At 45.7% G+C, this 234,202-nt stretch overlaps 2 protein-coding genes and 2 long non-coding RNA genes across 7 annotated transcripts; 2 read left to right on the top strand and 2 right to left on the bottom strand.

Moving 5' to 3' along the window:
- Positions 1-9,402: 9,402 nt before the first annotated feature.
- PNMA2 (PNMA family member 2) lies at positions 9,403-16,639 on the bottom strand. 3 transcript variants are annotated; one of them, XM_058720262.1, is made up of 5 exons: positions 16,470-16,607; positions 14,655-14,690; positions 14,269-14,560; positions 13,605-13,737; positions 9,403-13,310 (listed from the first exon to the last, which is right to left on the bottom strand). In XM_058720262.1, exon 5 carries the CDS (start codon positions 12,859-12,861, stop codon positions 11,767-11,769), a length of 1,095 nt encoding a protein of 364 aa, XP_058576245.1. In that variant the 5' UTR covers positions 12,862-13,310; positions 13,605-13,737; positions 14,269-14,560; positions 14,655-14,690; positions 16,470-16,607; the 3' UTR covers positions 9,403-11,766. The 3 variants fall into 3 exon arrangements, 2 of the variants coding, with proteins under 2 accessions (XP_058576245.1, XP_058576244.1); XM_058720261.1 differs by lacking the exon at positions 14,269-14,560; XR_009259030.1 differs by lacking the exons at positions 9,403-13,310; positions 14,269-14,560 and having other exon boundaries at positions 13,317-13,737; positions 16,470-16,639.
- Positions 16,640-16,819: 180 nt separating this feature from the next.
- DPYSL2 (dihydropyrimidinase like 2) lies at positions 16,820-142,998 on the top strand. Of its 2 annotated transcripts, none has more exons than XM_058720259.1 (14): positions 16,820-17,332; positions 74,810-74,898; positions 76,677-76,861; positions 112,911-113,075; positions 116,009-116,070; positions 116,583-116,663; positions 117,176-117,244; positions 121,501-121,621; positions 130,344-130,500; positions 130,967-131,108; positions 134,036-134,206; positions 139,002-139,181; positions 140,018-140,183; positions 141,544-142,998. In XM_058720259.1, exons 1-14 carry the CDS (start codon positions 16,979-16,981, stop codon positions 141,633-141,635), a joined length of 2,034 nt encoding a protein of 677 aa, XP_058576242.1. In that variant the 5' UTR covers positions 16,820-16,978; the 3' UTR covers positions 141,636-142,998. The 2 variants fall into 2 exon arrangements, with proteins under 2 accessions (XP_058576242.1, XP_058576243.1); XM_058720260.1 differs by lacking the exon at positions 16,820-17,332 and adding an exon at positions 71,079-71,400.
- LOC131506561 (uncharacterized) lies at positions 64,697-67,188 on the bottom strand. The gene is made up of 4 exons (XR_009259031.1): positions 67,050-67,188; positions 66,118-66,245; positions 65,548-65,614; positions 64,697-65,142 (listed from the first exon to the last, which is right to left on the bottom strand). It is a non-coding gene; the product is annotated as an uncharacterized LOC131506561 (long non-coding RNA).
- Positions 142,999-161,607: 18,609 nt separating the features above from the next.
- Positions 161,608-167,632, top strand: LOC131506558 (uncharacterized). Its single transcript, XR_009259028.1, has 2 exons — positions 161,608-162,324; positions 166,125-167,632. It is a non-coding gene; the product is annotated as an uncharacterized LOC131506558 (long non-coding RNA).
- Positions 167,633-234,202: the final 66,570 nt, after the last annotated feature.

Below are 234,202 nucleotides of genomic sequence, written 5' to 3'. Positions count from 1 at the left end.
TGATACATCACATTAACAAAAAATAAGAGAAGAACCATATGATCCTGTCAATCAATGCAGAAAAGGCCTTCGACAAAATCCAGCACCCTTTCTTAATAAAAACCCTTGAGAAAGTCGGGATAGAAGGAACATACTTAAAGATCATAAAAGCCATTTATGAAAAGCCCACAGCTAACATCATCCTCAATGGGGAAAAACTGAGAGCTTTTTCCCTGAGATCAGGAACACGACAGGGATGTCCACTCTCACGGCTGTTGTTTAACATAGTGCTGGAAGTTCTAGCATCAGCAATCAGACAACAAAAGGAAATCAAAGGCATCAAAATTGGCAAAGATGAAGTCAAGCTTTCGCTTTTTGCAGATGACATGATATTATACATGGAAAATCCGACAGACTCCACCAAAAGTCTGCTAGAACTGATACATGAATTCAGCAAAGTTGCAGGATACAAAATCAATGTACAGAAATCAGTTGCATTCTTATACACTAACAATGAAGCAACAGAAAGACAAATAAAGAAACTGATCCCATTCACAATTGCACCAAGAAGCATAAAATACCTAGGAATAAATCTAACCAAAGATGTAAAAGATCTGTATGCTGAAAACTATAGAAATCTTATGAAGGTAATTGAAGAAGATATAAAGAAATGGAAAGACATTCCCTGCTCATGGATTGGAAGAATAAATATTGTCAAAATGTCAATACTACCCAAAGCTATCTACGCATTCAATGCAATCCCAATCAAAATTGCACCAGCATTCTTCTCGAAACTAGAACAAGCAATCCTAAAATTCATATGGAACCACAAAAGGCCCCGAATAGCCAAAGTAATTTTGAAGAAGAAGACCAAAGCAGGAGGCATCACAATCCCAGACTTTAGCCTCTACTACAAAGCTGTAATCATCAAGACAGCATGGTATTGGCACAAAAACAGACACATAGACCAATGGAATAGAATAGAAACCCCAGAACTAGACCCACAAACGTATGGCCAACTCATCTTTGACAAAGCAGGAAAGAACATCCAATGGAAAAAAGACAGTCTCTTTAACAAATGGTGCTGGGAGAACTGGACAGCAACATGCAGAAGGTTGAAACTAGACCACTTTCTCACACCATTCACAAAAATAAACTCAAAATGGATAAAGGACCTGAATGTGAGACAGGAAACCATCAAAACCCTAGAGGAGAAAGCAAGAAAAGACCTCTCTGACCTCAGCCGTAGCAATCTCTTACTCGACACATCCCCAAAGGCAAGGGAATTAAAAGCAAAAGTGAATTACTGGGACCTTATGAAGATAAAAAGCTTCTGCACAGCAAAGGAAACAACCAACAAAACTAAAAGGCAACCAACGGAATGGGAAAAGATATTTGCAAATGACATATCAGACAAAGGGCTAGTATCCAAAATCTATAAAGAGCTCACCAAACTCCACACCCGAAAAACAAATAACCCAGTGAAGAAATGGGCAGAAAACATGAATAGACACTTCTCTAAAGAAGACATCCGGATGGCCAACAGGCACATGAAAAGATGCTCAACGTCGCTCCTCATCAGGGAAATACAAATCAAAACCACACTCAGATACCACCTCACGCCAGTCAGAGTGGCCAAAATGAAGAAATCAGGAGACTATAGATGCTGGAGAGGATGTGGAGAGACGGGAACCCTCTTGCACTGTTGGTGGGAATGCAAATTGGTGCAGCCGCTCTGGAAAGCAGTGTGGAGGTTCCTCAGAAAATTAAAAATAGACCTACCCTATGACCCAGCAATAGCACTGCTAGGAATTTATCCAAGGGATACAGGAGTACTGATGCATAGGGGCACTTGTACCCCAATGTTTATAGCAGCACTCTCAACAATAGCCAAATTATGGAAAGAGCCTAAATGTCCATCAACTGATGAATGGATAAAGAAATTGTGGTTTATATACACAATGGAATACTACGTGGCAATGAGAAAAAATGAAATATGGCCTTTTGTAGCAACGTGGATGGAACTGGAGAGTGTGATGCTAAGTGAAATAAGCCATACAGAGAAAGACAGATACCATATGGTTTCACTCTTATGTGGATCCTGAGAAACGTAACAGAAGCCCATGGGGGAGGGGAAGGAAAAAAAACAAAAAGAGGTTAGAGTGGGAGAGAGCCAAAGCATAAGAGACTGTTAAAAACTGAGAACAAACTGAGGGTTGATGGGGGTGGGAGGGAGGGGAGGGTGGGTGATGGGTATTGAGGAGGGCACCTTTTGGGATGAGCAATGGGTGTTGTATGGAAACCAATTTGACAATAAATTTCATATATTAAAAATAAATAAATAAAAAATAAAAATAAAAAAAGGTTAACTAAAAAAAAAAAAAAAAAAAAAAGGTTAACTATTATGATTTCAATTATCGCCAAATTGCTGTATAGATTAAAGGCAATCCAAACAGAAATTCAGATGGCTTTTTTGCTAGAGATTGAAAAGCTTGTTTTAAAATTCACATGGAAATGCAAAGGACCATGAATAGCTAAAACAACTTTGAAAAAGAAGAACAAAGTTGGAAACTTTACACTACTCGATTTCAAGACATTGTATTGCTGTTGTTTTTTAAATTTTTTAGTGTTTATTTATTTTTGAGTGAGACAGAGACAGAGTGTGAGTGAGGGAGAGGCAGAGAGAGAAGGAGACACAGAATCTGAAGCAAACTCCAGACTCTGAGCTGTCAGCACAGAGCCTGACATGGGGCTCGAACCCATGAACCGTGAGATCAGGACCTGAGCTGAAGTTGGACGCTTAACCCACTGAGCCACCCAGGTGCCCCGCATATATTGTTACAGGAAAAAGGACAGTGGGTTTTGGTGCCAAGATAGACAAAAAGATCAATAGGATACAATAGAATGCAGAATCAGGCACCTATATATATGGTCAACTGATTTTTGACAATGGTTTAAAGGCAATTTAGTAGAGAAATTATAGTCTTTTTAACAAAATGGTGCTGGAACAATTGGATATCCATATGCAAAAGAGATAAAAAAAGAAGCAAAAATTGGAAGAACTAAATGAGAGAAACAGACAAATCTACAATTATAATTGGAAATTGTAATACTCCTCTCTCAGTAATTCATAAAACATGTAGACAGAAAATGAGTAAGGAAATAGAAAAATTGTCAACCTTTTCAGCCAACTTGACTTAATTAAAACTGTGAAAATTAATAAAAAGAAAACTCATTTAGAATGGCACCAGGAGGCTAACAGGGGGAGCTCTCATGCCCAGCACTTATTTACTTATGCCCAGTAAATCCAAGAGGAGGACACAGATGTTGTAAGTCAATAGTACTATTTTAGCAGCAGAAGAAAGATTTCTTCCTACCCTGGCAACAGCCCAGCCAATTAGAGAGAGTCACAGCTCAGCCAATGAAAAATGGCTATACTTTGAACTCCCAGTTTACCCCAAAGGATTTTTAGTTTATAACAGTCCCTCCCAACTCCCCTTTACCTCTATAAAAGAGCATTTCTTTCCTTTGTTCTCTGGGACTTGCTTTAGGTTTAGCCGTAGCTTGCTTGTTCTGGATTGTAATTCTCAGCTATTCTTGAATAAACCCATGTTTGTTGGTAAAAATAACTGGAAGTTTTATTTTGAAGGTTAAAAAAGCTTATAACGTTCAATAGTGGAGCCCACATTGTTTTCATGGGCACATTGTACATTCACAATAGACCGTATGTTAGATCATGAGAATTAAATTAGAGATTAACTTAGAAATCCGTAATGGAAAGATGATTGAAAAACCCCAAATATTGGAAATCAGACAACACATTGTTAAATAATTCACAAGTCAAAGAAGAAATCACAAGAGAAATTAGGAAATATTTTGAAATGACTACTACTGAAAACATATAAAAATGTGTGGAATGCACAGTTTATAAAGGGAAACTTATTGCTTTCAATGCTTATATTCCACCTTAAGAAGCTAGAAAAAGAAATTAAGCGCAAAGTAAGGAGACAGAAAATAATTAAGGTAAAAGGAGAAATCAATGAGATAGAAAATTAGCAAATAGAGAAATCAATAAAACCAAAAGTTGTGTTGTTAAAATCATCAGTAACACTGACAAGTCTCTAGTTAGAGTGATCAAGGGGAAAAGAGTAGATGCAAAATATCAGGAATGAAAGTGGGGAATACTAGGGCTCCTACAATCTTGAAAACGATACGAAGGGAATATTATGAACAATACATTTATTATGACAATAAACTTGATCACTTAAGTGAAATGCACAAATCTTAAAATTACCAGAATCAGCTCAATAAAAAATAGAAAATTAGAATGACTTGAATTCATCATTAAAACCTTTCCTTAGAGAGTCACCTGTGTGGCTCAGTCAGTTGGGCATCTAACTCTTGATTTCAGCTCAAGTCATGATCCCAGGATCGTGGTATGGAACCCCACATCGGGCTCTGTGCTGAGCATGGAGTCTGCTTAAGATTCTCTCTCTCCCTCTGCCCCTCTGCCCCACTCTCTCTCTCTCAAATAAAACAAACAAACAAAAAACTTTCTGTAGGGGTGCCTGACTGACTCAGTTGGTAGAGCGCATGACTTAATCTCAGGGTCATGAGTTCAAGCCCCACGTTGGGTATGGAGCCTACTTAAAAAAAAAAACTTTTAAAATCTTCATTTATTTTTGAGAGAGAGACAGAGTGTGAGCAGGGGAGGAGCAGAGAGAGAGGGAGACACAGAATCTGAAACAGGCTCCAGGCTCCGAGCTGTCAGCACAGAGCCCGATGCGGGGCTTGAATCCACGAACTGTGAGATCATGACCTGAGCCAAAGTCGGACGCTCAACCGACTGAGCCACCTAGGCACCCCTGGGTTCGGATGATTTTAGAGGCAAATTTTTACTAAACCTGATGCAACAAAAAAATCTTTATCCAGTGGTTTAAAGCTGTTATTGCCATGTCTTCTTGTCTGTATATTTTCTCATGAGAAATCAGCAGAATTCCTATGGTTATCCTTTTGTATGTAATATCTTAGTTTCCCTGGCTGCTCTCAAGATTTTCTTGGTTTATAGCAATTTATTTTTGGTTACAGCAGTTTGACTATGATGTATCTATGCATGATTTTCTTACACTTATTCTGTCTGGGTTGTCTGTTCTCTTATGTTTTGTTCTACTCCTTAAATTTTAATTTCTGTTGCCTTCTCCTTTGTTTCTGACATAGACTGGAAGTGTCAGGAGTAGGGGTGGGTGGGTAGGAGGCATACATGACCTCTTCTCCACTTCTTATTCCTCAATGTACATCATCAGTTCCAATCCTTGGGCTGATGACGGTGTTTGTCTACTTCATAAGCAGAAACCCAGTTCAGGCCAACCTGTCCACTCCTGGCACACCATAGACTTCCTGGTAACAGAGCAGGTTTATGTGCCCAGCCCTGTGTGCCCAAAGCTTCACTACAACTTGGATGGATTCCTAAGCTGCGCCAAAAATATTCTGGTTACCGATGGAAAGCATTTCATAGCCATGCCGTTGTGCGTTCTGAAGCATCAAAGACCTTTTGGGTGAGCCCTGGTGAAGGAGGACTATCTCCCAGGCAGTTTAGCTACTGACAAAATCTAGCAGTCCCTGTGGGGAAGTGGGGGTTCCATGGCTCTGCCCATTTGGTGATCTATAAAAGCCCACTCAAGGGCCTGAATATGGCCTGTGGGACCTCTAATGCCTGGTCCTCACCCCACATTGCCACTGGTAGGTCATAAACCCAGGCCAGTAACAGGACTTGGGAGTTCAAAGGATTACTACCTTAGTTTCAGGCCCTGTAATTTGAATCAGTAATTGGCAATTCTGGATTGGTAGATGTTTTCCTCAAGATGGCAGCATGCCTAGTCGTGGACATTTACTGTTGTTTTGGGCTCCTGTCTATTTAGGACCTTTAAAATGTCTACTAACTACTGATGACGTTTGTGGGTGACAGTGGGGTTTGTGGGGGCTGGAGCCGACGACCAGGACAGAATTCTTGAAGACATCTTTGGTGCAAAAGGTGAATTCTTGAAGACGTCTTTGGTGCAAAAGGTGATTTTATTAAAGCACAGGGACAGGACCCATGGGCAAGGAGAGCTGCCCGGGGACCCTGAGGAGAGACTGGTTTTATACTATGGAGTCGGGGGAGATAAAGTCCAGGGGAAGTTTCCAATGAGATTTTCATATGCTAAAGAAGACTCCAGGATAGTGGAGACCTAGTTATGGTCAGGCTATGGTTGTTTCTCCCCCTAGCAAAGCATTAGCATTAAGATAGTAGGGAGTTCCTGGAGAAACATCTTGCTCTGCCTGCCTCAAGTATTTGTCAATGGGCTGCAGGTTAGAAGGAAATTTAATTTTATCTGCCGTTTCCTTCTGCCTTTGTTTCCCCCATTAGCTACTATTTGGGATAGCAGGGTTCCCAAGCTCAACAAGTGTCAACAGAGGCTTGCCATCCCTTGTATGGGATTTCACCAGGGAATGCAATGTGACGGCTAGTTAGCAGAACTCAATGGTCTTTATTCCCCCACCTGGTTTCCACTACTTTGCTTTTGTTAACTTATAGTATAGAGTTTACTTTTGTAGAAGCAAACCCTGCCATTTGTGAGCCTGGAGGACATTATGCTAAATGAAATCAGCCAGATATAGAAAGACAAATACTTCATTATCTCACTTACATACGGAGTCTACAAAAGTAGAACTCATGAAAGCAGAGAGTAGAATGGCTGTTACCAGGGGCTGGGCGGCGAGAGAAATGGGAGCATGTTGGTCAAAGGGTACAAACTCGCACTTATATAGGATGTGTAAGTTCTGGAGATCTCATGTGCAGCGTGATGACTATACATCTCATATGCAACATTATGACACTATACTGTGTGCCTGACATTTGCTAAGAGAATAGATCTTAAGTGTTCTCACGTGCCTGCTCAAGCACACACATGGTAATCACGTGAGGTGATGACTGTGTTCATTAGTTTGATTGTGGAGATCATTTTACAATTTATAGATACATCAAAACATCACATTTCACTCCTTAAATATACACAATTTGTACTTGAAAATTATACCACAATAAAGCTGGAAAAAAAGGAAGTTTATTTTCAAAAATTTGTTAATGTTTATTCATTTTTGAGAGACAGAGTGTGAGTGGAGGAGGGGCAGAGAGAAAGGGAGGCCCAGAATCTGAAGCAGGCTGAGCTGTCAGCACAGAGCCCGACGTGGGGCTCGAACTTGTGAACGGCAACATCATGACCTGAGCTGAAGTTGGACGCTCAACTGACTGAGCCACCCAGGCATCCTAGAAATCTGCTTTTGTGATGAGTGCTTATTATTTCAAGAAAGCTCTGTTAGTAACTGAGTTAGTTGGGAAAACTGTTGTACCAAGAATCCAGGGAAGGCCTTCAATGAGACTCCCTTTAGGCTGTGCAGAGCAGGGGCAGGTCTGGGACAAGATGGGATGGAAGTGAGCCTTCCCCGCATTCTCTGGGGACTTTCTCCTAGGCTCTTAGCCTCAGCACCACCACATCGTCTGGGTTGTGCCTCCCTTTGGTAACCTTTCCCTTCAAGAGTGGGTGGGGGTGGGGCAGATGGGGACAAAGTCTCAGCTGCTGCTTATAGCACCCCAGACAATTAACGGGCAGCTCCAGCTGGTGTCTTGAAAAATGGATTGAAATCCTACACCATTTTTTCTTACGATTGAATTGATTTTGGCATCCACTTCTGGAGTTACTCTAGTTTTTAAAAAAATGTTCATCCGCAATGTCAAGGACCACTCGGGCACAGCAGGTTGTGTAATGCAGGTCAGGACCAGGGACAGCTCCAGAGCCTGCTACAGTGGGGAGGCTAGCTTCTGAGAAGCCCATCTATGGACACCATCTTGCACCCCAAGAGGAGTTCTCAATGAGTATAAGTCTTCTCTGAGTAAGCTCAAGGAGCCCTTGGGCCACCCTGAAAGAAAAGGGATGAGGGAGACGTCTTCTGCTCTGATCATGAATCTTTAGACCGTGCAAAGATTATGCTGGTGGTCAACAAAGCACGTATTCTGAGTGCATTTGACAATACTGTCTCAGACACTCTTCCTTCACCTCTATGCTTCATTTCAGGCTCCACTCTTTCAAACTCTGGCTTCCAACCATCTTTGCTTTTCCAGGCTCGACTTGTAGGACTCCCCTAGATAATGGCTTATAGTCATTATCTTTTCCTTCCTACTTTTTGTTACTATAGATAACATCTGGCCAGGTGCCATCCTCAATAGGCTCCTCACAGTGTTGCTTTGCCAACACTCTGTCCAGGCTTCTCAGGACTGCCCCACGGGGAGGTGTGGGGCAGAGGGAGTCAGCTTAGGCCAGGAAAGCGTTTGCAGGTGAGGAGGTGATGATGGTGAACTAAATGCCACCAGCAATCTCCAATCTTTCCCGTGATGGGAGACTGAGCAGCTTCCACTCAAGAGACTTGAGGACAGCAGGCTACCAGGAAGACCAGAATCCAATTAACGAATATGGTGCCGAGGTATTTTGCAAGGACTCCGATGATACAGGCTAGTTCGTCTAGGACATCATGGAGGATCAAGAAGGCATGGTGGAGGACCTTAATGATCAGCACTGGGAGCATGGACAGGAAGGGCACCGATAATCATCTGGGGCAGCATCTGGGTAGACAGTGGATGACAACAGCATGAAAGGCTTGGCAGGACTGGCTGGTATAGATGGGGATGTCAGATAATACTAAGGCCTTGAGGAAGCCAATGGCCCTGGTGAAAAGTTACCTTCAGCAGAGGACTACGTAATCTTGGAGGCTTCAGTCTCCAAAGGGTCAGATCTGGAGACAGACATAGTAAGTATAAGGCAAGACCAATTTTTTAAGAGGTTTTTGCTCCGGCGATGGGGAGAGGGTGTTGGACATCACTCAGGACACTCATCGTGCAATAGGCCGATCTGCACTGCATACAGCCCAATGAGGAATCCTCCCCCATTGCACTGTAGAAAAGAGGAAAAGAAACAATTCCAAGAAAGTCAACGGCAAGAGGAATTTTCCTCCTACACATCTACAAGCTGGAAACTGGCTTCATCCCAGAGACGCAACATTTCCCCACTAGGTCATTTTGTTCTTCTGTGGAGTTACTTGCCTGAGCAAATGAGTTGGAGGTCTCCGAGGGGACTGGCCTCCATCTGTTGTTTCTATGTATTTTAAAAGGGAAATTGATGATGGGTAGACTGGGCTCTCTCTCATCCCTGGAGACAAAGCTGAAATATTCTTATCCCAGCACTCTGCTCTCAGGTTTTCCTATCTAGAAGGGTTCAAGAATTTTTGGCTTTGGTTTGATTTTCTAACCTTACCTATCATATATTTTTTTTTAACTAATGAAACTCCTTCTTCAAGTCATAGCTAACACAGAATCATAATACATGAAACAAAAAAACCTCAGAATTTTATTAGCATGTATTTATTTTATAACTTCACATCTATAACACTTTACTTTGTATATTGTCAATAATCGAGAACAATGAGGTGATTTTTATGACTACAAGAAACCATGAAATCAGGGTGTACTGGATGACAAATGTTATCACTTTGGTGAGCAGTATTAAAAAATTATAACTTAGGACGAAATGATCACCAATGGTAACTTAAAAAAATGCTTTTCTTACAATCTCAGGATATTCTTCAGTTAAAGTTAGCCACAGATCAGAAAGAATAATTTATTGTTTCAAAATCAAATCACTAACATTAGTCTTTAACAATGGCTGGAATACTTATCACAAAGATAACAGACAGCAAGCACTCAAACGTAGCTAAAATGGTTCCTAATGCAATGTCGTCACAACTGACTGACAGATTCCGTACTTACTTGTTACGGTACAACTCTTAGAATAAAGACAGCATGCATTGAACAGACAGGAAGTATCATGAAAATCATGGGTCTTAACGCATTAAAGGCTTTCTGTGTTCCAGACATCATGCTAAGTGATTCAAAGGCATTATGTCATCTGAGCCTAACGACAACCCTATTCTATTATTTTCCCATTTTCCTGATGAGGAAACTGATGTTCAGAGAAGGTGAGCAATTGTTCTTTGTATACAAAAAGCTATCGTGATGCTAGAGATCAACTAGCATTTTTTTTAACGTTTATTTATTTTTGAGACAGACAGAGACAGAGCATGAATGGGGGAGGGGCAGAGAGAGAGGGAGACACAGAATCCGAAACAGGCTCCAGGCTCTGAGCTGTCAGCACAGAGCCCAACGCAGGGCTCAAACTCAAGGATGGCGAGATCGTGACCTGAGCCGAAGTCGGACGCTTAACCGACTGAGCCACCCAGGCGCCCCGAGATCAACTAGCATTTAACGGAATGGTGCTCATTTATGCTCTACTGGGGCCCACTACGTCACGGGACATGCATGGATGTGACTTAAACACCTGTGAGGTGCCATCACTTCCTTAATCTATGAACGCTTAAGAGAAGTCCAGCTATGTGCTCAGATGTCACAAGGGGACCTTACTTCCATGGTCTGCACAAAATGAGTCCATCTGGAAACAGAAGTGAGCCTGTGGCTGGGTGCCAGTGTGTGAACATTTGGGTATCAACACACTTGAGTCTACCTGTTTTCTAGTAGAGATCGGGAGAGTTTAAAGTACATGTTAAAGGTGGACAGGCTGAAAAATCTCTGCAGAACCATAGAGCACAATTTGAAAGCCACCATCACAGTGGACAGGGGTTTAGCAAGAGGCAGAGAGTTCCAGACTTGTGGCTCGGCTCTGCCACTGCTTAGCGTTTCGATCCCGAGGACCCCACTCGACTCATCTGAGCTTCATTTTCTTTCTCTTTCAGAAAGAGCAAAATTATACCATATTGGGGTTCCCGGGCACATTAAATGAGATGTGTGTAAACCAGCTGGCACATAATAGACCCTCAATAAATACAGGCTCCTTTCCTCTCCTCTTTCCCTTTGGTCGCCCCTAAAAATCTTTTCTAACCAGAATGGTCTGCTCGCTGAATCCAAACGCGGCCTGCACACCCTCCCTCGCAGGCAGCCTTCCTGTAGCGTCTGCCCTTTCTCGAAGGTGCTTCTCTCACACCGTAGCTCTCTCTCTTGAAGGCAGGGATTGGGCTGAGTCGTCTGTGTCTCGAGGGCCTAACACAGTGCCTGGAACCAGCCATCCGACACGCGGCAGAGAAGCGGAAGAGTGCTTCCCGAGCGAAGAAAGAAAGACACATAGCAGTGGGCGTGGCCGTATTCATTTGGTAGTGGCACTTCCACAGCTGTCGTGACTGACACACGGGATTATCTAGCGTCTCACATGCCGAGGCCACGTCCTCGGTGAGCCGGTGGGCTCGCTCCGAGAGCACGGCCCAGGCTTGCGGGGTTACGATTCTCACCTCTGTGAAGAGTGCCTCACACCGCTGGCTACTCAGAGGGGATGTGCTGATTTGAGGAAGGAACACAGCCGAGGAGTCAAAGGGGTTAGAGGTTAAACAGATTACAAAAGGTGTTCTTTTCCTGCATCACTTCTTTCTTCTGCGGTATGGGTGCACGACTTTGGTCTATTTGGGAAACGGGAAATGTCGCGGGTTCCTTCAGGCTTCCTATTCCTTACTTGGAACTTCGTCCTTTATTAATAATCTACGTAGGGCCCAAGAAACTCACTGGTATTTTTTCCTAGAAAGAAGAATCAAGACCTGGCGCGCGAGGCCTCGGACAAAAATAGCCACATGGTCTCAGCGGGGTACAGCAAACCTCCCCGGGGCGCACTGGCTGTGGGTCCCGCCCTGAGATGGTTTTTAGTCCTCTGCCTCGTTATCCCAGGGGCCATAACCATCCCCTTCATCTGGCTCTTCAGTATTCTCGTTTTCAAAAGAGGCCTCTTCCTCCTCTTCCTCCCGGATTACCTTCATTAACTCGAGGAAGCTGGGAGGCGGGCCTTGATCTTTCAGTTCTCTCAGCCTGCACCAAAGGACTTCGCTGAGGCTGGCCCCGGCCATGACCTGCTCCAGGCGGACCTGATCTGCGATATTCCTGGGGATGGCGCGTTTCTCCACGGCTCGCCGGAGCAGGGTTTCTAACCGCAACACGTAGGCCGAGACCTTCTCCCCCTCCTCCTGATACGTCTTCAGGTATTTCACCTGGGAGGTCCTGCGGCTCTCCAGGCTTCCAAACACTTGCTTAAACGCCTCCAAACACTCTTCCACGCTTATGGCTGCATTGTCTGCCTGTACTATATGCATGAGGTCCAGGGCAGGGCCACGCAGGCTTTCCATCAACCACCTTTTCTTTTCTGCCTCTGCTACCGGCCACTCTTTGACGATCTCAGTGGCCTGTTCCAACCAGATTTCAAAGGGCTCTTCCTCTGGGGCGGGCACGGCGCTCCCCGAGAACACTCTCAGTTTCCGGTATCTCATGGGTAGCAGGGGCTGAGGGGCATGAGCTATCGCCTGTCCCAACACGTGAGCCAGTAACTCTGGGGACACGCAGGGCACCGTGGCTGGAGACAACCCCTCGTGCCCGAGGGCTCGGAACATACCGGAGACTGTCTGCCCCTCTTTTTCCAGAAAGAGGTTCAGTCGTTCCAGAAATTCAGTGTCCTGGTTAGGGGTCTTAAAGATCACTTTCCAGACACCCCCCTTTCCCTGAACCTCACTGGGGATCACCGAGACATCAGTATCCTCCATAAGCTCTAGTAAGACAGCATTGGCATTGTCCTGCTTCCTGAATATTTTGCCGAGCAGCCTATACCTGCCCAGAGACTTTAAAGTCTCCTGGAGAACCCCTTGAATCTCAGCCTCATCACAGTCCACCGGTATCCCCAGAACCATCAGCGATTTCTGATCATCCACGCTCATTATCCTGCACCAGTCCTCTAACAGTGTCAGCGCCATTGTCCGAGTATTTGCTCCAACTCTATGGGTACCAATTAGTTTGTGGTGTGGACAGGCACAGCCTATCAGGACTCAGAATATCCTGGCTCAGCTCCTGAACTTGCACCCCACCAGGGAATGGGTCCCAGGCCACTCCAACAGCGGTCCCAAAGTCTTCTGGACCAATCACCCTTACTTGCCCAGGGGCAAGAACTCAGCTAGGACAGCATCACTGCCTGTGGCTCTGCAGTCCGGTGGCCGCTGATGCTCTCCCTGACGCTGGCAGCCACACGGTGGCACTGACCCTTCTCCGACTGCCCGAGGCACCTGCAAGAGCTGCTTTTGTGACCCCCCCCCCCCCCTGGTTTCTGCTGCCTCTCCTCACCTCTCCTTTTGCTAGTTAGCGGGGTAAGGCCTCCACTCTGGCACCCAGAACTCCCGGAGAGAAGCGTCACAGCAGGCTTGGACTCCTAGTGAAACAATGGTCAGTTTTACCACACAGCCCTCTCTTTCCCAGGAAGCACTGCGCTTTGGTTCAGGACAGAAGTGGGGGGAGACCAGGGGTTCCGTCTCACGTTGGATTTGCACGTGTCCCACCCTGTCAGACCTTTCCTTTGCTTAGAGTTCTCTTGGGGACCCTCCCACGTCTGGCTCCCCCACCTTCCGCTTATCAGTCATGCCAATTAACGTCTGAGCCCGGTTATGGATGGACAGGACTCAAGATTTTCCCCATGTGAAAAATGAAATCAGATGTGAACAGATACCTGTTCAGGCACTCCAACTGTCCTGTGAGAGTCACCAGCTTATTTATTCAGCTTCCAGAAAAGGAAGATGTCACCCAGCTCCACACAATGGATGTGTTTGGGTCCTTCTTAGCTCCAGCCAAGCCAAGCTCCCCTGTTACACATAAATAATAATAGTATTTATTTATGGCTTGATAATATCCAGTGATGAGGGCCATTAAAATTATTTAAAAACATGACACTCCTTTACAATTTAATTAAATCTACCATACCATATTGAGTTGGTGCATTCCTTTGATTTAACATCCAATTATTTAGCTAGAAATCACTCAAACATTAAAAGCCTATTTAATATAGGTGTAACAATATAACATATACTACACTTTAACATAACATAATAATATAAGTATAACAATTTAGGTCCAGCAATCTAAAACAAAACAAAACAAAACAAAACAAAATCTCAGGACCAAATAAGTTAAGCTTGGAATTATGAATCCATTCTCTTTTGTTGGGTCTGGGCAGGACTCACAAATGCACAACGAGGTGTTTCTTTTGCTGTGAATGTTAAAAACGCTTCCTAGCATTTACGCCTGAATGAGTCATTTGAGTACAAGGTAAGAGAGGAAGCACATCTGTGGAGAGTGGTGGACACCGGGTGACGTAAAAACGAAAGAGTTCCTACTCTCTCCCAGTTACTGCCGTGGAGTGTGTGTTAATGGGCTACGAATATGCTTCTGTCGGCCTGAAGAATCCCCCTCAGTCCAAACGGGGTCCATATGCCACAGATGCCAGCCTACAGCTTTAATGTCAACTGCTCCTGCTGCAGGCACGTTTTCTAAGACCTTCTGGAAGGTGCCAAAGGGGCAGGAGTACAAACCCTGGATTCTGCTCTCAGCCAGCAGCCCCAGGGATCGGAGCCCAGGGGTTTCTCCGTGCCACCCCTTCCTTTCTAAGACATGGGGGTAACCTTCCTCCTGTTTTAATGTTGAGAGGAAACATGAGATGTAAAAAGGCAGGAAGACACATCCCAAGGTCTACATAATAGAGGTCATGCTGAGGTTAGGCTACCTTTGGGTGGCTTCCTCTTCCAAAGGCAATCTTTAGCTGCAATGGAAATAATCGGACATGAGAAAAATGTTAAACTCTTGCATTTTCTCAAGTAAAGATGGGATAGGTTGGAAAAGGAATCAGCTTTTCTGCTGTAATTCTTGGCTCATTTAGATAGTGACCTTGGTCAAAGCGCCCCAATCTCTCTAAGTCTGGTTCCTGCTCCGGAAATCGGAAATTGGTCATGAGTCATGGGTCTGCCCTGGGTAGGCAATGATGTCATTCTTGTGGAAGCAGTTCATTCAAATGCGAAGCACATCTGATGCAAAGTCCAAAGGCCCGCCTCTGGTTCCCTCAGCCCCCCTTCCCCCCCCCCCCCCCCCCCCCCCCGACATTCCTCTCCTCCCTCAGTCTCCAGTTCTCAGCTGGGGCCGCCTTCCCACCTGCCATGATGGGCTCATCTTCAAACTGTGATTGATTGCCCTCCAAATTTAACTCCATTCACCGAAGTATCCCTCACGATTTGGGGGGAGGGTATCCGTACTGAATCTTGCCAGGGACAAGGGCTGATGATGAGGATAGAGCCTTGGTCACCCTGCTCTGAGCGATAGTCTTGTGGTAGAAACAGCTTCTCCTAGCCCAAACCCACCCTAGTTACTGAGCATGCCCAGATTTCCGTCTCCAGCCGCCAAGGGTTGGGCATCATTTCTGCAGGATTTTGCCACTGTGGAAAGAGGGGGCGGGGCTGTAATCGACCAGGGGCAGGGATTGGTACGTGGAAGGGACGTGGGGGTAGAAATAAGCAATAAAAGACTCTCAGCGACCGTGTTACCGTCATAAATCAAGATGCCCCTTATCTGCCCACCAACCCAGTAGCTGTGGATGGTTTAGCCTCACATACATACCAAGTCCCACACACCTTTTCCCGGCGGGGCGTCTCACAACTCAAGCCATGACCACAGACAGGACCCCATCTCTTACTCCACCACTGAATTCGCGCGCGCGGGCAATTTACGTCCCAGGCACTTGGCGTCTGGCAACCCGGGAAACCCCGCGGCTGTGGCGCAGTGCGCAACGAGGGCGGGGGATCTAGGTGGGGCGCGCAGGGCGCCCAGAAGGGCTAGGGATTTGGGGGAGTGGGATTCAATCCTGGCCTCCCCCCGCTCCTTTTTTTTTTTTTTGGCGGGGAAGGCGGGATAGACAATACCAAATCAAGACTCTTCTGGCCCTTCTTGGTCTTGGCGCAGTGGCGCAGTTAAGAGACGTGACACCTCCGGGCAATATAGCAGGTCTCTACCCTTTCTTACTTCAAGTTGCCGTTCGGTGCCCGAATTTGCAGAATGCACTTTTTGCTACAGTCCCAGACCACACACCTAAGTCTTTATTCCCCGCTCCCCTTTGCTACGCCCCTCTGCATTTCTCCCCGCCCGCTAGCGCCCCCCCACCACTGTGGGCGCAGCGAGAACCTTCTCGTTTCAATCTCTGCCCACAGCAGCCCACCACAAGGCCCGTGGGTGAACAAGGTTGGTGCCCCCTGCCTCGTAAGGCCTCCACCTCTCTAAACGGTCTGCGCCATCCCTTCCCCATCGTCAGTGCTGTCCCTTTCCCTCTTCCTGGGTGTCCAGGCGTCAGCCGGTTGGTCCCTCTTGCCCCATCCATCAGCTCACACCCTCGCTGAGGGGTGGGGGTCCTCCCTCGGGTGGGCCCTCGCACCTGGCCCACCTCTGCAATGCGGTGGGGGAGAGGCTCCTGGGCCAGGCAGGTGGGGGCGACGGGCGTGGAGTCCAGAGGCCGCGCCCCCGGCCTTCGCCCCTGCGTGCCCTGCCCCATACTTACCCTGGCGCAGAGATCGGTCAGCCGACCCTCCGCTCCGCATCCATTAGCGGGTGGTCTGGCCGCTTCACTTCCGGAGCGCGGGGCTCTAGGCGGCGGGGCCTTCCCCTCACTACCCCGAGCTCGGCTCCCCTCCCCTCCCCTCCCCTGCGCCGCGCCCCGCCCCCGCCCCGCCCGCGCCTCCCTCCTCCCGCCGCTGCCGGGAACTGGCAGCCTCTCCGCTCCCGCTGCCGCAGCGGCCGCCCTCCCAGACCCAACTTTGCTGGTCGCTGGAGCCGGAGCGGCGGCGGGGGGCGTGGGCAGGGAGGGGAGAAAGCGGGGTCAGAGGGAGGGACCGGGAGGGGTGGGTCGCTGGCTCGCTCGCCAGCCATCCTTCCTTTCTGTACACCTTGCGGCAGGCAGAGAGCGGCAGCCGCGGCAGCAGCCAGGGGGTTTGTGCACAGAGAGAGGCCGACTTAGGGACCGGCAGACGGACGGACGGACAGAGCGGACCTTCCCCGAGCTCCCGCGCCATGGCCGAGAGGAAGCAATCCGGGAAGGCGGCAGAGGACGAAGAAGTCCCTGCCTTTTTTAAAAACCTGGGCTCAGGCAGCCCTAAGCCCCGGCAGAAATTCTGTGGCATGTTCTGCCCGGTGGAAGGGTCCTCCGAGAACAAGACCATCGATTTCGACTCGTTGTCCGTGGGCCGGGGCTCGGGGCAGGTGGTGGCTCAGCAGCGGGACGTCGCCCACTTGGGCCCGGACCCGCAGCCGCCGTACTCCCGGCAGGGCCGGCGCGCCGGCGGGGAGCCATCTGTTGAATCGAGCCGGAAGGTGGAGATCCGGCGGGCCTCGGGCAAGGAAGCCCTGCAGAACATCTACGACCAGGTTGGTATGGGGGGTGGGGGGTGTTTGAGACTCAGGACCAGACGCGGGGATCGCCCCTCCTTCGCCCCCTTTCCAGCTCGGTGGAGAACCGGGGATCCCAGCGTGCCCACCGTCCTGCCTCGCAGGAATATTGCATCCTTGAATCTGTACATGCACCCCGCCCTACTTGCCCCTTCTCGGTGCAGGGTGCCCAGAGGCTCGGGCTCGGCCGTGGGCGGCTGTGCGCCCACAAAGGCTGCCCGCGCCTCCCTGGGCCTGGGAGGGGGGGCGGGGGTAAAATATGAACCGATCCCGGGTTGGGGGTCGCATGGTAGTGGGGGGAGGGAGGCATGAACCGATTCCATTCTTCTTAAATCCTTCCGGGCGGCTTCCGATTGCAGTTGTGGCTGGGTGCCCCACCCTTTTTTGATGCATCTCGGAGCGTGCAGTGGAGGGTTCGCGTGCAGGCCCGAAAGCTCCCCGGGGTTCGGGAGGGGCGGGGGCTTCGACAGCCTCTCCCCGCCTCGCCCTGCTCGCTCTCGCACCGTCTCTTCTCCGGCGCCCTCGGTGCTCCAGTCCTGAGCTCGGAGGCCAGGACCATGGTCAGCGCCTCCGCGCTCCGCCTGGGAGGATCTCACCGCCCTGACTCCTGCTCGCCGCGTGAAAAGGGGGAGGTTGTGGAGTCACCCAAGGAAACCGAGACGCTCGTAAATAGCCCATGTGGAGAACAAAGTTCCGCTAAGTATCTCAGCAAGGGCTTCCCAGAGCGCGTCCCCCACCCCCGCCGCTATTTGGGAGGTGCTTTGGGGATGGAGGCTTAGTGGATTATGTTCAAAGGGTGAAAAGAAAAGAAAAGGGAAAAATCCCTCAACAGTTTGAATAGATTGCCAAAGATGGATTAGACCCCCTATACGTGTTAATGGAGAAACAAAGAAGACCAATTTGGCAAAATATAGAAAATATTCGTTATCTCTGGCAATTATGAACAGTGTGCATTTTAAGTACTGTAGTCTCCTCGCACCACATTTTTTCTTTATCAGGGTGACCTTCACACTTGTGCATTTTCCCCCCACATCCTTAATTTCTCAAGCGATAAATTCCAGTGTGAAATGTTTCAACACTTGTTTGCTGTTTCTCTCCCATGCCCACTGGTGAAGATGAGATATCAGTCAGTGATTGATTATTGAATACCTATTGTGTGCCTTGCCTTTTGGGGCAGGGAGAATGTTAGCTATAAAAAGTTCAAGGTGATTTCTTCTTAAGGGGCTTTCAGAGTCATTGGGAGTGGTCTACGCATATTCACTGAGCAATTCCACAAGCATTTACTTGATATTCAGGTTGTGTGCTGACGGTGAACGCATGGAGAACAATTAAGAGTTGGAGATAATGGCCAGAACACGTTTCCTGACCTAGCACAGAATTTTGCAGCTTTTGACATTTATTGTACCAGTTCTAGGAAAGATAAGCCATTTACTGTCATTTTCAAAAGGTGGGGCAATTAATTACTTGAGTCCTCCTCCCTCGGCTCTGTCCTCTGATATCCATATTTCACTATGAGTCAACCTGAAGCACTTAATCCAAATAACTCACTTGAATCCCAGTGATCAGACAACTGAAGCAAAAGTTTCAAATAATGTAAGTTATGCTGAAAGGTGAGTGAGTGTGAAATTCTTTTCCATGTGAATACATTGGATGAGAGCCAAACCATGATCATAATGCATAAAACATGTTTGTGTGAGTATTCTTATCTTCAACAAGTTGTGCTGGTAATTCTAATGTTCTAAAGGGAGCAGAAAAATGCCTTTCTGATAAGGGAGGGATTATTTTAAAAAAATGGCTGATTAGGGGGCAGAGGTTGAGAATGGCCATCCTTATAATGATGGCAGTGAATTAAAACTCACGTTTGAAAGGCAAAGTTTCACTGGGTTGAATAACACATCTCTTTTCTTGTCCATTTAGAACCCTAGATGTTTGATTATGAGCTTCTTGTTTGAACACTCCCTGATTTTATGTTGATTTTATTTGTTTTTAAGAGAGAGAGAGAGAGCACAAGAGTGTGTGTGTGTGTGTGTGTGTGTGTGTGTGTAGCACAGAGAGAGGGAGACACAGAATCTGAAGCAGGCTCTAGGCTCTGAGCTGTCAGCACAGAGCCCGAAGCGGGACTCGAACTTGTGAATGGCAAGATCATGACCTGAGCCGAAGTTGGACACTTAACCGACTGAGCCACCCAAGTGCCCCAAACACTTCCTGACTTTAGTAAAAATTCAAAATTGTAAACCTAGTGTGCATGGAAGAGGAGATTCAAAGAGGACATACCCAATCAAAACCCCAGCCACTTTTGGCCTCTGCAAACCCACATTTGCTTTAGTTGCCCAGTTATTAGCAGCAGAGGGTGATTCTGGCTTGGTTTTTTTTTTTTTTTTTTTTTTTTTTTGTGCAACTTCCCCTGAATTTTCACTCAGTCTTTCCTTATCACATAAGGGATTACTTTCACTCATGATTAAGAGCACTTACCAGGATCAGTACTAACAGTGGTTGAACATTTCATGTCTATATAAGAGAGAAAAGGTATGTGTGTGTGTGTGTGTGTGTGTGTGTGTGTGTGTAATAATGGTGATTTTAAAAGCACTGTTGGGCCCACGATTTTGATTGACTCGAGTAGTCATCACTTAATGTTCAGCTAATGAGCAATGTGACTGCCAGCATCTCAGTGCATTCCTGTCTGAAGCCCTGGCACACAGAGAGGAGGAGAGTGAGTGGACCCTGGGGCCCCTGACTTGCATCCACCCTCCTCCCTTGAATCTGCATTTATAAGGTATTGTTGATGTATGGTTGGTTAGAAGTGGCTTTGCCCACCTGTCACACTAGGGGGACTGTTGTTCTCCTAGCAAGATTTTGGGAAATGAGGGAACAGACGGCCCTCGCCCAGATGCCATGTGGCTTGTGGGAGACGAGTGTCTGCGTTTGCATTTAGAGGTGTTAGCAGGTAAGCCCCAGAAAAAAATGGGTGTGGCTTTGGTTGGGATGTTAGGTCTTGGTGAAGGGTAGGAGCCTGTGTAGTGAATACGAGTGAGGAAAGCTACCTCTTTACTCTCTTTTCCTTTGTGTCCTTGGGGAGGTCCACGTTGGGCTCCAATGAGGTTAAATTGATTAGCACCTATGAAGGACTCTGAGCCTCTTGGAAGAGAGAGAAGGGCAGTATTGGTCTAATTCCTCCTCGCCAGTGCCCAGGGGTCCCTCAGTCTCCTCCCTTCCTCTTAAGAATCCCCTCTATTCCACCTCAGACACAGTTTAACCAAGGCTGCTGGATGGTGAGCCTCCCTTCCAAAGGAGCTCCCAGGCCCTTCTTTCTGCGGCAAACCCATGTGGACTAGAGTGGCTGGGGAATGATTCTCCATTTCTCCAGGGCAGATGCCAGTGAGTGAACTATGTAAGAGTGCTGCTGAACTTGACAAAATTCCCATCTATGAAATGTTTCTGATATTCCCTTTCATTGGGTGTCCCTCTGTCTCCTCTCCCCAGGTTGATTAGCTTCAAGCCCTGGGTGCCCTCTGATGCCCTCTTGTTTTTTGTTTTTATTTTTTATTTTTTTATTTTTTTGCTGCCCTCTTATTGTTCAATGCCGTTGTTCCCCCATTCTGATGGTGACGCCCATTCTAGATCTTCTTTTTTTTAATTTTTTTTAATGTTTATTTATTTTTGAGACAGAGAGAGACAGAGCATGAGCAGGGAAGGGGCAGAGAGAGAGGGAGACACAGAATGTGAAGCAGGCTCCAAGCTCTGAGCTGTCAGCACAGAGCCCGACGCGGGGCTTGAACTCGCGAACCGTGAGATCATGACCTGAGCCGAAGTCGGACGCTTAACCGACTGAGCCACCCAGGTGCCCTTAGATCTTTCTTCCTCCAACAAACGGGTTCTGAAATCACTCTTCTCCTTTGCCCTCTCTCATTCAAAAATCCCTTCCTTGTGTTTATCTTAGAGAGAAATCCCAATGATGAATGCTTCCATCTGTTATGTGAATGACTGATACAGAAGTTGTCCTCAGAGATACTTGTTTGGTAATAGACTAGCCCGTTCAATGAAGTGAACATATAGGTAGCCAAATATATGGTAGAGATTTGGCTGGAAGCCAAGGACAAGGGCATTCATTGATACTTTAGAGGTCACATTGTGTCAAAAGAGCAACACAAATATGAACATTTGTTCAGGATTCCAAAAGCCCAAGACCCATCTGACATTAAAGGGAGAGGAGTGCTTGGGGAGGAGAAGGATATGGTGGTAATTCACACTTATTGGTTGCCCTTGAGTTGCCAAGTGATTATTGAACTAATCATGTAACTAGTTAAACTAAAAAAATAATTGTGGGTGTGCTTGGGTGGCTTAGTTGATGAAGTGTCTGATTCTTGATCTCAGCTCAGGTCTTGATTCCAGGGTCATGAGTTCAAGCCCTGCATTGGGCTACATGTGGGGGTGGAGCCTATTTAAAATAAAATAAAATAAAGTCAAATAGTGGTGAAATACACATAACATAAAATTTATCTTAATCATTTTTAAATAGACAATTCAATAGTATAAATACACTCGTGTTTTGTGCAACCAGTCTACAGAACTTTTCATCTTGCAAAACCGAAACTCTGCACCCATTAAACAATAACTCCCCATGCCCCCTGCCCCCAGCCCCTGACAACCTCCATTTTACTTTCTGTCTCTGTAAATTAGACGACTCTAGATACCTCGTGTAAGTGGAATCATACAGTTTTGTCTTCTTGTGACTGGCTTCTTTCACTTAGCTTAATGTCCTCAAGGTTAAATCAAGTTATAGCACGTGCCAGGATGTCTTTCTTTTTTTAAGGCTGAGTAATATTCCTATAGTTAAATTTTAATAAGTCATTGATGACTGAAAAGTTGTTGCTCAATTAATAGATCTGCAGTGAATTAATTGTGGAAGGAAGCAAGAAAGGTTATATCGAAGATGATGTATTCAATATTCCCTTTCATTGTGTGTCCAGTGTGGGGTCCACGACCTGAATAAAAGAAAACTCCCACCAGCTAAACAGCCTCTACCATACGTCTCCCTTGTAGCTCAAGGGTGGAGAGGGAAATTGCTGCCATTGAACCTCCAGTGACAACATCTGGTTGAATGTCGCATGGTTCACAAACTCGCGGGCCATGGAAATCAGGAATGGGCTGGGCATTTTCCTACCCTTTGTAGAGATGGGCCAGTTACTCTTGTGGGTCCTTTGGTGCTAGTGTTCCTCTCTTCTTCCTTGAGAAGAAGGGAGCGTCAGAACTGATCATGGAGAAGGGGGCGCCTGGGTGGCTCAGTCGGTTGAGCCTCTGACTTCAGCTCAGGTTATGATCTCACGGTTGGTGAGTTCGAGCCCCGTGTTGGGCTCTGTGCTGACAGCTCGGAGCCTGGAGCCTGCTTCGGATTCTGTGTCTCCCTCTCTCTCTCTGCCCCTCCCCCGCTCGCGCTCTGTCTCTCTCTGTCTCTCAAAATAAACATTTAAAAATTTAAAAGAATTGACCGTGGATTTGAATGTATACTGCCAGTGAATGTCAGAGCTTGGGAGAGACTTAGTGCAATCGCCTCGTTCTAGCAGTGGAGAAAGCGATGCCCAGAGAAATTGTGCTTCACCCCACGGAATTCAGGTGGTGTTTTCAGGGTTAGGATGGACACCTGTCACTGCCCAGTCCCACCGCAGTCCTGTACCAGTAAAACCTTGTTATTTCGGTAGCAATGCGTAATTCCAGAAGGTACATTTACTTTCTAGATCTTATATTTTAGAATGTGTAGAATGCGTATTATTTTAACACTTGCCTCAACACGTTCTGATATGAGCATTTTCCTTTTCTGTAAATAAGGACACTGAGATTTAGTGATGTTTACTGACCAATCCCAAGGGCTTGACCTAGGACCTGAACCAAGGTTTCCTGACTCAGTCCCATGCTTCTCGCAACTCACCATTCTGTGGTTTCACTCCACTGCCAGAGAGAGTGAGCTTAAAGGTGCGTTTAAATTTTGCAGGCAAAATATTTCATATCCCTTTACACTTAATATGTTCTATGGGGTAAGCCCTGTGCCAAATGTTTGATGTGCGCAATCTTATTAATCCTAAGGTAACTAAGGAGGCACTACAGTTACCCTTAATTTGCAAAAGAAATGCCTGAAGGTGAAAGAAACTTGCAAAGCAACTAGCTAACTAACCAAGCCAGAGGCAGGGTTTGAACCAGGTCTATGTAACTAAATAGCCTTTGTTTTTGTTGTTGTTGTTTTAGTGTTTGTTTACTTATTTATTTATTTATTTATTGAGAGAGGGAGGGAGGGGCAGAGAGAGAGAGAGAGGGAGAGAGAGAATCCCAAGCAGGCCCCACACTGTCAGCGAGAAGCCCGACGCGGGGCTTGAACTCCCGAACCGTGAGATCATGACCTGAGCGGAAACCAAGAGTCAGATGCTTAACCGACTGAGCCATCCAGGCGCCCCATGAATTGCTTTCTCTATAATTATTCTTTACTTATTTTATCTCCAAAGAATTATTACAAAACAGTTCTCAGCGCTTACCTTTTTGCTTGTTTCCTGTGTTACAGTGTGCTCTTTCAGGCCCTTTATAAAAAGGACTGTTGATCTGGCTTCATGAATGTGTCCCAAACTGCTGCTGTCCCGTCCATCATTTTTTTTTTTTAAACACAAGAAAAATGTCTTCAAATATCATGGGGACAAAGGCCAACTCTGACAGTGAAAATGACATGCTTTGCTAAGATTAGAGCAATGTGATGATTTTTCCACTTGATGTAAATCATGAACCACAAGCAAATAATGAGGGGACCATCAACAGAAGCATTGGCAGGTGGGCTGATGGGTACTTGAGTTCCGTGGGCTGCAGCCTGTGGCAAAGGCTGGTGGCATAGGCCACGAGCTGCACACAAATGCAGTGCCTTGAAAGGGAACCAACCGCCTGGCCTTGAAGGTGGCTTGGGGTTTTTTTTTTTTTTGAGACATACATAGACAGCTTGCCTGGTCTCTGAGTTCCAGGCGGCTCTCTGGTGGAAAGACCTTGGAACTAGGAGCCAGGAAGCCCAGCTTGCGGTCCTGTCCCTGTTGCCACTTGCCCAGTCACCTAACCTGAGCTGTCATCAGGCGGGGCCTTCATCTCCAAGGTCCTCTCTCATTTCCACTGTAGGCTCTGAAAGCTACGTTGTCCCTGGCTGTTTGTTCTTCCTTCTGCTCTTTCTTTCTTCCTTTCTTTCTTCCTCCCTCCCTCCCTCCCTCCCTCCTTCCCTCCCTCCCTCCTCCTTCTCTCTCTCTCCGTCCTTCCCAACCTTCCTTCCTTCCTTCTTTCCTTTTTTTTTTCAAGATTGAGGTAAAATTCATATAACGTAAAATTCTCATTTAAACCGTTTTAGTCTACAATTCAATGACTTCTAGTACATTCACGATACTGTGCAACCGTCTGATTCCAGAACATTTTCTTGGTCCAAAAGGAAACCCCATATCCATTAAGCAGTCACTTGTCATTACCTTCTCACCCCAGCCTAGAGCGACCACAAATCTACTTTCGGTCTCCATGGAACTGCCAGTTCTGGACATTTTGCATAAATGGAATCATACAACATGTGGCCTTTTGGTGTCTGGCTTTTTTCACTTAGTGTCACATTCTCGAGGTTCATCTAGCCTGTGGTGTGTCAGTCCCTCGTTCCTTTTCGTCACTGAACAATCAGTATTCCGTTGTTTGGGTGGGTATCGCATTTGTCCATTCACCAGTTTAGAGACATTTGGGTTGTTTCCACTTTCTGGCTTTTGAATAATTTTTTTTTTTTTAAAGGAAGCTCTGTGCCCGACATGGGACTTGAACTCACGACCCCGAGATCAAGAGTCGCATGCTCCACTGACTGAACCACTGGGCGCCCTTCCACTTTTTGGCTTTTACGTATAATACTGCTCTTGCCATTCTTCTACAAGTTTTTGTTTACACATATGTTTTTAGTTCTTTTAGGTCCATACCTCCGAGTGGAATTACTAGATCATGTGGTAATTTTACGTTCCGCTTTCTGAGGGGCTGCCAAACTGCTTTCCACAATTTTACTACCACTATACATTCCCAGCAACAATGTACCAGGGTTCCAATTTTGTTCTGCACATCCTCCACAACACTGGTTATTTCCCTCCACCCTTTTTTTAAATTCTAGCCATCCTGGTGGGTGTGAGGGTGTATCTCATTGTGGTTTTGATTTGCATTTCCCTCTAATGACTAACAACTTGTGCAGCTTTTAATGTGCTTGTTCATTTGCATACCTTCTTTGGAAAAATGTCTGTTCAAATTCTTTGGCACTTTTAAAAGATTGAGTTGTTTGTCTTTTTGTTGTAGGAGTTCCTTTTTTTTTTTTTTTTTTTAAATATATTCTCTTTAAGTAATCTCTACACCCAACGTAGGGCTTGAACTCGCAACCCCAAGATCAAGGGTCACACGCTGTACCAACGGAGCCAGCCAGGCGCTGCTAGGAGTTCTTTATATATTCTGGATATTTGCTCCTTATCAGATACATAATTTGCAAATATTTTCTCCCATTCTGTGGGTGGTTTTGTTACTTTCTTCATATGTGTCCTTTGAGGCACAGAAATTTTTGATTTTAATGAAGTCCGATTTATCTGTCTTTTCTTTTGTTGCTTATGCTTTTGGTGTTTTATTATTCCCCACTGTTCTCAAAACTGCTGGATCAACTAAAGTCCAGCAAAGAAGTTCCAGGGCCTCATTTCTTAAAATGATAATCGCATAACTGAATCCTGTTGCTTTATGAGAGCTTTGAAAAATTCATTTAGAATAGATTTGCGATAGGTCAATATTGTTAAGTGTTTTGTGTGCTGCCTATGTCTGATCTATTTCATGATCCTGTTCATATAAGGAAATTTCTTTTCTGTGTGTGTATTCACAATGTATTTGGTATTTTGTGTGTGTGTGTGTATGTATATGTATATATATATATATATATATATATATACATATATATATAATGAATACATGTGTATATTTACGTGCACACACACGTATGCACACACACATATATGTATATACACACAACATACATATACACACATACATGCATATATAAACACACATGATATATACACATACATACATATATATACACACATACAAATATACACACATACATGTGTGCATGTATATACATGCATATATTCATATATATACATACAAACATATACATACATATACACACATACACACCACATACATACATATGCACACACATGTACATACACATATACATACATACACACATAAATATATGCACATACAAATATATGCATATACACGCAACACACATAAACATGCATGCATGCACACAGATACATATGTATACACGCACATGTATACACATACATACACACATGTATATACACATATACACATACACACAACACACATACATATACACACATATATACAGGTATATGCACACATATACATATATACACAGAACACATACATATATACACACATACATACACACATACACGATGTATATAAATACACACATGTATACACACATGCATACACACATACACAACACATATGCATACATACACACAACACACATATGCACAAACATTCATGTACATATATGTGAACACATGCATATATGCACACACATGTATACACACATATGTGTACACACTCATACACAGACACGTACATATATACACATGCACATACGCACATACACATACATGTATATATGTACACACATACATGTATATACATGCCTACACATGTGTATACACAGGCACACACATGCATATATACACATGCACACACACATAAACACATGTATACACAACACACATACATGCACATATATGTATATACAGCACGCACACACACATGCATGTACATATATGAAGTTATAAGCTTGTTTTCCAAACCACTGATTTAGAAGCAGCAGGGATGTGTTGAGGAGGGCAGTGACTAATAAGCTGAATTTAGGAAAAAATAAATTTGAGAAATGAATTGGATTCACTGTTATTTTGTTTAATTTGCTTTTTTTTTTTAGAAATGACATGACAAAGTGCTATGTTTATTGTGGATGACAGGGATAAGCAATTTTTTTTTTAAATAAAGAAATCCTTGATAATCTAATTATTTAGAAAGAACTATTGATAATATTTTGCTATAATTTTTTTCCAGTCTTTAAACTCCCACCAAAAATGAATGGAAAATACTGTTTTTCAGCATTTCTGACATCACTGGGTATTATTTTTATACACATTTCCCAAATTTATAGGTGACAAGTGGTATCCTGCTTTTTTGCCAATTTTCCTATTAAAAGTATTCATATTTTAAACATTGAAATTAAATAAATTCTATAAAAATTCTACATTAGAATGTATCCACTTTAAGGCCAACTTGTTACAAATTTTTTCCCCCGGTTTGCATGTGATTTTTCGTGGCCTTTATATTTTGACATCCAAATTTAAATTTTGAAGGTAAATCAGTTCATCTTTTCTGATGTGTTCCTGCCTTTCAAGGTTATTAGTAATTCTCTTCTAAAACCTTTTTGGATTCTGTGCTTATTTATATTTAAATCTTGCCATTAATTTTGTCTACAACTTGAAATAAGGTATTATTTAATTTTCCAAATAGTTAGCCTGTTATCCTAATGGCGTTAGTGAATAATTGATGTTTCTCTATTTGTTATATACTCAACCTTTTATGTGTGTGTGGATATGGGTTTTGGCTTCCTGGGATTTCATTGATCTGCCTTACTAATGTAGTGGTTCAATACTGCTTTAGTTACTGTTGCTTTTAATTGAATATTTTTACTTTTTAAAAAAAATTTTTGCCACCATTCAACTGCATTTTCCATTCAAGGTATTTTCAATTACAGAAACCTAATACGATTTTTTACCGTAATTATATGAAAGTTATATAGCCAACGATAAGAAATATTCAATTTTAGGATAGTAAGCCTTTCTACCAAAGTTTGTAGTGTGGTCTTGCCATTTTTTTCAGGTATTTTGTTCTGTTTTCTTTGAAACTTTTCGTTACATTTATTCCCAGACGCTTTGTTGCTATTGTGAATATAACTGCAATTATATTGTATAGTTTACATTCTGAGTGACTCTTGAGTTTTATATTGATTGATAATAGAGTGCCTTATTCAACTTGCTCTTGGTTCTAATACTTTTCAATTGATTCTTTTGGAACAGTTTCATTATCTAATATTACTTTCAAGTCTTTTTTCCACTGCCTTTACTTACTGTTTCTCTTTTGTGTCTGACTACATTGGTTAGAGCTTCTAGAACAATGTTGGATGATGGTGGCAATATTAGAGTTCCTGTTTGATTTCTGATTTTATTTATTTTTAAAATATTTATTTATTTTGAGAGAGAGGGTGAGGTGAACAGGTTGGGTTGAGGGAGGCGGGGAGGGCAAAGAGAGAGGGAGACAGGAGACAAGGAATCCCAAGCAGGCTGCTCGTGTTCAGCACAGAGCCAGATGCGGGCCTCAAACTCAGAAACCACGAGATCATGACCTGAACCAGAATCAAGATTCAGACATTCAACCAGCCGAGCCACCCAGCAGCCCCTGATTTCTGATTTTAATGAGAAGGCTTCTAGACCTTCACTATTGTTTGAGAGAGATACTTTCTGTCCTGTTAAATAATCATTGAATTCCTACTTGAGCGTACTGGTAATGACCTTCAGTCAGCGACTGCCAGGAACATACCTGCTGGGCTTATTACTTGCTGTAGCCGGGGAGAGCCGGCAGGCATCTCTGTAAGACAGGTATTTGAAAGAAAATTTTTTTTTTCAACGTTTTTTATTTATTTTTGGGACAGAGAGAGACATAGCATGAACGGGGGAGGGGCAGAGAGAGAGAGGGAGACACAGAATCAGAAACAGGCTCCAGGCTCTGAGACATCAGCCCAGAGCCTGACGCGGGGCTCGAACTCACGGACCGCGAGACCGTGACCTGGCTGAAGTCGGATGCTTAACCGACTGCGCCACCCAGGCGCCCCTGTGAGACAGGTATTTGGAAGAGATGTGGGTCTCAGGGGGTGGTTTGGGGGAGGGTCCAAGGAAGTGAGGATTCCCTCTGGGCTGGGGCTGCCAAAAAGGAGGGCGATTCTATGATTTGTTATCTCAGTAAATCTTGCCTATACAAGGACAGATTGATTAGACAGAGGCCGAGCCGTTGTAAAAGAAGCAGCAGGCACTCACAGTAGTTACAATAGGGGGATTTGGGCACTTTCTGACTTAGACAACGTTTATATTTTATCAGGCGTGATTATGAAGGGGTCTTTTTTTGGTCGTGATCCGTCATGGTCACTGAGTGGCCTTGTCTGATGTTAATGCTCTGTGAAGTTCACGTTCAACAGGAGAACACTCAGGCCTCACTGTGAGTGCCAGGCCCAGCTCTCGGCTGCTATTTTCTGTTTCTTGATATACTGTCAAAACCAGGGTGTAATGTGATAGATCGTATCCCACGGTGTTTCCGTTTCAGCAACATTTTCCTACCCTGTGTGGAAGATGCCAAATAGTTTCTCGAATGTTCCCCCTCATGATCAACCTTGTATCTCTTGTTCTGTAATAATTTTTGGTAAGCTTGCTGTGTTCTTTTTTTTTTTTTTTTTCTTTTGTATTTACCTTCAATTACAGTGAGATGCCGTCAGAAGCCATGCTTTTGGCAGAGGGGGTGCGTGAACTGTCTTTGGCCCCTGACTACGTGTACTAGTTGAATCTTCTGTGTTAGGCTTATAGTTTGAGAATTGATTCAAGCACCAGCTGCTTTTCCAATTCCCATTTCCCGGTGCTGCGGTGGCAGACTGTGGCTTTCACACCCCAGTTCAATTTCAAAAAATAAATTTGGGGAACAGCCTAAGGGTTGCCACATTTTTATGTTGCCAAAATAGGGACACTAAAACAAACCAAACAAAAACACTACTGTCAGGTATCATCTCACAACGTGAAGAACAATTTGGCACCAAAACTATTGAAGGGCAAAGAACTCTAGAATTGCAAAGTATGCATAAATTGAACTTTACAAAAAGCTAAGTGTATCCTCCCTATTTTTTTTTTTTTTCACTTTGACCTAGGCTTGTGAACACTTTGCCCCAGGCAGCCTGGCATCAGCAACCAGCCCAGCACTCGTTGAGATGGCGTCTCTCTTACTCCTCCTTGCCTGCCCTTTCTTGAGCAGTCTCTTTCCAAAAGTTGATATCTCTGTTGGATAAAGAGATATGGCCTCTCGCAGGCTAGCGTAGGCAATTGTTTCAAAATGCACCTGGGGTTTGCTTTAATCAGGTGAAGTAAGACACACAGATATGGAAATAACTGTCATGAAGAAAGGATTTTGTAAATTTTTGTTTCCTTTTGAGAGGGGTGGGGAGAGGGAGAAAACATGAGTAGGGGAGGGGCAGAGAGAGAGAGAGAAAGAGGGAGAGGATCAGAGGTGGACTCCATGCTGACAGCAGAGAGCCCCATGCGGGGCTCAAACTCATGAATCTTGAGATCATGACTTGAGCTGAAGTCCGACACTTAACCAGCTGAGCCACCCAGGTGCCCCGTGAAGGAAGAAATTTTTATCCTCACAGATCCCTAGAACAGGCGACAGAGCATGTACACGGGGCTACAAGGGGAATCACCAGGGTTAGTCAAGAGGCAGTGGGACGAGGGGAAGACATGGGTAAGAGCCATTATTGTGGTTTCTGCGAAGGAACAAGTAAGGCAAGGAAAACAGGCTTAGTTCGGATCATTTTAGTGGGCTGCAGGGCACAGAGCCTGTCCCTTGTTGTCCGATACTCAGCTCTGGGGTGATTAGGGCAGGTGAATAGTGACTTCGAGTTTAAGAGCTTCAAAAAAGAGGTAGGTGGGGGTATGGGCTCTGGATTGATGGGTTTGCATATGAAAGTTGCCCTCCCAGGAGAATCTAAGAAGGTAGGAATTGTCTAGTCCTGCAAGGGAAAGTGTTTCCAGGGTCAATAAAGCCCCAGGTGTCCAAGCACCAGAAATACAGAACATGATAAGACATGATTTAATATAACAACACTAGCTGGCTATAGTAGACCTGAGATTATTACGAGATTCTGGCTTCAGGCACTTGGCTCCATAGTTTTAGGTGTCTGTTGTTCATAGGTTTACAGAATTATTGGGCACTTTTGTATTTTTACAATCTTCATTAGTAGTTTAGTTGGAATGTTCTTTTTTTTTTTTTTTTTTAATTTGAGAGAGAGAGTGCGTCAACAGGGGAAGGGCAGAGGGAGAACGAGAAACACACACACACACACACACACAGAGAGAGAGAGAGAGAGAGAGAGAGAGAGAGAGAGAGAGAGAGAATCTTAAGCAGGCACCACACTCCGCGTGAAGCCCAGCACAGGACTTGATCGCACGAACTTGGGGTCATGACCTGAGCCAAGATCAAGTCGGACGCTCAACAAACTGAGCCATGCAGGCACCCCTAGTTGGGATGTCCTATCTGTGATTTCTGGCCTAATGCCTTTTTAAGTCTGGAGACCCATAATCTGACTTTCAGAAAGTTGATGCGTGTTCAGTTATAGTCACAATGACTAAGAGCCATGGAACCGAAACTTGCTCATTGCACTGCTGGGGCTTTTTATTTATTTTATTTATTTATATGAATGAACTACATTTCTTACAGGACATATGATTATGCCAAAACTGGTAGTGAAGATAGCTAGAAAAAAATCCACTGTAAGAAACTCTTGCCTACAGTTCTGCTCCCCAAATCTCCTCCAACTGCGATGAGAGAATTAGCAGAGACAGGATTTCCAGGCAGGGTCAGCTTTCCCTCCTGACCGTGAGTTCCTCCAGTGACAGTGAGCATTATCACATCCGTCTTAGAGTAACCACGGCACCCCAGCAAAAGATATCCTTGTAATGTTGTTCTTGAAATAACCTTGAACTGGTCTATGGCATTTGGGGTCACATCCTAATTTAGGTGTGGACTCTGAAATTATCTTGCAGGATTCAGAAATTAAGCCCTGAATGGAATTACCCAGATTTGAAATCAGATAAAGCAATGCAGAGATAGTCTACACATGTCTCAGAGCCAACAGGACCTTGGAGGTGCTTTTAGAACCCTTGAATACCTTGGCCAACAGGCACATGAAAAGATGCTCAATGTCGCTCCTCATCAGGGAAATACAAATCAAAACCACACTCAGATACCACCTCACGCCAGTCAGAGTGGCCAAAATGAACAAATCAGGAGACTATAGATGCTGGAGAGGATGTGCAGAAACGGGAACCCTCTTGCACTGTTGGTGGGAATGCAAATTGGTGCAGCCGCTCTGGAAAGCAGTGTGGAGGTTCCTCAGAAAATTAAAAATAGACCTACCCTATGACCCAGCAATAGCACTGCTAGGAATTTATCCAAGGGATACAGGAGTACTGATGCATAGGGGCACTTGTACCCCAATGTTTATAGCAGCACTCTCAACAATAGCCAAATTGCGGAAAGAGCCTAAATGTCCATCCACTGATGAATGGATAAAGAAATTGTGGTTTATATACACAATGGAGTACTACGTGGCAATGCGAAAGAATGAAATATGGCCTTTTGTAGCAACATGGATGGAACTGGAGAGTGTGATGCTAAGTGAAATAAGCCATACAGAGAAAGACAGATACCATATGGTTTCACTCTTATGTGGATCCTGAGAAACTTAACAGAAACCCATGGGGGAGGGGAAGGAAAAAAAAAAAAAAGAGGTTAGAGAGGGAGAGAGCCAAAGCATAAGAGACCCTTAAAAACTGAGAACAAACTGAGGGTTGATGCGGGGTGGGAGGGAGGGGAAAGTGGGTGATGGGCATTGAGGAGGGCACCTTTTGGGATGAGCACTGGGTGTTGTATGGAAACCAATTTGACAATAAATGTCATAAAAAAAAAAAAAAGAACCCTTGAATACTTAACGTTATCACCACCTGGTTCTTTTCCCTTCCTTCTGGCCATTTAGTCAGGTAAAAAGATGTAATTCTGTGAGGAAACCACTCCAGTGCTGCCTTTCACACTCCATTTTAAGATTTCCTTGAATGTCGCTGGAGAACATAGTGTGCAAAAGATTAGGATGAATTTACCATGTTATAGAGAACCTTTTGATGATATCAGGCGATGGCTTGAGCAAGTTAGCTGTTTCTCTTAGCCTGCTTTCTCATTTGAAAAGTGGGCATCGACACAGTGACCTCCTTGGGTCGCCTGGGTGGCTCAGTCAGTTAAGCGTCCAGCTTCAGCTTAGGTCATGACCTCACGGTTTCGTGGGTTCTAGCCCCGCGTCGGGCTCTGCGTGGACAGAGGAGAGTCTGCTTGGGATTTTCTCTCTGCCTGTCTCTGTCGCTCAAAATCTATAACTAAACTTAAACAGAAAATAGATTCTCTTTCTCTCTCTCCCTCTGCCTCTCTCCCCTGCTCATGCTTTCTCTCTCTTTCAAATAAAAAAAAGAAAATTAAAGACTGCAACAACGAAACTCCTACAATCCTCTCTTGCCCTCACAATCCTCCCCAGCTCCTGTTAATTTTTTACTCCTTTTCTTAGCAAACTTTTCTAGAGTCTTATCTATATTTGCTGTCTCCATTTCTTCATCTCCCAATCGCTGTTTAGGAAAATGAACTTTCTGTACATCATACAGAAATATAACATTAAGAACAGGTATCACTAAAGCCCGCCTTGACCACTGTCCCCATCCTGTCTCTCTCCTGACCAGAGATCGCCAAGATCTGTGCTTTCCTTTTTATCCTTCCTGCCCGGTTTTTCTGCATGCTTACATGTGTATACGTCCTTGCAAAAATGTGTAGTATTATTTGCGTGTCTGTGTGTTTTACCTAAATGATACTGTTCTGTATCAGCAATTTGTTCCTTTTCTCTCTTTGTGTTTCAGAAGTCTGTTAATATATGAAAATTATATCAGTCCACGCAAATTTACATTCCTTCAGCTTCTGACTCTATTAGTAATTGCTAATGTTTATGATGTGCTGACCATGTCCCATGTTTTACATGTGGTTACTTATTTAGATCTTTCAAATGACCCCGGGAAGTAGGTTTTATTGTCTCCATTCTCGTGAAGAAACTGAGGCAGAAAGAGACTAAGTATCTTGCTTAATTAAGGGTATGTGCTTAGTAAACGATGAAGTCAGGGTATAAAGTCGGGCACCTGGCTCCAGAGTCTGTGTTGTTAATCGTGACCTTGTTCTACGGTATGAATAGACCATGTCTGCTTTAGCCGTTTTTTGTTGTTGTTGCTGTTTACAGGGTTTTTTTAATTTTTAATTTTTTTTAAATTTATTTTTGAGAGAGAGACAGAGCGAGTGGGAGAGGGGCAGATAGAGAAAGGGAGACACAGGATCCAAAGCAGGCTCCAGGCTCTGAGCTGTCAGCACAGAGCCTGACGCGGGGCTCGGATTCATGAGTCGTGAGATCATGACCTGAGCCCAACTCAGACACTCAATGGACTGAGCCACCTAGGCACCCTACAGTTTTTATTGATAATAAGCAACGTTTCAATAAGCACCTTGCACTTGCTTGCTTCTGCAGGAGCGTATGTTTATGGTAAACTTCTGGGTCATGGGTGAGCCCATGTAGCATTATTATGGATATTGTCAAATCATCTTTGAAAGGGAACATCCATTTTATTTACTTTTTTGTTTGTTTTAGAGACAGAGACAGAAAAAGAGTGCATGCGAGTGGGGGAGGGGCAGAAGGAATGAGAGAGAATCTCAAGCAGGCTCCACACTCAGCATGGAGCCCAATGAAGGGCTTGATCTCACAACCCTGGGATCATGATCCCCGGAACCAAAATCAAGAGTCAGATGCTCAACCAACTGAGACACCCAGGTGCCCAAGGGACCATCCATTTTATATTCCTATCAGCCATATAGGAGCATTCTAGCTTCCTCACCATTTTACTAAGTTGATAGCAAATTTTAAACATTTTGCAATCACGCAGGTTAAAAATGGTACCTTACAATCTTCACTTTGAGTGAAGATTGCCTTTGAGTGTTAGCGGGTGGGGCGTCTTTTCATGTGGTTATGCGTTATGTATAGTGTTTCTTTTATGAGCTTCCTGTTTATAATCTTTACCTGGTTTTCTGTGGGAATATAGTAAAACTTTGGACTGCGAGCAACTTGTTTTGTGAGTGTTCCGCAAGACCAGCAAGCATTTCCAATACATTGTAACTTGATAAAGGAGCAATGTCTTGCAATACAAGTAGTAGGCGATGCCGAATGTCACGTGATCACAACTGGGCCAATGGTTCTTCTCTCTCCCTCTCACTGCGGGATTGTGGGTGATTGTTCCCAGGCTTGGATGCTCGGTTTCAGACTGGGGTGTTTGGCAGAACTGCTGTGGGCCAGAAGGTGCCCACAACTGGCACTAGGGTATTTTTTGTCACTTCAAAGTGCCTCTGGACAATCCTTTGCTTTTCCACACAAGAGTAAGCTTAGGAATGTTTTGCTTCATTCTAGGTCAGGCTGCCTGCAGATAGAGACCCTTTCCTCTCCTGCCTTATTGCCAGTTATGTTAAATACAGTATGACAAGAGCTTATTAATACTGTACTGTAGTCAACATCCTTGTGAGTGTATACAATGACCCTCATGTAGAAAAATTCCTTTGAGCCAATGGATAGCAGTGGTTCCATTAGTCATAGTGAAAGTTGTCCTACAATATAACCCTCCTCTCTCTTGTCTCCCTCACACCAGCCACGAAGGGTTTCAAAGGTAAGCACAGGTTAATTTATTTTTCTTTATACTTTGTATTTTCTTTTTTATTTTATATTATAGTATTGTAATCATTTTTATGCGAATATTTTTGGGTTGTCGAATGAATCTTCTGAGTTTCCATTATTCCTTATGGGGAAATTCGCTTTGATATACACGTGCTTTGGATTACAAGCATGTTTCTGGAATGAATTATGCTCGAAAACCAAAGTTTTACCGTATTTGTCTTTTTCTTTTCAGTTTTTAAGAGTTTACATATTTTGGATATCACAGATTACTTTACAGATCACTTCCTTATGGCTTCTATCTCTACTGAAACTTGTCAAGGTCATAGTATCTTTATAGGGTGGATTCAAGAGATCCTTCTCTGGCATTATCTTACTTTGTAGCTCAGTAGTTCATGACCATGCCAGTTGTAGTGGGTTTGAGCATATCAGGGCCGGTAAAGAAAAAACTGGCCACTAGATGGCGGTAGCATGCAACAGTGTTTATTTGGGTGCGTCCTTTGACAAGTTGCCTGAGAAGCAAGTCCCTCATAGCACCTAGAAAGGGAAGAGGGCAAGGGAAGTCTTGGGGGACAGGGACATAATATATGGCGGGGTTGGGGTGTCCATGTCTAGGTGATGTTCCTCAGCAGCACGGTGGGGCGGCTCCGGGTCGGAAGGCTTCAAAGGGCAGCAGCAGCTTGGGGTTTTTTTTTCATAGTGGTAAGGTTTGGTTTAGCTGTGGGTAGCAGATATTGGGTGCAGTTTTGTGGGATTTGCAAAGCAGGCAGGCTCCAAATGGCTAAAAATATGCTGATTTGGGCTATAGTGAGAGCATTTAGATCTGTAAAAATTTGAGTTTGGTGCTGGTGGGCTTTGAGCTGGCAGTCTCAGTGTCCTCTAAAGAACAAACAACGTAGAGACCAATATATAGGGGACATCTGTAACCCATTCACTTCACACTCTTCTTTCAAACATTCTTCTTCTAATTTATATTATCCTAGTCACCTCTCTCAAGTCCTCTTTGCTGATTCACACCTTCTATCTGTCCTCTAACTCAGTGATTCTCAAATCTTTTGGATTCAGGATGCCTTTAAATCCTGAAAAATTGGGGACCCCCAAAGAGGCTTTGTTTTTGTAGGTCATTTTTCTATTTACTGTCTTAGAAATTAGGACTGGGGAATTAAAATAGATTTATTCATTTACTTAAAGGTGATAATAGGGTCGCCTGGGTGGCTCAGTCAGTTGGTTGAGCACTGGACTCTTGATCTCAGCTCAGGTCTTGATCTCAGGGTTGTGAGTTCAAGCACCACATGGGGCTCCACACTAGGCATGAAGCCTAGTTAAAAAAAAATAACCATAATAAACCTATTGCAAGCTAACATAAATAACATCTTTTACATGAAAAGTGACTAAAGAACATTCTGATATATTGATTTCATCTTTATATGTAGATGATATACTGTAGGTCATATAAATCATCTTTATATGATTACATCTTTAAATGTAGACGATATACTATAGGTCTAGATTTGAGTCTTCTAATAATTTTTTAAAGTCAACAAACCTTTTTAAATACAATAAAATATTATAAACAAATTTTATTTTGCATTTTTTAAATCTTTATTTATTTTTGAGAGGGAGACATCATGTGAGCAGGGGAAGAGCAGAGAGAGGGAGACACAGAATCCGAAGCAAGCTCCAGGCTCTGAGCTGTCAGCGCAGAGCCTGACGTGGGGCTCGAACTCACAAACTGTGAGATCGGGACCTGAGCTGAAGTCAGACGCTCAACCAACTGAGCCACCCAGGTGCCCCTAAACAAATTTCATCTTAAAATGAAATATCATTCTAAAGTAATAACAGCCTGAGGTTAAATTTAAAAATTTAGAAAATACTTCAAAACTTTAAGAAACAGTATTGTGAAACAAGGAAACAAAGTAGACTTAGTTCTAGTTATGTTTCCACATGGGCTCAAGGAAACTCTGGGATTTCAAAATAACTGTTGAATGACAATGAGACTACGGAGATCATAGCAGGTGTAACTGATGACCGTTGGTAAGAAGAGACTATAAATCCCAAGGAAAGAATTAATCTCCGAAAACACAAAATTCGTCACTTAAACCTACTGCTTTAGAAAATTCTAGAAAACATACAGATGCATAGGAACATATTCTAGTAACTATTGGAGCCATGATGTTATCACAGATCATACGGCCTTTGGAAAAGCCTACTGTGTACTCACGGAAGAATGGAATTGAAAAAGAAAAATTACATCTCGGTATTGTAAGCATAATCATTTTGACCTTTCCAGACCTCCCTGCAGGAACCCAGTGCTGGAGTGAGTGCCTTAGGACTCAGACTAGAGCTTAAATCCTCGATGTTCTCCAACCCCGCAGCTTTAAATACATGTGCTGATGACTTTAAATTTGTGTCTCCAACTTTGACTTATCCACTCGCCTACTCAACATTTTCACCTATATATATACTAGACATTTCAGAATTAACATGTCCCAGGTAGAACTTTTGACTTCGCCTAAATGTGCTCATCTCCACGTCATCCTCAATGCATTGCACCACCTGCTTGATTGTGCAAGTCAGAAATCACAGTACATGGCCAATATGTTTCCTTGTCCCTCATCCCTTATATCATTTCATGGGGAAGTCCACAGGGTTTAGCTTCACAGCACAGTTCAAATCTGTGGGTGGCTCCTCCCCACCCATCTCTACACTTACCCACAAGCTATCATCTTATTTCACCGCCTAGGCCACAGTAGCAGGCTCCTAATTGTCATTGTTGACTAAGTTTTGTGCTACTATAATCCAGCTTCAGCCATTGCAGCTACAGTGATTCCTTAAAAATTCAAATTAGATTATGTCATTCTTCTACCTAAACTCTCTCTGGTTTTAGTGTTAGTTTCCCAAAGACTCTTCATGATTTGACACTTGCCTCTTCTACTCCAACCGCACGCCGACCACTCAGCTCCTTATTTATTATGCTCTAGTTTCTTGAGACTCTTTTCTCTTCCTTGAACATGGCAATCTCTTTCTCATCTCCCAGTGTTTGTGTTATTTCTTCCCTCTACTTGTTCTTTCCTCAGTTCTTTGCATGAATTACTCTTTCTTATGCTTCAGGGATCAATTTGAATGTCACCTTTACAGCAAGATCTTCCTACAGAGAACCGTACAGGAAGGCCCCCCTTTATGTAAGCAGTGAGGTCCAGTAGAAATATGATGGGATCGGCAGTATTATACTTTCTAGTAGCCCCACTGAAAAAGTAAAAAGAAATATGTGAAGTTAATTTTAATAAGATATTTCACTTAACCCAAATATATCCAAAATATTGTCATTTCAATAGGCAGTTGGTATAAAATCATTAACGGCATCTTTTACATACTTTGGCTCATACTAAGTTTTTCTTTTTTTAGCTTTATTGAGATATAATTGACATGAAATCTATTGAGATAAATGTCAGGGACACAGCATGATGGCTTGATATACGTGTACACTGTGAATTATTATCACAGTAGGGCTGGTTAACATCTCCATTACCTCCTATAAATATCATTTCTTTGGGGGGGTCAAGAACATTTAAGATTTCCTTTCTTAGCAACTTTCAAGTGGCTGCTACAGTATTGCTAACTATGTCACCATTTAGTACAGTAGATCACCAGAACCTGTTCATCTTATAATAAGAAATCTGTACCCCTCGAACAATCTGTCTCCTACTTTCTGCCCCCTCCCCACTGTCTCCCCTCCCCTTGACAACCACCACCCTACTCTCTGCCTCTATGAGTTTGGCTTTTTAAGTCAAGATCTAAGTGATATCGTACAGTATCTCTCTTTCCCTGATTTATTTCATTGGCATCATTATGCCATCAGTGTCCATTCGTGTGGTCACAAACAGCAAGACTTCCTTCTTTCTCATGGCTGAATAATACTCGTGTGTGTGTGTGTGTGTGTGTGTGTGTGTGTGTGTGTATCACATCTTCTTTACCCATTCGTCCACGGAAAGGCACTTAGGTTGTTTCCATATCTTGACCAAATCTGCAATGAACATGGGGGTGCAGATACCTCTTCCAGTTAGTGATTTCATCTTCTTTGGGTATATACACAGAAGTGGAATTGTTGGATCATATTTTTAATTTTTTCAGGAACCTCCATAGTATTTTGCATGGGAGCCGTACTAATTTACATTTCCAACGGTGTGCAAGGGTTCTCTTTTCTCCATGTCTTTGCCAGGCATGTTATCTCCAGTCTTTTGGATAACAGCCATTCTAATAGGTGTGAGGTGATATTTTGTGGTTTTGATTTGCATTTTCCTGATGGTTAGTGACGTTGAGCACCTTTTCATGTACCCGTTGGCCATTTGTACAAAATGTCTAGTCAGTTCCTTTGCCCAGTTTTAAATCAGATTTTTGTGTTTTTGCTATTGAAGTGTATGAGTTCCTTATATATTTAGGATATTAACCTCTTATCAGGTAGATGGCTTGCAAATATTTTCTCCCATTCTGTAAGTGGCCTTCTTATTTTATTGTTTCTTTTACTGTATAGAGGACATTTTAGTTTGATGCAGTCCCAACTGAGTTTCTCTCTGTTGCTTGTGCTGTTGGTGTCATACTCAAAATATCATTGCCAAGACCAATACCGGGGAACTTTTCCCTTCTTTCCTTTTAGAAATTTTACAGTTTCCAGTCTTATATTTAAATTTGTCATCTATTTTGAGTTATTTTTTGAGTAGTGTAAGATAGGGGTCCAATTCCACTTTTCTGCATGTGATTATCTACGTTTTCTAGCATCATTTATTGTAGAAATTATCCTTAACCCATTAAGTATTCTTGGCTTCCTTGTCAAATATTAGTGGATCATATATGCAAGGGTTTCTAGGCTCTGGATTCTATCCCACTGGTCTCTGTGTCTTTTTTAGCCAATACCATACTGTTTCGATTATTATAGCTTTCTAATATAATTTGAAGTCAGGAAATGTGATGCCTCCAGCTTTATTCTTTCTCAGGTTTGCTTTGGCTATGTGGACTCTTCTGCTGTTCAATACAAATTTTAGGATTGTTTATTTCTATTGCTGTGAAGATGAATTTGTAGATGACTTTGGGTAGTTGGACGTTTTAACAGTATTAAGTCTCCTGATCCATGAACTTAGGATATTTTTCAATTTATTTGTATCTTCTTCAATTTCTTTCATCAAGGTCTTACAGTTTTTAGTGTACCTCCTTAGCTTAAGGAGGCTCCTTGGCTATTATGAATCGGATTGTTTTCTTTATTTCTTTTTCAAATAATTCATTTTTGGTATATAGAAATACAACTTATTTCTATAGGTTCATTTTGTGTCTTGCAACTTTACTGAATTCCTTGATTAGTTCTAACAGTTTTTGGGTGGAGTCTTTAGGATTTTCCATACAAAAGATCATATATCTGCAGACAGACAATTTTGCTTTTTCTTTTCCAATTTAGATGATTTTTATCAGCTTTTCTTGCTTTATTGCTCTGGGTAAGACTTCTAGTACTAAGAGATATTGAGTACGATGTTAGCCATGGAGTTATAAGATATGGCCTTTATTATGTTGAAGTATGTTCTTGTTATTGAGAGTTTTGTCATGAAAGTATGTTAAGTTTTTGTCAATTTTTTTTCCGCATTTGAGATGATCATATAATTTTTAATGCTTCATTTTGTTAACGTGATGTATCACGTTGATTGATAGGTGGATGTTGCCTCATACTTGTATCCTTGGAATAAATCCCACTTGAACATGGTGTAAGATCCTTTCAATGTGCTTTTGAATTTGGTTTGCTAGTATTTTGTTGAGAACTTTTGCATCTATTTTCATCACAATGATTGGCCTCTAGCTTTCTTTTTCTTATTATGTCCTCAACTGGCTTTGGTATCAGGGTAATGGCGGCTTTGTAAAACACGTTTGGAAGTGTTCCCTCCTCTTCAATTTTTTGAATATATTTAAGAAGGATTGGTGTTAATTCTTCTTTAAATATTTGACAAACTTTACCAGGAAAACCATCTGGTCCTGGGCTTTTCTTTGTTGGGAGGATTTTGATGACTGATTCAATCTCCTTACTCATTATTAGTCTGTTCAGATTTTCTATTTCTTCATGATTCAGTCTTGGTAAATTCTTTGTTTCTAGGAACTTATCCATTTCTTCTAGGTTGTCTAGTTTATTGGAGTATAACTGTTCATAATAGTCTCTTTTTACTTTTTGTGTTTATGTGATATTAGTTATAATGTCTCCTTTTTCATTGATGATTGTATTTGTTTGAATCCTCTCTCATTTTTTTCTAAGTTCATGTAGCTAAGGTTTTGTCCATTTCTTTATCTATTTTTAAAAAAAACCAGCTCTTAATTTTTTTTAACGCTTATTCATTTTTGAGAGAGAGAGACAGAGTGCGAGTGGGAGAAGGGCAGATAGAGAAAGGGAGACACAGAACCCGAAGCAGGCTCCAGGCTCGAGCTGTCAGCACAGAACTTGATGCAGCGTTCAGACCCATGAACCACGAGATCATAACCTGAGCCTAAGTCAGACGCTTAACCAACTGAGCCAGGCACCCGGCTCTTAATTTTGTTTTTCTATTGTTTTTCTGGCCTCTATTTCATTTATTTCCACTCTGATCTTTGCTATTTACTTACTTCTGTTAACTTTGGTCTTAATTTATTCTCCTTTTTTCTAGTTTCTTAAGGTATAAAGTTAGGTTGTTTATTAAATAATTTATTAATTATTAACTTATTATTTATTTATTTTTTAATGTAGGTTTATTGTTATAAACTCTCCTCTTAGAACTGCTTTTGCTATATCCCCTAAGTTTTGGTATGTTGTATTTTCATTTCCATTTGCTTACAGATATTTTTAAATTTCCGTTTTAATTTCTTCTGTAGGCCATTGTTGTTCAGGAGTATGTTGTTTAATTTCACATATTTTTGAATTTTACAGTTTTCCCTGGTTATTGATTTCTAGTTTCATAACATTGTGGTTGGAAAAGGTACCTGGTATGATTTCAGTCTTAAATTTGCTAAGACTTGTTTTGTGATCTATCACATGAACTATTTAGGATGATGTTTCACGTATTCTTCTGCTGTTGGATGGCATGTTCTGTATGTTTGTTAGGTCCATTTGGTCTAAAGCATAGTTTAAATTCAACATTTCCTGATTGATTTTGTGTGGGTGATTTACCCACTGTTGAAAGTGAGGTATTGAAATCCCTAGTATTGTTGTATTGTCTGGTTCTCACTTCAGATTTGTTAGTATTTGCTTAATACATTTAGGTGCTCTGATGCTGGGTGTGTATATATCATCTTGATGAATTGAACCTTTTATCATCTTATAATGACCTTCTTTGTTTTTTATTACTGTTTTTGGCTTAAAGTCTCTTATGTCTGATATAAATATAGCTACCCCTGCTGTCTTTTGGTTTCCACTTGCATGAGATATCTTTTGTTATCCCTTCACTTTGAGCCTATGTGTGTCCTTAAAGCAGAAGTGAGTCTCTTGTGGGCAGCATATAGTTGGGTCTTTTTTTTTTTTTTTTAAATTCCTTTAGCTATTCTGTACCTTTTGATTGGAGACTCTGATCCATTTACATTTAGAGTAATGCCATCTTACTGTTTTGTGACTGTTTTGTAGTTCCTTTGTTTCTGTCTTCCTCTCTTTCTGACTTGCTTTGTGAAATGATATTCTGAAGTTGTACACTTTGATTCCCTTCTCTTTATGTTTTGTGTATTTACTTTTTTTTCTGTGTGGTTACAATGAGGTTTATCAAGCATCTTATAGCTATAACAGTTTATTTTATGCTGATAACAAGTTAACTTTGATAGCGTATAAAAATCTTTATCTTTTTACTTCCCTCCTTTTTCATGTTTGGTATCAGAGTTTGTCTCTTTTTATATTGTGTATTCATTAACAAATTATTACATCTATAGTTATTTTTAATATTTTTGACCTCTACCCTTTATAGTCGAATTAAATAGTTAACATGCCACTATATTACAGGATCAGACTTTTCTGAATTTGACAATATGCTTATCTTTACCAGTGAGTTTTCCATTTTCATGTAACTAATTAGTGTCCTTTCATTTCAGCTGGAGGAGCTTTTTTCAGCATTTCCTATTAGGCAGGTGTCGTGGTGATGAACTTGTGTAGTTTTTGTTTGTCTGAAAAAGTCTGTATCCCCCCTTCATTTCTGAAGGACAGCTCTTCCAGATAGATTATTCTTGATTTACCTACCACCACCAATTCTTTGAATATGTCTTCTGATTCTCTCTTGGCCTTTAAGACTTCTACTGAGAAATCTGCTGAATGCCTTATGATGTAATCTTGTAAATTCCAAGTTTCTTTTCTCTTGCTTCTTTTCAGCTTCTCTCTTTGGTTTTGATTTTTGATAGTTTTATTATAATGTGTCTTAGAGAAGATTTCTTTAAGTTGAATTTGTTTGGTGGCCAATGAACTTTATGAACTTGGATATCCACATCTGTCCCCAGATTTGGGACATTTTCAGCCATTTTTTTCTTCTTTTTTTCCAATCGAGATATAATTGCCATATAATATTAGTTTCAGGTGTACGACATAATGATTCGATATATGTATATATTGCAAAGTGATTATCACAGTCTAATTAACATACACCACCATACATACTTACAAATATTTTTTTCCTTGTGATAAGAACTTTTAAGATTTACTTTCTTAGCAACTTTAAAATATACAATTCTTGGGGCGCCTGGGTGGCGCAGTCGGTTAAGCGTCCGACTTCAGCCAGGTCACGATCTCGCGGTCCGTGAGTTCGAGCCCCGCGTCAGGCTCTGGGCTGATGGCTCGGAGCCTGGAGCCTGTTTCCGATTCTGTGTCTCCCTCTCTCTCTGCCCCTCCCCCGTTCATGCTCTGTCTCTCTCTGTCCCAAAAATAAATAAAAAAACGTTGAAAAAAAAAAAAAAAAAGAAAATGGATGAAAGACCTAAATATGAGACCTGAAACCATAAAAACCCTAGAAGAGCACACAGGCAAATAACTTCTTTGGCATCGGCTATAGCAACTTCATTCTAGATTTGTCTCCTGAGGTAAGGGAAAGGAAAGCAAAAATAAACTATTGGGACTACATCCAAATAAAAAGTTTCTGCACAGTGAAGGAAACAAGGAAGATTAGTGACACTAATTGCCAAAAGGCAACCAACGGAAGGGGAGAAGATACTTGCAAATGACATATCCGATAAAGGCTTAGTATCCAAAATACAAACTTATGAAACTTAACATCCAAAAACCAAATTAAAAATTTTATTTTTAATGAAATAAAATTTATTCTTAACTTATTTAAAAATTTAATTTTAATTCATTTAAAAAATGGACAGGAAATATGAATAGACATTTTTACAAAAAAGACATACAGATGGCCAAAAAACACATAAAAAGATGCTCAACATCACTTATCAAGGCGATGCAAATTAAAACTACAATGAGGGGCACCTGGCTGACCAAGTCAGTGAGGCACGTGGCTCTTAATCTCAGGGTCGTAAGTTCAAGCCCCACATTTGGTGTAAAGGTTACTTAAAAATAAAATATTTAAGGGATGCCTGGGTGGCTCATTCAGTTGAGCATCGGACTTCAGCTCAGGTCATGATCTCGTGGCTTGTGAGTTTGAGCCCCGCGTCGGGTTCTGCACTGACAGCTCAGAGCCTGGAGCCTGCTTCAAATTCTGTCTCCATCTCTCTCTCTGTCCCTCCCCTGCTCATGCTCTCTCTCTCTCTCAAATATAAAGAAACATTAAAAAAAATAAAATCTTTTAAAAAATCTACAATGAGATATCACCTCATCAGAATAGCTAAATCTGGTGCATCTACTCTGGAAAACAGTACGCAGGGGCCTCAAAAAGTTAAAAATAGAACTACCCTAGGATCCAGGTATCGCACTACTAGGTATTTACAAAAAGTCTAATTCAGAGGGATACATGCACCCTGATGTTTAATAGCAGAATTATCCGCAATAGCCAAATTAGGGAAACAGCCCAAGTGTCCATTGAGTGATGAATGGACAGAGAAGATTACTCAGCCGTTAAGAATGGAATATTTATCAGCCGTAAGAAAGAATGAATTCTTGCCACTTGTGATGACATGGGTTGAGCTAGAAAGTATAATGCTAAGTGAAATAAGTTGGTTGGAGAAAGACAAGCACCCTATGATTTCGCTCATATGTGGAATTGAAGAAACAACAACAACAAAGAGCAAAGGGGAAACAAGAGGGAGAGAGAGAGAGGCAAACCAAGAAACAGACTCTTAACTATTGAGAACAAACTGATGGTTACCAGGGGGGGAAGTAGGTGGGCAGATGGGTGAAATGGGTGATGGGAATTGGGGACTGCACTTGTCTTGATAAGCACCAGGTATTGTATGGAAGTGTTGAATCACTACATTGTGCACGTGAAACTCTTATTACACTGTATGTTAATTAATTGGAATTTAAATAAAAACTTAAAATACTTTCCTGGGCTTGTAGAAATAAGAAACTTTTCCTCCTACTGCTCTGGAATGGTTTACATTTTTTAAAATGTTTTTACTTGCTTTCGAGAGAGAGAGAGAGAGAGACCGAGCATGAGCAGGGGAGGGGCGGAGAGAGAGACACACAGAGTCCAAAGTAGGCTCCAGGCTCTGAGCTGTCAGCACAGCCCGACGTGCGGCTCGAACTCGTGAATCGTGAGATCATGACCTGAGAGGAAGTGGGATGCTTAACCGACTGAGCCACCCAGGCACCCTCAGGATGGTTTCAATAACATTAGGTTTACCTGTTCTTTGAAGGTCTGACGGAACTCTCCTGGAGGGTTCTCAGCAGGAATGGCATCCTTCGACGTCTGTTGTGAAAAGATTGTTCTAGCACGAGGGTGAAGAATTTGTTAGATGTGGGAGAGCCTGGGGGCAAAATGACCAAACGAGATTTTTTAATCTCTGGCAGCAGCTGGAGGAGTAGGACAAATAGCAGACAAGTGTGGTCTCATGGGACGTGGAACACTGATCCTGGAGCCATCCAGAGCTGGAGATGAGTCAGTTGTGTCATTTTGGGCCTCAGTGTCACTAATCTGCATATATGCAAAATAGAAACAGTTCTCTTTTAACTGTCTCAACCCTTATTCCATAGCATCGTTCAGATTAACCCAGAAGACTGGTGGAAGTATAGTGCCTGGTATCACCAGGTACTTAATAAATGGCTCTTGTATTTTATTTAATATCTGAAAGTCAAGATAGGGAGGGGAGAGAAAGAAATTTCAGATGGTGCAAAATTTAGAAGGTCAGCAGTGTCAATGGCAGACTACAATGAAATAGGATGAAACCTGAAAGGACACCACAGGTTGGCTGTTAGCCTCTGGATCTTAGAACAAACAGGGGAGGGTGGTGCAGGGTGGGTCGCAGCCGCTGTGTGCTGTGAGGTGGGGGAGATTGGGAGGTGAGATGGTGGGACCGGGTAGGGGGGCTCTCATCTTGATGTCCTTAGGGAAGACAAGTAGTTCGCTGGGGAGGCAGGCATGGGGAGGGCCCTTGTGTGTTTGTAAGTTCATTTGTTTTTGGTACAATGGGGAACCCTGATCACATTTGGGTAGTGAGAGGAAAGCCTCAGTGGTTTCCTAAGAAGGACGGATTGGCTTCAAGTTCAAGGATGGATGTGGTTGCTTGTGGATGATCAGGGCTCTCTCTACAGTCAGAAAGAGGCTGTGTGGCTAGGGATGGGGGTGAAGATGTCTGGTGTGCTTGGTTTTTAAGTGAAAGAGGAAGGGAGAATATCTTCAAGGGCAAGCGAGGCCAGGGTGCATGTCAGGAGAAGAGTGAGTTTTGGTAAAGACACTTTTTATTGAGATAGAATTCACACACCATAGAGTTTCACCTCTTTAAAGTGTATGATCCAGTGATTTCAGTTTCTTCGCAAGTTATACAGTCATCACATGAGCTACTTTCAAGGCATTTTCATCACCTCAAAAGGAAAGCACTTACACACTTACTCTCTATTTCCTCCACCCCCAGCTCCTGGGAACCACCAATTTATTTTCTGTCTCCACTGATTTGCCTATTCTGGACACTTCATATAAATGAAGTCATATAATAAGAAGCCTTCTGTGACTTGCTTCTCTCTTTTGGTTTTGTAGATTGCATGTTTGTGTCCCCCCACAAATTTATATGTTGAATCCTTAGCCGCCATTAGGATTGTAGTAGGGGGTAATGCCTTTAAGAGGTAATTAGGTCATGAGGGTGGAGCCCCCATGATGGGATTAGTGCCCTTATGATAAGATAAAGAGAGCTATCTTCTCTCTCTCTCTCTTTTTCTCTCTACCACGTGAGGATATGTTGAGTAGATGGCTGTCTACTTTCATCAGAGGACTTTCATCAGAACTTGACCATGCTGCTACCCTGATTTTGGAATTCTAGTCTCTAGAACTGTAAGAAATAAATGTACTTAAGTCCATGGCATTCTGTTATAGCAGCCCCGACTAAGACACTCTGTATAATGTTTTCAAGATTCATCCATGTTGTAATATGTGTTGGTACTTTATCCTTTTCTTGGCTGAATGATATTTCATTGTATGGATATACTGCTTTTTCTTTATCCATTCATCAGCTGACAGATACTTGTATTGTTTCTACTTTTTGGCTATTCTGAATAACGCTACTGTGAATACCTATGTGTAAGTTTTTGTGTGGACATATGTTTTCAATTTTCTAAGGTATATATTCAGGAGTGGAATTTAACTATATGTTTAACTTTGTAAGGAACTGCCAAACTGTTTTCCACAGTATGGAAACTGTATGAGGGTTCCAATTTCTCTACATCCTCACCAACACTTGTTACTGTCTTTTTGATTATAGATATCCTAGTGGGTATGAAGGGGCATCTTATTGTGGTTTGACTACGTTTCCTTAATGACTCGTAATGTTGAACATTTCTTCATGTGCTTGTTGGCCATTTGGATAGCTTCTTTTGAGAAATGTCTTTTCAGGTCCTTTGCCATTTTAAAACTTGAGTTGTTTGTTTTTTTGTTGTTGAGTTGTAGGAGTTCTTTATATATTCTGGGTACTAGTCCCTTATAAGATACAGGATATGCAAATATTTTCTCCTATTGTATGGTTGTCTTTTCATTTTCTTGACAGTATGCTTTGGAGTTGAAAATCTTAAGACTAATAACAATGACAGCAGCAACAATACTGCTTATTAGTATTATTATTAACAACTGTATTCTAATCCTTACTGGGTGTCAGACTCCATGCTAAGCCATTTATGTCGACTATCTTATTTAATCTTTACAAAGATTTCTGAGGGAAAAGTGTGAGCTCTGGAGTCAATCTGGCTTCATGTTAGCAGTTACTACTGCTTACCAACTGTATGACCTTGACCAATCTGCTGCTTCTTTCCATGCAGAGTTGTTAGTTTCCATAAGTAAAAATATAGGCTACCCAGTAAAATTTGAATTTCAGATAAACGTCAAATAATTTATTACCTTGTTTAGTGTAAGTATGTCCCAAATATTTCATGGGACATAGTTACACTAAAAATATCATTCATTGTTTTATCTGAAATCCAAATTTAACTGGGCATCCTGTGTTTTATCTGGCAATGGTATTTTTGTGACTGTCTCCTTGTTGCTTAAATGAAGGTAAGAGCACCGTCTAAGTCTTTTGGTGTCTTAATTTGTTTGGGCTGCTATCAGAAATATAGACTGGGAGGCTTAAGCAGCAAACATTTATTTCTCAGTTTGAGAAGCTGGAAGTCTGAGATCAGGGTGTCGGCTTGGACAGGTTTTCGTGAGAGTCCTCTTCCAAATTGTAGGCAGTTAGCTTCTCCATGTATCGTCACATGGTGGAAAGAGAGAGAGAGAGAGAGAGCCAGCTCTCTGGCCTCCTCTGATAAGGGCATTAACTAACCCGATTCAATTAGAATTCCACCTTCATGACCTAATCCCCTCCCAAAAGGCCCAACCTCCAGATATCATCACACTCGGGCTTAAGATTTCAAAATATGAATTTTGAGGGGACATAAATATTCTATCCATGACATTAGATTTGTTTCGGGGGATTAAATGTGTAAGGCATATACAGATTTCAGAGCGTGAGTTGGCACATACTAAAAACCAAACTATTACCTCTGATATTGCATGGACTTTTCCTGCTCTAGTCTGAAGACTGAATTCATTTCATAGGAGCTAAGTGTGGCAGTTGTCGTAGAAAACAACAGCAACAAAGAGAAACATGACGTGTTTCAGGCCTGTTCATGCACAATTGAATACTGAGAATTTGGATTTTTTCAGCGTCGGGGTCATGTAGAACAATATTCCGAATTGGAATGTACTAGTTGTTTACTTAGATAGGCTGGTCAATATGAGATTGTTAATTTGTTGACATTGACTTGAAACAAACGTGCCAGGACACAGCCACCGTCCACAATGCCACTTCAACCAGAACAGAGACTTGACGTTAACACGCAATGCTATTCTTACGAGTTCGGATAGGTTTCTTTCATCTGAACGGTAAGTTCTCTGTTGGAACCATGCTTCGAAAAGGTGAATTATTAGGTGGGCAAGACGTGAGTCGTGGATTCACGAAGGGCAGTGAATTGTGTTTGGACAAAGAAGAATCTGGAAAGAAAAGTCTAAAAGAGGCAAAACAGAAACAAGAGAAGCATTTGCACGTCATAGAGAAATGGTAAAGATTCTGGATGCACATTTATTGACAGGAAAGGCAACGGAGGAATGACTTAGACTACCCAGAGGACTCCGGTAACGCATGAGAAAATGCGTATTGAACCGGATGTCCCTTCAGAGCTGACGGGCATGCAAAGGAAGATTACGTAGGTAATAAGAACATACGTATTTTATAGAAGATTTTAAAAATTCATTTTTGGTCAGTGGCATAAATAGATTTGTTTACAGCTACATTTATGTTCATGGGCTGTGGGAGCTAAAACTAATTCTTACAGAGGCGATTGGGCAATAGTTTCCTCACGACTGCCTAAATATTTGGATAATTAGGGCAAAATCGAGAGTTCCGGGAGCAGCCGGGGGTGGGAGGGGCGGGGGTTGGATTTTCCCCCTTCTGATTTAGCGGAGCCTGATTGGGGCCGGTTGCCCCAGCTCTGCCGAGTCAAGGCAAGTGCAGCTGTAGGAGGATTCAGCTTGGGGTCCCTAACTCCAAGTGTTTTGTTAGTTTTTATTATAGCTGTACCCAGTCTTTACTGTCATTTGTACAGTATCTCATAAAAAGCAACTTCTCCTTTTTTTCCAACATCTGCTTTTAAGCCTATTTTTAAACTATATTTTGAAGTAATTTAAAATTTTAAGAAACGGTGCAAAAATAGTACAGGATATCTGTATAATTTTATCCAGATTCTCTAAATTGGTCGCATTTTACATCTGCCTTGTTCTTTCTTTCTCTTCTTTAAATGCACGCACACACACACACACACACACACACTACTATGTATATTTTTTTTCTGAATTACTTGAAAGTTAAAAATATAATGCCCATTACTCCTTAATACTTTATAAACATACTTTAATAAAAGGCAAGGACACTCTCCTCCATAACCAAATATAACTATCAAAATTGGAAAATTAACACTGATATAGCACTACCATCTAATCTTCAGATGCTATTAAAATTTTGCCAATTATCTAATCATGTCCTTTTTTGGGTGTAACATCTAAGTTAAGATTTATACTTAGTTTTTAATCCCTTTAATACCCTTCAGTCTGGAACAGTTATGAGATTATATAAAGGTGTGGATATCAGAAGGAGGGGCTACTGGGGGGGGGGCATCCTAGAAGTCTGCCTACCATAAAGAATGTGGCTTCTTGGGGCGCCTGGGTGGCGCAGTCGGTTAAGCGTCCGACTTCAGCCAGGTCACGATCTCGCGGTCTGTGAGTTCGAGCCCCGCGTCGGGCTCTGGGCTGATGGCTCGGAGCCTGGAGCCTGTTTCCGATTCTGTGTCTCCCTCTCTCTCTGCCCCTCCCCCGTTCATGCTCTGTCTCTCTCTGTCCCAAAAATAAATTAAAAACGTTGAAAAAAAAATTAAAAAAAAAAAAAAAAAGAATATGGCTTCTTATGTCAATATGTAGCATTTTGTAATTTTCAGGGCTCTTTTCCCTATTATAGTGCCTTGTGAAATTGGCACTTGACAAATACAAGCCTGGGGTTCAGAAAGGTGTTGCTGCCCAAGGTCAACATGTTAATCTCTGACACCGGCAGGACTAGAACCAGTCTGGATCTCCTTCCACTAGGCAGCACGGGTCCAGCTGCCCTCTGCCTTCCCTGGGCATCCCATGATAGCCTAGGATCTCCTCTCTCTTTGTCTGGCCTGAGTCTCTTGTACCCCATTCTCCACACTGCAGATATTTTCAAAACACACATTTGCTCATTCCTTCAATGCCCTTTTTTAGTTTGTAATCTTACCTTCTCACTTCATTAGTGTGATCATCTAATTTTCTATTTCCTTTTGTAGTCTGTAAGTTCCTGGATAATATGGACCTTGTCTGTCTTTACATGCCCAGGGCCAAGCGGAATGCTTGGTACATTATTTGTTGAGTAGGCTGGGGGAGGAAGATAATTGCAGCGTCCCTCATGAAAAGCAGAGGTCAGGGTAGACAGATAGCTCTCATCTGATGCAAAGTCTTTGTTCTTGGGAGTATGAGTTATTCGTTGCTTAGATGTGGGGTTGCAGGTATCTAAGTGATCTGTCTTGAGTTCCAAGTCAGATTTGATCTCTTATAGTTACTGGGTAGGACTGGTACCTGCTGACCATGCTCCGTGCAGTCCTAAGGCTCCATCCTGATGGTTGAGCTTGCCTGGAGAGGGGGTGGTTTGAGGATTCCGTGAAGTCCAGGTCCTGGGACATGGTGAGCTTTGCAATAGTTGCCTGCTACATGGCCTCAAAGGGCCAGAGTCTCAAAAGACCATGGGTTTTCTCCAGTTTTGAACATTGGCCACCTGAGAAGTGGACACACAAGCTCTGTGGCACATGAGTTGTGAAGACAAAATGTAAATATAGACTTACCCTCTAAACACCTGACACCAAGTTTTGCTAAAAGTCAGGGAAAGGGACTTACAGTGATGTTGTCCCGATTATTCTTCATTATAGCCATCTAAACATCTATTAGTTGGGGCTAATGGGTGGTTGAGATCACCATGGTCAGTTTTTAAGAAAGAAAATATTTTGTCTTATTTTAGTTGTACAGACATGCGTATGCCAGGTCATGATGTCAAAATGTATTGTTTTACTAATAATCTTGGTCAAATGTTTGCAAAACACTGGTCTACAGTTTTCTGCTAGATGAATATATGGGCCACAGCCCGTTTGGGAGACAGGCAGTAATGTGGCCTCAGCAGAGGTTAATACAAGAGAAATTTAGATTTGACTTTGAAATGCTCTCTCCCACTTGCATGCACACCCTTGCTCTCTCTCTCTCTCTCTCTCAAAAAAAAAAAAAAATATATATATATATATATGTAAGTAAATGGGATTATATTATAGAAAGTGTTTTGTAACTTACTCTTTCCACTTAATAATATGTTGCACATGTTAAAAAAAATTAATAGTTGCCTGGTTGGATGTATCATGAATTGAAACAATTCTCCATTGTTGCTACTTTTTTACTGTTTCTAATAGTAGTGTGAGGAAATCTGTCAACATGCGTGTTTGCCAATCATTTCCTTCCGATATGTTTCTAGGAAAGGAACCGATTTGTATCAAGGGATACGCACATGAAATATTTTACTTGTATTTCCCTCCATAAAGATGGTCCCAGTGTACCCTCCTGTGAAGGAAATGAAAGGACTCATTTCTTCAGATTTTGGTCAAAACTGAATGTTACCAATCTGTTTAGGTTCATTTACTTGATGGCTAAATTATGAGATCTTATTTTTTTTTTAATGTTTATTTATTTTTGAGAGGGAGAGAGAGAGCAGAGAGAGAGACAGAGAGACAGAGAGACAGAGAGAGAGAGAGGGTCCCAAGCAGTTTCCGCACTGAGAGCCTACAACGTGGGGCTCGAACCACAGACCAGGAAATCATGACCGGAGCCGAAACCAAGAGTCGAATGCTTAACCCATTCAGCCAGCCAGGCACCCCTGACATCTTATTTTTTAAGAAAAATCGCCCTTTTCTGAATAATAGTAAAGTTAAACATTTTCCTTTGTGTTCCTTTTTGTTTCTTCTTTTATGAATGTTTCTTCTTTTATGAATATGAATTTAGTTTCGTGTTTAAATATACTGGACTGTTTATCTTTCTCTTACTGATTTGTAAAGAATTAAAGAAGGATCTTAATTCTTTACGGTCACGGGTTCCAAATGCTGATTTCATAGTTTGTCACCTGCCTTTTACTTTTATGTATGATATTGAGACATTTCTGTGAATCTTCTCCTTTATGGTTTCTAGCTTTGGTGTCAGGCTTCACAAATTTCCCTCTACCCGCCACTAGTTCTTTTATGCTCTGGCTCCTGTAAGTCGAGAAAGTTCCAAAAGGAGGTCAGAGACGCAGGGAGGAGAGCCCAGGGAGTGCAGCGGCCCAGGACGGGGCAGTAATCACTCGGTGATGGGTTGAAACATCCCACGGGGTGATTCTCCTCCTCCTGCCTCACATTCCGCCCCCTACTGGGAGTCCATAAGACGCACTCTGTCAATAGCATAATAGAGTTGGCTCAGCTAAAGACCAGGTGTCCTTATGCATCACAGAGCAGACCCCGCCATGCTTGATGGTCTTGGCAGGTAATCCTGACTGACCTCTGCCATGGGTTTTAGAACTTCCACAAAACCGGGTGTGTTTCCGTTCGCCAGGCCAGGCCTCATTTGGATCCCTTACAAACGAGCAATAAACAGATCTCAGGCCACTTAAAAACAGAGCCCCTTCAAAGGCTTTGCCCACTTTATTCACTATTTAAAACAACGCTTAGAGGGGCGCCTGGGTGGCTCAGTCAGTTAAGCAGCCGACTTCGGCTCAGGTCACGATCTCGCGGTCCGTGAGTTCGAGCCCCGCGTCGGGCTCTGGGCTGACGGCTCGGAGCCTGGAGCCTGTTTCGGATTCTGTGTCTCCCCCTCTCTGACCCTGCCCCATTCATGCTCTGTCTCTCTCTGTCTCAAAAATAAATAAACGTTAAAAAAATAAAATAAAATAAAATAAAACAACGCTTAGATTTTATTCACAGTGATTGCAGCCCTCTGCTGGTGAGATGAACTTCGGGCTGAAAATCTAAGAAGTTCTGCATGTCCGTTTACTTGATTTTGAAGATGGACGTTAGTGAGTGTGTCCACAGCTCACAACCAATCTCTGTAGGGTGGACTCAGTGAGAACTAGTCAGGGAAGGCATAGGGGGACCTCCCCTCCCTGGAGTAGACACCCGAGAATGTCTTGGTGACACCCGATAATGTCGCTCAGGGCAGGTTCCTCTCTGCTCTTTAATAGAAGCATGAACAAAGTAAGCAGCCATACTTTCTGGGTGCGGAGAGATCCTGTATAATTTACCTTTTTGGTAAAGGTGCCTGTGGGCCTCTGTGTGATCCACGTAAATATAATTGGCAGGAGTTACATTTGCTGATCCTCCTTGTTTCCCACCAGAAAGGAAAGGACATCACTAATTATATGGGTGGGGCCTCCAGGTCAAAAGAGGAATTTGAACTTGAACTGAGGTCTCCCAGAGAAGGGGAGAGAGCAGTCGTCTTTGTATACTAATGGCACCTTATGCTATCCCATTGCTGTGACGTCTGTGATCTCACGGCTGCCTGCCCACAACAAGCAGAAAGGTTCATCCGGGCCTTCATCACTCAGTGTTTCTGATGTGATGCGCCAGAGGGCCCAAGGGGATAGTCTGTTGGCCTCTTGGCAGCCGTAGTCGGCCATTCCCACTTTCCTGAAAGACTCTCCTCCCTCAGTGCCCATCACACCACAAGCCCTCCTGCCCGTCCAACCGGCCGCTCCTTTGGAGTCTTCCCAGGCAGATCTTTTCCTAATCGCATTGGAAATATCGGAGCTGGGCGCTCTTTCTGTGCATGGTCACTTTCTCCCTGGCTGGTCTCAGAGTGTCCTCTGCCTTTAATTACCGTCCTAGTTCGTTCAGGCCGCTCTAATAGGAGATACCACAGACTGGGTGGCTTATCAATAACAGACATTTATTTTTCATAGTTCTGGAGGCCGGGAAATCGAAGATCAAGGCACCCGCAGATCGGTGTGCGGCGAGAGCCTGCTTCCTGGTTCATGGACAGCTCTTTTCACTGTGTCCTCACACGGTAGAAGGGAAAGGTGCCCTCTGGGGCCTCTTTTTTTTTTTTTTTTTTTTTTTTAAGAACTTTATTTATTTTTGAGACAGAAAGAGAGCATGAACGGGGGAGGGTCAGAGAGAGGGAGACACAGAATCTGAAACAGGCTCCAGGCTCCGAGCTGTCAGCACAGAGCCCGATGCGGGGCTCGAACTCACGGACTGCGAGATCATGACCTGAGCTGAAGTCGGCCGCTTAACCCACTGAACCACCCAGGCGCCCCTGGGGCCTCTTTTATAAGGGCGCTAATCCTGTTCGTGAGGGCTCTGCCCCTTGATGTAATCAACGCCCAAAGGCCCCCACCTTCTAACACCACCACACTGGGGATTAGCATTCAATATACAAACATCGGGAGGACACAGTTTATGGCAATTACCACCCATGGGCCAAGGACTTGTAAATAAATGACCTAAGCCCTGGCATCTCACCTGGGCACTTCATTGTTTCCACTTTGGTATCTAAAAGACATCTCAAATCACCATGCTTCAAATGGAAATCCCTCCCACCGCACTCCCATGCAAACGTTGACCAGCCCCACATTCTTAGGCCCCCACATCACCCTGCTCCTGGCCTGGCCTTATATCGACCGGCCTTATATTCACCTAGAGGCAGGCCTCAGATCTAGGATTCACACTTGACATTTTTCCTACACCTACCTACATGCAATCCAGCCATGATTCCTGTTGCCAGTGGCAGTGAGAAGGGATGCAGACTCTGATCAGACTGCAGAGGCTTGATTCTTGGCTCGGCCACTTTCTCCACTTGTGTCCTGGAGAAAGTCCCGTAATCTCTCTCTGTTTTCCCCCGCTTCACAGGGTTTTTTGTGGTGGGGATTACACGTATGTATTAAGGAAGATTAACCCGCCTTGACACCTGTAAAGTACTTTACATGTGTAAAGAGTGGTGCCAGCCACAGTAATTACTGAAGACGTGGTCACGGTGAATATTAACCTTACCTGACTTACCCGCCGGCTTTTCTCAGCGTTACCTGCCTCCACTTACTCTCCGCCACGAGCAGCTTCGCCTTCCTATAGACGGCGTCCCAACAATCCTCTTAGCTTACTGCAGCCGGAACGATCTATAGAAAGTAGGAATTAGATCTTGTTGCTCCCTGATTAAAACCCTCCAATGCTTTCAAGTGTAGCATAAAATCTCAATTAATTTATGTGGCCTAGGAAGTCCTCCACGTGTAGCCCCCCCTACTGCTTTCATTTCAGTTGTACGAGGTAGATACTGCCGCTGCATGGCAAACTACCCCAAAATGTGGTGGAAAAAGCCAACAGTGGTTTTATTACGTGCATGGATTCCATGGGCTGGGAATTTGGACACAGGAGAGGAGGGATGGATTGTCTCTACGCCACCATGTCTGGGGACTCATCCGGGAAAACTTGAATGGCTTGGAGTGACTTGAACAACCAGGGATGGAATCATCTGGCACGTTGGCAATGATGGCAGGGAAGTGGAGCTCGGCTGGGACTGTCCATTGGAATTCCCACATTGACCTCTCCATGGCTTGTGCTTCTTTGCATCATGGCTGCCTCAAGGTAGTTGGGTTCCTTATGTGGTGGCTCGGAACTCAGAACACGGTATATTATGACCTGTTACTTGGAAAGCAAAGAGCATCTCTTCTCTCGTACTCCTTTTGGTCAAAGCAATCACAATCCCACCCAGGTTAAAGGAGAGGACCCACGGACCCCACCCACAATAGGAGGATATTGAAGACTTGTGGCAATGTCTTCATACTGCCACACTTCTTTTGGTCTCTCTCTTGTGCTCACTGGTTTCCAGTCACTCCTGATTCCGTCCTGTTCTGAAAACAGACCACCTAATCCTAACCTCAGAGTTTGTCCACTCTTTTGTGCTCTCTGGTGTGAACTCTCTTCTCCCAGGTGACTGCACAGTTGGCTCCTTTTCAGAGTTGGCCTGAGTCATCACTTTCAATTCGCAGAATGATTTTGAAACTTTGCTGCCAGTGATGAAGCCCTGATACCTCCTTCTAGATATGGTCTTAAACTCAGTTCCCAGTCAACGTGTTTTGACTTCGCCCTGTGGGGTCCAAGTCTTGACCTCTGCTGCCTGAGGCCAAGTCCAGGATTTTCCTTCCAGAGGCAAAGACCTGATTTTTTGCTCTTGGGTCTAAATCCCCGCTGAAATGTCAACTGGCCAGAAAGACCTTCCCAGACCACCATATCTAAATAGTCTCCATCTTTCTATCCTCTGTTTATGTCATTGATAGCGCTTAGCACAATCTGTAGTTATCTTGTGTGTATTTCTTTACCTGTGTATAGTGTGTAACTTCCATGAGGCAGGTTGTAAGTTTCTTTGTTTCCATTACCCTATCCCCTGGCGTATAGGAAGCACTTAAAATATCCTCGTTGGATGAATGAATGAATGAAGTTTGGGAAGGCTCAGAAATGAAGATTTAAAAGTCAGAACCATTTAAGTGGTTAACCATTCACCCATGGCAGAGAAAGAAGCTCAGATAGAAGCTAATGTCAAAGATAATCAATATTTATGATAGGGTAAGAATGAACATTGAGATAGAAGGGGCATAAAGGTATGAGGGGGGCCAGAAGAAAGGCATCAAAGAAGCAAGGGAGGGGACCCTGAAGGAAAACAGAGGTGATAATATTAAATATCACAGGGAGGCCAATTAAGATGAAGATTACCAAATGTTCCTTAGGTTTGCCAAGGAGGGGGCTGTTTCCCAGAATTCTTTCTGGTAAAGAAAATTGCAGCTAGGGGAAGAGCCAGATTGCCATGGCTAAGAGGCAAGTGGGAGCTGAAGTTGAGGAGGTGGAGACCTTGATACTTGACGCTGAGGGAAGAGCGGTGCCAGGGCAATAGCTGAGAACACAGGGCCAAGGTGGGTGGGAAAGGCTGCGGGGTGTTTCGAAGTTGAAGGGAGCGAGTGGCAGAAAGGATGAGGTTCAGGAGGAAGAGGGTGGGACACAGCGTGGATTAAGAAAGAACCCTTGAACAGGCTGTCCTCTTCCGATGAGATTGTTAGCAAGGAGAGAAGATGGGCATACACGATTGATTCTCTGCTGGGAGTATTCATTCCATTTGTAGTTCCTTGCTTAGCATCTGCCTGGCCAGCCAGACTGTGAGGTCCATGACAGCAGGAGATGGTTAAGGTCATGACAGCTGCTGAGGCACACAGCTGAGGGTGTGACTAAATCGAGGGCTTTTCTGAGATGATGTGTCCCAATCTGTAAGGCAGTGTGAGCTTTCCCCGGCATCTCTCTACAGCGTTGGTGCAGGAATAGAGTTTTAAGGTTGCTCCAGGATTGGGGGATTGCATGGTAAGAGGGATAATGGAAGGATTGCTGCTGTGGAGAGTTGGTCATGTGATGGACTGTGGAATCCAGCGGGCGTGGAGAAGGTGACTCAGCCAGCCTTGACGATGCTTTGTGGGGATGAGTCTTCATGAAGTCCTGAGAAGCAATGGCTAAAGATAAGGGCAGGCCAAGGTTTCTGGGGTCAAGAAGATGAGGGAACTGAGGGGTGTGTGTGTGTGTGTGTGTGTGTGTGTGTGTGTGTTTCATAAATTTTAAATCCAAACAAGATTATGATAGGAGTTAAGATAGAAAGAATATTGCTGCCGTAACAAATAGACCCCAATACATATAATGGCTCAAGCACAAGAGGAATTTATTTCTGTATCATATGATAGTTCAAGGTGTGTGTCTCTGATCAGGTGGCGGGGATGGGCACAGGATCCCTGCTCCACACAGTTCATTGGAGACTTGGGCTGCTGATGGCTCGACCGCCAACACGTAGCTCTCAAGGTTGTCCAGGGAGCGTCATCTCAGTCAGCCAGAAGTAGAAAGGAGCTCGGGGGAGCACAGAGAGAGTTGTGTCTCTAGAAGAGACCATCATAGTTCCCCCCTCCGTTCAGTTGGCTAGAACCCTGCCATATCTAATTGCTAAGGAGGCTGGGAAATATAGTGCACTTGTGTGTCCTAGAGGAAGAGGAGAACGTGGGTTTTGTGAATAGCTGTAGCCTTTGGCACGCTGCAGTGCCACAGAGAGAAAGACTGATCCAGTCGCTTCCACCCTAAATAAGTTGGAGAAGGGGCCTAGAAACTGGGATGTGACAGGCACTGGAGTGGGGGTGGGGGGGTGCTTTTGGAAGGTAACGGAAGCGTGATGGTCTGGAAGTGACTTTGTCCCATGGACAGATGGAGTGCGTAGGAGTCAGATTTATCCGGTTTCAGTGCTGGCTATGTTACTTCTGGCTATCTAATTATGGCCCAGTTACTCAATTTCATTATTTAACTCCCAGCCTTAGTCTCTTCATCTGTAAAATGGGACGGATCCCACTGATTTCGCAGGAGAAGTGGATAATGGATGTAACAATTTGTAGTGAATATTTTTTCTGCTGCTGCTTATTTAAGGCTCTTCAAAGTCACAGACGGAGTGAAACCTCATCCAAAAAGTTGGGTGACGTTGGCCAGAGCAGACCTTACATCAAGGCTACCTGGGGACCAGTGGAGCATGGAGATCAGACCAGCAGAGCCCAGACCCCTTCTCCAGGGGCAGTGGTTACCCTGCTCCAGCCACCTGGCCATCTGCAGACAGACACTAGAGTTGCCTAGAACTTTCTGGTTTCCAAAAGAAGGTGAACGTGTGGCTTTTTTTCATGAGAAGTCTCCTCATTTGAAAATGTTGGTCAAATTAAAAGTCCACCGAAACCACTGTATGGTGAAATAAAATAGGTCTTTGGGCGGATCTGGCCCATGGGCGACCGTTTTGCCCCTTGCATAGTCTCCATCACCGAAGGCCAGCTAGAAGCCCTGACCTCTGGATCTGTGCTGCCCCATGCAGTAGCCATAACCATAAGGAGCTGGTTGAATTAAAATTAATTTAAATGAAATAAATGAAAAATTGAGGCTCCCCCCCGCCATCGCAGTAACTATGTTTCTAATGCTCCACGACCATGGGTGGGGGTGGGTGGGTAGTGGCTGTTGGGTTGAACAGAGCAGATATAGAACATTCCCCTCATGGAAGAAAGTTCTTTCACAAGGCACAGCTCCCTGGATAGAAGGGGCCTGAAAGGTAGTATCTTGTTACAAGGGGCTCCCTTTCTTAGACGTGATGAATTAGGTGTTGTCCCATAGCCAGGATGGGGGGTGAGAGGAAAGACTCGCAGAGTTTCATATTGTCTCGCACACAAGAGTAAGACCCGTCTCTGGGCTGTAACTTTGGCGAGTCATGGAGATTCCTCCACTTCCGCCTGGCTCAATCCATGGCACTCCGGATGTAAAAGTTGAGACACATACCTCGTCTGAGGAGAAGGTGTTACATCCTAACCCCTTTCAGGCAGAACGCTGGGGTTCCTCTGGTGGGAAGGGGCCGTGATCTATCCTAGGTCCTGCTACGGCAGAATGGATATGGAAGGAAGGTAACTGTCATGCAGAGATTGGGACCGGTGCTTTAGTCGGGCAGGCAAAGTCCGTCAAACAGTTCAGCACTCTTTTGTCCTATTTCAGGCAAATGGGGAGCAGTGGCCGTGGTTGGTGAAGGGTGAGGAGGACTCCAAGGTACAATGGCCAGAGATCCATCAGTTAAGTAGAGCCCCGGGATGGGGTCCAAGAGGAGGTCACTCTGAAAATCACTAGCTGGTAGGCAGGCAAGAGCCGTACTGTGGGAGGTCTGCCATATAAATTACCGAATCCCTTCTCCGAGAAAGATACCTATTACCCACCCCTGACTCTGGCGCCTAGCAACACTTGCATCCCGTTTGGACTCGTCTAGAAACGGAAGACTGTGGTTGACAACGTGATGGGGCATTCGTAGGGTCAGGGGGGCAGGTACGGACGTTAACAATGGCTTTGAAGCAAACCTCTCGGAAACTTGACAGGGAGGGGAAAGGAGGAAAAAAATGGGGGGACCAGGAGGAGAAAGGAAGCCCCTTATGTTTGACCAAAGATCTTTTTTGTCCTCTCGTTACCTCCAGGACATTTGAGGTAAGAGAATAACAACAGCACAAAGCAAACTAAGGCCTGGAGGGTGCTTTTAAGCCGATGCAAGGGCCAGCAAAGAATTTTGTTCATTTCTTCTCCTGCACCCTCTGTCTTGGCGGCTTCAGCAGTAAGAACATGAAGTGATGAGAGCCACGGCATGTAACGTTCTAAATGACACCATCTCTTTGGGGGACGTGTTGGCTGGTTGGTGTGGGCAGACACGATGGCCACAGGAGAGCTACCCAAGGTTTGCAGGTGCAGCAGGCCTGGCGGACGCTGTCAGGAGGCCCCTGCCGCCTTCGGGAAAGGAGGAGTCAGGCATTTGGACAGGTGGCTGTCCTAGGAAGGTGATGCAGAGATTGGGTGGGAGCGGGGTCCGCTGGCCTGCGCATGGCTGTCACCCTGAGCAGCACATTAACTTTCACAAGCAAGCGGGGGAAACTTCCAGGTTGTGTCAGTAAGAACTGCCACTGAGCAGTTAACCTAGGTGGGCTGCCTGGGTGGCTGAAGGACAAGCAAGCTGCGTTTTGGCCAACTGGCTGCGGCCATCCATGGGCGGAGAGGCTGGCTTAAGCCAGGAGGGGCCGTGGGTCCCGATCCCGCATGCTGTGTTTTTTTTTATTAGGATGTTGCGGCCTTACATTCTGCTGCATCCTTGCTAGTTGAAATTACAATGGCCTTGACGTAGTCTTCCCCGCTTCTTCTCCACCATCTGACTTAGAGGTTGTCATGTGAATGCCCAGACCTGGCCTCCGCAGACTCAAGAAGGATCTGTGTGGGGCTCTGTTCATCTCTTCACCCTTTACCCATCCATCCATCCATCCATCCATCCATCCATCATCCACCTATTCATTCATCCACCCATCTACTTATCCATCCATTCTTTCAGAATCTGTTGTGTGCCCACTGTATGCAAGGCCCTAGGGTGCGCGCTGAAGAAGGGAAGTATAGTCTTCTGCCATTGAGATGCTTATCATCTAGGAGAAGGGGACAGTGTATAAAGAAATTGCACGGGAAACTGTTTCAGGCACCCTGCTAGTCTTTATAGGGCCCCGTGGTGCACAACAGAAGGAGTGATCTGCTCTCCCTGGGGTCTCAGGAGTGCTGCATAGAGGCGGCGATGGCGTGAGGGGTCAGAGAGGGGGTGGGGGTGCTGGGAGGGGTGGAGATATGAGTCTAGACACAGGCTACCGTCAGCCTGACCCATCTGGGGAGCATGGGGTGTGGAACAGGGACGCAGAGAGCGCTCAGGAAGGCAAGAGAAGTAGGCAGGAGCCACGCTATGCAAAAAGCCTGGACGTTGTGCTAAGGATTTTGGACTTGGTGTGGAGCCATGAAGGCATTTTAAACAGAAGAGTAACAGGGCCAGATTTGCGCTCTAGGACAAGTACGGATTCAGGACAGCATGGGACCCAGAGGCGGTGGAACACTTAATTCAGCCAAAGAAAGAGGGTGACACCCCAAAGAAGGCAGTGGCCCTTCCCCTCCCAAGACCCCCAGGATTACTATCTTCCCGTGTTAGCCAGTCACCTTCAAGTGGCCACTTTACTAATTTAATTTTATTCCTCAGTTCCCGGGGCACAGAAGGGAACTCTCGGGGCACTCAGATTCCACCCCTGGATTGATTGCAGGCCTCCACGAAGTCAGCACGGCCTGGAGGTGCGCAGTCTGGTTTGAAGGCCCGCATATGTACCGCCCCAGTTGGCTCTTTCCCCTCTCAGTGACTTCCTTATCTGCTTGTGGCCCAGGGGGTCCCCTTCCGTGTCTTGAGGGAGGTTGGACCCGCTCAGAGGTTGGATGGTGCTTGGCCTCTGGTGGGCGCCATCGTGGGGGGCACAGAGCCCCCAGCCCAGACCTGTGGCAGGGGGGCACAGCTTCTCTGGAGCCCGGGAGGGCAGGGGCTGTGTGTGAGGGGCTTGCGAGCTTGCCTCCTGATTACCCTTTGGTCTTCTGGGGCTGGCACACTGCGGATATTAAACTCAAACTTGAAAACAAACCGTGGGTGGGCAGGGGACAGGGGAGTGAGGAAGGGGGGCAGGAAGACACCTCTAATTAGGGAAAATTTAGCCATTCTTTAGATTTTTACAATATCCAAATGGACTGCTTCCAAGAATCCACAGACTAAGCCAATAAATCGCCCCTAAAGAGGTCTCTAGGGGACCCGTTTGAACGAATGGGCGAGAGGCATGGAGTGCTTTTGAATAAGTGAGTGGTTCTCAGTATTTGAACGCTGCTGGATTCTTTTAAGAGACTTAAACTCCTGAACTATTATTTGTAGTCCCTGGACACACAGTTCACACGTTTTCTCAGACCCTTGCGGAACGGACGCACCTTCTGGATCAAGGAGGGCCCAGACGGACAAGGAGCTGCTTTTATTTCCTGAGTGTGTTGGAGCCCGAGCCCAAAGCATGGGTTCAGAAAAGAAAACCCACCTGCAGGGACCTGCGGTGAGTTGTGTTGGTGAAGGCCAAGCCTGGTGCATCTGAAGGACAGGTCCCAGCGGGAGAGAAACCTGCCCACACTGTCATGAGTGGCTGCCACTCGGGCCAAATGACCCAGTCCAGCGAGGCGGATTCTTGCCGTCTGGCATTTTGAACACTTGGGTAAACGAGGTCTTGAGGGGTGGCAGGTGCATGTCGGGGAGGCAGAGGTGGAAAGAGAGGCCTGGGTCACCTGGGCTGGCAAAGTGGGGCAGAGCTCTAGGAGGAAATCTGCCCGGGGGCCCGTTGGAGGGGCCCTGCTCATTCGGCTCGTTTTCATGGAGTGTCGTGAGCTCTCAGCTAGGTGGCGCGGAGGACAAGGTGGCCGAGGGAGTTTGCAGTTGCGAGATAGAGGCTAAAAATGCAGAAGGGAACAAATACACAAAATACTTGCAATTGCGATCTTTGCTGTTGAGGAGCGGCTGAGATAGGGAATTCAGTGGAGGTGGGGGGCAGGCTTCAGACAGGGTGGTCAGGGAGAGTCTTCCTGAAGAGGACGGTGAAGGGGGAGAAGGAGCCATTTCTGCAGTGAATGGGAGAAGGGGACAGTAGCAGCAGCAGGCCACTGAGAGGAGACTAGGAAACGGAAGGAAACCAGGGTGCCCGGGGGGAGGAGGGGGAGGAGGCGGGGAGGGCAGGTTGAGGCTGGGAAGGAAGGCGGTCTTGACAGACAGTTTGCATTTTATTTATGCAAGCAGCCAATCAGGGTCTTCCTCTTTTAGCTCAGAGGTAGCATTTTAAGGGTTCCCCGGTCACTTACAGGTTGGTGGCAATCTATTCTGGTTATGATGAAAGGAGAGCTGGTCACTGACAGAAACCGAGTCCTGCTGGGAGATGAGGAAAGAGAGACAGAGAATTAATTTTGGGAAAAGCGGGGGTGTCTAAGGAATGCAGGAGGTCCTTGGAGCCTCGAGGGGCAGCCGGGGCAGCCGGGGACTGTGAAAGGGGTAAAGAAAGAGACAGCAGACCAGCTACAGCTGCCTCTTTCACGACGTGGGTCCTGGTTTCTGCTACGAAAGTACTTTATTATTTAAAGAACTAGCTCCTTGGGCTGTGGGGTCACACAGACCTGGATTAGAAGAACCCTGTTCTCACTCTTGCATGTACCGGGGCCTGGGACAAGAGGTTTCTTTGAGTTTTTTTTTCTCCTGTCTATACGATAAGGATATGAAGACTTCCCTAGTAAGATTTTGGGGGAGGATTAAATAAGCACTCAGTGCTTTACAGAGATGGTGGTAGGTGCCCACCAAATGTTAATTGCCTCCTACTGACTACATAACCAGCGTTTTACTAGAAGGCGATCAAGTGGAAAGATAGTGGGACTATTTACCACTCTTTCATAAGGCATCCCCACAGGGTAAAGAGCAGGGCCATCCATGTACTTTGGGGAGTCGGAAAAGTCCCCGGTCCTCCTGAGACCTGAGGGTTAGTTAGTTCATCTTCTCTCAGCTTCCTTTTCTGTAAAAAAGCAGGATGTGGTGGGCAACTGGCCGGAGGTGAACGAGTTAAAAAACATCCCTCGACCTTATCTCTGGAGATTCTAATCAGGAGGTCTGAGCTGGGGCCCCAGGTGGTTGTGAAGCAGAGGCAAAGTCATTCCAGGAACCCTGAGACAAGGCCTTTTTCTAGTCCTGAGTCACCCGCCAGATGAGGACAGAGGGGACCAAGAATGCATTCTACTCATTTACCACCAGAGGGCGGGCCTGAGGCGTGATGGCCAATGCGGACCATACTGTCTGTCTCCAGCTCCCCGCACAAAGAGCCCAGGGGAAATCTGCAGTGGCACAGAGGATGATGTGCAAGGCAGGTAATGAAGGAGTCATAAGAGGAGCAAGCCAAAAGCTACTAGATTCTGAGGTTCATGCATTCCTCTGGGTCGTGCTGACAGCATTGGCACCGATGGGCCTCTTGTCTTCACCCAGTAAGGGCTTCATCAAGACGCTTTCCCAGCCCCAACTGAGTTGACCAATACTCTTTCCGGTGCTAGAAAAAGCAGCATCTGGCTCAGAGGGCCAGTCACATCCACCCTCATGGGTCACCACTCCGTAACCCTGGGTAAAGGATGCACCCGCTGGAAAGGCTTGGATCCGTTGGCCCTTGGCTGTTCCTCTGCAGAGGGCCCCTTCAGGGTCATGCACACAAAGGAAACAGTTGTTATGGCCCGATTCCATCTGCAGAGAAGAAGGCATCACTTCCAGCTCAAGTGTCCTAGTCAATGCCCTTAGTTTTTGGCAAGGAAGAATTCCAGGACCTTCTCTTTACCACTGCGTTAATTTTAACCTCCGCTGCAGACTGCTCTTGAGGCTGTAGCCCTTGGCGTCAGTACTGCAGCAATGTGGGGACCTTGGGGTTTTCTCTTCTTTGCCGCGTCTAGGCTCCACTCTTCCAGTCAAAATTTATGCTTTGGAGTTTCCCTACTCTGTGACATCCTGAACGTTCCACTTCCGCAGAGGCCCGGGGGCGGGTGGAGGGGGGGGAGCATAGAAGCAGAAATGGCTACTTGCAGCTTCCCAAAGGGGGAAGATGAAACCAAGAGACGTGGTGGGCCTGGTCCGAGACAGGACACGTACTGTGCAGGGCGCTGAGGAACTGAAAGCAGCCGAGTCACCCTGCAGCGCCCTAGTGACGGGACTTCATCTCCCCACCCCCAGTTCCCGGCAGGTTGTAGGACTCAAACATCTTAAAAATCCTGACTGAATGTCATCACTCGGACATCTAAAGTCCCCACCCTGTCGGACCCCGTATGGGGGAAGACGTGGGTAAGATTTTTGAAAGAGTTCTGAGTCTCTGTGAACTCAAACCTTCAATGGAAGGAAAATCCTGCTCTCCTCAGCATGGTATATTGGAGGATGTATTGTGTAGGTGGTGGGATATGATAAAGGGTGTTATGCAGGCACGTACAAAGAATAACGGAAGAATGGAGAAAAGAATGATCTAAACTGCAAGAATGATCTTGCGGTTTCCGGGACTTGGAGGAGAGAAGGAAGACCCAGCAAGGCGACAGTGCTAAGAGAAAGGCTGAGTTGGGGATTTTGTTGACATTAAAACTCACCGTGGCAGTGACATGGAAGTACCTTTTTTTCTTAAAACGATAGCATTTAGTTATATGTCAAACACTGAGGGCCCCTGCCATGGATCAGGCAGGGTACCGGTCACTGGAGAAAAATAAATGCAAGGCTCTTAGCTTTTAGGAATCATGCTCTGATAAAAGAAACAGACAAGTAATTACAATGCAGAAGGGTGTATGTTTCAGGAGAGGCGAAAACAGGAGGTTGTGCTTAATGTTTTAGGGGGCGGGAGGGAAGCAGATTTCACTGAGGAGGGGATCTTCAAGCTCCCTTTTAGAGGAAGGGTTGAGGGAAAAGGGAGAGAGGTGAAGGGAGGAACACAGGGCAGGGCATGGATTTGAGAAGGCACACGGCCTCGAGGGGCAGTGTATGTGTGCGTTGGTGCACGTCTGCGTGTACCCCCTGAGCATGGGGAGGAGATGTGGGTGTCAGGGATGGGAGGTAAAGCTGCAGAGGAGGCGGTGGTCAGAGACTGGTATAGAACCTGGTAGAACGCTTGTGTTTCATGTTTGAAATGCATTTAATTTTTTAAAAGTTTAGAAAAACCACATCCGAGAACAGGCTAACATATTTGGTTTGGGGATAATGATTTGTAACTTTACAGGAATTTTGAGTGTTTATTTAAAGACAATGTGAGAAAATAGTCTATGTTAACAAGTCTATCAGTGCAGAGTGGGTGGAAAATTCTTCCCCACCCCCTTTTATTTTTCTGCATTGCATCGAGCGGTAAGAATGATACGAAATGCAGATTGCAGACAGTTCTTTTCCTTGGCCAATGAAAACTATTTGGTATCTTCTTTGTGCCAAATACTCTTAGGCTCTAGTCAGAACGGACAAATCAACTTAAACCTTAAATCTTTGAATATGTGTAAGTGGAAATGTCAATTACCGTGGACTCATATTGATGGCTACTGAAATAAGGCTAATACAAATAAGACTGACATAAAAGCTATTAGGAGCTTTTATTACAAAGCAAAATATTCGATGGCAAATCAGAAAATAACAAGATATGGTTCAATCTGTCAAGATCAAAAGGTTCGGGAGTGGGAAAATATAACAAGAATGTTAACAATTTAATTAGAAGTCATTTTGTTTTAAGTTAATTTGAATCTCATTATTTGCTTGCTTGTCAGGTGGTATTTTTTCATGATTTAATAGGACACTTGCCCCCACCCCTGTTGGAACCTAGAGTTGGCTCTCACTGGTAGGAGGGCACATTTTAGCTTTCTCAGACTTGTAACTTTAACCCTTACAGGATGACACCAAAAGCTGCTGACGTCAAGTCACTTTGCTCTTAGCACATCACGTAGTTGCGGTGGGGGAGGAGGAGTGCTTCTACTTTATTTTCAAAATGCACAGCTAATTGGAACTTGAGTGAATTAATCAACCATGAAGCTTGCTGCATGCCCTAAAGCTCCTTTCTGGGATCTTAGAATTTATCAGAATAGAAGCGAAAGAGTACAATCTTACATCTTTTGGACAGATAACCATCCAAAGTGGCCAGATGCAGAAAGACATTGGAACGTGGGCCCACAGTAGCCCCAGGATTATTTTGTCTTTATCTGGCTAATCTTTGCTGAGCAGGTATGAGCCAATTAAACGGATTCTTTTTTTTTTTTTTTTTTTTCACGGCTGCCCGATGGCCTAGATTATGGAAGGATTCCTCTATTGTTTGATCTCAAGTCGAGAAAACCAAAGCCATGGGCCTGCCCAGATGTTTTAGTCATTGTACCTGCTTGGGCAACATCTCCGAAGAGATGACCCCTGGTAGACCCCTTGGGATCAACTGGACCAGTTGACTGAACCAGGGATTCCGCAGTAAGAGTGCCACTGCATGATTCGGACCAGCAAAGCTAAGGGATTCCAGGCCTGTTCAATGGCTAGCGCCAAGAGAGCCGTTCAAATTGTAACTAGCATCTGCCTGGGAAATCAAGAGTCGCCTATTAACTCTGATTCCGGACGTTTTCGTATGACTCAGTTTCCCTTTCTTTGGGGGTATAAGATCTTTTCATTCCTCTTCCTGCTTCTCCACAGTTCATCACCTCTTTCGGTCCCATTGTGTGATGTGGAGGCCCCTCTGCAGCACTGTAAATCCTCGGGCACGGTAATCTCAAGTTTTTCTTCAACAGATCTGCAGGCACCGGTGAAACGCGCCCGTCTAAACCCCCAAACGGGCGTGAGCGGGCCTGACTCCTAAAGAGAGCAAGGCCGCAGACCGGGCTTCCCCCCGACGCCCCGCGGGCCGTAAAAGGCTTTCAGGGCGTGGTCTCCTGTCTCTCTCTCCCAGCTCCAGCAGCCGACCACAGCCTTCCCGCGCGGCCTCCCTTCCCTGCTCAGGGTCCTCAGGGCTTTGGCCTCTACTGCCCGCTGCCAGGCCACGGAAGCCTGCGACCCGGCGTCCGCCCTCAGGCTAGCTCTCCTCCCGCAGAGGGCCGCGCCTCGCCTCGACCGGCGCCCCCCGCGCCCCCAGGGAGCCCGGCCGCGCGCCCGACGCCCCCGCGCCGCCCGGCTCGCAGGCCGGCGTCCAGCAGCCCCTCTCTCGGGGGCCGGGCGGCGGACGGGCGTGGTCGGCGCGGCGCCGCGACGAGCCCTCCCCGCCCCGTTCCCCTTCCATCCGCTCGCTGCCATTTGAATCCCCCGTCGACTCCTGGGTGGGGGCCGAGCGAGCCTTCGCGAAGGGCGAGGGCGGCGGGAGGAGGGCTCGGGAGCCCCTCCCGGGCGGCGCGGCGCCGGCCGGCGGTGCAGTCGCGCGCTCGCCGCCAGCAAAGCCATTGGCTCGGCGCAGTCACCCCACGCGGGGCTGCAGCGGCGGCCTCCGCGGATTGGCGCGCGGGCGGGCATCCAGCGGGGCGCGCGCGAGCGGGTGCGTGCCGCTCGGGCTGCAGCGAAGCCCACCGTCTCGGGGCCGGGCTCCCCCGGCCCGTAAAGACCACCCCTCCATTGTCCTTGAGTTGCTGATGCTGCATTTGGGGCGGCAGCCAGCTACAGTCCCCGACGCCCTGGCCCAAAGAAAGGGCGCGAAAGGCGCGCTCCCCGCTCGGGCGCACGCACCGACCGCCGCCCTCGGCGGCACACTGCAGCATTTCGCGCTCTCGCGCCGCTCCCCTCCCCGCCCGCGCTCATTTGCATATCCCACGATTGTGGCCAATCAGGGCTCGTCTCTCTCGAAGCGGATGGCTTTTGCCTGAGAGGAAAGGGAGTGGCTGGCGGCGCATGCGCCGCGGTGGCCGACTTGAACCGAGGCTTTTATTGCTGTAGTTTATTTCCACCCCTTCCCTCCTGTTCTCTCTCTCTCTTTCTTTTTTTTCCGCCCTAGCTGGGGCTGTGTTGGAGCAGAGGAAGAAAGAGACAGGATTGCATTTATCCCTTACGTTCTTGAAATCTGCTATCAGCAAGACCAGCTAAGCGGTTGCATCTTTTTCAATTCTGCAAAAAATACCATCTCTTTCCTGGCAATTTTTGCTTTAAAGGTGTCCTCTTGAAATTATTTTTTTCCCAGGAGAGAGATGTCTTATCAGGGGAAGAAAAATATTCCACGCATCACGGTGAGTTTGGTACTTGGGAAATCTGCGGTCGGCCAGCAACCTTTTGTGGCAAGGAACATCCAAGGAATTTTTTTTTTTTTTTTTAAAGGAGCGGGAGAAAGAGGGACCCAACTTTTCTTTTTTCCTTTTTTCCCCCTGTTGCTGAAGAAGGCGATTGTAGTGGGAGACGCAGCCGTCTAGAATTGTAAGCTACATAATTTGTAAGGCATAAAAATAGGAGCGTAAGTGCATTAGGACGTCTTAGGTAGCGCGCCAGATCCGCTGTATCCTTTTATTGTCAGTTCGAGATGCTGCAGTGCTGGCCTGCGGGGTGTAAGCAAATGGATGCCAGATTGAATATGCATGGTTGAAGCTCGGATATTGTTCTCCGGGCTGCGTGCTGCGAGGCTGGACTCCAGGAGCTGGCTGGGGGAGATGGAGAAATGGATTCTCCCTGTGTCTCCCGCCCCCACCATAAAGGCTTTCTGGAGCCTTCCTCCGGCTCCTTAGAAAAAGGAGCGGGTTTCAGCCCGGAGGCGTAATGACAGCAGAGGGATGCTGGAAAGGGCCGGGAGTGCCGGGATGATGTGGAAACTGGAAGGAAAAACAGGGACGCGGTGATGAACAGAAGAGGGTGGGGGGCCAGGCGTGGGTTTTTTGTCGATCACGGACTGGTTTTTGGTGGCTCTCTCGGCTTCCTCGCCCTCCGGTGTGGGGCTGGAACCCTGGCAGGGCTCAGGGTTCGCTTTCTTATGACTTTCTGCCCCTCCTGCAGCCAAGGAGGCGCCCGTGTTGGCGCATACAAAGCGGGCTGGGAGGGTGGGCGTTGGGGACAGCGCGGAGCGGGGCTCGCGGAGGTAATGGCGCTGCGCGACGCGCGGAGCAGATGGCCCGGCCTGGCCTCGGCCAAGACAATGATCGCTGCGGCCGGAGGTGTTGGCGCACTTTGGGGCCTGGAGTTGTTAGTTTGTAAATCCCGAGAAAAAAACATCTAAGCGATGAATTTGCGATGCTTCAGCAATGAACACAGGTTCTTGCTTTCACCGCTCTCCTGCCCTCCCCACCCTCTCCCCATCTTTTCCTGGAAAAATCTCACCAGTCCTAGTTCTCTACATCCCCGAATGAAATCCCGGGGAGAGAGGGAAGGCGAGGGAAATTCACTGTTACATAATGATGTGCAATTGCAATTGGCCAGCTGATTGCTGGGTAGAACCCAGGGCTGAGGCAGAGACCGAAAGAATCCTTGTAAACTCAAGATGTGTTTAGAGCTGGATTTGAGGGCGCGCTTTCGCTCTGGTTTCCTTCTTAGCTAGGGACACCCCGGCTTCCTCTGGATGCACGAGGGCACACCCATCCGTAGGAGAGAGACGTGGAAACAAATGCACAGGGGAGGGGGCGTGTGCTCAGGAGGATTTTACAGGATGAACCAGGCTGTGCTAAAGAGAGGGTGGGTACTAGCTTTTTCTTGAAGGCCAAAGACCCAAGATCCCAAAGGGCCGGGCTCGGGGAGGAGGGAGTGGGTGGAGAGGACCCCACGTTACATGTTCCCAGCTCTGGAGGAAGGAGTCTGGGGAGAGGGGGTGGGGAGCAGGTTTGCCACAAGCCTCAAATAATTTGTCGTCTTCGTGAATGAAAAAGACAGTTTGGTTTTGACATTGTGGGGAGAAAAATTTAGAAAGCAAACAATCAAGACCTTTTTTTTTTTTTTCCCCCAAAGAGCTACCCCTTTACCCTTAAAAAAATCTGGTTACATTATCTTAGGACCTATAGTATGGTTTCCCTCCTTCCATCATCACGGCCAGCATCTTATGTAAGAAGCCTTCTGGAAGGGACTCGAGTGGACCGGGCGGTGATGTCTCATTTTTTTCTTAGCATGATGTTGGCTCGGGGATTCGCAGTGATGGCTGGGACAGGTACCGCAGTGACTAAGGGCTTCTCCCCTGCCTTCCAGGCGACGTTTATCCTGTCACGGCTGGGTTATGGGGGAAAAGGGGGAGATCATCGTGGGCAGAGAAAAGTCCACTGGATCAGGCGACCTGGGGCAAGTGGCTTAACCTCTCAGCCTCAGTTTCTTTATGTGTCATGGGAATAAGAATCTGGCCCCACCCACCTCTTAAATTTGTTTTGAGGCTTTGGTGACTTAAGGTACCTGACAGGAATTTTGTAAAGGTCTTACACAAGTGCAGGAATTGTTGACTGTTTATTCCCATTTGACTTTCCAAAGTCTGTAGTAGGATGATGCACCCTACAGTGTATAAAATTAAAATGATCTCACTGTTTTTCATTATGTTAGAGAAAAAATAAATATTTTCTATACCCGGCTGTGTGTGCATTTATGTGTAACAGTATCTTTTTTTCCTAGGTATCTAGCAGCTTTTATGTTTATTCTCATTTTTATTTATTCTCCCCCCCCATATATTTTTTAAAGATTTGCTATAATTTTCTGGTTTTGGTGGGTGCTAAATATAAATAGCACTTACTAAGAATATTGGTTTGTAACTGAATTTTAAGGTAACCGTTATCAAAATGAATGTCATCCTCTGACGTATTTTGCATATTAAAACGGTGGCCTGTGGTTCAACTTGTTCCCCACCTGGGGATTCAGCAGGTGCGTGTCCACTGAACACAGGACATTAATGTCCCATTCCATCCACAGCATTTGGGATAGAGAGGAGTCACAGTGTACCAGTTCTGTTGCATTCCTGGCCCTCACATGCTGCTTGTCATATATAATTTTTTGCAACCTTTAAAATAACAAGCGCATCAACAATGTACATTTTGGAACATGCCATCTCATCTTATCACAAAATTTTACATTTTTCTTAACAGCCTAGTAGTTAAAGTGGTGTATATTTGAAGTGTTCACTCCCCCTTTGTTACAGTCGATGTGATTCACCCCAAAGATAAAAAGCAAATATAAAGAACGTATTGTAATGAAACTTTGCAGTGGTTGAGCGAAGTGTGTTTGTGTAGAGTATCCCATGACAACAGACTTGGTTAATTTTTCCCTACACAAACCATGCCAAGAATTGACTTCCTTACATGTGGGTGTATTTATTTTTAATGAAATTTAGCCTGAAGCCATTTAAAAAATATTGTCTTCTTTATCTGAAATGTTTACACTGTTCTTTAAAGAGAGTTTGGTGGGCATTCTTTCATTTTCTCTCTATTTCAGTGGAGAGAGATAGTTTTTGTTTTGTTTTGTTTTGTCTTTAAACCTAGAATAAGCTTTGAACTTTTGCCAGTATGTTCTGACTCATCAAGTGATGAATAGGTTGTCACATCAGGTTCACCTTTGTCACTGAACCTTTTCAGAGTTGGCTCATTTTGAGCATCTCTTTTGAATACCGAAAAATGTGTCCTTAGCCCGTTGTCTTGGTACTGATGTTCCTCATAGGTCATGCCTGACCTTATTACTTCTTTGTTTCAGAGTGATCGTCTTCTGATCAAAGGAGGTAAAATTGTTAATGATGACCAGTCATTCTATGCAGACATATACATGGAAGATGGGTTGATCAAGTAAGTGTCACTCATTATAGAGACGAATTTGTATACCTTCCAGTATTCCCAGACATGACCTACAGTTCACACACATGACATCAAACTTGAGTGACTTCACAGACTGCCTCACTTAGGATATGTTTAAGCTTATTTGGATTGGTGGCAACTAGTGAATTTGAAAACTCAGATTTGGGGAATTCAAAGGCACAATTAAATGCACACCCATTTCCTTATGTGTTATGTAATTGACTATTTTAACTGAGGTGACACAATACCTTCTTGTTGCCAGTTTAAATTCTTGGTTTATGATCTATTGAGTATATTAAAGGTTTTCCTAGAATATAGTTGTTTGGGTAGATTGCCCAATCTAAGGCATAAACTTGGCATCCAGCCTCTTCTATCTAGATAACACATCTGCTGTCTTAATTAAGCATCCAAGTTGCTGAGGCCAAAGGACACCAAATGAATTACCAAGTAACAGACAAAGTACTGCCTCATCCCTAGGGAATTTTAGGTTTCATTCTTTAAGTGGCAACAAACGCAAATAAGACTGCCCTTGTGTTTATTGTGTATTGTGTTACAAAAGAGAAACAACAGAGGGTTAAGTGAGCTGAGTACACACCAGTATCTTCCTGCCCTCCTGACTGGGAGCACTCACAGGGCCCTGGGAGAAATAGCACATCTGTTTAAAGACAAACACTGTAGCAAATGACATCTTTTAAATAAGCAGCATTCATCAAGGCTAGCAGCAAACCAGTCTGGAGGAGTGGAAAACTGGAGTGGATGGGTCTGTTGCCTGGAAACTCACACCCTGATTTATGAACCTAAACTAGGTTTTAACATTTCCACATTTAATGTTTTCTCCATGTGTGTTTGTGACATTCTCTGCTCGAGGCTCTCAAATACCATGACTTTCATGTTCCATTTCCGCCGCCCCCCCCCCCCCCCCCCAATTAGAAGCCAGCCTGATACTGGCCTAGAAGTGAGCATGCCTGTATGCTATTTTTAGTCCACACTAATTTGTTTTAGAACTTTTATCAACTCCTTGATTACTTTTTCCTTCTGAAAAAAGCTGCTAGAAAGATGTAGCAAAAGTGTTTTTTGAAAATTGGAAATGAATCCATGACCCTCAACGGAATGTTAATTTTTCCGTCCTTAGTATCTGAGTTGCTGAGCACATGCTTCCAGATTTTTAAATAGTTGTAATCATAATGTTCACTTCTCTTTTTTCTTTTTCTTTTCCTTTTTCCTTTTCTTTCTCTTTCTTTTTCTTTTTCCTTTTCTTCTTTCTTTCTTTTTCTTTTTCCCTTTTTCTTTTTCCTTTTCCTTTTTCCTTTTCTTTCTCTTTCTCTTTCTTTTTCTTGGCTTTGTTCCACTGTCTTTCCAGTACTGTTTTCTCAGTGTGGAAAATAAATGTAAAGTGCAACCAGGTCTGGAGAAAACTGCTATACAATTGAATTAGTGCAACTGTATGTTATGGAGAAAGTGTTGTGGCATTTTAGGTAAATGTCTTGGGGGCCTTGTAATCATTTGATCTTAAGGGTTTTCTGGCAACTAAACCTCTTCCATCAGCATGTCCTGGTGCTTTATTTAAATTTTGTTTTGTAGTATGCTCTGTTTGCCTCTTAGTTGGGGTAGGGACTGGGGAGTGCACATATTAGGAATATTAATAATAATCCAAAAAGTCTACAGAACCTAGGGAAGGATAGTTTATGGCTTTGTGAAATGTCTGTCAGAGCCCATTTGACTCAGGAGTGGTTCATTTATAACTGTTATCACCCGTCCTGTTTACTTAGGCAAATAGGGGAAAACCTGATTGTGCCAGGAGGGGTGAAGACCATCGAAGCCCATTCTAGGATGGTGATCCCCGGAGGGATTGATGTCCATACCCGCTTCCAGATGCCTGACCAAGGAATGACCTCTGCTGATGACTTCTTTCAAGGCACCAAGGCCGCCCTGGCTGGGGGAACCACCATGATCAGTAAGATAGCTTAAAAATAATCATCTCAGAGCTTGGGAACCATTATCATTTGAAAATGCGTCTGTGTTGTTTCCATTCTTGCCTTCTAATAGTTGCTGGACTGAGCAGTGGATTGCTTTACCACATAAGGGGGAGGGGGCGGGCCAGCCATTTGTCTTGTTTCCTTGTCTTCGTTTTCCGTCCAACTCTGACGTGTCCATTTGAACTTGAGAATACGGTGCTAGAGAACTGGGGTAGGATAAAAGGAACGGCCTCTTGCTTTCTCGGCTTGAACTTTTGTCTTCCTTGCTCTGAAAATGTGATTTGACGGTGGTTGCTTTAAACACATTGCATTTGGGGTCATCGTCAGAGCTGTCCGTTTTGAGCCTTTGCTCATAAGTATTTGATTTTGGCTTTTAAACAGTTCCTGAGGCTGCATCTTCTTGGAGTGACGGCGGGGTGCTGCAAATGAAGTGTGGAAGCAGGAACCTGTATTCGTTCCACTGCTAAGAAAATCAAGTGGGGGGAATATTTCCTGGCCTGGGCTTGACGTAAATGGAATTGGGCAGCCCTCCTTCGAGAGCGACCCACAGATATTGTTAATTGTCATTTATGTAGGAAAATTGCTGCCACCCAACAGCAGATGTCCTTCGTGCATTGCTCCAAGGAATTTGTGCTTTTTGTTCGGCAAAATCTGAAGTATATTTCCTGGAGTCATAGCATGCGTGTTCAAAGTTAGCTTGTATAAGGTCGGCTTCCAATGTGCCTAATGATGCCCCTGTGACAGATACTATTTTGGTTTTGAAGAGGGGGATAAGCTACACCATGGCCCATCAGACACATATGTTAAAAAAAGAAGAAACCAAAAACCGTTTATCCAAGAGCGAAAGGAAATATATAATCCATCCTCAAAACTTACAGTTCAGTTCAGAAGAGGGTCAAAGTAGAAAGAACTTAGCTATTTTATGCTTTAGAAAAACCTATGTTGCTGCTTATTTTTCAGAATGACGGTCTTTTTTCCTCGTAACTTCACAGTCCATCTCTCAGCGTCCTTTTTTCTATTCTGCCACTTGGGCGAACATTGCCCTGCTGTCCCCTCCTAGTCTGAGCGCCCCTATGTTTTAAATTGCACTTTCTTGGTCTTGTCTCTCGGTCCTGGTCTTCAGAGTGTCTGAAGGATCAGCGACTACTGTCTTCTGGTTCAGCTTTCTAATCAGAGAGCCTGCAGGTTGAAGCCTTGTTACTTCGCTCTTGCTGCACACCTCACCTTCTGACCTAGTGGGAGCCATTCTCAAGGGCGTGGGGGGCGGGGATCCTCCACCCACAGCTCAGTGCCCTGACCTACTGGAAGAGGCTGCCATTTTGTCAGTCGTGTCTGCTAGGACTCAGCTGGCACCAGTGGGCCTGGCTGCCCCTTCTCCAGGGCCAGCTGCAGAGCCACATGGGAGCTTTGAGAAGCACCGACTGCTTGGGTGACAGCCTGCAAGGCCAAGCCAAGGCTATAATCTGCCTCTGTTTGAGTTCCTATGAGGTCCTCGTGGGCCCCCGCGTTGTTCACCAGGTATTAATAAGCCACAAATAATCTTTCCCGAGTGAGTGGTCAGTGCTGTCTCTCAGTGGAGGGATTGCTGGGCGGGAGCCCCCTGTGGTGGAAATGCCGCCAACCAGGAGTCTGCCATTGTGGTCTCCCTCCAGCACTGACTCGCTGTGCGACTGTGGGCAGGTCCCCTCACTTCGCGGGCCTGCGCATCTGCACGATGAAGGATCTGCACGAGCTGACCCTGCATGTCCCTTTCAGCTCCCACATTTGGTGACTCACCGAGCTCAGAGACCGTTTGCCTGTGATCAAGTGCACTTCGCTCAGCAGATGCATAAGCCCTGTCTTCTCTCAGACTTACTTGAGAGACCCCACCATTCTGTTTTCTCGTCTCCTACCTCCCTGAATGTGCCTTTCACTCCTTGCACTTGACCCATTCTTTGGCCCCCCATTCTGTGTCTTGTCCCTTCTCTGCTTTCACGCCGCACCCCCCCCCCCCCCCCCCCCGCCCTGACTGCCTTCACCACGAGGGCATATGCCTTCCTGCTGATGCCCTGACATTCTCTTTGATCTTCTTCCTCAGCAGCAGTGGGCTTCCTTCCCTTCCTTCCAAGTGGGCTCCTGAGCAGGGACAAGGGACAGATCCACAAGGCCTGTACCTGGTCTGGGGGCTGGGGACAGTCAGCAGATGGCCTTATGGCAGATTAGGGTGAAGGAGAAGTCAGACTGCCTGCCCTACACATCCGGGCAGAATGTGATCGTATTTTAGTGTAGGGTTTGTGATGCAGTAGTAAGGCTAAGAGGCTAAAAAGCAGAGGGATTTAATGAGCAAACCCCAAGGAAGAAAAGTAATCAGAGGTGGCAGGGATGTGATTAGAATTGTCACACCCCAAACTCTACTGCTTTTAAAGCCCTGAGAAGAATATTACCTGCCCTTGCAAATAACCACCCATGGTTACTGACCTCTATAGAATTCCCACTGGCCTGCCCTTCCCTCGGGAAGCAAGTGGGAATGATACAGATGAGGAAATCGGGATTTCTTCTGCTTGCTGGTCAACACATTTCGGCATTGCTTCAGAAAAGCACGCTTTACAGACACAGAGTTTTGCAAAGAGGGAGAGCTAGCTTAATGTGACTTGGTTGGTACCTACGGCCTGCTCCTTCAAGGAAATTGTAGCTTCCTCAAGGAGTTTCGAGGCCAAAAAAAAAAAAAAAAAAAAATGCTTAGGGCCCTGGAGGAGATTCAAGTGAAACTTGCAGAAGCAAGCCCTTGAAGTAACCGGTGCACCGCTGCCCACACCCCCTTCCTGCCATCTCTCTGAGTTTCTACAAGCCTGTCACCTGCACGTGCCCTTTGCAGTGCCCTTCCCAGGTCTGTCTGAAATGGCACGGCCCAAGGTGGAAAATGTAGCCGAGTAGTCCAAGTTTAAAAAGGGAGGTGACACGTCAGCAGCAGAAAATAATATTATTGCCATCCAACAGAGCCTCCCATTGAGAATGGCACAACGAGAGCTTTGTAAGGGGCCCCCAGTGCAGGGCAGACGGAACGCCCTTTGCCCTTTCCATCCAGTGGTGGGTGGGCGGAGCCTCCAGACAGGCCCTGCACGCGGCATCGAGACCAGCCGAGGGGTCACGGAGGTGGCAGAGTTGCTTCCTGGGGAAAATGCTACTGGGTTCCCGAGAGCGTTACGCTCATCAGAGTTAAGACTCCAGCATCTTAACCAGAGAGAAGCAGATGGGAATGGTTACCTCCGTTTTATAGAGGGAAAGTCCGGGGCCAGAGAGAAGGGCATTACTTGCGGATGCTTATCCTGTGTGTTGGTGTTCGTGGCCGGTGTGGAAAACACATCTGTGGGGCTGACTTCCCCACCTGCCAGCTGTGTGACTTAAAGCCTCAGTGGCCTCATCTGCAAAGTGGGGAAAGTTGTTACACAGAGTGACTTGGAGACATGAGAACAGTGCCTGGCCCATAGTAAGCACTCAGATGGGGTTAAGTTACTTTTTTTCCATCTGTATTAGGTGCCAGCAGCCTCTCATCTCTGTAGAGACCCCTTCCCGATTGCTGCTTTTGTAAGAGGGCCAGAGAAAAGAGACTGCAGCTGCAGGAGGGCACAGGGGTTCTCCCAACATGGCCGACAGGTTGTGGACCCTGGTGTCACCTGCATGCGTTTCAAACGTTCAGCTTCCTGGTCCCCACCCAGCATATCTAAGCAGAGAGCATGCTGGTGGGACCTGTGAACCTGTATTTGAATCCGGATTGTCACATGCACTTGAGCTGTTCGAAAGCACGGATCTCGGGTCCAGGCCAGATCTCTGGACTCCAGATGTCTAAGGACCAGGACCCACAGTGCAGGGAAAAGAGCCTGACTGTCATTTCTGCTAACCTGAACTTCAGGCTTTCCCTGGAGGGGTGGAGCCCCAGTGCAACACCCTGCACCGCAGAGATCAGGATGGGACTTGAGCACAGAGAAGGTGCAGGCCTGGAAGAGGCCTCTCTCTGAGCTCTGCACTGGTCACCTTCTAGATGGGGCTCCTTGGATGTGCCTCAGGCACCTCCATCCAGCTGTCTCCAGGCATCCTTACCCTCGCCTCTCATTGTCCTGCCTCTCTTCTGGCGCCCAACCCCAGCGAGGGCCGCAGTCACAGTTATTCTGGCCTGAACTCACAAAGTCACCCTGTGCTGCGTTGAGTGAGTTTTGTCTGTCCCTTATCTCTTGCATCCATTCCATTACTGCCACTAAGTCATACCTTTGTTGTCTGTACTGGATTTGTGCCCCCGCCTTCGGAGGAGTCTCACTGCCTCCGGGATCCTGTCTCTGCAGGGATCCTGTCTCTGCAGCGTGCACGTCTCCTTGCACCACGGGCACTTTCTCTGACACGGCGATGATCATGCCCTCTCCCTCCCTTGCAGCCCTCGGGGGCTCCCTTTTGCCCAGAGGATGCAGCTCAAGCAGCAGAACGCTCCATGCTGTGACCCAATCCTGCTGCCCCAGTCTCGACCCAGATGTTGTCACCTTAGCCAGGGGATGCCCTTACCTTCTTCTCTTTGCCTCCGGGAATGTTTATTACTCTTCGAGGCCCAGCTAGGTGTCACCTCTGTCCCAGAGCCCCTGCTCAGCCCCCTTCCCTGTAATCTATTGCTGCTTCTTTATGCCTTGGCAAACATGGGGTTTTTATCCCAGGGCCCTTATGACATCCATCATGTGTTATAATGTGATCAAGGCTCCTGCCTCTTTCATTTTGGTATTCCCCACCCACCCAGCAGAAGCACCTGAGGGGTGCTTCATTAATGCTTCCAGTTGAATCAATGAATGAATGAGTGAATGAGTGAATGAACGGGGACGCTAACAGCACTTGGTTTCCTGCTTCATCTGAGCCTGGTGCCAGAGTACTGGGAATCCTGGGGCCGGGTTAACATGTCTGATATCCTCTGTGGTCGTTTTGACCAAAGCAGCCGTCTCTTCAGCGGCGCCCCTGTGCCTGCTGCCCTAGCCCCACGGTCAGCCATTATGGCAGTTGGGGGAGGGAGGCAGGAGAGGAGAGATCGGGGTCCATGCGATCAGGGATGGCCCCCCTTCCCCCTCTGCCTGGATTGTTCTTTCAGGAGGAGGGGGGTCGCATCTCATGTGATCCTGCTGTGAGAGGGCTTGGCCGCAGCGCACAGGGTCAGGTCTGTTTGAGGAGTAGCCCTGAGCACTGTGGCAGACTCAGCGATCACTCCCCGACACCCCCTGGGCACGTCCCAGCGTTTTCTGGAGAGTCTTGCCTGTGGAGGCAGGAGGCCTGACATGAAGGCGAAGTGGCTTCCCATGGCCCTGCTGGCCGGGCTTTCCTCAGGAGACGTGGCTCCGAGTGTCACTGTGGTACATCCACTGCTTGTCATTTTTTCATCCATGTGGCATTTGGGTTTGCTCCCTGCTTCTGATGAGTACACATGTGTGAACACACACACACTATAATATGAATTGTCTGTAATTGATACTTTGATTATTCCCTTTGCATCATTCATTTGACTCGGGTTAGAAAGTGTTTACAAAAAAGGCCGACCACATCAGACTAAAGTTTCAAAGTCCAGGACCGAAGTCGTGGCCACAGAATCGGCCCGTGGCCTGGCGATTAGAAAGCCACGTTAGCCGATGGGCTGTCAGCGCAGGCTCTTCCTGTCCGCTGCTTGCGTCTCCCCGGGCCCACGTGGGCGAGGTCACACATTTCGCCTAAGGACACGAGTGCCTCAGCAAGCGGACCCCATGGGACTGGGCCTGCCCAGGTGGGGGGCACGCGGATCGCAGCCACGAATGGCCGTATTGGAAGAATCCGTCTACTCCCTGCAGTATTTTGGGCCGATCACTTAATACCTGCTGCCGAGCAGAATGGGGGGAGGGAGTGGAACAGACGAAGCATCCTGAGAAGTAGCACAGCTCTTCCTGAAGGCCCGCACACACACTTTACTAAATGCCTTTCTTGTGGAGGAGGCCCTTGGGTCGGGCTCCACCAGCCAGCCTCATAGCCCTGTGGCATTTCGGGTGAGGCCCCTCCAGAAGCAGGGACGTTCCTGTTTGGGGGCCTAGGCCCTATGCCATGGACATTGTAGCAGGTATCTTAATCTACTCGGGGGTTCTTGCTGGCCTCTGGCTCTCAGAGCTGGCAGTTAAAATTTGGAAATCACCCCCGGCCACCTAGGGGGTGGGCCTTTGTCTTTTAGGAAGGCGTCCTATCCTCCCTGATGCAGTTCTGGCCCTGCCCGTGGGTGCTGTACGCAGAGTTCAGGGCGTCTCAGTACCCGGATGCTCCCAGAGCCTACTCTCTGCCTTCCCCTAGAGCGGGATGTTTCGATTGTTGGGAACTTCCGGTCGGTCCTGTTGCCCACGATGACAGCTAGAGCCAGGCGTGGTAGGGGGGGCAGTGGGAATGTTGGGCCCCAGCAAGGTCTTCCCAGTCTTCGGATGTGAGGGATGGGCTTCAGTGGTCAGCATCCCGCAGTCTCGGGGTTCCATGTGGCTAAATAAGAGCCTGCAGGACATATACAAGCCCAAGGACGCACTTGCTCTGTGTCCTAGCTCAGGAAACTGGGCAGAAACTTCCGGAGGGCACAGCTCCTGCCTTATCCCTTTGTTTACGGCCCCTGACATACGTGGAAGCTGCCCGATAAAGAGCTGAACGAGTCTGGACCAAAATCTGCACCACATCCCTCCTTCTACCTTGATGGCTTAACATTGTTGTCCTGGGACCACTCTTCTCATGTGAAATCCTACATGGACGGCCCTCCCTCCTCCCTCCCCCGACCACCTGGCGGATAAGGCTGATGAGGGCAGAGCTGCTCTGGCTGGAACAGTGGGCTGGGGGAGAGCCCAGGTCCGTGCTCCCTTTTCTCACGGTGCTCCCCACCTTGAGAGCCCCTCTGCCTCTGGGGAGTTCTAGTAGGGCTTGGGGGAGCCCAGCTGGGAAAGCACCCCATTCCATCCCTGCCTTCCCCACTGCTTGCACGCTAAGTCGTCGGGGGGAAAAGACGTTTAGTAAGAAGGGACGTACCTACTTAGTCATTTAAGAAAACTAACTGCACTGTGAGTTTTGGGTGGTTTTGGGTAACGTGCCTCCTTCTGTTCAAGACGGGGACTGGGACAAAGTACCTGTGTCCCTTTCCCTGCTTGGGTTTGCACTGGTTTGCTTTGCTTTTCACTAGAGCCCGTAATGGGTAAACACTCTTCTGTCCCCTGTTTGAAAAATTAGTGATACACAGTGTTTTACAGGGAAAAATGACCGTCTTAGGGTGGCCAAGGTGTCCATTTTTTGCGGGGGTGGCTCGGTCAGTTAAGCATCTGACTTCGGCGCGGGACCCCAATCTCCCTCTCCTCTCTCTCTCCAAGGTGTCCACATTTTCCTACCTACCATTCATAGTTCTGGCCCCAGATCACTGCTGGGCTTCTTTCTCCCTTTTTCCTCTTTGAGAAGCCATCCCTGTTTCTCCTTGGAAAAAGGATTATGTCTTTCCTTGGGTTTTGAGAGCTCTGCCTCTGACTTTCTGCTCTTGTTGGGTGAAGCCGTTTACCCAAATGCCTTGCTTTTAGTCCCTCTTAACTGCCATGGTAATGATAAAGGGGAATCACAGTGAGTAGAAATTAGAGTTCTTTCTGGTTAACCCACTTGGGAGGCAGCTTTCTTTGAATGTGACTAAATGTTCCCCTAATGATAGAGAGGATGCGGTGGGGGTTGGGTCTCTGTGGCTGAGGCTGCCTACACAGGGAAGGGAATTTTGTTTCTCTGAGCCAGGGCGGTAGTTCCACACCTCGATTGCACCCTAGAATCCCCTGGGGGAGTTTTTACAGACTACAGAGACCAAGCTTCTGACTTAATTGCTCTTGGTGGCCTGGGCATTAGTAGTTTTTAAAGCTTCCGGGTGATGGCCAAGGTTAAGAGCTATGGATCTGGGTGCCCGCTCCAACAGTTGGTTTCGGCTGAAACCGAATGAATGTCTGCCAGAGTTTTCTACAAGCTAGAGGTGCCCTCTGCACTCTGTTCTCTTCTGTATCCTGTCCTCTTTTTTTTTTCTTTTAAGTGTATTTATTTATTTTGAGAGCAAGGGAGAGAGCGTGCATGAAAGTAGAGGAGGGCAGAAAGAGAGGGAGAGAGAATCCCAGGCAGGCTCCACACTGCAGATGTGGGCCTCGATCTCAAACCTCGAGATCATGACCTGAGCTGAAATCAAGAGTCAGATGCTCAATCGACTGAGCCACCCAGGCACCCCTGTATCCTGTCTTCTTTGTGAAGGGATGGGGAGGAGGATTGCAGCGTCATGCCCTGGGGTGGGTGGATTCTGGTGGGTGCCCTCCAGAAGCTTATGAAACTGGGTGGTGCTCAGCTGGTGTCACCAAGAAGGGCCTCCTCCTTCAGTTGTTGTACTTGGTGTCCTGGAAGGATTGTACTTGGCTAATGCCCTAACAGGGCACTGGTTAGGACTTGGAGGATGTGGGGCGGGAAGTGATGGGCAGGAATGAGGCCAAGGGGTGAATGGGGGGGAGTACCAAAGGCAGAGTGGAGCTGGGATGTTGACTGCTGTCCCCAGCCCTGTGGGCCACCTGCTGTGCTGGTTTCCCTGAGAAAACCCTACTGTCTTTAGGTCGAATCAATAGTGTTTATGACCTAATCTCCCTCTAATGATAGGTCAGAACTGGAATCCTTCCTTGTGGGGAGGCTGTGAGGGAAAAATCAAAAGAGCCTGATAATAACATAGAATCATAGACTCTTAAGGCAACCATTCGGATTTTCTGTCCCGGCCTCTGTCTCCCAGCTGGGGGAAATTTACAGGGCTTTGCTTCAGAGGGCAACACAACAGGGCAGGGGTGGGACAGCTTCAAGGAGCCCAAGATCTCAGTTTAGTTTCCCTTTCTAACCCTTGTTGTTGCATGTGATCATGGGATACCTTAGTTCTAGATGGCAGTTTCCACGTCTATAATGTGGGGACAATGCAGCCCTGTTTTGTGGGGTTATGTGCAAAGTAAGTGAGATTGTTTGTGCCATAGTATTTGGAAATGGTTATCGGGACACTTTCAGCACATGTGTGAATCAATGGGTCTATCTATCTACGTGTTATCTGTCAGTCTGATCTCTATACCTGTCTGTCTTTCTGTCTCTTGTTTATCTCCTCTCTCATCTCTATATGCGATTTGTCATCATCTGTCTAGTGTGTATATCCAGCTATCTAGTCTCCTATCGAGCATCTAGGTAAATCTATTATCTGTAATCCATCCTGCAATCTGATGTTTACCTACCTGTCCATCGGTTGGTCTGTCTGTTGATGAGCTGTTCATCTCTCCTCCAAGAGTGCAGTCACATCCCTGCTGATTCCAGGTGGGCTATCTCCCTTCGCTGCCACTTGGTGAGTTCAAGGCTTGTTTTCATCTTCGAGCCTCTGAGGTGGAGTGTGTTTTGAACAGAGGAGGAAAAACAACTGTATATATATGTTTATATATAAGGAGCCCTCTAAAATGGCTTTTTGCACAAAAATGTGAAATTTTACTTTTCATTTCCCACCTCTCCAAATAGTTGCTGGAGAATTTGGGGCTTACATTTCTTGACAACACGCTCCGCCCCACAGATGTAAAACGATGTCACAAGGAAACAGCCCGTCAAGTCAATAGCTCTTGCTAGATTTGAATTTTCAGCCAAAACAGGACTTCAGACGAGGCCAGCTTTGTAATCGGTTGTTCCCGTGCTGTTGAACACCCGGGCCCCTCTGTTTCTCGAGGGGGATTCATTACAGTTTCTGCAAGGAGGTTCGCATTCCTTGCTGAACCTGCCCAAATCTCTCCCTTGGCACAGCTCACTGAGCTCCCCTTGCACAGCCTGGGGTCATTCTTCTGGCAGCCTTGGTGACAAATTCCTCCCCAGTGGGTGTTTCACCTAAGGAGAGATTTAGTCATATGGGACGCAACACTCACAGAGCATGGTGAGAGAGGCTGAGCAGAATGCTGAGCTCTCTCCTCTCTGCAGGCACGGTGAGCGACCCATTTGTGACATCAAATGAAGGGACCGTGTCAGACCCCTCAGAGATGAAACTGCTGGTCCCTGATCCCTTTATTGGCCCGTCGTGGCAGAGACAGGTAGCTGCTGTTTCTTGGACGTGTACAACTCCTGCTTCTTCCTTTCAGCTGGGAGTCTTTCTTCTTATTTATTTATTTCTTGCCCTGGTTCATTAGCTGCAAAATCACGGGGGACAAAAAGCCAAACAAATCCGTAGTGGAGGCAAGAAGAGAGTTCAGTTGGAAAGCTATGCCCTAGCGGGTGGACAGATATTTGGGGGACATGCTGTGCCCAGTGTCAGGGGTGGGGCCCAGGGCTTGGGATCAGGCATTGGGCTGATAGCTATCCCCAAGAAACAGAAAGATTTTGGTGTTCAAGCTTTATTTTGTTCTCTATCGTTGGATAGATTTAAAAGCATTTGATTTAAAAGCATTTTTTGTGGGGGCGCCTGGGTGGCTCGGTCAGTTAAGTGTCCGACCTTGGCTCAGGTCATGATCTGGGGGTCCGTGAGTTCGAGCCCCGTGTCAGGCTCTGTGCTGACAGCTTGGAGCCTGGAACCTGCTTCAGATTCTGTGTCTCCCTCTGTCTCTGCCCCTAACCCATGCGCATTCTGTCTCTGTCTCTCTCGAGAATAAACACTGAAAAAAAATTTAAAAGCATTTTTTCCTGTAATATAAAGGGGGGAAGTGATCAGATAGTGTGACCATCTCTCACTAAGCAGGAGGCCGTGTCGGGCGGGGGTGGGGGTGGGGGTGGGAGACGCTCACCAAGAGGGTGGCAGGGGAGTATCTGACCATCCAACAGAAGCACTGGGTTGATGACCTAGATTTCCCCCTGTGTCCCAGGGTGACTGGAAAGCAATCGAGAGGAGTAACCGATGCCATGCGTTCACTCGCGGAACTTTCCTGCTTCTGGGAGGCCCAGGAGCTCTTTTCCATGCTGGACCAGATTGTGCCGAGCCCTGTCACGCAAGCTGCTTCAAAGATCTTCTTGCCCTTGCCCGGGCCTCGTCTTTCCTCATTTCTCTGACTCGCTTTGGCATGGCCCTCCACGAGGCTCAGCGGGCTGTGTTCTTCGCAAGTCCGATCGGGAAACACCTCAGGCAGATGGCAGTGTTTGAGGAGCAGCAGAGACAGGGAGGAAAGTCAGACGGTTGTGCAGGGCTGGGATTGCTGCTCTGCACATTGTTGTTTCCTGCACGGAGATAATCCGAGGAGACGCATGAGGTGTAACGGAAAGAATTTGAGGCCCCGGCTTCTTGACGACACATCTTCATGGAGCTAGGAATCAGGAGACCTTCGTTCTGCTGTTTGCTGCTTGTTTATTCGCTTGGGCAGGGTGTCCCTTATTTCTGTCTTGGTGTCGTCAGTTGCCGGAGGGGCCTGGGTCGGACTTTCCTGCCTAATAGGGTTGCAGTGAGGAATCGGTGACGCCGCACAAGTGGCACCCAATGTGGGCAGGTTGTGTGTGAGGGCGAGTGGGCCCCACGGCCCAGTTTTGCTCCTGGCAGTGAAAACTTTTTTTTTCCTTTGACAATGTATTCATGTTTGAGAGGCAGAGAGAGATAGAGCGTGAGTGGGGGAGGGACAGAGAAAGAGGGAGACACAGAATCTGAAGCAGGCTCTGGGATCCGGGCTGTCGGCACAGAGCCCGACGCGGGGTTCGAACCCACGGACCGCGGGATCGCGGCCTGAGCTGAAGTCGGACGCTCAACCGATTGAGCCACCCAGGTGCCCTGACGGTTAAAACGTTTCATTTTGACCCCTGGAGACTGAGGTATTTGAAGGGGGTACGTTTGCTTTGTAGTGATTGACTTCAGCAACCACCTTACTTTTCATCATACACCCGTCTGTCTTCGTTCATGGAGATTCAGTCAAAATGGTCAGTGTAGCTCCAAAATGGTGTTTCTTTGGACATGATGATAGCACATCCTCCCCACCCCCTGAATGTCTTTTCTAGCTGAAAGCGTTTAGCTCTGTTATTGGAGACTTCTCCCCTGGCCCCAGGAGAACATAGTTTCCATCTTAGTTTGGAAAAGGTGAATTTGCTTTGCTGAATTTTGCTTTGCTGAATTTTGCTGCGTTTTAAGACACCTGATCGTTTCCTCTCCTATATTCTAGAAACAGACCCACGTGTTTATTGGAAAATGGTACTTTTCAATCACGGTCGGCTCAAAGGGCAGGTTAACATTTTAACATTAAAATCATAGTTGCTGGGGGCGCCTGGGTGGCGCAGTCGGTTAAGCGTCCGACTTCAGCCAGGTCACGATCTCGTGGTCCGTGAGTTCGAGCCCCGCGTCGGGCTCTGGGCTGATGGCTCGGAGCCTGGAGCCTGTTTCCGATTCTGTGTCTCCCTCTCTCTCTGCCCCTCCCCCGTTCATGCTCTGTCTCTCTCTGTCCCAAAAATAAATAAAAAACGTTGAAAAAAAAAAAATCATAGTTGCTGGGGGATGAATGGTAGTCTAACACCTGATTGCAAGCTCCAGGTGAGGGCTGTGTCCGAGACTTAGCAATTGGTTTTTTTTTTAATGGTTTATTATTATTATTATTTATTTTTGAGAGAGAGAGAGAGAGACAGTGTGAGCAGGGAAGGGACAGAGAGAGAGGGAGACACAGAATCCAAAGCAGTCCAGAGACTCTCAGCTGTCAGCACAGAGCCCAGTACGGGGCTCGAACTCATGAACTGCAAGATCATGACCTGAGCTGAAGTTGGACGCCTCATTGACTGAGCCACCCAGGTGCCCCTTAGAGATTGTTTATTGCTGTCTCTTCGTGTTGCCGCAGGGAGACCAAAGCCCGGGAGGGGGTGTGTCTTTGTGGGCGGGACTGAGATGATTCCTGTGACCTCTGTCCCATGGTGCATGTTTATATCTGTATTTGTGTGTCTTGTGTGCATTTTAGTTCACTACCAACAGTGAGTGCAGGTGGAAGTTCACCCAGTCTTCTGACGAAGAGAATCTTTTCTACCGTGCAAAGCTCATCTCTAGGAAAAAGCTTACTTTCCAGAGACTAACTGAAGAAGGTGTTATTCCTGTTTGCAGTGAAGTGTAGGTTTTCATTAAATGGCAAGGCCTCCTAGTGAAAGACAGACTGGAAAAGCTGATAAATAAAAAAGAAATAGATTCCCTGTCTGTAGGGAGATGGAAAGTTTTTATTCAACTGTATTCTGCTGCCTTTGGCTTGAGCGAATAGGCATATGACTTTTCTGTCTTCGTTCTGAGAGTCAGATGATCCAGAAACCACGTTCTGCACAACATTTCTGTTTCTATGACATAAATCCCTTATTTCCATTGTCTCCTTGCCAATTAAAGGTGGCCTCTAGCAACCGATGGGTTTTCCATCCAGGATTGTGCCAGAAAACATTATTTTCTTGATTGGGTTCCCTCCTCATGGATTGGTTTGACCCTGGCTTTTTCCGCATTCTCTTTGTCTCGAAGGCAATTTGCAAAAAAAAAAAAAAACCTGCCTATCCGTTCTGCTTCCCCCTAGGAGAAAAGATGCTAGGTAATAGTCTCATTAGTTCAAGCTTGCTTTATTCATTAATTAACTAATCCATTCGTTATTTATGTGTGTATGTGCATGTTGGCTTGCACAAACTATACTGACTCGTTAAAAATAAAAAAAAAAAACAACAAATAATTTACATGCCATAAAACTTAGTCTTTTAAGGTGTACAATTCAGTGGTTTTCAGTGTATTCACAGAATTGTGGAGCCATCACTCCCGCCTGAAGTCAGAACATTCTCACCTCCCCGAAAGGAACCACATAGCAGTTAGCAGCTATGCCCCACCCCCAGCTCATTCCATATACTCAGCTACTCTCTGTCTCTGTGGATTCGGACATTTCATATAAATGGGATCGTGTAATGTGTGGCCTCTTGTGTCTGGCTTCTTTCGTTTAGCCTGATGTCTTCAGGGCTCATGCGTGTTGTGGCATGGATCAGCACTTCATTCTCTTTTATGGCCGAATAATAATAGTGTATGTATGGATATACTACATTTTGCTTATCCATTGACCAGTTGACGGCATTTGGGTTGTTTCTACTCTGCGGCTATTGCGAAATGAATAATGTTCTTTGGTGGACACGTTTTTGTGTGCACATATGTTTTCATTTGCCTTGGGTGTATATCCAGCAGATGGGTTGCTGGGGTTTATGCTAATTCTATCTTTCACTTTCAGGGGACCTGCCAAACTTCTACAGCGGCACCATTTTCCTTTCCCACCAGCAGTGTAGGAAGGCTCCGGTTTCTCCATATCCTTGCCAGTGCTCGTTATTGTCCGTTGTTTTGGTCACAGCCACCGGGGTGGGGAGTGAGGCCGTAGGTCATCGTGGTTTGACTTTAGGCTTTATTTTAAGGCCGGTCCGCTTGCTCACTGACCCTTAGTCACGCTTATCTTGATCTGTGATGTGAGAACTTGGTTTTGAGTGTGTTTTCCTAGCCTTGCAGAGGGGCATCTGATGTGACAAGTGTAGGAATGCTCATCGAGATGAGACAGGTAATGGAAATCACGTATACAACAGAACGGCCCACCCGTTTGGCCTCCCACCCAATGGCCTCTGAAATTCTCTCCTTGGGGGTTCATTGGCCTGGCTGGCTGCAGTGACTGCGTCTGCCCCCTCCACATTGGCTCTTATCTCACCCTTTGGCCCAGAGTGAGTCCTGTTTTGCTGCCTTTTTGACCATCCTTCATTCTGCTTTATGGTGGGGTGGGCAGGTAAACTACCCCGTGCCAGGGAGGGAACCTGGCAGAGGCTCCTAAGCCCCCCAGGCCCGGGGAAACCTGGGAATCTCCCAGGCCAGTCCATTCCTGCCTCGGATGGGCATCCCCCCTCTCCATAGGCTAGATTAAGAAGATAGTTTACCTTCTGCATTTACAGTTACAGAGCCCTTTACACACAGCTGCTCTCCCCTGGGACCCTCCTTTTCACAATCTGTAAGACAGGGTGGGAAATGCCTGCGCCCCCAGCCCCTCCCCGGCATTTCCCCCCGAGAAAGCTGCAGAGTAGAGAGGTTAAGTGACTTTCCCAAGGCCACCCAACTAATACAAGGCGGAATGCAGGCTCGTCCTGGTGGGATGTTGCCCGCCTCTGTCATCGGGCGAGGGGACATCAGGTGTGTGAACGTGGCTTCAGTGTGCGCCCTGGATTTGGGGCGGCTCCCTCATCGCTCTCTGGATGTTTCTGACGTAGTATCAACGAGCACCTGCTCCATCTGAGAACTGATGGTATTGTGCTCGACTGCGGAGGCCGTGATTGATGTGGGCTGGCGGAGAGTGATAACGAGAAGGATGTGGTCACTTTCTCAGTGCCGTCGCAGCTATTGCTTTGTTTAAACAAAGTTAATGAGCACCGTGGTTTCCACTGCTAAGAAAACCCTGTTCATTCATCCGTTCAGCTGATGTTCATTCTGCTGCGCGGTAGGTACTGGTCTCAGCATTCAGACTGCAGACAGGGTTCCCATTCTCAAAGAACTCGCAGGCCATTGGGGAGACCAGCAAATAAAAGCTTAACAATATAATGTGGTAGCCCCTACACTAAGGTTCAGGGGGCAGCTGAGAAAAAGACATCTTTAAAATCTGCCTGAGAGGGTCAGGGGGAGACTTCCGCCGAGGCTTGAAGGCAGGCCAGGATTTTGCCCTGGAGTCCGATTGTGGGGTGGGCAGCAGGAGGAGGTGTCCAGCCAAAAGCGAGGCATGCATGACTGGATCGAGGCACATGGGAGCCGGTGAGTAAGAGTCTGGCACCCTTTAGAATTTACAAGTAAATTAATATTGCTGGGTATTAAAAAAAAAAGTTCCAGCAGGAAGGACATGGGGGGAGTCTAGAAGGAAGGGGAGTGGGGAGGGGAGGCTGGTGGGGAGGGGTGTCGTGTGAGAGCAGCCTGTTGGGGCAGGAGTGCTGCCACTGATCTCTGAGGCCGCAGGGGAGCCCCTGCCCCCTGTTTTTTCCAGACTCTGTTCCCTTCCAGTTTGCCTCAAAACCCAACCAAGTCCTGTCCCAGGCAATGCTGAGGGACTGCGGGTGGTGGAGAGTCAGTTCCTTGAGGGCAGGACCGGGGCACTGATGGGAAACCCTTGTTGTGCGAGGGTAGGTCTTCAGGAGTTGCTGCCTTAGGGGCAGGGCATGGCCTAAGGGAGGTGTGATGCAGGGATGGACTCCGGGTTTGGCCACCTGGTGTTTGAGTTCTGCCTTCACTGCATACCAGCTGAGCAAGTACTTTTTGCGTCCCTGAGCCACACTTTTCTTTCTCTTCCTTTCTTCCTTCTTTTTTAATTTATTCTTTTAAATTTCCCTAAGACATACGTAGCTTAAGGTTTACCATTTTGACCATTTAAAAAAAGCCCTTTTTTTTTTTTAACGTTTATTTATTTTTGAGAGAGCGAGACAGCGTGAGCAGGGGAGAGGCAGAGAAAGAGGGAGACACAGAATCTGAAGCAGGTTCCAGGCTCTGAGCTGTCAGCACAGAGCCCGACGCGGGGCTCGAACTCACAAACCGTGAGATCATGACCTGAGCTGAAGCCGGATGTTCAGCCGACTGAGCCACCCAGGCGGCCCCATTTTGACCATTTTTAACAAATTTTATTTCAGATAGAGAGACAGAGAGGGAGAGAGAGGGGGGTGAGTGAGGGGCAGAGGGGGAGAGAGAGAATCCCAAGCAGGATCCATGCTCAGCAGGGCTCGATCCCACGATCCTGGGATCGTGACCTGAGCTGAAACCGAGAGTTGGACACTCAACTGACGGAGCCACTCAGGCGCCCCCATTTTGACCATTTTTAAGTGTGCAGCCCAGAGACTCTATACCTGGTAAACACTAACTCCCTGGTCCTCTTCCCCACAGCCCCTGACAGCCAGTGTGCTACTTTCTGACTCTATGAATTTGACTATGAATTGTTGATCGTACATGTTTGCCTTTTTGTGACTGGCTTATTGAAGTCAGCGTAATGTCTTCAAGGTCCATCCATGTTGCTGGATGCGTCAGAGTTTCCTTCCTCTTTTTTTTTTTTTTTTTAAATTTTTTTTTTTAACATTTATTTATTTTTGAGACAGAGAGAGACAGAGCATGAACAGGGGAGAGGCAGAGAGAGAGGGAGACACAGAATCTGAAATAGGCTCCAGGCTCTGAGCGGTCAGCACAGAGCCCGATGCGGGGCTCGAACTCACGGACCGCGAGATCATGACCTGAGCCGAAGTCGGACACTTAACCGACCGAGCCACCCAGGCGCCCCGAGTTTCCTTCCTCTTAATGGTTGAATGATACTCCATTGTATGGATATTCCATATTTTGAAATCCACTCATCTGTTGATGGACACTTGGATTGTCACCGCCTCTTGGCTATTGTGAGCAGTCTTCTCTGAACAAGTATCTGTTCCAGTCTTTGCTTTTAATCCTTTGGGATATACACCCAGAAGTGGAATTGCTGAATCATATGGTAATTTTTAGCCACAGTTTTCTGATGTTTCAAGGTTTCGGTACGGCTTATATTTGATAGATTATATAAACTACCGAGCATGTGTTTGGCACATGATAAATGTTAATTCCATCCTTTCTGAAAGGCCCCTTCCACCCTCCTGAAAAATTTACCCTTTAAAACAAAAGCACTTTTAACTATTTTGATGAAAAATACCTCTTCAAAGTCACCTGGCTAGCTCAGTCGGTAGAGCATGTGAATCTTGATCTTGGGGTGATGAGTTTGAGCCCCGCGTTGGGCATAGAGTTTACTTAAGAAGTAATAGTAAAGTAGGAGAAAATAAAAGAAAATATTCTTTGTTGTTCTCATGTATTAAAAAAAAACAACAACAAAAAACCTCTTCAGGGATAGTGCCTGTTTCCTTCTAAGTGAAGGGAGTGGAACATACTTTAAACTCTTAATGCCTCAAGGTTAGTTCCCACCCCCCCCACCCCCCCACAAGGTTATTGTTTTGAATCTGTGTTAGAGCATTGTGCTGCTTGCAAAAGTGTTGGGCTTTTAAAAACTCCCACAAATGGTCTCTAGCTGCTGGGAGTATTTGTCTCCATTTCATCGTTTCCCTGCCTCCTCCCTTCCTGGCCTCCCTTACTTCTTATTGCTACTAGAGTACCTGACTGTGGTTGCTAGCCTCCCTCCTTTAAGTTCACGTTTCAAGAATGCCTTCTGCTTGAGGACCAGGGGACGGAGATCCTCGCTAATGTATGGGGGTAGGAAGAGGCAGGCGCTGAGTGAGATTCTGTAACTACTCTTTCCCGAGAGCAGTTTGTTTTAACTGAATGGAGGTCTTTGGGGGCAATTGTATGGAGTTTGAGTGAGGAGTCAGATGGCCAGATGTGGATAGTGCAGTGTCATTGTGTCTTGGAAATTATGCCAGGGAGGAGGTGAAAGCCAGAGGAGTACTCTGCCAGGTCTGAAGGGCAAGTGGACAGCTTCCATCTGGATGGTCTTGGAAGGCTTCTTGGGGGTGGGGGGTGAGAAACGAGCCTAGTTGGGGATAGAGGTGAATGAATGTGTGAGAGAACACATCTCTCTTCTCTGGAGAGAGTCAGAGGAAGCCCAGACCTAGGAAATCAGCTGCTGGATGCTCCTTGGGCTCTGTTGGCCACTGTGCTTTGACACTGCTTCACTGTAGGACCCAGGAAAAGTCTGACATCTGACCATCTCCATTCTAATCCCCTCCCTGTCCAGTCTTGCATTTACCGTAGGAGATATTAGCATTGTCTTCATTTGGTCTGTTTTAGAATCCAGTATCTTCTGTGTTTCTCAAAGGCATTTTTGTCCGGTTGGGGAAAGTGTGTAGAAACTGCTCTCTTCTCTTTGCTTTGAAGTTTCATTTTGCCTCAGGTCTCTGGGCCATGGAACTTGGGCAGGAGCACTAGTGCCTGCCCAGCACATACTTCAGTGTTTCCCTCCCTGCTGAGTAAGAGGCCAGAATTCCAGTTACTATCTCTATTATATAACGTTGTTCTGGAAGTCCTAGCCAATGTAATAAGACAAGAAAAATAAGCGGTAAAAATACTGGAAAGGAAAAATAAAATGATTGTTATTTGTTAGGTGGTCTGAAATATTCAAAGGAATTAACTGAAGAAAATATTGGGTCTAAGAAGAAAGCTTATTAACATGACCAGTTTAAAATTATGTATTCAAGGGGTACCTAGGTGGCTTAGTTGGTTAAGCATCCGACTCTTGGTTTTGGCTCAGGTCATGATCTCACAGTTTGTTGGGTTTGTGGGATTGAGCCCCACACCGAGCTCTGTGCTGACTGTGTGGAGCCTGCTTAGGATTCTCTGTTTGTCTCTTCCTCCCGCTTGTGCCTGTGCGCACACGTGCGCGTCCTGTCTCTCTCAAAATAAATTAATAAAGTGAAAAAATAAAGATATGTATTCAAAAGTAACAGCTTTCTCATATGCCAGACGTAACCAACTGGAAAATATAATTTAAGAATCCCATTCACAATAGCTGTACAAAATATAAAATAACGGGATTACAAGAATACATTCGTATATATGGGACTTGAGAAAAGACTTAAAAAAAAAAATGCTATGTTGATGCATAGAAAGACCTAATTCTGTAAAGGAACATATTCTTTAGAGATTAATGTATAAATTCAGTGTGATTCCAACCAAAACCTCAAAGAGTATTTTGGCTTTTTGACACTTGACTGAATGATTCTGAAGTTTGGGTTAAAGAATCAACAAACCCTAAAAGCCAAGAACATATTTTAAAAGCACATAATGAAGAAGGGCAGGAAGCCATACTTAATGGGATATTTAAAAAGCTATACACATGTCATAATTAAAGTGATATGGCACTACTTCTAGAAGAGACATCAATGTCAGTAAGGTAAAGTAGACAAACTATAGGTATTTGTGTGAAAAAAGGAACATTTCAAGCTCATGGTGAAATGATGGCACAGTCATAGTATTATGCTGGCATAGTTAACCACTTGAAAAATAGAGAAAAGTAAACTCCTTATTCACATCCTCTATCCAAATACCTTTCGGAGGGTTTAAGTTAAATTTAAGCAACAAAGTCAAGAGAGAACCAGAAGAAAATATAGATGAAGAGTCCCATGCTTTAGATAGAGGTAGAATCAGAAAAGACAGAGACACGTGACAACATAGAAATGAAAGACGTCATCAGAGTAAAATAGTCAAAAGAAACACCAGAAGTAGGAAATTCGATTTGAAAAATACGAGAAAGGTTGATGCATTTAAAGTGTGGAATCTTAAGAGTGCCTGAGTGGCTCAGTTGGTTAAGCGTCTGACTCTTTTTTTTTTAATTTTTTTTTTCAACGTTTATTTATTTTTGGGACAGAGAGAGACAGAGCATGAACGGGGGAGGGACAGAGAGAGAGGGAGACACAGAATCGGAAACAGGCTCCAGGCTCCGAGCCATCAGCCCAGAGCCCGACGCGGGGCTCGAACTCACGGACCGCGAGATCGTGACCTGGCTGAAGTCGGACGCTTAACCGACTGCGCCACCCAGGCGCCCCATGGTTAAGCGTCTGACTCTTGATCTCAGCTCAGGTCTTGATCTCAGGCATTGGGCTCCAAAGGGGTCGTGGAGCCTACTTAAAAAAAAACAAAAAAAAAGAGAGAGAGAGAAAGAAGTAAAATAGAATATGAAAAGTTAACATTTCAATAAAAAGATGAACACTAATAGAAAAAATAAAGGGTATGAACATGTATGCACAAACGAAGAAATAATTCTACCATAAAACTTAAGGGAAAATATTCGACTTGAATGAGTAATACAGAATACCAATTAAAATAACACTGAGCTAATTTTTGTCTACTGAATTTTCAAATAGTGAAAGGAAGTAATACCTTGTTAACTAGGTTGTGGTGAAATGGCACTCCTAAGTGCCTGCTAGGTGCTTCCACTGATCTGGCCTTTCTGGAGGGGAGTGAGACTGTATCTAACGAGGGCCTTGCAAATGTATAAGCAAGAGATATTCATACCCCTTGAGTCTGAATTACCAGTATGCATTGTTTTGCTCTACGGGTGTTCACTGTAACATTATGTTTGATGAGAAAAGATGAAAAACAACCTAAATGAACGAAATACATAATTGGCTAAGTAAATGATAGCCATCTCGAGGAAAAGGTAGTTATGTAGTCATTAAAAACTATTGTGGAAAATATCTACGAATACGAACATGTTCACAGCATATCGATGGAAGAAAAGTAGACCGTGATCCCTATATCCTGATTTGATACTTTCTAAAAAGAGCTTCTTTTTTAAAAGAGCTTTATTAAAATACAGCTTACATACTGTAGAGTTAGGATACTACTTTCGTAAAGAATACGTAAGTGGGTGTGTACGTGGGTAGGAAAAAAGATTGGGTACACATACATCAGACATGTATTTTCTTTGGATGATGGAACAACAGAAAATTTTGGGTTTTTCCTAAATTCTTTCTTGTTTTCCAGGTTTTTGGCATTTAAGTACTTTTGCACTTAAAGGAATTTTATAGAAAGAAAAGTTTCCTTGGAACGCTCCTTTGCATCTGGGTTATTATCTCTCACCCCTGTCGTTCTTGGGGAGGAAGAGAACATAATGTGAGGAAGTGTTTGGATTTTATGTACCGTGGCGCAGGCTGGCGTTTGTGAACTTTCAACTACGCACACGGTGATAGGGTTTAATGACAGGCTCCCTGAACAGCTGGGTCCCTTATCGGGCTTAAACCTCATTGTCCAGATACATTGGCTGTTATTCAGAGTCTTATTAATCAACTAGGGGAAAAAGACCCATTGAACCGTTAGCTCTCCGCCCGAGATGGGGAGCACATGATGATACAATGACCGTGGTTCAGACTCCAGAGATGTTATGCTGTGTTTTTGAATTCAGTCCAGGTTCCTAGGAGGAAAACACCCGTCAATTATGTTGGCTCTAGATAGGTCCCAGTCAACATATGACATCACCAACTCTTCCTTCCCTGCCCAACTTTCTTTGGAGGGGATGCAAGGAAGACAGTTGTGCAAAACTGGAATAAACAGAATAGACACCAGGCTCCCCATGCTTTTGCTTCTAGGTTGAGCTGCCATCCAATAGCCGGTATGTTCTTTTTCAGGCACAGTGAGACTCTTGTCGCAGCAGCTTTGTACAAGGTGGATTAGTTGCTCGTCAGCTAATTAGAGTCCCGAGCACACGTCACTTCTTATCTGAACTAGGTCCTCTTGTTGTCTTTATTATATTATTTGGCGTGTGCCCATAAATGATGTCCTGAAATACAGTAGTTGTGAGCATGACATCTTTTATTTTGGGCCACATTTCCTCAGAAAGGTGATTGTAATCAGATCATGGGGTTTGTTTGATTATCTACTTGAATAGGAATGTAAACATGACCCTGTTTCTTTAATTTGCTTCTTGTTTTTTCCGTTGTTGTCCTTGACCTTGGGTCTTTGGTTGTAGCATTTGACATAGTTCTACCCATTATGTATGCGAGTACACGGGTTTCTGTTGGGCCATAATAAGGAAGCTGCAGCTCCTTGAGTTTATAGTTGGATTCCCTTCCCAACAGGGGACCAGCAGGAAGGAAAACGGAGACAAACCCACTCTGCACGTGAAAGCCTTGCAGTGGGGCTTTTATGTTTTTGCGATGTTCCACACAGCCCTGTAATCTCTTATTTTTGGCAAGCCAGCACTGAATCTGTGGTCCGGTAGCCCCGGGCAACCAAAAGCTGAGACAAACAGAGGAAGTGTCATTACTCACATGTTTCCCCAGCCACCTCATCTGGGTCTGTCGCAGCCAGCTGCCGCCCCTCTTTCGAGGTGGAGCTCCTCGGAGCAGAGTCCGACCAGGACCCACACGGACACCCTTGAGGTTGTCGTTCCCTGGCCCCAGGGTCCCTGTTGCTCCTTACTTTCCTGCATTCTTTCTGTAATTTGTTCGTAGTCTGGATTTGACTTTATGGCAGACTTTGTGGTGAAAAGTGGGACGTCTCCATTTCCTTAAAGCAGCCTGAAGGCCCCGGGAGGTGGAGGGAACAACCCTCCAGCCCCTGTGTCCCTGTCACACGCGCACCGGCGTGCAGATGCGCATGCACGCACATGCCTGTGCACACTCACACATGCATGCGCACGCACACCCTCTTGGGTCATCCGGCTGGTACCCAGGCTATAGTGTCTGGAAAACGGGGCTGATGGAAGGGGTCTGCTCAGGAAATCTGCAGACCTTCGGGCTGCCTTGGCTACCAGCCCTTACAAAGCTCACCTGCTAGGTCCTCCCCTCCCCAGTAGTTGACATGGGAGAACCAGATCCTAGATCCCAGCCTGTGGTGCCCGTATCCCCGGGGGATTTTGAATATATAAATTGTTTCAATGTTTTGAAAAGCCTGCCGGGAGATTTAACTGAAGTGATGTTTCCAGGATAGGCTCAGGTTTCTTTGCTTGTGATGGGAATTAGGGGAACGCTCATAATGGTGATTAGTTTGTGATTTCTGTTCTGATTGGGTAGAGGTTCCCTGGGAGGTGAAAAGTCTATATTTATGTTGGTTGAAAGAGGGTCTCTGATTCCTCCTGTGCTGGCATTTACTGTCTTGCATTTTACAACCAGTGCCTACTTGCTGTGTAAACAGGACAGATTCGTTTTGCTTATCTTGGTCTTATTTAGTTTTATGCAAAAGACTTAAAGTTCTGGGCTGTTCTTTTCTTGTGACCCCGGGAGCCTCGGGCCTCCTCTCAATGACGCCTTTATCCTGTCTGTTCTCATGACCTGTTACTCCTCAGTGGGTTTTCTCCCTGAGCCGACCCCACCGAGCCCTTCCCCTGGCCCCTGGCCCCTGGCCCACACGGGGCACTGAAGAATGCCCTTGGATTCTGTGCCCCTAGGGTGCCCCGAGCCCTGACCCCGTTTTGTGATACCTCTAAGTAAAATTGAACATTGAAGGAAGACTGACTTCGCGCCAGGAATTGGGGCAAGCGGCCTTTTATCCTCAAGACAATCCTGTTTTGCTTTTAATTTAGCAAATGCTTATGTAAGACCTACTGTGCCAAGCTCTGTTATAAGCCCCTTTACAAATGCCATTTCGTAAGAGCCTTGAGAGCGGGTGCTGTTACTATCTCCTTCCGAGTAAGAAAACTGAGGCCCAGAGAAGAGAAGGGTTTGCTAAGGTTATATAGTCAGTGGGTGGTGGAGTTGGGGTGCCGGCTCAGAGTTCGTGCTTCTCCCCCTCTTCTAGGAAGTAGTCCCTGTTGCCGTTCTTACTTCGCAGATGGGGAAACGGAGGCACTGGGGAGGGGCGGTTGAATAAGTTGCCTGAGGTCCCAGGACGAGTCAGTGGCGGGGCCGGAGAGTCGACCCCAGACAAGGGAGCTCTGTACCTCAGCAGCGCACTGCCTGTGGGTTTCCGTCACACCGTGTTTCCAGCACATTCGGCCTGGACGCTTAGCAGCATCAGAGACCACTCGTGCCCAACGCTGCATTTCCTGGTTCCCTAACATTTCCTTCGTGAGCGAGAGCCCCGCTTTTCAGAGGCTGGTGCCGAGGGCCGGTTGTCCGAGCGGGGCATTTGAGAGCCTGCGAGCCGCAGGGCCTGTGGAACCGTGTAGGGAGGAGTCACTCCCCTGGACTTCACCATGCTCTGAGGAATTCCAGGATCAAAACGCTAGCCTGAAGCCAACCCTGTGGTTCTCCCGCTGGTGCAGGGATAGGGGGTGCCATACCCTTGGCCTTTCTTCAGACTCAGAATGCCTGTCTAATTACAAGAAACAGAACCCTCTCCCACTCTTAGCCAATGATTTCAACATCTCTTGGAGACATCCTCCATGGATCTGAAGTTTGAAGCTTTGCATTCTAATGAATTTGGCTGGGATTTTCACCTTTGGCTCTCCCTGCCTTCTCCCTGGGCCACGATTTCATCATCGTGCTTCGGGGATGGAGCTTCCTGTTCAGGGTCTGTCTTTCGGCAAACATAACGTGGAGACAAAGCATGACTTCTCTCTGTGCCCCTGGGGTCTGGGGGCCTGGGCTGTCTCCAGCTCTGCCTCCCATCTCCTGTCTCCATGTCAGATGCTCAGCAAGACAGCCTTAGTGGGAGTCACCTTAGGCTCTCGTGACAAAGCTGGAAGGAGGGTTGGGGGGCACCAGAGCTAAGATGGTGGACGTGGCCATTTAATCATGTTCTTGTTAAATTGTCAGTAACTTCTTTGTCCAGCTGGTTGTTCTGGTCTCTCGTGTATTGCTCAGTTCCCTATTTGGGTCTTGGAAGGTGGCCATTTATCTGAAACAGAGAGACGGCTTAGTATAGTGAAAAGAGCTTTGTTTCTCATCCCCCTTACATAGTAAGCAAATAAAATGAAAATACCAGCATTGGCTGGGGGGACATCTCCATGGGTTGCTAATGGCAGCGTGAACTGGTGACACTTTGGGAATGCAACCTGGTCATCTGTATGAAGAAGCGTCGTTCATCCCAGCTCTAGGGCCCTCTCCGGTGACAAGCACTTAGAAGAGGCAGAAAGGTATTTGCGAGAATGTGTTCACGAGAACATTATGTAATAGAGGAAGACTGGAGGCAGTCTGTAGGTTCAACACGGGGGGATGGTTAAGAAAGTTGTAGCAGATCTCCCTCCTCCCCTACCAAGTAGTGCTTATAAAAATTGAACCATGAAGACTGTAAGACAACGTGGTATTAACGGTATTAAGAAAACAGTGAGTGTGCCTTGTGATTATCCCCATATAAAATATATGCACAAGACAGGTCTAGAAGATGATACAGAAAAAGATTCATGGTCACTGTTAGGATGGTGGGATTATAGGTAGTGTTTTCTTCTTTTATATATACAAAAAAGGAAAGGAAACGGTAAGCTTTTGGATTCAGACCTAGGATTAACTCTGGTACTGCTACATCTCCTGTATCTTTTTGCAACTCTTGACGCTTCCCTGGGACTCAGATTCCTCATTGGCAAGAAGACAGAACAATTTCTAAGCGTCCTGGATCTGAACCTGATTTGAGCCAATAAGATGTCCTCCTGTCGAATCTCCCGGACTTGCCTATATCAACGAGACAGGCTCATGGGCATTTGGAAGCTTCCTTGCGCACCAACAATCCACGTTCTTTGTGCATTCCTGGTGGCTAAGCAGTGTTTCTACAGATTTGTTCTCACCATTCAGGGTTTGATGGAACCTTCTCTATAGGCACTACGCAGCTTAGGGCCATCCTTTCTTTCCTTTTTTTTAAAGTTTATTTATTTTGAGGCGGAGAGAGAGAGAAAGAACAAGTAGGGTAGGGGCAGAGAGAGAGAGAGAGAGGGAGAGAAAATTCCAAGCAGGCTCCATACCACCAGAGCAGAGCCCGATGTGGGGCTCGAACTCATGAACCGTGAGATCATAACCTGAGCCGAAACCAAGAGTCGGACACTTAACCGACTGAGATACCCAGGTGCCCCAGGGGCATCCTTTCTGAGTGAATTGAGAGCATACTACCAAGTATGACCGCAGAGGCTGATTTTGAAGTAAAGCCTGTTTGGTGGGTCTGTTCTCTCCCTCCCCAAGGCCACTGGTCTACTCTGATGGGCCTTTCCGGGGAAGGTTGACCCCATACTGCCGACCGATGGGCTCTCAGGCTCTCCCAGTCACTCCCTGTCTGCTCTTTCTAAGTCAGGGAGACAACTTCTGCTCATTGTGTAATTTGCCACTCTTTTTTTTTTTTTTTTTTTAAATGTTTTATTTATTCTTAAGACAAAGAGAGGCAGCATGAGTGGGGGAGGGGCAGAGAGAGAGGGAGAGACAGAATCCGAAGCAGGCTCTAGGCTCCGAGCTGGCAGCACAGAGCCCAACGCTGGGCTCGAACTCACGAACTGCGAGATCACGACCCGAGCCGAAGTTGGACGCTTAACCGACTGAGCCACCCAGGCGCCCCATGTGGCTTGACACTCTTAAAGGTTTTACAGATTCTAAATGACCCTTCGTCCCCACACACAGATTTCATTAGCCTGGCCTTTGATCTCGCATACCGTGTGCATGCCAGGCCATTTGCAGGCTACCCCAAGCCTCACAGAAAGGGGTTTTATGAGGTGCTGACATTTTGACAAGCTTTTCATCTGACATCCCAAATTGACTGTCACTGGCTCACGTTGGCCATTTCCGTCCGTGTCCACTAGGTTTAGGTCATTAGCTGCGCACTTAAGTGAACCTGCCTGTGTTTCCGATACTAGAAAAAAGCCTAGGTTTGAAGAGTTGAGGTGAGTGGTGTTCATAGAAACACCAAGAAGGTGGTGGTTAGTCAAGGCTGTAAAGGCTGTAAAACAAAGTGGGCTTGGACCCCAGCTCTGTGAGTTTGTGTCTGCATGACTGCAGGCAAGGCTCCTGGCCACAGCCCCCCATCTGTGACGCGAGCATCGTGAACGCGTCTGCCTCTCTACTGTAAGCATCAAGTGAGATAAGGCTTGTGGTAGCACCTTGTAAATCGCTGGGAAGCTGTGCCCATGTGAGGTTGTATCACTGCTATCAAATGATGCAAACGGTGATACGAAGTTATACCATGGTTCCATTGTCCCATTCCCTTGGAAGAATACTTCCAGAGGGGTGGATATATTTCTCTAACATGGGGAGCTCTGGTTATGCCTGCATTAAAGGGGGAAAGTGGAAGAAAGCTAAGGATGTCTTCCCAGGACCGTCTTCAGGCACAACGCTGGGTGTGGAAGCTGGGCCTTCTGTGCCTCGCTCCCCGCCTCTCCTTTCCCACCCTCAGACTCCAGCTCAGACTCCTGGACTCCCAGGGTGATCTGCCGGCAGCCTGGAAGGAATGGCTGTCTCATTCTGGTGGGCATAGGCCACAGGAAGGGAAATCTGTGGGCAGGAGGCGTGGACTGCAGGTGTGGGAAGCTCCTGGTACCCACCCGCTGCTTCCTTCGTGTGGCAGAAGGAACCCTGACAGGTGCTGTAGCTTGTAGACCACAGGCTGCCGCTCCCAGTTGCTTATCCCGGGATTTGCCTGAGAGTGAACAGAGTCCCAGTCCCCACATCCATCGCCCGCCGAATACTGAGCCCCAGGACGACTGCAGGAAGCGGAGGACGGAGGAGGAAGGAGATGGGGGTGGGGTGGGGGTGGGGGAGGAAAGAGAGGACACGGCTGGGGGGAATGAGAGAGGAAAAGAGACAAGAGCAAGAAATCAGAGGCCCCGTGCAGGCCAGCTGGAGAAGGGTCTGCTGTTCAGATGCCCGGCTCAGGACCTTTTGAATAAATGTCAGAAATGTGAGTGGAATTTAATGAAGTAGGACAGGGCTCCCAGGGACACCAGCATTGAAAATGCTGGGGCAAAAGAGGAACCAGGGGACGACTATTCAGAGAAGCAGCAGCAGACACGCGGAGCGCTGTCCGGAAGCTGGGGCGGGCACGGGGCAGCAGGCCGCTGCGGACAGTCACGCCCCAAGGTCGTGGAAGGCAGTGGTGGTCCCCAGGGGATGAGAGGAATTGAGAGCTCGCTCGGGGGGTATCGGCTCAGTGGAGCTGAGGGTGCTGTGGTCCAGAAGCGAATGGGAGGTGACAGCGTGGGGCATCAACAGCATTCCGCTCTTTCCAGAGCTTGGTGGGAAGGCAAGGGTGGGAATGTGTAGTAGGCAGGAGGATCGAGCAAGGTCATTTCCTCCGTGCACCCTGCAATGTATTTTTTCTTCCAAACAAGACTTTAACCATTTTAAGGGTATGGTCTGTATCCTCTATCTCTGTTCCCTCTGAAGCTGGCCGATCATCAGATCACGTAAGAGGTTGTTTGCTTGTTTTATAAATACTTTTTACTGGATCTTGCTTCGGCCCTTATTCCCTCCGGCCTCTGGCTTAATGATTCTAGCAGTGATCGCTGGATGCCGAACAATTAATCATGGCTGAGCTTGGTTTATGTGAATATATTTGCTTTGTTTTAAAAACAAGATTTCACGGAAGAGAGTTTGGCCAAGAGAGAAATAAGGGAATTCTTTAGGTGCCTCCAGGTTCAGGCAGTGAGGGGCATGAGTTTATATTCCTGCACATGTCAGGCTGATGATGCAGTTTTCTGTTAATTGAATTACTGAACTACATGCTGTAGTTATAAAATATTAAAGGGCTAAGACTGCATTTTACTTCTCAGAGAGCCACACCTCCCTGTCCACTCTTGAGCAGAGGCAGTTAAGAAGAGTAGGGGCTCTGGAGTCAAACGTCCTGGGGTCACCTCTGCCAGCCAACAGTTGTACCGGCTAAGACCACATTATTGACCACCTTCCAGAGTTCTTCCCAGGGCCTTGCTTGGCTGAAGCACAGATGGTCTGAATGTTGCAGACCTTCTGTATACATCTCTGCGATTTAAGTAACATGAACAGGTCACGTAACCCCACTATTCTCAGCTTCTCCAACTGAAAACTGGGGCTACCACTGGCTCCGACCTTAAGGGGGCTGATGTAAGGATTCAACGAGGTAAACCACGAAAGATGGATGAAATCGTACCAGACATAGGAAGTATCTGATAAGTGTAAATTTTTTTTACTATTACTCCCATGTTTTTAAGTTTATTATTTTGCGAGAGAGAGCGAGAGAGTGCACGAGAGAGCACGAGTGGGGAAGGGGGCAGAGAGAGAGGGAGAGAGAATCCCAAGCAGGCTCCTTGCTGTCAGTGTAGAGCCTGATGTAGGGCTTGAACTGACGAACCATGGTCATGACCTGAGCTGAAATTAAGAGTCAGACGCTTAACCAACTGAGCCACCCAGGCACTCCTACTAATACTCCCATTCTGAAGTATGTGGATTATACTTACGTTAGTCACTTTGGCGGGTCCCCTTGCCCGGCATTCAGGAAGGCTGGGATTTAAAAACCAGCCGTAGTGAGTCTTTCTGGCAGACGACAGGAGAGCTGTGTGTGCCTAGGACTTTTCCAGGGAATGATGGGGATTCTCAGACTGCATGGCTGGGCCCCTCAGAGGAAGAGGTTTCTCAGTGCTCCAGTACTGAGTTGGCCAAGGCCTTTCTTGCCAGAGGAGTGTATGATGTTTGGTCTCTCCTGTGCCGACTGAGAGTCTTTTGTATGCTGGACCTCCTGCTGGATACTTTGGGGGACGCAGGGAAGAGGAAGTGAATGACGGTGCTCATATTGGAAGAGCACTTTGTTGTTTTACGAACCCCATCTTACTGAGCACTCCAGCTGTGTTATGGTCACCAGCTTGTAGGTAAGAAAATCAGGCACAGACCTTCTAGGTAGTTCAGCCAGTAGGAGAATGCTTCTTTGCACTGTTGGAGAAGCAGTGTATTTGTGCAGGCAAGTAGGGAGCCCTGTCCGCGTGTGCATTAGAGGCACTGAAATACTTCACAAATACTTCACAAGGGGTTTACGTGTGGTAGTTTTCAATATAGAGGAGCATGTAACTGTCTTCCTGCTGGTGTTTATTGGGTGCGGGTCTGTAGCAGGCATTCGTCCCGGGAGTTCCCATGGCAGCTCGCTTACACCTCCCTGGAACCCCGGGCGTTAGGTACTGGTATGGGCTCCATAGAGGAGGGATCTGAAGCCCAGAGAAGAGGAGTGTCGTGAAGAAAGCCACACTGATGAGTAAGGGGCGGAGCGGGCCAGGCACTCGGGCGTCTGACCCTGGTCTTTCCTCCACTACCTCTCCTCTGGGCACCCCTTACGCTCCCAGGGACAGGTGCTTTCTCTTCCCTTTCTGCTCCCCCCCCCCCCCCCCACCCAAGAATAAAACCGTGTTCTCCTAGCTGGCACGCCCGGGGGCTCCCAAAGGCTCTCATCTCTCCACTAACAAAAGGCATTCTCTGCTGAATAGGTCGCCCGGCATTTTGCTGAGTAGATGCCAGCTCGATGCCACAGAGATGAGCCAGCAGTGGTTTGTGTCGTCGTCTCCCTGACGGCTTGCTTTTAATTCAAGTCCACTGATTCATCTGGGATGAGAAAGGGAGAGGCAGACGCACATACAGCTAAGTGCAGGGACTAGAGAATGAGTCAGGATGATTCTGGAATGCGAGGCAGGAGATGGGCAATTCTGATAGAGTAAATACCGCTGGCGTGCGGGGTGCCGTGTGTACTGACCAAGCGGGGTGTCTACAGGTGGGCCTCCGTGCGACTGTGGGTGAGGCTTCAGAGAAGCTGGAGCCAGAGGGGGGGCCCCAGCAGGGGTCCCCCTCTTCTCTCCGTTCCACCTGCTTGCCCCCTGCGGACTTTTGGGGGGTGGTTCCTGCTCAGCCACTTTAATTCCCTGAACAGGGCCAGCGGTGGTGTCTCTGTGTGTTTTCGATAATGCTGCCCCCCTGGAGCTGATCAGAAGCCCCAACTGCTGTCCTTTGGAAAACTTGGGGTCTTGGATTGTGTCAATGTGGACTTCCTGGTTGTCATGTTGTGTTGAAGTTAAGCAAGATGTTACCCCTGGGGGACACTGGGCGGAGGCTCTGAAGATCTCTTACAACTCTAGGTGAATCTACAATTACCTCAAAGTAAGAAGCTAAAAATAAAATAGGCTCTTTTAAACACTGCAAACTCCAGAGGAGTTCTGTATTTGAATTTCAAGGTCCAGCTCCTTTGCCGTGTTGTATAACACCTTGCCAGTATCCAGTAAACATAAAAATGGGATGCCAGGGTGCCTGGGTGGCTTAGTTAGTTGACTGACTGCCTCTTACTTTCAGCTCAGGTCGTAATCCCTGGTCCCAGGATTGTGGGATCGAGCCCCATGTCAGGTTCCACACTTAGCGTGGAGCCTGCTTAAGGTTCTCTCCTGCCCCCCTCCCCTTTCTCCCTCTGCTCCTCTCCCTTGCTCATGCTCTCTCTTTCTAAAAAAAAAAAAAAAAAATTAAATTAAAAACAGTAAAGATACCAAAACCACTCAAGGCAAAAAGGAATGAAGTATTGATACATGCTCCCCCAGGAATGAACCTTGGAGACCTGCTAAGTGAAAGAAGCCAGACCCAAAAGACCACATGCTGTATGATTCCATTGACACGAAATGTCCGAAAAGGGCCAATCTACAGAGACACAAAGCAGATTAGTGGTTGCCTGGGGCTGGGAATGGGGAAGGGCGGCAGATGGGAACGGGGTTTTCCAATTCGAGGCTGGTCACAGCTCTGTGACTAGCCCAAACACCATTGAGTTGCACGGCTTACATGGGTGAATTGCACAGTATGTGAATCACGTTGCAGTAAAGCTGCTAAAAAAATGTCCGGTCTTAGGTTTTAAGTGAAGTAAAAATCGTCCTTTGGAAACGGCTGGTGTCTTGCAGATGCGAGCACTTCCGGATGCTGGTTCTAAGTTCTGAGTTCAGGCCACTGCCCCGGGGCATGTTCTTGGCTCTCTCATAAACCAGATTCATGGGCCTCCCACGGAAACCACAGGGTGTTTCTGAGTGTTCGTCCCAGGGGGGTGAAAACTCAGTGCGTGCCAGACATTTTTCCAGGTGCTTTCATCCATGCTTCCTTCACCCTCCTGCAGCCCTGCACGGCGTGTACTTTCGTGCCCGTGTTTTGTATATGCAGAAATCGAGCTCCCGTGGAGTATACACAGCAGGGCAGAGGTGCCACCAGAACCGGGACGGAGCCCAGAGCTCTTGGATCCCAGGGTCATTCTCTTTTCACCTCCTGGTGGAGGGCTGGGTTGATGAGCTCTCCCTCACGTCTTACACAAGGGGAAAAAGTCAGCTGCGAGGCAAAAGCCAGCAGGCTCTTGCAGGGACAGCTTAGGGAAATCACCGGGGACAAGGCCTGAGAGTTCCAGGCAAATCCTTTGCAGGCTTGTGTCTTCCAGTGAGTGGGTCATCTCTGCTCCCTCCGGAAGTGAGGATGACATTCTGCCCTGTGCCCTGGGGCAGCTCTTCCTAGGAGAGAGCTCCTAGGGAAAGGACCGTGGGAAAACATGAGGAGGCTTTCCATGGACACGTTTCTGAGTGTCATTCGTTTTTAGAGGAAACATGTTTATTTCCCTGGAGCCCTCAGCTTTTGTCTGTATCCTGAGTTTTCAAGAGTTCGTAACCCTAGGAGCTGTTTTTTGGACATGGAGGGAGGCTACGGTATTATTCCAGCCAGGGAACCTGATGTTTTTTTGTAACTGGCAATGCTGTTGTGTAGTAAAACGGGGTAAAGATGGGCATGAGTGAGTTCAGGTGCTTGGAGAAGAAAATGGGAAAAGGTTTGCACTCAGTTAGTGATCCAAGGCAGACCCAGCAGCTCCAAGAGAGATGATTAAAAACCAGATTCTCAGGGCACCTGGGTGGCTCAGTCGGTTAAGCGTCTGACTTAGGCTCAGGGCATGCAGGATCTCATGGTTCGTGAGTTCGAGCCCCACATCAGGCTCCTCGCTTCCAGTGCAGAGCCTGCTTGGGATTCTCTCTCTCTTCCTCTCTCTCTGCCCCTTCCCAACTCTCTCTCTCTCAAAATAAATAAACTTTAAGACAATGCAAATTCTCAGGTTCCAGCCCAGACCTACAGAATCTGAAACTCTGGGGATGTCCAGGAACCTGTGTTTTAATAAGCTCTCAAGAGAGTTCTTTTTTTTTTTAATTTTTTTTTTTAACGTTTATTTTTGAGACAGAGAGAGACAGAGCATGAATGGGGGAGGGTCACAGAGAGAGGGAGACACAGAATCTGAAACAGGCTCCAGGCTCTGAGCCGTCGGCACAGAGCCCGACGCGGGGCTCGAACCCACGGACCGTGAGATCGTGACCTGAGCCGAAGTCGGACGCTTAACCGACCGAGCCACCCAGGCGCCCCTCAAGAGAGTTCTTAAACACACTCCAGTTTGAGTAGCTTAGCACCAGACCTCCTTACATATGCTTGAGGCTGAGCCGGAAAATCTGGTCACGTTCCCAGGAGAGCACCTCCTTTGGTGCTTGACCTGATCTTGCAGGGAGGCATGCGAGCTGGAAGGGAACATGTATTCATTTATTGAAAATGTTTGTTGAGCACTTCCTCGATCCAGGCACTCAGTCCCTCCTCCGAGGGAGTTTACATCCTCATGGGGGAGTCAGATTGCAAACTAGGGGGGATGGATGCAGAAATACTGCAGGCGAGGATGCCAGCCTGGGATGGTGACATTCAGCCAGTGAGGGGGAGGCAGGGATGCCCAAGCAAAGAGCCAAGAGAATGGGTGTCCAGAGAGAGAAGACAGCTGGTGCAAAGTTCTGGAGGTCGGGCGGAGTTGGGCAGCTCAAGTAATGGCAGGGGGCCGACGGGGATGAGCCAGGGGGAGGGGCAGGAGAGTGTTGGAGTGATGAGACTGGATCCACAGGACCAAGGGGGGAGTTTGAATTTGGCTCCTAAGGTGCTGGACAGCCACCGAAGGATTAACCGGCAGAGTGGCAGGATCTGGGGAAAGATTTGACAAGATCCATCTGTCCGGCTGCCTATGCAGGCTGGTGCGGTGGGGCAAGCGCCGAAGCCAGGGGCGTGACTGGGGAGATTCTATCCAAACTGTATTTGCAACAAAGTTCTATTTTCCTCCTCCTTGTCTTCTGCCTCCTCCTGCCCCCGCCCCCTCCTCCTCCTCCTTTTTTGCGGGGCGCGGGGTGGGGCACAGTTTAAGAAAATTGGAATTGTTTTGCCAGGGTTTCTGTTAGCATTTTACAGATGGAACTGACTTGCATCCCAAGTGTGACATCCTCATTGCTTTCGTTAGATAACACTATACATATTACAGTACCAGCTAGGCGCTTAATTACATATACGGCTACTGATGAGAAAAAAGGACATTTCATCAAAAGACAATTCAGCTCAGATGTGCATATTTTTGAGACGTACAAAACCAAGCTCGGTTGATGACGGTTGAGCAGTGTCTGCAAGATTTGATCCATTTCAGAAATTTGAGCTCACTGGCATTGCCTGGGCTGGCATTTTCTTAGCCGAGAACTACTTACCTGGGTGTAGGAAAGCTAATATTTCATTTAGAAGAATGATTCATTGCTTTAGGGGTCAGGAGTCCTGGGTTTTGTCTTTTTTTGTTGCGTAAGTTTGATTTGATCTTGGACAAGTCACTGCAGTGCATATTTTAGTGTCTCTGTGCAGGGGATGGGTAATAATTGTTCTGGTAACCCCCTTTTCATCAGGGTAACTGGGCGAGAGCTCTCTGAGACTTAGAGATATTACTACCTGTGCAAAGGCCCTGTGGCAGAAGGGAGCAGGAACTGAAAGGTGGCCCACGCGGTTGGAGGAGAGCAGAGTGCAAAGGGAAGTTGATCCAGAGTGATGTTGTTAGAGGGGGCAAGGGCCAGGCTGGGCAGAATCTTGCAGACCTTGTTGGGGACTTTAATCTTTATCTTAAGGGGAGACCGCTGGAAGATTTAAATAGGGGAATGACAAAAGATCGATAGATAGGCTGTTTCCTTTAATCCTCACAACAAACGTGTGCAGCATTTAATATCCCCATTTTAAACCAGCACAGAAATTTAGGGTAGTGGCGATTGAGTAGCTTCCCCAAGAGCGTGTTGCTGGCAGGTAGTGGAGCCAGGAGACAAACTCAGTTCACCTGGAGTCCAGAGCCCCCCTTCTTCCATCTCAGCCTAACTCAATAACTATATAACAATAACCACTGTTTTAAAAGACGCCTTGAACTCTTAAGACGAAAAGATCTCCCTTACATTACAAAGTGGTATTATGCTGCAGAAACATGAGCACCGACGAGAGATCGGATACGCCGGGGAAGCTTTGAAAGCCTCAGCCTGCGTGGCGAGGGTCCAGCATCTTCGAGTTCCTTGCCGTCTGGTGGGGGGCGCCTCACAGCCAGCTATCGCCACACGGAAAGGTTTGGCAGCTCTGGCCGGCCATCTGACACTGCCATTGTCCGTAAGGACTCATTGTCCGTGAGATGTCCCAAGGTACCTGCTTTCAGGGACTCTGAGCCGGGCAATCAGATCTGGGCAGTTCATGCGTGGTTTCGTGGGAGTAATCGTGCCATGCCAAGGTTTCTGCTTTCTGCTTTCTCCCTCTCGGGGAGTCCGTTGGTTTAAGTGGATTCTTAGAAGCTGGTTGTAGAGATCACCATCTCGGTTTTGGACCCAGGAAGCCTTATTCAAGGTTGAGACAGGAAAACTGCTGCTGACCCGTGGCCCTCGAGCCTTCTGTTGATGACGACAAATGTTTGTTCTTTTCTAGTTGACCATGTCGTGCCCGAGCCCGGGACAAGCCTGCTGGCAGCCTTCGACCAGTGGAGGGAGTGGGCTGACAGCAAGTCCTGCTGTGACTACTCTCTGCACGTGGACATCACGGAGTGGCATAAGGGCATCCAGGAGGAGATAGAGGCCCTGGTGAAGGACCACGGTAGGTTATGCTGACCGGCACCTCCGGGGATATTTCCATTTCGGTACACGAGCCGGCACAGCTCTCTGAAGGAGAGCTCTGTGAATAGCGCTTGCAGACCCCTTCTGTGCCTCTCCTCCATGCCTGCAAGGAGAGACGGTGGGGCCGCAGCTGGTGCCCACTGGAGGCAGCCAAACCCAGTGCGGCAACGGAAGCTTTCATTGACGGGAGAACCGAACGGAGCCTCCCCAGGGGGACCGGTTCCTGTGTGACAACTGCACACAGCTTACTGGTTTGAGGGAACTGCGCCCAGCCAGGTTGAAGAGTTGAGGCCATGGGACTGATTTGCCCTCAGAGGATAAGAACGCCTGTCCCAGTGAGGATTCTGGACCGTCATGGGAGGGGGGAGGAGGTGCCCAGGATGCCGAGTGGGGGACTCTTCCTGCAAACCCACGAGGACCAGGACAGACTTGAGGGTGAGGAGGCTCTGGGACAACCTGAAAGGTCTTTTTCATCCCAGGGGACTATTTCAGGGAGTAGGATTCCAGGGGTTGGGCCCTGGAGGATTCCCAGGCAGGCCGGAAGAATCCGGACTACCTCAGGGTGCCTTTGGGACCCCTCTGTCCACAGGGACCTTGGGAGTTCAGGTGCTAATGCCAAGTCACTTCATCTTCTGGGGTCTTCTTGAGCTTGGCTATAGACTAGACTCCTAGGGTGACCTCTTGGCTTCATGGGATCTTAACTGTCAGGGGAGCGCCTGTTGCTTTCGGGTTCTGAGACTTCTAAGCCCAGGAGTACCGCTGTGGGTAAAATAGTGGGAGGGAAGTCTCTAGGTGTGGATACGGTAGGTATCCGTGAATACGGCCGAAAACGCCCAGAATGAAACTCTGGAGTCTTGGGTTTAGTGTGTCTTCCTCGCATTAGCTATATGTATGACCTTGGGGAATTACTTAAATTTCATGAGTCTCCGTTAAAAAAAAAAAAAAAATCACATGAGGGTATTGGACTAGATATCCTAAGATTCTTTCTGGCACAAAGGTTCCACCTAAAAGAAAAGAAGTAACCCTTGACCTTTCTCGCTTTTGAGAATACAGAGTCTTAAAGGGTTTAGCTTTCCATACTTAAACTGAATGAATCCAAATCAGGCGAGAGTGTCACCATAGCAACTGTTGCCTGGCCAGGGAGAAGGGTTGGGATGTCCCGAGCCACTGAGCCCGGGCAGCGTCCAGCACCCCCAGGTGGCTTGAATTAAACTCCAAGACTAGAAGGTCGTCAGTACAGTTGTTTACCATTGTGATGGATGTCAGGCAGGGATGTTTGGTCTGGTGCCTCGGGAGGCAAGGACTCTGAAATACCAGGGTGAGAATTGCAACATCAGCTTATTGGACCCTTTCTTACTTAAGAACATTTCTTTTTCTTTTTTTTTTTAATGTTTATTTATTTTTGAGACAGAGAGAATCAGAGCATGAATAGGGGAGGGTCAGAGCAAGAGGGAGACACAGAATCCGAAGCAGGCTCCAGGCTCTGAGCTGTCAGCACAGAGCCTGATGCGGGGCTTGAACTCACAGACTGTGAGATCATGACCTGAGCTGAAGTCGGACGCCCAACCAACTGAGCAACCCAGGCGCCCCAAGAACGTTTCTTAAAAATCAGCTTGGATGGAAGTCTGTTTACCAGAGGAAAGATCTAGATCTTGTAGATCTTCACAGAATATTCGATTTCATTTTCTTCTCAAAGTCACAACAGCTGGGGGCAACTTTTGTTTTTATTTTTTCACTTTGTATTTATTTTTATTTTATTAAAAAAATTTTTTTTAACGTTTATTTATTATTGAGAGAGAGGGAGACACAGAGCATGGGCAGGGGAGGGACAGAGAGAGGGGGAGACACAGAATCTGAAGCGGGCTCCAGGCTCTGAGCTGTCAGCACAGAGCCTGATGTGGGGCTTGAACTCACGAACTGTGAGATCATGACCTGAGCCAAGATCAAGAGTCGGACACTTAACTGAATGAGCCACCCGGGTGCCCCCATCTTAATCTATTTTTAAATATACATTCAGTGACATTAAGTACATTCACATTGTTGTGCAACCATTTCACCACCCATCCCCAGAACTTGTCATCTTTCCACACTGAAGCTCTGTACCCATTAAACACCAACCCCCCAGTCCCTCCTACCCCCAACGCCTGGCAATCCCCATTCTCCTTTTTTTTAATTAAAAAAATTTTTTTTAATGTTTATTTTTGAGAAAGAGAGAGAAACAGAGCTCAAGCAGGGGAAGGGCAGAGAGAGGAAGACACAGAATCCGAAGCAGGCTCCAGGCTCCGAGCTGTCAGCACAGAGCCTGACGTGGGGCTCGAACCCATGGACTGCAAGATCTTGACCTAAGCGGAAGTCAGACACTCATCCGACTGAGCCACCCAGCCCCCCCCCTCCCCCCCGCCCCTGACATTCTACTTCCTGTCTCTGTAAATTTGACTTGTAAATGGAATCTTACGTATTTGTCCTATAGTGACTGGCTAGTTCCCTTAGGTAATGTCCTCAGGGTTCATCCATGTGACAGGATATTCTTCCAGCTTCGGGCTGAGTGACGTTCTGCTGTATGACTGTACGACATTTCGTGTATCCATTCGTCGGTCAGCGGACACCTCTGGCCTTTGGCTAATGTGAATAACGTTGCGGTGCATTTGAATACACGTAGAGGTACAGGCAACTTCTGAGTTCGGTATAGTTTTAAACTTAGAGAAAAACTGTCAGGATGCTAAAAGCTTTTGCACCCTCTTTTACCAATTCTTTATATTTCTGTCTCCACCTCTGTCTCTGTCTCTCCCGTCCTTCTCTCTCTCTATCTATATACATATATGCATAGTATTATACCTTTCTTAGTCGCTTCCAGATTATTTGGTTTATTTATTAAAGTCCTGTGTCCACCTATCTATTTTGTCTGTCTGCTAGGGGTCAATTCCTTCCTGGTGTACATGGCTTTCAAAGATCGCTTCCAGCTAACTGATTCCCAGGTAAGGAAAGTTGCCTTTTCTGAACAGGCATTTGGTACATTTGGGCCAATGTCGTTGTCTTGGAAGCTGCCTCCGGTGTATGTATGTCCCTTGGCTTCATGGGACATGGCTGGTGGATGAACTCCCTGATGTAACTTTACCTTTAGGGAGGGTCTGAAGCCAGTGCACTGGCCCCCAGGGCTCTGGAGTCAGCCTTAGACCTGCCCCTGTGGGACAGCATAGCCCAGAGATGTACTCAGAGCCACCTCAGCAAACCTGGCGGAGAGCCGGGTGTCATCCATGACCCTCCCCTACTCCGCGTCCCTTAGGTTATGCTGCCCCTGTTGATTGCCAAGCGGGCCTGCTCGGCCACGTGTGGCCGGAAGCCTTGCCCTGGGGGCCTGTCCACAGAGCCAGCCTTAACAGTAGCGGCCGCCGGTGCCGTTTCTGACTCCTGTGGCCGGCAGGGGAGTGGCTGTGCCTGTGAGCAGGTAGATGGACGTCCCTGTCTCTGATCCCCTCCCCTCCTCCAGATCTATGAAGTATTGAGCGTGATCCGGGATATCGGTGCGATCGCCCAAGTCCACGCAGAAAACGGTGACATCATTGCAGAGGTATGAGGCCCTCTTCCTCATCATTTCTTCATGACATGCAGGGTGAGAGGTGGGCTCGGGAGCAGGAAACCACTTCTGTGGCTCAGCTGCAAGGAGGAGAAACAGGGTGACCTGGTGTGACCGCCCTGGGCACAGTGCTAAGAGCCTCACCAGCAGCGTGGATGTCGGGGACGTGTGCCTCTGTGCATTCCGCAGGACGCACGGCCTGTTCCCTTTGCACAGAGAAGTCAGTTCTCTCGTGCCGTAGGGCAGCCGCCTGTGGGTGGGCGACATGGGCTTCCACGTACAGACATTTTACACTGTGGCCCAGGGCCGGGCACGCGTGGGCTCTCAGCATCCCGGGGGAGAGCTGAACACCTGCTCAGGCAGGACTGGGGAGAGGGTACTGAACCCTTCTCTTCACGAGGCCTTGGCATAAGAGCCGAGTAGCTTTTTGGGTAAAAGGTCTCTAGCGATCAGAGCATCTCAAGTCCAGCTCTCCCTGACGGCCTGGCTTTCTTTAAACCTTGCAGGAGCAGCAGAGGATCCTGGATCTGGGCATCACGGGCCCCGAGGGACACGTGCTGAGCCGGCCTGAGGAGGTGAACATCTATGGAAAGCAGAAGAAACAGGCAGAAGAAAGAGAAGGGGGAGGCACTGGGAATGTCCCGCACACTGAGGATTGACACTTCCTTGTTCTGCATTTTTACTGCGTGTGCACACACACAACGCGCACAGACTGACAGAGATAGAGACACAGACTCTGAGACAGACACACAGACCGAGGCGTCGCCGTAGACGCACAGAGACTCATAGGGACAGACTCACAGGGACAGAGCCGCAGACACACATGCACCGGGGCACCTTCAACACCATCTGTGGCCCTGAGGACACTTTCCTCTCCTCAGTGGAGGGACGGAACCTATTACATCTTGAGTATCGTCTGGTCCCTCTCCAGGCCATGGGGTATAGCTCCTTCCATGACCATCCAGCCTTCCCACGCACGCTAAAGAGCCGAAAGGATGAGCTGGGGCCAGCACACGGGGGAGGGAGGTTGAAGGTGACATCTTTTGGCCCCTGTGTTAGCTGCATGCTGCCTCTGGGGCTGGTGGACAGTGACTCTGGGAGGAGCTCACAGGAGAGAGAGGGCGACAGTCTCAGTGGCTGATGCCCAGAGGACCTGAGGTTGGTTTTGTACACAAGTGTGTTACCTATAACACACACTCACACACACACACACACACACACACACACACGCACACATGGGAGCCCAAGCTCACCATAAAGCCCGTGGGCCCCTGTAACCGGGTGGTGATACCTGGGGCTGGGCTTACCGGGAAAGTGTGCTCTCCCCTCCATCCCCTGGGGCGGTTGGGGGCCGCTCCCGCCCCGCTGTGGCTGTGCAGGTAGGCGAGAGTGTGCGGCACACTGAGATGAGAAAAGCAGGCGCCGCTTCCCTTGTTACACGAGGCTACTTCTGAGAGCCCTGCTTCCTGCTGAACTTGGAAGAGCCTTCCTGGGGGCTTGCTTTCCTTCCTCCTCCTCTCTGCTCGGCATCCCTGCATCCCCGCAGACTTGAAAACAGGAAGCAAGCCTGGGGTTTACTGAGCAGGCAAAAGGTATCACGGGAGAGCGATTTTGACCACAAGAATCAAACCCCGTTTTTCCATGGTTAGACGCCGGAGACTTCTCTCCAGCAGCTGTTGCATGGAGAATCTCAGAGTCCCCTGCAGCGGAGCGTGGAGCCTTCCCTGGGGGCTGGCAGGTCTGGAGTGCTCCCATTCAAGGAGCTCTTGGCTTCGGGGGAGGGTCCTCTTGCCTCACAAACCGCTGTCTGGGGGGCTTTCTCTTCCCTCTGTTTTCCAAGGTCATCTGCTTCTCAGCTGATTCAGAGGCACCTGCTTTCAGTCAGCCTCGGTGTTGGGGGCTTCCCCTGAGCAAGTGCACCATTATAACAGCCCTGTGAGCCACCGGCACGAGCTGGCCCCTTCTCCCTCAGCTCCTGGGGATGCTTTTTCAGTTTGGCACCAGGGATCCGTCGCGTTAAACCCTCTGTGGGCGACAAAGAGAAGAAAACAGGGAACCGTTCTGAAGGAACTTGAGCTTGACCGTGTAGGTAGGGAGGTACCGCCCTGTATGTATGAAGCAGTGGTTAATAACGTGCAAACGCGTAATTCCTTCTCGGTTTCGTGATCTGTTGCCGCATCATGGTGGTCAACGCGGTTTGAACTGCACAGATCACGTTCCTGCTGCTCTCTGTTCGTCTCTCCAGCCCACCATGTGAGATTGCCAGCAGGGTCTCCTACCCCCCACCCCCCCAGCCTTTCCAGCTGAGAAGACCGAGAGGGAAACTGTAGAGAATGCGGCAATCTAGAGACCACCTGCCCATCAGTGGTGCCCGACATGTATGATGACTGGGCCCTGTTGGGACCGCGAGATGAACGAGAAGGGGACTATGGATGAGCTGGAGAGGAAGAGAGAGATGGAAAGTAACTAGGCATGGTAGAATGTGACCGGGGCTCTGGGCCGAAAGGCTGGCATCTGGGAAGGAAGTTGGGAACACGCGGGTGAGGGTGAGGGTGACCAAGAGGCTTCCCCAGAGAAGAGAGCTTTCTAGCTAGGCTTTCTGGAACTGCCGCTGGGGCAGGCCGACAGTTGGGGGACTGAGCCACAGAGGGGGTGTTGTGTGCAGACACTGTTGCGTATTCTGATTCTGTTGTGTGGACCGACACTGTGGTCAGTGAGTACCAACGCTGTTGTATGTCCCTAGATAAGTGGCTTTCCTCTCTGGATCTTGGGGTGTCCAGTCTTAAAAATCATCAAGTCTCAGTGACCCCTCCCCAAATCCTTCAGAGCTCTATAATGAGACAATTTTCTTAAAATTTTAAGCTGTAATACTATTTTCCTAATATTTTAGGTCAATATTATTTAAATCAGTTCCCTGCATGTAAGGGGCCTGCACAGGTACACACAAGGGTAAACGTGGATCCTTCCATGGTTCTGAGCGGAACACAGAGAGATGGGGTCTAAGTGGCCTTCTCTTTCAATGAGGTGGCCCTGTAGTTAGGTGTCGGCCATCCCCCGGCGTCTGCGGGAGCAGGGGTGGGACCAGAGCTCACCTCACAGTGGATGAGCCAATCCAGAGTGGGCCCTTGGAAGCCTATCCCACAGGGGTAGGCCCCCAGTAGAACTGGCACTTTTGCTCCATTTATTCCCTAATTAGTCCGATTTCACATTCCAGTTCACCCAGGACAGTCACAGGCCATGCCCGCTGCCCCCATGCACTCATTAATAGTGCCTCTGTTCACTTTCAGAAGGATTTGTGTTGGGCCAATAAATTGAGTAGTCCTTGGCACTCCTGGGAAGCCATGAAGATTCTAGAAGAGTCCTTTCTGCACGTAAAGTGCAGAATTGTAGACTTCTGAGGTGACCACAGAGATTCAGGCCATCCCTCCTCTGTGCCTCCCCGGGCCAGAGGCACTTCTGTTGAAACTGGAGTCAAGGAGAGGGAGGGCCAATGGCTCAGCTATTCCAGGAATTAAAAACATTTGGACGATTAATGAGCTTTTTCAAGAGCCATTTGGTTTGCCTTTGAATTTTGAGACCTCTCTCTTCACATGGTTGATGCCCGAAAGGGCAAACGTGAATGAAGTTGTCGTCATTTATTAAATTAGATTACCAGTTAATGCAATTATAGAACCTTAGCTCTTGGCCACGCTCCTGTAGAAACTTGGTTAGCTAAGATAATTCAGTTAGGAGCTCAGCTATTTCTTGCAAAAAATAGCAGCTCGTTACAGAACGGCCTCACTTTCACCACTAACATAAAGGAATCCATTTGTTCAGTAAACATGTTGGGGCAGCGGCTGTGTACCAGGCCCTGTGTTGGGAACTAATGTAGTCCCTCTGGAGCTACACTGGGGGTGGGGCACAGAGGATACAAAACTCGGAGTCAATCCCAGCCCCCTGTCTCAAGAAGTTGCAGCCACAGCTCTCTTCCAGGATCTGAGAGGGAGCAAGAGGCTTTTTGAGATCGATCGTTCTATAGTTTCACGTGGTCCTTCAGTTGCCCCTTCTAAACTACACACTATGTCTGTGAGGCATACCTTGATCTCAGTAGTCTGACCTGGTCAGGTATTTAGCAATAATCACTCGGGGTCTTTGAAATATTATTCATTGAAGCATCAGGTTTAAAGACTCCTCTATTAGAGCAGCTCTCCCATCTCGTGCGGAAGGCCGTACCAGTCTGTGTGCGGCCTTGGATGTGTTACCACGGGCTGAGGACCGTTGCTTGACATTCCCAGTCAAGCCCGCCCCGTTCCCAGAGCCCTGTGAGGTTGCGCTGTTCCTTGGGTTCATCTGTGGGTGTCGGACAGAAGCCCAGCACAAAAATCTCACCACTGACTGTCTCGACTCAAGACCACACAGCTGGAGCGAATGTACTGACTTGGTAGCAGTTTCCCTGCCTGGTGGTTTTCTCATGTGCGCAAAGCATCAAAATCACCCGGTGCTGTTAGGACTAACCACATTTCTGGGTCCCATCCCCAGAGGGTCTGGGAACGGCCTAAAGATCCGCGTTTCTTACCAGCTCCGGGCTGACGCTGATGTCGTAGGTCGGCTGGGCACTCTTCAAGCCACTCAAAGGGTCTAGGAAGGAAATGCCCCCATCGTTTCCACCCAACAGTGTTGAGTGACACTGGGAGAGTCACCTCTCCCTCCTGGGGTGCCACTCAGGGTAGAACCCAGAGGACACCGTGGCCTCTTGTTCCTCTCGGCCTCTGTCGGTGGGTTGAGGGTAAAGACAGCCCGTGGAGTGGGCACAGAGTGGGCACAGTTCTTACGTTCACGTGCTCTTCTGCAGGTCGAGGCCGAAGCCGTGAATCGCTCGATTACCATCGCCAACCAGACCAACTGCCCTCTGTACGTCACCAAGGTGATGAGCAAGAGCGCGGCCGAAGTCATCGCCCAGGCCCGGAAAAAGGGTGAGCGTTACCTCCACGGCTGTGTGACCGCAGGCAGGTCAGGAAGGGAGGAGGGCTCCGTTTCCAGACCTTCATGCCAAGTGGGCTGCTTTTATCGCGTTCCAGCATTAACCTAATTACAGCTGAGCAAGGCAGGGAGCTCCGGTTTCTCTCTCTGTTCCACCGCTGCCGCCTTGTCAGTATCTATTTAAAGCCCAGCGCTGCAAAGAGTGGGTGGGGCAGGCGCGTTTCCCTCCCGCCCCTGCTTCTATAGCAAAGTTGGACTTAATTTGATGCAGTCTAAATAAACTAGGCACATACACAGATGGCGTCAGGCTCCATCTGCCACAGAACCCTTCTGGGGAACGTTCTATTGCAAAATGAGTCCCCACTCCGTGGCCGGTAGTGATTTCTGTGGGGGTAAGTAAGAGAGTCTTGTCGGGGCGTGGGGCAGGGGATCTTGCCCCGGGCCTCCTCGTGTCCGGTTCTCCGGGTGCTTGAGGCACTCCTTACAAATTATATTGATAGGTCCTGGGCTGAGGCTGGTGCTCTGTTAGTACTAGGCAGTCCATCGAGAAGGTTCTTGGAAACTAATTTACTAAGTACAGCTTCTACTGCTGCTTCCAAAGGCTGTCCGTGGAGCACCTTATACATTATGAATGTAGCGGAATCTTGTAATCTGCTGTCGACTGAGTTTGCGCAGTCACATCACGTGTCCTGTGCTTGGGAGTGTGGCTCCAGGGACCGGCTGATCGTGGGTAGCTGACTTGGTGAGGGTGCATCCTGGCCTGATCTTTTCTCCCTTAATTTCTGTCTAGCTTTCTCCTGGTCTCTCTCTCTCAGTCTCTTTCTATCCCTTTATCTCTTTCTGTATCTTAAGGGAACCGTTGGACCTCTGTGCTTCTGTTTGTAGTTCTCTGTGGGATGTGATCCACAGGCATAGGGAGCACTGTCGGAGTTTTTCACTGGTGGGTGACTTGGTACAAGACCTAGAACAAATTGCTCAATGACCGGTGAGTCAGCCTGTCCCCAGAGATGATGACTTCCAGATGGACCCAGCAGTTTCTGCCCCTGTTCCTTGGAGCTCTCCCCGGGCCTCTGTCCTTAGGCTGCTCAGCACAGGGTCGCTGGGTTCCTAGCTTTTTGGAAACCTGCCCTCTGCTGGCGGCTGCCGAAATTGCTTTTTTGAAATAAACATTCCCCTAAATAACGTCATGCACTCCGAATCCGCTTTGAGTTGTTTTTCCAGGAGACACTGGATGATTCCTATCAGTAACCCTCCCTCACCTGGGCCCTTTGTCACCCAGGCACATGTTTGCATCCATCTCAACACCCAACATTAATCACAGAACCGTTCCTTGCGTGGAGCCTGGGGACGGTTGGCACAGTGTCTGGAAAGTGGAAGGAAATTAGGCAGCAGCTTCTTTTATTTATTTTAGTAACCATCCTGGACCCAGATGATGATAACAAACAAGGAGTTAAGCAAACATTTTAACATGATTTTAATGTAATTAAACATTCCATTTAACAGCATGTAAAAACTGAGGACTTGCTTTCTGATTCAGACTGTCGCTTGTCCCTGCTGGAGGGGGAGGAGTCCGTCTCTCCCCAGACCCTGGCCCGGACAGGTGGTGCTAGCCTTGCTCTGGGGCGCACAGTGCTGGCCTGTGAGCCAGCCCTGCTGGCACTTCTGAAGCGTCTCGAGAACTTCCTGTGCCTCAGTTTCTTCATTTCAAGATGTGGCGCTGATGTGTGTTACTGTAGAGTCCGGTCCTGCTCCAGTAACCTGTGACTCGGTGCCCGATGATGTCCCTTTGTCGTCTTTAGGACTTTGACCCTGTGTGTGTATTGGGCAGTGAGCACCAAGAAGGGACTACCTCAGTCTCTTTGTTCTAGAACTTTCCGTGTGTCAGTCCAACTGTGCCTGCATCATGGTTCCCGGGGTGGGCTTTTGCATTCAGACTGTCACCCTTTGGTCTCTGAAACCCTTTGCTTGAGATGGGCCTGAGCTGCCAGAAAGGAATTTCTGGTGCATTTGGGTGCTAATGAGCAAGAATGTGAGTTTCTCGCTTGCTTGTGGGCTCTTAAGGCTCTTTCCATCTTGTTGGAACTTCATAACAACTCTGGGAGGCCGCCCGGGCAGGAATTTTTTTGCACTTGGTTTTACTTTGCAGCTGAGTAAACTGGAGCTCACAGCTAACGGGCGGTGGCATCGGGCCTTGACTGTCAGGTGCCTAACTTCGGGCCTGAACATCCATGTGAATATCTGAATTACCCTTCATGCTTTGAAGATTATTTTAGTATGAGAAATGCTGGTATCTGTTGGGGTTCTTACTGAACCTGCTGGAAAATAGAGCTTGACACCGAGGAGCGTCGTGCATAATACAGAAGCAAGGATTCCCAAACAACCGAGAAGGAGAACAGGATACGGTTGTGTTACGTCTGTGCGCTCTGGGATCGGTGTCCCGTCCTGGATCAAATCCCAGCTCGCTGTGCGCCAGCCTGTGATGCCGGGCAGCTCCCTTACCGTCGCTGGGTCTCAGTTTCCATCTGCAGTAGTGACCCGTCTTGTAAGTGGAGATGGTGTCTGACTGAGATAACGTGCATACAGACACGTAATGATCGTACCCGCTGTTCTCATGACTGAGGACTGAAGGGCCGGTTCGAAGATGCCTGCCGACCTTAGATAGGGGTTCTCTGCTAAGGAGTCTTTTCTATCTCAGGTGGGTCCTCGTGGTCCCTGGTGGCAAGTGTGAGGCCCTGTCAAGTTTTTGCCGCCCCATTTCTTCATCTGTAAGATGGAGAGGTTCTTCGTTCACTCAGCGGAATTTTGTTGTTGTTGTTGTTTGTTTATTTTTGAGAGAGAGAGACAGAGTGCAAGTGAGGGAGGGGCAGAGAGAGGGGGAGACACAGAATCCGAAGCAGGCTCCCGGCTCTGAGCCTGGTGCGGGGCTCAAACTCATGAACCACGAGATCGTGACCTGAGTGGAAGTCGGACACTTAACCGACTGAGCCACCCAGGTGCCCCTAAACTTTTTTTTTTTTTTAAATATTTATTTATTTTTGAGAGAGAGAGGGAGAATGTGAGTGGGGTAGGGGCAAGGGGTGGGGAGGGGGGGCCAGAGGATCCGAAGCGGGCTCAGTGCTGATAGCAGTGAGCCGAATGTGGGGCTAGAACTCAGAATCCATGAGATCATGAACTGAGCCAAAGTTGGACGCTTAACTGACTGAGCCACCCGGGCGCCCCTGCAGCAAACTTTTATTATGTGATATTTTAGGCCGTGGTGCTAGATGGTCGCAGCCCCCAGCTTCTTCACTCGTAGGGGTGGGACACATGGACAAAAAGTCACAATGGAAAATGATCAATGTTATAAAAGAGGGGCAAGCCAAGTACGGTTCGAGCTCAGAGGAAGGAAAGGGGCAAGTATTTACGGATGTGCATCCCTCCTTGTCTCATTGGTCAGGCTGCATGAGGGGACCCACCATTGCTCCACAGATGAGAGTCGTTGAAAGATCACGATTTTATGTCTTTTTATTAATGTCCACATACTTCCCCACCTAAAAACTTGCTGGTCCTAAATCTAAGACAAGGCATACAGGGTAAGTGATAAAGTGAGATGAATATAAATGAGACTGTTTTCCACGTGCACTTGACCTAGCACGACTGCACGCAGTCTTCCCAGAGAGCCAAATTTTCGCACGCTGCCCCCTCCATTCTGTGCCACTCAGCAGGGCCGTGTATCATCAGTCCCATTCCGCACATAAGGAAATGAAGACACGGCCAAGAAAAGACTGTTTTGGACAATTTTTACTCTTCAAAAGCACTTAGACATTGATCGATTTAATAGGACTCATTTCGTGGAAGAGAAATTAAAATGCAGAGAAAGTAAGTATCTCGCCCCAGATCATCCAGCCCGTAGTTCCAGACTCCTGGCCACCTGTCTCCCCGCTGAGGGTCTAGTGTGGGGATTTCTCTAGAAGGGGCTCCCTCAGACTGCACTTTGTCCACGAGGGGACTCTACTGTGGTTGCTGGTGCCTTCTGTGTGTGAATGGTAGCATGCAGGTCATGCCTGGTAACCTCCTCTGATAGACCTCCTTCTCCATCGTCCTTGCCCCACCCCCGTAACCCAGCTGCGGAAACGTTTAGAACATTTGGTGACCGCTGAGGGATGTTAAACCCTGGGAACCCACACTTGAGCCGATACTTCCTATGCCCTGCGGGCCAGTAGGAGTGACTCCAGCATCATGAAAAACTTGGGTTCATCGAGCCTGCGAGGACCACCCCAACTTGGGGATGGACGCCTTAGTATTAAGCTAATGTGCCACCTCAGCATCTTGAACCCAAAGAGTGGCATGTGGGTTGGCTTGTGAATGTCATAAAACCTCACTAAAATCTGTGTTAGGGCCCTTCAGAGAAACAGAAGATTGTTGTATATATTTACAAGACGGAGGGAGAGGGGTGGGGAGGAAGAGGGAGGGAGAGAGAGAGAGAAAGAAAAAAAAAAAGAGATTGATCTTAAGGAATTGGCTCTTGCGAATGTGGTTGCTGTTAAGGCTGAAGTCTGCAGGGTGGGGAGGGGCAGGGAAGACTGCCGGGAAGAGTGGATATTGCAACCTGGGTCTGAACGCTGTTTCGAGGCAGAATTCCTTCCCAATAAATGCCCTTGGCAGGTTGGGAATTCAGTGTGTGTTATAATACAGCAGGATGACTCCGTGGGTTTGGTTTCCAGCCGGCTAAACTCTTAAGACTCCTGCCGGCCGCCTGGGTGGCTCAGTCGGTTGAGCGTCTGACGTCGGCTCAGGTCATGATCTCACAGTTCGTGGGTTCGAGCCCCGCATCAGGCTCTGTGCTGACAGCTCGGAGCCTGGATCCTGCTTCGGATTCTGTGTCTCCCTCCCTCTCTCTCTCTCTCTCTCTCTCTCTCTCTGCCCCTTCCCCCCCCCCCCCAAAAATAAATAAACATTCAAAAAAAATTAAAAAAAAAAAAGACTCCTAGAGAGAAGGTCTCTTTCAGGGCAGAGCTAGAAACTCTCGGGTCATTTATATAGCACTCGGGCTGAGAGTTTGAATCCCTGGCCTCAACTTTTTCTTTCTCCACTTTATTTGGACCCACCAGGCAATCGTGTTCTACTCAGTTTGCCAACAATATTCTAAGGAATCAAATCTGTGGTCAACCCAGACTTAGCCTCTTATGATAAGTATAAGGCGTATGCAGTGGTGATATTTTGTGCGTCTGTTTAACAGAGGTATTAGTGCCTTTAAATCAAATCAGATTAGAGAGGCAATTCTAGAAACCCCAGAATCAATTCAGAAAACTTTTGACTCTGTTCCTCTGGAACCACCCTTGGTACCAAAATCTGACAGGGTTATCCATGGACGAGCCCTAGGCTGTTGAGTTCTGGCTTAGGTTCTCTGAGAGGAGAGAGAGAGAGAGAGAGAGAGAGTGAGAGTGAGTCACTGTCCCAGTTGGTTTTATAATGTGCTTTTGTGGCTGTGTTTTGAAATACATCTACATGGTTTTCCATGGTTTCTGCTCTGGATTTCTCCTCTTGCTTCTAGTTAATGGGAAATGACTTAACTGTCAGAGCCAGGAGCTGTCAAACATTTCTAAACCCCAGCCTTGCATTTATTCTTCATGAATGCACTCAGGCCCCAGGCTCGTTGTGAATAAACACCACCCCCAAGGCCTTGCAGTTCCCTGCCATCCTAGAGAGCCTGCCAAAGGCTGGCTCGGGGTCACATCCTGCAGTTCAGACTCTCCCTGGAGAAGAAAGTCATGAAGGTCTAACTGCCTCCAAGAAAGGGTCAGCAGTATATTTAGACGAGTGTGGAAAGGCCCTTTAAGCCTATTTCGTGGCTTATTATTACCATTGGTTATTATTTCTGGCACACAGTTTAGTGGTGTCTGTGGCCTGATGGAGGACCAGAAGCTCATCCATGGCTCCCTCGGGAGCAGTCTTTATAAAATGGGAGTGGTACCCTGGGGAGGTACTGGGGGGCCATCAGTCCTGAATGGCAGAGCCCCCCACCTGTGGACCTACCTCTCCCTGGAGGAGGAGGCCTTCTACAGGCTGGTTTAACCCCTGCCCTGCCTTTGGGGGCTAAAGAAAAATCAATGGAAAGCCAGCAAGGACCTCTGATTCCCTTGAAATTTGAACAGGACAAAGCTGAGATGAGCTACAAGACGCCTCCCTCCTTCTCCCTTATCCCCATCTTAGCCTGGCGCTGGCCGAGGAGTCCTGGCTCAGCCTTGGCCTAAGGAGGCAGGTTCGGGTCCGCAGTGGCCTTGAAGCACCGCTCCAGTTCCGGGTTTTTCAGAGGCTGCATGCTGGGTTCATTCCTTTGCAGGGAGGTGCAAGTTCCCAGGCACAGAGAGAATGGGACCCACCCCAGTCTGAGTTTCATAGAGTGGGATGAAGGTCACAGTCAAGGGCACTCACACTTGGTGGGATCCAGGAGGTGTTCCAGGAACCAGCTCCTCCTCGTGCTAAAGCTTCCAAAGGGAGGACTGAAGAGCAGGTCCAGGGAGAGGGTGAGCCATAGCAACTCACGAGAGAATCAGGAAAACGTCCGCACTTAACCAGTGGTTTTCAAAGACGGTCTAAGCAGGCTTTTTCTCTGAGCACTTCTGCTCTCTGGAACCTACTCATGACCCAAGCTGGTAACCTTTAGGGTTACAGATCCTTTGTTTTCCTAATGACTTGCTGAGCCCTCCCCTCCTGGCTGGGTCAGAAGAGCCATAATCCCGCTCAGGCAGTTGGGGTTGGGGGGGGGGGGGTGGCTGATGTGCAAACCAAAAGCCAGGAGCAGGTCCTGTGAGAGCCCAGGGCCCAGCGCTGGTCTGCTCAGCCGCTTGTATTTCATAAGTGGCCCTGGCAGCAGTGAAGGCCTGCTCGTTGTGCAGTGTTTTTCCACTTCGGGATGAGCGGGGGCAGTTTGTGCAGCCACCCAGCTGGCTTTGCATGAGTCGGGAACTCCGGAGCCCTTCCAGGTGATTCTGAGCATTGGCCCTTTTCTGCCTGGGGGCTTCCTGCTGTGTGAGGCTTCCCCCGGGTTCTGGAGCCCTGGATTGGTTTCTCCCGCTTGGGCATGGTTAACTTGATTTCCTCAAATGAGCTGCCTGCCGGTGGCCTCGAACACTGCCTGGCTGGAGAGTGGCTCCTTTGTGAAATTCCTGAGGCTAGAGAGGGCAGCCGGGAGGAGCCGGCTCTAGGGCAGCAGAGAAGGTGTTATGGTATGTCATCAAGAGATAAGTCCTTGGAAGAGGCTGGGGAGAGGCAAGGAGGCACATTCCTGACTGGGAAGTGTTTGGCCTTAGAGAAGAGGGAATCCTTGGCTGACTGCTGTGGGGGGTGGGGTTAGCCCGCCTATGATGGGAGGAGGCAAGGAGAGGCACCTTCCTGGTGGCCCTAAGGCTGGCTGAGGTGAAATCCCAGCCCTGATGCCTTCAACTAAGAAAGCATTATGCCCTTTCATCAGTTTGACACACATTTATTGAGTGCCTACTGTGTGCAGACTGACTCCTTTTCTTCAGGAATTCTGCAAGTGGAGAATCAAAAAATTCAAAACTGGATGATCATTGGAAGGGAGGACAGGTGTGTCATAGATGATGTCGAGGAAGCGACGAGCTTTAACATGAAGCTGGATAATGAGGGGCCTTAGATGCTTCTGGGAGGAGTTTGTCTCGTTCTCGAAAGCAGAAGGGCTCCTTCGGGGTTTATGGAAGAGGATGGCTTGGGAAGGTTATGCGTAGGGAAGGTCACTCTGGAAGGGTCCTAGAGAATGAGCGGAGAGGCAGGGAAGAACGATGGGAAAGCAAAAGTAAACCTGGGAACATTGGGAAAGCAAAAGTAAAACTCTGATCGGGAGGCTCTGTTGGAGTGAGCCAGGGAGAAAGGAAGAAGGCCTGATGGAAGGGAAGGAACGCGAGGTGGAAAGGGAAGGGTGTATTTACAGTGTTGAAGCACGGGCATTCAGTGGGTTGATGACACCCGACTTTGTGGCTTGCACCTGAATGGACAGAGAAGAGGACGTGATTTGAGTGAGCATCAGGGAATCGACATTCTTGGACAATGTATGAAGTTGGACCAAGCTTCCGGATACACTGACGTCTGAGTAGCATCACTGTGCAGAGTCCTTTGTTTCTCAGTCTCACCGCGTTGGTGCTGCATCTGGTGGCTCTCAAGGACAGCTGCCTTCAGGCAGTGACTCAGGGATCCAGGCTGTCTCTTGGACCCATCTGGAGGGCTGAATACATGTTCTCAAACGCCTCAGGCCCACTGATACCATGTCTAACTTCCTCTCTCAGTCCAGGAGCCAGAGCTGGACCGTGCAAAGAGAGTTGGGCAACGTTGGGAAGCGGAGAAAGTATTTGATGAGCCGTGAGGTCAAGTTTGAGGTGCCGTGGGTCACCCCAAAGTAAGAGTGTAGACAGCCCTCGGGACTGGGTGCTTGGATGCAGTCTGAGCTGGGGACTGTTAGGAGACATGGGAATCGGCAGTGTAGGAGGTAAGAGGGTGTGTTGAGGTAGAAGAGCGGGGCCCAGGGGTAGAATCATAGGGAGCGCACGTTAGACTGGTGACTTTGGCAGGTGGATGTATTCAGCCATCCAGGTCTTTGCCTTCGAGAGGGTGAGTAAGGGATGGCGAGCCATTGGCCTGCTGCCAGGCGTTGGTGGTTCCCAGTAGGGTGGTTTCCTTCCCTTGTTGTATCCTACTGAGCTTTGTTTTCATGTTGGACAGGAACCGTGGTGTATGGTGAGCCCATCACCGCCAGCTTGGGGACTGATGGCTCCCACTACTGGAGCAAGAACTGGGCCAAGGCCGCCGCTTTTGTCACCTCCCCACCCCTGAGCCCTGACCCGACCACTCCGGACTTCCTGAACTCCTTGCTGTCCTGGTGAGTCTTGGTGACATGTTCACACTCCCCCTTCTCAGCCTCTCCTTGGACCAGGCTGACCTGTCAGGGTCCAGCATGGCGGGCAAAAGCAGGCTTGCAAACAGAGAGACCTCTGTTCTCCAGATTCAGATGGCTAAGCAGGAACAGGGGATTATCGCTCTGACGTCGTCCTGCCAGGAAATTCTAGATAAAATCCTGGGCTGTCTTGAAAGCCGACCGGAGGGAATGAATGAGGGATCAAAAGGGTCCCACTGTGGTGCGGCATGGCCAGAAGCTGAGACACCTCACAAAAGAGATGTAGTGTGAAGCTTTGGTACCATGTCACTTCTTCCCGAATCTCCTATCTCGTGACGGGAGGACAGGCTCTTTCGAAATCCGTCAGTGGCCCCGCAAATGAGAAAAACATGTCCAAGGATGTTTTGGGGTATGAGATTCGTTACAAGCCAGCCATGTGTTTTCCTTCCAGCGGAGATCTTCAGGTCACTGGCAGTGCCCACTGCACATTCAACACTGCCCAGAAGGCTGTGGGAAAGGACAACTTCACCCTGATCCCCGAAGGCACCAATGGCACCGAGGAGCGGATGTCCGTCATCTGGGATAAGGCTGTGGTAAGGAGCGGGAGCCTCCCTCGTGGATTAGTGTCCGCTTCCCCCGGCCGCCTCCTCTGAGGGTCCTGGGTCTCCTGGAGGCCTTGACATGGCAGTTGAGAAAATTCTAGAAGCTGGTGCTGGTGTGACAGGAGTTTTTAGGTTTGGGAATCCAAGACCACTCCTTGTGGCCCTTTCCTCCTAAATAATACATATATATTTCTTACCGTTATCGTCTGTGAATCAGTGGAAACTGAAAAAGAAAACCCAGAGACTCTTTAAAATTTGACTTTGGGGCGCCTGGGTGGCTCAGTCAGTGGAGCAACCAATTTCAGCTCAGGTCATGATCTCGCAGTTCACAAGTTTGAGCCCCACATTGGGCTCTGTGCTGACAGCTCAGAACCTGGAGCCTGCTTCGGATTCTGTCTCCCTCTCTCTCTCTCTCAAAAATAAACAAACATTAAAAAAATTAAAAAAAGAAATAATAATAAAATAGGACTTTTTTGATCAGTCAGGAAAAAACTTCCTTAGCAACCCGGTGACCATCTCAGTCAGTCTTCTACTCTGGGAAATGGACATAATTTCCTTAAAATTGTCTATTAGGGCTCTCTAGGGTTAGCATTTCTGCCCACTCCAGGCTTCCGGCAGGCCTGCTTTGAACATACACCGACCTCTCAGGGGTCTTTGGGCTTTTTCATTTTCAGTGTTTGAAAGCACAACAACAGAACAGGTTTTTCTGTTTCTTAATGATTTGTTTTGAGTATGGACACCATATATCCTTATTCCAAAAAGAATAAGGAAATAAGTAAAAATCCCTTTCTGATAACTGCAATTAAGATTTTGGCAAATGTCTTTCCAGTTTCTGCCAGTGCAAGAGTACCCGTGTGTAGCCGATATGTATGTGTGTGAGAGTGTAGGTAACACGGGCATCATATATACTGTTTTGTGGCTTGTTTTAAAACAGTATGTTATGAAAATGTCCTCGCATCCTTAAATATACTTAAAAAAACTTGGTCATTAGTAGCAAAAGATTCCATCTTAATGCTGGACGGTAATTCATTTGTAATTCTTTGACCATTTATATAAGTTTATCCATTTTTGAGAGAGAGAGAGAGCAGGGGAGGGGCAGAGAGGGAGAGAGAAAATCCCAAACAGGCTCCATGCTGTCAGCACAGAGACTGATGCACGGCTCAGTTGCCCGAACCGTGAGATCATGACCTGAGCCGAAATCAAGAGTCGGACGCTTAACTGAGTCACCAGGTGCCCCTATGCTGTTTTTGATTTTTTTTTTTTTTTTTTTTTTTTTTTTTTACTGGGATGAACATCTTGTAAACACCTTCTTAGATAGACCTTTAATGGTGCTTGTAGGAGAAATTTCTAGAAGTGCTATTTCCTGGGCCAAAGGGTGTGTATATCTTTAAGGCTTTTGCTATGTGTCGTCAAAGTTCTTTCCACAAAGATTACACCAATTTGTATGCTGCCAGCCATGTGTGCCATTTTCGTCTACCAGGTCCCAACTGGTATTGTCATCAAAAAATAGAACTTTGGGGGCACCTGGGTGGCGCAGTCGGTTAAGCGTCCGACTTCAGCCAGGTCACGATCTCGCGGTCCGTGAGTTCGAGCCCCGCGTCGGGCTCTGGGCTGATGGCTCGGAGCCTGGAGCCTGTTTCCGATTCTGTGTCTCCCTCTCTCTCTGCCCCTCCCCCGTTCATGCTCTGTCTCTCTCTGTCCCAAAAATAAATAAAAAATGTTAAAAAAAAAAAAAAAAATAGAACTTTGCCCATCTGAGGGGTGAATTTGTTTTACATTTAATCTCTTCAATGACTGATTAAAGTGAAGTTTTTTTTCATATGCTTCTTGGCCATTTGTATTTTCCTCTCTCTTAATACCTGCTCATTTCCTTGGCTCATTTTTCTCCTAGCTTTAGAGTGGCTTCCCTAACTCAGAGACAGGCAGTCATTTCCTCTGATCTGCGTTTAAAGGGAAGAGGAACTTAAGGGGTAGGGATGAGAAACTGCAGGGCAACTGATCAGCACCTACAGCATGACATGGGTGCAGTGCCCCGACCGGGCGCTGGGACCTCTGGGTTGGCTAGACTGCAAGCCTGAGCCTGGACTTGTAGTTTTGAAAAGGACAGTCATTGAGGCCAAATGTTGTTTCCTTTTTTTTTTTTTTAAATGTTTGTTTATTTTGAGAGAGAGAGATTAAGAATCCCAAGTAGACTCCACGCTGTCGGCACAGAGCCTGATGTGGGCCTTGAACTCACGAGCTGTGGGATTATGACCTGAGCTGAGATCGATCAAGAGTTGGACGCTTAACTGACTGAGCCACCCAGGCTCCCCGAAGTGATCCTTCCTGAAGAGGCATTGTAGCCCCTTTAGAATTTTTTTTTTTAACTTTTCACTATCAAATAATTATAGATTCAGAGGCAGTTAACAAAGACAGAACAGAGAGATGGGTCCTGTGTGCTCTTCCTCCATTTTTACCAACAAGTGATTATGGCACCTTATCAAAGCCCACACATTGACAGCAACACAGTGTGTGTGTGTGTGTGTGTGTGTGTGTGTGTGGTTCTGTCATGTTGTCATATGTAGGTTTATGTAACCACCACCCAAAACCAAGACCCAGACTTCCCCCATCACCACAAACACCCCCTATGTGTTGCCCTGTGATAGCCACCCTGGCCCCTGGAGGAATCTTCATCTCGTCCCTCGTCTGTCTTCCATCTCTGTAACTTCTTTATTTTCAGAATGGGATACAAATAAAATCATATGGCTTGTGGCCTTTTGAGGTTGGTTCTTTCAGCACAATGCCCTTTATGTTTGTCTAAGTTGTGGTGTATATCCAAAGCGTGTTCCTTTTTTTTTTTTTTCTGCAAAGTCACATTGCTCCTTTCAACTCTGTAACCTGCATTTGGTGTGTGTGCGTGTATGTGCTGTGCTTCTCAGGTCACGGGGAAGATGGACGAGAACCAGTTTGTGGCCGTGACCAGCACCAATGCAGCCAAAGTCTTCAACCTGTACCCCCGGAAAGGCCGCATTGCTGTGGGATCCGATGCTGACCTGGTCATCTGGGACCCCGACAGCGTTAAAACCATCTCTGCCAAGACCCACAACAGTGTAAGTCTTGTTATACTGCATGGACCCAATCTGAATGAATTGTAGTCACAGAAAGAGACTGAGGGAGGGAGAGTCCCCGGAAAGAACTTGATATGATAGGAATGAACCGCAAGATATATTACACATTTCCTGGGGTATAGTATAACTTGCAATTTGTTGAGAATAGCCATCTCCTTATCTTTGGTGAGATCAGTAAGACTGTTACTCTTATCACCATTTTGCAGTCCCATGGACTCTTTATAGATGGAGGTCTTTGTCTGTAGACCTCCAAAGCCTCTAAAGTCATGCCAGGACATCAGAAGCTTCTGGAAGTCAGGCACCATCCCAGGGGTGCAGTGGTTGGATGCAACACCTCTCGTGGCAGTGCTTACCACAAGGGACCTACGTCAAACATTCAGATGTCCACCCTGAGATGCACAGTTTGATTGTTTTAAGCCACTGCTTTTCAGTGTTGTTGGACAGAAACCTAAGTGACAGGTGCTCTTGTCCTAAAGGAATTCATTGACTTTGACTTCTTCCCAAATAGAAGAACTATCTCCAGCAGTATTCTGATCGTGATTTTAGGATCTGTAGTTTAGGGTATCTCTTGCTTCTTGGTCTACACCGCAGAGATTGAGGATGCCCTGTGTTATTAATTAGACATTAGGTAAGGGACTTCATGTCATGTCTCAGGCTCCTCAGTGGACCTGAAGGGGTTTAGACAAAGTCTCTGACTGTCCTGTGATTTTGCGAGATCAGTGGCATTAGAGCTATGAGATACCTTTGGTTCTTCATAGAAAAAACTGTGTGTGTGTGTGTGTGTGTGTGTGTGTGTGTGTGTGTGTATTAAATATCGAAAGAAAATACACAAAGGGAAAAGAAATGGGCATAGGACACTAGTGTTTTATGTCAGAAACTCTTAGGAATTCATTAAGAAATCTTAATGAATGACAAGGATATTCTACGTAAAAATCAAAATGAAAGCTGGGCACATAGGGAATCTGATTCTAGATGGTCCACCCCACATAGCCTGGGCCAGTAAATACTGACACCTCCCCCAGGTGCCATGGCAGATCCGGGGTGGGCTTCAGGGGTCTCTCTAGGACAGCTCTGGGCCTTTTGCTGTATCCCAAGCCTCTCCTGTTTGGACAGAGGTGCTTGGGCTGCGGGGCTCACCTCTAGCTTCTGTGGACACCTGTAGGTACCTGGATGGTGGATGTCTTTTGGGAAGGTTGCTCGGCTCTCAATGTGTAGAGTTGACTTTTTTCCTCCTTCCCCATTGGCTGGCTTAGCTTCCCAGCATAGCCTTATAGCCACACCTACTTGTAACGTAGATCACAACATCTTGGGCGTCCAGAATGGCCTCTGCAGGCAGAGCTCCTGCGGTCCTGCCCAGTGAACCTAGCTATTCTTATTCATGAACGTCACAGTCCCATTTACTTTTCATCCGGCCTTCTCACTGTAGGGGTGGCACCATTACCCCAATTGGGAAGATAAGTAAATGGAGGGTTTGAGAGCGTAAGTGACCAGTCTGACGTTACATAGCTATTTTGTGGTAGGGCCAGAATTAGAAGCCAAAATTGTCCAGGGTTCTTCCCTACCAGACTGCATGTACAGCCCCTTGGTCACGCTTCGATGGAGGAAATGCTTCTCCTCCTTGGCAGTCCCTTCTGCAGAGGTGATAGAGGGTGAACTGGACTCGTTATTTAAGCTGCAGATGACCTAGTTAGGGAGTTTGCACTTGGAGCCCTTCACCTGGCAGAAGAGGGGATGTGAAAAATCGAGAAGACAAATTTCTGCCATTCACACATTCGCTTTTCCAGAGCAACAGCACTGGCCTGCCTTTACCTCCAGGCAACCCCCCGTAAGAAAAGTGCCTCTTTTCTGCCCTCACCTGATTCAGGGTCCATACTAAGCACATCTGTGCAGCCTTAATCATCCAGGAAAATACAAATGAGAGGCTTTCCCTATGTAATACAGTGTTTCATACCACTGGGCTAATTAGCTTTAATTTGGAGCATTTAGCTAACTATCATTGAGAGCCCTGTTGCTAAGCTTCTGCTTGGATTTTTCAGGCATCCAGCCAGATGAGTTATTTTAGGGAGCCAGGGTGGATGTGGGTTAAAAATGTCTCTACCTGGTGAACAGCGAAGCCTCCCTGCCTCGTGGTTTGACAGAGGGTAGTTTCTGTATCCCCTAAGCTGTGATCTGAACCGTTGGGCTTGTTCATTTTAAGTCACTTAGAGTCATGGGGCTGGTTCTTCCCATCTTGCGAAAATGAGAGATGGCCGAAAGCCCTTCTAGGCATTTGTGATCAGTCATTTACAGGCAGTTAAACTCAGTGTATGCGTCTCATGATGGCTTTGAAACTGAAGAGCTTGCCGTCTTATTGGGAAAGGACAAAAAAACAAACAAACAAACAAAAAAAAAAAAACCAGGCCGTGGAGGAGTGAACATTTCCTAAATGCCTGGTCTGTGCCAAGTAATGTGCTAGATGCTTTTGTTCATTTTATTTCACTGAATCTTGGTGCCAGTGCTGCGAGGCAGGTTTTGTCCCTGGTCGACGAGGAGCTGAATCTCAGGAGTGTAAGGGGCTTGTCCAGAGTCACACAGCTGGTGTGTGGCAGGACTGGGATCCGAACCCAGGGCGGATGGATGGCCCCGTGTCCAGAGCTGTCCCCAGTCTTCCGGTAAGGCAGAAGAGGAGCTTGTTAGAGTGTAGACACTTAGCTGCGGAGTGACCCGGAAGAGGTAGGGCTTAATGCCCTCAGATGGTGATGCACACCCCGTCAGAGGTCAGTTCAGAGACGATAGGATTCTGACAACATGATCTACGCACATAGGTTCCTTGTGTGTGGTCACCGTCACGAAAGCCCTGGGAGAGAGGCAGATGAAGAAACGAGTTCTGAGGCAGGATTCAAGCGACCCTGCTCAGAGTTCCCACACACAGGGCCTGGACTGCACCCAGTCTAAGATGCCTCCAATTTGGAGGGATTCCCTGAGTTTACGTACCGCTGTGAGAGAAAACACGCCAAGACGAGGCGTGTAACATGAGGCCCCTCTGCAGATACACTGTGCTACCGAGGGCTGGCCTGTGCGTCGCCTAGGTTGGGCGAGAGCTGGATCCGCCGTGGAGAAAGGGGGGAGCAGAGAATCTGGCGTGCCTCAACTTTGGCAGGCAAAAGTGTCTGCTGAGAAGATGAGCTGAAGGCTGGTGCTCCGGCAAGCTGGTGGTCCGAGTTCCTGTCGCTGGCGTGGTCTAGGAAAATGTCAGGCTGAGCACTGAATGTAAAATGGCCCCAGTGGGGTGATCCCCCAGGCCAGGGAGGAAAGCAAGGATCCTGCTGGAAGAGCCCAGTTCCATCGAGGCCGACAGGTTGCACAGCTCTGTTGCTGATACTGATTTCAGGGATGGAAGACAGTCTTAGGCTTGGGGCGCACACTTTGGTCCCGGAATGCATGTGTGGAGCCCCCTCCCCATCCCCCAGGTGCCTCTGCCTTATTTCTTGGGTAGCTTCCACGGGATTCCTTCCATGGGAGTCTCAGAGCAGTGCTGACAGCCCTTCGTTGCAGGGTTTTGTTTTTTTTTTAATATATATATTTTTAAATAATTATTTATTGATTTTGAGAGAGAGAGAGAGAGAGAGAGAGAGAGAGAGAGAGAGGCAGAGAGAGAATCCCAAGCAGGCTCCACGCTGTCAGCACAGAGTCGGACATGGGGCTCGAATCCATGAAATGTGAGATCATGACCTGAGCCAAAACCAAGAGTGGGACACTTAAGCCACCGAGCCACCCAGGTGCCCCCTCCCTTGCAGTTTTCAGTCAACACCCCTGCATTTTGACACTGAACGTGAGCTGTTAGGCCAGCCGGGCGCTTCCCCGCACTGCCTAGCCACTGTGCCAAACAGAAATGTTCTCCTGAACTGCAGTATCTTGTGACCGCTCTCTGTTCACAGACTAACTCCTTTAGTGCTGATAACCTGGTCCGACTTCTCTAGAAGGCCGGGCTGCTTTTTGAGGTGAGAGCTGCCTGTTGATTCTCCGGCCATGGCCATTTGTACTGATGCACGGGGCAGGCAGGAAGAAGCGCGGGGCATTGTGGATAAGTAGCAGTGGGTGAGCCGAAGCCATGGGATGGGACTGTGACACGTAAGAGTAGTGCCCCCCTTTTTCCGTTGCCTTGTTCTGCAAGAACAAACTCACATGCACGTCAAGTTCCTGTGTATTTTCCAGGACACCGGAGAGGTCACTGCAAAACTTGAAGCTAGAAGGATCGCTGCAAGTTAGCTAGAAGTTAGCTAGACTTCAAACATGTTATTGAAGGCATGGCCCGAGTTGCCACGGTCTTTTCGTTCAGGGACCGCAGTGTTACCACATCCCTGACAGATTGGAAAACCGGGAAAGCCGGCTCATGGATGCTCATCTCAAAATGAAATTTGCAAGTTGGTCAGAGAAAGCCTTTGGGTTTTAACCTGATTGGGGCTTGAGTCCATGAGGACAGAGCCGCTGCTAATATAAGGAATCATTTTCTTTACGTTTGTGTAGCATTTGCAAACCTTCACGCTTTTCCATACAGTTTTTCTGTTCCAGCTGTTTTTCCCCCAAAGGTTTGAGAAGTAGGGAAAGATTATTCCATATTCTAGACAGGGAAACCAAGACAGGTTGAGTGCCTGCTGGGGTGGCCAGTCGGGACAGGACTTCATCTCTGGGCCTTTCTTTCATCTGCGTGATACGGAGCAGGGGGCGCCCCCAGACTGGTTGAACCTCACCAGGATGACAGGCAGTCTGCTAAAGTTTATGCACTCTCTCTCCCTAGTCTCTTGAGTACAACATCTTTGAAGGCATGGAGTGCCGTGGCTCCCCACTGGTGGTCATCAGCCAGGGGAAGATCGTCCTGGAGGATGGCACCCTTCATGTCACCGAAGGCTCTGGGCGCTACATCCCCCGGAAGCCCTTCCCTGATTTTGTTTACAAGCGTATCAAGGCGAGGAGCAGAGTGAGTAGCTCTGATCTTACGAATTGTTTTTATTATGGGTTAAGTTCGATTCCCAAAGTTCTTACACTTCGAGTTAGAATATCAAGATGGGTGCGGGGGAGGGGATGGTTCAGGGATAAAGGGAAGCATGATGTTTTTATTTCTGGAGTTCGGAATACCAGCGGATGAGTCAGGAATGTCTAAGCCAGCCAGAATCAAGTATGATGTGGTATGTGCTGTGATGAGTAGTGAGGTTCAGAGGAGGCAGCCACTGCTGTGGAGTCATGGGGGGAAAGTGTCATGGGGAGAGGGCATTTTGAGTTGGGTTTGGAAGGTTAAGTAGGAGTTTGACAAGTCAAAGAAGGGAGACAAGGGAATTGGAATGCCATGAGTATGGAAAATGTACAGTGTATTCAGGGCATCGTACAGCACCGGTGCTTGGGGACGGTGAGGCGGGGAATGGATGGAGCTGCGAGGGAATTCAAGGGAGGGTGAGATTGAAAAGGAAGTTGGGGGCCAGATCTTAACTAAGAGAGCACATCCTCTTTACAACATGCTTAAGGGTTCTGCCTTGGGTGTGAGTTAAAGTTCCTGGGGAAAAAATGATAAGAAATGTTAGTCGGTTTTTGTGGAGTAACCAGCTACGCACGGTCCCCCTTGGGGGAGCTTTGGCCTGGAGCCGTGGGTGCTGGCTCCTCGCTGACCTCTGTCCCTGCCATATGTGCCCGTCAGGGGAGCCCTCCGTCCGCACATCTCACAGGCCCGTCCCGACTGCTGTTCCTTCCCTCTTAGGAGAGGTGCAGGGGAGATGTCCTCTGTGAATGTGGCCCGAGTTAACGGGCCCTTGTGTTTTGCAGCTGGCAGAACTGAGAGGGGTTCCCCGCGGCCTGTACGACGGACCCGTGTGCGAGGTGTCCGTGACGCCCAAGACAGTCACCCCAGCCTCCTCGGCCAAGACGTCTCCTGCCAAGCAGCAGGCCCCTCCTGTCCGGAACCTGCACCAGTCTGGATTCAGCTTGTCTGGTACGGTTATGGCGTGTTGGGGCCCTGTTCTGCAGGGCCACGTGAGTGGAGCAAGCAAGTCTAGAACCCAGAATGATGTGGGTGAGAGATACTAATATCCCCGGAGGTGTAACTTACATGAAATGGCCAGATGCGTTTCAGAATCTTCACGTGAGTTTCTGTCACCTGTGTCCTGACGCATACTCTCCGTGTACATGTAACCCAGTGTATTAAGAGGACATTTCTCCAGAGTCTCGTGTCCGTCCCGACAGAGGGTGTTGTGGTATTTTGGAACTCCCTTTGCCCCCACGAGTACAGTGTATTCTCGTAGTTCAGCTGGTACCATTCTGGAGTTTGAATCGCTTCACTTTGTAGCCAGATGCAGCCGTGCCTCGGGCCCCTCATCTGGAGAATGGGCGTAAGAGTAGTAGCTGCCTCATGGGGCTGGGGATTAAATGAGTTAATATACATAGTCATTAATATAATAGTCGTTAGTTCGGGGAAAGCGAATGATGTCAGGGAAGGTGAGAGGAAGAGGTCCAGATGTTTAGGAAGTTTCCTGCTTGAAACTTCCAGCCCCTCCCTTTGGCCCGTGGCTAGAAACCTTCCACCTTTCAAGCTCCCTGAGCCCCAAATAAGTATTCAGATCTCTATGCTATGGCATGCTAAAGAAACAGTTAATTCGGTAGATTTTTTTTTTTCTTGTTGGGTAGTGCTGGTTTTCAGAGAGTCACCATGTATGCCATTAAATGGTTTATCAGTTTTCAAAAGTTTAAAAAATAACCAACCTTACTAGTTTTCTCAGAAAGCGAAACGGGCATAATAACATTTCTTTTTTTTTTTTTTTCACATTTATTTATTTTTGAGAGAGAGAGACAGAGCACAAGCAGGGGAGGGGCAGAGAGAGAGGGAGACACAGAACCTGAAGCAGGCTCCAGGCTCCCAGCTGTCAGCATAGAGCCCGGCGCAGGGCTCGAACTCACGGACCGCGAGATCATGACTTGAGCCGAAGTCGGCCGCTTAACTGACTGAGCCACCCAGGCGCCCCAATGATGTTTCTATTTTATCTCACCAGGCCATCCCCATCTCAGGAAGCACATTACAGCAGAGGTACATACAGAGTTAGGGGAATAAAAAGCCAGGGAGAAGGCTCTCGAAACCTTCAGAAAAGCCACGCTTAATTTGCCTAATGAGATATTAGGGGCAGGATGTAGTCTCAGTCAATCAACAGCTGAAACAGTGTTCTTTTATATGTAGTTTACTGCAAGTACGGGCCGGGCCCGTTTTCTCCTGGGCTGTGCTGTTCGGGCGTGAAGCAGGAATGGTTGGTGGGACTGTTTCTGACCCTGACCACGGCCCCTTGTCCCTGTCTCCTCTCCAGGTGCTCAGATTGATGACAACATTCCCCGCCGCACCACCCAGCGCATTGTGGCTCCCCCTGGTGGCCGTGCCAACATCACCAGCCTGGGCTAGAGGTCTGGCCGCAACTTCCTTGGGGATGGGGATGGGACACCTGAGGACATTCTGAGACTTCTTCCTTCCTTTTTTTTTTTTTTTTTTTTTTTTTTTAAGAGCCTGTGATAGTTACTGTGGGGCAGCCAGTTCATGGGGCTCCCTCTCGGGCCCTGCACTCCGTCCCTCACACGGAGTCACTGATTTTGCTCACCCACTTCCCCGTACATCTACAAATATCACACCCAAGTCTGCCCACCAACCCCATACACGGAACCGCATCCAACACTCAGACATGTGACACAAAGCGAATCACAACGAGGGCGTTTTTCATCTCCAAGCTCTGTTGTACTTGTTCTCATCTTCCTTTTCGTTGGGGGGGGGGGAGGGAGGGAAGATAAAGTGAATTGCCCAGAGCTGCCTTTTTTTCTTTTTAAATTTTTAAAGTTTTCTTTGTGGGGCTGGGGGAGAGGGTGGGTGGGGGAGGGGGGAGAGCGTTGTTGTCTTTTTTTTTTTTTTAAATACTAAATTGGGGAGCCTAATTCAATATTAATACAAGGGGTTTGAACTGGACATCCTAATGATGCAATTATGTAACCATCGAGCTCTTCAGGGTGGTTGGCAAACTCCGCATATCCCCCCTGAGAGGCTCCAAAATGTCGACACTGCATTCCATAGTCTTCTGGGTCAACTGTTGATAAAGGCAGGTTTTCTTTTTGGCCTAGCTTTTGCTGCAGATTACATTTTTTTGAGGATTCTCTTCTTCCTTAGCGTCTTTTCTGCTCTCTTTCCCTCTCTGTCTCTCTCTCTCGTGCTCCCCCTCTGTAGCTTTTTTGCTCATGACTATTTTTACGTCTCTTTCTTTGTGTTTCCTCCAGCCCTTGTCTCTGAGACCATGTTTTTCTCTCCATCCCCCGTCGTCTTTTCAAATGACCAGATCTACTGTTTTGCGGTGGTCATCAGAACCTGCCTAGAAGGGTTTTGTCATTGCAACCATAGTAATGTGCTGTCCTAGTCCATAAACGACTGGTGCTACCCACCCGCCACCACCAGGATATGCGTTTGAGTTCGGGATGCTTCTAGGTGCAGCGAAGGGCTGAGCTACCCCACATTCTCCCCTGGGGGCTCAGAATAGAACCTCAAACAGTAATGAGAGGTTGAAGAAACCTGAGGCTTTAGGACGTAAGTTTTTCCTCCATGCGATGCTAACTAGCTAAAGAAAGAAAGACACGGCCAAATCTGTAAATCGAGCCCCATGACCCAAGTGAGCAGATCACCCCCAGGCCAGCCACCGGCTCAGACGTGTTGAGCTGCTGGGGGTCTGACCCTGGGACCTGCTGGTTCCCAGCGAAGTATCTTTTGGGATTCCAGAGAACACTGGGGCTTCTCGCTCTGGGGCAAAAAATATTATTTTTTCCTGTTCAGTTCTTCTGGAAGATACCATGCAATACAGTAGTCCCCCCGCTTCTACACAGGGGGGACATTCCCCTGTGTAGACATTCTACACATTCCAAGACCCCCAGTGGATACCTGAAATCGCAAATAGTACTGAGCTTTATATATATATTATGTTTCCCCCCCCCATACATGCTTGTGAGAAAGTTTAATTTATAAATTAGGCACAGTAAGAGGTTAACAACAATAACTAACAATAGGATCATTGTAACACTATACTCTAATAAAAGTTACGTGACTGTGGTCTCTGTTTCGGAAAATACCTTATTACACTGTACTCATCCTTCTTGTGATGATGTGAGGAGATGAAGGGACGTGAAGGACGTAGGCCGTGTGACGGCGCGTCAGGCTGCTACTGACCTTTGGACGGGACATCAGAGGGAGGATCACCTGCTTCTGGCCTTCGGTTGAGCCCGAATTCCTGACACCTTGAAAAGCAAGCCCACAGATAAGGGGGAGCTACTGTACAGGGAAGCCTACTAAACTCGGATAATCCTGGGGAGATTTGACTTCAAGTGCACCTTCCTTTGCAAGGGGAAGAATCTGTTGAATGAGAGGCTAGCATCCCCGTCAGAGCCCTTGTGGGGAGAAAACCTTACAAGTCAAACGTGCCCCTCCCCCCCCCCCCCCACCCCCACCCCCCCCCGCAGAGTGCGCAGGTGACCTCGTGTCCACGACCCTTCCTTCAAGCTGCCTTCGTGCCCATCCCTGTCTTTGCTGTTTTGTGTTGCGTTTCCTTCCCCGATCGCGTTTACAGGTTCTGTTAAGCAACACTCACGTTTGCAGGCTTTGATCAAACCAAATCTGCTTTTGTAAAGCATAACACAAAAAAGGTCGGTCGTTCCCTCATTACGCTGGTGTCCCCACACGTTTTGCCTTTGGGGGTTCTGCTGGGGGGGTATAGTTTCTCGTCGTTGTTGTTTATTTGTTATTTTAAAAGGAAACTGCACTTTGAAAGAATAATTGGTTAACTTAATATATTTGCTTTTTTTTTTTTTTAATCTCACCTGCACTTAGAGGAAATTTGAACAAGTCGGATTTTTTTTTTTGTTTGTTTCCATTCTAAGAAACACTTGCAGCTCTTATAGTATTCGCTTGGGTCTTCCTGTTTTTCCTGTACCAGGTCATGGCGATTTTGGTTATTTTGGTTGTTTTCTTGAAGCCGCTTAAAACCTGAAGATGTCTGCAGGCTGTGGAAGCATGTTTATCTGTTGGCTTGCTTTGTGTGTCTGTTAAATGAATGTCATATGTAAATGCGAAAATAAATGGACAGTGTCTCCGAACTGAAGAACTGCAGTGACTTGATGCTCTAAAACAGTGTAGGACTTAATACATAGATGGTTTTTAATCCTTGAAATTGTGATTGTGACCCATGAGTGGAGGAACTTTCAGTGCTGAAGCCGATAATGTGTGTAGCCAGGAGAGTACCTTTTTTTTTTTTTTTTTTTTTTTTGTAACCACTGTCTTAATGGCAAAATAATTATGGTTAAAAAAAAAAAGTCTCGTGTTTATTATTCCTTAAGAACTCTGTGTTATATTACCATGGAACGCCTAATAAAGCAAAATGTGGTTGTTTCAGGGGTGTGTCTGTGTCGAGATGTTCAAGGAGGCAGCTGCTTGGCCCCGCCCTCCAGCAGCCTTCCCTTCCGGAGGCCTTCAGGGGCGTCTTTGGCCTTACTTCGGTGACACTACCAGTTTAGATGGCTAGACTCCGCCCTAGAGAGGGCACGAGATCCTCCGGAATGAAGTGGCAAACACAAGTTGGGAAGTCGGAATCTGGGGAGGACGCTAGAGGTGGGTGTGGTGCCCCATGGGCTCTCTCACCCATGTAGTTAGTTCACCCTGGAAAACCCTCAAGCTGCAAGGAGGCGTGGAAGAGACTAGGGTGCGTTGCCTTTGCATCCAAAGCTCAGTCGAAGAGCTTGCAGGAAAGCGGGATGCAAAGTACACGTTCGTCCACTGCAAAGCAGGTGCCAAGAATTGACGGGGAGGGGGTGGTGGGGAGGGGAGAGTGGGCGGCCTGGCTACTTTCTTCCTACAGTTATCTTGTAACTGGCACTGGTATATTGGTTCTGAAGACACTGAATGAAGAGGGTGTGTGCTCGGGGCTCCTCAGGCCCATCCTGCGAGGACAGGTCTCTTCCTTTCTCTGTTTTCTATCCAGCCCTGTCCAAAGAGGATGCGAGGTGGTTCACAAAAATATATGCACTATACCAAAGCTTGATTAGCCAGAGTGTTTGAAGGAAGGGAAAGTAAGAGGAGGAAAACACCAGATAAGGCCTGAGTGAGGTTACTACCACCCACCTGTCATGAGGTTGTCACCTTGGAAGGGGGAGCTCTGAGTGTTCCGGCAACAAAATGCGAAAAAGAAAAATATGGCCAGAGGATCCTTTAGTCCTTAGAAGAACAACAGAGATTCCCCATCCTCCGCGCTGCTGGCAATCACGGGGACCCCTCTGCCCAGTGTCGCGTGTCCAGGGTTGACCCTTCTAGTGTGTTCACTGTATGTAGTGCCAGAGCATCGAGTCTGCCCAGGATGGGGGGGATGAGAAGGCTCACCCAAATGTTTCTAGGACCTTTGATAAGAACAGACGTCCCAGGCCCATAGTCCATGCTCATGCCTGTGGACACCCCGGTTCCTGTGGACACCCAGTGCCTCCCAACCCCTAGCAAACAACCAGCCTAAGGCTGTCCGCACTGGCTGGAGAGGCCCAAGTAGGTTCGGGGAGGAGGCTTGGATCCATACGAGCAGGGAATTGCAGGACAGCTGGAGAGCGGGTGCTCTACGGAGAGCAGGAAAGGAAAGGAAAAATAAAAATATTTTTAAAATTTTTTCAGGGTGCCTGGGTGGCTTGGTCGGTTAAGCGTCCGACTTCGGCTCAGGTCATGATCTCACCGTCCGTGAGTTCGAGCCCCGCGTCGGGCTCTGTGCTGACAGATGAGAGCCTGGAGCCTGTTTCCGATTCTGTGTCTCCCTCTCTCTCTGCCCCTCCCCTGTTCATGCTCTGTCTCTCTCTGTCTCAAAAATAAATAAACATTAAAAAAAATTTTTTTTCAAAGTTTATTTATTTTGAGAGGGAGACAGAGCAGGGGAGTAGCAGAGAGAGAGAATCCCAAGCAGGCTCTGCCCCGGGGGCACAGAGCCGGACGTGGGGCTTGAAACCCACAAACCGTGGGATCATGACCTGAGCGGAAACCAAGAAGCAGATGCTTAGCTGGCTGAGCCACCCAGGTGCCCCACCAAAGACAGATTTTAAAGCATCTAGAAAAAGCAAGTGGAATGCATATCCTTCAGGAAGTGTTTCTGTCCTGTGTTGCCATGAAGTGAAAGTTCTATTTTCTGGCAAGTTTCTATCGCACATGTATTCTGGAAGAAAAAGCAGATCTATTCCTTTCTCCTCAACTGAGACGGGGATAAGTTTTGATGATGCTACTGGTGAGGTGCGCATCTTCTGGAAAGCTTCTGTGGGCCTTACCCTTTCCTCAACACAGAGATGATGTCATCTGCTCCACGTAATTCCCGGCTTAGGAACAACTCAGAAAGGACAAGCCATAAATCAGATATGGTGCAGAGCAGAGGATTGCGAAAAAGCAATAGGAAGCTGTTGGAAACGGTGTCGTAAGCATCTGTCCTGAAATAGAAACAGATTCGCTGATGAAGAGTAATGGCGACAAAGGTCTGCAGTTGAGTGCAGAGATCGTAGATCTAGGATGCATCAGAGATGGTGTCGATTGTTAAACAAAACAATCTGTTAGCTAAGGTCACACTGATAGTAAGCTAACATTGACTGTCACGGGCCAGGCACTGCTCTAACGACATTTCACGTGTTAGCACAGTTAGCCTTTGCAGCAGCCCAGAAGAAGGCACCATTATTTTGCTGTCATACAGACGATGAGACAGAAGCATAGAGAGTTATAAACAACTTGCTCAGAACTGGGTTTTGGACCCATTCGGTCTGGGGCCAGTGCCCGTGTTCTTCATCACTATTATTTTGCTATTTCATTGACAAAGTTCCTGCGTAGAAGCGCGTGGGAAAAAGAGAAGGGGGAAGGTCGCGGAGAATCAGACTGCAGGCACTTAGGCAGACTCACGGAGGGAAATCGTGGACAAGCGAGAGATTGGCAAAGAAAGAGCACGATGATCTCACGCAGCCAACCCAGATTTGGAGACATATGGGTCCTATACAGAGCTAGGAGAAAAATGGTTTAGGGAAGGGCACCAAGTGTAAAAGAAACCAATAATAATTTGAGTGCACGGAGTTTTATACAGAAGTGATTTGGTGAAAAATTACAAATTGTGTACACACACAAATGTATCTATGTAATTAATTTTTATACGGATCTCGAAAGGAAAAATAATGCCTTGAAAATACCTTGAAAAGGAGCAAAGGGACCTAGACACATAAGTGCATTGTTGTTACATGAAGATGTGATGTCAGGAGAGGGCTGGTACAGTGAGGCTGGGGGTGGGCAGGGGCAGTGAGGAGTGTGGCCTCTACTCAGGGCTTGGGGCCTCAAAGGACTGGACATAACGTGAGGGGCTCATGGAAGGAACTCCGGGAGGGTGGAAGACCAAACGCTATAGCACATAAAGCCTTATGGTTCAAATAATGTATTACATCGAGATTATATGATTAATTTTGGCAGCTAAGCTTTGTGCCATAGTTACAAAGTCCTCATCCTGATAAACTTCATCCCACAACACAGAACCATCCGGAAACCTGCTGTGTGGATGGGCACGGGGTGGAGGTCAGAGAGATGTGGCCTGTACACTTCCAGCGATGACCTTGCTGGGGACCAGCAGTTTTCAGCCTTATCTCACAACTGTGGGGACACCAGGGACCCTCCATGGGACCCAAGTGTAGATGCCTCAGGGAAGAAGCAGGCGGGAGGGGAGAATGTATTGCACGCTGTTCACAGCTCTTAAAAGTTAACCCCTCTTCAGAGAAGGCTAGATGAACAGTGGGCTTTACACTGAGGCTTTCCATTTCTGGCGGAATGGACCATTCTTGATTTTTCCTATCACTCCAAACGGGGGCCATTTTTATCCCTCCGCAGTTGAAAAGGCCTCTTGAGTACACAATAAGCCTATTACAAGCCTGCTTATTTGTGGTGTTGCACTCCCTCTGCTGGAGACAAACATCTTTGATCTTTCTTACCTACTTCAGCATTAGGTGGAAAGCACAGAAGGTAGCCAAAGACAGCCTTGTTTCTCAAGAGAACAAAGAGGAGTGCTAGCTGTCTGCTGGGATGGACTCTGGGTGTCCTGCCTAGATATAGGCAGATAGGCTTCCAGCTGTATCTCCCACTCTCTGACCAGTGTCCCTACCCAACTACACCCATATTTTGCCATCATAAACCTTCAGCCTCGTGACTTGGTTGTCCTCTGGCTATTAGCCTGCCCCCTAGCAACCCACCAGGACCCCATGGCAGGCATCTGAACTCTCTGATTAGTTCCCTCAACTTCCTTGGACCCGTGTCCTCAAATCGTACCTATTGAACAAACCCAGCTCTGGGTTCCCAACCACAGCAGCCCTGACCGCCAGCAGCCCCTGCACCACTCTGTCCTGAGCCAGAGCCCCAGCTCCAAAGGACGAGGACAACTGCCTCCAGGTGAAGAATCTCCTGAGTGCTGTTTAGTTGCTCCTAGGAGTCCATGCCCCGCGCCAGAGCATGAGGAACGGGAATTCGTGGCCCACCCCCAGCTGCCGGCCCCCAACTCCCGGCCGTGGCTGGATTCTAGGAAGCCTGGGGACCAGTGCGCAACAGGGGACCATCCGGTCTTCCATTCTTTTCTCAGTTGCTTTAAAAGAAAACCTGGTTCCCTCTTCTGAGGACGAAATTTCATCCTTCGTCTTCTCAAGTGGAAGTTTCTCTGTATCTCACTCCCCACGGCGTCCAGCACGGCAGGGGGTTGACGTGTTGCTCAAGCCTCTATAATTCATCCTCTGCCGTTCGGCTCTGCTGCTCTCACACCCCTCTCGCTCCTGTAATCTGCGGACTCAGAGACACTTCTGATTTATTGAAGACTTTGGCGTCAAACCACGGTGCAGCTTTGCTTCCGGCACAGCTCCTGTTGTCGCTAGGAGTCACTTCAACATCCACGGAGATGGCCTGCCCAGAATGGTAGACCTCCAGTCGTGTGGTCCCTTCTCTACCTTAGCTTCCCATTTGCTGGGCCCTTTCGTTTCCCCAAACACTCTATTTGCTGAAATCGCTAGTGTAGACATTTCCTCTCCAACAAATCCTCTGGCCCTTTTGGCTTGCTGTTCAAATACATCCAATGCTCCTGTGCTTTGCCAGCACTAAGTCTCCCTGTCCATCACTGCATCTGTCTTCTCCATCCACCAGCTTCCTCCTGTCTTCCTTCCCTATCCTACTTAGGTTCCATGGTGTAGCATTTCATTCTTCCCTGGCCAACATCTTAATTCCTTGACCCTTTCTCCTTTCATGGTGTCCTCTTTGTCAAACCACAACCCTAGATGAACCCAACCATCCTTCTCTATAATTGGGGCACGGACCACAGAATTCTGCTAGAGAAGATTGCACAACTAGGCAGGTTGCTCTTCTGAGAAAAGCCTGGTCACTGTCTCCAACTGCACACTGACCTGGGAACAATTTCCAGGAGTATGTTGTGTGTGTGTGTGTGGGGGGGGGGGAACTCGAACTCACAAGCTGTGAGATCAGGACCTAAGCTGAAGTCAGACGCTTAACGGAGCTACCCAGGCGCCCCCCCCCCACCTCTTTTGTAATGTTTATTTATTTATTTTGAGAGAGAGAGAGCATGCGTGAGTGGGGGAGGGACAGAGAGAGAGGGAGAGAGAATTCCCGGCAGGCTCTGAGCTGTCAGTGCAGAGCCCGACACGGGGCTTGAACCCACAAACCATGAGATCATGACCGGAGCTGAAATGAAGAGCCAAACGCTTAACCGACTGAGCCACCTGGGTGTCCCCCTTAAAAAAATGTTTATTTATCTTTGACATCTCTTTACTAGATGACTAAAACTTTCTGTAGCTACACCCACTCACCCTGTCTTCCTCTCCAATCCCACATTTTATCTAAGTCAAGCCCCTCTACCTGTGCAAGCTGCCTCCACCTTCTCAGAAAATGGTCTCTATATATTTTTGATCTCTCTCTCTCTCTCTACTGGCTGATTTTATCAACACCAAAACATGTTCAAATATCTTTTTTTTGTAAAGCCCTCCCCTAACTCTCTACATGTGCCTTCTGATGTCACTCTCTTCTCCCCCCCCCCCCCCCCCATCTTCAGAGCCAATTGTCTTGGCTGTGGTACCTAGATTCACTGGGTCCACTTTTCCACCTCCCATTTACTGCTTAACCTGTTCAGATCCTGAATGGACCACAAAATGACCTCCCTGTTACTAAATTTAAGGGAGATTTTCCATCTTTATCTTAACCTGACCTCTTGGGAGAGCTTGGTGCGACTGACTTCTCCTTTCTTTCTTTAATGCTGGTGTCATTTGCCTTGTTTTCTTTCTATCTCTGCCAGCCATTTCTTCGCCACTTGACTCGGCATTTGGAATCCTTCAGGGCTCCATCACATAAAGTCCTTTTTTTTTTTTTTTTTTTTTTAAATTTTTTTTTTCAACGTTTTTTATTTATTTTTGGGACAGAGAGAGACAGAGCATGAACGGGGGAGCGGCAGAGAGAGAGGGAGACACAGAATCGGAAACAGGCTCCAGGCTCCGAGCCATCAGCCCAGAGCCTGACGCGGGGCTCGAACTCACGGACCGCGAGATCGTGACCTGGCTGAAGTCGGACGCTTAACCGACTGCGCCACCCAGGCGCCCCCATAAAGTCCTTTTATATCACTTTACTCCTCATTCTCTCCCTAGGCAATCTCTTCTTCAACAGCTCACTTTCCATCTATGCGATAACGGCTCTCAAGAGGTTGTGTGATAACGACTTCTCTTCCCAGTCAAATCCGTGTGTCCCACTATTACTCAAACCTTCTTTGTGTAGTTTTGTGGTCACCTCAAGCACGTGTAAAAGAATATGGACCTTTTTGTCTTCTTTCCTTCGCAAATCTGCTTTAGCTTCAGTGCTTCATGAAACTGAAAGACACGTTTCAAACCAAAAATCTAGTGGCGATCTTCAATCCCTACTTATCCTTCACCCATCTTACATAAAGTATTTCCAAGGCCTGTTAATTCTACCTCTTCAGTGTCTCTCAAATCTGCAGAACTCCTTTGTCCTTACTTTCAACCACCACCATTATTTATTATTATTATTATTATCATTATTATTATTATTCTAGATAACTAAAGAATCTCTTCAGTGGTTCTATTGCATCCATTTGTGTTTGTTTTAACTTTTCTTGACTGAGGTATAGAGACAAAAAATGGTGCAGGTTTTAGGTGTACAGTTCCTTGATTTTTCTGGATGTATACCCCCATGCAGCCAATGCTCCATTGAAGAACATTTCCATCACCCAGAAAGTTTCCTTAAATGCTTTTCTAGTTAGCCTCCGCCACAATACCCCAGCCCCAGCCTGGGGCAACCAGTCTCCTCCTTTCTAGCACCATAGTTTAGTTTTGCCTGTTCTAGAATTTCATAGACATCAAATCATAAAGTACGTACTCTTTTGTGTCCAGCTTTTCCCCCCCTCAATAGGAGAAAGCATTCCATCGTATAGAAATATCACAATGTGTCCATTAACCAGTGGGTGGATGTTCGAGTTGTTTCTGGTCTCTGGCTCTTGTGAATAAAACCACTGTGCATTTCACACTGACTTTTGTGGACACATGTTTTCATATGTTTAGTAGAGATACTTAGGAGTGGAGTTTGGGGTCATGATGTAGGTGCATGGTTAATTTCCCAAGAAATTGCCCAACCATTTTCCAGAGTGGTTGTACCATCACACTCATATTGTTGGCTCTCTATGAGAATTCCGGTGGTTCTATATCCTCATCAACACTTGAAAAAATCAGACTTTTACATTTGACCATTCTAGAGGTGATATTGAATACTTTTTCTTGTATTTGTTATTCCTGTATTTGTATTTTTTTTAAATTCATGTATTTATATCTGTGTGTGTGTGTGTGTGTGTGCGTGTAAAATGGCTGTTCACATCGTTTACCCATTTTTTATTAACCTCCTTGGGACTGTGTCCTCTTTATATTACTATTCTTCATTTTATCGCAGCATCTGTCTCATGAATGTAATCAAAATCGCTCTGAACTTAACTGAGCCTGCTGCCATCGCATTCAAGGGCCAGATGTACATGTTCCTTTGGTTACATTTTAAAGGAGTTGGCAAGACCCAGGTTTAGCTGCTGGAGAAGAGAAAAGGAGAAAGAAGGCTGAGGGGTGTCTACCCAATGTCCTCGGTGTCTTTTCTCATAGTCCTTTCCCCTGATTTCAATTACGTTTTTGACGGGTTCTCCCCAGCCGGGAGCAGCGGCTCGCTGCGGAAAGCAGAATGTCTGGGAAAAGGTTGGGATGAGGCTGTACAACCAATTGTACAATGAATGCCATCAGGTACAGACCCCGTACTGAGGCTGGCTGGCACATGAGTAGACGTTAACAGGAGCTGCTTGGGTTGCAAAAACTAGTGTCTCCTCCAAGGTCTATGCCGGTTTGAACCTTGTGTTTCTTAGGTTTTCTTTCACTAAATTCTTCACATTACCTAAATGAAATCTCTGCTTCAGCCAGACTACTCTCCTGATTTCCTAGACATGCCTGCCCCCTTCACTTCCTTTGGGCCGTCCCACCCCCATGCCTGGTGTGAACGGGACCTTTTGCAAAATAATGCTTTGGAATGATGCTTGTGGGAGATGGCCCATGGCAGCAAGAACAGCAAGGACTTTCCCCCCTTGTTCTTATACAGGCGCTCCTCTCCGAAGCATGTAAAGATCCGGAGCAAATGATACAGCAAACAATGTTCAGTGAGCCTTGCTGGCGCAAACACAGGAGGTAGAACAGGATGGAGCTAATGACCCAACGTTAGAAGGTTCTACAACAGTAGAACTGTGGGGGAGAGGTTCCTGGGAGCAAGCCGGGAAAACTGGCACTGTTGGAAAGCCTCCCGACAAAACAATAAAGAAACATTGCCACCGGGCTTATGAACCTTTAGCTGACTCAGTCGAGACCGAGTTGTTGCTTGTAACTGACAGACCCTCTAAGACCTTGTGTGGCACGGTTGCACACCCTTGCGTATTTCGTGCTTCTCTATTCTTTTGTTTGCCTCAGTAGCTAATGACAATACTAGCGATGATCATAACATCCATCATACCAATCGGAAGTATAATTTGGTGAGCAAAGGAGAATCGTTAGCTTCGTTTTATGGATGAGGAAACCAATACTAAGGGAGGGTAGGAAAGGAGCCCAGCCTCCTATTTCCGGAAACGGCAAAATCTGAAATCTGGGAGCCTCAGCCTGGGCTCTTTGTGCGGAGTCACGAGAGGCGACAGACTAGTGGGTGAACACGTGGGCTCTGCCGCCGGGCTGTGTGGGGGTGCATCCTAACGTAGCCATCTCCCAGCTGAGTGAGTGGGCAAGGCATTGAAATTCTGTGTCCGTTTCCTCCTTTGTGGGAGGGGGGATGAAAACAGTGCGTACTTCCTACGGTTGTGGTAAGGCGTGAATGTGTTCGTGCCTGTGAAAACTCACTGGTGCCCACTGAGTGCTCAACAGGTGTTGGTTCTTTCTACCCTCACCGCACTGTCAGCTCTCCCTTCTTTGGCCTCTTACGTTATCAGTACTCGGTACTCAGTACTCAATACTCAGTATTACTTAGTAGATCCTTCTCAATTTTCCCTTGTGTGTAATTATCAGCCCCTGAAGGAGAGAGAGACGTGTTTTATTCAACCCCCACGGCATTTAGCATGGTTTCTTGCACAAATAGATGCTGAATAAATGTCACTTGAATTGTATTGCAAAGCAGACAGCATAGTATTCAAGAACATAGACTCTGGCTATGTTCAGCCAGGATGATCAGCCTGGCTGATCCGGGTTCAGATCCCAGATGTGCCGCTTACTAGCTGTGTGCTCTTGAGCAAGTGACTTGAGCACCCTGTGCCCCAGCTGCCTCAACCGAAGATTAAGGATAATCAGTATTTCCCACCATGGACGTTCACAGTGAGGATCGAAGAGGTTATTATATGTGAAGTGCTGAGGACAACCCAAGGCTCGTCATAAGCATTTTTTAAGTGCTGGCTATATCTGCCATTTTCCTGGTGTGCCGGTCTTATCTCTCAAACTACATTGTAGGCTTTTTGGAACAAACGACCTTCAAATCTTAGTGGCTAACGCAGCCACTGTTCGTTTTCATCCAAATGTATGCAAATTCCAGCATGGCTGTTCCTGGTCAGAAACATTGGCTCTCCTGTGTGTCTTTCTTCTTCTTCTTCTTCTTTTTTTTAAATTAAAAAAAAATTTTTTTTTCAAACATTTATTCATTGTTGAGAGACAGAGAGACAAAGCACGAGTGGGGGAGGGGCAGAGAGAGAAGGAGACAGGAGACGCAGAATAGAAGCAGGCTCCAGGCTGTCCACACAGCGCCCGACGTGGGGCTCGAACTCACAAACCATGAGATCGTGACCTGAGCCGAAGTCTGACGCTTAACCAACTGAGCCACCCAGGCGCGTCGTGTATGTCTTTCTTCTAAGTGGTGACAGGGTGACCCTGGCTCTTTCAGTTCTCTGAAATCACCATCCTTAGCACATGGCCTTCAGCTTGGGCAGAAGAAGAGAGAGAGGAGGTTTGTAGGTCAGTCCTGGAAAAATGCACATCATTTTTGCTTGCATTCCATTGGCCAGAACTCATCTGATGACTCACCTACCTGCAAGCAGCTTGGGAAATACAGGCTTTCCGTGTGCCAAGGAGGACAGTGTAATAGTTTGCTTAACACAGAGTATCATCTCTGCCACACCAGGGGCGAGATGGCTCCCCAAAGGAAAAGCAGGGTGCCAGAAACAGAAGGGGGGGGGTGGAAAACGCTGTTGATGTCACTACCCTCAGATTAATTACAGATTATTTGCAAGGCCCAGGTATCCGTCTACAATGTGAGGCTCTCGTCACTTGCATTTGAAGAAAAGCAGGAAATGGATTCCAAATCATTGCAGCCATTCGTGCCAGACTGCATGGGTCCTAGCTGCCTCTCAGAGCTCTCTTGGCTGTGGCCTCGGCGCTTGACACAATGGTCCTCAGCGCTGCAGCTGGAAGTTCCCCTGCCTCGCTGGGCCTCACTCGGCAGAGAGGATAGGGCAGTGTGGTGTGTGTTATACTCAGCCCCCGCGGTGGACAGTTTGAGGAGAGGCAGACCTCCACCAGACCCAGGTGCCCGGGGGCATGCCCAGTACAACAGCAAATGGGCCGAACGAGGTCTCGTTCTAGAAAAGAAGGCAGACTTGCAAAGCAAACAATTCAGATTAGTGTTGTCACAGCACTATAAGCCACAAGACACACAAGCAGGAGGATGTAGCTAATTAGGGAATGGGAAAGGTTTCATAAAGAACTAATGAGTCTTAAACAATGAAGCTGGAACAAAGACAAAAATGGAGACGTCTGCTACTGTAGAGCAGTGATCCCTGGGCCCGTTCTGTCATTTTATCTATCCCTCAGGTCCAGTTCATCGCCAAGGTTACTAATCTGATGCTTGAACTTGAGCTTTTTTTTTTTTTTTTAACTTTATTTATTTATTTCGAGGGAGGCAGAGACAGTGCAAGTGGGGGAGGGGCAGAGGGAGCCGGGGAGAGGGAATCCCAAGCAGGCTTCACGCTGTCAGGGCAGAGCCCAACAAGGGCAAACTCACCAAGCTTCGAGATCATGACCTGAGCCAAAACCAAGAGTCGGACACTTAACTGACTGAGCCACCCAGGTGCCTCTGAACTTGAGCTTCTTATGTAAACTGTTTTAGGACCAAGGTGACCAGATGTCCTGTTTCTCTGGTCCTTCTGTTTATTCTACAAGAAGTTTCTGTCAGGTCTTAGTAACTCGTTTAAAAACCTGACATGGGGCCTCTTATTGAAACGCTATAATTTCCACAAAGGATTACTCCACTGGAATTATTACTGCCCTTCCTCTTCCTCATTGCCACCTGTCCATCTTTTTTTTTTTTTTTTTAACGTTTATTTATTTTTTTGAGACAGAGAGAGACAGAGCATGAACGGGGGAGGGTCAGAGAGAGGGAGACACAGAATCTGAAACAGGCTCCAGGCTCTGAGCTGTCAGCACAGAGCCAGATGCGGGGCTCGAACTCACGGACCGTGAGATCATGACCTGAGCCGAAGTCATCCGCTTAACCGACTGAGCCACCCAGGTGCCCCGCCACCTGTCCATCTTTTCCACACCCCACCCTGCCACTCACCTTCCACTCATTCCAGAATAGCATCCTGTCCTTCCAGTCCTTACTCAGAAGAAAGCTTCTTCCCCTGATTGCTTTTAAATGCTTAATTCCAGTGGAGTAATCCTTTGTGGATTACTGGTTTAGCATCCAACTCTTAATCTGAGCTCTGGTCTTGCCCTCAGCGTCGTGAGTTCAAGCCCCGTGTTGGGCTCTGTGCTGGGTGTGAATCCTATTTAAAAAACTGCTTAATTCCACTTTCACATGGGGTCCTGTCTGCTCTTGCCACACCCTTTCCTCCTGGATGACAGGCTTGAGACATGACGGCCTCGGTTGACAAAATATCTGTTGAGGACTTTGGAATGAAGCCTGTGAAGAACCCAGCTCTGGCCGATTGCACAATTTCTCCACTAGGTGGCGGCAGCGCACAAGCTGTGCAAGGGCAAGCCTCTGACCCCTGGAAACCAGAGCCTGGAAAGTGAAGAGAACTCAACCCGGAAGTGAGGGCACAACCGATTCCTAAACAGGCAGCCAGCCCACGATAGCTGGAGGCTAGTTCGGTCTCTGAGGAGAGCGCTGGATGACTCCGAGAGTTTGGAGCGTAATGTGTTAATACAGAGTGACGTGGAGAATTAACAAGAGCCGCTAAAAAAGTTGACTACTAGGGACCAAAGCCTCAAGTCCCCCCGTTAAGTAGGATGGGCTTTCTGTTAGGGGTGGCTTGGTTTTAGCAGTGCTGTCTAGCCAACCAGACCATTCTAAAAAAGTGTAATGTATTTGGGGGTGGTATACATTGTCAAATAACCTTCAGAGAGTGTTTATCTGAGTGCCCTCACATCCTCATTAACACTGAATATAATAACTTTAAAAATCGTATTTGCCAGTCCGGTAGGCAAGAGAATTCTGTTTTTGTGCTATTTATATTTCTTTGGTAAATGTTTCTTATATTTTTATTAACCATTTGTGCTTATCCTTTGTGAATTGCATATTCATGTCATTTGCCCATTTAAAATTTATAGTGCTTATTTTTTCCCATTGATTTGTATGAAGCCTTTTTGTGCAGATAATTACCCCTTTGCTGTAATGTATTGGCAAATGTTTCCCTAAGTCATCATTTGCTTTAAAAAATATTTAAAAATTCTGTTAGTATTTGAACAGCTTCATTGAGGTATAATCAACATATACTAAGTTACATGTATTTATAGTGTCCAATTTGATGTTTAAACACATGTATGCTTTTATGAAACCATCACCATAATAAAGACAAGGAGCATATGCCCCCATGTTTCACTGTGGCTGTGTAATTCCTCTCCCCCTTCCCTCTCTGCCTTCAATCCCTATTCCCAGGCAACCATTGATCTGCTTTCTGTTGACATCAGCTAATTTGCAAGATCTAGAATTTCATACAAACGGAATCCTATAGGATGTATGATTCATTTTCCCTGGATTCTTTCTTCTCATCTGGCTTCTCTTAGTATAGTTACTTTTATATTCATCTATGTTGTTGTGTATATCAATAGTTCATTCCCTTTCATTGCTGGATGGTGTTATCTTGCATAGATAAGTTGTTTATCCTCACTTGTTGACAACCATTTGGACTATTTCCTCTCTTTTGTTACTACAATAAAAACTGCAGTGACGGGGGCGCCACAGTGGCTCCAGCTTCGGCTCAGGTCATGATCTCGCGGTTTGTGGGTTCGAGCCCCTGCATCGGGCCCTGTGCTGACGGCTGGGAGCCTGGAGCCTGCTTCGGATTCTGTGTCTCCCTCACTCTCTGCCCCTCCCCCGCTCCCACTCTGTCTCTGTCCCTCTCAAAAATAAACGTTAAAAGGAAATTTATAAAAACAAAACTGCTGTGACCTTCCAGGTACAGTCTTTGTAGGGGCATAGGCTTCTGTATGTAAATACCTAGGAATGGAATGGCTAGATCACATGGCATGTTTCACTTAAAAAAAAAAATCGCCAAACTATTCTGCAATTTCCACCGGTAGTGTATGAGAGTTCTAGATGCTTCTTCCCCTAACCAACATGTGGTAGGATCAGTCTTTTTAATATTTAAATTGTATTTCCTCAGTGATGCATAATGTCAAAACATCTTTCCATATGCTTGTTTTCAGTCTGTATACCTTCTTTGGCACTTCATCGTATCAAGTTTTGAGAGTTTAAAAATAAAATAAAATTAAGAAAAATTATTCTGCATTCAAGTTTTTATCAAAAATGTATCTTGCAACGATTTTCTCCCTGTACTGTGGGATTGTCTTTCCATTCTCCACAGAAATGCCTTTGTACTTCCATTAAAAAGCAGATGTCCATATGCGCGTGGACCTATTTCTGGACTTCATACTCTGTGGCATTGTCTTATTTGTGTATCTTGACGCCAGTAATTCACTATCTTGAGAAGTCTCAAAATCAGTGTTTGTCTTCAGAATCTGTTCTCCTTTCTCAAATTTGTTGTGTTTTCATAGGAACTTTAGAATGAGTTTGCCAGTTTTTACAGAAAAAGCCTGATTAGGATTGTGTAGTGGGTCAATATGGGAGAGAATTGACATTTTAACAACCTTGCGCTTTCTAATCCATAAAATGGTATATCTCTCCATTTTTTAAGGCTTTTATAAAATTACTTGCAGCATGTGGGCTTTTATTTTAAATCTATTTTGCCTTTGTAATAGTTTTAGAGATACAGAAAAACTGTGAAGACAGTACAGAGATTTGCCATGCCCCATGGCAGGTTCTCCTAACATTAATATCTTCAGTAAATATGAAACATTTTGTCACACTTAATAAACCAATATTGATACATTATTAGTAACTAAAGCCCATATTTTACTCATCTTTCCTTAGTTTTTAACCTGATGTGCCTTTTTATGATATGAGATCTCTTCTAGAGAGACAAGTTGTCTTGTCTCTTGAGGCACCTCTTAGCTGTGATAGTTTCGCGGACTTTCCTTGTTTTTGATGATCTTGATAGTTTTGAAGCGTGCTGGTTGGGTACTTTGAAGCAAGTCCCTCAGGAGGGATTTGTCTGATGCTTTTCTCATGATGAGACTGGGCTTACTGGTTTTGGGAGGATGGCCACAGAGGTAAAGTGTCATTTTCATCACATTTATCACATTTCATCACATTTCATCACGTTTATCTCATCACATCACACGAAGGGTATACTCTGTCAGCCTGACTTATCACTGTTGATGTGAATCTCGATCACCTGGTCGAGGCTGTGTTTTTCAGGTTTTTCTACTGTGAAGTTATTTTTTCCTTCTTTACGTACTTTTTGTACTTTAAGTACTTTACGTACTTACGTACTTTTTCCTTCTTTACGTACTCTTTGTAAAAATGTCGTCACGTGTGTCTCATACTCCTTAAGGAGTGAAGAGTTATATTCCACTTGAGGGCAGAGCATGTACATTTTTAATGTACAGATCTTTCATTTTTGTCCTATTTTCCTCTCTTTTGTATTTTTGATGCTATTTTAGGTGGGATTGTTTAAAAAGTTTTACTTTGTTGTTAGGGTTTAGATACACAGTTGATCTTTGCATGTGGATCTTGCAATGTTGCTAATCTTGCTTGTGTCAGTAGCTTTTTGTAGATCCCACTGAATTTTTTAAAAAAGAATATTTATTTATTTAGAGAGGGGTGGCAGGGAGAGAGTGAGAGAGAGAATCCCAAGCAGGGTCCACACTCAGTGTGGAGCCTGAGATGGGGCTCAATCTCACAACCAGGAGATCATGACTGGAGCAGAAATCAAGAGTCAGATGCTTAACTGACAGACACACCCAAGCACCTCAGATCCCATTAAGTTTTCTTTCTAGACAATTAGTTTGTCTGCAAATAAAAATAATTTAATTTCTTTCTTTTCAACCTTCGTGCCTTTATTTCTTTTTCATGCCTTATTACATTGGCTAGAATCTGTAGTTCACTGTTGAATAGAAGCAGAGAGAACAGAAATCTTGATCATGTTCCTGATATTATGAGGAAGACATTTAGTTTTTATGTTAAATATGTCATCTGCAAGATTTTTATAAATATTCTTTATAAGGTTAAGGAAATTCCTTTCTATTCTTTGTTTCCTGAGTTTTTTTTTAAATCAGGAATATATGTTGGGTCTTTTTTCAAATGTTTTTTCTTTATTGAGATGACTTTATGCTTTTTAGTTGAAAATTTGTTAATATGATGGATTACATAGATTACATAGATTGATTTTCAAATGTTGAACCAACTTTGCTTTCCTGGGATACACTGCCTCAATGTATTATCTATCCTTCCATTACATTGTTTGATTCAATTTGCTAAACTTTTATTTAGAATTTTTATATCTGTGTTCATGAGAAATACTGACCTGAGTTTTCTTTACTGCAATGTCTTTGGATTAATAGCCACATGACGTTGGTTTTATCTAATACATTTTGAAGTATTTTCTCCTCAGTCTCTGAAAGAACTTGTGTAGAATTGATATTATTTCTTTCTAAAATGTTTGGTAGGATTTACTATCTGATCCTGACGATGAGCACCCAGTTATCGATGACGGGGTGTGCATCCAGTCATCACTCAACATCAATTCTCTTCCTGGGCGAATCAACCCCTGTTGCCTATTTCTTAGGGTCTGCTCTGTCTGTTTGATAACGGAGTCATGAGCCTGTTGTCTCTGGAGTGGGATTAGCTCCTGGCATCAGAATCAGAGTTGTGATTTGGTCTCTTGGTAACCATTTCTCTTTCTTGTCTCTTTTTCTTTCTTCTTTTCCTTTCTTTTTGCTTTTTAAATATTTTTTACCATATGTAAGTGTATACTCCAGCAACATGAAGCACATTCACATTCTTGCACAACCACCACCCCGATCTGCCTCCGGAACTCCCATCTTCCCAAACTGAACATCCGGACCCATGCAACAACTCCTCACTCTCCCCCCACCCCTGCCGCCTCCCTGCCCTGCCCCTTCTATTTTATGTCTCTACTAATCTTACTACTGTGGGGTACCTCATATAAGTGGAATCCTAGAGTATTTGTCCTATTTTGACTGGCTGATTTCACTGAGCATAATGTCTTCAAGGTTTAGCCACATCCTTTAGCACGTGCACAATTTCCTTTTTTTTTTTTTATGGTTCAGTGATAGTCCGTTGTGTGTGTTTGAGCAAAGAAGCGGAGTCTGAAAGTCAGAAGAGCTGAGTCACAAGAATGTAACCCACAAGGAAAGGTTCGGTGCATTCCTGCTCCCTGTGCTCCTGGAGGGAGCCTAAGTCTTGGCTCCTTAATTCGTACGAATGATTACAAATTCAGTGTTTCCCAGTACAATTCTTCCCCACTCCCTTTAAGGAGCTAACCCAAATCGGTTGTTCATAATAGAAGAGTCTTAACTGCTGTGGCCCAGGATGTGTTTCATCCAGGAAATACTCAGAGTGATCATCGTTGAGCTAGTCCCATTGTTTCTTCATGGCGGAGAGTGGCCAGATTCATATAGATGATTCATACCTGAAGTGGTTCTGTAAATTGAATTCATGGTTCGATACACAAGGGTTTTAAATAAGCCTGAGAGACCACACTGCCATAGGACATTATTCATGAAAAAATATCTTGAGATGCAAAGTCCTATTCATCCTATGATGGCTGGACACTAAACATTTAGAAGCGGTATAAAAACACTCAGATCCTAACATTGAAGATCTTCGAAAGAATTCTTTCTCTTTAAAAGAATTCTGAGAATCCGAAAAACATTGAGCAAAAGGATTTCAAAAAGATATTTTTGAGAGAAGAAAGACTCTGAAGAAAAAAGAGGCCAACAGAGGACACAAAACTATGCTGAGTGTATTGGGTTTATTGAACAGGCTGAACTCTGTGGGGTCCAAACGGGAAACGACTTGTATCTCCTCCAGCACTGCCATCAGACCAGCTCTGCGCTGTGCTTCCTGCCCCTTGACAGTGTCTCCTGCGGGGCCTGCAGCATTTAGATTGCTTTCAGTAATAAAAACAAGTCTCATTTGACAGTTGCAAACTAGTTTCACAACGAAAAAGACCAGCCCCAAACTCCACATCCTGCTGTTTTACCATTTGTCCCAATCCCAGGCTGATCTGTGGTTGGGGAGTAGATTAGTTTGCTCGGGCTTCCGTAGCAAAGTGCCGCAGGCTGGGTGGTTTCAACAACAGAAATTCGTTTTCTCAAAATTCTGGAGGCTAAGAGGCTTGAGATCAAGATGTCAAGTTTCCTCTGAGCCCTCTCTCCTCGGCTTGCAAGCGGCCGTCCTTTCCCTGGGTTCTCACATGGTCCTCTGTACGTGTCTGTCTTAATCTCCATAGAAGGACACAAATCATTGGATTATGGCCCACTGATCATTTTATGTTTTAACTTAATGAGCCCTTTAAAGACCCTATCTCCAAATACAGTCATGTTCTGGGATGCTGGGGGTTGAACTTCAACATATGAGTTTTGGGGGGGACACAATTCATAACAGGACAAACCTCAAACAGGACCTATGGAAGGAGCATAGTCATTTTTTTCTTCTTTCCCCCATTTCCTTTTGTCTCTCTTGTTTTTAGGATCACGGGGGTAAAAATGGGGTGGGGCAGGAAGGTTTGAGGAAAGGATCAAAAGGCATTTTATTTATTTATTTATTTATGTAAAAAAAATATTTTTAACGTTTATTTTTCAGACAGAGAGAGACAGAGCATGAACAGGGGAGGGTCAGAGAGAGGGAGACACAGAATCTGAAAGAGGCTCTAGGCTCTGAGCTGTCAGCACAGAGCCTGATGCGGGGCTCGAACTCACGGACCGCAAGATCACGACCTGAGCCGAAGTCAGATGCTGAACCGATTGAGCCACCCAGGCGCCCCTCAAAAGGCATTTTAAAATTTAATTGCTATAACTTGCTCTTGGCTAACCCTGGCTTACAATAGTGTCAGGCTTTCTCCAAATTCTGGCTCTTCAGGGGGCTCAGGTGTGGCTTCTTCAGAGACCGGGAGCTGAGGCAGGAGACTGAGATGGGGAGGAAACCCGGCTTCCTGTTGAAGTCTGTACACTTAGTATTTGATCTTTCTTTTTCTTTAGAGAGAGAAAGCGTGAGCAAAAAAGCAGAGCAGGGGCAGAGGGAGAGAGAGCGCTGGGCCCAAGGTGGAGCCCAATGCAGAGCTCAGCTCAGAGCTTGATTCCATGACCGTGAGATCATGACCTGAGCCGAAATCAAGAGGCAGTTGCTTAACCGACTGAGTCGCCCAGATGCCCCTGGTATATGATTTTGTATTTGCCATAAGTTAAATCTCGTTCTTTATTCTGAAGGTTCATGTACAGGGGGCATGTTAGGATGTCCAATAACCTTTGCCTAAATATACTAAGAAAGAAAACTGCTAATGGAATTAGCCTTTCCCAGACATACAACCCTCAGTCCAGTGTCCCTATGAGTCCAGACTGGCCCTCCTTCTTTGGACCTTTTACTCACAAGAACACTTAGCACAATAGCACTCAGGCCTGTGACTGGTGACCACTTCCCAACCTCCCAAATGCCACACAGTTTCTCAGACAACATACGGTTTTCTGCCTGCCACCGTATCTCCCTGTGCCTTGCCTACTGCCCCGGCCTTTGAACCTGCGTTACCTGAATGTCCCGCATCTCACCAGACTGCAGATGTGAAAGAAGTCACTTGAAAACTGACACCCGGGGGCACCTGGGCGACTCAGTTGGTTAAGCGTCTGATTTTGGCTCAGGGCATGATCTTGCAGTCCATGAGTTTGAGCCCCAAGTCGGGCTCTGGGCTGGCAGCTCAGAGCCTGAAGCCTGCTTTGGATTCTGCGTCTCCTTCTCTCTCTCTCTCTGCCCTTCCCCTGCTCGTGCTCTGTCTCTCAATAATAAATAAAATGTTAAAAAAAAAATAAAAATGAAACCGACACCCAGATCTCGCTAACTCCCTATCTCTGACATGCTGACGCGACACTTCAGCTTCCCCAGATTCTCCCCTAGTTATTTCGGGAGTCCCCAGCGTTCCCCCCCGTCCTTAAGAACTGGTCTGCCTCTCTGTCTCTGGTGGCGACCCAGGGCCACGCTTGAAACCTGCCCCTGTTTCTGGCACTGCCAGAACAATGCAGGGTCACTGGCTGTCATTTGCATGCCACCTGGTGTCAAAACCGCCTGGTGGAGGGGGGCACGGTGAAGATACAGCTGGAGGAATTGTCTTTTTTCCCCACTTTGGGTAGTGGGAATTCATCAATAGACATGTTCTGCCATCTCGGCTGTACGTTGGAACTGCCTGGGAAGCTTTGCGAACACTGATGCCCGGCCCCGAGATCGGCATTCTGATTGCATCGGTGGAAGGTATAGCCCAGATCTGGGGGGTTTTAGGGACGCCCCAGATTCTCACATGGTTAGGATTGAGACCCACTGTCTTGCGACCATGGTTACGGTTTGCAGACCCGCAGCACGGGTGGTCCCTAGGAGTATGTAGAAATGCAGAATCTCGAGTCTCACCCCGACCCACTGAATCAGAATCTGTGCGCTCCCACGCTCCCAGGATTTGTACACACAAGAATGTTTGAGAAGCGGCCTCAGCTACCTCCAAAATTATAAATTAGCTGACAGTGGTCAGATGAGTTCTGCTGAAGTAGTGTATGCATCCTCTTAATTTTCTTTAATTTGACAGAGAGAGAGAGAGAGAGAGAGAGCGCTTGTGCATGTGGGGGAGGGGCAGAGGGAGAGACAGAGAGAGAATCTCAAGCAGACTCCACGCTCAGGACGGAGCCCAGCTCAGGGCTCAATCCCACGACCCTGGGATCATAACCTGAGCCAAAGTCAAGAGTTAGACGCTCAACCCACTGAGCCACCCAGGTGCTGGTGCATTTTCTTAATCTTAATGTGCTTAATGTGCTTCTAATGTGCTTCTTAAGTTGAAGGCATCACCTGGGTTGCTCCCATCAGGAAGCGTGGCATTCCTGAGGATTCTCTGGGTCCCCTGACTCTGCAAACTTCCAGGGTTGCAGTCTGAAATGTTTCCCCTTCCCGCCCCGCCCCCACCCCCCATTCATATATCGATGTCCTAACCCCCAGAGCCTCAGAATGTGACTGGGGAGATAGGGTCTGTAAAGAGGTGATTAAGTTAAGATGAGGTCATTAGTCATTAACCTAATATGCTTGTGTCCTTGTGAAATGAGAAAGAGAGAGACACACAGGGATGCACACACAGAGGAAGGACCGTGAGGGTACAGAAGGCGGCCACCTACAAGCCAAGGAGGGACGCCTCGGCAGAAGGCCAGGCATGCCGGCACCTTGATCTCGGACGTCCAGCCTCCAGAGCTGTGGGAAAAGAAATGTCTCTTGTTTAATCCACACGGTCTGTGGTGTTTTGTGAAGGCAGCCCGAGCAATGTAACACAGGGCTCCTCAGGGCTTTACAAACTCCGTCCGGCTGCAGAGCTCACTTGCATGCCATCCAACACACTTGATCCCTACAGATCCCTGACAGTCTGTGCCTTGGGCCCGACTGCTCTCTGCTCACAAAGACTTTCAAGAAAACAGCTGCTGGCTTTTCTGATTTTGCTCCGGGATGGATCTGAATCAGCCCCGTGGGACCAGGCGGGAGCAGATTTAATGCTGCCTCCTCTTTCGTCCACGTCTCTCCCCGGGATAGACCCACTTGCAAAGACATCTTCCCTCTTCCTCTAGCCAGTCTGGGAAAACAAGAGCACTGTGTGTGTGTGTGTGTGTGTGTGTGTGTGAGGTGCTGGCTGCTGTCACTCGGCTCCATTGCTGCCCTTCTGTATTCTTATCTATTTTGCAGGGGGCCAGGAGTCCAACAACTGCATTTCTCAGACTCCCCTGCGAGCTGTTTACCGGGGAAGCCCTGTCAGCAGGAGGCACCAGTGGGGGACCAGAAGAGGAGCCTCTCCCTGTGTGTGGCGCTGGAAGCAGCAGCCGCGGCTGGTGATAACGGGTTCCAACAACGTCGCTGTGGTCAAAGCAGCGACAGAGTTCCAGAAACCACAGCAGCAGCTCCAGTCCAGGTAGCAGATTCCTGATCTCTGGACGATCCCCATCCTCAACCCATTTTTACCTTCTCCAGTTTGGCCAACACGTTTGTAACCGATTCGCCGCATCGCATCCTGTTTTACTCCGTCCAGAGTGGCTTCTGTTTTCCTGTCGTGATATTGACTGATACAAGATGCAAATTGTCCGACGCAAACAGACCCTGATCAGGGTGCATGGGGTGGGGGGTGTAGTGAGGAGGGGTCGCTGGCTTCTAAAGCTAATCTCTGTTCTACTCAACCCTGACCACTTTGACCACTTTTATGGCACAAGTGTGACCCTTGTCACCACCAGCCACTCAAGCTGGTTCTTTTTTGTTTTATTAAGAGTTTATTTTTAAGTAGTCTCCACATCAGGTTGGCCCTTCGTGTTTTGAATTTGACCCCTAGTAACTGTCCCTTGGCTCCACCCCTCAGCCCCACTCTTTGCCCTTTGAAAGCTTGGCTGCCCCCTCTTTGGTGGTGGCCCTTGGTTGCCTCTTGATGCAGGCTTCTTGTGCATATGACGTTCCTGCTCCGACTCCCCCAAGCCAGGCTCCACACACAATCTGCCCTATTCCCATCCCAGGAAGCAGGCAAAGCTTGTTTAAAAATTCCAAGAGTGTTAGCCTGTGTTCAACCAGAGAAGTAGAACCCATAGTAAAAAGGGTAAAAATACACAGAAGAATAGGGGATCAAGGGATTGTTAGAGGAAGGAGCCCCACACAATTGAGGGAGCTGGTTAAGTAGTCTCTGTGAGTATGTGGTCTCCATGTCTGATGCTGGAACTTCAAGTCCATAGGACAGGGAATCAGGAAGAGAAGATGGATGTCAAGGACGGGGTAGAAGCCACAGAGGGGACTGGTGCCCCAGAGGATGGTCTGAAACCATGTCAGTTCTTGTTGCCTCTGACCCTGTGGTATGTCTGCAGAAGCTGAGTTGAAGATATGGAGCTGGGAGTACAATGAGCAAATACTCTTAAAGCTCAGAGGGCAGAGAATCAGAAGAAAACTGCATAGAAAGTGCTCTGATGATTGGCAGAAGGTCCGCCTTGAGTTTTTCAGTGGGAAACTGATCAGTGCCAGCATGTGAGGAAATCACCCAAGCCTAGTAAAACCACCCAAAAGGATTAGAAGGAGCAATCACTCAGCTCACATAGGATCAGGAATGGTTCCTATTCTCACAAAACAAAGTAAAAAAAAAAAAACCCTCATAATTCACAGGGCATCCAACAGAATACCCAAAAAAGGTTAGCTTTGCCTCAGTACTGGGGCAAAATCAGCCCCGAACTAATACTGCCTGGTCCTACTTAACCAAACATAAATCTAAGACATGAAAGGGTAAAACTATTCCCAAGTAGTTTAACTGCATTCCAGAACAACGCTCAAGCATATTTTCAGACATTACAAAATGTCTAGTACCAAACAAATACTCACAATCTCTGACATCCAATAAAAAATGATCAGGCATGCAAAGAAGCAGGAAAATATAACCTATTGTGATGAGAAAAATAGACACTGTGTCAATAGAAAGACATAGAAATGAAACGGATGATAGAATTAGTAGACAAAGGCATTAAAACAAGTATTAGAACCAATTTCTATATGTTCAAGGAGATAAAGGAAAGATGGACTGTGTTAATCAGACATATGGAAGATTATAAAAATTCAAATCAAGGATCTAGAGATGAAAGTTACAGTTTTATTTATTTATTTATTTATTTATTTATTTTTTTAATTTTTTTTTCAACGTTTTTTATTTATTTTTGGGACAGAGAGAGACAGAGCATGAACGGGGGAGGGGCAGAGAGAGAGGGAGACACAGAATCGGAAACAGGCTCCAGGCTCCGAGCCATCAGCCCAGAGCCTGACGCGGGGCTCGAACTCACGGACCGCGAGATCGTGACCTGGCTGAAGTCGGACGCTTAACCGACTGCGCCACCCAGGCGCCCCGAAAGTTACAGTTTTAGATGAGAAATATACTGGATGGGATTAATAGAAGATTAGACATTTCAGAAGAAAGCATTAGTAAACTTGAAGACATAGCCTTAGAAACTGTCCAGAATGCAACTCAAAGCAGAAGAAAGCTAAAAATAGAGCATCAATGAACTGCGAAGCAATTTCAAACAGCCTAATATATATGTAATTGAAGTTTTCAAAGAAGAAGGGAAGAGGGGGCAGAAAAAAGAAATAATGGCTGAAACATTTTCGAGTTTGATGAAAAGGATAATTCCACAGATCCAGGAAACTTCACAAATTCCAAGCAGCAGCTGCTCCATCACCACAACAAAAAACCGGTATCAAGGTACATTATAATTAAATTGCTTAAAACCAAGGATAAAGAGAAAAATCTTAAAAGCAACCAGAGAAATTTCACTTATAGTCGTAGGACTCAAAGAATTGAAAGTAGAAATTCAAACAGTACTCACACACCTTTGTTTATAGCAGCGTTATTCAGAAAAGCTAACAGATGAAAACAACTTAGTTGTTTGACAGATGAATGGATGAGAAATGTGATATGTGCATCCAGGGGAATGTTATTCAATCACAAAAAGAAATGAAATTCTGAGATGTGCTCCAGCATGGGTGAATTTTGAGGACATTAGTGAATAACAATGAGTGAAATCTATCAGACACAAAAGCACAAATATTATATGATTCCACTTATATGAAGTATCGAGAATAAGCAAATACACAGAGACAGAAAGCACTATAGAGGTTATTGGAGGTGTGGGAAAGGGCGGGGATGAAGAGTTACTGTTTAATGGGTACAGAGTTTCTATTTGGAATGATGAAGAAGTTCTGGGACATGGATAGTGGAGATGATTGCACAAGACCGTGAATATATTTAATGCCACTGAATTTTTACTTAAAAATGGTTAAAATGGTAAATTTTATGTTCTGTAAATTTTATCACAATAAAGACAGAGCACTCAGAGAAGGCAAAACTGTAGAAACATTAAAAAGGTCGGTCATTGCCCGAGGCTCGGAGGCAGGCAGGGAGGGAGGAATGAGTAGATGAACTACAGGAAATTTTTAGGGTGGTAAAACCATTCTTTATGGTACGGTAATGGATATTATGCATCTGTGAAAACCCACAGAACTATACAACGCAAAAAAATGAACCCTTATATAAACTAAGGACTTTAGTTAATGATGCGTCAATATTGGTTTATTAATGGTAACAAATGTACCATACTAAGGCAAGATGTTAAAAATAGAGAAAACTGTATGGGAAGAGGGAAGGTATATGGGAACACTCTATGTTTTCCTCTCAACTTTTATCTAAATTAAACTGTTGTAAAAAGTAAAGTCTACTCATAAAAATAAAAAATAAACAATGAGCAGGCAGAGAAAGAAACGTATACGAAGAAACAATTTAAGAAAGACAGCAGACCTCTCCTAGGAAGCAATGCAACCCAGGGGATAGTGGAGGAAGGCACCACCAGAAAAAACTATCAGCTTGGAATTCTTTACCAAGCTCAATACTGTTCAAAACTGAAGATGAAATAATGGCTTTTTATTTATAAAGAAAATGCTCTCAGAATTTATCACCAGCAGACACACACTGCAAGAAATGTTAAAGGAAATCTTTCAGGCAGAATGAAAATGATGCCAGATGGAAGTGTCGATCACACAAAGTGAACGAAGAAGAAAGGAAACGGGAACTACGTGGATAAATGTGAAGGTATCTGGGTGCTGCAGATTCCTGAATTTTGGGGGGGACCTCTGCAATGTTAAACAAGTTGATGCTAATGTTAAACAGCCTTCTTGATGGTTCAGTCCTTTTGAGCTTGCTACGTCATTAATGTCTTTAGGCCAGTATGACAGACCATTTGCTTTCCTGATTCCAAAATTTTCAATGTTTGTCACCTCTCCCATTGTTTCGGCCATTTCCCCCAGGACTGGTGCGCATATCCCATCTGTTGTTGTGTATCAGAAACAGATGAAATATACATATAACGTTCAAATATTAAAAACAAATAAACAGAGCATCGGTGAGCTGTGGGGCAATTCTTCCTTCAAGTTCCATGTCCCTTGGTTAAAGCATATTACCAGTGTGACTTCCCTTCAAATTCATTCTTGTCACTGCTATAAATTTCCCATCAGGTCTGGAAGGGGTTGATGAACCCGTTTTCCATCATAATTCAACTTTGAATCTTATTTATTTTTTTTATTTTTATTTTTTTAAATTTTTTTTTCAACGTTTTTTATTTATTTTTGGGACAGAGAGAGACAGAGCATGAACGGGGAAGGGGCAGAGAGAGAGAGGGAGACACAGAATCGGAAACAGGCTCCAGGCTTCGAGCCATCAGCCCAGAGCCCGACGCGGGGTCGAACTCACGGACCGCGAGATCGTGACCTGGCTGAAGTCGGACGCTTAACCGACTGCGCCACCCAGGCACCCCAACTTTGAATCTTATTTAATAAGAATACTCACATTTGTGAGACACACAGGTGTTTTAGACTGAAAATGTGATATCATGAAGTTATTAGAAGCAGTAGGAAGTTGTGTGGGGCACCAGGAAGAAGCCTTTCTGGTTCCGGGACGGTTGGTGCTCAGGAGTTCTGGGTTCTAATTCCAGTTTTCTCAATACTAGCCGTCTGTCTTTGGTTAACTGACATGGCTTATCTGGATCTCACGGTCTTCATCTGTATTTTAATGATGGGGTTGGGTTTGGGGGGATTTAAGCATTTTATTTTTCTCTAAAAACATTTTCTGTGTATTCTGGCACAGTGGAGACAAATCTCATTTTTCTCATCCAGTTATAGAATAAAAACAAACTCTGAGCACTTTGTGGCGTTTCATGGAGTTGCTTATCATTACCATGTCCAAGGAATCTGTTGCCTTCCACCCCAGCATTTTGTGATATTCCACCTGTGACCTGAGATCACAGGTGACAGTAGATATTGGGTACAGTGGTCCAGGCATAAGATTTAGGCATCTTTGAAGAATGGGATCAGCAAAGAGGGCCCTGGATCAGAGCTGCCCAGAAAACAAAAGTTAGGTTAGGGATGGGGAGACACAACAGGGATCCGCTGACTGGTACCAGACCAGAAGGAACAGGGTAAGGCCCTGGTTTATAAGGAGCAGGGGAGTCACACATCACTATCATGGGATAGTAGCGTGGCCTGATCAGACTAGTTCTGATACAGGGGCATGCTGGCTTACAGTGTGGGGGGGAGGGGGGCAGGAGATACCCTCTGAAGTGTTGACACAAAGATTGTGTCAGTTTCAGAGATAGGACTCTTAGCCATTATGGGACTGATCAAAGTAGGGCTAATAAGAAAGGATTTCTGGAGAAGGTAATTTTGAATCAGCCACCTGACTTCTCAGCATCTTTTAAGATTAAGAAGTTGCATTTATTTAGTGCTGGCCCTGTTCTAAGCACTTTGCATATATTTACCTATTCAGTTACGATGGTGTGATGGTATTTCACACAGTAGGGAACTGAAACATAAAGAGTTAAAGTAATTCACCAAAGTTAAGCAGTGGCTTTGTTGCGAGTCAAAGCCAGGCTGTCTTGTCTTTAAATCCCAAGCTTCTAGCCACTTTGCTACTTCAATAAAATTAAACAAACTTACTAATCAGTTTTGCAAGACAAGATAATATGCTTGACTTTACTAAAGCTACCAAATAGATTTAGTAGAGTTTTATATAATTTTTCAGTAGTTTTCCAGAGACCAAGGCAATATTGTCTTTGTCCACGAGAGGGCGCGTCCAGCATAATCCCCGTGCTCCTGGTTCCAACAGATTGAATCCCAGCTATTATCTGCTGATGTCAGTGGCCAGCCTCACACAGCTGTCCATCTTTGACAAAATTCAACGGTGTTCAAAGCACACACAAAGTAACAAAATTGTTACTTCCAAATGGTGTGCAGATACGAGGGGCACTAAAACCGAAGGAGTTCCGTTTGTGGCTTTCCTCAAGGAGAGGAAACTGGGCAGAGAAGGACATGTAAGTCTAACTCATGGTGGAGACACAAGAAGTGTCCTATGAGAGTGGGTTCCAAAATGATAGCCTAAGTCAGCTGTCCTGCAGGCACAAACCAGGCCAGGATGATGGAGCACGCGGGGCAGGCCAGGCAGGGGTTTCCCTGAAGGAGAAAAATGCCAGGACATGTTTGGGGCTAAGGGCACACTGACCAAGACCTCTCAGTTGCTAATTAATAATATCAACCCTTAAAGCCCATGCAGGGTCTTGGGTAAGGAAGAAGTTTCCTGTGATAAGCCAAAAAGGGAGAGATCTGTTAGGGTTGCCCTGTTCTGTTGGAGATAGTTGAGGAAGCCACAGATGGACTATTCTGTTGGAGTTTTCTTTTCTTTTCTTTTTTTTAAAGTTTTTATTTATGTATTTATTTAGAGAGATAGAGAGCAAGCGGGGCAGGAGCAGAGAGAAAGGGAGAGAGAGAATCCCAAGCAGGCTCTGCACTGTCATCGCAGGGCCCGATGTGGGGCTTGAACTCACGAACTGTGAGATCATGACCTGAGTGGAAACCAAGAGTCGGACACTTAGCCAACTGAGCCACCCAGGCGCCCCTGTTGGCTTTTTCTTCATGTATGTGCATGTATGGGACTTTATCATCACTGGGCAAGTGGTCTGTGAGAAATGTGCTACACTGATATTAGGGAAACACGAAAGTGGGAATTTTCAATACGATAAGCATCACACACACACACACACACACACACACACACACACACAAAAGAGGGTAGCTCAACAAGGACACCTTTTCTGATAATTTTTTATGGCATTGACTAACACTTTATAGGACTGAGTGTATTTTAACCAGAGAAAATGGATAGTAAGGCATCTTAGAAAAACTTGAGGGGCGCCTGGGTGGCTCAGTTGGTTGTGCATCCGACTTCGGCTCAGGTCATGATCTCGCAGTTTGTGAGTTCGAGCCCCGCATCGGGCTCTGTGCTGATGCCTGGGAGCCTGGACCCTGCTTCAGATTCTGTGTCTCCCTCTCTCTCTGCCCCTCCGCCACTTGTGCTCTGTCTCTCTCTGTCTCTCAAAAATGGATAAATGTAAAAAAAATTTTTTTTAATTAAAAAAAAAAGAAAAACTTGAAAATCCCAGTGCATACTTTCAAAAACTCTTGGGATTCCAAGGGAGCTGAAAAGACATGTTCTCCCACCATTTAAAAATAATTTTTTTAATTTTTATTTATTTTTGAGAGAGAGAGAGAGAGAGAGAGACAGAGTGCGAAGGGGGGAGGAACAGAGAGAGAGAGAGAGAGGGAGACACAGAATCCGAAGCAGGCTCCAGGCTCTAAGATGTCAGCACAGAGCCCGACGTGGGACTCAAACTCACAAACTGCAAGTTCATGACCTGAGCCGAAGCCAGACGCTCAACCGACTGAGCCACCCAGGCACCTCACCGCCTCTTTTTAATGCTTGAATCTTCTCTGTAGCAACAGCCTCCAAGAGTATTCTGGCTTATGTTTGAACGTCATAGTGGTGGACATACCTTCAAAAGGATCCGCTTCCATTTTGGGTAACTCTGGCCATTAAAAAGTAAAGTCACCTTTCCTCTCTACTCACTGACCTCAGATTTTTAATAATTGCTGCTAGTATTTATTGAATTTGGAGCTGGTTATGCTCTTGTTTACCCCCTTAATGTATCTCTATGGGCGTATCCGTTTACTAAGGCTGCCATAATAAAATAGCACAGACTGGGTGGCTTAAAAACTTATTTTCTCACAGCTCTGGAGGCTGGAAGTCCAAATGAACGTCTGGCTGGTTCAGTTTTGGTTTCTGGTTGACAGTTCTCTTCTTAGATTTTAGATGGCTGCCCTCTTGCTTTGTCCTCATGCGGCCTTTCCTTAGTGTGTGTGCCGGTGGAGGGGTGGGGGGGCGGGGAGAGTGCTGTCTGGCGTCTCTTCTCGTAAGGACACTGATCCTCTGGGGTCAGGACCCCACCTTTATGACCGCATTTAACTTTGATGCCTTTTTCAGTGGCCCCATCTCTAAATACCGCCATCTTGGAGGTGGCGGCTTCAACAACTAACTTTGGGTGGTGGGACAAACATTCCAAAACAGTAGAGTCTGTAGCAATGGGGTAAACATTGGTATCCTCACTTCACCGAGAAAGGGTGTCTGAGGAACAGCCCTGTCTAGTAACGAAATGCGCATTTTTCTGGCGTAAGGTCAAAGGAGGAGGGGCCGTGGTCATGGTAATTGAAGACTCAGTGTATGAGTTTGCTAGGGCTGCCCTAACGAACGCGATAGATGGGGTGGCTTAAGGAAGACGTTTATTTTCTCATAGTTCTGGAGAAGAGATAGCCAATCCTGAAGGGTCAAGGTTTCTTCTGAGGTTTCCCTCCTTGGCTTACAGATGGCTGTGTTCTCCCTATGTCATCACATGGTCTTCCGCCTGCGTGTGCACTCTTTTCATCAGGACACCAGTCACACCGCGTGAGGGCCCCCACCCTCAGGGTCTTCATTTAACCTTAATCACCTCTTTAAAGGCCTGATCTACAAGCAGATCACATCCTGAGGGGCTGGAGGTTAGGGATTCAACAGCTGCATTTTGGAGGGGACACGATTCAGCCAGGAACACCCAGGGTGCCGTCCATTCGTCCCAACAGAGGGCGCTAACGCCTGCAATGCCGCTTCCAGGATGCTTCAGGCCAGGACATCAGTCTCCCTTGCAGAATGCTTCCGGAAGCACAGCTCGTTCCTCCTGGGTGTACCGCGGTTTACTGTGTACCCCATCCCTTTCCAAATGTCAGGGCAAGTAAAAGAGAGTGGCACTTTTAATGTAATAAAATGTTGTGCTCTTTTTGAACCCTGGGATTGTTTTCTGTGACCAGGAAACTTTTTTTTTTTTTTTCTCTATTAGATAGCATCTCTATGAGTAGTCTATTTGCTTTTTCTCCTAGCACTTGGTTTCTATCCCCTCCCATCTGGAAATTACCAGTGAGTTACATAAATTGGTCTCCCTACCTATCATTACACATAGGAGGAGCTTGTCCTGGTGCACAGGGTACACACTGTCCCCTGAAAGTGTGAAAGGGCACAGAGTTACGAAACCAAATTATACCAGGACTTTAGAAATATTTGGAGGAAGATACAGAAGCACCCATGGGCTCGCCACACCGGAACAGCATTTTCATTTTGCCTGTTGCTTGTGGTTTCTTAGTTGCATGCTTATATACCTTGGTCAATATCTGCAAGGATCCAGGTGGGAACACAGAAACTAAACTGGCTGTTTTAACTGAGAAAATTTAACATAGAGAACTGGCTACCCTGGAGTTGGAGAACTGACTAAGCACACAGGGGAAACTGAGGTAACACACAAACAAGGTGTTGCAGGTAGCATCTCCCACACCTAGGACGGGAGCAAGGGAGGGAAGAGGGTGAGGTCATCAGCAAACAGGAGCTTGGAGGGGGGTCTATGTGGGGCTGGGGCCGTCTTTCAGATAAGCAAAGATGCCAGGACTCCCACCCTCCGCCTCCAATTGGAGACATGAAGCGTCAAGAGGAGTCAGTCATGGCATCGATCTCTGTGTGATATAATTACCTCCCCAATTCAGTTAGACTTCCCCCTGGAATATTCCAAAACTATTGGAAACTCAAGAAATTTTGACATGAAATAAAAAAGACGAAAGTGAGAGAGAGGGAAACATTAGTCGAGATGCACTACACACGGCCCAAGAAAGTGAAAATATGCATAAGCCACTGGAGTACTTATTTTCTTTTATTTGTTTATAAGGCTATAGTTAATGTTTAAGACTTCCTTTTCTCAAAGTTACAGGAAAGGCTAGAATGAACTTTGTAGTACTGGGCTTTAGTTGGAGACATCAGTAGGAACTCAGGTTCACCTAACTTCTGTATACAGGTGGGTGGATCCAGAAACAATTACAGATGTGTCTATACATGCGGGGTAGTATGTACGTACATATCACCTAGCTTTGTCCAATGAGAAGGCCTAGAAGCAATGACACCCCCGTAGCAATGAGGACACCCAGTGCCCAGATATTGATTTCTAAATACTATTCTTTAAAAAAAGGAATCAGAGTTCTATCTAGGGCAGGGAAAACACAAGATGAGCCTGGGGCATCTTGTAGTGCCAGAAAGTAAGGAGACGCTCAAAAAAACAAAAAGATGGGGAGTATGTCAAAGGACATAGGCATCAACTTGAGTGGCTTTCCTATGGCTACAATGGACCAATCTGAGCTATAGAATATAAAGTAGCATTAGATTCGAACCCAAAGTGTAAATGAGTCCATACTACAATAAATAAATGATTTAATTAACAAACAAACAAACAAGAGAGCAAGCAAACAGACACAACTGTTCCTTATAGAAGAGTTCCATATAACGTCTGTAGATGGTGTCCTCCTTCCAAGAGGGGAAGATCAATTCTTCCCCACCCTGCTCCTTGAGGTTGGACGGGACTTGGTGACTCACTGTTAACACATACGGTATGGAGAGGGGTAAATGGCGACCTGTGCGGAACCTGGCAAGCACAACCTTAACGAAGGGATGAGGGCTGAGAGACCCCTGATGCCATGTGAATGTCATATACCCCCTGATAGGATGTGACAACAAGAGTGCTTCATCTCCGTGGTATTCTTTCCCAAATCCTGTAACCCCCCTCTAATCATGAGAGAAATGTCAGACCAACTTAACTTGAGGGACATTCTTCAAGATGCCTGACCCATCCATACTTCTCAAAATTGTCGAGGCCATCGAAAACAAGGAAGGGCTAAGAAGCTGTCACAGGCCAGAGGACACTAAGGAGATGTAACAAGTGAATCTAGGAATCATATTATGGACTGGACCCTGGAATAGAAGAAAAAAACATCGATGGAAAGCCAAATTTGGGTTTAGTGACTCGTAATGTACCAATGTTGGTTTCTTGGTTTTGCAAATGTAGCACCGTAACGGATGATGATGACATTAGGAGGAACTGGGTGAAAAGCATAGATATTCAGGCACTCTCTGCACTATCTTTTTGATATTCTAATATAAAAATGGATTTTTATACATGAGCTTTCATTGGCTATTCCATGTTCCCCTTTTCCTCAGCTGATTGGGGTTCTTTACCTGTTAGGGTGGCCCAAATCTTTATTCCTAAAGGGTCTGAATCCTCGGTGGTCTTGTCTTTTTTTAGTCATCATAGTTTTTCATTAGCTATCATTGCTGAGCAGGGTAGTACTAAGGAAATTTTGGAGCATCCACTGGAACCACTGGGTCCCAGAAATATCCCCTTCCCTCCAGTATATAGAAGTAACCCAGTCACTTGGAATCAGCACCAATCACTCAAGCTACTTCAGGAGTCTCCTTTTTTGCCATTGGTTCCAAGGTATGAGGACTCCAGTATGGCCCGGTGGCAGTCATCGTGGAACACTGTGTCTATGTCCAGTGGATGCGCTTCTCACAGGAATGGACGCCTGACGGGTTAGGCACTGGCAGTAGCTAGATTAGCCTTGGTGGAGAGAGACCCAAGTTAACGGGTTTATGCAAAGCCCCCATTATGGGCTAAATGTTTGTCTCCCTCTTCCCCTGCAATTCATATGTTAAAATCTAATCCCCAATGCGATGTCATTTGGAGTCGGGCCTTTGGAAGAATATGATTAAATCATGAGGGTGGAGCCCTTATCAGTGGGACAAGTCCTCTTATAAGAAGAAGCCAGAGAGGTATCTCTCTCTGTACCTTGTGAGGTTACAGCAAGAAGGTCACCATCTGCAACTTGGAAAAGGACCGTCACCACCTGTCAACTGTGCCAGCACTTTGGTCTTGGACTTCCAGCCTCCAGAACCATAAGGAAGAAATGTCTGTTGTGTAAGCCACTCAATCTATGGTATTTTGTTATGGCAGCCGGATCTGACTAAGACCGCCCCTTCCCCAACGCCAGAGACTTGCACACGCGCAGAGAGAGAAAGAACTGGGTTTCTGGGAAACAGGCTGGCTCGCTCTCGCCTAATTAGGAAGAGCCTCCACTGTAGTGAGGCCCTGTATTTAGACATGGGACACCTATGTCGTCACATCCCATGCTTATTCCCAGAGATCCACCCACATACCTCTTTGTCACCAAACAGCCTAGTTACCACCCATCTTCCAGTCCTGTTCCAAGTCCTCGATACCGGCCCAACCATTAGCCACTCCCCATGAGTCAGTATAGACGGTGGCTCTGGCTACTTCTCCAAAGAGAACAACAAATGTTCCCGTTGGAGTTCTTCCCACCATGTTTCAGGGACACGCTTGGTGGGGTTGCAGCAGGTAGCAGTCCATTCCCACTTCATGTATTGTGCAAAACCATCCCAAACAAGGGCAGAACCTTCCCCCTCCCCGCCCCCCCCCCCCCCCCCCCGCCTCCATCAGTGAGTCTTGAGCAACTCCTCCTCCTGAGCTTGTTCGAGGGGACTGAACAGGAGCAGATGTCCAGGAAGCCTGCGACAGATGTTCAATGCCAGGTACTCATGCATTGCGCCATTTCTGCTTGGACACGTGCACCTCTGATCTTGTGCATCCCCGACGTTGTGATTAAGCGTATCAGATGATACCGGTTCACGATGGGACGCTCGGGTCCCATTACCACGTGCTATCCCATGGTGAGGTATTCAATCCCTATCAAGTCCAACAGAAAGCCAGGAGCCATTTCCCAAAAGGAAAATAATGATCGGTGGAACAGGACAAGGCTTTGCTCCCAAACCTTAAGGTTCTGCACTTCTGAAGCTTGTCAGAAACTTCACACCACATTGTTAGTTTCCACAGAAACCTCATGCGTCATGGATATGCCGTGTCACAAGGCGCAAATGACAGAACACTCTGTCCTGAGTCTGGGCCTGTTGCAGACTCCCTCTTGGCCTCTGGTCTCCACTTAAAACCGGAACTGTGATGGGTCAGAATAGCACATTCAATGTGACATGTTCCCTTTAAAATAAGAAAGGACGTGGGGCAGCTGCTTGGCTCCGTTGGTAGAGCATCTACCTTTCGATTCCAGGATGGTGAGTTTGAGCCTCACATTGGGCATGGAGCCTACTTTAAAAAAGTAAAAAACAGGGACATCTGTTCAGCTCAGTCAGTTAAACAGTTAAACTGAAATCTGGTTCTTGATTTCAGCTCAGGTCACTGACTCTGCAGAGCCTGCTTGGGATTCTCTCTCTCTCTCTCTCTCTCTCTCTCTCTCTCTCTCTTTCTCTCTCTGCCCTTCCCCAGCTCTAACTCTCTTTGTCTCTTTCAGAATAAATAAGCTTAAAAAATATTAAAAAAGAATATAAAAATAAAAAGGGACCTGGTAAGCATTACGCCTTTTTCAGAGGCAACAGGGGGAAGGCACAACCTGTTTTCACTTTGGAGAAGATATCCCGACATGCTGCGCTTACCACAGAGCTCATCTCTCTCTCCACCCCTACACCCAACTTGCACGTATCTTCTTACGAAGGCATCGAAGGTACCTGTTACTTCTTAGGCATCACATCTATTATGCATGATGTCATTGATATAGCAGACTGGTGTGGTATTTGTGGATGTCAAGGCCATTAATATTTCTACCCTCCGGCAAGATTTGAAGGTGCACTGTTGGCTCTGCCAGTGAAAGCAGATTTTTTCTAGGGGTCCTTGGAAGCCGAGGTAGAGACAACCAAGAACCTGCCACCTCAAGTACTGCATGCAAGATGCAATGAGTTGTCCCAATTTGCTCCAGGAAGGTTTTCACATAGGGAGCAGCATCTGTAATAGAAGCCAGCACCTGTTTACGTTGACAATAATTGACCCCTCTGAGATCTATCCACCTCCCAAAGGGCCAAACAGATCTATAGAGTGAGGGGAGTGGTACGTTTCACCCCTCCTTCCTTCAAGTTCAGTGGTGCCCCGATGTCTGCAAACTCTTCTCAGGATGTTGTATAACTCTGGGTTTACTGTCCTAGCAGGGAAGGGATGTTTGGAGAACTCCGAGAGCCAATGTGGGGATTCTTCCAGTTGTTGAACGTGTCCGTTTTAATTATGCATTAGGAAATGGAGAAATAATGAGAAGGATGATCCTTGGACCTCCTGGGCCCACCGTGGTCACTTGTCAGCTCATGATTATAACCTCCCACTTTGATTAGTGGATCATAGAGATGTTTTAAGTTCTTAGGATAAGCATCCACTCTGAGCTAGCATCTTCTACTCCCGACAAAGCCTGGACATTCTCCTTCCCCACAGGGCACACTCACCATTTACTAGGCTCTCACGTCCTTTGGGAGAGAGCTTGGAGGAGTACGTACTTGTGACCTTGTTGCAGGGTCTTTCCTTAAGATGACCCAGTCCCTCTTTCAATCAAGGGTCTGTGAATTAGGCTGAGGGGAGGAGTAGTTTTTCCATTGTTGTGACTCCAGTTAGATTTCTGACCACCAAATGTGGAGTTTTCCTTTAACGTAGAGCAAGAGGGACGTTAGTAGGCTGTCCGTCCCATTCTCTTCCTAGCAATACTGTGATCAGTGAGCCACATTAGATGAGAGACCATGCAGATCAAAGGTTCTGATTTACCATGTCAGACTTGCTGTCCTCACTAATTGTGCCGCCTTGTCTCTGACAGCGAGGTGCTGCCATCAGGCTCTGCTGCTCCGGGATCCCGTCATTCCCCTGAAGCCAAAGAGCCCATCTCAGGAGATGTCACTCTGGCATCCAGGAGACAGCTACCAGTGAGGTTTGCGGGGGTGTGGGTGGTTTGCTCACCACTGCGGTTCTTGATACCTTAGAGGGGAGGTGTTCCCTGAGTCCTCGTGGGGAACATCGAAGGGGTGTGAATAGATGTGCAGGTTGTGTATGACAAATCTACTCGAAGGTTCCTATCTCCATAACCCCTTGGATTCCTTCCTCTCTGTTATGCCAGGAAAGTTCTGGAATCCCAACCACAGCGCATGTAGGCTACTGCTGAGTCCAAGCTTCAGTTGCCCAGCCGAGCAGACCGTGAGACCCACTTCCAGTAGTAGTAGCAGCCGGCACATGGAACCCTGCATCTTGGGTCGTCTCGCCCATGTCAATACCGTTGGCCCAGTCCTATGCTATGCTCTGTCCCCTTGGTTTAGCATCATTACAATCTGCTTCTACATGAATTACCAGTTTCCTACTGGAATCGACGAGCACGGTCTTGAACTTCGTTTGGAGCCTAAGCTATTTCTTTTTTATTTTTATTTATTTTTATTTATTTTTTAATTTTTTTTTCAACGTTTTTTATTTATTTTTGGGACAGAGAGAAACAGAGCATGAACGGGGGAGGGGCAGAGAGAGAGGGAGACACAGAATCGGAAGCAGGCTCCAGGCTCCGAGCCATCGGCCCAGAGCCTGACGCGGGGCTCGAACTCACGGACCGCGAGATCGTGACCTGGCTGAAGTCGGACGCTTAACCGACTGTGCCACCCAGGCGCCCCCTAAGCTATTTCTTCCAACGTCAGCTTTTGTGTTTGATCCTCTGGAGTGTCCTGAGGAGAGTTTAGATTTTTACTTTTCTTCGCTTAACAGTTGGTCATCAGCTTTCCCCTTGAGTGTCTGCTAATGATTGCTTTTAATGATTGTGTGCTACTCCTTTATATTGACATATACCCTTCCAACCTATTTGTCTAATTTTGAGAGTTTAGGTTGTTTGCAAAAAACTACTTTTCAAAATATTCTGAAATTGAATATATAATTATTTCATTATATATCCTGAGTCTTGTTTTGCGAAGAGACAATAAAATTACGAGGAAACGATGAAGAAGAAATATTTTATTAAAAAAATTAAGCAAACATCTGGAGAGTTTAGTTCATGCTTAGCTGCCTGACAGGAGAAATGGGTCGATTCAGAACATAATAGAACATCGTAGACCAAAGACAATGAAAGTTGAGGTAGGAAAAAAAATCCAAGAAATTGTTTTATTATTTTGTATTATTTTTATAATTCATGGATCCATGATTGAAGTGATTCTCAGAAATAGTCACTCAGAATGACAAGCTTGGGGCACCTGGGTGGCTTGGTCGGTTAAGCGTCCGACTTCGGCTCAGGTCATGATCTCACGGTCCGTGAGTTCAAGCCCCGCATCGGGCTCTGTGCTGACAGCTCAGAGCCTGGAGCCTGCTTCCGATTCTGTGTCTCCCTCTCTCTCTGACCCTCCCCCATTCATGCTCTGTCTCTCTCTGTCTCAAAAATAAATAAACGTTAAAAAAAAAAATTAAAAAAAAAAAAAGAATGACAAGCTTGGGGAGTGTCTGTTTTCCAGAACAATGTAAATGATAACTTTTTAACTTCGTGGCTTATACTGAGTTACTGAGGGTCGGCATCAAACTGCAGTGCCTGGCCCCAGGCCATACAGCTCAGCAGTCCCCATCCTTTGTCCTTCTTAATGGCCATGTCTTCCCAGGTAGAGTTATATTGATGTTTTCCAACTTGATTTAGAACTGCCCACTTTTGAGTAGAAGCCGGAAGCCTCTCAGAAATGAGTTTGACTCCTGTATATCTATGTTACCTTTCAGTCACACCATTTCCTATTTCTCCAATCCTTAAAAAAAAAAATTAATGTTTATTTATTTATTCATTTATTTATTATTTATTTTTAAAATGTTTATTTATTTTTGAGAGAGGTAGAATGCGAGCAGGGGAGGGGCAGAGAGAGAGGGAGACACAGAATCCGAAGCAGCCTCCATCCAGGCTCCGAGCTGTCAGCACAGAGCCCGACATGGGGCTCAAACTCACGAATCGTGAGATCATGACCTGAGCTGAAGTCAGACGCTTAACCGACTGAGCCCCCAGGCGCCCCCTAATGTTTATTTATTTTTGAGAGAGAGAGAGAGAGAGAGAGAGAGAGAGAGAGCGTGCACAAGTGGGGGCAGGCGCAGAGAGAGAGGGAGACACAGAACCTGAAGCAGGCTCCAGGCTCTGAGCTGTCAGCACAGAGCCCTATGTGGGGCTTGAACCCACGAACCACGAGATCGTGACCTGAGCTGAAGATGGATGCTTAACCAACTGAGCAGCCCAGGTTGGACTGGGCTTTATGATTGGACTTCTGCCTTTATTTCCCTTCTGAAACTGGAGATTTGCTCCAAATTCCTTTCAGCTTAGGCCTTGACTCCCTGCTGATATCTAGGAGCTCCTTTCCTCAGGCCCTTGGTCCAGCTCCTTGGGTGCCCACAATTGCTGACTGGGGCTTTATTGTTCATGGAATCAATGTGTTGCAGCTGACTGTAATCACAATTCTGACTCTTCAAATTGGACTCTCTCTTGTTGGTGCTTGTACAACCATGCCTAATTTCCCTCTACTTTTGATTATTACTTGGTTGCCTTTATTAGTGTAATTAGACAGTTTCATTCACCATGATCCCTGTTTGTAGGAGTACTTAATCTGTTTAGAAAAATAAACTACCAGAGGTGAGGATTTTAAATGGGATCCCCTAGATTATGTGACAAAATAAAAGATGGTGTTTAGCTACCTCTGTACGAGGGTAGATACAATAAACTAAAGGACCCCAGTGATGGTTTTGGGAGTGCATACTGGGTGCAGAGGTTGGGGCACCAACAGTTTTTAATGAAGATTTTAAAGGGGGTGCTATGGGCTGTGTGACATAACACGTCTCTCTATTGTCTCCTTTGTGAGATCTTTAGTAAAGTTCATATTAATTCCAAATGCTTTGTGTGAGTGGATTCCTGGGGTGGGGGTGGGGGTGCAGATCTAGCATACAGTCAAATTCTAGGCATCCAAAACATGTGGAAGCTTCTGTCTGACCACAGGGGGCCAGGACCAAGGCTAAGAGTCTATTACAGCCTTGTGTTCACTGTCTACAAAGTTAGTCCTTGGGAAATAATCCAGGAAGCAGAACACCTTGACTTGAACCCTTGAAATTGAAAGAAAGGAGTGACCCAAGCTCTAGCCCTTGAGTCTCATCTTAGGCAACGACAGAGGTTCAGAAACTCTACCAATATCCCTTCTTGCCAAGGCAGAAGTGCCGTTCAATATCCCAGTGGAGAATACCTTCACTTCTGCCATTGGGAAGCTCACCCTAGCTTGCCCTCACTTGCTGCCTGGAAATGGACTTGGAAGGAGCAAGTGATGCCTTTGTAGTTGATAGAAAGACATACATTTCCGGTTCTTGCATTGTCTTTCCCCAACCGCTCACTGTTCCCCATAATGTTTCTTTCTCACACCATCCTGTCCATTCCCTTTATGGAACATATCACAATGTATAAAAATACATTTGTTCTGAATACCAGTAATCCTGTTTATCCACGGCGGGACCTAGTAGGGACTCATGGAAATTTTGAGGCTACTGGTTAAGAGAAATATCTGAGCTTAAATCTATTCCTTGGCTGAGGTGACAATCTGGGGTATCTTAGTTAATGTTTGTTAGGCTGACGACTAACCAGGTAGCTTTACAGTACTTTCATTTTATTGCCCCAAACATGTTTGCCTTTACTAATTCAATTTCCAGAAGTAGTCTTCCAGGAATCAACTAGAATTAATTCCCTGGTGTTGCCCTGAGAACTGAGCGAACAACCTCTCGCTCCTGTGTGCCCTACCTGGAGAGCGACAGCAAGGTCTGGAGGCTTATTCGAAGGGTCACCATATTTAAGACTGTTGCGCAAAGAAAATATGCCAATGTTCATTTGAGAAGCAATAAAACTTTAAAAACGATTTTTTTTTTTTGTTTTGAAGGAGACGTGAATGAAACAGCTGGTATGACTTTCTAAAACTTGGAAGAAACTGCAGAGCTTTGAAGCTAGGTCCAAATATTACAGGCCCACACGTGGAAGGTGTTTTGAATGCTGGCCATCCAGGGCTGTCAATGTCTTCCTTGCACCTGCTGTGAGGCTAAAAATCAAAACAAAAAATACCCTTTTGCTCATGGGAAGCAAAATGGCACAGTTCAACTGGGGTAGATCCCTTGAAGTTTAAGAGGAAATAGAAGGCCACAAGTGCCAATGCTTTGACTTCAGTTCTTAGACAATGACAGTAATATTTGCAGTAATATTTCTGTCCAGATTTGTTTCTGCTCTAATGAAGTTCTTTTTTCCCGCTGAAAGCTCACAGCACATGGCATTGCTACCAGTTTGTTACTAGCAATGGATTCTCTGTGGGCAAAGGCAAGAATTCTTTGCAATGTCAAAGAGAACTAAGGCATGGTGCTCTTTTTTAAAAAATTTTTTATTTAATTTATTTTTTAACTTATATCCAAGTTAGTTAGCATAGAGTGCAGCCATGATTTCAGGAGTCGATTCCTTAATGCCCCTTACTCATTTAGCCCCCTCCCCAACCCCTCCAGGAACCCTCTGTTTGTTCTCCATACTTGAGTCTCTTCTGTTTTGTCCCCCTCCCTGTTTTTATATTCTTTTTGTTTCCCTTCCCTTATGTTCATCTGTTTTGTCTCTTAAAGTCCTCATATGAGTGAAGTCATATGATATTTGTCTTTCTCTGACTAATTTCACTTAGCATAATACCTTCTAGTTCTCTCCACGTAGTTGCAAATGGCAAGATTTCATTCTTTTTGATTGCCAAGTAATACTCCATTGTGTGTGTGTGTGTGTGTGTGTGTGTGTGTATGTGTGTGTGTGTGTATGTGTGTGTGTGTGTGTGTGTATATATATATATATATATATATATATATATATATATACCAATACACCACATCTTCTTTATCCATTCATCCATCAATGGACATTTGGGCTCTTTCCATACTTTGGCTATTGTTGATAGTGTTGTTATAAACATGGGGGTGCATGTATCCCTTCGAAACAGCACACCCGTAATCCCTTGGATAAATACCTAGTAGTGCAATTGCTGGGTCGTAGGGTAGTTCTATTTTTAATTGTTTGAGGAACCTCCATACTGTTTTCCAGAGTGATTGCACCAGTTTGCATTCCCACCAGCAGTGAAAAGATACCCTCTTTCTCTGCATCCTCGCCAACATCTGTCCTTGCCTGGGTTGTTAATTTTAGCCATTCTGACAGGTGTGAGGTGGTATCTCATTATGGTTTTGATTTGTATTTCCCCGATGATGAGCGATGTTGAGCATTTTTTCATGTGTCTGTTTGCCATCTGGATGTCTTCTTTGGAGAAGTGTCTGTTCATGTCTTTTGCCCATTTCTTCACTGGATTATTTGTTTTTTGGGTGTTGAGTTTGATAAGTTCTCTATAGATTTTGGAAACTAACCCCTTATCTGATATGTCATTTGCAAATATCTTCTCCCATTCTTTTGGTTGCCTTTTAGTCTTGCTGGTTGTTTCCTTCACTGTAAGGCACTGTGCTCTTACATTAATGCTCGTATTTTAGAAATCTTAGAGCTCTTATTGCAAACCCTGCTTTGTTTATAAGAATCAGAACTTGGTGAGAATCTCATCTCCATTCCTTGGAGATTCAGGGAGAACCAAGTCATACAAGCTCAAGAGCTTAATTTACATCCTGGACAATGAAAACAAAGATTCTAAGCATCTGTTGGAAAGTGATACAGTTAGGAAAATTTAGCTAACTCCATCTCGGCCAATAAGTCATATTATTAGTACAGGTGCATCTACTAGAAACTTGGGCAGTGTTAGTCTGGATTTAAGGCAGTTTCAAGAGACATTTTCAATACTGCAGTAAGATTATTTTTAATTTTCTCTCCAGAAAATTCTTATAGTCTGGTGACTTATTTTTGGCAAAATATAAAAATGCAAGAAATTATTGGTGTGGATTCCTTGACATTTCAGGGAGGACTAAGGTTCAGAACTTTGGTTCTAGTCCTCAGTAACAATGAGATATTGTTTAGAAGCTTCTTTGAATGCTCACTTTTAGGTGAGATGAATTAGTTTGCTAACTACTATTGTTTTGGTATTAAAAAGGTCAAATACTTAATACTGTGTTGGTTGCTCCCGGACATACTTAGAACTTACAAGTAGAATTTAAATTTCAGTTCTAGCAATGTAGACCAATGTTAGGGAACTTCAGTGAATGCTTACACAAGATAGGAGTGAGTTGGAATTCAAGTTCAAGTTCCAGTGTGTGAATGAACTTCCTTTCATCTGCCAGGAGACTTTGCGTTGCTTTTAGGAAGTATGTTCACCCGGGATACCTGGAATGATTCCTTACAACTGAGGGAAGATCTGAGAAATTCATATTTTGTAAGAAGTGGACCTGGGGGGATCATTTATAAGTGGTAACTGTTGGAGAAGGAAGGTTTGTCTTTGTGCCCTCTCCAACTTGATAAGGCTTGATCAGAACCCAGAGCATAGACTGGGACACATTTGCTCCTAGAGAAATTCCCTGGGTATTGAAAGAGTGTCTGGTGTGAATCTCATCACTTTTCCACGAGAACTGGTTAAAGAGATTCTGGTTCGAGGCATTGGTAGCAGTATCAGCAATGTCCTGTGCCAATGCTATATGGCCAGGGTGGACATACAGCCAAGTTTTATGCTCGCCTGTTCGTGTCTCTCACTACTCGCTGCATTTTCATTTCCTAAAAACAGGACAATACCACTATATTCTTCCTAGCAGATGCAAGGAAGGACTTATCCATGAATTGTGTTTTTCTGGCCTTGGGTAGCATGCACAAAACATCCAAACGCTGCTTTTCCCTTTCTAAGATCAGAATTGAGACACCAGAGAGTGTCTCTCAGGTCTTATTTCTGAGAACTCAATCTAATTGCTATAAGTTCTCTTCCTGTAAACAAATTAGTATCCGGATTGTGAGGTTGACACCAGCTTTAATGAAGCACTCATCAGTTCATTGAAAGCAATTGAACAACAGCTCCAAAACGTCCAGTACTCAACTACAAATACAAGAGTTTGCGACAGTTCTCTAGAAATGTCAAGGAAGCACACCTGCTACTTGCTTCAAGTTCTAGATTTGAAAGCAAAATAGAGCAGTACCAGAAATCCCTGAACTAAAGAAGGAAAAAGAAATTGAAAGAGTCAATAGAAAGACATTCCTGGCTTTGATAAAAAATAATGGACTTTGATAGACATGTCCAACCATCATTTTCCATGCCTAGGACAAGACATTTAATCACAGGAATGTGGTGGCATAGTGGTCCTGGAAGCTTGAAGGTATTCTTCCCAGTGTCTCCCTCCATGTCAATTTCTCATGATTAATGTTTATTTTTGAGAGAGACAGGGACAGAATGCGAGTGGGCTGGGGGCAGAGAGAGGGAGACACCGTATCCGAAGCAGGCTTCAGGCTCCAAGCTGTCAGCACCGAGCCCGACGCGGGGCTCGAACTCACGAGCTGTGAGATCATGACCTGAGCCGAAGTCGAAGTCGGACGCTCAACCGACGATGCCGCCCAGGCGCCCCTCTCATGATTAAAATGGTGGCGGCACATGAGCCTCCAGGCAAGGGAAATGAAGGTTGTCCAGACACCAGCTCGCAAGTGAGAGCAAGCCATCAATACGGGTGCAGTCAAACCGCTCTTGTTTACCGACTTCTGAATTTAGTTTTCCCCCAAACTTCAAAGCGTGAACAGCAGCAACTCAGTGTGACTCCAGTTCTTGCAAACATTTTGCGAGCGCTACCCTGACTCTATCGTGCACGAAGGGAATACCCTGAGGCGTGCAGGAAACTACACCGCCCTCCATTGTCGCCATCACGATGAGTAGAATCCTCTAATTGGCCGACTGCTTATGATCAGGCCCCGCCACATGGTGAATTGACATCTTGGGTCTCTGCATATTCTCAGAGAAGCAACAGCAGCTGCCCATTGGGAATTTGCAAACAAGTTTGCGGTTGTGCTCATAGGTCATATCAGATGAAATAAAAAAGAGGAATCCGGCTGCATGAAATCGTCACCAACACGTTTACCTTCGTCTGTCTCTTTTTCCTGTTGTGGGTTTTCCTCATTTGAGGAAGGTCTGGTAAACTTTGCTTGTTCGTATCTAAGTAGGAGGCAATAATAAGGCTGATTTGCAGGTGACATGCTAACTAGGTAAGAGGGCAGAGCAGTGTCATTATGTAAGTGCCTTTCACATTGTGTCTTTGTTCTTACTTGGCTGATAACAGGGCAGCTCATTCATTTCTTCTTTCTTCTCTTTTCTTTTTAATTTAAATCCAAGCTAGTTAACATACAGTGTAACAGTGGCTTCAGGAGTAGCATCTAGTGATTCATCACTTTCATATAACCCCCACTGCTCATCCCAACAAGTGGCCTCCTTAGTACCCCTCACCCATTTAGCCCATCCCCCCACCCAACTCCCCTCCAGCAACCCTCAGTTTGTTCTCTGTACCTAAGAGTCTCTTAGGGTTTGCCTCCCTCTTTCTTTTTATCTTTTTATCTTAGTTTTCCTTCCCTTTCCCCACGTTCATCTGTTTTATTTCTTAAATTCCATGTATGAGTGAAATCATGATGCTTATCTTTCTCCGACTTGTTTCGCTTAGCATAATACATTCTAGCTCCATCCACATTGTTGCAAATGGCAAGATTTCATTCTTTGTGACAGCTGAGTAATATTCCTGTGTGTGTGTGTGTGTGTATACATACATATATCTATATCATCTATATCTATATCCACACACATACTACATCTTCTTTACTCGTTTGTCAGTAGATGGAGATTTGGCCTCCTTCCATAATTTGGCTATTGCTGATAGCGCTGCTATAAACGTTGGGGTGCATGTGCCCCTTTGAATCAGCATTTTGTATCCTTTGCATGCTTATCCTAGTAGTGCAATTGTTGGGTTGTAGGGAAGCTCCGTTTTTAATTTTTTGAGGAACCTCCAGAGATACTGTTATCCAGAGGGGCTGCACCAATTTGCATTCCCACATTTCACTTTCTTTCTTTCTTTCTTTCTTTCTTTCTTTCTTTCTTTCTTTCTTTCTTTCTCTGTCTTCCCTTCCTCCCTTCCTCCCTCCCTCTCTTCTTTCTTTCTCTTTCCTTCCTTCTCTCTCTCTCTCTCTTTCTTTCCCTCATCCCCTAGCTTATGTCTTGCTTTTCCTTTGGTCTTTGCTGGTAGTGTGTTGGGGAGGAGTATCTAGTTTTTCTGCTTGCTTGGTGATGGCTGTAGGGTTGGGTGGATGGTGAACTTTGACACACCTAGACCTTCCATTAAGACCTTCCAGCCCTGTCTTCAAGGCAGGCCCAAGGCCTTCCATAGCTGAGTTCAAACGGTGGACGCTCAACTCTGCTTCACGGGCTACTTTCATTTCAGAGATGTATTGAGATCTCCTAGGTGTGGCTCAACTTCCTGAAATTCTCTTCATAAAACTTTAAGGGTTCGGCTGAAAGCTTATGAGGAGCTGGATGTTGCGTTTCAAAAGTCAGGGAAATGGAAGTTTATCATTCTACTGCCTCCGAGTAATCGACCTAAGACTTCAAGGAATCCAGGCCAGTTCTTCACAGCAAACCTAGTTCTTTCAAATCAATTAGCACTGCTCAGCATCATACAGGTGAATGAAAAGGTTGGTGGGTAGAGGCCACCTTCCTATTTTCAGGCATTTGCTTTGTGTCTCTTGTTTTCTTGTAGATTGATTCTTTTCTCCTAAACGTGCTGTATCACAAAATTTTATTAAAACAATTTCCAACTAGTACTGAGATGCTTAATAGACGATGAACTTCTTTACCAGTAGGCAGTCACTAACAGAATTGGAAATTCTAAATCTGAAGTTCTTCGAAGAAAATTAATCACTGTCATCTGTTTCTTACACTTAAAAGCATTCTTTGAATTAATTGCCATTATTAAGCATTTGGGCCTATAGATTTAGAGATTTAGTGCTTTCTTTTTCTTTTTTGAAAATAAAACTGGGTCTCTGTCCAGGATTCCTTTGAATATGTTAATTAAATATGTGTTGGTCCATGTTGATATGTAAATAAAAATACTTTTCAGTCAAATCATAAGGAATTCTAGATGGCCAAAAACATGTTAAGAAATATCTAAGCTCATTCGTAGTAAAATGCAAATTAACACTAATAATAATGAATTAGTAGAGATTTTATGTAATGGTAATATTTGATGTTGGCAAGGGAACAGACTGCTTGGAGCAAAAACTGGGATGTTTTTGGAGAGAAATTTTGCAATAAATATGAAAAGTCTTAACTATGCATGTGACTTAAACAACTTTGAGTTTAGGAGCTTATCCAAATCAAAGAATAACTTACATTTGAAAGATATAATTGAAGGAATGTTACCATTCTATTTATTTACCTACTTATCTATTTACCATGCTATTTACTTACCAGCTGCTGGGACTAACCTAAATATCTAAAATAGGAAATTGGTATAATCACTTACCGTATTACATAAATGAAAATCAATATAGGCAAAATCATGTTTTAGATTTAGTTCATTTAGTACTTTAGAAGAATCCTTAGAATATACAGTTAGAAGAAAAGATAAACTCCACAAAAGAATATTGGTAACTATGATCCTATTGTCCATTTAATTTTTCAGTTATGTATGCAAAAAAAAAATCTGAAAGGGTGTGCAAGGCAGGCACAGTCCATTGTCAAAGAGAAAACAAAGTTTTTTTTCTAAAAATTATTAATAGACTTCATTTTTTAGAGTAGTTAATTTATTATTTATTTTTATTTATTTTTAATGTTTATTTATTTTTGAGAGACAGAGAAGTGCCAAGTGCGAGCAGGGGTGGAGCAGAGAGACAGGGAGACACAGAATCTGAAGCAGGCTCCATGCTCAAAGCTGTCAGCACAGAGCCTGATGCAGGACTTGAACTCACGTACCATGAGATCATGACCTGAGCTGAAGTCGGACGCTTAGCTGACTGAGCCACCCAGGCACCCCTGGGTAGTTTTAGTTTATAGAAAATGAGCAGAAAACACAGAGAGTTCTTATTTGCCCATTCGCCCCATTCCCCAGTTTCCTTTATTATTAACATTTTGCATTAGTGTGGTATATTTGATGCAATTAATGAGCCAATTTTAACACATTATCATTAACTAAGTCCTTCAGTGATATCAGGGTTCACTCTTTGCATTTACATTCTGTGAGTTTGGGTAAACGTATAATGACATGTATCCACTATTACAGTATCATACAGAACAGTTTTTCTGCCCCTAAATGCTCTGTGCTCCACCCCTCCCTCCCTCCCTCCCTCTCTCCAAGTTCCTGGCAATCACTGATCTCTTTACCATCTCCACAGATTTGCCTTTTCTAGAATGTCATATAGCTGGGATCATACAGTGTGTCTTTTAAAATTCGCTTCTTTCACCTAGTAATTTGAATTTAACATATTTTAACATGTTTTTTCATGGCTTGATTAATCATTTCTCTTTAGTACTGAATAATGTTCCATTGTCTGGATGTATCACACATGAATGTATCCATTTATCTACTGAAGGCTGACGTACATCTTGGTTGATTCCAAGTTTTGTCAATTGTGAATAAAGCTACCATAAACATCCATGTGCAGATTGTTGTGTGGACATGTTTTCAGCTCATTTGCATAAATACTAAGGAGTATGTTTACTGAATTGTATGGTAAGAGTTTAAGTTTTATAAGAGTTTAGTTTTTTAAGAAATTGCAATTGCCACTATTTTCCAAAGTGGCTGTACTATTTTGATTCCCGCCAGCAATGAGTAAAAGTTCCTGGTGCTTTACATCTTTGCCACCTTTGGTGTTTTAGTATTTTGGATTTTGGCCATTCTAACAGTGCTGGTGGTACCTCATTGTTTTAATTTGCAATTCCCTAATGACTTATGATGTGGAGCAAACACCTCTTCATGTGCTTACTTGCCATCTACATATTTTCTTTGGTGAGATGTCTGTTCCGATCTATTGCCCATTTCTTAATCAGATGCCTGTTTTCTTATCATGAAGTCTTTTATTTAATTTTTAAAAATTTTGAGAGAGAATGAGAGAGGGAATAAGCAGGGGAGAGGGGCAGAGGAAGAGAGAATTTTAAGTAGGCTCCACACTCAGCACAGAGCCCAATGTGGAGTTCAACCTGGGATCCTGAGCTGAGCCAAAATCAACAGTTGGATGCTCAACTAACTGAGCTACCTAGGTGCCCCTCATCATAGAGTTTTAAGATTTCTTTGTATATTTTCGATACAAAATGTTTCTCAGATATGTGTTTTACAGACATTTTCTCCCAGTCAGTGGCTTGTCATTTAATCCTCTGAACAATGTCTTTTGCAAAGTAAAAGTTTTAAATTTTAATGAAGTCCGATTTATTTTTCTTTCATGAGTTGTGCTCTTGATATACTTAAAAAGTCATCACCATTATATATGATGGCATATTATTTAGCCATAAAAAATAATGAAATCTTGCTATTAGCCACAACATGGATGGATGTAGAGGATATAATGCTAAGTGAAATCAGTCAGTCAGAGAAAGACAAATACCATATGATATCACTCATATGTGGAATTTAAAAAACAAAACAAATGAACAACAACAACAAAAAGAGACAAACCAAGAAATAGACTCTTACCTATAGAGGACAAAATGATGGTTGCCAAATGGGAGATGGAGGGGGGAATGGGTGAAACAGGTGAAGGGAATTAAGGGTACACTTAACATGATGAGCATTGAGTAATGTATAGAATTGTTGAATCACTACATATTGTACACCTGAAACTAATATAACACTGCATGTTAATTGTTACTTTAATTAAAAAAATCAATGACATAAATAAATAAATAAATAAATAAATAAATAAATAAATAAAATCAGTCATCGCCAATTCAAGGTCACCTAGGATTTCTGTGTTATCATCTAGGAGTTTGATAGTTTTCAATTTTACGTTTACTTCTATAGTTCATTTTGAATTAATTTTGTGAAAAGTTTAAGGACTGTGGAGATTTTTTGTTTTGCATGTGGATGTATAGTTGTTTCAGCACCATTTATTGAAAGGGCTATTTTATTTCCCACTGAATTACTTTTACTCTTTTGTCGAAGGTCAGTTGACTATAATTTGTGTGGAACTATTTCTGGGCTCTCTATTCTGTTCCACTGATCAATTTGTCTATTCCTTCACCAATACTACATAGTCTCGGTTACTGTAGCTTTTTAGTAAATCTTAAAATTGGGTAGCGTTATTCCTATGACTTTGTTCTTCTTCAATATTGTGTTGATTGTTTTGTGTCTTTCTCCTTTTCCTATAAAATTAAAGAATTAGCTCATCAATATTCACAAAATAACTTGCTGAATTTTGATTGAGACTGCATTGAATATATAGATCAAGCTGGGAAGAACTGACCTCTTGACCATCTTGAGTCTTCCTATCCATGAACATAGGATATTCCTTCATTTATTTACTTTTTCTTTAGTTCTTCTGTGATTTCTTTCATCAGAGTTTTGTAGTTTCTTCATATAGATCTTATACTTTTTTTTTAGATTTATATTTAGTATTTCACTTTTTCGGTGCTAGTGAAAATGCTGTTGTGTTTTTATTTTTAAATTCCAATTATTTGTTGCTGGTCACGAATTATTTCTAACATCACAACCATACAGGAGGATGGTACAGGGCACCTTTTCTCTTATCTATTGAGTTGTGGCCAAGTAGAAGTATTTCCTGGCAGGTAAGTTAAAAACATGTGCCAAAGTTTTATTTTAGTCTTGCTACATAGGAAAAGACTTCTAATATATTCTACTACATATAAAAAGTTGAACTATATAAATAAAAAAAGAGTACTTGTCCAAAGAATTAATTGTCCCAACTGGCACAAATTTGAGAGAACAAGGGCACTCTATTAATGATTATACTGAGATGAACCTGGGACTTTACCCTGTACCCAGAGATGTGTGACTGTTAGGGTCTTGACTGACGGCACAGAGCATGGTTTCCAAGAACAAGTCTTTTTTTTTTTTTTTTTTTTCCCAGAACAAGTCTTAATCCCATTAAAGTTTATCAGAAAATTGCTCAAGCATTTGATCAGAAATACTAATTTCTTTTCAGAATGAGTTTTGAATTTCATCATACACAAAGGTTCTATCACAGGCTGGGCTTAGGACAATTTTTCTTTTACATTGCTTTCGGTCCTTGTGGAGTTGGGTGAGTTGCAATACCTTCTTCCCTCCGGCTTATCTTCCTCTTCTCTCTTCCTCCCATGTTGCCTCTGTCTCTCTGACCTATTCTTCAAGTTTCAGCTCTGTGCTTGTGGTATTCCACCCGAGAAGTCCGCAGTAGTAACAGATACGGTAGAAGTGAATTCTTGTGGAGCGATTACCGTATAACAGATGCAGTCCTAGATAGTATAAATATATTTACTAATTTAATCCCCCCCAAGAGCCCTTTGAAAGTGGTACTGTACATATCCTATGTTAGGTAAGCAAACTGAGGCACAGAGCGATTAAATAGCTTGCCCAGGGTCACACAGCTATTAACTGTGTATTATAGATTTGAACAAACAGACTGGAGCCCCTGCTTTCAGCCAATCCGCTACAGGGAGGAACATCTACCAGACAAACCCTTCTCTCTTTATAGAGCACAACTCACCTGCACCAAGTAAAAAAGGAAACTGGGAGTGAGAGGGATGGAAAACCATTGGTTCACTTGAAACAAATGAACAAACAAACAAACAAACAAACACCTGTAGTAGTCAGCTCTGGCTACTATGAGAAAATACCGCAGACTGGGTGGCTTAAATAAGGTGAATTTATTTCTCACGGTTCTGGACGTTGGAAGTCTAAGATCAAGGTGCTCGCCGATTTGGTTCCTGGTGAGAACTGCTTCCTGGCCTTTGGACAGCCACCTTCTTGCTGTGTTCTCACATGGCCTCTTCTTTGTGTGCGTAGGGAAAAAAAAGAGCTCCAGTGTCTTCCTCTTTGCATAAGGACACTAATCCCATTATGAAGGCCCATCCTCATGACCTCATCTAACTTTAATTACCTTCCAAGATGCCACCCCTGAATACTGTCACGCTGGCAATTAGGGCTTCAGTGGATGAATTCTAGGGACACACGTTCAGTCCATAACGACACTCACCCCTATAATAAACATGGACGAGTTAATAGTGGTTACCTCTGCCTAGCAGGACATGAGGTGATGAATTTTTGCCTGTCATTTTCTTTCAAAAGAAATTTTACTTTTATGTAAGAGAACACACGCTATTATAATACCTTACAATTGAATAATGACCTCCAAATGTGCTTCTCCTTCAGTTTTGCATTGAGGTGTGAAACATTCTGCCTGAATTCCAGGACAAAGAATTTGCAACAAACACCACCCTTTAAAATAGGTGAAACGACACGGTGGCATTCTGTGCACATGGTGTGGGCTCTGACCTTTATGGGAACTACAAACCAAGTGAGCTAAGCTTTCATCTCAGGCAGGGGGAGTCTTCTACACACGAGAAGAGTATAACTGTTGAATGCACATGCCATCCATCATTTCAAGTTCACTCCGGGTCGAAGCATAGATCATTCCCTCTCCTATTAAAGAACAAGCAGAAGAGGCTCCTGGGACTTGGCAATTAAGAGCAGCATAAATCAAGCTGGAAAGTTGCCCACAATTTCAGCCATTTGTTCAGACACTTTCCCCATCTCCTATTTTCTCTGCTTTTCCTTAATTTCATTTTTTTTTGTGGTTCACATAGGATTCAATTATGGAGAGCTGCTTTATCTTTCTGTTATGAATGTAATACCTTAAAAGAAAAAAAGCTATAGAGGTAAGAAAGCTACATTAAGAGTCTATGTGTATCTAAGGACAAAGCAAAGCAGTGAAGAAGTTTTCAGAGAGAACAATGGTACAGAGCTGACTGGAACTAGGGACCAACATAGTCCCCAAATGCTGACAACCCTCTATGGTGCTATTGTCGTGTTCATAAAAGTTACAATTTTTTCTGGGTGCTAAATGCATGAACTCAAGAGCACAAAAAGTGAAAGTCTAACTTGGTGGTGGTGAAGTCTCCTTGATGTCAAAATGACCATATAAGTAATTGAAAAATATTACTCGGCTCTGTGGGCAAAATTCAATCTAACCAGTTGTTAGGTTTTAACCTTTTGTATCTTGGGTCCAATAATTCAGTGTAAGAAGTTGGATCCTGTGCTTACATGAGGGAAACCAAAGGCCATTATTCTAAGATGATCATTGCTATGTTTAAAAAAAATTTTTTTTTAATGATTATTTATTTTTGAGACAGAGAGAGACAGAGCATGAACGGGGGAGGGGCAGAGAGAGAGGGAGACACAGAATCGGAAGCAGGCTCCAGGCTCTGAGCCATCGGCCCAGAGCCCGACGCGGGGCTCGAACTCACGGAGTGTGAGATCGTGACCTGAGCTGAAGTCAGACGCTTAACCGACTGAGCCACCCAGGCGCCCCCATTGCTATGTTTTAAAGTACGCTGTTCATGTCTTAGAACAGCTGTATTTCTCCCTATCTGAAAGCCAAAGGAAAAGAGGAAATCTAAGTGTTTCAGTAGCATTGGAACTATAATAGCATAGAATTTAGATCTTTTCGTAATGAAGAGCCCTGCCACATGGAGAACTGGAGCATCGAGGTTCTTTTTCCTGAAAGTGAGGTCTTTATGTAAAGTAAAAAGGATAAGAGAATAATAATGGCTCCTGTTTTCTTGCATCAGACACCGAATTCCCTCCTTTATATTCCCTGCCTGGTTTTATTTCTTCAATCGGCTTTGTTCCACTGCTCAGATCATATGTTCTGCCCCAGCCCTGCAGACACCCCCACTGTCCTGCAGGTACGCCGTGCTCGAAAGTGGATGCAGAAATGAGAGATATGAATCTTTCTCTTAAAGAGCTTTCTGTCTAATCGAGGAGATACGAAAAGGTAGAAAGAGGTATAAAATACCATGCGGGCTTCATAAGAAAGAGACTCAAGTTGTTAGAGAATGGGGGAGGCGAAGATGGGGCACTGCCAGAGAATATGATATAATGATGTTTGGATATTTTATCATGACTCCCCAGCTGTCCATGTGATGCTACATACACTATCCGGTGAACTTCTCAATGTTAGCTGGAAAGTAATACTTTTATAAATCCTTTTTCGTCTTAAAATGTAAGCATCTATGGAAGAGTACCTCAAACAGAAATACACAGCTCAGTTTATTACTGAGGAATGAACATCTCTGTAACTACCACCTAGGATAAGAAATAGAATATTCCTAGCAACCCAGAGGCTCATTCTAGATGATTGTATTAGAGTTCTCTAGGGAAACAAAATCAATAGGACACATGTACATGCATATATGGAGAATGAGAGAGTGAGACAGGGAGAGAGGCAGGGAGGGATATATATATATATATATATATATATATATATATATATATATATTTAAGGAATTTGCTCATGCAACTGTGAAGACTGGCAAATCTGAAACTTGACAGGGCAGGCCTGTGGCTGGGGACCTTGGGAAGAGCTGACATCGCTTGGAAGGGTCTGAAGGCAATCAGGAAGCAGAATCCCTTCTCCTGGGGACCTCATCCTTTTTTCCTTAAAAAGGACTTTGGATGAGGCCCACCCAAGTTACGAAGGCAATCTCCAGTTCTCAAAGTGTACGGATTTCAATGTTAATCTCATCTCAGGCATGCCTTTACGGCCACATCTAGACTGGTGTTTTACTGAGTATCTGGGTCCCCTGGCCTAATCAGGTTGACATGTAAGATTAACCATCGCGTAGATCACAATGTCCATTATTTGTTTTACTTTATGATTTACCACCTACGTATGCACTCCTAAAATTATTTTTTCCAGATTTTGAACTTTATAAGTGGGATTGTGCCAAATGGGTATTTTTTGCGCCTGGCTTGTTTTGTTCAGCATTACATTTTTAAGATTCATCTGCGTGTAGCTATTCATTGCTGCGTGTAGCTATAGTTAAAAAAATTTTCATTGCTGTATAGTATTCCATTGGACGAACAGACGACAATTGAACTATGCTTCTTTTGTGGGCATTTTGTTTCCAGTTTGGGGCAATTACCAACTCTCATGCTACTATGACCACATTTCAGGAGCACATAAGCATATTTGTACAGTATTTCCTTAGGAGTGGGATTTGGGGGTTGGAGGGTGTGTACATCTTAAATGTTATCAGATCATGACAAGCTATTTTCTGAAAGGATTAAATCAATTTCCTGCCTCAGCAGCAGCAGTATGAGGGAAATTCTTCCCCTCCCCTTCTCTTTCCCTTCCTCTTCTTCCTCCTCCCTTCTTTCTTTTCGCGGTCACATCTACCTTGAGTCAGACTCTGAATTTCCTTCCTTATATGCCTTACTTCATCTAGTTGACTAGCTATATTTTTATAGTCAATATCCAGTAAATATGTCCCAGAACTGATTAAGAGATTAGTGCTTTAGTGACTGCAATATTTCTCATACTCACTAGGATACTATCTTGAAGAAATAAAATATCATCATGCATTTACCCATTTGGAGCGGGGGGAACATGAACTTCAGATTTTATTCTGCTTGAATTTTATTTAGTAGAGTTGTGTATGTGTGAGACCGTGTGTGTGTGTGTGTGTGTGTGTGTGTGTGTGTTTGTGGGAGAGACAGAGAGTGGCAGGGGTTCCCATGCTGTACACAGGCCACCCGTATCCCCAGCTGATGGAATGATAACTGACCATCTTTGGTCTGCAGTGCCCCCTTAAAAAAAAAAGGTTTATTTATTTAAGTAATCTCTACAACCCAACGTGGGGCTCAAACCCATGACCCTGAGATCACATGCTCCTCTGACTGAGCCAGCCAGGTCCCCCTGCAGTGCCCTTTGATTCACGTCCTTCCCTGTGCTCCTTCCTTCCTTATTTCACAGCCTTATTTGCAAGGAAACCAGGCCTCTCACTCTCCCCAGAAAACGCTGCCAATTTTCCATTTTCTCCATCTCCTTTGGTTCTGCCTTTATCCACTTACTCCTCTTATAGTTCATCTTGTATCTTATTCTTTCTGGGCCTTGACCTGCACTAAAATCTGAGAAACCATTTGGGTTCTAGTAGTTTCATATATTTTGTTTAAGGCCGAAAACTTTTTAAAACTCTTCAGCTACAGTGACTTAAATGAAAGGTGGTCGCAGATGGGAATTTCTGTGTAACAAGGATTTTCAGTTTCTTATTTCTTTACCATTTATACATTATTTACTATTGATTAAGTCATTCTAACTTTTGTAGAGTGAATGTTAGAAAGCAGACTGGCTAACAATCCCATTCTGTATGTTGGGTATTCTTGGGAATGATAGAGGAAAATATGTAAAGAAACATGATGTTTCATGAAATGAGAAAATCACAGGAGATGATTTTCCTGTGACATGAGTCACACATGTGACATGAGTACCACATTCAGGGGTCCGAAGCGTCTTAATTCACTGTTCTTGTTTTTTTTTTTTTTTTTTTTTTTCAAGCGAGTAAACTATGTTCATGGAGTTCAAATGGCTTGTCCTAAGTCACCAGCTAGCAGCTGGGAGAACTAGTCTTCTAAGTGTACTCTCCCTTCTTTTTACTACTCCATATCTTAGCAAGGAAATGTGAAGAAATAGCACTATATTTTTGTGACTGTTAAGTAAAGAATACGTATTAAGGGAGTTAATATTTAAGATCTATTTCTAAGTGTCAGCTGTTTTACATATTTTTTTTCATTAACTCATGCAAAGTTTCGTGAGGTAAGTGTTATTGGTCCCATTCTATTTTCTTCTTTTCTTCTTCCTTTTTTTGGCCTCCTAAGCAAATGTAATGATAAACGACAGTACACTGCATTTTAAGGAAATTTCTAGCAAGATATATATAGATGAATGCTAGGTAAGTCTTGTTCAGCCCCATTCTATTTTATTTTGTTATTATTTTTTATTGGATCCCAGCGTTAGAGAATTGGGTTAATCATAACCTTAGGTTTATGACACATTCTTGTTATTGTACCATGCATGGTCTACTTTTATTTATATAGTTGGATCTTTTGTATTAATGTAATAAACACTCCAGATCTTCTACCCAAAACAAAAGCTGGGATATATATTTTTTTCTTTTACGTTTATTTATTTATTTTGAGACAGAGTGCCAGCAGGGGAGGGGCAGAGAGAGACAGGGAGAGGGAGAATCCCAAGCAGGTTCCGTGCTGTCAGCAGAGAACCCGACGAGGGGCCTGATTCCACGAACTGTGCGATCATGACCTGAGCTGAAATTAACAGGCAGATGCTTAACTGACTGAGCCACCCAGGTGCCCCACGGGATCTTGACAATAACTACATCTACTTCCATTTCACTGATTCCTCCCAACTAAGGTAACCATCATCCTGGATCCTGTTACCTTGTGCTCGTCTCTATATCATTTTATTACATCTATACGTATTCTTATACTCATTTTAACTTTATAAAAGTTCGCAGCGTAGTTGCATTTTTCAAAACCTACCCTTTATATCCCATATTCTTTTGCTGAGATTTATCCATATTGTCCGGATGGTTGTATTTCATCCATCTTACCTGATGTATTCTGTCCGATTGTGTGCCCGCACATCAGTTTGTCCACTCTCCAGTTGCTAGGCACCAGGGTTGTCTCCAGGATTTTTCTTTTGTGAATGATATTGCTATGAACATTCTTGTGCGTGTCTTTATTTATTTACTATTATTATTTAGTTCCAGTGTAATTAACATACAGTGTAATATTTGTTTCAGGTATACGATACTGTGATTCAGCAATTCTATACATTACTCAGTGCTCATCACGACAAGTATACTCTTAATCCCCTTTACCTATTTCCCCCATCCTCCCACCAACCTCTCCTCTGGTAACCATCAGTTTTTTCTCTGTATTTAAGAGTCAACCCAAGTGTATATTGATATAGGAATGGCTAAAGAAGATGTGGTGTATATACACAATGGAATATTACTCAGCCATAAAAAGAATGAAATCTTGACATCGGCAACCACATGGGTGGATGCAGAGGGTATTATGCTAAGTGAAATAAATCCATCAGAGAAAGACAAATACCATATGATTGTACTCACATGTGGAAGTCAAGAAACAAAACAAAGAAACAAAGAAAAAAGAGAAGAAAAACCAGACTCTTAAATATGGAGAATAGTCTCATGTGTTTTTGCTGTATGTGGGTCAATCTCTCCCATGTGTGTTTCTAACAGTGGAATTGCTGAGGCACAGCATCTATAAATATTCAACTCTAGAAGATCGTGCCAAATTGTTTTTCAGCATGGTTGTACCAAGTTTTATATCTGTGAGTAATCTGTAAGGCATTCAATGGTTCCACATGCTCTCCGACACTTGGTTTTGCCAGATTTTTACATTTTTTTTCACCAAATCAGTGTAAATTGACATCTCATTGTGACCTTGATTTATGCGTCTCTGAATAAAACCATGTGGAACATGTCCAGATGGTTATTGGCTGTGTGTGATTCCTGTAGTGAAATGTCTCCATACTCGCATTTTACAGATGAAAACACTTCAGCTCAAAGAGGTTAATTAAGTATCTCGCCTTACGTATCATGGGGCAGATCTGGACTTCAAAATCAGGTTCTTCTGAACACAAAACATTTGTTTTCTCCACCACCTAACACAGGTTCCTTAAGCAGTGGGACTGGTTTTTAATAAAGTTATCAGAAATCCTTCACTTGAATAACTGCTTTCTTTTAAAGACTCATTTTAGAAGTCTGCCCCTTTAGTCCGACAATGAGGCCACTGTTGGAACAATTTGTAGATTTCTTTTCACAACGGCCACCAGTTCAAACTGTCAGTTTACAGGCTTTTGTAAGAAAAACAGTCTTTTTGTTGTATTAAATTTTCTTGGCTTATTTGGAATCTGAATGATATCCTCTAGAATTTTCATGCACTTTAGGGACTAGGTTCATTCTGCATGAGTATCAGTTGTTTCAAAAACCAAACTACCATTAAAATGTTTGCAAATGTGTTTCAGGGGCTCATTTCAGTGGCTTTCTGGTTGCGTCTTTTGAAGCCCTGTGGACAGACCCAAGGACCTCTGAGGGGAATTGAAGGAAGCGGAGTGCCCATCGTAACTGAAGGATTTTGTGTTTTCTATACTAGACTTCGATATAATATTTATTTGGAGGAAAGGAGCTGGTAAAAATCAATTTATGAGATGCCTTTCCTAAATCCTTAAGCCCCTCCATTACATCCCACCCCCCAACGTTCTTCATGACCCTTCCCCACCTGATCAATTCTTTGGCCAGTCATTGGTTTTGTACCCACCAGAACATAACCTCCACAAGGTGGGGGCTTTGTTTTGCTATGTGCCCTCATCATACAAGAGTGCCAAACACAGAGTAGATGTTCAATCACTCTTCAATAAAAGAAGAATGAAAAATGTTACACCGAGTGGCCGCTGCTTTGAGAGGCACCCTCGTTCCTTCTTTACCTGTTGCTGTACCTCCCCACACAGATTGCATAAAGAAGAAGAAGATAGCAAGGGTGCATTACATCATGAGAAGTTTAATGCCTCCCTCCTTACCCCCACCCCCCGCATCCCACAATTAAGCATTCTATGTGGGAGTCAGAGACTAAAAGAACTCAACAGTGGTACTTTTAGGGAATTACGGTTTTGTATGTGCTTTGTCCCTTCACAGCATCAGAGTCAGGTACTGGAAATACCTGAAAATTTGATTTCATTTTAGCTTAACGGAATCACATCAGGTAAAAGCTTCCTAGACATGAAAATTGATCCAGGAGCTGAAATATCCACTCCCCTCCAGCTGCATATAAAGAGAATAAAATTCAGTCAGCACCCTCGTGGAGAGGGTTCAGGGCCAAGGACAGTCCACACACCTTGAATTTCAGTAAACATTGAATCCAGATGGATATCTTCTCTTTATTGAATAAGCCAACGGAAAACATTTCATCACAGGGCTTATGAACTCTCCCACAAAAGAAAGGAGAGGGAACCTCTTTCTGAATATTCAGATGAAGAGTAAAGTCTGAAACAACTTACTGCAGAAGGACAAGAACATTCCAGGGAACATTGGCACAACAGAATGCAGGAAGACCCGGAGTAAATAATGAAGGGTTAGGACTTTACAACAGGGGAAACTATCTCTGTGAATATATAGCAGAATGAGACAAGGAGGGAGTGGAGTAAATTAAGGAACCATTGCAAAGCAATTAAAAATGCAACAGCCGAGTGGCTGTCCCCACTGATGGCAGTAAACTGAAGGGTGGGCAGAAAGTGATGGGCCCACTGAGGTAGAGCGCAAATATTATAATCACCTCTAAGAATGCAGAGGAAAAATACAAGGACTTTTAACCAAGATGATGTGGGCTGGATGATAGCTACTGAAGATAGCAAAGAGAGCCAACCTCAGAATTTCAGGTATTCCCAAGGAGGAAACGAAACAACTGGAATGGAAGCAATAATCAAAGATCTTCTTGAACCAACCTTTCTGAGTTTGTTCCAAGGAGGACATCTTCACCTATTCTAGGAAAAGGCAGTGAAAGCTCTTCCTTCCTCTCCTTGCTGCTCTTCATTTTGGAGTGGTGATCGGTGAGGCAGTGGCAGGAAGTGAGGTCTACGTTCCGAGCACCTGAGGTGGGTGTCTCGGAACAGAAGTGCGTGATGGATAGGGCATGTAAGAGTTCTATGGTATTTCTAGAACGGTCATGTCAGTGGCTTCTTGGTACCTTTATTTTTTATTTTATTTATTGTATTTTTTTTTAAAGTTTTTATTTATTTATTTTGAGAGAGAGAGAGAGCATCCCAAGCAGTCTGCACACCTTCAGCGCAGCCCAATGTAGGACTCAATGTCATGAACTGTGAGATCGTGACCTGAGCTGAAATCAAGAGTCCGCTTAACTGACTGAGTTACCCAGGTGCCCCTACTTTATGTTACCTTTAAACTGGAGTAGCCTGGGCTTACTTGGCCAGTGGTTATGAATTTTAAGAAATCCGAGTTCTCCAGAGAAGTGGAACCAATAGAATAGAATGTCTGCGTATATGTATATGTATATGTATATGTATATGTATATGTATATGTATATGTATATGTATACAAACACATATACATATGTACGTACACACATGTACGTATACACATATTAATATACATTTATTTCTCTCTGTGTTTATTTATTTAATTATAAGGAATTGGCTCCCACAATTCCAGAGGCTGACACGTCCCAGCATCTGCAGAGTGAGTCAGCAGGATGGAGACACAGGAGAGCGGATGTGTAATTCTAGTCCAAGTCTGAAGACCTGAGAACCAAGGGAGCTAGCTGAGGGTGTAGTTTTAGTTCAACAGGTCAACAGACTGACAAGCTGATAGTTGAGTTCCAGCCTGAGGGCAGGAAACAGCCATTGTCCCAGTTTGAAGACAGGCTGGCGGGAAGAATTCTTTCTTACTCATGAAAGAGTTGGCCTTTGTGTTCCATTGGATTCAAGCCTTCAAGTGATTGGACGAGGCCCACCCACATCACAGAAACAATAGGCTTTACACAGTCTACTGATTTAAATGTTAATCTCATCCAAAACCCTCTTCAGAGAAACACCTAGAATAATGTTTGGGCAGCCCATGGTCCAGTCAAGTTGTTGTATAAAATTCACTATAAAACTCTTGCCTGTCTGTGATCACATGTGCCAATTTTTAACATATTTTACTTTCTGTGTCTGGGGGAGGAGAGGGGACCAGAGTGATGGTGAAATAGCCCTCAAACACAACATCTCAGTCTCTTCTATGTCTAGTGGGACTATTTGGGGGCAGTGAGCAGGAGTCCTAGAGACAGAAATCCACGCTAATCATAAGGAAAAGTGTCTCTGTGAGAATTGAAGTGCAAAAACCTACTTTACACCCCAGAGTGTGACAAGTGGGTCCCAAGTGACAGAATTCCCCTGGGAAGTGGGGAATTTGCTGCTAGCAAAACAGCAGCTTTCCATGTCAAAGACACATTACTCCCATAGACCAGTGTTTCTTAACCTTGACTGCACACTGGAAACCCCTGGGAGCTTTAAAAAATATGGATGCTTGGATCCCACCCAGAAGTTCAGATTTAATTAGTCTGGATATGGCCTGGACATTGAGATCTAAAATAAAAAATATATATAGTAGTATTCACTTTTTTCTTTTTCTGATGTACATGTCTATGAGTTTAACACATGTAAAATGGAGTCGCATAACACCCATCACAATCAGGGTACAGACTAATTCTAACACCTCCCAAATTGTCCTTGTACATACTTTGAGGCCAGACCCCCATCCTCTCCCCCCAGGCTCAGACCCTGGCAACCATGGATCTGTTCTTTGTCCCTAAAGCCCCTCCCACGCACCTCTCTTCAAGAACATCATGTAAATGGAATCAAATGTATGTCATTTTTGGAGCACTGGGGTTTTAAAAAGCTTTCCATGTGATTCTAATGTACTGCCAAGGTTGAAATCACTGACAAAGTCTCTGTAGCTGGTTCCTTCAATAAGCATGAAGCCTGCTTCCTTCTTAACTGAATGAGCAGAGACTCAAGAATATTCCAACATGGAATCCAGAAGGGCCTCCCAGTGTGGGAAAACGAGAAATCATGTTTGTTTTTTATTTTATTAAAAAAATTTTTTTTAATGTTTATTTATTTTTGAGACAGAGAGAGAGAGAGCATGAACGGGGGAGGGTCAGTGAGAGGGAGACACAGAATCTGAAGCAGGCTCCGGGCTCTGAGCTGTCAGCACAGAGCCCGACACGGGGCTCGAACTCACAAACCGCCCGATCATGACCTGAGCTGAAGTCGGAGGCTCAACCGACTGAGCCAACCCAGGCGCCCCGAGAAATCATTTTTAAAGGAAAACAGGTGATGCAAATTATCCCAAACCTCGTCCAGATTAAAAAAAAAATGCCCTAAAATGGGATTGTTCTAGGAGCTTAAAAATAGGGAGCAAGACTTTCTTGGCAAAGAGCAGCATCGGATGACATTCAAGAACTCTGCCTCCTCTAATGTCCATACTTGAGGGTTTGCACAGAGGGGAGGAAATAAGACACCATTCATTCGGTCCAAATGAGTAAATTACGATTGCCGCCAGCTGTCCCTAGGCAAAAACAGACTTTCCAGCCAACGATGAAGCCTGCGTCCTTGTTTTGGTGGCACTTCTTTGTGAGATTGTCACTGAACTAGGACTATTGCAACAGCGAGGCTCTCATTAAGGCATTGTGTGCCACTTCGCCCCGGGGCGTGGGGGCGATAATCTCAGACACCTTTGGGGATAAAGCTTACGGGGTGTTTTACCCATTCTTCTGTGTCAGGGGTTCAGGAAAGAGGTCCCCTGGAGGAGTGATAGCCTCCACCTCCCTTCTTTAGGAGCTAGTTGTGAAGGAAGGATTGCCTGCCTCCTTTGGGCCATGTCCCCCCTGTTCTGTCTCTTCAGTGCACGTTCCCCTGTTGCTATCTAACCCTGTCCTCGGGCAGCACCTGGGAGAGCGTTGACATTCAGACCCGAGGGGCGGGTCATTTTGAGGAAGCCCCTGGAGCTCATCAGCGTCCACCAGGCCATATGCAAATGTATTTTTGAGTTGAATTTATAATTGAGTATTCCCTAATGCAAGTAGAAGCGTCTCGGGGTAATGCCAGGAGGCCAGGAATGAGAAAATTAAGCTTTGTAATTTAATGCGACTGCCTCTTTTGGTTTTGTGAAATGCATCAAGGGAGACAGTGATGTTATGGTGTTGGGTTCACCTAAAAATAGCCAGACTGCAGACCTGAGACTGCAGAAGCTTTTTGGCAACGGGGATACTAGTCGATTGATAACAGAGTATGTTATGGGCACTGTTTTCTTGAAAACAAATTGTGGTTTTCAACAAGAGGTTATGAGGGCTGGGAGCTGATTGGCTTAAAAGTCCTGATTTCCTGTCCTGAGATTCTATATTTGAGGTCAAAGGGCTCTTAGTGTATTATTGCTGGTCCATTAAAAAATACATTTTCTTCTTTTCTGTGTGTGAGTTTCCCATTGGACGGAAGTTCAGGCCGGATGATTGTTTTTAACGTTTATTTATTTATTTCAGAGGTGGGGGAGGGACAGAGTGAGAATCCCAAGCAGGCTCCATGCTTAGCGTGGGGCCCAACGCGGGGCTTCATCTCAAGATCTCGAGATCACGACCTGAGCTGATCTCAAGAGTCAGTTGTTTAACCAACTGAGCCACCCAGGTGATTTTTAATTCATTTACTTCTCAGTCATCATAATGGGCAAGTGCTGGGTGATGGAACAATCGAAATGGTTGCCATCATCTGGATTGCTTTAGTGAGAGCCGATCACATGCTGTAGGGATGCCAGGGATCTGCTGGGCAGCTTAGCCACTGCCCTACTGACAATGGTAGGTCTGGGCAGATACAGGGTTAGTTCAGCAGCCCGGGTCTTTAGTGTTTTTCCTCCTCTCCAAGATCTGTGCTCCTGTACATCAAGAAGCAGCTCTGCATGTCCATGGCTGATAGTGGTAAAGGACTCAGACCAAAGGCCAGAGTAGGAAGAAATGGGTCTGATGTTCTAAAGCAGGATTTGGAGTTTGTCAGCACAGGCACTTTTGACGTTTGGTGCAGAAATCTCTCATGGATTGCAAGATATTGGCAATCCTTGGCTCCTACCCAGGAAATGCCACTCCCAGTGATCGTGAGAGCTCAAGCCTAATAGATCAATTATTCAACCAACTAACTGACCAACCAATCAACCTTACATTTCCGAAATGCCTCAAGTGGGGAGTACTGAATAGTAGACAGAATTTCTGGCGAAGAAGACTGTAGGGAATGACCCAAAGTGATCAAAGTCTTCGTTTTGTTTTGTTTTTTTCTTTTAAAGAGGTTAAATATTTTAATTTATTATAAAAGTTATGTGCTCATTTCAAAAATTTAAGCAATATAGGAGTGCATAAATAAAAAATATCCATAACACCCTTGATAACACATTTAAAAAAATTTTTTTAATGTTTATTTCTGAGACAGAGAGAGACAGAGCATGAGTGGGGGAGGGGCAGAGAGAGAGGGAGACACAGAAGCAGAAGCAGGCTCCAGGCTCTGAGCTGTCAGCACAGAGCCCGATGCGGGGCTTGAACCCGCAAACTGCGGGATCATGAACTGAGCCGAAGTTAGACAGTCAGATGCTTAACTGACTGAGCCACCCAGGTGTCCCCAGGCTAAAATAGTTACATATCATGTACAGGATAAATGTAGCATAATTATTTAACTAGTCTCTTATTTTTTTTTTTAAATTTTTTGATGTTTATTTATTTTTGAGATACAGAGAGACAGAGCATGAGTGGGGGAGGGGCAGAGAGAGAGGGACACACAGAATCGGAAGCAGGCTCCAGGCTCCGAGCTGTCAGCACAGAGCCAGATGTGGGGCTGGAACCCATGAACCGTGAGATCATGACCTGAGCTGAAGTCAGGTGCCTAACCGACTGAGCCACCCAGGCACCTCTTAACTAGTCTCTTGTTAATAAATTAGAAGGTCCTTCCTTATTGCAAATAGTAATGCACATTTTAACAGTAAACAGTTAAATAAAAATGTGCTGCCATAAGCATCTCTGTAAATACAGCTTTGTTCACTAGTATGACTTTGTAGAAGAAATGTGTAGAAGTGGAATTGTTTGGTCTCAAGCAATCATGTTTTCAATTTTCATATAGATTTGCCAAATCATTCTTTAGCGTGTGTGAATTGACACTCCCAGGTCTATTTGCCCATACTTACATATGAATTTTAAAAGGATAAAGGCTTGTTTGTCTACAGAAGTAGCAAAATCTGTTTAGAAATAGAAGCATGATGGGGCGCCTGGGTGGCTCAGTTGGTTAAGCTTCCGACTTTGGCTCAGGTCATGATCTCGCGGTCCATGAGTTCGAGCCCCGCATCGAGCTCTGTGCTGACTGCTCAGAGCCTGGAGCCTGCTTCGGATTCTGTGTCTCCCTCTCTCTCTGACCTTCCCCCATTCATGCTCCTTCTCTCTCTGTCTCAAAAATAAATAAAAACATTAAAAAAGAAAAGAAAAGAAATAGAAGCGTGAACAGGGTCAAGTTCTGTTATAGCCAGGTCCATTCAGTCAATAGGATACCTGCCCGGCTTCAAGATCAAGGCCCATGGAAGCCTACATCCACATTCAAGAATGACCCAAATCACCTGTAGGCCTGTATTTGGGTTCTCCGAAAATACAGAACCAAGAGGATGAAGATACACACACACACACACACACACACACACACACACAGAGTGAGAGAGAGAGAAACAAAGAGATTTATTGTGAAGAATCGGCTCATGTTATTGTGGAGACTGAGAAGTCCCATGCTCTGCTGTCTTCAAACCTTGGACCCAGGAAAGTGGGTGGTATATTTGCGTCTGACTCTGAGAACCAGGGAAGCCATTGGTGAAAGCCCCAGTCAGATCACAAGAGGAGATCAATGTCCAGCTCATGCAGTCAGACAGAGGGAGTAAATTCTCCCTTCCTCTGCTTTTTTGTTCTATTTGGACCCTCGATGGATTGGATGAATCCTAACCACACTGGGGAGGGCAATCTTCTCTAACCAGTTTCTTTTCTGGAGACCCCCTCATAGACATAACTCAGAGTAACGTTTAACCAGATTATCTGAACGTCCCCTAGTTCAGTCAAATTGACACATAAAATGAATCATCACAAGGGCTATCCTAGCCAAGCCAGGAAAGTCTCCGTCCCATCCCGACAGGAAGAGGGCCGCACATAGAATGGCTCAGGACAATGGCTGGTCTAGGTAATTTCCCAGAACAATACCCTGTTTGCTCGTGTCTCCTGCAGCGTGTTCAACCCCCAGCTCTCTGAGCCCCGACTCCATGGATCTCAGTGCCCGAGGTTTTTCCCTTCAGTTGTGACAGACTGTCACAATTTCCCTCTTTGACTTACTTGACCAGTCTTTGGCCAAGTCTCTGTGGTATCCCGGGAGCCTTCGAAGAGTGGCTCACTCCAGCATGCAGTTGAGCACAGTGGTTAGGGGCACAGACTTCGGTGTTAAGTGTGTCCAAGTTCGAGTCCCAGCTGTTCCCTTTAGCAGGCATGTGACGGTGTGCAAATAATTTCACATCATCAAACTTCAGTTTCTTCAGCTGTGAAATGAGACTAGCAGTATTATGTCATAGGGTCGTGTCAGATTCAAATGTGAGGAAGACTATTAAATGCTCAGTGCCAGCCCTCGTGTTCACACCTCTGTAGTCTCATCATCCTGAGTCTATCAAATGGGATTATATAAACATTTCACACACTGACGTACTTTCTGGAAACGTTATCCTCTGAAAATGTGGATCCCCGCCTCCCTGACTATGTCTGAGGGTTTCCCAGGGCGCTGACGGCAAGTGTCTAGAATCAGTGTCTCGTTGCCCTGGCTCCTCATGGGGCCTCCACGCTGCTGCCTCACTTCTTCCCCTGGGAAACCCTGTCTCTGGGACCACCATGGACACCCACCCTCTGGCCTCTGGAAGGAGGGATGCTCTCCCTGTTTCCCCCCAGCACAACCGCGCCCAAGCTGTGCCTTCGTGCACCACTTGACGGAGGGGTCAGGGCTAATGAAAGTGCTGACAAGAACCTGCTCCTTGGCAGGCCTGGCTTAGGGGGCCCACATCTGCAGCGTCTCCACAGCTCAGAGTTCAGGCCCAGGGCCTCCCTAACTGCCCCAGGCTAACTGCTCTGCAGGTTTACGGACTACTGGAGACATAGACCCTCAGGGAACACCTGGACCCTCATCCCACTCCCACGGCCCAGGTAAGGCAACCACAGCAAAGATTTCTCGAAGCGTGGATTACTTTCTTCTAAACAATTACTTGCGCGTAAAACCAACAGCGTGCTTCAGGGCGCCTGGCACCAGTTTCCATGCAGGCCCTTCTACAATCTTTCCTCCCGAAGAGACCGAGTTTATATTTTGCATTCCGGGCACAGGGCCTCATTGTTGGTAAGCAAATGCCTGGAAGAAAAATAACACCCACATTCCCTCAAGAGCAAAGAATAATTTTTTTTTTTAAGGATTAGAGAGTCAAAATAAACATTTAAGGAAAATCTTTTTATATGTAACAGATGTAAGCATGGTTATGCGCCCAAAGAACCCGAGTGAGGGGCTCCTGGGTGGCTCAGTCGCTTAAGCGTCCGACTCTTGGTTTCGGCTCAGGTCGTGATCTCAGCTGTAAGGTTGAGCACTGGTCGGGCTCTGTGCTGACAGCGTGGAACCTGCTTGGGATTCTCTCTCTGCCCCTCCCCTGTTTATATGTGCACGTGTTCTCTCTCTCTCAAAATAAATAAATAAAAACATAAAAAAAGAACCCAGGTGAACTTACTGAATAGAACACTTAACCCACGGAGCCTGGATCACCTCCACGTGAGTGATTTCTTGCATCTATAGACAGACACATCTGCATAACTACACAGCTCTCACAAAGTGGTCTCTTCCAGAACAAAGAGAAGCTCTGTTTTCAAGACAATGTTGTTTTTCACCACAAAATGCAAAAACTACTGGCAACATTGCAAATGCCAGCTTTGGGGCTTTGATCATTCAGAGTTGCCATTGTAGGGACCCTGTGTTGACCAGATCTTTGGCCCCCTTGGAGGAGGGAGACTCAGGCACTGAGGGATGTAAACTATCTCCTTCTGCCGGAGACCCTCCTCACAATCCTGAGAGATCAGGAGACCAGGAGTCAGTCACATTTTAAAGATGAACAACTTGAGTCTCAGAGAAGTTAAATGAAGACCGCACAGCCGTATGTAGTTGAACTATGACGAGACTCCAGACTGTGGAGTCCCAATCTCAAAATCCACATCGTAAATAGAGGTGATACCCACTGGACTCCCAAAAGATCATCTTGGAGGTCAATCCTCTGAGCCTGCTGATAGTCTCTCAATAAATCTCAAGTTTGGGAGAGTTGATTTCTGTGGCTTGCAGTCAAGAATTCTGTTACATTTAATATTTTCTGGCACATGCTGAAATCGGTTACGATGTACTGACTGTACTTGGGTCTGAGTCAGATGATCTAGCCCTCTGTCGGAAACTTGAAGTCAAATGGAGGAGGTCGCTGAAAACTCGGCTAAAGAACCTGCAAACAAGGTCGCCTGGGTGGCCCAGTTGGTTGAGCATCTGACTTCGGCTCGGGTCATGGTCACATGGTTTGTGAGGCCAAGCCCCGTGTCGGGCTCTGTGCCGACAGCTCAGAGCCTGGAGCCTGCTTCGGATTCTGTGTCCCCCTCTCTCTCTGCCCCTGCCACTCACACTCTGTCTCTCAAAAATAAATAAACATTAAAAAACAAAAGAGCCTGCAAATTAAGAATGTTTGAGCCATGGAATCATAGTCATTTGAAAAGTGACTCAACCAATTAATTCATTCAAGTTTTCAATTTATTTGAAGTAGATTTTTTCTAGAGTTGATGGCATGCCGGGATATGTGTTAGCATAGTCTGTGTGTATGAGCCTTTGTACCAGATTCCCCCCTGCAAGACATTTGGGTAGCTAGAGGTGGGAGGATGCTGATAATTTAGCCTCAGAAATTTAGGGGCACCTGGGTGGCTCAGTCAGTTCCGCATCTGGCTTTGGCTCATGTCGTGATCTTGCGGTTTATGAGTTCGAGCCTGCTTTGGATTCTGTGTCTCCCTCTCTCTCTCTGCCCCTACCCCGCTCACACTCCATCTCTCTCTTTCTCTCAAAAATAAACAAAACATTAAAAAAACAGCTTCAAACACTTATATTGCATGCTTGACTACGGAGATCGGATTTGGAGACCAGGAGGGTCCTAGAGCTGAGCACGCCTCAAGGTTGGGTCTGGGATTTGACTTTTACCCTCCTTTGAAGCTGAGAAGTTAGCCTGGTACTAACTGTCTTACAGAATTTGGCGGAAGAATCAAGTCTCCCGAGTGAGAGGTAAAGGGCTTTATGACTCCCGACACATACTGATACTGAAAGATTGCTTGTCGTTCACCTGAAATTCAAACGCCAATGGCATCCTGTGCTGTTATTTGCGAAATCCGTCAAGTCCAAGCACAGCACACGGCCCCAGCACGTTTGCGTTTCGTGGCGGTCAAAGCTCTGCGCCCGCGGCATAGCCAGCAGGGTGCGCGGAACACGAGAGACCCATGGGGACAGTGGCAGCTGTATTGGCAGGTGGCGGAGGCTCTGCAGGCACCTGTGGGCTCGGCAGCAGAGGCCCTCTTCAGTAGTGTTGGGGGGGTGGGGTGGCGGGGGCGGGTGTGGGGTGCCGGTGACCTGAGCCAGCGTCGTGCTTCCTCTGGCAGCTGTGGCCATGTCTCAAGTAGCTGAGCACCAAGCGTGGGCATGAGGTTTCCGGGCCAACGCTCTGATATTTACGTAATAATTCTCTTTTTTTCTTTTGCTCTCGCAGCCTTTCCCTATGCCCTTATTTCTTTTGCCCTGCCTGCCACTACAATACGTTTAAAACGAATTCCCTGCATGATATTTATCTTTGGGGTGTTTAGAGGGATGCCTGTTTTCCTGGCCGGACATTGACAGATAAAGCTACCCCGGCATATTCTTACTTAAGAAGCCTGTGCGTGTAGCCCAGTGCTCAGCATGCCGTGGATGAATCAGAAATGCTAACACTGAAAATGAATTAGATTATTGCTGGAGATTCATAGGTACAGATACAGGATAACAGTATCCTAAAATAAATGGGAATCAAAGGCACTAGGGAATGTCACAGGAAAAGCTTTGCAAGCGAGGTATAAAAAATGGTGGTGTTCGATAAGACATTATGTATAGCTTAGAAGTGCAGGCAGTGGAAAATGGATTATTGGACTGAGTTTATTTTATTTTTAGTGCACTTTTACTCATAGTATTAATCACAGCATCATTCTCTTTTATAAACCTCCCCAAGTGATGAAGTGAAATACAATGTCACATTCATAGGAGAAAAGTATTTTAGCAGTGTGAGCAAAGTAAAATTGGATATTCTGCAGTCATTGACTCAACAATATTTATTACATGCTATGTGCAGAGTACAGGGTTTTAGGCATGTATTGCTGGAGTGAAGTGACCTTTCAGATATAGTGTATCCGTATAAATGTAATGATTCTCAAGGGAATCTTAAAACATTCCTCTTGGAACCCATGAGCTTGATTTTTCAGTTCCTCTCAAGCATAAATTGTCAAAACCGATTCCATGTGGCATATGGGATAGGAAGATCAGAGGCGAGCGGGTATTTACATTGTTATTTGGCTTACTAATAAATATTTCTTTATTTCATTGCTCCTGTGTCAGGAGCCACGAGGGGAAGAACCGTTGCTTCCCATTACAAAGAGAAGAGTCTGGAAAAACGGCTCATTCAAACTCTAGCTGGAGAAAACCTGCAGGAAGATTGAGTGGTTCCAAGTTGCTGAGACTCTGATTTGGGGGATCAGCGGTGCATCGCTCAGTAGCAGAGTTGGGGCTAATTTCTACCCCTGTGTATCTCTCCATGATGGTTAATTTTATCTGACAACTTGACTGAGCCATGGGGTGCCCAGATATTTGGTCGAACATTATTCTGGGTGTGTCTGTGAGGGTGTTTTTGGATGAGATTAACATTTGAATTGATAGACTGAGTAAAGCAGATTGCTCTCCCCAGTGTGGGTGGGCCTTATGCAATTAGTCGAAGACCTGAACAGAACAAAATGGCAGAATAGGAGGGAACTTCTGCCCAGTGCTTGAGCTGGCTTTTTGGCCTTTTCCAGTCTTTAGACTCAGACTGAAATGTCATCTCTCCCGGGTCTCCATTTTGCCTGCTGTAGATCTCATGACTTCTCCGCACCAGTAAATTCTCTCTCTCTCTCTGTATACACACACACATACATTCAATTGGTTCTGTGTCTTTGGAGAACTCTGACTAACACATTCTCTAAATCAAAGTGACAAAGATTCTTGTGGGGGAGGGATGTAAGGAATTTAAGAAAAAGTTGTTTTACCTCAAAGAACTTAAAATATGGGAGACATAGAAGAAATGTATAAAGTTAAAAAATAATATAATTCACGGGTGCCTGGGTGGCTCAGTCAGTTGGGCATCCAACTTCAGCTTAGGGTCATAATCTCGCATTTGACGAGTTCGAGCCCCATGTCGGGCTCTGTGCTGACAGCTAGGAGCCTGGAGCCTGCTTCAGATTCTGTCTGTCTGTCTCTCTCTCTCTCTCTCTGCCCGCACCCCCACTCACGCTGTCTCTGTCTCAAAATTAAATAAAATGTTTAAAAAAATTAAAAAAAATTATATAGTTTGAGTAATTGCTGAAATACTAGCATAAAAGATGTCAAAATGCAGTACAAGAGTCCCTCAGATGGAAGATACAAACAATAAATACCTATCCTTCAGGCCGATATCATCAGAGAAGCTGATGGGGTTGGAGACTTGTCACAAAGGATGAGAAAAACAAGAGAAAGCTTTCTAAGAGTGGACACGGGAGAGAAAATTGTAGCTTGTTACTGAATAGAAAATTCTGGTAGAAATGTCACCTTAATGTAGGAAAAAAAAAGAAATATAAGACTGAAATGCAGGCTAAGGTAAGATTGTGGAAGGCACTGAAAACCAGGCTAAAGAGTCTACAATTAATTTTATAGGCTATATATTGCTAATTAATATTTGCCAAATGATACTTGAGAAAAATTAGTCTGGTGGGTATAGTAGGTTGAAGGGTAAGCCCTCAAAGGATAAGTCCATCCACAACTTCGCAGTGTGACCATCTTATGTGGAATAAAGGACTTTGTAGATGTTATTAAGTTAAAGACTTTGAGGTGAGATCATCCTGGATTAGTTTGAAACCTAAATCCAATGACAAGAGACCTTATAAAACCCAGGAAAGGAGACACACAGAGATACAGAGGGGAAGGCCATGTGAAGATTGAGGAAGAGATTAGACTGATGCAGTTATAAGCCAAAGAATACCAAGAATTTCCAGCAACCACTAGAATCTAGTAAAGAGGCATGAAACAGATTCTCCCCCAGAGCCTCCTGAAGGAACCAACCTTGCCCACACCTTAATTTTGGACTCCTGACCTCCAGAGCTGTGACAGAATAAATTCGAAGTCTCCAAGTTTGTGATAACTTGTTACCGCAGCCCTAGCACACTAATGCAATGAGGATGTGTAGGGAGATTATAAAGGGCAATGAGCCTAGAGATGGAATAGCTTGTCAGTGGTAGTATATTTTCACAACACAAGTTATTTCTATGAGCTCTACTGAATGAACATAGTATTCTGTACTGAGGTCGCATAAACTGTCTACATGACATGAACACTAACAGGTTGGAAAAAAATTAGTCCAAATTTTAGGCATCATACAATCCAAATCCCAACAAGAAATTTAAAAACATAACCGGATGTTTGTAATCACTGTGGCTATGGTTAATTTTATGTGTCCCCCTGAATGGGTGGCCCAGATAGCTGGTTAAATATTATGTCAGGGCATGTCTGTGAGGGTACTTCTGGAAGAGATTAGCATTTGATGAGTTGAGTAAAGCAGATGGTCCTTACCAATGCAGGTGGGCATCACCCAACCTGTTGAGGGTCTGAAGAGGACAAAAAGGTAGAGGGGGGTTGAATTCACTCTCTGCCCGATTTCTTGGGCTGGGACATTGATCTTCTGTCTCTTCTCTCCCCTGGTTCTCAGGCCTTCGGATCCAGGCTGGAATACACAACCTTGGCAATCTAGTTCATAGGCCTTTGTATGACACCTCCAACCTTCCTGAGTCTTGGCAGGAAGATTGTGGGGCTTCTCAGACTCCATAACTGTGTGAGTCAATATCTTATAATAAATCTCTTTATAATAAATCTTTATGTATGTAGGTCCTATTAGCCTGTGTCTCTGGGAACAATGACTAATACAGTTGTGTTTAACTAAATTTGGTGAGACAATTTCTAAAAATGGATGAATCCTTAAGTATACGCTCTTACCAATTGACCTGTTTGTCTCCTTCCTCCTTTTTAGTACAGCCCATCCCCATGGCCATTCTGGAGGCATCTGCTGAATTAGGATGGGTTAGGCTGGGGCCTCCGTGGGCTGGGATGAAGGGATTTAATTCTATAAATGCAGATGACTCAGTAAAATGATGATATTGATGACACCCACAACAACTATGGTTTTGAGGATTAGGAAATGTTCTAAACATTCATCAGCATCATTTCGTTTCATTCCCCCAGTGACTTCCCTCCTATCACATAAAAAGGCACCCAGACTCTGAGAGATTAAGGAACTGGCCAACGTCACACAGCTGGTAGATGACTGCCAGAACAAGGATGTAAGTTTGTCCAACTCTAAAGGCTTATTTAACTCTTAGCCAATCCCCTTATGAGTAACCATATAATCATGGAATTGCAGAGAATTAATGCTGGAAGCACTGTTAGAGATCATCTAATTTAGGGGTGAGGTTTGCTTACATACCAAGGCCTTAGAGTGTGGTTTTGTGTGATCTGAGACAAGGGTCAGGGCTTACCAATAAAGACGTGTTGTGTAGTACTTTAGTTGTGCAAAGGCCGAGATGGCGTGGCATGGAGAGGATTTGATGCCATTTGGTTTTCTTTTAAGAGCAAAGAGCTTTCTAGGAAAAAAAGCAGTAATGCAAAGGTCAAGGCTAATGCCTTGTGGGAAGAGCAAGACAGATTGATTTATAGGGATTGGAGTGGAAAACGTGGTTTAGGAATGACAAAGAGGAAAAAAATAACGTGGCTTGACTGCCTGTATTTCAGGGCTTGTTTATGTGATCTTGGTTAGGGAGGGCTTAGGACAATGTCATTTAGAGGAACAGAGATTGTCATTTGCAAGAAGGATAGAAAGATTTACAGCCAGAATGCATAATGAATTAGAAATTGTTTGCTTAGTATTAAAACTGGAACCCTCCTTGGTTTATTTACTTGGTCAACAGGTATTTTTGAGTTATTGCTGTGTGCCAGCCACTGGACTAGACACACAGATGCCACAGGGGTTCCGACAGACAAGGTCCCCACCCATGTGGAGCTCACAGTCTAGCCAAGGAGACAGATATTGACCAAATAGTGGTACATTAGTTATGTAACTACAATTTAACAAGAGCTACCAAGAAGTATGGTGTGTTATAAGACTATACAAAGAGGATCTCTCTCTCTGTCTCTCTCTCTCTTCTCTCTCTCTCTCTCTCTTTTTAAAGAGGATCTGACTTAGTCTTGGATATAGTGGTGTTTAAGCTGAGATCCAAAGGATGAGAAGAAAGAGGCTGAATGGAGAGGGAGGAACTTTCCAGACCAAGGCTGGGGGAACAGGTAAGTGCAGAGAGGAAGTGAAAGAGAAGCCTGTTCAGCCAGAGACTTGTTAAGGATTCTGGATTTTATCCTGAGAGCCATGAGAAGTCATTGGAGGTTTTCAAGCAGGGAGTGACATGATTGATTTGGCAGGAGGCCAGAGAGGGATTTGGGCCAAATCCTTGTTATTAATGATCAGGTGTCACTTGTCTGGCCTTGCCAACAGGAATAACTGTGGATAAAAATAGGATGATGCCAGGTTTCTGGATCCTGACTCCATTCCTCAGGATCATAGCCTTCCACTGCTGGGTGGCCAGGGCATCTGCCTTGGGCCTTGCGTTGTTCTTCCAGATCCTGCCAGTGTGGGGCCAGATGATCTTGTCTGTGTTGAATTCCCATTGGAAGAGAGCAGGCCCTTGTGGTGGGGGAAGTTCTCAAAGGAACAAGTGGTGATGAGCAATCAATTCTAGAGCCAGAGTGGAGTCAGCCTGGCCAGTCACCTCCTGCAGGCCGTTTCTACACTGCAGCAGGTGAGCTTGGGGCCCACAAAAAACAGAGATTCAATTCAAAGACCACAGTACACTCAGCTCACATAGACCTCCAGGGTGCAGGCTTTTTTTTTTTTTTTTTTTAAATCTATAGCAAATTTATTCATAATTATATCAAACCTCAAAAACAACTAAGTTGTCCTTCAGGAGGTGAATGGTACAACAGTAGTAAATCCAGATGTCGGAATACTGTTCAATGATAAAAAGAAGCTATGAAGCTACAAAAAGACATAGAGGAATCTTAAAAGCATAAGTGAAAGAAGTGAGCCTGAAAAGGCCATATGCATGTATTTTCAGGGTTCTCTAGAGAAACAGAATTAATAGGAGACAGAGATAGATGGTAGATAGATGATAGACAGACGTTTAGATAAAGAGATTTATTGAAAGGAATTATGGCTCACACAATTATGGAGGCTAACAAGTTCAAGAATTATAGTCAGCAAGCTGGAGACCCAGGAGAGTGAAAATGTAAGTTTCAGTAAGACCCCAAGTCCAAAGATGGGAGATCAATGTCCCAGCTTGAAGACAGTGAGACCCACAGAGCAAATTCTCCCTCCCTCACTTGTTCCATTCAGACCCTCATCAGACTGGATGAGGCTCACCCACATCAGGGAGGGCGGTCTGCTTTACTCAGTCTACCACGTAAATGATAACCTCGTCCAGAAACACCCTCACACACATACTTGGAATAACAGGTGTAGGCTGTTATAGGGTGTAGGCTTTTAAGGCTGGAGATGGCTTGGCATTTATCACCCTGGTGTCTTTATTCCTTTTTATCCTGCCTCTTAACCTAGCTGACAGTTCCTTAACCTGGCACTCCAAAAAGAAAGATTTAGGTGGGTACCACCGTAGTACACAAATGTTAAAAAAACAGAGGCTTAGGGGCGCCTGGGTGGCTCAGTCGGTTGAGCGTCCGATTTCCGCTCAGGTCATGATCTCTCCGTCTGTGAGTTCGAGCCCCACGTTGGGCTCTGTGCTGACAGCTCGGAGCCTGGAGACTGCTTCGGATTCTGTGTCTCCTTCTCCTTCTGCCCCTCCACCGCTCATGCTCTCTCTCTCTGTCAAAAATAAATAAACAAACATTTAAAAAATTAAAAAAAAAATAAAGGCTTATATTTTCTGACGTGCTAGCAATATCTATCCTAGGACTCAAACTCAAGAGAGTGGCATGGATTCCTAGAGGGGCATGGTATTGGTGACAGATCCTCAGGCACAGCCACTTTGGACAGAAGCAGCATGTGGCTTCGACAGCCTTGGGATTTGTTGACTACTTACAGACATAACTGGAATGAGAGCGAACACTCATAGTGCTCTCATAGTGCTTGTTATGTGTCAGTCCACCTATGTGTCTAAGCTGTAAACGTGTGTCCAATCACGTAACCCCTGCAGTAACCCTGCTAAGTGGATGCTATTATTATCACCCTCATTTTACAAATGAGGAAACAAAGGCACAGAGGAGATTCTTCACGGCTAGTAAAAGGCAGAGCTAGGATTAGAATCTAGGCAGCCTGGTACTAAAAGCCATGAGGTCAAGCACTCTACTATATGCCTCCCTGGAACGAAGAACAGGAGACTGACTAGGCTTCTGGCTATCCATTTGTAGACGGGTTCTTATAAATGGCAAGTGCCTTATGTCTTAGTCTGTCCAGCGAGCTGTAACAAAATACTGCAGACTAGATGGCTTATAAACAGCAGAAATTTATTTCTCATAGTCGAGGAGGCTAGAAGTCCAAGTTCAGGGTGCCAACGTGGTTGGGTTCTGAAGATGCTGACTTCTCAATGTGTCCTCACATGGTGGGAGAGGAAAGGGATCCCTCTGGGGTCTCTTTTATAAGGTCACTGATGTCTTTTATGAGGGCTCCACCCTCATGACGTAAGGTCTCCCAAGCGCCCCACCCACTAATACCATCACCTTGGGCGTTAGATTCTCAACGTATGAATTTGGGAGGAACACAAACATTCAGATCATAGCACCCTGTTTATAAGCCAGAGTGGAGACTGTGTCATTGGACAGACATTACACTGAATTTGGCTTTGAGGTACCAGGGACCCATGGATCAAGAAGAAGATAAAGAGAATCTCTGACATCTTGAAAATGGAATTTAATTGGAAGAGACCCTGAAAGGAAGAAGGGGTCTCAGAAATTACTTGGGCACCAGAAGGGTCACAATTCACATAACTGAAAATACCAAGTATTCACAGCTATTTCATATACCACTTTATAAGAGAGAAGTTAGTTTCTCTGGTTGATGGATGCCCTCCCCAACCGCCCCCACCCCAGAAAACTGTACAAATTAACCCTTTATTGGGCAAAATCTCCCAAATGAATTTTAGCTGACAGAAATACTCTTTTAGACTAGCTGCTAGCCTGGAAAAAGAGAAGCTATGAATTATTTTCTTCTTCCTTATCTCCATTTCTGTCTACTTACTCCTTTGAGAAACGTTAAGTGTCAACTATGCTTCATGGCCCGCCTTGAACCCCACTAACGTGTGGGATATCCAGCTAAATAAAGGAATGCGTGCTTGTTTTGGAAGCTGCTGCAAGGAGGCGTATCTGGTTCTGCCTGTTTTCCAAATCTGACACTGGGAGGAAATACAGAGGTTTGGAAAGGTGCGACTGACGGTTGTCTAGGATTGGTCTGCTCCAGTTTTGGGGGTGCTGACAGGCATGATGACCTGACTCTGGCTGACAAGGAGCAGACTCAATACCCAGGCACCTGATGACACACTCTGTTGGGGCCAAGACAGAAGATGAGCTTGGGGGTTGCTCCAAATCATTTTATAACTTGCATTAGAGGCATATAGGAAGATTCATTGGGTAGGGCCATGGTTTCTCTATGGGCGTAGGGCATTGAATTGATAGAAAAGTAAATTTAAAATGTAAAACTTTAATATGGTGTTGAAATCGATGAGATATTTTAAATCTCTGGGGCACATTGAATTGGCCTATCTGTTGAGTTTGGGTGGATGAAATGACTGCATATAACTGGAAATGGAAAACAAATGACGTGACTTCTTGATTCAGTGTTTATTGTGATACCTGAATGAGTTAAATTCAAAGATTTCTGGGCATAAGAGGAAAGATACATCCACCAAAGTTCTGAGGGACTAAATGCCTACCCCCTTTATTCCTGGTGGGTTTATAGAAGCAGTGACGAGAACTGGAAGTCAAGCCACTGGAATTTGTTGGAATCATTCGATAACTATCTACAAAACAATAAATTTAGAGCCTGACCTTATATTGCAAACCAAAATAAATTCCAAAGTGAAAAAAGACTTAAGTGTAGCTTATAAAATACTTAAAGAATGGGAAGAAAATGCAGTTGAAAAGCATGTTGTGGCAAAAGTCTCTCTAAACATAGCCAAAGTCAGAAATCGTAAGAAAATATGAACAGATTTGACTCCCTAAAATTTTTTTAAAAAGTGAAGCCAAAACCACACTCAGATACCACCTCACGCCAGTCAGAGTGGCTAAAATGAACAAATCTGGAGACTACAGATGCTGGCGAGGATGTGGAGAAACGGGAACCCTCTTGCACTGTTGGTGGGAATGCAAATTGGTGCAGCCGCTCTGGAAAGCAGTGTGGAGGTTCCTCAAAAAATTAAAAATAGATCTACCCTATGACCCAGCAATAACACTGCTAGGAATTTACCCAAGGGATATAGGAGTGCTGATGCATAGGGGCACTTGTACCCCAATGTTTATAGCAGCACTTTCAACAGTAGCCAAATTATGGAAAGAGCTTAAATGTCCATCAACTGATGAATGGATAAAGAAATTGTGGTTTATATACACAGTGGAATACTACTTGGCAATGAGAAAGAATGAAATCTGGCCTCTTGTAGCAACGTGGATGGAACTGGAGAGTGTTATGCTCAGTGAAATAAGTCATACAGAGAAAGACAGATACCATATGTTTTCACTCTTATATGAATCCTGAGAAACTTAACAGAAGACCATGGGAGAGGGGAAGGGGAAAAAAAAAAGTTAGAGAGGGAGGGAGGCAAACTGGAAGAGACTCTTAAAAACTGAGAACAAACTGAGGGTTGATGGGGGGTGGGAGGGAGGGGAAAGTGGGTGATGGGCACAGGGGAGGGCACCTATTGGGATGAGCACTGGCTGTTGTATGGAAACCAATTTGACAATAAATTTCATATTAAAAAAAATTAAGCTAAAACAGTAAAAAAAAAAAAGAAACCAATTTGACAATAAATTTCATATTAAAAAAATTAAGCTAAAACAGTAAAAAAAAAAAAGAAACCAATTTGACAATAAATTTCGTATTAAAAAAATAAAAAATAAATAAAATAAATAAAATGAAAAAAAAAGTGAAGCAAAATACAGGCCCACTACATAAAAACAGAACATAAGCAAAATTTAAGACAAGCAAAACACATAAGCATTTGCCACGCATGTCATAAAGAGTTGAATTTCTTGGTGTGTGGAGTCCTTTCAGTTACATAAGAAAAGGCCAACACGATAGTGGAAAAGAGACACAGGAGGTACAAAGAAGTGAAGCTATACGGGTTGTCCAGACATTTATGAAGCAATGTGTCAGCTTCCCGAGAATCAAATGCACTTACATAGCGGGAGACCATTGGGATCTCACACCTTGAAAAAGAAGAAAATGGATAAAAGGATAGCGGTGGAATGAGTGGTGTAAGGGCATGGGGACATCTGTGCTTGGGAACACTGCTGGCAGAAAGGTAAATTGACACCTTCCAGATGGCAACCTGGCCATCTGTATCAAAGACTTAAAAATAGACATGTGCTTTCAAACAGAAGCTGTACTTCTATTTATTATCTCCAGGAACTAATAGTGGGTTTGTGCAAAGATTTAGCCATGAGGCTGTTTATGAAAGTGTTGTATAAGAGGCAAAAATCAGAAATCACCTCAATGTCCAACAATGGACTTTGATCAAGGAACTCATGCTGTGAATGTATAACAGAGAATTCTAGCTATGAAAGAACTAAATAGAGTTGAGCAGGCCTGAGGCCTCCCCTGTCCATGGACCCCGGGCTCAGTGGCTCCTTTCTCCCTCTGTGGGGCTGGTTCCCCTTTTGAGCTTTTGGAGCAATGTTCCCCTTACGTGTCCCCACTGAAAGAGATGTATATACTCTTACCCTGACTTCCACCCTTAGCCTGAGCTGGGCTTAGGGGTGTCCCTGCCCAGGAGGAAAGGCCCATAATAAAGATAAGAATTCCCCTCAGTTGGGGCACCTGGGTGGCTCAGTCGGTTAAGCATCTCACTCTTTATTTTGGCTCAGGTTACGATCTCACGGTTCGTGGAATTGAGCCCCGTGTCAGGCTCTGTGCTGATAGCACGGAGCCTGCTTGAGATTCTCTCTCTCCCTCTCTCTCTACCCCTCCCCCACTCGCTCATGTCCTCTCTCTCTCTTTCTCCCTCTCTCTCTCTCAAAATAAATAAACATTAAAAAAAAAAAAAGGGTTCCCCTAAGTTAATTTATGAATTTAACGCCATTGGAATAAAAATCTCCGTGACTTTTCTCCTTGGGACGTAACAAACGAATTCTATGGTACTGAAATTCCCTGGTAGATGACATGGTTAAGCCTGGTCGAAAGCTTTTGAAAAAGGAAAAAAAAATGATGGGGGGAACTTGTACTAGTAAATCATAAAACATACTATGAATTCCCCAGCAGGGTCTTTTGTCAAGATAATAAAACATAACTTGTAAAGTTCCTGGGAATCGCTACATGGCAGTTGGTACTATTTTATTCCTGGTGTAGCGTCGACGAAATTTGCAGGGTTGGAGGTACAGTAAAAGCAGTGCCCGCCCTCTTATCTCTGCTGTTAAAATAGGGAGTGAGGACTTCTGTGTGGGAAACTTTGGTTTGGGACCCAAAGAACGTCCAAGGTTTGGAACAGCAGCGGAGGAAAGTGGCCCTGCTCCAGGACAAGTGTGTTGAGGGCTTAAATCAAATTGGAACTCATCGATCAATATACATTGCTCTACAGTGCCGATTCTCTAGCGGCTTCACCCTGGGCAAGTTCTTTAACCCCTTGAAGCCTCTGTTCTCTGATGTGTAAAATATGGATTAGCAATTACCATCTATAATATTGCTGTGAACAATAAATGGTAGTGCGTGTAAAGCTTTTAGCGTATTGCCTGGCACATGGAGAGCATGTCCTAAGCAGTAGCAATGATTGGTTTTGAAGCACCCAGTTAGTTTCGCTGGGCTCTGCAGGGCAAGGATGACTGAGCCAGGGGACCGAGGGCTCTGAAGTCCTGGGCTCCGGACACGGTGAGGAGTGCAATGGGAGACTGAGAACATGAGGCCATCAGGAAAGATGGGGATGATTCTCTTGATATTTCCAAGCACATTAGTAGTCATGCATGTGGTCTCTGATTCCCCGAAGTCAAGGTCAGGCTTGTCCACTTATTGGCTGCTGTTCACTGGTCAATAGCTCTGCTCTGGCCCCCGAGGTCTCCTTCTGCCCTTTCATTGATGAAAGCCTGAGACTCAAGCCATCTGTCATGTCGTTTTTCTTTGCAGACGCACCATTTTAAAGTTGCCAGAGTGGATTGATTCAAGAATCTGTTTCTTGTCGACAGGCCCACCCTTGGCATTTCTGACCATGGCAAGAGTGTCAATGGGGGACAAATGCTAGCATCTTAAATCAAACGTAGTCATCCTCACTGTTCCCAGATTCCATATTTGCAAACCTGTCTACTTGCTAGAATGTATTTTTAACCCCCGGATCAATACTTGTGCCATATTTACGACCATTGCTACGTTCCCAGCTGAGGCAGAAAAAAAGCAACATTGCCTTCCCATTTCAGCTCTCGTACCAAACAAATGTCCTTTCTACAGCTTAGTTAGTGTCACTTTTTTTTTTTTCACTTTTGTGCTTTTGTTGGTGATTTTGCTGTTTAAAACAATGCCCAACAGTAGGGCTGAAGTGCTGTCCGGTGTTCCTAAGTGGAAGAAGACTGCCATGTGGCTTACAGAGAAAATGTCTGTGTTGGAGAAGCTTCCTTCAGGCATGAGTTTTAATACCGTTGGCCATGAGTCCAATGCTGATGAGTCAACAATATATATTAAATAAGGTGTCTTCAAACAGGAACACGCATCAACAAGGTCATATATTGATCGGTTGACAAGAAGCATCCAGAGGCTCACGGCAATATAACCCTGTATCTCCCCTAGGAGCAATGGTTCAGTAGTCTGTCATTCATTGTTTGTGGAGACTTTATAGAACATAACCACTGTGAATTAGAGACTTGACTGTATGTTCTTCCTCCTACTAGGGCAAATATACTTTCAGAATGACCTGGAAGGCAGGTTCAAATGGCCACACCTATGCTGGAGAGCTGGCTTCTGGCTGCGACTCACTTCTCCCTTTTCACCCCCCAATTCCATTGTGTGCCTGGGTCTGAACTCTGGAGACCACAGGTCCAGGGTCTGCACACAGCCCTGTAAACCACCCCCTTGGCCGCTCCCTGGGCTGAAGTGGGCAGATGCAGGGAGAGGGCAGGGCAGGCTTCAGAAGCAATCTCTGGGCCACCTGGGCAAGGCATGTTGGGCCTAGGGTACTGGACTGTGGTCTAGAAGGTTGAGGGCATCACCCTGGCTTCATGGATTTCTCGCCATATCCAAAGTGAGGCCTCTGAAGGTCAAGGCTGAGGGCTATAACTGCCTGCCAGGACAGCTGTTAACCCCGAGCCCGTGGGAAACCATTGCTTGCCAGTCAGTGTAATTTTTCATTTCTCTTGATTGCTTCTCAGGTGACTAGTCCAAAGCAGTGGGCAGGGACCTTGCGCCCGGCGCACAAGAGTCTTACCCTTTCTGCTTTGTTCCTGTATTTTCTCCTCTGGGTTTACAGCTGCTGCCACAACTTGAAGTTCTCTCTTCCAAATGTGGCTGTGAACTCTTCTCATACCGCAGTATTCCTGAGTGGTTGCAGGGTAATAAGCCTGGAGAGGAGGGTCTCTCTTTTCCCCTTACTATTCATCCTAATGTGACCGGACCCCTCTTGCCCTTTGGACCCCTCTTGTCCTTTACGTGGGCGGCAAGCAGTGATTACATCAGCAACTCCGCAATTACCAGCTAGCGGTGGGGGAGGGGGGGGGAGCAAGGGTATTAACTCGGGCACCGTTTTGCAAGTAATTAAAAGGAGTGTTCCTGGGATGAGTTCTGGGAGGAACGTTTTCTGGAAGCAATATTTGGAGGGTTTCCAGATCTGAGTTCTAAAGGAGGCTCCCAGCTGCAAGGTTGGAAGTGGCTACAAAAGGAATAATAATTTTCAGCACCCTGATACTGGTGTTCACATTTTATTGGTACTGGGTCCCTCATATGGTTTCCTCCTAGAAAGTCAGGAAAGAAGTTATACCAGTTCACTCATGGGATTATGAAACTAGTTTGGGGGCTCTTCCTTCTTTGTCGGAAAGTGAGGTTTACTATAAGCCAGGAGGAAACGTGGCTTTGGCATTCAACAGCTGGGAAGCTGAACAAGTGCTTAAATCCCGCCATGCCTCGGTTTCCTCATCTGTGAAAGGAGCAGACTGTGTGCGTTAAAAGCTGGCTGTAAAGGGCAGGTTGGGCCGCATGCGTAAAGTGCCTGTCACATAACGGTGTTCGAAGTCATGTCATGAATGACATAGGTGCTGACTCTTTGACCAGCCCTCACTTTCATTTTTGGCAGCCTCTTGAATCCCGGGATGTCTCCTGGTTTTAGACCATTTGCAGGGAGTGAGCCTGCCCACTTTGCTTTATCACTGGGCCCTCACACTGCCCTGAATTTTTGCTTCTTCCTGGACATGCGGGGCCCAATGCTTCCCCGACTTTCCCAAGCTTCTTATGTGCTCAGGGTTAGAGGGAGGGGCTTTTCCCTCTTTCTTGTCTTCCCTTCCATCATCCCATGGAGCAACTTCATCTGATTGAAGAAGTTGGAAGAAACAAACTGCACAGGCCCAGCTCAGACTTTTTTAATCCTTTAATCTGGTGAGCTGGTCTCTGGGAGCAGCGGTATCCTTCTGTCCTTCCAGGCTGTGCCATTCCTGGGTGGCATCCCCACCCCACGTGCCCCGAGGCCCCCATTGCCTGCGGGCAGCCCCTCACAAAGCTCATCTGCCTACGGATGTAACCTCTAACCTCCAACTTGGAGTTTCACTAACAACTGCCCCAACAGTCCAATTTCCAAAGCCATCATGGCATATTGGTTAAAAGACTGGTCTCTGTCATCTGAGAAACTGGGTTCAAATTCTATCTTTGCCATTAACTGATGTGTACCTTTTGCAAACTTCTAGGCCCTGCTGGGCCTGAGTGTCTCTTCTAGAAGAGGGGGAAAATAATAGAATCTACTTCATAGGTTAGTTGGGAGCATTTGATGAGTTAGTATATACAAAACACCCAGGACAATACCTGTCCCCTGGTAAGTAGTAAACAAGTGTTAACTAATTGCCACTCCCTGGTCAATATTTTCCCCAACTGGTTCAGAACTTGCTGAGGGAAGGTGGCTGGTGGACACTGGGACCCTCAGAGAACCAGTTCCTCCCCCTCCATGGGTCCCGACCACGCTGCCACTGCTCCTGAGCCAAGAACCTCTCCTGACCTCCCCACCTGCCTTGGTCATGATTTCAATGGACTTCTGCTCAAATGCATATCCATTACTTTTCTCCTTTGTAACTAGATTATCCTCTCTGCTGAAGAAGAAGGGAACAAAATGGAAATTGAGTATTAGCTTTGCCCTCTGTCATTAGTTGTCATTACACCTTTCACCCTGACTGTGGGCCTATCCCTTCCACATCACGTTATTAATTCAAAGAGTTAGCATGCCTCTGTTTCTTTGGGTGGTCTTCGTTAAATTCTATACTTTCTGCATTTCAACCTTCAGGAAATCATTCTTGGAGATATGAGTTGAGGTTTTTCGCCCTCCACTAATCTTTAGCAGGCTTCTTAAAAAGTGAGCTCTTTAAGGAGACACCGGGCCCCCTAAACCCTTTTATATTCCCTCTTGGGAATAGCTATGTGCTGAGTGCTATGTGCCATGGTTATGGGAAGATAAGATACCCATTGCCCCAGGAGAATATGCAGTTCAGAGGTGCTTACATCTTATTCCAGGGGGTCCTAAGAGTGTTGCAGGGACCCCTCAGGGGTCATCAGGGGGAGGGCGTGTGTGTGTTGGGGGCTGTGTGTGGTTGGGGTTTTACCCTACCCCACCATCATTCCAGACTGTTCTGCTTTTCTTTGCCCTGCATATTGGGCTTCTGTGTAAGATTCCATCCAAAGAAAGGATTGCACTGTTTTGTTTTGTTTTTTCCAGTTTGAAAACCATTGACCTAATTTTTTCCACTGAATTTATGCAGAATGGCTTTTTATAGTGGTTTGACTCTCCCAGCTCGGGTTGGGCCAACAGGATGACAGAGGAGTCTGGCCAAGGCGTTGGCACCAGTCACACACAGAGTCAAACAGTGCCGACCTCTGAAGTTGTCTCCCGGCTGAAAGGCTCACCTTCCGTGTTGGAGAAAGACCTTTCATGGTCCAGTCTAGTACTATTTGTGGTAATACACAGGATTTTTTAGGGGAGGAACCGTACATAAATTGATCCCAAAGGCAATCTCTGAAGAGTTCCAAAAATATTTTAAGCAGTGACAACACTGTTGAAATAAGTTTATGGGCCCCTAAATATGCTAGAAGCTCTAAAATAAGCTCTCAAAATCTTTTAGGACACATGATATCACCCTGTAACTTTCCAAAGGGCAAGAGACGGGATTTTGCTTAATTAACTTTGTGAGTTGTTTGCTAAGGCAAAAGCTCAGAGATCTAAGATAATCAGGCATCAACCAATTGCTAAATCACCAAACTATTAAAAATGCATCTACTGTAACAGATCAGACTTTGTGGCTTATTCTGCTTTTATAAACATATTTAAAAGATCCAGATGTTTGCTTGTACATAGAACATTTCTGGAAGATGCTCTAGAATGGGAGTTTCATGAGGCAAGCCTTTTTCCCCTTTTTCCCCTGCTTTGTTTTATTAATGTATCCCTGGGATGATGCCTGGCATATGACACATATTCAATAGATACATGTTGAATGAATGGATTCACAAGAAAATGGTGGTGGTGGTTAGCTTGGGGGAGTAGGAAAGGAGGCGAAAATATTACTTTTCAATTTATACCCAGCTATGGTATACCTATGAGGAGGATAGTGCTTCTCTTCTTGCATTTTTACCTTTACTCATAGAAAGGAAGAGACTTCAGCTTTCCTTTTCACTGTTGTCCATTGCCCTTATGACGGCCACCTCTACCACGCTGAGGAGAAATGTATACTCTGGGACCTTGCGTTCTTAGGGAGCAGGATTTGGCTCTTCCTCTTCTGGTTTCCATCCCCATTGCCTTGTGATCCTGACCGCACTTGGAGAAGTAGGTGTGGCCATAATTATACTTTCAATTTCAGCTTTCCTACCAGTGCCTTCCTTGCTCATGGGGCTGGATGGAAGTGGACATTGGAGTTTGTTCTTCAAATCTGGACATTTTATTTATTTCTTGAAGTGTATTTATTTATTTTTGAGAGAGAGAGAGAGAGAGAGAGAGAGAGAGAATCCAAAGCAGTCTTCGTGCTAGGTACAGAGTCCGATGTGGGGCCTGAACTTGCAAACTGTGAGATCATGACCTGAGCTGAAATCAAGAGTCAGATGCTTAATCGACTGAGCCACCCAGATGCCCCAAATCTGGACATTTTAGATGCAAGCAAGGTAGTGTAAGAAAACTTTGGAATTAATAAGTTATACTTTGTTTCCCATTTGGTTCTTGTTTTTCTGGGCTTTGTTCCCCCAGAAAAGAACTACAGAGTGGCCTGTGGTAGTTTTCAGGAGCCCCAAACTCATCCCAATCCCCTGATTCTGTAGTGCTTTTGTATATTTAGTTTGTCATGTAGATATATTATTTTTGAAAGAGAGTATGGATGAGAACGTAATAACAGTGTGGAGAGTGGGCACGGAGAGTGGTTTTTCTGTCCACCTACAACAGAATAATTATTTTTCATAAACTCTGTTGGAGGCAATTTGCATTTATAAACAGGAGAGATACTAATAATTGGCTGGCAGAACGGTATGGCATTAAGAGGCTCTTTGAGAAAACTGGTTCATGGGATCATTAAATGGTTGAAGTAAAAATGCAAAAGGGCAGAGTTGCGGTGAGAAACTTTGCAGTCGGAAACCGAGACTAGCGAATTCAATGGGGGATCGCAGGGGGCAGAGTCAATGCAATATAATGTCTGAAAAAGGATCACAATACTGCCACACACACTTCAGAGGAGTTGCTGCACTAGGAATTGAGTAAGGATGAACACTTTTGCTCTTTGGAGATGGTCTCTGCGCTAAGCACTACTGTATGCTAAGCACAGAAATTTTTTATGCGTATCGATCCAATGAGGAAAGTGCTCTCATTATCCCATTTTACAGATGAGGAAACGAACCCAGAGAGAGGCTTAGGCTACACACTACCAAGGGCAGAGGTGGGATCCGTGGTGTGGCTTGTACAGGCTCCAAAGAGACAACCGCGTACGTCTGTTCCCAAAACTATATTCCATGATGTCATTTTGGCAGCTTGATATCTGTCCGCGTGGGAGAATTTACACCACAGAAACTGGCAAATACTGCACATGGTGTTTTTTTCGTTTTAATTTTTTTTCTCGGAGATGTGGTTGCTAAACATTTACTGACATATCCCCTTGGCTACGATTCAAACCCAGGCGGTCTGATTCCAGAGCGTTTTGGCAAAGATGAATGTTTTCATGCCAAATTATTGACGATAGTATCCATTTTCTTACTGCGTCAGCTACTTTTCTCCGGGTATTCTGTTCCAGCCAAATGCACCCTAATCGATTCCCAGCACTTCCTTACAGGATTGTTATGAGGATTCGATGAGATGATGTACTGGAACCAGTTAGAATAGGGCTTTCCATAGTAAATGTTAGCCGTGGAACAATGCAAACAGAAACAAAGCCCTCGTGTCATCATGGCCCCTTTATTTCACATTATTCCCCCACTTTCATAGAAAGCAATCAGTGGCAAAACTGACCATGTCTCCATTTTCTCTCTCTTCCATAATCTATATCCTGGGGCAAAACCTAAATTAGTTAAGAACAGAAGTCATCAGGATAACCTGGTGATCCTGTCATGTCACTTCCAAGCTCTGTGAAAAGAAAGCCTGAGCAACGACAAACTTTCATTTACTTCATGATGCTCCCCCTCCCCTATCCTGTGTTTGCCCTCCCCTGCCCACCCTCTGTGGGGGTCCAGGGAGTAGAGCCACCACCATGACGACGACGGGGGCCTGGAATGTGACCAGCAGCGCATCTGCAGGATAGGACACGATTTGGCAAAAACCCAGATCGGTATAGGAGAAGCGACACTATCATTTGACTTAGATGCTAAGGGCTTTGGGCAAAAAATAATGAGCCCTCATCACCAGGAAGGCCATGGTCATACTCCTGAGCGGTCACAATGAAAATTGCTGGGTGCTCACCGGATGTCGGACATTCTTCCAAACATTTCACAGGAAGCATTTTATTTTATTACGCTAGCAATAATCTGAGTGATGTACAGTAATTGTCCCCATTTTTGAGAAGAGGAAACAAAGATTCAGACATATTGAATAACAGCCTTGGCAAGTGGCTAAAGGAATCTGGAGCCTGTGACAGTTCGACCCCAGCCTTCTTGTCCCCAGTGATGCCAGCGTGCTACCTTGAGGGAATGGGGCTAAAAGCGTAGCCCTGGGGCTCCCAGGCTGTGAGAGCATGGGCAGGCAAGAATTTCCACTGAAAAACTCCCCTTGAACCATTCTTGCCCATGACCTTCTCTGACAACTAGTTCCCCGTAACCTATTGCCCCGGCTTTGGGTCACTTAATACGCCTAGCCTTACAGACGTCGATTCAATATTCTTCTGGGTCTCATTCCCACTACTACCTTCCCCTGCCTCTACGCCAGATGATGTGGTTCTATTTTGGTTCTTACCTGTGCCGTGAATGCCGCCAACCAGTGTATTTTATGGACCACCTACACTCTTGAGCTGGTCAAAACCTGACTCTCCTTCTCTGAGGTATCCACTCTACTTTTCAACCAACATGTTCACAACACATTACGATCGAAGAACTAAGGCATTGTGCATCTAAAGACAGAGGTTTAAGGTATTTTATTAGGGAACATACATCAATATTCAACAACACTTAAATATTATGGCATCCATATTTAGAAGGGCAATATAAATGCTTATGACTTGAACAGTCACTTTATTAAACAAATGAAATAAATTCCTTTTAAACAGTGGGCTGTATGATTCATAAAGTATATTTTTTCAATAATTTACTCATCTGCCTAGTCATATGTACATTTGTTTTC

Source organism: Neofelis nebulosa, chromosome 3 (assembly GCF_028018385.1).
Source record: "Neofelis nebulosa isolate mNeoNeb1 chromosome 3, mNeoNeb1.pri, whole genome shotgun sequence".
NCBI classification, from domain to species: domain Eukaryota; kingdom Metazoa; phylum Chordata; class Mammalia; order Carnivora; family Felidae; genus Neofelis; species Neofelis nebulosa.
The sequence above is the reverse complement of the archived record's forward strand: the minus strand, read 5'-3'. Positions and strand labels throughout refer to the sequence as shown.

Bases quoted from the DNA above. Each gene is read 5' to 3' on its own strand.
- PNMA2 (XM_058720262.1), bottom strand. From the start codon at position 12,861: ATGGCGCTGACACTGTTAGAGGACTGGTGCAGGATAATGAGCGTGGAT.
- DPYSL2 (XM_058720259.1), top strand. From the start codon at position 16,979: ATGGCCGAGAGGAAGCAATCCGGGAAGGCGGCAGAGGACGAAGAAGTC. The intron at 130,501-130,966 runs GTGAGTCTTGGT...TTTTCCTTCCAG, and splicing joins CTGAACTCCTTGCTGTCCTG to CGGAGATCTTCAGGTCACTG. The intron at 134,207-139,001 runs GTAAGTCTTGTT...CTCTCTCCCTAG, and splicing joins CTGCCAAGACCCACAACAGT to TCTCTTGAGTACAACATCTT.